Source organism: Carcharhinus amblyrhynchos, chromosome 21 (genome assembly GCF_965287045.1).
Source record: "Carcharhinus amblyrhynchos chromosome 21, sCarAmb.v2.hapA, whole genome shotgun sequence".
NCBI lineage: Eukaryota > Metazoa > Chordata > Chondrichthyes > Carcharhiniformes > Carcharhinidae > Carcharhinus > Carcharhinus amblyrhynchos.
The window spans coordinates 18,028,102-18,264,817 of NC_137344.1; the positions used below are offsets into that span (position 1 = coordinate 18,028,102).

At 43.4% G+C, this 236,716-nt stretch overlaps 1 protein-coding gene across 1 annotated transcript; it reads right to left on the reverse strand.

The window, feature by feature from the left end:
- Positions 1-20,619: 20,619 nt before the first annotated feature.
- Positions 20,620-184,798, reverse strand: LOC145356666 (E3 ubiquitin-protein ligase rnf213-alpha-like). Its single transcript, XM_080209532.1, has 71 exons — positions 184,716-184,798; positions 174,733-175,075; positions 172,609-172,932; positions 171,576-171,735; positions 170,618-170,847; positions 168,089-168,260; positions 166,835-167,016; positions 163,919-164,314; positions 159,715-159,800; positions 155,579-155,731; positions 148,358-148,521; positions 146,805-147,094; positions 144,990-145,258; positions 142,193-142,399; positions 139,442-139,664; positions 136,220-136,275; positions 133,994-134,156; positions 132,016-132,174; positions 128,982-129,080; positions 127,136-127,258; positions 124,920-125,085; positions 121,871-122,038; positions 117,767-117,925; positions 114,373-114,950; positions 112,784-112,943; positions 111,272-111,489; positions 110,982-111,128; positions 108,094-108,252; positions 103,549-104,977; positions 102,390-102,580; positions 100,402-100,557; positions 95,774-99,310; positions 90,714-90,850; positions 90,350-90,448; positions 87,948-88,069; positions 86,792-86,914; positions 83,739-83,794; positions 81,631-81,784; positions 79,091-79,226; positions 77,413-77,604; positions 76,781-76,914; positions 75,001-75,176; positions 73,185-73,400; positions 70,784-70,971; positions 68,886-69,006; positions 67,444-67,544; positions 66,539-66,718; positions 64,618-64,775; positions 63,269-63,368; positions 62,602-62,713; positions 62,302-62,509; positions 60,935-61,128; positions 59,753-59,878; positions 59,493-59,603; positions 55,703-55,957; positions 54,341-54,419; positions 50,596-50,630; positions 48,073-48,170; positions 46,456-46,612; positions 43,660-43,825; positions 42,365-42,462; positions 38,571-38,816; positions 34,729-34,861; positions 34,350-34,439; positions 32,740-32,905; positions 32,084-32,285; positions 31,925-32,002; positions 27,523-27,720; positions 26,765-26,854; positions 25,834-26,012; positions 20,620-21,338 (listed from the first exon to the last, which is right to left on the reverse strand). Exons 2-71 carry the CDS (start codon positions 175,030-175,032, stop codon positions 21,194-21,196), a joined length of 16,383 nt encoding a protein of 5,460 aa, XP_080065658.1. The 5' UTR covers positions 175,033-175,075; positions 184,716-184,798; the 3' UTR covers positions 20,620-21,193.
- Positions 184,799-236,716: the final 51,918 nt, after the last annotated feature.

Genomic DNA, 236,716 nt, shown 5'->3' on the forward strand with positions numbered 1-236,716 from the left:
TAAAGAAACTAAAGATTTTCAAGAAATCTAATAGTCATGCTTTTATTACTAGCGATTAGATTGTATTTCAGAGCCTTTTGATTATGACATCCTTCTCCAGATCGTGTTGCAAATAGATCTTCAGTTAAGCTGACACTGTCCGATAATTAATATAAATTTCTATGACCTTTTCAAAACATGTTCTAACGGTCCACTATCCAAAAACTTGACTTTCCGTATTTATTGGCTTCTTACAAAGGTCTCAATGTTTTAAATTTTAATGATTGCGATGCTACAATCACACACAGTGAAAACAAATACCCTTGCATATAGTACAGGAAGACAATGCATTTAGCTTTGATATAACAGAATGATGCTGGTTGAGAGAATGTGGTGGATGACAGTTTTTAAGCTTGTTTATGTCTTCTTGCAGACAGAAATTGGATTGTAGTCCACCCTGAGGTAAAGGAGTCTCATTTCATCAATGGCTACTTATGATTACACGTGTTGTGAATTTTACTGTACAGTGCCAAACTATTCCAACTTATGCTTTTGTTCAGTTTAATGAGAAGTTGAAAAGTGAGGACAATGATAACGCAGACAGATGTACCTCTATTCTCATGAATTGTGCTTTTTTTGTCTTGGTGTAGACATGTGAAGTTTTTTTAAAATGATATATATTTTGAATTATATTTTTGCATGAATCTAGTCGACCTGTCGGCTAGACAAAACTTATTTGCTAACGGTTATGTTCTGATGAATGATTGTTATTTATTTATTTTTTAAAATTTCAGTTCACCCTCAGAGGTACACCTGAAGTACAGGGATGAGGGGATGGGGACAGGGATTAGGGGAGGGGGGGTTGGTGAGGGGGGGGGGGCACCACTTACAGTAAAAATACAATCTCCTGGCAGGCAGTGGGAATCTGAATTTAGCAATTTTTTTTCACAATTCCATACATTCTTATGGGCTCATGGAAATTACAGCACAACTATGTTTGAAATATTGGTCCCGTTAACAGGGGGATAAGAATAACTTTATCAAGGGAATAGCCACCTACAACGTCAAATTCCTTGGTAAATTAAAATTATTTAGCAAGTAAGTATGATTTTTCAAATAAGTATGACTTTATCAAAGTAATAAAAGGTGTTTTAAAACGGTCTCATCTGAAGTCAAGTCAATAAGTACTGTACTTGAACTATCAATGCTGCCTATTCACTTCAACATATCCCTGTGGCAAACATGGTGGTGATCTGCACCACCCCTGTTCCCCTAGTACTTTTTGTGCAAATTTAAAATATGCAGTAGTTTGAACAATGGAAGCTAAGGATGCAGTTACAAACAAATTGATATTTCCGTATGAAAATGAATATAACTCAAGACCTCAAAGGAACAGTCCAAAATCGATTAGATTGATAATCTTGCCCTGAATCAGATGTGCGAGGCAAGAGGTCCATAACCATTCCAATTTTCAGTTGGATTTCAACATTACAGCATTTGGTGATGAGACCATCTGAATTTTGGACCCTCCACAGTCAATTCACATTGGAGGTGTAATCCCCTGTTTTTTCATATTACCAAAGTGTCAGGCATCCTTTACTTGACTGTTTGTTGCATTGCTACCCAATTCTAAACAAACAAGTGTGTACACATCCTTTCTAAAAAAATGTCAAGCTTTGCAAACTTTGAGCAACATCTTTATCTTAGGAAATTCAATGCATTACAAGTGAAGTCTGTGTTACTTTAAACACGTTTTCTGGCTGTTATGAGTGCCTGGAAGAATGTAAAATCATCCCAAGTGTTCAAAAGATATTTTACAGCTAGAACTGTAAGCAAAATATTTTGAAAGAGAAAATAGCGAATAAGGACAGAGGATTGAGCTAAAAATTTGCCAAAGATAAACTGAGGAGTTCCATTGAGGGAGTGACAGCTACAGTGGGATCCATTCTCCAGTTGATCAGCGGGAGAGTTTTTGGTTTTAAAATACAGTTAAAAGAAAAACATTTTTTGAATGACTATGTCCTTTCTGCACATTCATATAAGGTATAGATGTTCAGTTGGGGAAATGTACAGACTAATTGTTGTTTCATTTGTGACAATTTCAAATAAATTAAAAATCTGTAATCTTGCAATAAGAAATGTTTGGTTTTGCTAGAGGAATTATACCGAGCTTCTCAAATGCCAGATTATATAACCTCTGAAAATATATGTATTATATGTGCCTGAGGCAATATTTGTAGCTCTGAAGTCACATATTAAATATGCAGACACTTGTTTAATGTGGACAGGATTTCCTTACCGTGTTCCTATGCCTTATGATTGGTTGTGGAATGTAAAGATATGTATCGTGTAGGATATTTCACTTTCTATTTCAGTACATCACTCCTTTCGTTGCTCTCAAGTTTGCTTTTAGAAAACTTCAAGTCTTGTTGTCACCTGCATATATGGCCTGGGCATAATTGTTGCCTTGTGCCAAAGTCATTGTAACACTGATACCCTAGAATATATTTCAAACTTTCAAAATTAATTGTCCAGGAAATAAATCCAATACATTGATAGACAACAGCCCTATGATGATCAACTTCAGTCTGGTCTTGAAACAGAGTGTCAAGGTTATCACCACGTAGTTTTGCTCTACTACGCTCTGATGTCAATCATAAGCATTGCATATGAAGTTTCACATCGCCTAATCATTATATTCTCCATACATTGTGTACTTAATTCTCCAATAATTCATAGTCATAAATATCATAGAAATAATACATATTCTAAATCATAAATGCATTATTTCTCTTGAATCATCCTTTCTCCAAAATGTACTAACAGAGTAAGAAAGGTTTTCATCCTTGTAACAGTATTATTGATGAATTCACATACATTATTCTGAGGATTCAGATCACAGGTTTAGACTACAAAAATGTCATGGGAAGTCAGCTGACCCACTTGAAGAACATTGCAGCTTAGGACTTCCAGAAGGTATTCAATAAAATTTCATGAAAGCATATTGTCTAAAATTAAAGCTTGGAGAATTTAAGGCAGATTACCCGCCTGACTTGAAGATTGGTTAAGTGATAGAAACAGAGATAATGTGCGTATGCTTGAATTAGAAGGAAGTGACGAGTGGGATTAGTGGAGTTCCATGAGGATCAGTGCTAGGGCCTCAATTATTCATTATCTTTATTAATGACTTAGGTAACACTGTCGAGAGCAATGTATCCACGTTTGTTGATAACACAAAGCTTGGTGGCATGGTAAATCATGCAGATACGAGCATAAAATACATTGAAAAGCAGAGCGTGGCAAACATTGAGGCTTGACCTTATTTATTTTGGACCAAACAGAATAGGTTTTCTGACTTTTTTAAAGGGTTAAATCTAAGAATGACACAGAACCAAATAAATTTAGGAAGCCATGTACACTGATCACTGAAGTATAGCTGTCAGGTACAAAAATAATTTTTATAAACTATTGGAATGTTAATGGAATAAGGATGTTTTATCACAGCTTCACTAAGCCCTAGTTACTGAGTACTGAATATAGTTATAGACATTGCACATTAGAATGGACAAATTGGTTTTGGAAAGGGTGTGTACTCACTAGAATGCCACCAGCCTCCAAGAAGCAAATTATCTGGGTAGATTATGTAAATTAGGCTAGGTTAGTAGTTCCAGGAATAACAAGGTTCAAGGGGTGATTTTATTAAGATATTTTAGAATGCTGCAAATAATTGATGGGGTAGCTGGAAATGTTGATGGGGGGAATCAAGGACTTAAAATCCAAACCAGCCAATTTAGGAGTAATGCTAGGAACATAGGAACAAGGGTAGGCCATTCAGCCCATCAAACCTGTTCCGCTATTTAACATGATCATGGCTAATCGGACACTTCAGTTCCTTTTGCACTCGTTATCCCCAGAACCCTTTACTTTATTGCTTATCAGGCATCCATCAATCTCTGTTTTAAACATAAATGATGATTGAGCTTCTGGCTGTTCAAGAATTACTTCTCTTCATGTAAAAGATGGAACAATCTGCCATAGAAACGCAGCAGCTGGTAGTTTAATTAATTTAAATCTGAGATTAGATTTTGTCAGCCATGGGTAACAAGGAACTATCTCCTCCACCTCCACTCCAGTTCCATTTATTTTATTTCAATTCTTCTTTTGATCTTATTAATCCCTTTTTATTACTTTATATTCTCATTTTTAATTTTCTACTTCTATATCTTGCTTTCCAACTGGTTTCACGCCTCCACCCCATTTGGGCCATCAGTCTGCACCTTTTGTTATATCACTTACATATTCCAACCTCTTAATGGATGCTCTTGGCATCATTCCTAGCCTTTATCATCACTATTTACATTCCCCTTTTTGTCCATCCCCCTATCAATTACAGCCCCCTCCCCTTCGCATTATAGATCATGTTCTATTTTCCTTGTCTTCATCTCTCTCAATGGATCATCCAGGCTCGAAATGTTGGCTCTAATCTCTCGCCACAGATGCTGTCTGACCGCTAAGACTTTCCATTTTTGCTTCTGAACCAGGGTGGGTTGATGGAATTAGGATGAAGATCATCCAGGGATTCATCGAATGGCAGGACAGGCTTGATGGGCTGAATGGCCAGCTCCTCATCCTGTGTTCCTGCAGCAGCTGCCTTAAGCTGCATTCGTTTCCCGGTTAAGGCAAGAACTCAGTCTATTACTTGAGATTTCTGGTCTCACATATTATATGTGGCTGTATATTACCTATTCACCTTTAAGTATCTTGTATTAGTGTTTGCCAGTGAATTAATGGGCAAGTGGATAATTACAGAAGTTGCTGTGATTGGAACAGAGAGGTTTACAACTTTTAGTAACACGAGACAAATCAGTCCAACAGGTCAGCTGCAAAATAAGCTTTAAAGATGTGTTTTTGTTTGTTTAGCATCTATGTTCCTGTTTGGATAATGCACCTTCATTAAAGTGAGCTATTTTAATGATAAAGTTTATTTATTAGTGTCACGAGTTAGCCTGCACTGACAATGCAATGAAGTTATTGTGAAAATCCCCTAGTCGCCACACTCCGGCACCAGGTACACTGAGGGAGAATTTAGCATAACCAGCGTCTCTTTCGGACTATGGGGGGAAACTGGAGCACCCGGAGGAAACCCATGCAGAGAATGTGCGAGCTCCATGTAGATAGTGACCCAAACTGGGAACTGAACACAGGTCCCTGGTGCTGTGAGGCAGCAGTGCTAACCACTGTGCTACCTTGCCACCCCACAGATAAAGACAAGAGTTATAATCAATAGATTTGGAAACTCCCACATAGAGTTGGTCATATTGCTTTTATTTATTTTATTGATACATCACATATGTCTTTGTGAATGAGAAGTTTCCTTCTATATATTGTGTCACTTCACCCTGATGATTCTTGTGCTCTTTCAGGGCCCATTTTTCATTCACATAAACCAGATTATTACATTACTTAAAACACATTCCAAGTTGTTTACAGGATGGTGCAGTAGAGTTTTTCAGCGTATGATTTTGATGACTTATGGCACAGGATGTCAAAAATTTTATAATTCAGATTCTTGAACCTCTTTCAGAAGTAAGGTGCTCTGTACCTTTAACATTCTGAGCCATTTCTGAGAGATCTGATAAACTGGGTGGTGAGGTAAATAGCCATAATCCATGGTTATATATAGAGATACGATTAGGGTTTATGTAAATACAGACCTTTCTTATTACCAGTAATTGCAGCTATTTATGTTTTGAGGGAGGAGGCCTTGACCCATGAAATGTCACCTTCAGAGCACTCCGATAATACAAGCTGTGAATATCGAGTCTCAAAAACAGAATTCAAAGTCTCATTCTCAATCAAAAAGGCTTTAGGTTCGATTTTCAATAGTTTAGGAATAAATTTTAATCTGGTCACATCTCAAAACGATTTGCAACTACTGCAAGTTAAATAATGTGGAAATCAGTATGTTTGCATACACAAATATGTTTGATATATATGGATATATCATGAACTCCAATGACGCGGGTGGCACGGAAGTGAATTCTCCAAAATTTTAATTGCTCCATTACAGACTTGAAAATACACAGGGCAGTAATATAGGAAATTATGATTTAATAATGGAGAAATGCAATATTAACATTGTAGGGGGGGCTCTCCTTCGAGGCAATGTGTCACTCTACAGAGACTACCCTCTCCCCAACACACCCATCCTCAGCACACACACACACACGCATATACAAACACACATGCACACGTCAGCTTTTGCAATGCTTTTAGTTTAGTTGGCAAAGCTCCAAATTCAAAGCAGTATCCACGTTCTCTACAAAAGGCTGATTGTGAGGCGCTGGAGTACAAAAGCAACCCCCCGCCCCTCCCCACCAAAAACAAAGCAAAAAGAGTGCTTCAAAAATTGGTGCCATGGGCATTGTTCCAAGAACCTCTATACAATCACAATCGTCCAGTAAAGGGCTCAGAGCTTTGGACTTTTCAAGCAACTTTCGACATGAATTAATCAAGGTTCCCAGCTCCGGATTGAGTGTACACATAATTTTTTTCACCATGAAACAACTGAGGAATGTGGAGAGGAGATAAAGTGTTTGAATGGCTGTCATGATCTGAAAAAAAATGTTTGCTTAATGCCCAACAAATGTATGTAAAATTGTTTGAATGTGCAATTTTTGTCTTTTTATTAAAAGATACCACTATCTGTTTTATATTTTGTCGCCAATGACCAAGATGTGATATGTTTGCTTCTCATCTATATTTAACTCTATATTGGTGCAGTTTTGTACATTAAAAGTGCAAATGATTTTAAACTTTAGGAAGTGAATTCTTTAGCATTCTTTGCAGCAGGGAAGGCATGTTGCATCAGAATTAATTTGATCACCTACAGGTTCACCTCAAGTTGAAGTGAATGGTGAATGCCACTTCTATTGACTTTAGACTTCATGGAAATACATTGAAATTGTAACACAGAAGCAGCTTTTTCAATCCAACCGGTCGTGCTGCCATTTATTCTTCACATGAGCCCATAGTCCTAATCACATTTACACACCTTGTTTTCAGTGTTTCATCTGTGTCGTCTTAACGTAGATTCTACTTCATCCAATATCACTGGAAGTCAATTCCAAAGCTCCACGATACTCTGCATTTCATGCTTTCTGTTATAAGTCTATGAATATTGACTTCTCATTTTAAAATCATAGAAACCCTATAGTGCAGAAAGAGGCCATTCGGCCCATCAAGTCTGCACTGACCACAATCCTACCCAGGCCCCACTCCCTGATCCCTACATATTTACCCGCTAAACTATGCATCTCAGGAGACTAAGAGGCAATCTTAGCATGGCCAATCATCCTAACCCACACATCTTTGGACTGTGGGAGGAAACCCACACAGACACAAGGAGAATGTGCAAGCTCCACACAGACAGTGACCCAAGCCAGGAATCAAACCCAGGACCCTGGAGCTGTGAAGCAGCAGTGCTAACCACGGTGCTACTGTGCAATGATCATGCGGAGGGACTCGGGGGCCATCAAACCTCTGGATGGTTGGGTCATGGCCGGGCAGTGCCCATTGGGCCCAATTGAGGGCAACTAGTGCGCACTGATGCTTTGATATAACAGGTGGCAGGCAAGGCCCACCCAATGTGTAGCTCAGCAGGTTTAACCCTGAAGGCGGTTTGTCAGTGAAGAGCGTTGCCTCCTTCCTGGACCCTCCGTGTTAATTGGAGGTCATCCTCCTGTGTTCGCCTTCCCTCCCACCCAAGCAGCCTCTCAGCTTTAGTCCCAGTGAGGTCTCAGATGTACCTGAATGTCTGTCATTGAATATTACTTCTTTGATCTACGTGCAGTGGCTGGCACTTAATGCTCGCTGCGCCCGTGTGAAGAGCTGCTGACTTCTGATGGGCCAACAGAATAATGTCAAAAAACTAACCCAAGGTGAGCCAGCTCGTAGGAAGCAGTCTTGTCCCTATAATTTATGCTGGGATGTAGGAGCCTTCCCTCAGCATAAAAATCCAATGTCTGAAGTTCATTCTGTTGGATTTTAGTGTTTCACCTTCCTTTAGCTGTCTTCATTTTATTTTTGTCCACCATAATGTTGCTCCCCATGCTCTCAACCTCTGTCAGCATTGACCTCCTCTCTGATCTTCCACTCTTTAGTGAAGACCTCTGGAAAGTTGTAACTGGCATTGGTTTGATCATCATCTACAAACTGACAAGATTCTCCTCTTAGGGATTTTCACGTCAGTTTTAATGATTCTTACTGATTTACTCATAAAACATTTTCATCTTCAGAACCAGAGCTAGCAACACCTTTGTGAACAGCCTTTGTGAATTGACTAATGTATGGCTTGAGGAAGGAATTCTGCAGTTTGTAGGAATTCCGTTCTAAACCTCTGTTACCCCTCTGTTGCTCAATCAGCAAGTAAGTACTGGAGACCTTCCTTTGCTTTTCTTAACCCCACTCTTTAATCTGATTGCAGTTCTTTGGTGTACACTAACTTTCTTCACAAAATAAATTCCCCCTTTCATCAATATTGCCACTCTTCCTCCTTTCTTTCATTCCTCAATATGTTATATCCCAATATATTTATTTTCTATTCTCTACAGGTTTTACTCAGATTTATATTCATGCTATTGAGTCTAGATCTTATGGGTTGCCAGCGTGATCAGCTTCACTGACGGGGGATGGAGATTGGGGTGATATCCAGGGGGGAATTGAGCTGGTATCCAGGGGGGTTTGTGGGATGATTGGCTAGGAGGTCAGTGACTGGGAGGAGTGGGGGGACAATATCTGGGCCGGGTTGGTGGGGGGGGGTGTGGTGGCAGTGAATGATCTCTCTGTTCTGTTGCACACTGAGAATCTGCGCAGGTGTGATAGCGCTCTCTAGTACGAGCAGCTGGCTTTTCAATGAGGAAAAGTCTCCATCGACTCTCATTACTGCCGTGAATCACACTTTGCCTTTTAATTTGCAAACCTCTCCCATTTTCATGCTCATTTGGCACTTAGAAATTTTTTGGTAAAATCATCCCCTATATTACTTATACTTTGAACTATAGAGATATTCTCTTGTTATTCTTCTTCAAAATTTAGAAGTTTATTTATTAATTTATTTATTACTGTCACAAATAGGCTTACAATAACACTGCAATGAAGTTACTGTGAAAATCCTTTAGTTGCCACACTCTGGCACCTGTTTGGGTACAATGAGGGAGAATTTAGCATGGTCAGTGTACCTAATCAGCATGACTTTCAGACTCATTTCCCTTATGTCCCACTGCATTCTGCACAGAATTACAATCCTGAGAGTAAGCAGTCCATAGTTACTCCAAGCTTCCAATGGATTTTGTATCCTGATTTCACCAAGTAGTAAGTTCAAGTGACCACTTGTGTGCACTTCCCTCAGTTTTCAGAGAGTCTCTTCAATTCACCACCAGCAGAAAAGCCTGTGGCAATAATTCTTCATCAGCTTGGCAAGGGTAGGAAAAATCTCAGCATCCATAGAAGGCCGCAGGATGCATTTCCTCGACTGGAGACCAATCTCCATATTGCATCTGGTTGTGGAGCTTAGAAAGCTGAGCAACCTTTTCTCTCTGCTGCCCACACAGGACTGTTATGTAAGATTTGTTGATTTGTAGGAAGCCTGTAGTCTGATCTCAAAAATGGTTGCCGTTGCCTTTCTCTACATGGCAGCATGAAACACATTGGCCAGAATTCTCCAACTGTTCACAGCAGCAGGATTCTCCAGTCCCGCCTGCAGCCCACTTCAGTTGTGGATTTTGTGGTGGCGGGGGTGACATCAGTGGGAAATCCCATTGATAGCGGTGGCACTGGAAAATCCTGCCGCTAGTGAACGGCCTGCTGCCTTCCACCACTGGAAAACATGCAGCTGGGAGTCTGGAGAATCTTGCCCATTAACCTTGCATCTAGATAGAAATGCCATTTGGCTGTCCTTGGTCCCAACTTCTTTTCATATTAGCAGTACATGAATAGTTGACAGCACCCGATACCTACAACACCTCTTTGGGACTTCGTGGGCCCAATTTTCAGGCACAAACACTTGGTAAAATCAGGCTTGTAGCGAGTAACATGAATCGTGCCCGCCTCCATGCCGGTTCCCCTTTTACCAATGCCTGAAAATGGCTGTGATTGGGACCACATCCAAAATGGGCGCAAAGGCCATTTAAATGCATTTGCATGCATATAAATTGACTTAATGGGCTGCACGTCCAACCTTACTGGTACTTCCCCCTTTAACCACTGCGTTCGCCCATTCGGAATCAGCACGAAACAGACATGCTCCTTAAAAGTCTGATTCAGGCGCTCCAGTTAGTGAGGAGGTAAGTGCTGAGGATCTGAGGGCTCTCTGTTTGAGATCTGTTGGGGAGGAAGGTGGGTGCACTGTCACCCTGCCTGAGATCAGCGGAGGTGAAGAAGGGATTGATCTGGTGGATGGAGTATGGGGATAAGGGTTCAGTGGTGTTGTGGGGATGGGGGAATGTCTATGGGGGACAGAGGAAGGCATTATCCAGCCCAGAAGCGATGTGGCAGGAGAGCCACATTCTATCAATTTTTTTTCTGCACATGCGCAGTTGGAGGCTCCGATTGGAGCTGCAGGATTTCAGACGTGTTAAGCACTGCCCATAGGCTTGTGATTCGGAATCACTGATATTTTTTCAGTGCATATGGGGGCGCCTGAGAACGGGTCTAAAAGTTAGATTTGAAACACTCCCAGTTTCAAGTCCGCCCAGCGCTTAGAATCTAAATGGTGAAGTAGAGCCCTGTGTGTCTCAGATGAGGACTCAGAGACTGCTGCCATTGTGTCCAACAAAATATACCTTACACATTCTTCCCAGTACAACAATCCAAGCCTTGCTTTGATCCCTAATATATAAATCAGACAGGCTTACTGTCAGAAGTCTGCAGAATAGGTAACATGATCCCCTTCACTGACCCAAAATATAAAGAAGTCCCAAAACGTAATAAACTTATAAATTTTGTAATTCCAATATGCTGTTCATGAACAATCTGAATGAGCAGATCCATACATATACCCTATATCACAGTGTTTAAAGCAACATTGGGGAATAAGCACTGGAAGTTGGCAGAAACATCTAGGTTTACCTAAGATCATATTACACAGAAAAGCCTGTATTTATATAACAATTTTCATGGCTACTTAGATGTCTCAAAATATGCTATAACCAATGAAGTACTTTTGAAGGATAGTCACTGTTGTAATGCAACTAACATGACAGCCAAGGTGTACACAACAAGTTCCCACAAACAGTCCCGTGAGAAAGAACAGAGAATCTGGATTTGTGATGTTAATTGAGGAATAAGTATTGGCCCAGACACTGGGAATAGTTACCCTGCCCTTCTTCAGAATAGTGCCATGGGAATCTTTCACATAATCACAGCAAGTCGACAAGGCCTTTATTTAAATCCCATCCAATAGGCAACATCTCTAACATTGCAACTCACCCTCAGTAAAGCACTGAAGGATCAGCCTTGATATTTGTGGTCAAGTCCTGGAGTGGGAATTGAACCTAGAATCTTGTGAAGCAGAGGCAAAGAATAACAAATTTGTTTGAATTTTTTAAGGAGGTGACCACGGGTGTAGATGAAGTGAAAAGTATTGTTTCTTGCAAGCTATTCAGACAAAACATGCCGTTCATAGAGAAGGAAACAAGAGAGTGCAGAATGTAGTGTTACACTCATAGCTAGGGTGTAGAGAAAGATCAACTTAATGCAAGGTAAGTCCATTCAAAAGTCTGACAGCAGCAGGGAAGAAGCTGTTCTTGAGTTGGTTGGTACGTGACCTCAGGCTTTGTATCTTTTTCCCAAAGGAAGAAGGTGAAAGAGAGATGGGTAGTGCAGTTGATGTAGTTTACTTGGATGTCAGCAAAGCCTTTGATAAGGTCCCACATGGGAGACTTGTAAAGAAGGTAAATTCACCTGGGTTACAGGATAATTTGATAAAGTGGAATCAAAATTGGCTCAGTTGTAGGAGACAGAGGGTGATGACAGAAGGTTGCTTTAGTAACTGGAAGCCAGTGCCCAGTGGTATACCACAGGGATCTGTGTTGTGCCCCCCCCCATTATTTGTCATTTATATAAATGACATTGATGTGGAGGGTAGGATTAGTAAGTTTGCAGATGACACAAAGATGGGCTGTGTGGTTAACACTGAGATGGAGTGTCTTGGGCTACGAGAAGATATAGATGGAATGGTCAAATGGGCAGATAAGTGGCAGATGGAATTTAACCCTGAAAAGTGGGAGAGTTTACATTTTGGAAGGAGTAATTTGATAAGGAAGTACTCAATGAATGATAGGACATTAGGAAGTTGGGTGAACAAAGCAACCTCTGTGTGTTTGTCCACAGATCTCTGAAGGCGGAAGGGCATGTTAGTAGGGTGGTGAAAAAGGCATATGGGAACATTTGCCTTCAATTAATCAAGACACAGATTACAAAAGCAGGGAAGTCATGTTGGAGCTGTATAGAACATTGATGAGGCCACGGCTAGTTTACTGTGTGCACTTCTGGTCACCACATTAGCAGAACAAAGAACAAAGAACAATACAGCACGGGAAACAGGCCCTTTGGCCCAATGAGCCTGCGAAGGATGTGATTGCACTGGAGGAGATGCAGAGGAAATTCATCATGATGCTCCATGGGATGGAACACTCAAGATATGAAGAAAGGTTGTGTAGATTTGGATTCTCTTCATTGGAGCAGAGAAGACTGAGGGGTGACCTAATTGAGGTGTACAAGATTATGAGAGACATGGACAGAGAGGATAAGGAGCAGCTGTTCCATTTAGTTGAAGGTTCAATCACGAGGGGACATGGGTTTAAGGTGAGGGTCAGGAGGTTTAGGGGGGATGCGAGCAAAAGCTATTTTACCCCAAGAGTGGTGATGGTCTGGAGTGTGCTGCCTGGAAGAGTGATAGAGGCCAGTTGCCTCACATCCTTTAAAAAGTATCTGCATAAGCAGTTGGTACATCATAACGTTCAGGGCTATAGCTAAAGTGCTGGCAGGTGGGATTAGGTGGGATTTCAAGTGTTTCTAATATGTCAGTGTGGACTTGATGGGTCGAAGGGCCACTGCTGTATGATGCTATTCTATGAATACAATCAGCTGAACTAAACTTCAGTAATTGCAATAGTGACATGATGTAATCAGTTAGCATTTTGTTCTGGGGACAGTAGGGGTTGAAACTCAATGGTTTTTTCTCTCTGGTATGAGTAGTGAAAGGCAAAGGAGTTGACATTAGTTCATGTTTTGTTATTTGTTATCACATCATAGATGATGTGATAACAGTGATAGTATGGGGACAGTGATAGTATGGCTCTATAACGCGACAATGTGACAGTGTAGTTATGCAAAGGACACTAAAACAGTGTGGATATGCAAAGAGACATAGTAAATGTGTAAAGGGACAGTGGCAGTGTAACTTTGTACCTTCCAACACCAAGTGCTTTAAATTGTTAATCTAGGATGGTTCCCCAAGGGTTGCGTTCATAGTTACTCAGAACAATTTAGGGGAAACCAAACAACTTCCGATTGTTGTGTGACCATTTTAAATACCCAGACTGAACCCCGCAGGCACACCTCATGCTCTCCAAGGTGTTCCTTACCCCCAAATCTGTGTATCCTACTCTCAAACCTGACCTGACCACCTCCCCCCCCAACCCAGGGGGATAACCTCTCCCTTCACCTGGCTTGACCCAGACCAGACCACCAGACCCCTTATACGTACCCCCAATCTCTGACCCACTGCAGATCTCCAACCTGCTCCACCCCACCTCCAAACCCACAGTTTCTGCCCCGACCCCCTACCCTCCCCCTGCCATCCATTCACCTTCTCCTAGGTCTATCACTTTCCTTTGGCCTCTTAAACTTACCTGTTTTACAGCAGTTAGTGCAGTAAAGCGGACATGACCTTCTCGAATCAGACGATGAACTACACTGGGACCTGTGAGAACTCTTCCACTCCAAGCAGCTCCGGCCACTGGATGTTTTAGCGCAGTTATCAAGGAAAAGGAAATGCGCATTAACATCTTGTAATTGAAGTGGGCTATTGCTTTCCAACGCCAATTGGAGGTTATGGCCCAATGACCCTGACTTAGGTGAACAGGGCATAATTCCAAAGCTCGCAGGTAACATGAAGCCTCAGAAACACAGCAAGCAGTGAGAAGGATGTGGACTTCAGAAAGACAGACAGAAAGAAGTTGCAATTTAATACTGTGAGGTGATACATTTTGGTGGGGAACAATGAAGAGTAGCAGTAAATGGAACAATCTTAAAGGGGTTATAGAAACAGAGAGACCCGAGGTGCAGAGTGAAAATCTTTGAATGCGGCAGGTTGCTTTGAGAAGGCTGTTAATAAAAGCTGATGTGCTCCTTGTTATTTTAAACAGAGGCATAATGTACCAGAGGAGGTCTTGTGGTGCACTGGTAGCATCTCTGCCACTGGCCAAAAGCTTCGGATTCAACTGCCAGGACTTAATGGTCACATAAGGTGCGTTCATCATCACCTGGCCCAACAGATTGACTATCAGGCTGTAAAGCTTTCCAACGTGTCTGATGGCAGGTGGTAAAGAGCGGGAGAGTTTCCTGGTCCGCTGTACTGCACAAGGCAACAGCAAACCATTGTCATACCTGGCCAGACATAATCACTAACCACTTCCAATGGAAATCTTTGGTTGCCAACACCCTCTTAGTACAGTGATATGTGTAGGAGCAGTGTACCAGAACAAGGAAGTTAGACTGACCCTTATAAAACTCTAACTGGGCCATGGCTGGAGTGCTGTGTTCCGTTCTCGGCAAAGTTCATTAAGAAGGATGTCAAGGAGTAGAGGGAGTGCAATAGAGATTTACTTAAAAGTAAAACATTAAAGTTTATTTATTAGTCACAAGTAGGCTTACATTAACACTGTAATGAATTTACTATGAAAATCCCCTGTTCGCCACACTCCAGCACCTGTTCGGGTACATTGAGAGAGAATTTCGTATGGCCATGGAATGATATACCACATTTCTGAGCTGTAATTTTCTATGGTTCTATGAGAAGGATGGCTATATGGCCCATCGTGTCTATGTTAGCTCTTTGAAGGAGCAATCCAATTAGTCCACTCCCTAGACCTAACCAGCACGTCTTTCAGACTGTGGGAGGAAACTGGAGCACCTAGAGGAAATCTATGCAGGCACAGGGAGAACATGCAGACTCTGCACAGACAGTGCGCTAGCCAGGAATCAAACCCAGGCCCCTGGCGCTGGGAGGCAGCATTGCTAACACTGTGCCACATGGAGAGATTGATGATGCTGCAGTTAGAGAGAAACAGAATTTCTAGCGGTGCTGAAAACCATGCAAGGTTTTGATAGGATAACCAAGAGTAAACTGTTTCCAGTAGGAAAAGTGTCAGCAACCTGAGAACAAGGATTTAAAGCAGCGACTGGGAAAATAACCAGACATGATGAAAACAGTTTTTGATGGAGTGATCGGGAATGCACTGTCTGAAAGGTTAACAGAAACAGATTCAATCGTGCCATTTAACAGGAAATTGGATAATCCTTGAATTGGAAAACAAATGCAGGGCAATCTACAGAGAAAGCGCTGAGGTGTCGGACTAATTGGATAGCTCTTTCAAAGAGTTAACAGAGGCATGATGGGCCAAATGGCCATCCTTCCGTGGTGTATCATTCCATGATTCTGCATTACATTCTGTTGGACGGTCCAGGATCTGTTAAATTCACTGACGATAACTATATTACAGGAAGAGTCAGACATGAAACTCAATCCTGCCACCTTCTGGTTGGTGGTCTCTGATTAAAAAAATTTTCTGAGTGTCGTAGCAAAAGTCAGCTTGCTAGATTGGTACTATACACAGTGATCAACATTTCCTTTCATTAATATCAATATTGTTTTAATCTGAAGTGGAAATTTGGTCTCAGTTACTTTATTGGTCTTGGAAACACTTAAAACGTTCAATCTGTTTTGTAATAATGGCAAATATTAGCATCTTATTCAAATACCAAGAAAGTGCACATTCAACAAAGTAGATATGTGCGAATAAGCAACCATTTGATTAATTGTACTGTTATTGTTGCTGTACTGAACAATAAAACTGACCAAACAATGTGTGTGATAATATTTGAAATATGCTTCAGCCAATGAAATCTGCAGTGTAGTTAAAGCGCATTACTGCGCATGTTGGAATCGGAAACAGAAACAGAAAATACTGGAAAATCTCAAGAGGTTTGACAGCATCAGAGAGAATAGAGCTATTGTTTCGAGTCTGGATGACCCTTCGTCAAAGCTGAGCACTTGATGAAGGGTCATCCAGACTTGAAACATTGGCTCTATTCTCCCTCTACAGATGCTGTCAGATCCACTGTGATTTTCCAGCAGTTTTGGTTTTTGTTCGCAGTGCAGTTACTTATCACTAAACTAATCACTATCCATGCTAATTTACAAGCTGAACCGGAATTGTCTGGCCATTCATGCTGGCGGGATTCTTCGGTCCACCAACAATTCACCCCCACCCCCACCCCACCAATGGGTTTCCCACTGGTGACATCAATGGGAATTCCCATTGAAAGCAATGGGACCAGAGAATCCCATCGCTAGCAAACAATGTGCTATGTCCCACCGGGAGGATACATGTGGCTGGAGGCCAGAGAACTCTGTGTTTGAATTTTTGAGCCTGTGCTGCAAAGATCTGGAGCAGAGTGTGTGGCAAGTTGATTTTTGTCCCCTGCTGAAGTTTATAAAATCTACAGGACTAATCAGTGAATTCTCAGAGAATTCTCCAACTTGGTTTGGCATCATAGATCACAGAATAGAATTCCTACAGTGCAGAAGGCCTATGGAGTCTGCATAGACAACAATCCCATCCAGACTCTACCCCATCACCCCACACATTTACCCCACTAACCTACGCATCCCAGGACACTCAGGGGTAACGGCCAATCAACCTAACTCGCACATCTTTGGACTGTGGGAGGAAACCAGAGCACCCAGAGGAAACCCATGCAGACACAGGGAGAATATGCAAACTCCACACAGACAGTGACCTAAGCCAGGTATCGAACACAAGTCCCTAGCGCTATAAGGCAGCAATGCTAATCACTGTGCTACTGTGCTGCCCCCCACCCCCCCATATGGACGTCAATTGCAATCACATCTGCATGCAGGAGGTGATATGCACTTGCCTGCCGCAGGAAACGTCACATTGACTCAGCAGTTTGCAACACTGTGAAGTTGAAACGATGTCCAGATTGGCAGAAGTGATGGTATAACTGTACTGTTTAATTATATTAACAAACTATGTGACAAACAGCGCCACCTAGTGAGTTTTAAGAAAGTAAACTCGAGTCTAATTCATCTGGTCAAGGTTGTTCAAAATTATCTTTGTTCCGTTTCATTCAATAGCTTGTGGACAGGGATAAAACAATGGCATTTGACTCCTTCTGTTTTGAATAATGCACTACATTAAGACTTTTCTTTTGTCGCTTGCTGATCTGTTTAAAGTTTATTTACTAGTGCTTCTGCTAAGCTTATATTAACACTGCAGTGAAGTTACTGTGAAAATCCCCTAGTCGCCACACTCCGGCATCTGTTCGGGTAAACTTAGGGAGAATTTAGTATGGCCAATGTACCTAACCAGCACGTCTTGCAGACTCTGGGAAGAAACTGCAGCACCCGGAGGAAACCCACACAGGCAAGGGGAGAACGTGCAGACTCCGCACAGGCAGTGACCTAAGCCGGGAATTGTACCTGGGTCCCTGTGAGGCAGCAATGCTAACCACTGTACATCTGCTCCTCACAAAGCCCACCATGTCTGAGCTTACAGGAAAGATTTGTATTCATGTAGCAATTTTCACAACCTCCAGATATCTGAAAATGCTTTGCAGCCAATGAAGTATCTAAGAACTTTCTTCCAATTTTATATCCAATATCTTTGCTACACTTTTGTTGTATATGTATCAGCATGATATAAACATGTTCAGCACAGAGCACGAAATGAAAAACTGAAATGATAGACTCAAGTGGTTAGAGTTTCCCTGGGCACAGACTTTCGATAGCCAGGTAGGCAGACGGTCACAGCAGGCCAGGAGTGAGGACCAACCCGTGTTGGTTCAGCCTCTCTGGCATTCGGCTGATAGGCTGGCACAGAAAAAATGAGAATCCCTTCGGGCAGGCCACTGGTTCTCAGCTCTCCACAGCAAACATGAAAAAAAGGTGGTTTGTTTGAGCAGTCAGGCGTCACATGTCCAGTGTGAATGGATTTACCGATACACACTCATACATCCTTGACATCCATGTAGATTTCCATGTATTTACACCTCAGTCTTTCCCAAAATTTCATTATATTCCTCATTCTGCTTTATGACAGTTTCATAAATTTGTGCAACTGTATGACCATTCCAAAACTACAAACTAGTAAATAATATCAGAGAACTTAATTGCCAGTTGTTGGGAAAACCTATCTGATTCACATCCTTTAGGGAAGGAAATCTGTCATCATTACCTGGCCTGGCCTACACGTGACTCCACAGCTACAACAATGTGGTTGACTTTCAACTGCCCTCCAAGGGCAATTAGGGATGGGCAACAAATGCTGGCCAGCCAGTGATGCACATGTCCCACGAATGACTAAAAAGAAACATTAATCTGGCCCACTCTGTTGTAATGATTATTGATTGGAAATTGTTTGAGCAGAAACCCATCTCATAACTGTTGCAGAAACACATAGTATTACATCATGTGGGCCACATTACACAAGGTAAATGTGCATTTGGTCCGGAACATATCCCGTGAAAAGTGTGGAACAATGAGAATGTACAATTGGTATCATAAAATCCTCCTTTCCCACGTCAAATAAATCTAATCCCAAATGCAGAATTTTTATTCATGCCAATATTCATTTTTGAAAGCTAATTGTTGGAAGGATGGGGGTTGAGCATAAGGCTGACAGCTTGCCCAAGGCGCCTGATACTCTTGTATCGGCCCTGTCTGTCGGCGCATTTATGTCTGACAACATTACACAACATGCCTCTGCTGTAATTAGTTGAGGGATTGTTTGGTCACAGTGACTCCCCAAAGCCGAAAATCAAAGACAGGCAGGTTTTTAGAATCCAACGTGTGGACGATCGTTTGAAGTATCTCCTTTATTGAGATTCACTAAATGGTATTTTACAAAAAGCTATTTGTAACACATTAATAATGAACTCTGTACGAGAGAGTGTAATTAACCACTTTAGTTATTCAGTGACTTGCCACTCATGGCCACACATCCTAATAACAATGGAACCAATTCTAATTGACTGTATCTTTTTAACTGTTTGAAAACTTCTCAAAATTATCCTTTGTACATCAAACTAAAAATAAACTAAAAATGTCAAACAACACTTGGAATTAATACATACTAAGCTGAATTGCTGTACAGACAAATAATTATTACAACAGTTGTAAAAGTAAAAGAAATGAGATATTAAATTATTTTCAATTTCAAAGAGTCGTTTCAAAGCAAAGATGTGCAAAACCAGCACAAAATAGGTGTGCTAAATTGGCAAAGTTGCCATTTTTGGCTAACATAGCTCTTAGATATGTACACTGAAGAATCATAGAATCACCATAGAAACCCTACAGTGTAGAAAGAGGCCATTCGGCCCAATGAGTCTGCACTGGCCACAATCCCACCCAGGCGCTACCCCCATATCCCTACATATTTTACCTGCTAATTCCTCTAATCTATGCATTTCAGGGGCAATTTTGGCATGGCCAATCAGCCCAATCTGCACATCTTTGGACTATGGGAGGAAACCGGAGCATCCAGAGGAAATCCACCCAAGAATAGTTGAGCAGATTTACCAGAAAAATATCTGGGCTAAAGGAATTAAAGTTATGTGGACAGCTTGTAAAGAAATGGCTTGTATTTCCTTGAGTGTCAAAGATTAAGGGGTGATTTAATGTTTGAGAAAAGTAAAGGAGTTCTTCGTGTTGGAAAGTGGGGGAGTACAGAGCAACTTTAAAATTAGAGCTAGACCATTCAGGCTTGTCTTCAAATGATGGCAAAAGTTTGGAGCACTCTCAGCAAAAGGCTGTTGAGGCTGAGTCAATCGAAAATTTAAACTCGGTGTTTTACTTTTGCTGGCCAAGGATATTAAGGGTCATGGAGGCACGATGCTCGTGTGAAGTTAAGGTATAGATAAGCTATGATCTAATTAACTTGGGGAGATGATGGTCCAGCGGTATTGTCACTGGACTAGTAACTCCAGTGATGCAGGGTAAGGTGTTGCGGACCTGGGTTTGAATCCCACCATAGCAGATGGTGAATTTAGTATTTTTTAATTCTGGAATTAATACTCTAATATGATCATGAAACCATTGAAAAAATTCACCAGGTTCACAAATATCCTTTAGGGAAGGAAATCAGCCATCCTTATATGTGACTCCGGATCCACAGCAATGCGGCTGATTCTGAAATGGCTTAGCAAGCAGGGCAATTAAGGAAGGACGTTAAATGCTGGCCCAGACAGTGACACACACATCCCATGAATGAATTAAAAAAATTGAATGACGGCACAGGCTTGCTGGACTGAATGCCGCCCCCCCCCACCCCAACTCCCCATTCGTATACACTACACATCGTGCTTTTCAGAATAAAAACCATACAGGGAGATGGCTTTATAATGAAGGTAAATAATTTGGTCCCTTATCCACTCAGAAACCATTAGTCACTGCCTCTGTAACCTCAATACATAATTGTGGTACTTGAGCAGTAAGTAGTGCCACACATTAATGCAATAATTCACAGGATTTGTTGTGGGAGGCTGCACTCTGCCAAACAACTTCATTTACAAAGAGTAGATTTTACCTTGTACTGGGTAGAATATTCTTCACAGCGAACAACATTCAACTTTAATTAGCTTTCCCACTGTTTCACATTTTCAATGCAGGATGTTGCAGAGCGCTGATATTTTAGTGCCAGTTTCAAACATTACAGTTTTATTATAACAAAAAAAAGTTGCAGATTGTTTACCTCTGCATAATAATTCACTTCTAATGGCTATTTCTGAACATAGTGCAAAATCTTATAAAACTAAAGTAGGCCGCCATTAAAACAGATCAGCCTTTATTACTAACAGGCCTTTTTCATTCTCACCTATACCCCAATGCAGAAAAGGTGCGTGGACACTGTCAAATTCTTTTCTTAAAGTTTACTGCAAGTATCCACGTCTGGATGCTTTTCGCCAGAGTGACTTCATCAGAAAGACTGTCTTCCAGTCCCGGCAGACTGTCGGAAGCCTTGGATTCCAGGTAAATTGAAAGCGTGTCTTTCAGGCTGAAATAAAACAAGGAGAATGCTTCAAGCTCAGAAAATAATACAGCACACATTAAAGTAATTCTCATCATCAAGCTGTGTTCTCAGCCCCCTGCTATACTCCTCATACACCTATGAGTGTGTGGCCAAATTCCCCTCCAACTCCATTTTCAAGTTTGCTGACGATGACACCACTGTAGTGGGTTGGATCTCAAACAATGACGAGGCAAAATACAGGAACGAGATGGAGGATCTGGTGAACTGGTGCGGAGACAATAATCTTTCCCTCAATGTCAACAAGATGAAGAAGATTGTCATCGACTTCAGGAAGTGTAGAGGGGAACATGCCTCTATCTAATTCAATGGGGATGAAGTAGAAAGGGTCGAGAGCTTAAGGTTTTTAGATGTCCGGATCACCAACAACCTGTCCTGCTTCCGTCATGTTGACACTATAGTTAAGAAAGCCCACCAATGCTCTACTTTCTCAGAAGACTAGGAAACTTAACATGTCAGCCATGACCCTCACCAACTTTTACAGATGCACCATAGAAAGCATTCTTCTTGGTTGTATCACAGCTCGGTATGGCTCCTGCTCTGCCCAAGGCCACAAGGAACTATAAAAGGTCATGAATGAAGCCCAATCCATCACGCAAATCAGCACCCCCATCCATTGACTCTGTCTACAGTTCCTGCTGAGTTGACAAAGTAGCCAGCATAACTGAAGACCCCACACACCCTGGACATTCTCTCTTCCACCTTCTTCCTTTGGGAAAAAGTTACAGAAGTCTGAGGTCATGTCGCAACTGACTCAAGAACAGCTTCTTCCCTGCTGTTACCAGATTTTTGAATGGACTTACCTTGCATTAAGTTGATCTTTCTCTACACCCTAGCTATGACTGTTACACTATATTCTACATTCTCTCGTTTCCTTCTCTATGAACGGTATGCTTTGTGCAGCATGTAAGAAACAATACTTTTCACCGTATACTAATACATATGACAATAATAAATCAAATCAAAATCATTTGCTAATCCCAATAGACAGATCTTTGATTTCACTTTAAGATTTTCCTGATTGCCAGTTTACTTTGCGAAGGTGTTTGGGGTCACTTTATTATGCTACATCAATTGCACATTCTTTTGGCAGGTAGGACCTCTACCTACACCCCCCGTACTGGCATATCCTCCAGGGACAGAGTCATTTATATAATGCGGGTGCAGCCAGAGCTCTGTACATCAGTGCGGGGCAGCTGCCATTGGGGATTGCAGGTTTGGGGAACTGCTGCTGCATTTTATTACAACATTGTCTGATCAAGAGCAGAACAAAGAAAGGCAAGAAGAAAGAAAATACTTCACTGTTTCGGGAATTTTTACTTTCAATAAGGTGAGCCTTGCCTATGACAAAGCTGGCATTTAAAAGGTTCAGCAACTTCCTCTCAGCCTGTTAGATTCTCGGAACACACTCACTTCACACGGACTCTTTGTTGCAAATGGATGGAAAACAGTTGCCTGATGTTGTTATTTCTTTACAGAAAGCTGTTGGGGCCAGTTCGTTAGATATGTCAAGAGGGAGCTGGGCGTGACCCTTGCAGCTAATGGAAACAAGGGGAATGGAGAGAAAGTGGGAATGGGATACTGAAAGTGCTTGATCAGTAATGATCATATTGAATGGTGGTGCAGGATGAATGGGCCAAATGGCCTACACCTGTATCTACTTTCTATGTTTCTATGTTGTTTGTGTCCAAAAAGATGTGTTGTTCAGTGGATATTTCGAGCATCTGCTTAACTTCAAACAGGCAATTCTGGAGTGACATCATGTGTCAGAGAGCAGAGGAAAGGCTGTGTTGGACTTACTTTTCCTCATCACCACCCCCCCCAACCCCATCCTCATGAAAATGCCACTAATTTACTGACAAAATCCACCAGATTCACCAGGGCGGGATTTGTGGGGATTCTGGCAATGGTTGCCTGGTGTGGGGTAGTGGGGGGTGGGGGTGGGGAGGGGAGAGGAAGTGTCTGATGCTAGCAATTTAAGGGGGAAGGGGGAGTGGCAGGTGCCACCAATGTTCAGGGGATGGGGGCTGGAGATGGGGAAGGGGTGATGACCGTTTACCGTGGGGGGAGGGGGGAACTCCTGAGACCTCCATGGTGGTGTGGGGAGAGACTATTTTTGCTTTAATAGGGGCGCTCCCATCTCAATGCAGCCTAGTTTAACCGGCATGTTTAGGCCCTGCCCCTCAGCACAATGGCATGAAACACGCCCGCCTGCTTTTTTTTTGACAAAGTGCCATAAGATCTGAAGAGGAAACCGACCTGTTTCTTTGGCGAGAAACACACCGATTTTCAGTCAGACCCTGACACTCTGCCGTTTTCTGGTAAGAATCCACCCACAGAATCCAGTGAAAAGTAAATTTACATTCTTTTTACGATCATCGACACTCTCTCACGTCAAGGATGGCTCTTCCTCGCGGACAGCTGGGTTTAAGTTATACGTCAGAGTTGGCCGTGGCTTTGCAGAAGGTTTATGAGCTCCACCTGAACCTTTCTGGTTCTCTCACACTGAGGACATCAGTTATTCACCGCGGAGGAAGGGGGTGGATTGTTGACTTGAGCAGCTGCCTTTTCCTTCCACCTCTCTCACAATTCTCTCGCAGTGGTTGCACTTGTTGATTTGAAAGTCTTGACACCATTTATAATGATGGATCACCATTTTGGTCATGAATGGGCACCTACTCCCTATGTGTTGATGTGAATAGAGCAGTGGTTCATGGAGGTTTTCCAATTCTTCAAAAAGTTTCTTTTGTGTGAGCAGTTTCCTGGCATAGCACTGAGTTATGCATATTTGGCTGTCTTGAGTCTCGCATTCTGATGACATGTCCCAACCATCCCAACTGATCTAAGATTATCAAGGCCTCGATACTTAGCGTGGCTATGACTTGGAGAATGATCATGTTTGTTCTTTTGACCTCCCAACTGATTTGTGGGATCTTATAAAGACAGTGTTGACAATTCTAATACAGCTTGGAAATATCATTTAGAAACTTCAGCACCATGGAGAAATGTGGGCAGAATTACTGTTTAGTGTTGGGTCTAAAATCATGATTCTTGGAAACTTCAATGTGTACCAGTTGCCAAGGATTGGTGCATCTCTTCCTCAATGTGTAATGATGATGATGCCATGATAGGGAGAGTTAACATGCTGGAGGAAAGGGCTTTCATAGGCTAACTTGTTATGTCCTTTCCCAAGTACTGTGGTTACCTGAACCTGAGTGTTGGAAAAACACTTAGGCATTGCACACATAAAAGGTCAGTTTAACCTGAAGCACCCAGCAGGCCACCTGTTTGATGTTCAATCCAAGTTTACATTCCATCAAAGTCAATGCAAAATACTATCAGAAAGCTTGTGAGAACAGTTGTCCAATCTGATCCCATCAGGTTCCTGTGGTGGGATGTTAAAATTACCCCTAATGTTGCAATGCTCCCTTTACCAAAGTGCCCAAAGTACTGGTAATCCACAATGAGATTATCCAAATTTGCGCCAATTGCATAAACTTTATAAAGGTTATGTGCTGTTTCTATGAGTCAGGTTTACTCAGACTTGTTCTATTTGGGAACCTTAATCAAAAAATATATGCCTTCCTCCCATTTATCTGGGAGAAACTTCATTCTAATCCAGACTGAAAGGACAGTAATGGATCAAGCTGTTTATTAGGGGTACAGAGGAGGTTCATCAGGATGTTGCCTGGGATACAGCATTTAAGGAGAGAATAGATAGGCTTGGATTGTTTCATTTGGAGACAGAATGTTATAATGTAACCAATGGTAACATTGGAATCTGTTATAATGCAACCAATGGTACCATGTTGTGATCAGCTGACCCAATAGACAATGTAACCAATGGCAAAATGATGTAATGATCAGCTGACTAGGTATAAATAGACAGCAGATGGGGATTGTGGAGAGCTGGTGTGGCCCAGGGCATGGCCTGAGTGTTGGTGAAATGACGTTTCTTTATTAAACCTTTTGTCTTTGATTTACTTTGTGAAGCTAGTTCTAATATTGCTTGCAACTGAAGTGTCCCGACTGCCGAATGAAGGGAGAAGGCAAGGGGAGGAGGGAACATGACTGAGGTGTAAAAGATTAAGAGGGGTATGGACAGGGTGAGTAGGGAGCAGTTGTCCCTCTTGTTTGAGGGGTCAATCAAGAGAAGGCAATCTCATAGTTTTAGGATAAGGGGCAGGAGATTCAGAGGGAATTTGAGGAAAGAAATCACTGAGTTGTGGGAATCTGATACGTTCTGCCTGGGAATGTCGTTGAGGCCGGAAACCTTACAACCTTTAAAACAATTTGGATGAGCACTTGAAATATCCTAATGTTCAAGGATATGGGACAAGTGCAGGAAAATGGCATTTGCACACCTTTAGTGGTAGATATTGTCAGTGCAGACTCAATGGGTTGAAGGACACTTTCTGCACTGTACAACTCTATTAGCATTTTAACTACTGGTGTGTATTACCTCCAAATGGATGAGAAGTTGTTATCTACATTGCTTGAGGCAGTCTTTAGGATCAGAATCTCATGGAGCTCCCAAAGAAGTGTGTTGATGTCAGTCGATGCAAAAAAGCTCTTCAGTTCTGCTTCTTCCTTGGGCAGTAATTGATCCTTGTATTCCTTAGGGATCCTCTCAAATGGGTCCTTGTAAAAATGAAAAGAGTAATTGAAATTATTGTAACCCAGTCCCTCCTAATTTATTGAAAGTCTGCTATTAAAACATCTGAGCGTTGGAGCTGTAAAATTATGCCGTTTGTTCACCAAATGGGATGTTACAATGGGTGGGAAAAATTGGGGGCCATGAGTATAAGACTGTCACTAATAAACCCAAAAGTGAATTCAGGAGTAACTCTTTGTTTAGAGAGTGGTTAGAAAATAAAAGTGGAAGAAATTAAACACTTTGGAAATGTGGATGCTAAGTTCAGAAGATAAGATACAGGAGCAGAATTAGGCCAATTGGTCCACTGAGTCCACTCCGCCATTCGATCATGGTTGATCTGCTCCTCATCCCCATTTTTCTGCCTTCTCCCATAACCCTTGAACCCATTACCAATTCCAGGTTCATTCAAGGGATGTGAGCTTTGCTGGCGAGGTCAGAGTTAGCAGATGAAAACCAGGGAACAGAAGAGAAAAGCGGATCTTAATAAATGGTGGGAAAGTGGCGAGGTGGGGGGTGGGGGTTGCCACTTTCGAAAGACATTAAAATCAATGATTACATCTTGTAAAGAATGAAACAGTCAAAAGTTTGGAACGACTTTGAGGTCAGTTGTGACTTTCCATTTTGTAACGATAACTTTTCCAATGAATGAGGCCAAGTCCCTTTTCCAATTCACACGACTTCATTCCAGTTTTATAAATACACTGCGAAACATGGTTACGATTAGTAACATTCACACCTTTCCTGTGGCCAGCATGACCTGGGACTTCCAAGATGACAGCAGTTGCCAAAGGGACAGAGTGTGCTTCAGTTTGCAACCTTCAAATGCCTAGGAGAAAAGAATCCAATTTATAATACAATACAGGTGGAAAATTAAGACATCATTTTGATAGGACCAAATTAGTGTGGCCATATGTGGCAAGTAACTGCAGATCCCACCTTGCAGAGTTATGTGATCTCACAGCGTATGCCTGAATACATTTCCTGTACATTTGTTAATAAGATGGCAAGTTGAAAATCAGAGTAATCTGAGTTTAGTTTCATTGTTGTGATTGCTTTACTTCCTTGATTACTGAATAGTGCTCAATGTTACGCCAAAATATTCAACTGAAGCTTATTTACCAGTATTGAGTGCAAGGCATTTAACACTAAAGTTAGTGCAGATGGCTAAATGGTGTCGCTTAGCCATGCCTTTAGCTAGTCAAATCATTTTTAATGCACAGCACTGGGTTGGTAAAGGTGAGTAAATGGGGAAATGTGAAGACAATGCATCTGGATAAATGGGATGGGTGCAAATTCCAACCATACCAAAATCACCCAAACACTGGACAATTACAGCCAATAGCTGCTTAGGGTATTCATTAAATGAAGTAGAATAGAAAAACTATGAAGAAAGATGCTGATACGTAATTGAAAGGTGAAAAGGCAGATATCGTTACTAAGCTGAAAGTAACCATTAGCAATGTTCTCCTGATAGTGTCTATTGTTAGTACAAACCTTGCTGACACAGGCTAACACTCGCCGATCCATCCGTAAAGTATCTTTGAGATAACAAAGAAGCTGGTTGTCTGGGGCTCCTCCTGCGGTAGCAAGGAAGCCAACTACAATCTCAATGATGTCCAGGGCATCACAAATATCACTGTAGGATTTCAGCACCGTTGTGACTGCATTGCAGGCAGAATGTGATAATGTTTCCTAAAACAAAGAAAAGGAAAGAATAAGTGTCCTTCCCTCAGTTTATTTTTATACAAATTGGTACAATTGGTAGAACAGTGAAGAATTATATCTTATTAATGCTGGTGTAAATACTGGATGAGATTTGGTTGTTAAGTATTATTACAATCACAATTGATGTTAATACAAATCAGATATCATAGTGAAACCTGGCTTGACAGTGTCAAGAAAATGAGAAATTATAACGTTTTTCTTTTAGTAATATTACCGTCACATTTCTTGTGTACTGGAAACAGGGTGGTGGGGGTGCGAATGTTGTAATTGGATTAAGAGACAGAGTGATTGTAAGAGTCTAAAGCAACAGTAAGAAGTGGTTTTGCTGTATTCATAAACCAAGAGGAACTTCAATAAGAATTTACATAGGTCAATAGAAGTAGTAGGCCGGAATCCGTTGGCAGTTCATGTCGGCTGGATTCTATGCTCCCATCAGCAGTGTACTCCCAGCTGCAGTTTTCCTACTGGCATGGGAATTCCCATTGACAGCAGCAGGACCAGAGAATCCTGTGCTAGCAAAGACGTGCGGCTGGGAGGCTGGAGAATCTCACCCATAGTTTTGAAGTGGGTTGTTTTAGCTCAAAGGGGGACATATACAAGTTGTAAAATTGTAAGTAAGTGAGGGAAAGAGGGGATAAGATTACTTTTTAATCTATAGGAACTAAAGTAAAGAACAGAGTTTGATCAGTTCTGGCAGAAGGGCACTTCTGAGAGACTGGTTGAAGCAGTGGAGAATAGAGAAATCAAAGAGAAAGAACGCACTTAAGAAAACACTGAAGTCTGTATGAGAGGGTAGCTGCCTACATCTCCCAGCAGATATTGTGGCAGCTTATCAGGTCCTCAAGAATACAGCATGGACAAGGCCAGACCTGGACACTTATTGTTCTTAGTCTCTGAGGACATCTTAAGGGCAAAAGGGCATTGCGGGGTAAAATTAGTAGAATTTTATTGATTCAAAAATTTATAAGGACTGTTGCCAAATGGAAAAGGGAAGGTTAGCTCAGAGGATAGTCTAAATTAAGATTTTTTTCAACGTACTGTAAATTATGTGAAGCCTTTCTTCTGTTTTAAGTGGTTTTTTTTTAAATAAACATTTACTTTAATATAAAATCATCATAATTCACTTGAGATACCACTTCCAAATTTAGAACAATTCCTCATAATATACAAATTATAACAAAAAAATTGGCAGCTAGTTTAAGTTTCCTTTTGGGATTTGGGCAGCTCAGCATTTATCCTCAGTCATGCCTTAACAAAATAAACTAATTTTTTTTTTAGAAACCATGGAGTAAAGTTATTGAAAGGTTCACTGGAGTTTACTGTTGAACTGGATAATAAAACATTGAATAAACAAGGACAAATAAACAACAGCAGACAAAATGGTTGGAAAGATCTTGATACCAACACCAGAAAATTATTCAAACTGAGACTATCATCTTATCCCAGCAATACTCTTACAGACACAAAACCCCAGTGAAGGTTTACCACTTTCTTCACAGGCTTCTTGCTTGGGCTGGCCTTGTTGCAAATGCTTTTCTTCCTGTGGTTTTCTGAGCAAACACGTGAGGTCCCCCAGCATCCTTGCAGGTTTTCTTACTTGAGAGATTAGAACTTCTACCTTTACTCTCTGACATACACACTCTGAACTGCTTGTATCTCTGGATCCCTGTCATGAGGCAACAATACAATTTTTTCTACTTTTCCCATATTCACAAAACTGTTAACCCCTTTGTAACTCATCTCTTCAGTTCCTCATTAAAAATGCATGGATACAAACAGGGCCTCTAGGCTTCCTGGCACCAAGCTCACAAGAAAAAAAAACTCTAGATGAAACTAGAACCATGTTCCACCTTTCTTAACACAAATATAAATTAAACTTAAAAGTTATGCATTGTTCCAAACAGTACTGTATCCATCTCCCTAGCTCTTCCAAACTGCAGTCACAGTGTGGCAGCCAGAACTACCAAATAACCAATACCCTATGACAGGGAGAAAACTGGAAGAAGGAGGTGGTTAGACAAGCAGTTAGACATAACATGGCTACAGATAGAGGTGGAAGATAAAGACACAAGAATGACAGAGATGTATAGTTCCAATAAATCTGGCATCTCTCAGGCCCTCAAGCTGCTCTTTTAACTCCAAACCTACTCATACCTGACAGTTCTGAGGAGACAAGGCCAATAATTTCACTTGTCCAAGAGATTCAGGCCCCATTATTAATGGGCCTATATTCAAAACCCTAAAATAGACCAATGCATTAAATTGAGTGTTCTCCAGCTTTGTTACCAGATGATTAGTGGGTCAGTCTAGGTTAGCTCCATTCAGTGAGAGTAACTAAACATTCTAACAACATCACAGAAAATATAGCAAACTTTTCACAGATTAGATTAGTAAAGAAAATTATATTTATTAGTCACAAGTAAGGCTTACATTAACACTGCAATTACATTACTGTGAAATTCCCCTAGTTGCCACATTCTGGCACCTGTTGGGTCAATATATCTAACCAACATGTCCTTCAGACTGTGGGAGGAAACTGGAGCACCCAGAGGAAACCCATGCAGACACAGGGAGAATGTGCAAACCTCACATGCAGCCATCTGATGCTGGAATTGAACTTGGGTCCCTGGTGCTGTGAGGCAGCAGTGCTAACCATTGTACCACTGTGCCGTCCTGGACAGATTCCTGCCTTGTTCAACAAAAATGTTCATTCATCCCAAACAGCATATAAAACAGGGGTTGGGAGGATGAAATGGCAGCACAGAAATGTGCCAATGTTTGTCTCCTTGGAGTGGGGTGAGCACAATACAGTCTCAGGTCCAAGTGAGTCAAAAATACAAATATAAAGCCATTTGTTTGCCTTTAAATCCACTGCAGCCATCAATCCTTTCAACTGAAACTGAATGTGCCTGATTTGGAACTTTCTGATTCTCAGTAGGAATCAGGCAGCAGAGAAACTCAGGCAAGTCCCTACTAACTTCAGGTGGTCCTTAATTTAGGTGGCATCATTCCTGCCAGGAAAGGTGAGAGCTTTATTACTCATTACGCCATTTTGATACATTTAAGTGCACGCTTGCCGAGTAATACAGCAAAGAATAGTCAGAGCCAGTGGTCTTTACAGGGATGAACAGAAGCTGCTTTGGCTACAATAAAAAGTAATTCACTTGGCATTTTTGGGGTACCAAGAAGAGCATAATTTTCCTCCCTCTGTCTTACTGCTAAGCATTTCCATTCACTAATGTCCCCAACCATTCAAGCCCTCCCCTTTAACCTCATGGTGCAAGCCTGTGAACATGGACGGTTACTGATTTCTTGCCTTCTCTCTGCCTCTGCCATCCCCAAAGATACTGGTGAGCTAAATGTCAGCACTAGGAGTTGATAGCTCACCAGCTAAATATAACTGAGGCCCAACCATCAACATGATTTAAGCCTCTTGCTGGGGACCTCGGATGACTATTGTGCTTACTCCAGTCACTGTATATACACTAAAGATGAAAATCAATCCCAATATCTATCCAAAAATAATACATATGAATATGGGGTTTCACACAGTCGTTCGTGGTCATCAGTAATTCATTGGCTTTTTAGAATCAATGAATCCCTACAGTGCAGAAGGACGCTATTCAGACCATCAAGACTGTACTGACTCCCGCTCTATCCCCCTAACAACACATGTTTACCGTGGCCAATCCATCCAGCCTACACATCTTGTGGCATGAAAGGGCAATTTAGCTTGGCCAATCCACCAAAACCTGCACATCTAAGAAGTATGGGAGGAAACTGGAGTATCCGGAGGCAACCCACATAGACACGGGGAGAGAGTTTCCACAGTCACCCAAGGCTGAAATGGAACCCGAATCCCTGATGCCGTGGGGCAGCAATGCTAACCACCATGCTGTGTGATTTTCTCACCAAAGATTTACTGTGTATTCTGCTGTTCAGAAATGTATTTTGCCTGTCAACCAGCAAAAGTTCTTTCACTCTGATGGAGCTATTAGAGACACAATATAATAGTAGGCAGCTCCACTTTAAACAGAATCCACTTATCTAGATCGACAATAAAACTCTCTTAGAGTAGAAATATTGAATAGAATGTATCTAACTGTAAATTATGTCTTGCAATTTTATGTTCAGACTGTGGAATCTGTTCTGCCTGAAGGAAAACCCTTACTTGAGATATCTTTGTTTTCAGTTCCTTGAAGATGCTTGAATAGTCTCTTTCATGCCTCCCCACAAACTTGGGAATTTTCTGTTTAAAACAAAAATGCAAATATGAATTGGATTTGCTCACTATAAAGTGAAAAGAATCTTCAATAAAGAACATACTTACCTTATGAGCTATGAATGGTTTTCCTCTAAGGAACAGTCTTATCAGCTGCCGCTCAATGTTTTTAATATCATACTCTGGTAATGTCTCCTGCCCTTTTTCCAGCGAGTACTGGCAGTTTGACAGAACGAGTGGGATGAAATCTTTATCAGGGTCGCAAATAATTACATGTGCCTCTGATACCTCTTCTGGGCTGATGCAAGATCTAGTGGGGGGATAAAAAAAGGATATATCCTATAATTTAGACCTAAATATATCAATCTGACACCGAAATACCAAATGAAGAAAGGAGGAAATGACAACACGAATGGAAACACATTGACGACAGAATTTCATTGACTGAAGCGTACTGTCTGGGAAATGTTAAACAGGCACTGCAGCTCATCTTTGTCATGCAGATTCACTGACTGGGGGTGGGAGGGGTGCTTGTGGGAACTGTCCCATCCCGCCCACCATGGGAATCGTAGCAGATGTGGTGGGTAGCGGACCATGCAAAGGTCCGTTGGCCTCTGGTGGGATTTTCCAGCTTTGGGGCAAGCATGGCTGGAAAATCCTGCCCTGGGTGTCAATCAAGAAGGATTTTTTTTCCCTTAACATTACAGTTCCACGCCTGCAAGCTTTCACTTTTTTTTAAACAAAAAAAGCAGGGAAGTGCTTACTTTTTGGACGTGCTAATGGCCCCGAGGAGATTATTTTGAACCTCAATAAGAAACTTGCTGAGTGCAGTGGCACAAAGGCCTGGACCTTCTGGCTGAGGCAACAAAACTTCAACAGGACTTTCAAATGACAAATCCTCCTGACGCAGCTTCTCGGGAATACTTGGATCTGGAAAACAAGAATTTGAAAGTATGACTGACACAGATGATATCCAACTCTGCATGGTTGAGTCTGCAAAACCGTCAAGTAGCACTGACGGGAATTTGTTAACCTGAATATTATATAGAAACTAGAAGCAGGAGTAGGCCATTTGGCCCTTCAAGCCTGCTCTGCCACTCATTTTGATCATGGATGATCATCAAATTCAATATCCTGATTCCCCCCTTCATCCCAAATTCCTTGATCCCTTTAGTCCCAAGAGCTAGATCCAATTTCTTCTTGAATATTACTACAATAATTGTTTGGAAACAGGAGAGAATGAGCAGAGTTTCCAACGGAGCTAAGTACAGTTGTGAACAGCATGCAACCTCAAATAGGTTACCCCTATGAGGCCTATTAACCCATTAAACCTTTGAGATTAATTGTTATTTTGTGCAAGAATGAGAACTAGATCAAGGTAGTTTGAAAAAAAGTTCCTGATTCCTAACACTTTTATTTATTAGTGTCACAAGTAGGCTTACATTAACATTGCAGTGAAGTTACTGTGAAAATTCCCTAGTTGCCACATTCCAGTCCCTGTTTGGGTACCCTGAGGGAGAATGTAGCATGACCAATGCACCCAACCAGCACATTTTTCTGACTGTGGGAAGAAACTGGAGCACCTGGAGGAAACCCATGCAGACAAGGAGAGAATGTGCAAGACATACAGTGACGCAAGCCAGGAATTAAACCATGGTCCCTGGCGCTGTGAGGCAGCAGTGCTAACCACTGTGCCACAGTGTTGATCAAGAAGGGGATATGGACATGGCAGCAAGGCAGAAAGGTGGTAAGTCAATGCATGGTATTCAACATAGGTCTAAATGGCAGTATTATTTGGCCATTCTAAACAGTCTTTCATATCCAACCATGTGGCATATTTTAACGTGTATATATTATCATTTTTAAGTGACCAGTACTTAGTTATAAATCTGATAAACAAAAATGTTCTCCTTTTTTCGTTTAACTGCAGTTCCATGGCCTACCACATTTAACTTGGACCATTCCACTCTAAGATGGTTTTTCATATCATGATTCTCATTAAACACAGTAAATAGGGCAGGCAGCCCTGCTCCACAGAATGGATCTCTGTCAGTTTGCCTTGTGCTGAGCCAAGCCATGCTCATGTCCAGTTCTCCTTCAGCCAAAAATGCGATCAGAAGAATATTCAACCTCAGAAAATTGCAATATAATACATGCTGTGACATGGATACATGAGACGCTTTTGAGATTTAAGTGAAAACTTGAAAGACTGAAGACATTGTGTAAAATTCTGGAGCCTCTGGTGCACTGGCAAACAGAATACCAATGTGAAAAATGATCAGAAATCACATCAGAACGGTGTTACTAAATAATACGGATTCGATAGGAAGAATAATCGAGTGGAAAGTGGATACAACAGCTGGATTTCACTCACTGTTTTTTGCCAGTGACAGACGCAGTTGATTCCAGAGCTGTAAGAAAATCTTGATCCTTTTGTCAAAGCTATGCCTTTGACCCTGCTGGCCTGGAAACACAAAAATGATACACGAATAAACCAAGTGCCTATAAACAGGCCACCAATACCACGTGTTATCTATCTACAGGGAACTACCCCACACTTAAACATTCTTCGCCACTCATTAACTTCCCTTCTTTTCATTATCTCAGAGACAACCATTGTATGTATCATAAATGGCCACAACTAATTTGGTCCAGAATTTGGTACAGCTTTCTGTCATACGCTCTCACTGCCTTCACAGTAAACATTCTTCTTCACTGCTCAACATTGTTAACGCCAAAAACGAACATTTTACCTGAAGCCATTTGCTGCAGGAACTGAGAAATGGTCTTTGATTTCTTCTCTGAGGCACTTTGGAATGTCCTGATTAAATCATACTGGAGTCCAAGAAGATCAGGTAGATTCTTAAGCAGGCTTATATAACGGGCCTAGAAAACAAAGAGCCAGGATGTATGTCATTTTGTGGGATGATCAGTTTTTCCAGCAGCCACAAAACTTGATCCTCTGTGCCAGTTAGCAAAGCCATTATGTAACACTACATAAATGAACATTGGGGCAAAGTGTTAAACGAGGCACTATTGCAAAAAGTGTACCATTTTTAATGAGTCGACTTAGGTGACTTTTTAAACAACCGCAATTTGACATCAGGGAGGCTTAAAAGATGTGGGGGTTAGGTTGATTGGCCATACTAAATTGGCCCCAGCATCAGGGGTATTAGCAGGGTAAATATGTGAGGTTACAGGAATAGGGCCTGGGTGAGATTGTGGTCAGTGCAGACTCAATGGGCCGAATGGCCTCCTTCTGCACTGTGGGGATTCTATAATGGAAGTCAGAAGAGAAAACACAGTGAGAATTATGTACGGACAACAATTCAGGGAGAAATGGGGCTAAATAAAGTTACAGTTTTTCAGCACCGAAAAATAATCCTTTTTTAAGCCTAAGAAGTATTGAGTGCCAATTTGAGGATTTGGTGCAGACTCAATGGGCCAAATGGCCTCCGTCTGCATTGTAAGATTCTACAGCTCCATGGAACAAAGATAGGAGAGAACAAGAGCACAGGGTGAGAAGAACCTGAGCAGGGGACAACTGAAATAGTGCAGAACTTTTATCCATTCAATCCTAGCCTGATCTATACCTGCTCTGAAGCAGTGAGCTCCTTCCTTAAATATGTAGCAGTCCCTGATATCAATATTGGGATTTGCTTGCTAGTTTCAGGAGAGGGTCAATGGTGGCTTTCTCGCTAAGCCAAAGCTGTTGGGATCAGAGTGCAGGGTCAAATTAAACTCAGGTAAGTAGAATTATGTAATTTTGTTTTTACAGATTCCTTAATGCGCCAAGATGTGCAAGGGTGAGGGGGGAGAGAGGGTTATATCTGGGGCACTAGAGACTCCAAAAAGAAGCTTTGGAACATCTGATTCGCCAAATGTTCCTCTTTAAGCACTCTGTTACAACTACCTTGTACTAGAGAATACTACCCCACTGAATGTGCAGCCACTGAGCAACCCAGTTTTAATGCTTCCAGACTCTTCCTGTTGGGAACTTGGCAGGTATGCTAATGAGGCTCAGCAATTAGAAAAAGCCACATCTCTTTGGAAACACACCCAAACAAACTGGCCGCTGGCTAGGCTACGTTCCAGACTGGGAGTGAAAACTGCACCCATCAAGCTGGAGCACCTTCTGTGTAGGATCCTGTGCTTAAACAGCAGCCCAGCTGGCAGGAAGGAGCGACAAGCTTCAGTTACACAGTGGTTAGCACTGCTGCCTCACAGCACCAGGGACCTGGGTTCGATTCCCAGTTTGGGTCACTGTGCAGAGTTTGCACATTTCCCCCGTGTCTGCATAGGTTTCCTCTGGATGCTCTGGTTTCCTCCCACAGTCTGAAAGACATGCTGGTCAGGTGCATTGGCCATGCTAAATTCTCCCTCAGTGTACCCGAACAGGCACCGGAGTGTGGCGACTAGGGGATTTTATAGTAACTTCATTGCAGTGTTAACGTAAGCCTATTTGTGACAACAATAAATAAACAAGAAGACTGGAATGTTGAGATTGCAATAACACCTCAGTGATTTTGAGATTGTTCAGTACGCTTATAAGTTCTTTTCTCTGCCTTTTGGCAAAGATTTAAGTGTGAGGTCAGGTGTAATGCCTGTTCTTGTCAGCTTGGATCTTCTGTCTCTCTTTTGTGAGGATGTGGAGATGCTGGCGCTGGACTGGGGTAAACACAGTAAGAAGTCTGACAACACCAGGTTTAAGTCCAATCGATTTATTTGATAGTAAACTGAACCTGACAGGTGAACCTGACAAACAGGTAAACCTCAAAAGCTTGTGAGTTTACTGTCAAATAAATCGGTTGGACTTAAACCTGGTGTTGTCAGACTTCTTACTGTTTTTTGTGAGGACCATGAATTGGATTCAATTTGAATTTGAATTGGCTTTAAACAAGGAGATGGCTTAGGGGCTTGCCCTATTCATTCTGCACACAGGTTTTGTAACTCCGAGAAAGGAATAACATTATAAAAAAAGTATATATTCATCACTTTTCTATATGACTATTTATTGGATTGTATGAGCACAATCAAATTCTCTGTGTTCTAGTCACTGCATAAGCAGAACAGTTACACTGATAAATATGTGAATTCCTGTATCTGACAAAGGTAGAAATCCAATTACAAAAAAGGTCATTTCACCACCTCTCTTGTTCTGATTCTTCGGCAAGCTGACTGATAAAAACCAGGCAGATTCACATTCAATCTCAAGTCTGTGCCCAGATAGTTCATGGGCAGCTAGGGATTGTGAAGGGAATGGAGCTGCGTTTGGAAAATTGTGTTTATCTCAGAAACATATTCTGTTATGCATGTGAAAAAGTTGTTAAACGTTCAAACAATGTCAACTGGAGGTTCCCCTCCTGATTTGGAAAAGTCTTCTTACTGTCGTTGGGTCAAAATCCTGGAACTCCTTCCCTAACAGCACTGTGGGTGTACCTACACCACACAGACTGCCGCAGCTCAAGAAGGCAGCTCACTACCACCTTCTCAAGAGCAATTTGGAATAGGCAACAAATGCTGGTCTAACCAGTGCCACCCACATCCCATAAATGAATTATATAAATCTTACAGGGGACTGAATCAAACTGAACGGTGCCAGTTAGAGATCTGAGTGTTGCAGTGTACACCTTCCCCAAAGGTTCATGACTAATGCCAGGAGTATTGCTGAAGCAAATAGGGTTGTAAGCCCTATTCACTAGGAAAATCAATACAAATTAAAGCATATCAACTTGTCCTTGTGTAAGACCTTGGTTAAGCTTCAGTTATAATAAGGTTCACTTACAAGTTGGGAAATATTGAGCCTTTGGAAAAGGTTTAGAGAAGAACCCACACTATTAATTCCCAGGCCAAAACTACAATTTCTCCATACTTTAGAAAAGTGGTGACTCAGTCCCAACTTAATTGAGGTTCTTAAAATAATGAAGGGCCTAGATTATGTTAACATGGAACAACCATTTGAACTGGATGGGTACGGGAATACCAAAGTATATGCTTAAAGCTTACACAAGGGCAGAACTAGTTTAGATATTAGACAATTCTTCTTTTGCGAGAGAATGCTTGACTTAAGGAATGTGTTGCTGGCCTCTCTGTGAACACTGACTTGCTGCATTCCTTCTAGAAAGTTTTTAAAGCTATTGTCATGAGTAGGCGTACATTAACACTGCAGTGACATTATTGTGAAAATCCCCTAGTCGCCACGCTCAGGCACTGTTCAGATACACTGAGGGAGAATTCAGCATGGCCAAACCAACTAACCAGCACAACTTTTGGACTATGGGAGGAAAGCAGAGCACCCAGAGGAAACCCACACAGACACAGAGAAAACATACAGATTCCACACAGACAGTGACCCAAACTGGGAATCGAACCCTGGTGCTGTGAAATAGCAGTGCTAACCACAGTGCTACCATGCCACCCACTGTTTTAGCTGCAGAAAGATGAACCTCTACTGCTTAAATCTTCTGGTGCTCCTCCATTCTCATGATGAGCACATTTCAGATGATTTTGTGAACAGAACTCTATTATAGAGGGCACATCATGTTAAGATTCATTCTGCTGATAAACGGTGACACCTAAACCACATCGAAAGTACCTTTTGAAGAAATTGCCACAGGATAGGTGTCAGAGTCTTTCCACCCTTTTGCTCTACCATGTGTGTAAAGTTCTCTACACATATTCGACGGTGACACTTCCAGGCAGAGGAACAGTCCAAGACATCATGAGGAGAGCTCAGCAAATCCGATGGATCTCCAAACAGCATTTTCACAACGGGACTCCCACCAATTCTGTCATCAGAACTCATCTGCTTGCCTACATCTGACAACCTCTCATCAAGATTCTGTGGATTACAAAAAGAGAGGTGAGCTTCCTTGTTTAACGGCTCCATAACCTAAAGGTTCACCAGCAAGTCACAGTTTAATCGTTCTGTCGTTGAGGGGTGGGTGGGGTTGGAGGGGGGTAATAACTACATACTGTTTGGTGAGAAGTTTCCATCTAAACTCAAAATTCAATTTTTAACAACACATAATATGGAATAAAGATGTTGTACTGGTAGCAGACTATGACCGTAATTCTGGGGCATGAAAACCAATTGCTGCTGCCAGCGGGGAAAACTGGAGTGTCTGCCAGGTGGGATTCAACCTCCTCTTGTTGAGAAAAATACCCCAAAGGGAAACATGCCAACCAATCCGGCTTCACAGAGATTGGGGTGCCATTTTTAAAGGGAGCCATGATCTCAAACAGCAAAGCCAGGTACCCCTCACTCCTCCCATTGAAATGACAACCCTCCACCCCACAGATCAAAGGAACACCCTAACCCTTCATCACTGAGGAGTAACCTCCCCCTTCCCACCACTAAATGCAAGGGTCACCCCCACCTCCTCGCCCCAACCCTTCACCACACATGCATGAGGGTGATTTGACACCCACCACCCCCACAGAGGAGACCATCCGAAATTGGGTCAACAAAGGCCATGCCTATCATGCAGGCTGCCTTCAGGCCCCGAACCTTCAGGCACTGTCCCTTGGCAGTGCCAACCTGGCAATGACAGTATCACAGTGACACCCTGGCAGTGTGATGCCCCTGCCAGGGTGTCACTAACAGAATGACAGGGGTGCTGTGCCAGCCTTGTCTATTGCTGAAAGCTACCTCCAATGCAGGCGTGCTATTCCAGCCTGAGAGGTTGAAGAAAATCTGCTATGTGAAAAAAAATCAACCATGGTCTTCAGAACAAGAAACAAGCCTATTTTAAAGAAACTGCAGTTTGAACTAGTAACTACTGACTTGAATATGCACTTGAGATGAAAGTGAAAATAGTTTAAAAAAACAAACTGTGGTTAGAAAAGAGGAAACACCTCAGATATAATCAACCATGAAGGGGAACAAAAACTGCCTGCTATGAAATAACCCAGAACTGTCAATCAGGAAGCTAGTTAAAGCTGCTGGAGCATGAATTTGAATGTAAACAAAGCACTTCAAAGCATTTAGGCTTCTCAGCATGGCCAGAGACCTGAAAAGAAACTACAGAACTTAAAAAAATGGGGCCAGGCTGAACAGCCGGAGTGAGAAGAGGAGGCACTTGAGGCTTCCTGAAGAGTGAACTGATTGTATCAATAATGAACTGTTTGATCTGCTCTAGAGCTTCTGAGAGAAAGAAAAGGCAATTCTTTCTGTAGAATGGAGTGGTGATGTGATTTTGAAGGCTTTCAAGTGTTCAAGGGCCATGGATTTTAATGTGACCAGGCCACTTCAAAGGTTTTACAGAACACAGCCAGTAATGAAGATGTTTACTAGAATGATGTCTGAAATCACCATCCCATGAGGGACCACCATGTTTTCCAGGGTAATATGGACTTGGCCACAGCAGAGGGGCCCATGGGCACATTTGGAGGCTTACCTCCTTGCACCACCCCCCTGCCCCCCACCGCCACCTCCCACCGTTGCAGTCCATGGTGCCAGGTCCAAACTTGTCAAGACCTGTACAGTTTGGCACCCGCAGGACTTGTGTTCATGGGGGTGGGGGGTTGTGGTGGAATGGGAGCATCTGAGGAGTGGTTCAATTGGATTTCCAGCCTAATGTTAACTTTGTAGATCTAGTTTAAACAGCTGACATCAAGATCTCATCCGCACTGCTGGAGAACCTGATTTTTGTGGGTGCAGTGTGCTGGGAGATTGGGAATGGGAATGGGAATGATGCCCAGCAGGAATCCTGATGCAACCCTCTCACACAATTCAACAGACTATTGGGAATTCCGGCTGGGGCAAGCACACACCACCACCACACCAACACCACCCCACAACCCCCCTGAAGAATCCCAGTGTACATCTCCTACAAACTGATGATTCTCCTTCGTCAAAGCTTCAATATCTGGAACTACATTTCCAGGATGAAGAATCACCCTTAACCATGATGTGCAATGCAGTGGAAATCACTCGGATTGTCTTTCTTGCCTTTTCCACAAAGTGATGAATATCACACTGTCAGGCTAAAAATAGCATTTAGATTTATCTACCATTCACGTCATATACAGAAGCAGCAAAAAGTTAAAAATTATAATCAAAACAGAGTAAGTCACGAAGACGTTAATGCCCTTCTCCAGAATTTGTACTTCCAACAAAGTTTCTTATATGACACAGCTACTGGATAAAAGAGCCGTCGAGGTCACAATTTAACTTTGAATGAGAATGGCATAATGCTTGGGCAACCACATAGATGTCAGTTGTTAATTAAGGACTTAGGTGAAATAGTCAGGTTGTGATTTAAGCCATGGACAAGGCAATTATATCACAGATATTAATGTTGAAATAGTAACTCTTCTACTTATTCAAATATCAGAGACAAAGATGATAATATTTACATTTACCACTTGAATGACAAATAATATAAATGAATTAAATTAAGACCAGATAGTTTCTATAAAAGGCAGGCTTCCAGTTCATCATCCAGGCCATGAAGATGAAAGTTGACATCAATTAATTTCTAAGTTTGTTAGTATTACATCTTGATGAGGGAGCTTTCCAAGCAATCTTTGGCCTAATTAGTTCCAGCTGACATTACTACCCAAAATAGAGCAACACACAAATATCTGGATGAATCTGGCTAGTCTTGTGTTCTGGCCATTTCATTTCAAAGAAACAAATTTGCATTTACATAGTGCCCTTCACATCCTCAGGGTATCCCAAAGCATGGCATTGCCAATGAGGTAATTTTCTGAAGTGCAGACATTGCTGTATTAAAGGCAAATGTAGCAACCAATTTGCATGCAGAATGGTCCCACAGACACCAATGCCATATATGATAGATCATCTGTTAGTTGAGGAATCAGTAATGACCAAGAATAATATTCTGATTTTCTTTTGCATGCAATCTGTTATGTCATTCCAGGGCGCAGATACAGTCTCAGTTTAATATATTATCAAAAAGGAAAAACCTCCACAAGTGCTGAAGTGAAGTAGCCACCTCGAGTATGTGGTCCTGAGTCTGCAGTGGGACTTGCACCCTCTAGCTCACTGGATCAAGGCAGAAGGGTTACAGACAAAGTCATTCCTTTAAAGATACAACTAGCTGAAGCTAATTTTGCAATAGATTGCTCTACATTCAAAAACCTCCTCATATAGTTCCCTTGTAACCATGCCTTCATCCTAACCTTGCCGTGTTTCCACTTTTCCCATGCTCCTTGCCATCCTATTCATGCTGGTCTTAAAGCTCTGTCTCTTGCCTCTCTGCATTATGAAGAACGCCCTAAAAAACTGGTACTGCTAGCTACACTTGAGACACTGAAGTTGGTTCTCGGAAGTCGAAATGATGAGAACAGTGTTGTAATGATGAGCACACTGACCACACCTAAGCATTCAACAAGGAAATTTCATACATTAATCCAACTGACCTTTAGCAATGGAGAAATAACAACTTTGATGAAATGGCTCTCCCAGGCATTTCTAGCTTGCTTTGATGCCAGATGCTCATCCCACCTTGCTCGACATTCTGGGCAAACAATGTCACAGAAAGATTATAATTCAGTACAAAGTTCAAGCTGTATTTGAATTTGCTGTGGACCAATAAACTTGCCCTGTCTAGGGATTTTTTTTTTGAAGACTCGTGAGGAACAATTGGCCTTTTACTGGAAAATAGAAGTTCATTTTTAAGTTGTTATTATGGAAATGTACATGTAGATAAATTAAACTGCAGACTTGCAAGCTGCACGCAATGTACAATTGAGAGGCTGAATTAAAATTGGTATGAATATTCCTGAAGGTGCACGGTGCCAGCCTGTGCAAATTTTGGATAGGTTCTGAGCTGCACACAAGCTGTGTAAACAAAATAACATTTTTCCACATGTAATGTGTACACATCAAGCTACTTCAATCAGATTCAAGCAATATAATGCGACAAATCTCCAGATATGAGTACCTTGGGCTTGATATTTCTCTGTGGTTACACTAGGTTTCTGGAAGCTTCCATGAGATCTATTGTGGAGCAGAACTTCTGTCTGTCTTTTATTTGGGTACCTGTGTTGGAAGGGATGAAGGTGACCATCCTTCATAGCTCTTGGGGCTAAAGGGATCAAGGGATATAGGAGGAAGGGGGAATCAGGATATAGAATTTGATGATCTGCCATGATTAAGATGAATGGCGGAGCATGCCCGAAGGACCGAATGGCCTATCCTGCTTTTAGTTTCTATGCTTCTATGACCAAAGATGCGCCTCCCCAATGTTGTGCTGCACCCCCAGGGCTATTGATGACCTGTTCCAAATTTGGAAGGTGAGGTGTATGCGACTCCAGTCTTGGTCCAATGATTCCCATCAGAGTGGCTTCTTCTGCTTCAGAACCCCAGGTCCATACACCCGCCTCCTCCCAGCAAAGGCCTGTGTATTGTGGATACATCCTGTGACTAGGCAACTCTCACTGGGGCTTAGCATGGCTGCATCTCACCTGCTCCCATTTCCACACTATATTTCATCAAACTGATTCAAATCTTTGACAATCACTCGTGAGAAAATAAACCGAATATTGGTGATTTAACAAAGGCAAATAATCACACCTTGTATATAGAGCAATTGAAAAGGCTATAGAGACAGGACAAGTCAATATAGTTTTGAGGGCTCGTTACACATCTCCAGCACTTGCTGGTGATGTGAATAAACAGTTCAAAGTACTGCAAAAGACTACCCTATCAGTACCTGGAGGCTGATTCAGAAGGCCATCAATAACTAGATGGATGCAGGTGGCTGTTTCATCAATGTTTTTCCCCAGTGACTTTCCAAGCTGATCCAGATCCATTTCAAGATGCTGCCACAGGAACTCTGCCACATTTGGTACCCGTGGATTAATCATTTCTCCAATGATCTGCATAAGAAATGAATAGACATAATTTTGGTAGTTTCAACTTCATGTGAAATTTAGTCACAACACGAGCAACTTCACCTGTTCAACTTAATCACATCAGTCACATCGTCGAATAGCACTGGATTTAAAATCTCCACCATGCTAATAAGTCTTAACTGGCAATTATTACCCTCCTGTGCACACTTACTGTGGCTGCACCTGTCTGAATTTACTGTAGATGACAAATTAAATATGACAGACTGTGCAATAAGTCCTCAGAGGCAGAAATCCCTTCACCTAAATTCCTTTATTTATAAGATCCAACAACACTATACAGTGCTCTCAGGATGCAGTCCACATCTGTGTGCCAGAGGAACGGACACTCCTGTTTAAATATAGGGCATGGCGCTTCCTTAGATCACTAATTTGGTCCTTAGTCAGGGAGTTCTTTTTAGGTACCAACAAAGTAGATAAAATCAGATTAACTTTGGGACAAATTAAAAGGGGCAGCTCCCCAAAAGGAGTGGGAGCAGCCTGAACAAAAAACAAAGTCGAAAGGAAACTTAAAACATCAAACTAAAATGTGATTAATCGGGGTTGAGAATACACCCCAGCCCCTGGGCACGGAAGGCGTTAACCGTGCCCGTGGACACTGCATCTCTAGGGACACCTGCGGTGGAGAGGCAGACAGTCAGGATGGACGACCCCGTCGATCGCCTGCTGCCTGGACCTATTGATGGCGCGCCTTGCCAGGCTCAGGAGCCCTTGATCAGGGAGTTCAAATCCAAGCAGGCCAATCTCAATTACCTATTTAAAATGGCTACAGAGTGGAAATTATTCCATGTGATAATAATGTCTCACGCTCCTGAGAAATTCCCTTGTTTGCCATTTTAATTTTGGGACTAGGCATTTATTTTAAAATAAGAGAATGAAGAATTTATGAATACTAGTTGATCTCATATGATGTGGCACACAGTGGGTTAAGATCAGGGGCCGTTATTATCTGAAGCTGGGGTACAGCAGTGGGGCTAATGGGTATTTGCTGCAAACTAGTCAGACTAATTCCACCTTCCTATCAGAGATGGCACAACAGCATCTCTAGTGGGGGGGATGGTGTAATTACAGAGAGACAAATTTGGGGCAGTTTCCACAATAAATGTGTATGTAGAACTTTGTTATGAAAATACTGACAGCAAGTGCACAGCTTTGTGGTTTTAAAATGTCTCATAAGAACTTAAGAACATTAGAACTAGGTGCAGGAGTAGGCCATCTGGCCCCTGGAGCCTGCTCTGCCATTCAATAAGATCATGGCTGATCTTTTTGTGGACTCAGCTCCACTTATCCGCTCGCTCACCATAACCCTTAATTCCTTTACTGTTCAAAAATGTATCTATCCTTGCCTTAAAAACATTCAATGAGGTAGCCTCAACTGCTTCACTGGGCAGGGAATTCCACAGATTCACAACCCTTTGTGTAAAGAAGTTGTTCCCAACTCAGTACTAAATCTGCTTCCCTTTATTTTGAGGCTATGCCCCCAGTTCTAGTTTCACCCACCAGTGGAAACAACTTCCCTGCTTCTGTCTTATCCACTCCCTTCATAATCTTATATGTTTCTATAAGATCTCCCCTCTTTCTTTTGAATTCCAATGAGTATAGCCCCAGTCTACTCAGTCTGTCCTCATAATCCAACCCTCTCAACTCCAGAATCAACCTAGTGAATCTCCTCTGCACCCCCTCTAGTGCCAGTATACCCTTTCTCAACTAAGGAGGCCAAAACTGTACACAGTATTCCAGGTGTGGCCTCACCAGCACCTTATACAGCTGCAACATAACCTTGCTGTTCTTAAACTCCATCCCTCTAGCAACAAAGGACAAAATTTCATTTGCGTTTCTTAATTACCTGCTGCACCTGCAAACCAAATCCTTGTGATTCCTGCACAACGACACACAGGTCCCTCTGCACAGCAGCATGCTGCAATTTTTTTTATCATTTAAATAATCGTCCATTTTGCTGTTATTCCCGTCAAAATGGATGACCTCACATTTACTAACATTGTACTCTATCTGCCAGATCCTCGCCCACTCACTTAAGACTATCTACATCCCTTTGTAGACTTTCAGCGTCCTCTGCACATTTTGTTCTGCCACTCATCTTAGTGTCATTGCGAATTTTGACACAATACACTTGGTCCCCAATTCCAAATCATCTAAGTAAATCGTAAACACTTGCGGTCCCAACATTGATCCCTGAGGCACACCACTAATCACTGGAAAACCAATCAGAAAAACACCCATTTATCCCCACTCTTTGCTTTCTGTTAGTTAACCAATCCTCTATCCATGCTAATACACTACCCATAACATCGTGCACCTTTATCTTATGCAGCAGTCTTTGATGAGGCACCTTGTCAAATGCCTTCTAAAAATCCAGACACACCACATCCACAGGTTCCCCATTGTCCACTGCACATGTAATGTTCTCAAATAATTCCACCAAATTAGTCAAACATGACCTTCCCTTGATGAACCCATGCTGCGTGTTACCAATTATCCATTGTAACTGCAAGCCTTTCTTTCTTTTTGATATTGAAATGCTATTATTGCACAGTAAAACATTCAACCACAAAATAATTTAAGAATTAGCCACTTACTTGATGATGGCCAACTGTCCCAAGCATCATCGACACATGTGTCAGCGCTCGTAGTAACAAGAAAGCAACGGGACTCATCTGTCGATCAGGTGCTACAACGTGCTGTCTCCTTGAGGCAGGTCCCAGGACATGACCAGTCTGAGTTTGATCTGCATGACTAGAAAAGACCCATAGACTAGATGAGCCATGAGATTCCTCAAGCTCTGCTCTGCTGCAAGGAAGTGACTTCAATTGAATTTATCAACTTCCAGACTTTGACCTGCCATCTGGGGTCAGAACATAAGAACATAAGAAATAGGAGCAGGAGTAGGCCATCTAGCCCTTCGAGCCTGCCCCGCCATTCAATAAGATCATGGCTGATCTGTCGTGTCTCAGTTCCACATTCCCGCCCTCTCCCCATAACCCTTAATCCCCTTGCCTATCAAAAACCTATTAACCCGTGTCTTAAAAATATTTAGCGAGGCAGCCTCCACCACTTCAACGGGCAGAGAATTCCAGAGATTCACCACCCTTTGAGTGAAGAAGTTCCTCCTCAACTCCGTTCTAAACTGCCCCCCCTTTATCTTGAGGCTGTGCCCTCTAGTCCTACTGTCCTTTCTGAGCGGGAAGAGCCTCTCCACCTCTATCCTATCCATCCCATTCATCATCTTATATGTCTCAATGAGATCTCCCCTCATTCTTCTAAACTCTAACGAGTACAAGCCTAGATTATTCAGTCTCTCCTCATAGTTCAACCCCCTCAACTCCAGTATCAGCCTAGTAAACCTCCTCTGCACTCCCTCCAAGGCCAAAATATCCTTGCGTAAGTGCGGCGACCAAAACTGCACACAGTACTCCAGCTGCAGCCTCACCAGTGCCCTATACAGCTGCAGCAAGACCTCCCTACTTTTATATTCAGTTTAGGTTTCATTCAAAACTGCTGGCATTGCACTGCCACTTTTAATAGTCAGCCAGGCCTTCTGGCTGTGTCTTATTCAGCAGCGAATTCACCATCTTTTTCTTTCCTCAAAATATAAAACTGGAGAGATGTAAGGTATCAGGCTACCTTTCCACTATTCCCAGTATCTGCAATGTAGGGCGGCACAGTGGTTAGCACTGCTGCCTCACAGCACCAGGGACCTGGTTTGATCCCCAGCTTGAGTTACTGTTTGTGCAGAGTCTGCATATTCTCCCTGTGTCGGTGTGGGTTTCCTCCGGGTGCTCCTGTTTCCTCTCTCAAGCCTGAATGACGTGCTGGTTAGGGTGCATTGGCCATGCTAGGTTCTCCCTCAATGTACCCAAACAGGCGCTGGAGTGTGGCAATGGGGGGGATTTTCACAATAACTTCATTGAAGTGTTAATGCAAGCCTACTTGTGACACTAATAAATAAAATTTTAAAAAATGACAAGGCTAGATCATTAGTGAGAATGGACAACATCATTCCCTCAGCCTCCCTTGCCATTTCCCATCACTGCCAGGAGGAAAGGTTGGAATGGGGACCAGGTTCGATTGGTATTCGCGATGTATTTTGTCATGGCACTACTCAAACCAATGCTTCATCCCAACCACCATGTATAATGCAAGATTGCAACTTATAAACAAAGACTGCTAAAATCAGGTAAGAGATGTGTACATACTGTTCTAAAGGGGTAAATCCAGCAATAGGATTGTGACCTTGTCCACCAATAAATTGACCACAATTAGGGCAACGAGCCATCTGCACTGGTTTTCCACACTGTCAATAAAACAAATATCTGATCAATATTCAGTTTGACTTCTCTCCCTGCCAGGAACGGTGAAGCTGCATCACTGATTGGTTCATTGACAAGAAGGAGACATCCCAAACAGAAACAGATAGTAGAGGAAATATTCAGAAGATCAGGCACTACCTGTGTCAAGTGAAAGTTTTTGTTGCAGGAGCCTTGGCGACACTGGGAGAAATTGCTCCTAATTAGCAATAAAAGAATGAGATTAAAGAAGAATAAAAGAACAAAGGAAGAAAGTAGACACACATGGGAAAGGAAACAGAATGACCTGAAAATGCTTCAATGGGCAAATGACTTTTGGATTCAAGTAATAGAGTCAAAGACTTCTCACCCAGTTTTTTGGTCAGTGTAAACTGCAAACTGACAGATCTGCACATGCGCAATAGCCCACACAGCACTATGCTGCTGGCCTCTCAGGTGGGAATACCAGCGTGAATCACTCTATGGAACTGTGTACTGCGTAGAGTGTCAGAGATTCATTCCAGCAGGTACGCCAAAAAAATGGGTGGGAATTACTCCTGTTTTCCCCCTCTTCAGGCACCTAGTTTCGTTTTGGGAGAATCCTGGCCCTGGAATCTGACAGAACACGTTGGTTCACAGTGGGTTTTAACCAAATCTGAAAGTCCATTGGAAGTCTTCAAATCAGGGGTGCCTGGGTAAGTCAGGCTTTTTATTTGACGGAATATAGACACCCCATGTGCTGTGAATGAGATTACTTCCTGTTTTTCATTTCCCTCAGTATTGTTTGCCTGCAGGAAGTAGTGCATGTGCACTATGTATTGGGCCCAATCTTCTCTGTTCTTAGGGTTCCAGTTTACTGAAGGAAGGCATTCTTATTTAGCAGGGAAGGAACATGGTTTTTTGCCTAGTGATAGGAATATGGAAAAAAAAATACTTATTCGCTTTCATTGCTGATGTAATAACCTTGCCAAGGCCAGTCCTCCAGTACACTGGTGCATTATTCAGAGATAGAAAAAGTCCCTGTCCTTGGCTTACAGCAACTCAAGTCAGTGCTCTGACCGATAATACCCACGGTCCAGGCTGTGAACGTGGGTTTTAAACTCCTGCCACTCATCTCTCATTGGGCAAGCTGCCAATTGCTCAATAGGGAAACTCCTATTCCACAAAACCCATGGGGAGATCCATTAATGAGGCCCTCTGTCCTTCATGGCCACCAGAACAGCTAGTTTGCTAAATGGTACAATCCAAGGCATACGGCCATCTGGTCTGGGGTGGATTGCAGGATTTAACCTTGTAGGGCCACAACATCATTTAAGGAACCCCTGTTGCTCAAAAAGCCTGGTCACTAAGGTCACCATTCAGGACACTGCTCAGGGAAAAGATCAGATACAGTCCATGGGGCTTATGTTGGACTCAGCTAGATCAGTGTGTGATGCCAAATGTAGAATTATATAAATGGAATAGGCAATGGATCAGAGAACGAAGAGAAAGACTTGCATTTATAGTGCTATTCTTGACCATCAGATATCTCAGAGCAATTTAAGGGGCAATTTAGCATGGCTAATGCACCTAACTGCACATCTTTGGACTGTGGGAGGAAACTGGAGCACCCAGAGGAAACCCATGCAGACACGGGGAGAACATGCAAACTCCACACAGCCAGTGACCCAAGCTGGAATCGAACCCAGGTCCTTGGAGCTGTGAGGCAGCAGTGCTAACCACTCTGTGGCCCAAAATAGTCTGCTGCTTGCAGCATTCATTTGTCAATGTCACTTCTGATAGCGCTGTGCCAATAGTGCTGTGAAGTGCAGGAAAGTGGGAAATGCTTTTATGCACCCGACAAACTCCCACAAACAGCAATGTGCTAATGATCAGTTAATTTGTTTTCATGATGTTAAATTTGAGGGATAAATATCGGTCAGGATATAACTCTGATTGCGACACCCTTTTCTCCTTGTAAATTGTTGTGATCATTTGAAATTTGATATTCTTGCATTTATCCTGATGAGAGATTAATTCCCCTGCTCTTCTCCAACATGTTCACCCCACCCCCGGAGCAAGTTTAATCCATTTTATTTCAGTTTCTGTGACAGGGAGGGGTGGGAGTGCGGGGGAGAGGGGGAGATGTTGCTTGTGGATTACATGAGGGAAAAGGAGTATCCAAGGATGAACAGTCTTGAGTCTCTGCTATTTAGTTAATGGTTAATTGCATTGTAGAATAGATGAGATGATCTTTTGGAGAGTAAGGGGACAGATTTGATGGGCCAAATAGCCTCCTTCCATGCTGTAGGGGATTCTGAGTAATGACTGATGATTTAACCCCTTAGTACTGATGGGATGAAAATTGTAAAGGCAGCGTCAGATTTATTTTCAATTAACAAGTATATTGAAATCCTATATAAATATTTGAACTCAAATAATCTGGATTCTTACCTCACCAACTGGAATAGCTTCACCACACCTGCAACCTGCATTGAAATATAGAAAATTTATTGTTAAGAGAGCAGAACCAAAGGAAGAAAAATTCCATCTGTATATCAAACCAGTTTACCTAAGGGCGGCACAGTAGTTAGCACTGCTGCCTCACAGCACCAGAGACCTGGGTGCAATTCATGCCTTGGGTTACTGTCTGTGCAGAGTCTGCACATTCTCCCTGTGTCTGTGTGGTTTTCCTCCGGGTGCTCCGGTTTCCTTCGACAGTCCGAAAGACACGCTGGTTAGGTGCAATGACCATGGTAAATTCTCCCTCAGAGTACCTGGACAGGCGCCGGAGTGTGGTGGCTAGGGGATTTTCACAGTAACTTCACTGCAGTGTTAAGGTAAGCCTTCTTGTGACACCAATAAATAAACTTTAAACTGTCTTGTGGGAAGTTATGTAAGAATTCTAAAAATAAAGTTTTAAAAGGCAGTGTTTTCCACCATAACAAATCTCTGATATGATATGTACTCAACCTTAACCTTACATTCTTTGTGGAAAGAAAAGCTCTTGCAACATTTTTGCCAGCCACACCTTCAATGTCACTGGTTTGTCATAATATGGAATATAGAATATACAGTGCAGAAGGAGGTCATTCATCCCATCGAGTCTGCACTGACGACAATCCCATCCCAAACCCTATCCCCCTAATCCCGCATATTTACCCGGCTAATCCCTCTAACGTACACATCCTGAGACACTAAGGGGCAATTTAGCATGGCTAATGTACCTAACTGCACATCTTTGGACTGTGGGAGGAAACTGGAGCACCCAGGGGAAACCCACACAGACACAGGGAGAACATGCAAACTCCACACAGACAGTGACCCAAGCTAGAATCGAACCCAGGTCCCTGGAACTGTGAGGCAGCAGTGCTAACCACTTTGCTGCCCAAAATAGTCTGCTGCTTACAACATTCATTTGTCAGTGTCACTTCTGACAGGCACCCAGATATTAGGAAAGAGCTAAGATAGGGATTCTATGTAGCACTAGAAGCTGTAATGCCATTAGTCCAATCCCTGCATTCCCACACTGCTGAGGGTTAAATCTGGACATTATGGCTCATTTGTAATTATTTTTCACTCTTCCACCATTTGATTACGGTGTTAATATGTTCTGGCATTATATTTTAGATCTGGTATAATAAAGCTTTGGAATATTCACCCTGAATTGAAAATACAACTACATATTCTTCTTTTTAATAGTTGCCACCCTTCATGTAAAAGTATAAATCGCATATTGGGATGCCTGTCTTCATAAGAGACTTTTGCCCCAGAACTCATGTTTTTCTTCTGAGATTATTGAAATTTATTTATTAGTGCCACAAGTAAGCTTACATTAACACTACAATGAAGTTACTGTGAAAATTCCCATAGTTGCCACACTCCGGCGCCTGTTTGGGTACCCTGGGAGAGAATTCATCATGGCCAATGCACCTAACCAGCACGCCTTTTGGTCTGTGGGAGGAAACCGGAGCATCCGGAGAAAACCCACGCAGACATGGAGGGAACATGCAAAATACAGAAACCAAACTTGAGATAAGGATTTGGAAGACTTGATGGAAATGTGTCAGGGGCAGAGGATGACACAAAATTAGTGGGATCCAGATTTCTACTCTTGGCTACAAATCTGTCTCTTTAAAATTGTGGAAAGGAAGACATGTTGCGAAAAATTTAATCTCGCACTCATCAGTTTAAAGTTTATTTATTAGCGCAGGTTTACATTAATACTGCAGTGAAGTTACTGTGAAAATTCCCTAGTTGCCACACTCTGGTGCCTATTCGGGTCCACATGAGGGAGAATTTTTGCGCGGCCAATGCAGCCAACCAGCATGTCTTTCAGACTGTGGGAGGAAACCCATGCAGACACGGGGAGAACGTGCAAACTCCACACTGATAATGAACCAAGCTGGAAATCAAACCCAGGTTCCTGGCGCTGTGAGACAGCAGTACTAACCACTGTGCCACCATGCTGCCCTATGTCAAATTTCAAATGATCCCAATGATTTATATTATTGGAGAAATCTGTAGAATCATAGAATCCCTACAATGCAGGACGAGGCCATTTGACCCATCAAGCCAGCACTGACAATAATCCCTGGAATCCCACGTATTAACCCTGTTAGTTCCTTTGACACTAAGGGGCAACTTAGCATGGTCAATCCACTTATCCTACACATTTTTGGAGTGTGGGAGGAAACTGGAGCCCCCAGAGGAAACCCATGCCGACACAGGGAGAACGTGCAAACTCACTTGGAGGGTCACCTAAGACCAGAATTGAACCCAGGTCACTGGCACTGTGAGGCAGCAGTGCTAACCACTGTGCTGCCTTGCCGCCCCTGCAAGGTGCTTGGCAAGTTGACACTGACTGAGCAAGATATCATGCAGAAAGTAACAAAGAATTATAGGTGCCCCAAGCTCTTAGGTCATTAAGTAATTTGTTAAATAGCGAGTTAATTAAAAAAAAAGTCTCTGGTCAATAGTCTTTTTTTTAAATGACTGTTAACTTATCCATGAATCCAATCATGGATAAGGAAGGGCTGCTGATTTTGCTCTGGGATTTCTAAGCCATGGGACGCTGTATCTTAAAGCAAATTTAGGAAGAGATCCGATTTAGCAGATTATGTTTTAGTGGTACATGAAGCTTGAAACCATGTTGTAAGTTAAGCATTAATATTTTAAAGTCTTTAGATAGACCATCATTGAGTATATTCACAACTGACACATCTCTCAGGTGGAGATCAGCCATGGTCGTATTGAATGGCATAGCAATGCCTCGGGACTGTATCATTTGCTCCTGCTCCTTTGCCTTATGCTCTCAGGTATTTAATTACCAGATAGTTAAGTTAAAAATGCACATCATAGATTGGGTTTTTTAAGTCCTTTTACACTGAAAGGGTTAGTAATCATACAAGTTTAAAATCACAGAAGCTGCTATTAGAAATAAAAGATCTTTATAAAAGTCTTCACAGATAAGCACCAAGGCCTTTAATCTGAGAGAACTCATTAAGTCAAATATCTGGAACTGGAAGAAGAGTGTTATCCGCAGACACAAATTGGAAAATCAATGATAACTTGTAAGAATGATGAATTAAATCTCCATGCTGATTGGATATTATAATAAGATGGCGTAAGGTGATTAGTTTTAATATCTGTACCTTATGAATGATGTAATATTAATCAATAACTATGAGCAAATGGAGATAACTCCTGTACTTTGATTGGTATATGCTAATTACCTGTAATCAAATTTGAAACTATAATTGCTTGTGTATTCCTAAATTCTGGACTCTGGTTAGCTATCGGCACTGCGCTGTGACTTTCCAGGGAACTCACTTCAGAGCTTGCATTAAAACAGTTGCTTACAAGAACTCCGTGACTTGGTCTGGTTACTTGAAGGGTAGAGTTGTGATCAATTAAGGACCCTCAATTAAAAGGCTGACATCAAAGCCTGCAGCATACATCATTGGGCAACTCAGACACTGCAAACGTCTCTCCTACTACATCTTGATGACACCCAGGCACCCCAGTCAGTTGCAGCTTGATGATGGATTCTTGCATCATGCAAGGTTACACATCAAATTTAGCTTTGTATCTTATCACAAAACATAAAACGTTACTGTTTGCGAGGATAATTAATAAGTTGAATTTTTTGGTATGGTCATTGCAAATATGTAAAGGCATAGGGGTGCATAATACTTACTGTACCACTTCACCTTCTCTGCAATCCACCGCCTGACTTCACTCTGAAGATCTTCTGGCATGGTTGGTAAGTAAGCACGCTAAAGTTTAAACAAGACAAGTAAAAGTCATCACATCAGGTCAACTAACATTGGAGAGATGATTCAAACATCAGCATCACTAGTTTCTCCGCTGAAGATTGATATAAAAACTCAGGTCAAGAAATAATACTGAAAATTCTGTTCTATCGAATCCCAAGTTCTGGCATATTCACACTAGACCCAGGTATAGGGTCAAAGTCAAACTGTCTAATATTTGGAGAATATTTCTTTAATGAGTAATCAAAAAGAAGTATTGTTGTTAACTCAGATAAGATCAAATTATTTCTTTACTCTTGGGGTTTGGGGTTCCAACAACTCAAATCCTGGTCCTTGATCTGAACAGAATGGTAAACCTTGCCCTCCCCACCTCCTCAACTCGGAAACCAATCCTTGCGCAAACCCCCACCTGCCCTGGCACTGCCAATTGGCACCCTGTACTAAAGTAGTACTCACATTTCTTCTTTATTTAGATTGATACGAATTTGGGTTAGAAGACTGGGAGAGGGAACCGAGCGTTAGAGGTAAAATGATCAGGATTAGTTTACTCCCAAGGATCAAATGACTTTTATGGAAACGATTGAGAATTATACTGTGATGTTACCAATTGAGGGAGTGTACTAATAATACACTGGCCATGAAGTCTACCCTCATAAAATGACAGGGAGAGAAAAGAATAAACATTTAGGGTAAGATTTTTCTGGCCTCCCTGCAGCGTGTTTCTCGTGGTGGGAGGTGGCATGCCATTGGCTGGTGGCAGGATCCTGCTCTTGTCAATGGGATTCCCCAGTGAATCCATCCCACAGTGCCAGGAAACCCATGTCGGCGGGACTGGAAGATCCTGCTAGCATGAAAGTTCCTGGCCTTAGTTGTTCACTGTAGCATAAGAGTATTAGAGCTTTGCCTTTGTACTGTTAACACCAAAGATCACAGACACTGAATAGTAGATTCCCGTTCAGAACAGGACTAGTCAAACGACTGTGTACTATTTACATAATCGAGGATGAGGAAAGCTGCCTGGTTTGTGATAACCCTACAACATACACTGAAGCATAGAAGCAAGTCTTTCGGCCTGTCATATCTTCTGCTGGCTCTTTGAGAGCGCTTCTCATTAGCCTCACTCCCTTGTCCCAGAAATCTTTCCCCTTCAAGTAGACATGGACAAGATCAATCTTGAGCTTAAGTCACAACGTGGACAATGAAAGGACTTTGAATGACCAAGTGCATGAAACAAGAATTGGCAGAAAATTTCTCAGAGAGGAATTATGTCTCTGTGTCTTCCTCACCCTCATCTTTGCAGAGTCGAAAGCAATATTGCAGAGAGGGGATGATAAAACATGTTTTCCACAGATGAAAACCAACGCTGCATGAACAATGATTTCGACCAAGATGCGTCGCTGGTTTGACTGCCCTGGTGTGATCCAGAGGGGGGATTCCGGGATACCAAATTCATTTTTCACCAAATTAGTGCAGAATTCCTTCAGGACTGGAGCTTCAAAGTGTTTATCATCCTTAATAAACCTCTGCAACATGTCGATTGACTGAAAGATAATGTATTTTACAAAGTGAATACATTTGAACCACTGTTTTATTTCCTCACTTATAAATGAGACTGTTAATCCTTTTATTGCTTTGTAAAAAAATTCTTAGACATGAGTGATCACAGGAACTCTACAATGCAGAAGGCGGCCATTTGGCCCATCGAGTCTGCACCGACAACAATCCCACCCAGGCCTTACCCCATTACCCCATATATTTACCCTATGAATCCCTCTAACCTACACATCCTGGGACACTAAGGGGCAATTTAGCATAGCAAATACACCTAACCTGCATATCTTTGGACTGTGGGAGGAAACTGGAGTACTTGGAGGAAACCCATGCAGACAGGAGGAGAACATGCAAACTACACACAGCCAGTAACCCAAGCTGGGAATCGAACCCGGGTCCCTGGAGCTGTGAGGCAGCAGTGCTAAGCACCGTGCCACCCGTACTTTATTTCAAAATCTCTAAGGAGAATTGGAGGCAGTAGCGAAAGGTGAGCTTTCTCTTGTGAACATTAAACAGTGCCCATTAAGAGTACTGCTAATGTCAGCAAAAATTATGGGGGGAGAAACGATAGGAGTGGGGAACGTCACGACAGCCAAAGCTTTGCTTGCAGCGGGGAACTGATAAAAGTCTGCATTGCTGCAAGAATAAATTTCTCTTTCATTATCTTTTATTAACTGCATGCAGCAGCACTCAGCCGTGAGAGAGCTTTTAGTTGTTCAATTTTTGTTTCAGATTGGCATCCAGGAAAAATCAGTATTCTAATTTATTGAATTGATGCAAAGCATCAGCTAGCAGAGTGTGTTACTGAGCAGCAGCAAAGATTTGCCCTGCATCTAAAACATCTCCAATACGGTGCTGCAAAATTCTCCAAATTAAATGTGTGTTTAACGGTGAACTTTTAATTGTTCCAAGTGCTATTGGAGCGCTCAGCACTAGTAGGGAACAGTCACATTCTCTCCTGCTGCTCTCTTCTGATGTTGGTCTTCAATGTTCTAATTTCCTCCTATCCGTTTCAAGCTTTCACCCAAAATGTCTAATGCTCTGGTATGTAGTGGGAATAAGCCATTTTAAAACAGTTCCAACAACTGACTGCCCTTACTTTACACTTTTGTAGCCCTATCCCCATTGAGAACTGTCCTAATTTAGTTTTTTTGTTCATTCATGGGATATGGGCATCGCTGGCTGGCCAGCATTTATCACCCATCCCTAGTTGCCTTGAACTGAGTGGCTTGCTAGGCCATTTCAGAGAGCAGTTCAGAGTCAACCACATTGCCAAGGTTCACATGCAGACCAGACCAGGTAAGGACAGCAGACTCCCTTTCCTGAAGGGCATCAGTGAACCAGATGGGTTTTTCCAACAATCGCCAACGCTTTCATGGTCATCAGTAGATTTGTTTTTCCAGATTTTGTTTTAATTGAATTCAAATTCCACCATCTGTCATGGCGGGTCCCGAACCCGGGTTCCTAGAACATCAGCTGAGTCTAGCAATAATGCCGCAGGCCATCTCATTGAAACAACTTTTATTTACAGTCTAGTTATGGATTGTTCATCTAGCCCTGATGAAAATTCCTGTTTCTATGGCTGTACTATCCTTCATGTATGCTAATGTTAAATTCCATTGTGAAAACATGGAAAAGAAAACCAATTCCCACCATAATGCAATTCCCTGGAGACAATGTTACCTTTGTGGATACCTACAGATCAATCAAATTGATCCATCATTCCAATAATTAAAATAGGACAAATAATTAAATGCTACACCTGTAAGCAATATACCAATAGCAGATTAAATTCATTTTAACTTAAAGGAGTGACCAATTCTCAAGACTAGCAGATCCTCGGTGATGCGGCAGACGCAGTATAATGTAGATAAATGTGAAGTTATCCACTTCAAATGGAGAAACAGAATGGCAGGGATAGATTGGGACATGTTTACATATGAAGGGACCTGAGTATCCTAGTACACTAGTCACTGAAAGCAGGCATGCAGGTACAGCAAACAGTTAGGAAGGTAAACGGTATGTTGGCCTTCATTGCAAGAGGATTTGATTGCAGGAGAAAGGATATTTTACTGCAGCTGTACAGGGCCTTGATGAGACCACAGCTGGAGTACTGTGTGAAGTTTTGGCCTCCTTACCTCAGTAAAGACATACTTGGCACAGAATAAGTGCATCAAAAGTTCACCACACTGTGTCCTGGGATGGCAGAATTGTCGTATGAGAGATTGGGTCTGTATTCACTGGAATTTAGCAAAACGAGAGAGGATCGAATTGAAATGCATAAAATTCTGACAGGACTGGATAGACTAGATACAGGGATGTTGTTTCCTCTGGCTGGGGAGTGGGTCTAGAACGAGGGTCACAGACTCAGGATATGGGGTAGGCCAAGTAGGAGTGAATGAGGAGAAATATCTTTACTCAGGGGGTGGTGAATCTATGGAAATTTCTACCAGAGAAGGCCGTGGACGTCAAATTACTGAATATATTTGAGAAGGAAACTAATAGATTTCTAGATTCTAAGGGTGTCAAGGGGAGTGGAGAGAGAGCGCTGGAGAGTGGTGTTGAGATAGAGGATCAGTCATGATCACACTGAATGATAGAGCAGGTTAGAAGGACTGAATGGCCTGTTCCTATTTTCTATGCTTCTTTGATAATGCTGAAGATAAATGGACAATGTACTGTGTTATGGTGAGGAGAGCAGGTTGGGCAGTATACCCATCTAATACACAAGGCGAGTTTATGTAACAAAGGACTTTTCCATCTTGAAAGCACTTTACTAATAGATATGGAGACTTGAGGAAAACAACTACTAAGGTGAAGGTGTGTTGAATGTGATTTATCCCTTTAAGGATTGTACGATACAACAGATTTCTGATTTTCTACCTCCTCAATTGCCCGTTGAGAAGAAGTGCTTTTATTTTATTGGTACCTTTTGGTTCTTTAATTCTAAGCAAAAAGCCAGTTCAAATTAAACCCAATCATGGTCCCCCCATGAGGGACAAGCCAGATCCAAGCCATCAAGTTAAGGCTTTGCACCTCTTCCCAGGCTTGATCTAACATTTCAACTTAGCCAAAAGGCGTGGATGGCATTGAAAAGTTGCATCAGGTAAAGCCTTGGCTCAAACTCATTAGCTACCCTGATCCTTTAATCTACCCTAGCTTAGGCAAATCACAGGCATCAGCACACCCCAGCAATGGGCTAGCCTCGTCTCCTGCTTAACTTTACATACCCCTGTCAAGTAAGTAAAAGGTGGCATCCTCAGGAGGTCAATTAAAGGCTAATTGGTGATGCAGGGAGTTGATGTTTAGGTTGGCTGCTGCTTATAAATGTTCTGTTGGGAAGATCAGCAGAAACCAAAAGAATTTGTTGGTTTTCCTTCCAGTCATGAGATTATTCAATGGTGGTTTGCTGTTGTTTTCTTGGAGATCCTCGCCAAGCAGGTGCCAGTGTGATAACGTGCTGGACATGTTATCGTGGGAAGAGATTTGCATTTGGCTCAAGATAGATCAAAGATCGATTCTTACCTTTGAACTAGCGTGTAGCTTTTTATCCTCTGTTGCAAATAAACTTGTTACCTCACGAAAGAATGCCAAGGCCAGATAAACCTGCTGATTATTTGAACCGAACTTCAAAGCCTTTGAGGAGCAAAGTAGTGAAAGGGATGGTTAGCGCAAGTGAAACATGTTGGGGTTCAAAAAAAAAGCCATAAAACTGTTATAAGGCATCAAGGGCATTGCATTATTAAATAGAATAAGTAGTACTTAAAAGAACAATTTGCAAATACCTTTAATTTGTTGGTCATGGGATTCATCTGGCAATTCAAGACTGCTTCAGCAACAACATCACGAATGATTTTATATTGCGGCCCACATAAAATAAAGCGATCCATCTGTACATTTGAGTGATCACGCTGGAAGAAACAACCACTCCACAAGTCAGCATACCAAAAAATCAAAGATTGAGGGAGCAAATTTACACCAAAATTCAAAGTCATGGAGAATTCCACAACTAAGTCAATCACTGGGTGACAAAAATTTGCTAACCTGTTGCATTGTTTATTTTGGTGGTGACTTGTTACTAATTTAAGTTTAAGTTTATTTATTAGTGTCACAAGTCGGTTAACACTGACTGCAATGAAGTTACTGTGAAAATCCCCTCGTTGCCACACTCCAGCGCCTGTTCGGGTACTCTGAGGGAGAATTTAGCATGGCCAATGTATCTAACCAACATGTTCTTGCTTAAATAAAAATAATTTGTGGTCATAAATGTTTCTCAATTTATGGTTATCGTACTGATGCATTGCAGGATGGGATAAAAACACACAGGCAATATTTAAAATATGTTCTATGTTGATAAGTTTAAGAAGTTGGAATACTGCATTTAAAAGCAAAGAATTATATGTGTTTACTTATAGAGTCATAGAGGTTTACAGCATGGAAACAAGCCCTTCGGCCCAACTTGTCCATGCCGCCCTCTTTTTTTTAAAATCACTAAGCTAGTCCCAATTGCCCACATTTGGCCCACAGTCCTCCATACCCATCTCACCCATGTAACTGTCTAAATGCTTTTTTAAAGATAAAATTGTACCCGCTTCTACTACTACATCTGGCAGCTTGTTCCAGACACTCACCACACTCTGTGAAACAATTGCCCCTCTGAATCCTTTTGTATCTCTCCCCTCTCACCTAAACCTCTAGTTTTAGACTCCCCTACCTTTGGGAAAAGATGTTGACCATCCAGCTGATCTATACTTCTCATTATTTTATAGACCTCTTATATGATTATCCCCAAGTCTCCTACCCTGCAGGGAAAAAAGTCCCAGTCTATCCAGCCTCTCCTTATATTCAAACCATCAAGTCCTGCTAGTATCCTAGCAAATCTGTAAGAACTTGATGAACTGAATCATCTCCAACAGGCAGCACAATATATTGATGTGAACATCTCACTTAAAATGAACATGTTTCACCTGTTTTTCAATTATTTCATCTGGAAACATCCAGTGGCTGTCTTCAAGCTCTTGTAAAGTCCGAACAAAATCCATCCCATACTGATCATAGACCGTCCTCATCAAATAAACTCGATACCAGTCATTGCCGGATTGCAAACAAATCATTTTGATATGTTCAATGAAATTTGTCTTCACGGCTTTGTGCTTCACATCTGAAAACATAACTATATTGAAAATCAGAAATTAAAACCTGGTCACTAATTCAAATTACACAGGCCACTGTAGAGCCAATGTGTTCTGTGGCAATGTGAGGTCCCATTCACTATGAAAGGAACAACATTGCACAATAGTTAACAAGAAGTGGAGGAATGATAAACCATGACCCCATTCATGCAGCGCAGCTTCAGCACACTTGCCCCTGAGTCAGGGGCTCAAGTCCAACTCTGGAGACCAGAGTGCAAATTCTATATTCCAATGCAATACTGGAAGAGTGCAGAACTGTCAAAGATACCATATTTTTTAGATGAAATGATAATCCGTGGACCTGTTTGACCTCTCAGGTGGGCCTAAAAGACTTCTCCCTCCAGAGCGCTAGTCAATATTTATCACTCAAATAATAACACTAAAAAGTTGTCTTATTATCATTTTTCTGTGTGCAAATGTGCCACCACATTTCCTTTAGTGATTACACTTCATAAGTATTTAACTGACTATGGGCACTTGAGGGAACTATTAAAATGCAAATCTTTCTTTCCTTTCTATCCCACATCTGCCTCATCATCTCTCTTACTGAATTATATAATTACTTCAATTCTTTGTACCATATAAACATTTCCAGTTCGCAATAAGTAACATAATATCTGTAACTATCTTTATTTCTCTCTCATTTACAGTATATATAACATCCCTATACTTTAGCTGGAAAAAACTGACTGAATATAAATGCAAACTGAATTAATGACAGAAAGAGGAGGGTTTTAACTCCCACAGATTAGATAGTTGGTACCCACTATTGTTAATACCTCATATTGGAGTAGATGAACAAGATCTGATTAAGAACACTTTCAGTGGAGAACAGGTTTTGGGGTTGCCATAGCATTCTCACCTAGGTTTGGCCTAGGTTTGGGGTTGGAAGAGACCCCAAAACAACTCATCCAAAAACAGCTTACAACTCCATCCCCCGCACCCCCCCACCTCCGGGAGGGTGGGCACATGCCTGGCTGTGGGGGTCTCATTAAATGGAAGAAGCCAGCCAGCCAGAAGCTGTAGAGTGACTTTGAGAGAGGCGGGAAACAGACGATCGGGTCCTTCCGGCTGGAGGACAGTTCATGTGCGATGGAGAGTGCTGGGCAGAGAATGATTTAATGCTATTTTGAATGCTTTACCTGTGCTGTTGTGCGATTTGTACACCAGTTGAGCTGCAAGACTGAAGCAAAATCGCAGCCTGGCAATGTTCTGTAAGTACTCTGCAGCATTTTCTTTGCAGGTCACTACCTGGCGTCTGGCAAACCTGCTGGCAAAGTTGCAGTTCTGTTTGAGCAATTCTAACTTGTCAAGTCCTCCACACTGTTCAGAGTGACCATATATCGAATCCTTCAAAGGGAAATACATTTAAAGATTGAGAAACATGTGCAAATCTTTAAGCTAACTTTAGGAATGAGGTTTACTTAAGGACTCCTCTTTACCTCAAAACAGTTGATGAACAGAAGATAGAGTTCCTTCTGATCTTCTTTCCAGAATATCTTTTCCTCCACACGGGACAGATAACTCTGCATAAAAACTTTTACTTTCTCAAAACTATTGAGAGACATAGAAAGCATTAGTGTATTGAAATTCAATTCAGTGTGAAATTTCCCATCATTGACCATATATTTTTAATAATTCAAGGTTATTTATTAGTCATAAGTAGGCTTACATTAACACCACGATGAAGTTACTGTGAAAATCCCTTAGTTGCCACACTCTGGCACCTGTTCGGGTACACTGAGGGAGAATTTAGTATAGCCAATCCATCTAACCAGCATGTCTTTGGACTGTGGGAGCAAACTGGAAGCGCCCGGAGGAAACCCACGCGGACACGGGGAGACCGTGCAAACTCCCTAACTATGCATCTTGCGACACTAAGGGGCAATTTAGCGTGGCCAATCCACCTAACCTGCACACCTTTGGACTATGGGAGGAAACTGGAGCACCCGAAGGAAACCCACACAGACACAGGGAGAACGTGCAAACTCCTTACAGTCACCCAAGGCTGGAAACAAACCTGGGTCCCTGGCCCTTGTGAGCCAGCCATTTTTGCCACTGTGCTACCGTGCCATGATATTTAAGTCAAATCGTTTATTTTCCCCTTACCTATAATGTAGCATAAGTTTCAGTAAAAAGGATCTTATCACAGGATTGATGTCCACGCATTCAGAGAATGGGGTTAAAGTTCGGGTCTGGTAGAGGTGACCTAATATTACAAACAAGGATGTTTTATCATCAGTTTACAGATTGTTTCCATTTTAACTTCATTGCCGACCTTCATGCAAAAACCTATATTTGGAAATTCAAACATGGTCAGCACACAAGAAATTTAGATATTTCTTGTACAGAGAGGAAATGCAATGAGCATCAAATCAAGACCGTGTACTGCAGTGTGTCAGTCTGTAAAGCAGATTGGGTTCCTGACAAGTGATGCACAACACGAGGAAATAGCCACCTGTTGCCTGGAATACTAAATGAAGAGGGCTTGTGAAATTCATGTAGGATGAGGAGGGCTGCCTTTTAAAAGTTGAGATCGAAACCTATCTCAGAAAGTGTTACTCTCTCTCTCGCTGAAACACAAAATCCAATTCAGCTCAGACCACGGGTTTAGAATCTCTTCTTTGTTGTCTGGGAGGTCCCAAAGTGGGGGGTCAGTGGGGAGCAAGTGGTCATGAGCTCAGAACAAACTAACAGAGAGATCTCATTCTGAATTACATATGGAATTGAAGGAAAACCCAGACTTTTACAATAGATGACTGCCTCGTCTGTGGCAGTGAATGGAGATTTGACTGAGTGCCAATTTCTCTGCTGACAACAAAGGCAGGGTATACAACATTGGAGAGTTCTGGCCATTATCCCCTGTGTTTGGGGTACAAACATCTTCTTAAATAGAGTGGAAGTAAACTTTCTTTCTACTTAGTGTCTCATTTTGTGATTGTTCCAAAAGGGTAAAAACTAAGTATGTTTATTAGTTACAAGTAAGGCTTACATTAATACTGCAATGAAGTTACTGTGAAATTCCCCTAGTCACCATACTCCAGCGCTTATTCGGGTCAATGCACCTAACCAGCACATCTTTCAGACCGTGGGAGGGAACCCAGGCAGACACAAGGAGAATGTGCAAACTCTACACAGACAGTGATCCAAGCCAGGAATCAAACCTGGGTCCTTGGTTCTGTGAGGCAGCAGTGTTAACTACTGTGCCACCCCACATGATGTGACCAATGCCGTACGTATGAAGCTAAGTCAACTGCATTGTGGTTATGTATCTAATGAGCTGAAGCTTGGTTGTCACCCACAGTGGGACACCTCAGATACATTATATGCCTGAGGCCTCTGGTCAGTTTAAGCATTAAGCATCTGTCACATCAGCAGCCTCGCAATGTTTGAAGACAGAGCAAAATCTTCAGTGTTAAGGTCGGTGGAGATTTATTATCTTCTACGTCAATACAAACCTTCAGGTGATTCCCTGACGGCGATTAGTAACGACAGCAGCAATGTAATCACTTCATCAGAGGGAGGAGAATCTTCACTGAAGCAAAACCTGGAAACAACCTCCATGAAAAACATATTGCACCTCTGACGGAAGTTATTATGTTTTTCCATTGCCTGTCTGTAAATTCAGAAGAGCATACATTTCAGCAGTAGAACTACTTTATCATGTTAGACTGTAACATCACATTCTCACTGTAGGTGAGGGGAGAGGATAATGTAGTGATAAAGTCAACAAACTAATAATCCAGTGACCCAGGTTAGTGACCTCAAGGCATGGGTTTAAATCCCATCACAGCAGATGGTGGAATCATAGAATCCCTACAGTGCAAAAGGAGGCCATTTGGTCCATCGAGTCTGCACCGACCACAGTGCCACGCAGGTCCTATCCCCATAGCCCCACATATTTACCCTGCTAATTCCCCTGACACTAAGAGCAATTTAGCATGATCAACCAAATCCGCACATCTTTGGACTGTGGGAGGAAACTGAAGTACCGGAGAGAACCCATGCAGACACGGGGAGAATGTGCAAATTGCATGCAGACAGCGACCCAAGGCCAGAATTAAACTCGGATCCCTGGTGCGGTGAAGCAGTGTTGCTATCCAACATGCCACCGTGCACTTAAGTTCAATTAATAAAAGATGGAATTGAGCGTAGACAAAACTATGACTGATTTTTCTGTAAACTGAGTTTCAGACATAATGTGGATATGCCGGCGTTGGACTGGGGTAAACACAGTAAAAAGTCTGACAACACCAGGTTTAAGTCCAACCAATTTATTTGATAGTAAACTCACTAGTTTTCGAGGTTACGCCCTTTGTCAGGTGAATGGAGAGTTCTGGCCTCAGACAGAGCATATAAAGCACAGACAGTTTACAGATTACTGATTAGAATGCGAATCTTTTCACCTAACCTGCTGTTCAAGTCAAGTCTAAAGTCTTTAAGACTTGAACAGCAGGTTAGGTGTAAAGATTCATATTCTGATCAGTAATCTGTAAACTGTCTGTGCTTTATATGCGCTGTCTGAGGCCAGAACTCTCCATTCACCTGATGAAGGGGGTAACCTCGAAAGCTAGTGAGTTTACTATCAAATAAATAGGTTGGACTTAAACCTGGTGTTGTCAGACTTTTTACCGTGTTTCAGACATAACACAGAACTGGACCTCACCGCCTCCACCTCGGCTTGGCAAATTGGGCTGGGCAGATGGTGAAAATTATAATTAGTCAAGGGATGAGGTCATCACCCACCAGCCACCTATAATGTCAATGCAATCACGATTAGGCTGTTCTGGAGGGGGATATGGAGGGATTGTTACTCAAGTGGGAGGAATGAGTGGGATGGGAAGGAGGTCAATGAGATTAGTCACTGTTGGGTTGGCTGGGTCATCATGCAGGTAAGAGAAGATTGGGGCAATTGGGCAGGTAGGTGGGTAAGAGAAGATTCGGGCAGTTGGGGCTGCTACCAAGTAGGGGAGGAGGTAATGATGAAGCCCCGATGGTGCCTTCAGAGAATGTTGAGGGAGACACAGAGGGAAACCATGTGTGAACCTAAGAGGAAATCCAGCCTGGGATATCCGCAGAGGAGTAGAAAGGAAATAGTAAAAGGCTGGGGTAGGGATTTGAAGGGGGTGGGTGGGGGCAGTGGGCCAGTCAGACTATAGGGCAGATATATTCTACATCCCCTGAACTTTCAACAGGAACCCCAAGAAGTGACCCTAATCTACTGGAGTGAAGCCTGGCTCAACACAAATCCAGCAGAAAATCCTACCCACCATGTCCCAAAGAAGTAACCAATTTAGCCACAAACTCTTGCATTCGTCTATTAATGTCATTACACAAAGGACAAAACTCTAAAACTTGGTTTGCTGGAGTCAAACTTACTTTAAGTGGGTGGAGACTTCAATTTGGAAGGAAGTTGGCACAGGCACTTTACATTTTGGACAAAAAGGCTGAACTTTAAGTGACTGATCCAGACATTCAAAACAAAAGACATGTTTACACGGAAGGTAAGCCGGGTCCTTCAGCACCCCAAGGCAGACTGGACATTCTTTGATTCCGTATCTGAGGGAGGGCAACACAGTAAGAAAATATTAACAAATTGTATAATTGACTGTTTTCTCATATGACTCCCATTTTTTGACTCTGTATTCTTTTCCAAAAGCAGAGACTGGCCCAAGTTTTCACAACTGATCACAACTTGCATCAATGAGCGCTTGTGTGTTACGAATGATTTAAACCAGCCACGGCGCTTAGTTTCCTTCTCATTCGGTACAACATTTCTTTTTGTTAGGGAGTCAGCACGGTCCACTCAAACAACTGAGTTTCATTCGTAACACAAAACTGGACCTCACCCCATCCACCTAGCTGACAGAAGGATATTACTGTACTTGCAGCCAAGCTGCTATAACTTATATTCAGAGTCTTGTTATTTTAGATGTAGAAACATTGGACTCATCAACATTCTCAATATTTGGACAGTGTTGTGACATTCATGGGCGGGACTTTCTGGCCTCGCACGTCCTGGAACTGGAAAATCCCATCCGAGTTCAACGGACCTTTCTATGGTCCACCCCTCACCCACTCCGATCCCCGTGGCGGGGGGGACGGTAAAATTCCCTCCTCTGTGTCACGGCACCAATGCACAACATCGAGTGGTGGATGCCAAGCACTAATTTAAAGGAACCAAAAGGCAATTTGGGTCAAGCCACTGGACAAGAGCAACACAATCATTCGCAGGAACAGCATGAGTTGCACTAATGAATGGTGTCCTTATGGACGAATTTTACCTGCAGTCCAGGTGACTAGCTTCCTCGTTGCACATCTGCAGAACCTCAATAACTGCTTCAACTGTTCTGTTCTTCTTCAAATCAGAGCATGTTCTGAGGATCTGTGTCAAACCATTGAATACGTTATTACTGTTTAATGTAACAACAAAACCAATTCCTCATCAGGAACTGGAATCATTCCAGAGTCTAGTCAGAAAAAATGGGGAACTGCAAAATGACAATATACAAATCTTCTCATTAAAAACTCATTTCGCACTGTGCGAAACATGCCTAGAAATTACTGTTGATGCTTTAAATGGAAGAACAGTTAACATTCCCTCACAGCTTTCTATTATTTTAGTAGAGGTGTTTGTTCTGTTCCTATTAAATTAATTGCTGCTCCTGTTATGGCAGTGGAGAAAGTGGTGAATGACTTAAGCATGCATTAAGCCTTCTCCTCTTCTACTCTTGGCAACACAACTGATGGAACTTTAGCCGAACTTGGAAGCTTCTTCTGGAAGAAAGGGTTTCAGGATTTTTTTGTTGACATTTTATCTTCTCAAATAATTTGAGTTAGGCCACAAATCAGCCATGATCTGACTAAACGGCAGAGTGGAGTCGAGAGGCCCACTCTTGTTCCTATGTTGTTATGTTTATAGACAAAAAGGAAAATAACATCTCTTTGTTGGCTATGAGGGCCTTGTATCAAATAAGCTTTGGTACAACAACTAGACAGACATTGACATTCTAGTAAGGGTCCATTGTGTGAAAAACAGAATCTGTATTCTTTTAGTAAGATGCTCTTTTGTGCCTGGCACATTCTAGGAGAGTTTTAATCTAACTTGGCCTTTCCTTTATTTAACTTGGGAATGCTTAGCAATCTTGGCCTTGCAGCTTTGAGAAAAAGTTCTATTAAAGTTTTAGTTGAGATTTCACATCAAATCTGCTGCAGAGAACTTACAATAGGGGAAGAAACTGGACATTCAATTTCTCAGATGATGATAAACATTAGATGGAATTCCTAAAGCAAGTGGTTACTGGTTTAACAGAAAAAGATACTGATGTTGACCAATTTATGAATGAGGAATCACAGGATATATGTGGGTAAAGTTAAAGAATAATTGCTTTGCTCAGCAATTGTGTGGAGATTTTCCTTTAACTTTATAGTAATAGGAAAATGACTTCCCTGTGACTGAACTGGCTTGCAATGTAACTGCCTGCTCATCACAGTGTAGACAGTGAGTTATTCCCTAGTGCAAATTGATGAGATGGTTGCACACAATCTAAGTGTTAACAGTCAACAGATAAGAGTTGAAGAGATATCCAAGAATCTATGTGCTTAACATTCTTAAGAAGCTAATATGTTTCATCAGCTGAAAATAATTTAAACTGTAATAATTGCCATAAGCACGTTGCTGTGTAAATGATGACAAGTTCACTCATCGCAAAGTTTGGTTCTTTACCTTCTGAAGCTGTGCGCAATATTTTACAGCAACACTTCTTAACTTGACATCAGCATCAGCCACACTGAAAACAACATGTTCGATAAACACAGCCAACACAAGGACACATTCCCAGTTTGATCTGAGAGACAATAAAATAAACAAAATAACTACACTTTATGTGGATCAAATATTGAAGTTCACTGCGCAAAAATAAAAAAATATAAACTTTATCAGAACTGAAGTGTACTTTTGTCATAGAGCTTAAGTGATTGTAGACAGACGGACATCTATATCAGTTTATATCAGGCTGAGCGCTTGATCCCATGTGGAAGGCAGCAGTGAGGGGCATTTATACAAGAAGGGACAGAATGCAGCCCAACGTATCTGTCCTGGCTGTTTGTTAAAGCCCCTGCCCTCCTCCCTCTCGTAAACCTGTACCTGCTCTCTCCTACCATACAACATGCTAAAATCATGCATATAAAATAATTTCACATGCTGGTAAAAGAATGGAATTCTCAGAGCACAAAGGCTGTGGAAGTTATATATTGCCCAGCGTTGACTGGACTATACCTGTCTGGGTTCACTGTCACTAATAGGGAAATATTGAAGCAAAACACATTTTATATCTGCACTGACTTTTCCAGTCACATTTGAAGGAAAACATGTGACTTTTACATTCCCCCTGCCGGCGAGTTTGTAGGTGAGGGGGTGAGCTTAATATGGCTCAGATGGCCTGACCAATGGGTTCCCGCCGACCTCAACCTCTGCAATTTTAAGCTGGGAAGAGCAAGGCCCACTAGCATTTGCCAATTGAGACCCTAAAGTGGCCAATTTACTGAGGCTGTTCTCTGCCCAGCCTCAATTTTCAGGCTGGAGGTAGGGGTTTAGTGGGAGCCTGAAAATTCATCCCTCTTCAGATTATAGGCAGGAAACATAAGATCATAAGAAATAGGAGCAGGAGTAGGCCATCTAGCCCTTCGAGCCTGCCCCGCCAGTCAATAAGATCATGGCTGATCTGTCGTGGCTCAGTTCCACATTCCCGCCCTCTCCCCATAACCCTTAATCCCCTCTCTTAGCAAAAACCCATCAACCCGCGTCTTAAAAATATTTAGCGAGGCAGCCTCCACCACTTCAACGGGCAGAGAATTCCAGAGATTCACCACCCTTTGAGTGAAGAAGTTCCTCCTCAACTCTGTTCTAAACCGCACCCCCTTTATCTTGAGGCTGTGCCCCCTAGTCCTACTGTCCTTTCTGAGTGGGAAGAGTCTCTCCACCTCTATCCTATCCATCCCATTCATCATCTTATATGTCTCAATGAGATCTCCCCTCATTCTTCTAAACTCTAACGAGTACAAACCTAGTTTATTCAGCCTCTCCTCATAGCTCAACCCCCTCAACTCCGGTATCAGCCTAGTAAACCTCCTCTGCACTCCCTCCAAGGCCAAAATATCTTTGCTTAAGTGCGGCGACCAAAACTGCACACAGTACTCCAGCTGCGGCCTCACCAGTGCCCTATACAGCTGCAGCAAGACCTCCCTACTTTTATATTCAATCCCCCTCGCTATGAAGGCCAGCATCCCATTCGCCTTCCTGACCACCTGCTGCACCTGCAGGCTGGATTTTTGCGACTCATGCACAAGGACCCCGAGGTCCCTCTGCACCGTCGCCTGCTGCAGTTTTTCGCCACGTGGGAGGGCTCCTCCATCAGCATCCTGCGTGTGACATCAGACTGCAGGAACTCAGATAGGCTGGCAGCTTTCTGAGGCGTGGCCTCCTCCTGTGTAAGGGGCAGAAATCCTGCCATCCGTAAACCTCTTGGCTGGCCACAGGCCGGAATTAAGGTGGGGCAGATTGCAACATGGGACAACACATCTATCAGCAGGGAGTGTGAGAGAGGAATAAAATGTGGGGCTTGCCTGATTTCAGCAATAATTTGCTGACATATCGGTCCACAAGTTTTGATGTACTTCTTATCGTAAATGAGTTCAACTGACGGCTGTACAGTTTCCATTATTTCAGTTAATTCTTTGCAATTCTGGATTGTCGCAATGTCTAAAGCTTGAGCACTTTCAGCGCAAGCATAAGCAGCAGATATGTCGAGCACCTGAAAAGTAAGCACAAAACATACATGTAATGAAGGGATGGAAGCAGTTACATTTCTCCATGTCTTTCTCAGGTTTAAGAAAACACTTCCCTATCTCTGGAAAGGCATCAGGAAGGATAGCACATGTGTTTCCCAGCCCACACCATGCTCGCTGAAGATTGGGCAACTGTTCCTCAGGCCTTTCCAGTCACGGCATGAGCAGTAGTCAAGTATTAAAGCCTGGTTTTAGAATGCCTCAAAATGAAGACCCAGGGTAGTAAATTCATGTCAGACTAAGAGGGGAAAACACCAGTCAGAAAGTAGCTGCTGTGTCAACCATAACGGTGGCTCAGTGGTTAGCACTGCTGCCTCACAGCGCTAGGGACCTGGGTTCAATTCCAGCTTTGGACTACTGTCTGTTTGGACTGCTACTGCACATTCTCCCTGTGTCTGTGTAGGTTTCCACTGGGTGCTCCAGTTTCCTTCCACAGTCCAAAGAAGTGCAGGTTAGGTGGATTGGCCATGACAAATTGCCCCTTACTGTCAGGGGGACTAGAAGGGTAAATACGGGGAGTTACGGCTGGGTGGGATTGTTGTCGGTGCAGGCTTGATGGACTGAATGGCCTCTTCTTGCACTGTAGGGATTCTATGGGGGGGATATTATGGCCTTGCTTGAGCGAGACCAGAAATTCCTGCTCAAGGTCAACAAACATGTCCGTTGTCCACCTCTCACCCGCTTTGATTCTATGGCAGGCGGGCAGTAGAATTCCGGTATATGATTCTACGAACACAAACTGCATCAGTACAAGTGCAGAAAGTGCTCCCTCTGGTGTTGCAGCACAAGTTTATAAAGTGTATGTTTGATATGATTGCTCCAGTGATGGTCATTTTCATTTGTATGATTCGCACTTTTCATTCTACAATGGCAAAATGGTGGCACATTGGTTAACACTGCTGTCTCACAGCTCCAGGGGCCCAGCTTCAATTCCGGCTTCGGGTCACTGACTGTCGAGTTTGCAGATTCTCCCCGTGTCTGCGTGGGTTTCCTCCGGGTGCTCCAGTTTCTTCCTGCAGTCTGCAGGTTAGATGGATTGGCCGTGCTAAATTGCTCTTTAGTGTCCCAAGATGTGTAGATTAGATTGACTGGGTATGGTGAGTGTGTGAGGCCAAATAGTCAGGTGATCATGAGTGGGTTATGCTTGAGATTTATTAAATAACACTGTTGTTCAAAATCCATTAATTAAGATTGGCCAAATTTTCACTGACACTAAACAGTATTGTCACCTCACAGGAGTGGGGATTGGGTGGGGAGAGGGCCTGTTGGAGAGTTGGCCTAGACCCAATGGGCCAAGTGGCCTGCACTGTAGGGATTCTATGATTCTAATGTCCAGAGCTACAGTTGGTATATAACAAGATTACCAGTGCCATTGGCATTTTATTCTCTCTGCATGTTATTAGGGAGAATGTAATCCTCTTCACCTGGGAAAGTGAAGAACTTTATGTTGATCTTCTCCAAAGTACATTCATGGTATTCTTTACGTTGCTAACAAAAGGTATGATTCTTCCAGCCTCAGGCTTACCTACTTTGTTTTTAACCCTGGGAAAATCTTTAAAAAGCTATATACTTTTTAAAACATTTGTGTCAGTTTTGCGTCAGGAAATAGTCAGGTTGTCATGAGTGGGTTATGGTTGAGATTTACTAAATTCAACACTGTTGTTGAAAATCCATTAATTAAGAGAGGGCAAATTTTCACTGGCACTGTCACCTCCCAGGAGTCAAGAAAATCGCTTTCTTTTAATTCTGTTAATGCAACTGGAAGAAGCAGAGAATCAGAGGGGATAAATATTAATAACTGCTTATTATCTTCCCACTCTGTTACTGAGGAGGCTCATTACATACAACTTTTGGAGAATGGAACAAAGTCATCCAAAATACAACCAGCAAATTTGTGCGTTATGTAGAACTGCAAATTAAGATAACAAAACTGTAAAATGTATATGTTTAAATATGATACAAGGGCAATCTTTAGTTGAATAGCACAAATATTATTCATAATTCCAAAGGAAGTGTTAAGACTGAATGACAGAGGGACAAAGTAAAATGGGTCTGTTTGCCAGCAAAACAGTTGGAGCGGACAAAGGGACAGTTAATGTTGCTTTCCAATCACAATAAGAACCATGTGTTTCACTATCAATTCTTCATAAACTTTTAAACGTATTTTCATAAGGCTCACCATTTCCTGAGGATTAGAATTCATTGTTCCCTGCAGATAATGATTAATGTGTTCCAGGATTTTTGGATACAGCGCAATTGTCTTGGACAAATTATGCAGACGGCTTTTGAAAATGTTATAGGCAATGTGTATCCAGGGAGGTGATTGCTCTCCAAGGGTCAGACCACAATCATTCTGAAGCTCATTCATGCAGGAAATAAACGCAGTCCTGAAAACCTTTAATAAAGTGAAAAGAAAATGAAAAATAGCATTCACTGCAGCTGGAGTACCTTTGATCAAAAGCAATCTAAGATTGTCAGACACCCGCCCTGAGTTTCCCTGCCATTTTCACCACTGCATCATCGTGACATTGCCAGAACTATGTCGAAAAACCTGCCACATCTCTGGCAAAGTTGTTGTGATGCGGTGTGAGGTAATGAGAATAACGGTTGGGTTTCCTTCACTGCAACAGTGAAAGCTGCAGCTTTGTCAAGGGGAACACATCCAGCCATTTTAATAATGTACATAATGAACCTTCGGAGAGGCCAGCTAGCTTAGCTGGTTAAGGGTGTTTAAGGTTAAGGGTATTTAAAGGTATCAGTGGCACAGGTTCACTCAGTGTGGCGAAGGTGGTAGTTCTCAGGGCCTGCCTCCTCGCCTTGCCCCACAGTGAAATAACGGCTCAGTGATGTGTGCAGAGCCACCATGGTCAGTAACTGTCAGACACTGAAGATGCTACATGGAGAGAGATAAAGAGAGAGAGATAAAAAGAGAGAAGGATCTTTCTCCTGCTCTTGCTGAATTAAGTGAAGTGGAGGATGGAGAGTGAGGTCAACATTCCTATCAGTGCTGACTGCTCCAAGACATGCTGAATCAACAAACTCTCTTCAACTGCCGGTCTACAACAAATAGTATTGTCACCTGACAGGAGTGGGGATTAGGTGGGGAGAGAGTTGGTGCAGACCCAATGGCCCCCCCCACCCCCCGCCCCCCCCCCCCATCACTGTTGGAAGCTCTGAGCTCACCTCTTCAGCAGCTGGAGGCCCGATTCAGACTTTTATTCAGCAGGACCGTTTCGGCGCAACTCTAGATCGGTGAATGTGGTGGTAAAGGGGGGAATGGCGATAAAATTGGGTGGGCAGTTCATTAATTCAATTTAAATACATGCAAATGCATTTAAATCGCCATTGCACCCATTTTGGGCACAAATCGGATCATGGCCATTTCAGGGTCTTAGTAAAGTTGCCACCTGCGTGGATCCAGACACAGATTGCGTTAATGGCCTCACCCCCAACTTTACCACATTTTCGCTCCCGCTGGTAAAACAGGGCCCTTAGTTTCTAGCTGCAAGCACTCCTATGACAGTGACGTTTATTAGTGGACCATTTCCATTTCTAGTACACACTTGTCAATTTCTAATGCCAAGGCTAGTCAGTAATATGGTCAATCCTTGTACTTTCATTGGAAACCACTTTATTTTACCTTTGTAGCAAGTAGTAGGTCGAAGAATCCTTCATTCCGTCATGGAAATGAATGATTTTTACACTGTGCAGAGTGTTCCTTTAATGTCAATGAGGTGACATTAAGGTGACATCACTCCAGCATTATATCTGATGAGATGAAGTTCAGATGTCTCATTTAGTTCAGCTAAGGATGCGTCACTACAGTTAGCAGTCTTACTGATACACACTCTGGAGGGTCCACAAGCTTTAGATATGAGGGCCTAAGTAGATGACACAATTAGAAAGTTCAATCTATGTGGTATGTGCCCATTTCAATGATTAGTTAGGAAAGGTGGAAGAAACATTGCCATTTTCCCGACCATTATGAGATTTACCTTAACTTCAGCATGTGATGAGATATTTATGGTCATCCAAATAAAATCAGTTAGATATCGCTGACCAAGGTCACGCTTTGATTCTTTGCTTTGACATCCCAGATACTCTCCGAGCTTACTCTCGTTAAAACTGTCAACAAATTTCAACATTTTTGTCTTGTCTCTGTCAGCTGCTCCTGAATGAGAGGAATATTTTATAATGTGACATTGAGGTTGGACAGAGGACGAGTCAAATAAAATCAAAAACGTGCCGATTATTTATTAACTGATGGAAGTTGGCATATTGGCCCATAACCGCCATGTTTCCCAGCAGCACATTTGCGGGGAGAGGTGGGGTGTACCCCAATGATGTGCTGGGGAATCCCACTGGGAAGTTCCCATGTCAGGGTTACTCGGCAATTGCCAAGAAGCACTTACTTCCTCTGTACAATTGTACTGGGCTGGGAAAAATCCAACAAAAGTGATTTAAATTGCTAACCATTGTTGGTTCTGCCACTCTTACCCTGATAATTATTCTGAAAGAGTTAGGAGAAAAAAACACCTATGCTAATGCTATCTCCACTCACATTGTCTGCGTCTTTAAGACTTGAATAATAGGCGAGCTGTAAAGACTTGCATTCTAATCAGTATTCTGTAAACTGTGTGTGACTTTATATGCCCTTATCTGATCAGAACCTTCTACACACTGGACGAAGGAACACTGTTTCCGAAAGCTTGTGAGATTACTATCAAATAAACTGGTTGGACTCTAACCTGGCATTGTGAGACTTCTTACTGTGTAGGACTCGAACCCAGAGCTTCTGGCTCAGTGGCAAGGATGCTACCCACTGTGCCACAAGACCTCTGTATAGGGTTTGGTATTTTTGTGATTATTCAGCAAACAAAACGTTGTGATTATTTTGAGAACAATTTCACATATACGTGCGCAAAATTTAAAATAAATGACCAAAAGGTTTGTTTACAATTTTACCTCGCTCTGAGGCTGAAATTTTAAAGTTGGAATGTTCCTGTAATGCTTCCTGAAAATGCTTTCAGAGTCAATTATAAATGCTGAGGTGAAATAATAAATCCTTCTGTCAAATTAGAACTGATCCAAATTGGCCTTCACTAAAACCAGTCCACCAAGCGTACAGTGAACTTCAGTGCTGAAGCTGGGTTGGATGGACAAGTTCACAACAAGGCCTCAACTGTGAAAACTGCTAGAATACGAATATTGATGCATGTAGAATGTTCGCATATAGATCCCAGTACGGGTGGCACAATGGTTAGCATTGCTGCCTCACAGCGCCAGAGAACTGGGTTCGATTCCCGGTTTGGGTCACTGTCTGTGCAAGGTCTACATGTTCTCCCCATGCTTATGTGGATTTCCTCTGGGTACTCCAGTTTCCTCCCACAGTCCGAAAAATGTGCTGGTTAGATGCATTGGCCATGCTAAATTCTCCCTCAGTGTACCCGAACAGGCACCGGAGTGTGGCAACTTAGGGATTTTCACAGCAACTTCACTGCAGTGTTAATGTAGGCCTACTTATAACGCTAATAGTAACCCAATAAAAGGAAAGCCAAATAAAGTAGCACCACCCTCTTCCTGCAGCAATTCCTTAACTTTTATTTTTCCACAAGTTATAACAAGTGACCTCCTGTTATCAGTCAAACATCTGACAACTTGGCCGAGAATGTTCAAACAGTCGCATTCTGTCACTTGGTGCTTTAAGTCATGCGTAGGATTGATAACATGGATAAGAAGCGGAAATTAATGGATTAAGTTTAAAATGAGCAATACCTTCCATATACTGGAATTCAACCCACAACTGGTCAATGTATTCTTTAACCAGCCAGCTGAAAGGGGCAGCACAGGGAACCTCTTCAGGTCCTTTGTTCACTTTGTGATCAACTGGTATTTCCTCTGTCTTTGGCCTAATGGAAAAAGAATGTCAGTTTGTTTTACCGCATTATAATTACATAAGGAACAAAACAAGGACATGTGAGGTCCACCCACACACACACACCAAAACAAGGACATCGGAGGTCTTTGTCTAGACATTTTGTTATTCATATTATTTAGTGTCACATGTAAGCATGTGAAATAATTCAGTTACAAAGGTGAAAAATCGGTCATTAAACTTGCATAATCCGTAAACGATCTGTGCATATATTGCCCAAAAAATATGGGCGGGACTTTCCCTGAAACCGGGAAGTCCTGCACAAGGTCAATGGACCTTTCTATGGTCACCCCTCGCCCACTCCAATTCCTATTGCAGGCAGAAAAGAAAAATTCACCCCTATATGGTTCTAAAATGTAGTTTTGTTATAAAGAATAACTGAATTTACTTGATACAAATAAAAGCAGTCTCAACTCATGGTACAAACTCACAACGTTAAAAGCTATACAACACCTGAATAAGGTATCCATACCCTGAGCTTCCTGCCTGGTGAGATACCCTCAGCATCTGTGTGTCACTGAAGATGTTGAGCCAGAGCTGTTTAATCTCTTCATTCACTTGAGGGTCCACCAGAAGATTCAGGTTATAGTCTCTGTCCAGGATGGAAATCATCTGAGCCAGATTCGGAGTAACCGTCTTCTGGATGCACTTCCACAGTGTGTGTCTACGTGATTTTTGCAAAGAGAATTCGCATTTATATAGGATCTTAAAACTGCTGCGCCATTTTGTGTGAAATCAACTGCATGTTGTGTTTTCAAGCACCCAGTTCCATGTTTTCAAAAGTTGGGTCAGGAATTCCCATCTTTTAAAGTTTTAGTCACAAGTAAGACTTGCATGAACGCTGCAATGAAGTTACTGTGAAATTCCTTGAATTGCCACACCCTGGCGCCCGTTTTGCAGTCACTCTGGCCAGAATTTTACCATTTTGCCCGCCACGGGAATGGGAGCAGGTGAGGGGCGGAACATGGAAAGCTTCGTTGACCCCAGGTAGGATTTTACAGTTTCAGCAAGAGCGAGGCTGTAAAATCCCACCCTTTTTGTGTGAAGAGTAAATCGGGTGACTTGATTGAAACATAAGATCCTGAGGTTAGATGTGGAGAGGATGTTTCCTCCTATGGAAGAAACTAGAACTATGAGTCATTGTTTAAATTCAAGGGGGTGTTTAAATATAAAAGGGGAACCTATTTAACAGAGATGAGGAGAAACATTTCCTCTGAGAGTTTTCAGTCTTTGGAACTCTCTTTCTCAAAAGCCAATGGAACCAGAGTCATTGAGGCGGGTTGCTTCACAGCCTTTAAAAAGTATCTGGATGAGCACTTGGCATGTCATAACATTCAGGCTATGGCCAAGTGCTGGTAAATGGGATTAGGTGGGAGTTCAGATGGCATGGTGGCACAGTGATTAACACTGCTGCCTCACAGCATCAGGGACCCAAGTTCAATTTCTGGCTTGGGTCACTGTCTGTGTGGAGTCTGCACGTTCTCCCCGTGTCTGTGTGGGTTTCCTCTGGGTGCTCCAGTTTCCTCCCACAGTCCAAAAGACGTGCTGGTTAGGTGCATTGGCCATGCTAAATTCTCCCTCGGCGTACCTGAACGGGTGCCGGAGTGTGGCGACTAGGGGATTTTCACAGTCGCTTCATTGTAGTATTAATATAAACCTACTTGTGGCGTTAAAAAATAAACTCTAAACATATCGGCAAGTGACAACAGAACAGTCTCAATATAGTGCAATATTCACTTTAAACCTTAGGTGTTTCTCATGTGTCAGTGCAGACTCGATGGGCCGAAGAGCCTCTTCTGCACTGTATGATTCTCTGATTCTAAGGTTAAGAAGAGTTGGAGTTGGGATGGTATCCACACTGCTGTTGTCCTTTAAGGCAACTCAGTGCATCTTTCAGCAGTAAATGTTCTGCTTCATGTGAACGAGACACAATTATATATAAAAACACAGCAGGAAGCACACAGACTATATCCATAACAATGGGTCTCAGCACAGAGCCTCAGTTAGTGCAATACAAGTCAAGGGTTTGGCTTCTAGCTGTCTGACCCAGATTCAGCGCTGCCAATGTTCTGTAACTGCAGTGCAGGCTCTGAAAGCCCCTATAACTAGAATAATAGGTTCATCAGCATGTACATCCATCATACAGTTACCTGAATGTGCCTCCCTCCTGCAGGGCACCGAGCTTCTTGGCCTCACTGCAGATCCATTCCTTTGGATTTAGTGATATCTCCTCCTGCTCCCGCAGCTGTAGCATCAGTCTCTCTGCCACCGTTCTCAAAAACTGGGCTGTAAAAACACACACACCCTGATTGCAATGCTTTTCTATCAATCAATAACAGCAAAGAATTGTTATGGGCATATAGGCGGCACAGTGGCACAGTGGGGGTTAGCACTGCTGCCTCACAGCGCCTGGGACACCGGTTCGATTCCAGCCTTGGGTCACTGTCTGTGCGGAGTTTGCACATTCTCCCCGTGTGTGTGTGGGTTCCGTCTGGGTGCTCTGGTTTCCTCCTACAGGCCAAAAATGTGTGGGTTAGGTGGATTGGCCATGCTAAATTGCTCCTTAGTTTGTCTTTCTGTGTGTGTCAATGTGAGGGGGACTCTGCCTGGTTTGGTCTCAAGCCCCTCAAACTAAAAGGCCCAGGCAACTGACAAGCGACCAGTTTCAGGACTAATTACAACAGAAGCAGATAAAAGTCTGACCTATGCACCATCAGAGAATGGAAAGGTTGAGAGAGAGAGAGAGACACAGACAGATTGTTATAGACAATAATCAACCCCAGTGCAACAACACTATAAAATGATCCAAAGTTGTAACACGACATCTGCCAGAGCCAAATTCTGGTCAATGTCAATAAATTAGAATATGTTAAAGACAGACCAGCACATAACCTTATTGGTAAACAACGACACACAAAATAATGTTGCACCTGCAGAACATTTCTTTTCAATGAAATAAATGGTAAATTTGAAAGTTTGCCCTCTGAAATATACAATGTTTCGTTACATTTAAGCTGCTACAAGATGATAAGTTGTTCAGTTACACATTTCGCTCCTATGGGAGTGTCCAGAATTTAATCAGTCATTAGGGTGGGATTGTAAAGTTATTCTTTGCCTGGGCTGGGATTAAAGAGTTCAAAGGATTCTGATTTATTGTACTATATCCCAGAGTGACATGCTAATCTGATATAGATGTCAACCTTTTAAGTTTTGGATAATTCTGGACTCTCCATCCTTTGCTGGTCTCTATAAATAGTCACATTCTTAATAGACTCAGATTGTGACTGAGCATTCTTCCTTTAAGAGATATTTTTCAATGCCTATTGCAAAGAATTCATATTACCACTATCTAGTCACTACAGAGTCAATGCAGCCTCATTTAAATCAGTGCACGACTTTTCATTACAGGGAATTTTTACACATTATAAGTTTCACGTTGGAGTGGAACTGCAGCTGCGATCTAGATAGGCTGGGCGAATGGGCCAGGAACTGGCAAATGGAATTTAATGTTGGCAAGTGCGAGGTGGTCCACTTTGGTAGGAATAATGGTAGGAAGGATTATTACTTACGTGGAGAAAAACTGCAGCAGGCGACGGTGCAGAGGGACCTCGGGGTCCTTGTGCATGAGTCGCAAAAACCCAGCTTGCAGGTGCAGCAGGTGGTCAGGAAGGCAAATGGGATGCTGGCCTTCATAGCGAGGGGGATTGAATATAAAAGTAGGGAGGTCTTGCTGCGGCTGTATAGGGCATTGGTGAGGCCGCAGCTGGAGTACTGTGTGCAGTTTTGGGCGCCGTACTTACGCAAGGATATTTTGGCCTTGGAGGGAGTGCAGAGGAGGTTTACTAGGCTGATGCCGGAGTTGAGGGGGTTGAGCTATGAGGAGAGGCTGAATAAACTAGGCTTGTACTCGTTAGAGTTGAGAAGAATGAGGGGAGATCTCATTGAGACGTATAAGATGATGAATGGGATGGATAGGATAGAGGTGGAGAGACTCTTCCTGCTCAGAAAGGACAGTAGGACTAGGGGGCACAGCCTCAAGACAAAGGGGGGGCGGTTTAGAACGGAGTTGACAAAGAACTTCTTCACTCAAAGGGTGGTGAATCTCTGGAATTCTCTGCCCGTTGAAGTGGTGGAGGCTACCTCGCTAAATATTTTTAAGAAGAGGGTTGATGGGATTTTGATAAGAGAGGGGATTAAGGGTTATGGGGAGAGGGCGGGAATGTGGAACTGAGCCACGACAGATCAGCCATGATCTTATTGAATGGCGGGGCAGGCTCGAAGGGCCAGATGGCCTACTCCTGCTCCTATTTCTTATGTTCTTATAATCATAGAATCTCTACAGTGCAGAAGGAGGCCATTCGGTCCATCGAGTCTACACCGACCACAATCCCACCCAGGCCCTATCCCTGTTATCCCATCAGGGGGCCCCTAGCTCATCCTCCTGACACTAAGGGGCAAATTAACATGGCCAATATACCTAACCTGCACATCTTTGGACCATGGGAGGAAACTGGAGCATCCGGAGGAAACCCACGCAGACATGGTGAGAACGTGCAAACTCCATACAGACAGTTCCCAAGCCAGGAATTGAACCTGATCCTTGGCGCTGTGAGACAGCAATGCTAACCACTGTGTCATCTACAGCCAAAATTGGCTTTATCAAAATTCTCTACCGTACAGCATCCCTTACTCTCATATTTCCCTTCTTCTCGCAGGAGATCCAGCAGGATCTGGACACGTTCAGTGTTGCGACTGGAACCATCTTTCCCATCACGTATTTTACTGACGGCACTTTGTATGCAGCTTTGTAACAGGAATGTGGTGTTGAGGGGGCTTGGCCTTGCCTGTTTAAAAATAATGACAAAACATTAATTCCCGGAAGAGACATAGAAGAAAGGACTTTTATTTCTTTCAGGTTTTTCACACCCTCTGGATCTCCAGTGTGCTTTAAAACAAGTGCTTTTCAAACTGGAGTCACAGTTGTAAATGTGAGGGAGCACATCAGCCAAGTTACACGCAGTGAAATCACACAAACTGCAATCAGATCATTTGCTTTAGAGATGTTGGTTGAAGGATAAATATTAGCCAGATCATCAGGATACTTTCCCCACTTATCTTTGAGTGATACGACTGGATTGCTTATCTCCCCAGATGGTTTGGTTTAGCCACTCATTTGAAAGGCAGCACCTCTGACAGAGCAGCACTCCTTCATTGCTACATTGAGGTTTGGGTGCTCAAGTCTCTGAAGTGGGACTTGAACCCAGAACTTTCTGACCCAGATGGGTATACTACACATCCAGCACAATCGGAGTGGGCCAGGTGGGTGACTGGATAGGAGCTCAGTTAGTGGCTGCATCTCAGATGGGAGGGAATCAAGGTCGCAGCATTAACAGGATCCAAGCTAGTTGGTGAGGTTGAAACCAGGATGAGGAGCTTGTTTTTACTGAGGGAGCTCGCTGTGTTTTATTTTTCAGTTTTACAGCTTCCTCCCGCTCTGCCAGTGTCCCCGCTATCCCCGAGTTAGAAAACAAATTTTCAGAATTCAGAAGAATGAGGGGGATCTTATAGAAAGATATAAGATTATGAAGGGAATGGGTAAAGTAGAAGCAGGGAGGTTATTTCCACTGGCAGGTGAAACCAGAATTAGGGGGCATGGCCTCAAAATAAGGGGGAGCAGAGTTAGGACTGAGTTGAGGAGGAGCTTCTTCAAAGAGTTGTGAATCTGTGGAATTCCCTGCCCAGTGAAGCAGTTGAAGCTACCTCATTGAATGTTTTTAAAGCAAGGATAGATACATTTTTGAACAGTAAAGGAATTAAGGGTTATGGTGAGTGGGCGGGTAAGTGGAGTCGAGTCCACAAAAAGATCAGCCATGATCTTATTGAATGGCGGAGCAGGCTCAAGGGGCCAGATAGCCTACTCCTGCTCCTAGTTCTTATGTTCTTAAATGATCAAAACAATTTAATGGATGGAGGTTCACACCCCTGGTGGGGTAATGCCCTATTTATACATGCTTAAAATACTTCATTCAGCAATGCCCTTCACCTGTGTACTCTAACCATTAAATGCTGTATGGTGTAGCTGTTCCTTGTTGGCATCAAGGAACTAAACAAACCCAAAAGGACACAATTCCTTGGGAATCAAAACTACAGCACAGGATTTAAGGAACATATGAAGATAAGCAAGGATCATAAAATCCCTACAGTGCAGAAGGAGGCCATTTGGCCCATCGAGCCTGCACTGACAACAACCCCACCCAAGCCCTATCCCCATAACTCACATATTCATCCTGCTAATCCTCCTGACACTAAGGGGTAATTTAGCATGGCAATCCACCTTATCCGCACATCTTTAGAGTGTGGGAGGAAACCAGAGCACCCAGAGGAAACCCACGCAGACATGGGGAGAATGTGCAGACTCCACACAGACAGTCACCCTGGATCAGAATTGAACCCAGGTCCCTGGCTCTGTCAGACAGCTGTGCTAACCACTGTGCTGCCTAAAGCTGGAGAACTAATTCCCAGCGTTAGAGGGACAGTACAATGTTAAGAGACTGGAGTGATTGAGGAAAACAGTTCAGTAGCTGATCTGATGCAAGTAGTGATAGCCATATCCCAAATGCCCTAGATGTTTTGTTATGTTAGAATTTTGTATAGAACAGTTGATAGTGCCAAATACTTCCATCAAATTCAGTCTTAACACTGACTGTAAACATCGCCCCCCTTTTAATACTCTTTTTAATTAACAATGTTAAAGAAAACAGTATTTGTAGTGTAAACATTTTGTGAAATAATTCATACCGTAAGCTTTTTGACTTGTTGATCATCTTCTGAGACAGAGTTTGGACCATTAGTTTCTAAAATAAAAAGACAGCAGAGTTTTGTGAATGTCAGACATTAAAATTTTACAACATCCTACAGTTAAACTCTCAGACTGGATCAGAAACATTTGTGATTATTGTATCTTTAATTAAGAGCGAAGGGATGAAGGTTTGATGCCTATTATGGTTCTAAACTGGTCTATAACTGCAAGCTGATGGATTGATTTGAACTCTTGCAATTCCGATTCCTGCCACCAGAGGCTACTCTACATCCTGCCCTTCTGGGTGGATTCAGAATTAAAATACAGCACTTTTATTCCAACAATTGAAAGCAACTTTAAAGTAGATGAACGAGTTAGCTCCAAAGGGAAACAAAAATCAATTACAGTGCCAGAAAATGGTTCCATCATTTCAGCCTGTTCCTGCCCCTCTGAGCTTATTTCTTCCTATCTTGACTATTTAATTCTGCCCTTGTCCAGTCTCTTCTCACCTATGTTTGTGCTTCTTCTGACATTCTACGTCACTTAAAGTTTATTTATTAGTGTCACAAGTAAGGCTTACATTAACACTGCAATGAAGTTACTGTGAAATTCCCCTAGTTGCCACATTCCAGTGCCTGTTTGGGTCAATGCACCTAACCAGCACGTCTTTCAGACAGTGGGAGGAAACCGGAGCACCCAGAGGAAACCCATACAGACAGGGGGGGAATATGCAAACTCCACATAGACAGTGACCCAAGCTGGGAATTGAACCTGGGTCTCTGGTACTGTGAGGCAGCAGTGCTAACCACTATGCCACTGTGCCATCCGCTTGAATGATTTCAAGTTTCCCGGCCCTGACCATCTCCTCTTCTACGTGCAATCCTTCTACACCTCCTTCCTCACCAGGACAGTCGGAGAGCTTTCTGCTTCTCGCTGGAACAGAGGCTTAAGCCCATCCACCATCACCCTCCCCAGTTTTCCTTTTGTGGCTATGGGCACCCAGATGGGCCCTTGCTAGGCCTGTCTTTCTGCAGGGATGTCGAACACATCTTCCCTTCCCTTCCCCTGTCAGCATTCCAAAGGGACCATCCTCTCCATAATAGCCTGGCCTACTCCTCTCTCAACCCCAGAACTTCAACATTTTCCCACGGCACTTTGTTAAGCAAACTCAGAAAGTGGAAATTCTATTTTTTGACCTCTTAGACAATCCATGCCCGAAGACTCCTTCCAGGTGAAACCAAGATTTTCTCACTATGCTTCCAATGTAGTTGACTGCATTTGTTGTTCCCAATGTGGCCTCCTCTGCACTGGGGAGACTTAACGCTGATTGGGTGATGCGGAACACCTTCGCTCAATCTGCAAACACGATCCCAACTTTCCTGTCATTCGTCATTTCTATTCCCCACCTTACCCTCATGCCCAAATTTCAGTCCTCGGCCTGTCACAGTGAAGCCCAAATGCAAGCTGGATGGATAGCACCTCATCTTCCAATTAGGCATTTTACAGACTTCTGGACTTAACACTGAATTCAACAACTTCAGACCATATACTGTCCTCCATTTTAATTTTTTTTTGCCAAGCACCAGTCTATGTCTTGTTTTCAAGCTTTTGCTTCCGCACATAAAGAAAATTACAGCAAAGAAAGAGGCCCTTCGGCCCTTCAAGACTACACTGACCATGCTGCCCATCTGATCTAAAATCCCCTACCCTTCCAGGGACCATATCCCTCTATTTCCATCCAGACACCCCTTAAAACTCACTATGATATCTGCTTCCACTGCCCCCCTGGCAGCGAGTTCCAGGTGCCCACTACCCTCTGTGTAGAAAAACTTGCCTTGTACATCACCTTTAAACCTTGCCCCTCACACATTAAATCTATGCCCTGTGGTAATTGACTCTTCCAGCCTGGGAAAAAGCTTCTGACTATCCACTCTGTCCATGCCCCCAATAATCTTGTAGACTTCTATCAGGTCGCCCCTCAACCTCCATTGTTCCAGGGAGAACAAACCAAGTTTCTCCAACCTCTCCTCATAGCTAATGCCCTCCACAATCTTTTGCCAAGATGGCTGTACTTGATTTTTTTAAAATTCATTCTTGTGATGTGGGTGTTGCTGGTTGGGCCAGCATTTATTGCTTGTTTGTAACTGCGTCGCTTGGCCATTTGAAAGAGCATTTAAGAGTCAGCCACATTGCTGTGGGTCTGGGGTCACATGCAAAGCAGCAGATTTCCTTGCCTAAAGGACATCAGATGAGTTTGTAAACACAATGGATAGTGCCTCCATGATCATCAAGAGACTTTTAATTCCAGATTTTTATTGAAATTTTACCATCTGCTGTGGTGGAATTTGAACCCTGGTCCCTAACGGATTACTCTGCGTGTCTGGGGCACTAGTGCAGTGACAATATCCTCCCCAATTCCCCGACATCACATCCTCCCCGATTCTGCTATTAACATTTCCTCTGGACCAATGCTTTCATAAAATCTCACTACAATCATTATTGCTGCCTTTAGCTCTTGTTCCCTGACACTTATATCATTTAATCTTTCTTGCCCTGTAACATACCCGTACATTTTTGTTTCACTTGACCCTGCCACCCTTTTCCAACAGCATGAAATCTATTATACTTCTGCTTCTTTTCAGCTTCAGAGAAGATCATATTGGAACAAAGGAAAGTACAGCACAGGAGAAAGCACTTTGGCCCACCAAGCCCATGCCAACTCTGACACCTTTCTAAACTAAAGATCTTTCACCTCTATGCACTCCGTAACCCTCTATTCCCTCCTCATTCATATATCTGTTAGGATGCCTCTCAAATGTTGCTATCGTATCTGCTTCCATTGCCTTCACTATCAAATAAATCGGTTGGACTTAAACCTGATGTTGTCAGACTTCTTACTTGGAGACAATAACAGACAGAGGGGGACTCAGGCATTGCGCACTTTGCTTCAGTTTTCCTCTTGAGCTTGTCAGCACTTGGGAACATGCTCCTCGGATACACATTCAATGTAGCAGGCAGAATTGAACCCACATGAACATAAGTGATGATTTACCTGCTTGTGCACCCAAAGCCTTGGCAAACAGTTCGCTGATAGTGGTGTTACAGAATGCAGATATATCCGTCGCCATCTCTTCTGATTCAGTCACATCGTCAATGTGGACGGAGAGCCACTGACCTGCACAGTAATCAAGAACCAGTCAAGATTAAACAGACCAGCAACAACAATAAATGCCCATTTATTCATTCTCCCTGCAGACGCTGAATGCTCGGCTAGGTATTTCCAGCTATTTTATTCAAAAGACCTGAGACTCTTGACGTTTGTTAGCTCACAGCATTGTGCCTCTCCTCCAGCAACCCCTTTGTTTCGCTACTTGAAGCGGCAGGTACTCCTTACATTTAATAATCAGTTCTTACATTCATACTTCAACAACACAGGTTTGGTACATTGAAGCTGGTGTACAAAGATTCAATGTTGCATCTACAGTGGAGCCATCAGGCACAGGGGGAGACGTTAGGTGGCACAGTGGTTAGCACTGCAGCCTCACAGCACCAGGGACCCAGGTTCAATTCCCAGCTTGGGTCATGGTCTGTGTGGAGTCCGCACATTTTCCCTGCATCTGCGTGAATTTCCTTCAAGTGCTCCGGTTTCCTCCCACCATCCAAAGATGTGAGGGTTAGGTTGATTGGCCAAGCTAAATTGCCTCAGGCCGGAATTTTACCACAGAGTGGAAGTCTTTGTTGGCCTCGGGCGGGATATTATGATCTCACTTGAGCAAGGTCGTAAAATCCTGTCTTTAGGAGTCGGGAGATTAGCAGGGTAAATACATTACTGGGATAGGGCCTCAGTGGGATTGTTGTCGGTGCAGGCATGATGGGCCGAAAGGCCTCCTTCTGCACTGTAGGGATTCTACGATTCTATTACTTTGTGCACCGATTGTTAATCTCTGGAATGTGTGGTGGAACCAGAGTCAAGGGTAAATATTTGAAAAGGAAAGATTTGAAGGGCTACAGAAAGAGGGCCCGGGCAGTGGGACTAATTGAATAGCTTTTTCAAAGAACTGGCACACAGATGATAGGCAGAATAGCCTGATTTCATGCTGTATCATTCTCAGTTGTCTGCCTCAAATACAAGACAGAAATCCTGCCTGTGTGCACCAGGCAACACTGTCATTTGGGGTGAAAATAGGCTTCTTTTCTGTTGAGCATACCTCCTTGAAATCCAATGTATTTTGACACTCCAGCAATCCGAGACAGCTTGGTGATAAAATACACGTAGCAATTCGGTTTTGATGTGGAGTCCATCAGATTCATTTCATTCATCGTGCAGTATCTGGTGAGAAAAATATAAAACCTCAGCTTCAATTTTCAGGAACAGAATCGTATCACAGGGTACTCAGCTATGATGGACAAGTCACTCCTGCAGCCCACTTACAAAGTTCAGATTATCTGACATCTGACATTCTGTTTGACAGTCCAGATAGTCCTAGACTTTATGATGTTTGAGTTACGGCAGAGGGCACTTCAAATTTATAAATTCACACCCCATTTCAACTTTACAATGCTGGTTTTGAATTTACAAAGCCACACCAGCACATTCATCCACGCACACTACATTCTGTGCCTCACATCTCTATGACTAGACAGGTTAAACCATCTTTTATTAGGTTAGAAATGAGTGTTTTGCCACATTAAGTTTTTTTGGCACGGATGTCACAATGCTAATATATTTACATGCTTATGTTGTATTCAATATGCACTTGGACTCACAGACATTCAAGGTTAAATAGCCTTGAATAGCGATAGCTTCATTGTATCCCCCCACACTAACTGAGGAACTTGTGCTAAGGCGAGCTGGCACCAACACTTGCCTTAACAGTGCCAGACTGAGCATGAGGGATTTTTGGCTCGGATCAGAAACCATTTCCCTAATTGTACCATTGTTCTGATGGGAAAATCAGCTCCAACTTGCAACATTCCAACTTACAATGTGGTTTTTAGGAACCAACTGCATCACAAATCTGAGGACTACCTGTAAAATGTAACTTTCCTGGTGCTGGGTGTGCCAATGATTAAACACCGCATCCTGACACAGGGATTTTCCATCCAATAAACATGAATGGTTAGAAAAGTGTGAGCCAGGATTGTATCATTTCACGACACACTCTCCCGGATTGCATCAGGAAAAGACAATGCTGCCTCGATTATTGTGGAATCTCCACTTCATCGGGTCAATTATGTTTAACTTTCAAATTAATTGGATAATTCAAAGTTCTCATAGTAAAAAATGACATCAGCTTATTAGCAATAGACTGTATCAAGGACATAAAACAGCAAAATATTTGCAGGGAATGGTTTCCAGAAATGATTCTCAAGAAGTAAGTGATCTTCTTATTGTCTGATATCTTCTAACTGATGCAAGTATGAATAGAACTGGTTGCTGAATATGCAGAAGAGCTAAACTTATACTATTGCAAACCAAAATCCCAATATTTCCAAACATCGCCATTGTTCACTACTCAAATCAACCAGCTTCCTGACTAATCTAGACAAGTGAAATATTTGGAATGAGTTTCAGCACTGCATCAGGCCAGTTGGATTGCTGGTGTGTATGCTGCACACGTGCCTCCTATCACTTACCATTACCAAACATCATCAACATATCCTTCTATTTCTTTCAACTCCTTGTGCGGTTAGCTAGTTTCTACTTAAATGAATCTATGCTACCCATCTCAGATAGCCCTTGGGCTAGATACTCAAATGAATTGATTATACATTTCGAGTTTTTACGTGGCTCGTTCATGCGGGTCAAATTTGGTATGAAATATAGAATCAGCGAGGATAAGAAAGATCGGTTGTAATAGAGGTTAGGAATTCACCAAGCAATGAGGAATCAGCTAACTTTGCCTCTACATGTCTAAATAAAGAACTAAACTAACAAACTTTACATCTAGAGTTATGAAAATCATTATCAACATAAAGATACTGGAATATTAATTATCCATAAAAAAATCTTTAAAATATCGAATGTTACTATAGTAGTAAAATTAACAGAAATGCAAGCAAATGTCTTAGAATTCTAAATTAGAAGGAAATCCTATGATGATTTTCATGATTAAACCATTTACTATGAGATCAATCTGAAAAAGTTAATATTGTCACCTAGCCCTAGTCTCACTGCATTGTACCTGGTGGGACAGTGAGGAGATCCCGTTCACCGTAACACAAGAGACCAACAAGCTGTCTTAGCTACTCCCCCGAGTGCTGGGTCTCACCAATAATTGGAAACATCTCCCCATCTGCCCTATCAACCCCCTTTCATAATATTAAAGAACTACATTCAGTCAATCCCTTTCTGGAGAAATTAGTTTTAGTTAGTTCTAGCTTCTTTTTGATAGTGCAGTGTCTCAGTTTCGATGGATGGGATTTTCCGGCCACATTCGCTCCGAAACCAGAAAGTCCCACCCGAAGTAAACAGACCTTTCCACGGTCTGTCTCTTGCCCTCTCCGACCCCCACAGCGGGCGGGATGGGAAAATTCACCCAATGTGTCAGTTGAACCTTGTGCAGCCACCTTATTATCCCTGGCTGATGTCGCAACCATTTGTACTCACCTGGCAGAAGCAATCAGCTCTGAACTCTGAGAGGATTCCTCGGTGTCCATCTGTATCAGCAACACTCGGACTTCAGTGTTCAAACTCTGAAACCATTCCCTGTGGATAGAAAAGGACAAATCAGCACTTTGGACCTAAAAGTAAAATTAAGGTATTTTGTTAGGAATTATTTCTGAATAAATTGGATCCGAAAATATCGTTCAACAGATCCTCTACGCTTTCTGAAATTGCATTGGGTCAATTTTCATCCTTCTCCCAATTCCCGCACACACCAATGGAAGTAAGATCTGAGTTTGGCTATATCTTTACTTTGTTGAAAGCTGCCAGTATGACTCATGATTGTAGCAAACTCAGGATTACTGACCTGATTTTTTTACAGAATGAATGTTCAGTATCAAACTGGTGCAGGAACAGAAGCAGAAATTCTCCCACATTGTTACCAAGCTCCTTGGCCATCACCTTGATGTCTGATTTGGTAAGAAGCCTCGAGAATGTTGTTACCTGAAACAACAGTACTTTAGTTAGCGTGATGACTGGTAAGTCAATGCTGCAATCTCACTTTTACACTGATCAGCCTTCAGCTTGATTTTCAATCCATTTGCTCTGTCCATCCTGTGGCTGATTCATTTGTGAAAACTGGATTCAATCTGAACCAGAAAAGGAATCACTATGTTGACAGGAAACTGACTGATGAATAGAAACTGATATCACTTGGTTTATCTTTGAACTCTTAGAATAAACCAGGGCTGGGCAAGCTACTGGACAGAAGCAATACAATAGTACATACGGATCATAGAATCCTCACAGTGCAGAAGGAGGCCACTTGGCCCATCGAGTCTGCACTGTCCACAATCCCACCTAGACACTATCCCTATTTACCTTGCTAATCCCCTGATGCTAGGGCCAATCAATCTAACCTGCACATCTTTGGACTGTGGGAGGAAACTGGAGCACCCAGAGGAAACCCATGCAGACATGGGGAGAATGTGCAAACTCCACACAGACAGTGACCCCAGGCCGGAATTGAACCCAGATCCCTGGCTCTGTGAGGCAGCAGTGCTAACCACTGTGCCACCGCGCAGCCCCAGGTGCAGGACAGTGGAGCAATGCTCTTCTGCCTCACACTCAAAGAATGGTTTATAAAGTTAGATGAGGGATTAGAGGTCTTTGCCACCTGTCACTTACAAAACATCACTTAGGGCAAAGTTTTCCGGCCCTTCCCGCTGGCGGAATCTTCCTGTCCCACTGATTGCGACCACCTCCATGAGCTGGGACTGGAAGATTTACAACCTCAAACATACCATGCAGGAGGAACAAGAGGGGTGTGGGAAGTTTAGCCCAGTATTTTCTGTACACCTGAAACAACTCTGACTGGAACAATCACAGCTATAAAGAGCAGTGTTTATGGTTCTATTTCTTTATTGTTACATTAAAGGAACAGGACTATAGATACTCCATAGATCTCATTCACTATGGGCCCAATTTTACCATCAGGTGGCACTCATTTTCAAGCGTGAAAACTTGGTAAAGTCGGACGTGGGGCGAGTAGCACGATCTGTGCATGCCTCCCCGCTGGTTCTCTCTTTACCAAGGCCCAAAAATGATCACGATTGATTGATTATCGTGAAAAATGTTGTTTCTTGTGGGCTGTGCAGATAAAGCATGTTGTTTGTAGGGAAGGAAATGAGAGAGTGCAGAATGTAGTGTTACAGTTGTAGCCAGGGTGTAGAGAAAGATCAACTTAATGTAAGGTAGGTCCATTCAAAAGTCTTACAGCAGAAGAGGGGAAGCTGTTCTTGAGTCGGCTGGTATGTGCCCTCAGGCTTTTGTATCTTTTAGCGATGGAAGAAAGTGGAAGAGAGAATGTCCGGGGTGCACGGGGGCCTTAATTATGCTGGCTACTTTTCCGAGACAGCGGGAAGTGTAGACAAAGTCAATGGTTGGGAGGCTGGTTTGTGTGATAGATTGGGCTATGTTCATGACCTTTTGTAGTTCCTTGCGGTCTAGGATAGAGCGGGACCTGTGATATAACCAGAAAGAATGCTTTCTGTGCTGCTTCTGTAAAGGTTGGTGAGAGTCGTAGCTGACATGCCAAATTTCCTTAGTCTTAGAAAGTAGAGGCGTTGGTGGGCTTTCTTAACTATAGCGTCGGCATCGGGGGGACCAGGACTGGTTGTTGGTGATCTGGACGCCTAAAAATTTGAACTCTCGATCGTTTCTACTTCGTCCCCCCATGATGTAGACAGAGGCATGAGACCTCACCCAAAATGGGCATGATGGCCATTTAAATGCATTTGCATGCAGTAGAACAGATTTAATGGCTGCACGCCCAACCCTATCAGCTCTTCCCTCTTTATCACCGTGTTCACCCATCCAGAATCGATGCCAAATAGACATGCTCCGTAAAAGTCCGATTCAGGCGCTCCAGAGCTAGTGAGAAGCTAAGTGCTGAGCGTCCGATGGCTCTCTGCTTGAGATCATTGGGGGGGAAAGGGGTATGGGGGTGGGTGGGAAGGTGGGACCAAAGGCCCTCTGCTTGAGATCGGTGGGAAGGTGGTTCCTCTGCCACTCTGCCTGTGATGTGGGTATGCCGGCGTTGGACTGGCGTAAACACAGTAAAAAGTCTGACAACACCAGGTTTTAGTCCAACCTATTTATTTGATAATATACTCACTAGCTTTCGGGGTTACCCCCTTCGTCAGGTGAATGGAGAGTTCTGGCCTCAGACAGAGCATATAAAGCACAGACAGTTTAGAGATTACTGATTAAAATGCGAATCCTTACACCTAACCTGCTGTTCAAGACCTGAAGTGGCTGATAATGTGAGTGGAAGGAGCACTGATCACAGTTTAAAGAGATGTGTATTGTCTCCAGACAGTACAGTAAGTGAGGTTTTGCAAACCCAGGCAAGTCATGGGGGTTACAGATAGTGCGACATGAACCCAAGATCCCTGTTGAGACCGTCCTCATGTGTGCGGAACTTGGCTATCAGTCTCTGCTCAGCGACTCTGCGCTGTCGTGTGTCGTGAAGGCCGCCTTGGAGAATGCTTACCCGAAGGTCAGAGGCTGAATGCCCGTGACCACTGAAGTGTTCGCCAACAGGAAGGGAACAGTCTTGCCTGGTGACTGTCGAGCGATGTTCATTCATCCGCTACGACAACGGATGAATGAACATCGCTTGACAGTCACCAGGCAAGACTGTTCCCTTCCTGTTGGCGAACACTTCAGTGGTCACGGGCATTCAGCCTCTGACCTTCGGGTAAGCATTCTCCAAGGCGGCCTTCACGACACACGACAGCGCAGAGTCGCTGAGCAGAGACTGATAGCCAAGTTCCGCACACATGAGGACGGTCTCAACAGGGATCTTGGGTTCATGTCGCACTATCTGTAACCCCCGTGACTTGCCTGGGTTTGCAAAACCTCACTTACTGTACTGTCTGGAGACAATACACATCTCTTTAACCTGTGATCAGTGCTCCTTCCACTCACATTATCAGCCACTTCAGGTCTTGAACAGCAGGTTAGGTGTAAGGATTCGCATTTTAATCAGTAATCTCTAAACTGTCTGTGCTTTATATGCTCTGTCTGAGGCCAGAACTCTCCATTCACCTGACGAAGGGGGTAACCCCGAAAGCTAGTGAGTATATTATCAAATAAATAGGTTGGACTAAAACCTGGTGTTGTCAGACTTTTTACTCTGCCTGTGATCAGTGGAGGGGAAGGGGAGTCCATTGCTACTTTGCCTGTGATCAGTGGGGGGGTGGGGAAGGGTCCGCTGCCACTCTGCCTGTGATCAATGGGGGAGAGGGGTCCGCTGCCACTCTGCCTGTGATCAGTCGGGGGGGGGGGGTGGGGAAGAGGGGAGGAGCCCATGGTTGGTCTGGCTGGCGGGGGTGTGGGGGTCAGTAATGATGTGAGGGGTGGGACAATGTCTGTGGGGGCCAGGGCAAGGCATTATCTGGCCTGGGAAGGACGTGCTGTCTGTGCTGTTATATGCTCTGTCTGAGGCCAGTACTCTCCATTCACCTGACGAAGAGGCAAACCTCGAAAGCTTGTGAGTTTACTATCAAATAACTTGGTGGGACTTAAACCTGATGTTGTCAGGCTTCTTACTGTGGTTACCCCAGCCCAACGCTGGTATCTCCACATCTGGGAAGGATGTGGCAGGGCAGTCCCATTCTATAATTTTTTTTCCTGCGCATGCGCAGTTGGAGGCGCTGATCAGAGCTGCAGGATTTCAGGCGTGATAAGCCCCACCCACAGGCTTCGGCAGCGCGGTTCTGACTCACTGATTTTTTTTTCCAGGTAGAGCGCCTATGGGGGAGTCTCAGAACGGGTCTAAAAGCCAGACCTGAAACATTCCCAGTTTCAAATCCACGCTTAGAATCAAAATGGTAAAATAGGGCCCTCTGAATGGTATGCTTTGTCTGTGTAGCGCGCAAGAAACAATACTGTATGCTAATACCTGTGACAATAATAAATCAAATTTTAAAAAAAATCAAAAATCTTCCAGCATTCCCCTCTCATATTTCTTACTGAAAGTTTTTAAAAGTCCTTTTTTGCTCAACTGGAAACATTTAGATTTATCCCTTCACGCGAACTTGGTGAGGAAACAAAAACAGTGTCATGAAGAGCAGTCTTTTACCTTCAAACAGTTGGAACAGGCATTAATGCTAATTTGGTGAGATTGATCAGTATAATAAAGGGCCTACAGACTGAAGATAGAAATGAAATCCAAATGTTTTGGATGTGTTCTGCCCAGCCTTTTTAAGGCAGAATATTTCAGCAACAAAACATAAGCAAAAAGCTATTGTTTCTGAAAGCATTTATGAACGGTAATCAAGATCCCGGAACCTGATTTCAAATCACTACACACAGTAATCTCCAAACTGGAGTCAATGGCCGGAATTTTCCAGCCTTTCCCACCGGTGGAATCTTCCAGTGCCGCTGATGGTGACCCTCCTCCTGTGGCGGTGGAGGGTGTGGGCCACGCAAAACCCTGTAGACATCAACAAGACCAGAAAATCCCACACCCATCCAATAGCGGGCCGTTTCTGGGAGGGGCAGGGGAGGGGTGGAATCATGCTCAATATTAAAATTCGCCCAATGTAAAGATTTCAATATATGGACAGCACGGTGGCACAGTGGTTAGCACTGCTGCTTCACAGGGCCAAGGACCCGGGTTCGATTCCCAGCTTGGTCACTGTCTGGGCAGAGTCTGCATGTTCTCCCCGTGTCTGCGTGGGTTTCCGCCGGGGTGGTCTGGTTTCCTCCCACAGTCTGAAAGACACGCTGGTGAGGTGCATTGATCCAAACAGGCGCCAGAGTGTGGCGACTAGGGGAATTCCACAGTAACTTCATTGCAATGTTAAATGCAGGCCTTACTTGTGACTAATAAATAGAATATAAATAAATAAGTATTACCTCAACAAAATTGTGCCGCCGTGTCCTTGTGTTTCCAAGATGTTGGTGAATATAATCACTCAGTGACCGATGATGTTGCTGAACAAAATATTCTTTCCACCGCTTCTTGGCTTCCTGATCCCCTAGTTTAGAGTGTTTTAGGCGAACCACAGCGTCTGGAGTCACACAGTTGAGGAGAAGGTGTTTTGCTGATTGTAGTATAGTTCGAGGGTCTTCAAAGGTACCATCATCTGTCAGGTCTGCGGCGTCCAGAACTTGCAGTAGGACGCTAGCACATGCATCAGCATGGAACCCAATGATCACCTCTGAAGGGTTTAACATTAACCCACCTTGTGCTCCATCGTGACTCATTTTCACTGAAACAAACTCCTTGACCCATTGCTCCAGTTTTTTGGTGATATTTTGTTGCTGAGGATTAAGTACAGTATTCATATCTAGGCTGTGCTTTTCAAGCCTATTGATCAAGGGAATGGGGAACTGCTGGTAGACGACATCCTTGTCTTCAACAACAATCAGTCGAAACTTTTTGTCCACCCGGCATTTGACACGGTGCGTCCCTAAGCCCAGATCCACATACTGGTATTCTCCAAGGTACACGTAGTACTGGTTCAAAGCATCATAAAGGCTTTCGTACAAGTTCTTCAGATTGAGGAGTATTACCGTTCGCCCCGTCTCCATGCAGGTCTTCACTCGGTTGACATTCCGACAAATCTGTGTGTATTCCTGATCTCTCGGGAAACTGGACCCAAATATAATCTCCGGCTTGTCATCCGCATCCTGAAAAACATGCTGCAGTACAATTTGAAGGGCAACATAGTTCTTGGTAAGGAGCAGCAGGTAGCGACACTCCCCATCGCTGGAATCTGCTCTAATATTGCTCTTCACCATCTCCAGTGTACTCGTTTGAGGAAAAGAGCCCAAAGTAGGGAGAAAAATCTCAAGTGGATTGAACTCGTCTTTCCCACTGAAGTTTCGCAAGATGGTATCGGCCAGTTGTTCCTCTGTTGGTTCTCGTTTTGTCTCTCTGGCTGTAATAAAAACCATCTTCACAAGGCTGTAGTAGTCACGAAGCCCAAAGAACTGTCCATTTTGCTTACTGCATACTTCTAAATATGCTTGGGCGAAGGTGGGAAAGAGACGCTGCACCTTTAGAAGCAAAGCCTGGTCGGACGCACATATCCCTTCGGCTGTCTCAACGAGCTCTTTCTCGCATGGATCCAAGCGGGAAACAAAAATCCCGCGGTTCATTTTTGCAGGATCCAAGGCCCAGTTGGAAATTCCAATGAAGCCGACTTTCTTGTGAGGGAGCGGACAGTCGTCGTCGACACAGCCGTCCTCCAGCAACGGGTGAAGAGTTTTCAGCGGCATCTGAGGAGAGTCTTCGGCCAAGCCAATTTCATCCAACACCACCACGGAAGCATATTCATCCAGGTTTCTGCCCTGCTGGAAACGGGCGCATTGTCTGAAGGTGTTGATGATCCCCTCTGGTGTCGAGTGGGGGCTGCACTGAAAGGACACCATGTGGACTTGCTTCAGCTTTTTGAACAGCTCAGAGTGAGCAGACTGTCCCTGCATGGCATCCAAAACAACCGTTTTTGCCAAGGATTTTGAGCTGCCTGGTTTTCCAACCAGGAAGAGTGGGATCCTCAACTCAATACAAATGACCATTAAGAAAACATTCTCTTTTAAGGCCTCGTTTTTAGCTACTGTCTCCCGGGTTTTTATATTTTCCACGAAAACATCCTGACAGTGGACAATCTCAGCCTGAATTGCATCTGACGAGTTATAAGGTGTAGGGAAATATTGGCATATGGTTTCTAAATATTCTTTCTTGCATGATAGTGAAGGATAGTAACAGACTCCCAGTGCTGATATCAGAGCTTGTAAGGTATTTATATTTGGGTTTGGGTAGTTAAATAGTTGTTGCCTATGATTGTAAAACCACGTCAGAACCATCATGCATCGTTCCACATCCCGTAAGCTCACAAAGCTGCACTCATCCTTCTTTTGCCTCATGAATTGCTGTGAGGTTGCTAGAACTTTCTTGATGGTTTCGGTATACAGAAAGGGGAGTTTGTGCTTTTGGATGTATCTCTGCACAATCTGGTTCGTGTAGGCCAATTCAGCTTTGTCGCTCAGCTGCCCAAAGTCCCACACCAGTGGGATCATGCTGGGTGGCAGTGGCTGCACCCGATAAACCAGCTGCCTCAGAGGCACTTTGCCCAGTTTGTCTTGTGTCTCCTCCGCCTTAACCCGGTATCCCAGCCCAGCCATCTCCAGGCGCTGGATCATATCTTCGGAATGCTTCCTGTAAGGGTTGCAGGCCGCAATTATTTTCAAGCCGGTGTCGCGCCGCATTGCTTTGCCGCGGACCGTTTTGTCACAGAGGACCTCCTTAATGGCATGAATGGCTTCCGTGGTGTTGGCTTCGTCAAAGAACAGGACTGTCTCCAAGCCGTACCTGGCCTTGTTCTCAATGGCAAGCGCCTCAGCTTCTCGGATCTTTGCGTAGATCGTCTCTGCTGTTGTGCCTCCGTGCACCTTAACTAGCTTCATAGTTTCTGTCTGATGCGCCCCTCTCTGCAGGTCGCAAAGAAACTTGATCAGTCTTGTTTTCCCACAGCCAGTCTCCCCCATGATGACGACAGGTATTTCACACCGGAAGCGCATGTGGATGGCGAGCATTTTCATCATGTTGTCCGCAGTCAGTTCGTAGGTCTCATCTGGATCTTTTGCTTGTTCAACACCAAGCACCAAGCTCAGCTTCCGGATTTTCTCCTCTCTGGGAAGGACATCAATATTCTCGTTAAATCTTATTCTCTGCATGCCGAGCCCATTTTCAAGCTGCGAGGACATGAGGTTCCCCCTCAGCACCTGACCTGTGCGATAATCCACGGCATCAAACCCCATTCTATTATTTTTTCTCAAGTGGAAACCGAGGAAAGTCATGGAAAACGTGTCCGCGTTGAAAAATATGTACGGGTGAGGGTGCGTTTCCCATCTTCTCCGTATTATATATGGAAGGAGGTCTTCATCTGTTCGGGTGGTCGCAAAAGCAGGGCTTTCATCTGAAATATTCATCGAGGGCGTGGCAAAGTCTCGAGCCATGAGGATCATGAATTCAACAATGAACTTTTTGAAACCAATCAGGGTATCACCAACAAACAAAGGGTTGCAAAACATCGATTGCTCACAGTTTTTCAACTGAAGGTTCAGAAACCAAGAAAAGTTCCTCAATTCTGCCCAGGAAGGATCCTGGAGTCCACAGTTTTGGAGAAGTAACGTTAGGCATTCAGCAGGGTCCCCTTCAACACTCTGCTCTCTATATGTGAACTGGTCAATGTTTCTCCCTGAGCTGAACCTGCAGAGATATTGGTATGGTCTCTGAATGGCTTCACTGACAAACACCTCCTCATCCATTAATGGGTCTAAAATATTAAGGTCAGTGCCTTGACGCTTTTGTAACTCAAGTTGACGAACTTCTCCCGGTGGCCTGCAGTGAACTGTCGGCAGGATACCCAGAAGTCCCAAGTTTACCTACAAGAAGAAAAAAAGGTTGGAAAGATCAAGTTTAATGCAAGGTGTAAATTTCTCTTCCTTGGTCAGGAAAGTCTTATTATTCATGAGTACAGACAAAGTAGCAATCACACAAACAGGTGCACACTTCAATTCCAAAGTCACGACAGCTTCACTTTGAGAATTTCAGAGAGAACAAAAAACAATTTTAGGAAGTCTCATAACACTGAAAGTTACTAAATAGTCATGGATCTCAGAATCCCTACAGTGCAGGAGGAGGCCATTCGGCCCATTGAGTCTACACCGACTCTTCACAGAGCATCTTACTCAGACCCCACCCTCGTACTATCCCTGTATGCGCATGCCTTTACCCCACTAAGCCCCCTAACACGTTGGGACACTAACGGGCAATTTAGCATGCTGCCTTTCCTGCACATCTTTGGATAGTGGGAGGAAACCGGAGCACCCAGAGGAAACCTGCGCAGACACAGGGAGAATGTGCAAACTCCACACTGACAAGTCAGCCAAGGTTGGAATCGAATCTGGGTCCCTGGCAACATGAGGCAGTGGTGCTAACCACTGTGCCACTGTACCGCCCATTGGTAATCTATTTAAATCCTTGCCATTGACCTCAAATGACAGAAATAAACACTCTGCTGCTAATTCATAACCATATTTTATGAGAAATTGTCATTCAGTTAAATCAGTTTATGATTTCAGATTGTTTGCTGATAACTCTGACTGTTTGGTTGGTTTGTTTGGATAAGTGTCTGATTAATTCAGGCACATGGTCTGTAAATGTGATAATGTTTGTTCCAACGGGAAACCTCCAACTAAAAGTCATCAGATGAATAGTGTATTAAATATTGCTGCAGAAAACATTTAAGATTTCATTTTATATTATATTGCAAAGAGGTAGTTTTCAATTAACATATTTCACATGAACGCTTAACACACTCAAATTACAGATAGACCCATTAAAAATAAACATAGATGACTGAAAAAAAAATGCGCATTGGGGGTATAACTTGTGTGCGAAAACTTAAGAGAAGTCGCGGTGTGCAAATTTTAACAGTGAAATCTTGCTTAGAAAGTAATGTACTCTGACCAACCTGCTGAGTTTGCGGTTTATAAAGGAAGTCATTGGCATCCAAGTATTCCACTATGTACAGGTGAGCTGTGCTGCGTTTCCAGATCCGTCCCTGACTGTTGTTCAAGAATCCTAATATTAGGATCTTGAATAGGAACTCTTCCAATCTTTTCCTCACCTTACATAAAAGGAAAGGACAATAAAGATTAACCTCAGCACTGACACAGGTCCATCTTCCATTCCAAGTATGATTCATTTCAGAATTTGAAAGAAAAACTGGATCCTTATGAAGATTTGATTATTTTTCAGAAAAGGAAGAGTGAGCAATGATGCTGGTGTATAAAAAGCCCTGTGTGCAGGGACTCTGTCACCCTCCATCGCTGATCAAAGAAAACTGCAAACTGGTGGACCATCAAGAATCCCCAGAAGTTGATCTTAAACAGACAGCACGGTGGCATGGTGGTCAGCACTGCTGCGTCACAGTGCCAGACCTGGGTTCAATTCTGGCCTTGGTGACTTTATGTGGAGATTGCATATTTTCGGCAAGTCTATATGGGTTTCATCTGGGTGCTCTGGTTTCCTCTCACTGTTCACGGAAGTGTAGGGCAGGTATTTTTATATTTAATGTCACAAGTAGGCTCACATTAATACTACAATGAAGTTACTGTGAAAATCCCCTTGTCGCCATACTCTTTGGGTACACTGAGGGAGAATTTAACATGGCCAATGCATCTAACCGGCACATCTTTTGGTCTGCGAGAGGAAACCGAAGCTCCCAAAGGAAACCCACCCAGTCATGGGGAGAATGTGCAGGTTCCACACAGACAGTGACTCAAGCCAGGAATCGAATCCGGGTCCCTGAAGTTGTGAGGCAGCCATGCTAACCACTATGCTACCGTGCAGCCCTCTGGAGTGGCCATGCTAACTTGTCCCTTTGTGTCTCAAGATATGTAGGTTAGGGATATTAATGGCCATAAATGTGTGGGGTTATGGGGATAAAGCAGGGGTAAGATGCTCTGTCCAAGAGTTGGTGCAGATGGGCTGAATGGCTTCCTACTGCACTGTAGGGATTCTATAAAGTTGATCTCAAACAAACGTCTCTTCTTCACTAGTCTATGCATAAGAGACAAGTTCCTCTTTCCTGGAGTGGACGTATTTCAGAAAGGAGTATATTTATTTTCGATAGGAGAAGATTGCCAATCCACTGAATCTCACACAAGGCTTTGTCTCATGAAAACTGAATTATGAAGGAAGAGATTAGAAAGCAGATTGTATTGTACCAGGAATGATTTTCCACAGATCATTGATCTAAAAAAAAGATCTGCAGATGTGTACCATTATATAGTATTTTCAGGGGGAAAATTAAAGGCTGAAAGTAGATCTTCTAGTCTTCAGGAATGTGGCCCCAATTTTAACAGACTTCCCCTTTGTGAAAGTTGGGTGGGGTGGGAAGGGGGCAGTTAAAATAAAACAAATCTGTTTCCCCTCCAAACCTGCTTTCTTTCTCCTACACCCTGATGTTAAAGTTAAAAGTTTATTTATTAGTCACAAGTAGGCTTACATTAACACTGCAATGAAGTTACTGTGAAAATCCCCTAGTCGCCACACTCCGGTACCTGTTAGGGTATACTGGTGGTGGGGGTGCGGGGGGGGGAATTTAGCATGGCCAATGCACCTAACCAGTACGCCTTTTGGACTGTGAGAGGAAACCAAAGCACCCAGAGGAAACCCACTTAGACATGGGGAGAATGTGCAGATTGCATACAGACAGTGAACCAAGCCAGGAATTGAATCCAGGTCCCTGGTGCTGTGAAGCAGCAGTGCTAACCACTGTGCCACCGTGCTGCCCCGGCTGCTCTCCTGAACAGGTGAGCAGGGTTTACACAGGGGTCCCCCTTACTCTTTCAGTTCGGTGGGCCTCTGTCTTCCTAGTTTCGATGGGATGTATCTTCGTTGCCCCACTCTTCCCCACGCTCTCCCAATAGTATCGGGGTTTTGATAGTGACTTACTGGTGCTGCATCAATGTGGAATATGATTGGCCGTTGAAGATCACATTGTGATGAGTTATCGTGCAGCATTTGAACTATCCGGCTTTCATCAATCACAGGCTCAATTAATCGGATTCTCTTCAGAGCATTGTCGTTTCTGCGACAACGCTGCATCAGTTTGTCATGTAATCGGTCAATGTAGAGGGACTTTCCTGTTCAGAAGCAAATCTCAGAATTATTAGATAGCCGGAATTTAAACATCAGTTTCTGACTGAACTCAAATTCTGTTTGAAAGTAGAAAATTATTAATCCAACGTCATGGTAATCCATGCATGAGGTTTATTGGTATTGGTCGAGGGGAATTTAAGTTCATCAGTGTTTAGGATGGACAACAGGGAAAGAGAGAGAAATATACTCCCAATTTGTTTTTTTGCCAACTGTTGATTAGAATCACTGAATCCTAAAGTATAGAATGAGGCCATTTGGCCCATTGAGCCTGCACCAACAACAATCCCAACCAGGCCCTATCCCCGTAACCACACATATTTACTCTTCAATCCCCCGACACTAAGTGGCAACTTAGCATGGCAAATCAACCTAACCCACAGTAGGGGGGGGGCAGTTTAGAACGGAGTCGAGGAGGAACTTCTTCACTCAAAGGGTGGTGAATCTCTGGAATTCTCTGCCCGTTGAAGTGGTGGAGGCTACCTCGCTAAATATATTTAAGTCACAGATAGGTTTTTGGTAGGCAAGGGAATTAAGGGTTATGGGGAGAGAGCGGGAAAGTGGAACTGAGCCACTTCAGATCAGCCATGATCTTATTGAATGGCGGGGCAGGCTCGAAGGGCGAGATGGCCTACTCCTGCTCCTACTTCTTATGTTCTTTGGACTGTGGGAGGAAACTGGAGAACCCGGAGGAAACCCACACAGACACAGGGGAGAATGTGCAGACTCCACACAGACAGCCACCCAAGATCGGAATCGAACCCAGGTCCCTGGCTCTGAGGGGCAGCAAAGCTAACCACTGTGCCACCGTGCAGCCTTCATTGCTCATCCTTCTGCCCCAGGTCATAGACTTGCCCAGATTGTTCCTCCTCTCTCTACCTTCTCCTGAATATTCAGGATTCTCAATCCCTGAATATTATGAGGATGCAAAAGATGTACAGACTTTGGTACCTACCCACTCCAGGTCTTTTAGACGATACGATTCTGACAGAAAGGTGGTCGTGGAATACCTGAGCTGCAGTCATGCGGCCTATAGGAACAGTGAAATGATTCACCAGGTACTGCTGAATGGCTTCTGTTTTAACATTCAGCCCGGCCGGGACTTTGTACTGACTGAGATACGATGGGACATAGCAGTGCTGCCGTTTAGCATCACAGATCACAACCAACTGATAATCTGGATTGCAATGGCGTGTCAATTCCTCAAACAATTCTCCAAACTGAACGCTGGTTTCATAACTTAGGCAATCGGAGTGAATTAGGGTGTAGATCTTCTGTTCGTGAGATCCTCTGCTCAGAGCCCTTCGCAGGAAGACTGCTACTTCTTCGTAAGTCGTTTCCTCAGAGCAGAGGAGGACCTCATCATAGGTTGGCAAGGGCTGCCCTGGATTTTGCATGTAGACGCAAATAGCAGCCCTGAAGATCTCGGGCTGTGCACAGACGATCAGATTGGGTCTGCCGTGATGCAGAGAGGGAGGAAGCTGCCTTCTGACTGTTGTCTCGTTCATGTGCGCGAGGCTGCTCAGCAGCTGGCCAAAGGCAAATATATCCAAATGGTCGGTTAAGAAAGCGGCCATGTTTCCCATAAATTTGTTCCAGAATCGTGTCATCTCCTCAGAGAGACTGGTACTTTCCACCTGGGCAGCTATTTTTAATCCATCAGGGCCTTGCATTTCCTCACACTCTAACTCTGCAGACTCAGTCTGTTGGAATTGAGTAGGTTCTACAAACTGATACTCAGCAAGTTCAACATCCCGATCCTCTGCCGGTTCATTCTCATGCTCCCCATTGTGACTCTGAGTTGGTGTCTGAACATAAACCATTTCCGTACCGTACTTCAGCCAACTCGCATCTGGTGGGTCAGATTCTATCCAATCCGCGCCACCCTCATCACTTTCGCTGTCGCTCTGCTCAGCCTCCAGCCCAAAGTCAGCTGTCTCCTCAGCTCCAGAAATCTCATGGAAAGCCATTAGCTGAGGCATCGCACTTGCAATGTCCCCCACAGTGCAGTCAGGTTTGATGAATGATAACATTGTCATCACTTGCTCAGGCAAAGGCTTCCTGGAGGCAAGTTGGGAACACAGGTACACTATCTGCTCTGCAGTATAGTAATTCAGATAGTAGAGTTTTGCCCGGCACACCTCCATAAACTCGCACCACTCCTGCAGGCACTTCTCCAGCACTCTGCACAACACTTGCAACTGCTCCGAGAGATCTCCGTTCACACTCAGGCAACCAACATCTTTTAGATTAAAGTCCATCATTATGCAGACATCACTCTCTTTATTGCAGAGCACACATGCGCTCCAGTTTCTGTAAAGCATGTTTCCAGATGAGTACAATTCAATAAATGCCTTTCCAAGCCGCTGAACATTATTAAAATCCTGTCAAAAATGAAATGTTTAAAGTTTATTTATTACTGTCACAAATAAACTTACATTAACACTGCAATGAAGTTATTGTGAAAATCCCCTAATTGCTACACTCTAGCGCCTGTTGGGGCACACTGAGGGAGAATTTAGCACGGTCAATCCACCTAACCAGCACGTCTTTCAGATTTTGGGAGAAAATCGGAGCACCCAGAGGAAACCCACAGACACGGGGAGAATGTGCAGACCCCGCACAGACAGTGACCCAAGCCGGGAATTGCTGTGAGGCAGCAGGGATAACCACTGTTCCACTGGGCCATGTGTTCAAATATATTAATAATAAATAAGGTGCTTTAGCTGAAATTGCAGCAGACAATTTGGGGCTTTGGTTAGCTAAATGTAGATCTAGAAGTGCAATAATGATGTAATAGCTATTTAAATTCCACACAAATTTCTCATCATGATTGGTGTTCTAATCAATAGAAATATTGCTAATAACTAAAGAAGCTGTTTATATAGACATTTTCAGATTAAAAGTGACTTGCCTTGCTATTAGTTTCCTTTGAAATATCAAACAACTTTCAACAATTTTTTTTACTGTTTCTTTTTTATGCCCACTCTTTCAAGTGTAGCATTCATGGTATCTGAGTGCTGTTAACATTGACAATCAACAAGCTTAATTCAGTTATTGTTAGTGTGAGGAGCCGCATTTCTACACAAAGTTAATCTGATCATTAGCAGCACTCTGAGCAGAACTTAGACCCCTGCACCCTCACATCCCCCCTCCGCATCCCCCTCCTCCTCATTCCCCCCCACCACATTCCACCCCCCCACACCCCCACTCCCACCCTCCCGAAAGGGGATGGGAAGTGGAAGGAGCCATATAACTGGGTGGGAAGGCATGGGATGAAGAGTCCCTCACCTTCCTGACTCACCCTGATCAAGCCAAGCCAAGGGAAAGTCGAAGTTGGCCTTCATACCCAGAGGCCGATTGAGGCCCTCAATTGGTCAGTTAAGGAGCATTTACTGACTTCATCTCTTTGAAATTGACATTCTACCAGTGGTGGCTGGGGGAGGGAGGTCTATAGGCAATGAGGGGACACAGCCAGGTATACCCTAGTGGCTTTCCTGAAGGCTCAGGAACTCTCTTGCTTCGGCACCTTGTTATCATGGATGGCCCTGCCTGAGGCAATGTCCACCCTAAAGAAAGAAACCACACATCTCCTACCTCAACGGGCCAGAGTGACTGACCCCATCAGCCTGTCCCATTGACTTGTTCAGTGCAGCCTTCGTTGATGGCTGCCTCAGGGCTGGTTGTAGTCCCAGCAATGCCTCCTACTCCGAATGACATTGCTGAGACGGAAGAGCTCTTATCAGCAGGATCTTCATTATTAAAGACATGGGAGCCCTGACAACAGGCAGTTAACTGACTGATTGACATTTCATTTTCTTTTCCTCTTACTTCTATTGTGGGATATGGGTGTCGCTGGCAAGGCCAGTGTTTGTTGTCCATCCCTAACTGCCCTTAAATTGAATCGTCTGCAAAGCCATTTCAGAGGGCAATTAAGAGTCAGTCACATATTGTGGGTTCTGGAGTCACATGTCAGTCAGACCAGGCAAGGATGGCAGATGTCCTTCCCTAAAGGACATTAATGAACCAGATGGGTTTTTATGACAATTGATAAAACTTTCATGGCATAACTGAATTCAAATTGCACCAGCTGCCATGGTGGGATTCAAACGTACGTCCCCAGGGCCTCTGCTAGTCCAGCGGCAGTCGTACTATATCACCAATTATCCCAAAATCCTGTACAGTTCAGGTCACCCTATTATAGAGAGGATATTATTAAACCAGAAAAATTTACTAGGATGCTAGGACTTGATGGTTTGAGTTGTAAGAAGGGGTTGGATAGACTGGGATTTTTTTCCCTGGACCATAGGAAGCTTAGGGATTATTTTATGGAGGTCTGTAAAATAATGAGAGGCTTAGATAAGGTAGATAGTCAACATCTTTTCCCAAAGGTAGGGGAGTCTAAAATTAGAGGGCATAGGTTTAAGGTACGCAGGGAAAGATACAAAAGGGTCCAGAGGGATAATGTTTCACACAGAGGGTGGTGAATGTCTGGAACAAGGTGCCAGAGGCAGTAGTAGAAGTGGGTACAATGTTGTCTTTTAAAAAACATTTAGACAGTTACATGGGTAAGATGGGTATAGAGGAATATGGGCCAAATGCGGGCAATTAGAACCAATCTCTGTGGCTAAAAACTGGGCGGCATGGTTGGGCTGAAGGGCCTGTGTCTGTGCTGTAGACCTCTATGATTGGAATTTTACCATCTTACCTGCCTCAGAATCGGGGTAGGTGCGGCTTGCAGAATGGAATTCTCCCTTGGCCTCGGGCGGGATTTTACGAGCCTCACCTGAGTGAGGACGTAAAATCCCGGTGTATGAATCTAGTTCTGGAAATGGCCACACTGGGGTTGGCACTAGCTTCCTGGCCAGTGGGTGGGGCTAGTGCTGTGGCCATTAAATTCAGCTCTGATTGAACAAGTGTCGGGGCTAACGTACCTGATCCTGCCCCAGTGAATGCAGACAAACAGAAAAATTGGATAAAAGCAAATTACTGTGGAATCTGAAACCCAAAGAGAAAATGCCTTTTAACTTTGACAAAGGATCGTCTGGATTTGAAACATCAGCTCTTTTCTCTCCTTATAGATACTGCCAGATCTGCTGAGATTTTCCAGCATTTTCTCTTTTGGGAACAGAAAAATTGGATCAACTCTCAAATGGGCATAGCTGATTTCCCTAAATTCACTGATGGAGAGTTTCTAACTCCAGCCTGGTGGATCCCTCTGTGGTGCATGATAAAAGCCAATAGACTCCAGCAGTACCAATAAATCCCTCTGACTATATCCAGCTGATCTGGAGAAGGATAAGAGTGTCTCTTTAAATAGATGGAAAGAAGTTGCTTTCAGTTCTTTTCCTTCTCCTCACTTGGTCCAATAAGGTAGGCAGAATTTTGGAATTAAACAGCACAATTAAATTGTCTTCATGTAAATAAAATATCTTCCTGTTTAATTTTGAGATTGAAGCCATGCTTTTCTGCAGGGTGCTTTTATTTAATACTTCCTTACCTCCATGAATCTGGCAACCTCCTGTTTTCCGCATTCTCTTTTGCCCGACATCAACATTAATTTGTTTTGCAATTCCTTCAGTTCTGTCAATGTGTATTTCTTCATTTCTTTCGTGCTGTCCTCAAAGAGGTTCAGCTGAAGGACATTTTCTAGTGACAACTAAACAAGATTATGAATAAATTCAGCTGAAACACAACACAATTTCGATTGAATACTCCAGGACATGTACATTTCACAGCAAATTTTGGTTTATGTTTATGCCTTATTAAAGCATATTTCTTAAGTGCAGCCAGAAGCCTATAGTAAATACATCTCTGGACATGATGGTGCAGCGATTAATCAGTGTTAACATTCATATCATTGTCACTCTATGTAAGAGCATAATATATAGGAGCAGAATTAGGCCAGTCGGCCTATCAAGTCTGCTCTGCTATTCAATCGTGGCTGATAAATTTGTCAACCCCATTCTCCCGCTTTTTCCCCGTAACCCTTAATCGCTTTACCAATCAACAACCTATCCATCTCTGACTTAAATGCACTCAGTGACCTGGCCTCCACAGCCTTCTGTGGCAATGAATTATGCAGCCACCCTCTGACTGAAGTAATTCCTCCTTATCTCAGTTCTAAAGGGTCATCCCTTTACTCTGAGGCTGTGCCTCAGATCCTAGTCTCTCCTACTAATGGAAACATCTTCCCCACATCCATTCTATCCAGGCCTTCATTATTCTGTGAGTTTCATTGAGAGCGCCTCTCATCCTTTGATACTCGATCGAATACAGACCCAGAATTCTCAGATGCTCCTCATATGTCAAGCTTTTCATTCCTGGGATCATTCTCGTGAACCTCCTCAGAATCCTCTCCAAGGCCAACACATCCTTCCTCAGATATGGGGCCCAAAATTGCTCACAATATTCTAAATCTGATCTCATCAGAGCTTCTATAACCACAGCAGTACATCCCTGCTTTGGAATTCTAGTCCTTTCAAAATGAATGCTAACATTACATTTGCCTCCCTAACTACCAAGCCAAGTAAGTAAGTAAGAGTCTTGTGCAATGCAATGTGTATCTTCATCTCTTGTATCCATGTTGAGCTATCATCAGTTTGAGATGATCTGTCTTCATCACTTGGGGTGGTGATATGAGAGACAGCTACCTTATGATCAGTGAGTGAACCACAAGTGGCTTTGACTAGGAATTCTATCCATGGAATCAGTGCTAATAGAGAGGGGAATAATGACGCAAATTAAATAAAACAGAGATTAAAAACAGGAAATGCTAAATCTGGCAGCATCAGAGTTAACATTTTGGGTCCAATATGACTCTTCTGGTCCAAATCCTGTTTGATTATTATTTCAGGGTCATCGATGACATCCATGATGGAATGGGTTAGCACACTGCCCTTTCACCATTAAGTGAATCCAGGACAGAAATTTCCTTGTCACTTCTACCATATAGAAGGATTGCATGTGGAAATACCAGGATGTCTGCATGTAATCTCAACTGGATACCAACCCAGAACACCAACTGTGTTAAATTGTGTTGAATCATCAACCACGAGCAAGACTGTGAGATAAGTTGCCATCTTCAGTACCACTGGTGCAGAGCTTTGTGTGGTGGAAGTCCATACCAGGAATTTGAGTGTGCAACATTTACCTCTGTATGATAACCAATAGGAGAAATGCAAGAAAACTGCACAGTTCAGCCTTGCTTGTTCCAATACATTTGGAGAGAAACGCACTGATGGGTCAATGTAGTGGAAATTTTTGCTCAGCATTTGGCATTTGGTATATCTGACCTGGGTAAGTGTTGTCAGTGGGGCTTTGATTTCCAGCATTATCCTGACCTATCCAAGAAAGCCTCACTCCAGTACAACCCCATCCTAAGACCAGCTAACCCAACCTCACCCAATCATCTGTGACACTATTGCACCTTTAAGAAAGGTATTTTTAATTATGTTCTCTGCATTTATAAGCAGGCACTGAGCTGTCTGCTTAGAAGTCCTGTTTTTGCTGCTTAAATGGTTTAAATGGGGCTTTGTTTATTGAAGTGCTGTAGGAAGATCGATTGACAAGTCAACGTCAGGTGGTTCCTCCACAGAGGAATCCAAGGATTCACTTTCAGTTTTGGTTGGAAGGTGTTTTGGCTTCATGCTGGATGCAGTGTTCTGTCTCTCATTCTGGTGTTTTGGGAAGCTGTTCTGACGTCAAACTTGTCTCTGTGTGTCTGTTAAGAAAGCTGCAGAATCCAACCAAAGGTCTAAGTTCCAGCATCCCGTGAGCATTCTTATTTTCTGTGCTAAATCTGTGGCAGGTGTATGTTTATAAGGAAATTTTGTTGTATTGGAGCAGTATTTAGTAGTTAAGGTTTATGCAATAACATGTTATTTTTTGTTTGTGATTGGTAAAAGCTATTACTAATTTCCATTTAGAACATAAGAACATAAGAAATAGGAGCAGGAGTAGGCCATCTAGCCCTTCGAGCCTGCCCCGCCATTCAATAAGATCATGGCTGATCTGTCGTGGCTCAGTTCCACTTTCCCGCCCTCTCCCCATAACCCTTAATCCCCTTGCCTATCAAAAACCTATCTACCCGTGTCTTAAATATAATTGAATCATACCTGAAGTGAAACATCTCATGCTAACATTAGCCAAATTTAAATTGCACAACTTATGATCCAGGAAGACAACATGAAACACTTTGGAATTTCTGACCTGGATTATAACGCGTCATCCCAAAACCACATAATCCAACCTCACCCACCTAAGGACCACCTAAGACAACATCACCCTTGGATTGCCAAACCCAATCTGACCTTGCTACTGCTGAAGTCTCACCACAGCTTCCTCTTACACTTTGGTTTCTCTAACCATCTGTTCAAGTGCAAGTACCTTTTCTTCACATGGTTGTTCAATGTTGCCCACTTTATAAATTCCTTTGTGATTGATGGCTTCTGCCAGAGACAGGGAGGACGTCTCTACGGATCCGTGACTTTCCCTCAATGTTTTTAGCCATTCCAAATAACGATCGGAATCTCTCTGAAGAAATAAAGAAATTCAATTTGGACCTCGCAGCTTTGCTTAGTCTTGGTCAGTTTCAGAACTGAAACATCAAATTGAAATAATTGTGCAGACTCTCAATGACTGCATGGGTCAGAACTAAAACATTGCAAGGTACCCACCAGTTTTTCTGGAAGTTTTGGATCACTTTTAAGTGCTTTTTGGATTTTGACCACCGCCGACTCCAAACCTTTGAAATCTGTGTTCTGTTGCAGCTCGTAAATGAAGGGAGAATAACCCATCACAGCGTCATGGAAACAGGCAACCCGATCAATTTCCATGTCATTTTCTCCAGCTGATATGGATGCCAGGTCTACAAACACTTTTACTTCCCTCAGGTCTGAGTTAAAGAGAAAGGCACAAGGGAAAAGGACAGCAATAAGTTAGAACCAGTAAAGATGTGTCAGAACTCTGTCATTGAGGGAGGCAGAGTAGTTAGCCCTGCTGCCTCACAGTGCCAGAGATTTGGATTCAATTCCCGGCCAGGGTCACAGTCTGTGTGGAGCTTGCACATTCTCCCTGTGACTATGTGGGTTTCCTCTTGGTCCACCGGTTTCCTTCCACAATCCAAAGATGTGAGTGCAGGTTAGGCGGATTGGCCATACTAAATTGCCCCTTAGTGTCGGGGAACTAGCTAGGGTAAATGCATGGGGTTATGGGGATAGAGCCTGGGTGGGATTGTGGTTGGTGCAGATTCGATAGGCTGAATGGCCTCTTTCTGCATTGTAGAATTCTATGATTCTATCCACAGCCGCAAAGGAAACCCAGAATTAAGAACAAAGAACAAAGAACAACCCAGCACGGGAAACAGGCCCTTCGGCCCAACGAGCCCGCGCCGCCGCATCACCCTACACCTATTCTACCCTGCATGTCTACGAATGGAACCCTACTCAGTCAGATTCAGGGAAGAAATAGTGTCAATTTGGTAAAAACCGATTAGCCTAAGAGCACATCTTTGGGGTGTGGGAGGAAACCGGAGCGCCCGGAGGAAACCCACGCAACCACAGGGAGAATGCGCAAACTCCCACAGACACAGGCCCAAATCCATGTGTCTGCACAGCCAGCAGTGCTAGTCACTGAGCTGTTGCGGCGCCCGTCTACCGGTCCAGGATCAAGCACACACACCGACATGAAGTACTAGGCCACTCCTGGAACTTCCAAGAGCAGCCCACGCACGACCCGCCGTGTGCATGCCCCTCGTTTGACACGAGGTGGACCTCCACCTGTGGAATAAAGACAAAAATATTAATCTTACAGCCTGCCTTTCCGGTGTCTCCCGAGGTTTAACCCTATTTAATAGCCCCTACCATATCCCTCCATTCTCGTTTCACTCATGTGCCTATCTAACTGCATCTTAAACGAGTCCAACGTTCCTGCCTCCACCACCCTACTCGTTAGCACGTTCCAGACCCCCACAACTCTCTGCGTAAAGAACCTTCTTCTCACCTCCAAATTATACCTCTCCCCCCTCACCCTTAAATGATGACCTCTCGTGTTCGTACCCAGTCTAGGGAGCAGTCTCTCACTATTAACTCTATCTATTCCCTTCAGTATCTTATATACTTCTATCATGTCCCCTCTCAATCTCCGTCTCTAATTAAATGCAAAGATCACATGACGATATTTCTACTTACTTGTCAAAGCTCCTTTCACCCAGTTTACAAATGGCTGCTTTTGAACAAATTCCTGTAAACACTTTATGCATTCCGGAGTAATTTTCACCAAGAGTTTTTTGGTTTCAATTAAATCATGGTCGACGTAATCCAGAGAACGTGCTTTGAAAGAGTCTTCATTCTGAATAAAATAAATATCTGTTACTGACTGAAGGATGTAAAGTTTCTGCTCACAGTGACACTGGGCAATTTTACCCCTGATCTCGTTGTGTGATTCATACTGAATCATCCATGTAAATGGCTACAAGTGTGAAAGTTAACACACAATGGTTACTAATGATCATTTGCCTTATGATTGGTAAATTATCAACAGTGCTTTTTATTTTCTTCAAGTTAGTAAAGAAGGGCATTCGGCATTTCATAAATTATCGATGCAAGACAGACCCTACAGCAGTGGTTTTCAACTGGTGTGCCACATTGGTGTGCCGTGAGAACTGTCCAAACGTGCTGTGAAGCTTTGTGCTAAGGTTATGAAAATCAATGTAAATCAAAACATACTGTTTCATCTTAAACAATATTCAATCCAACCCAAAATTACAATTCATAAAGCACATGAAAATTAATCATCAAACCCTTTAAAAGTGAGGTATCAGCCTTTTGCTTCTAAAACATGAACATTCTAAACGCAGGTAGCCAAAGCGTGAAATGGAAGTCACGAGATAGTTTTTACCAGTCATCATAGAAATCAATGGCGTTTTTACTGATGGTAAAATAAGACAAAATGAGCCAGCAGATGCAGCGAAATTGAACACATTCCCATTTCTTTGCTGGGTCTATTTTAGATCCCCCGATCTGAGGAGAAATAGATCAGTTTGACTCCTCTGCTTATTCAATTCTGAACCCGAAAGGGTGAAATTTAGATGCCTGAACCGAGTGCTGTGAGTGGAACAGGTTTAAAGCTATGAATAGTTGGAAATAATTAAGTTGGGCAGATTTTGAAAATTTGTCTGTGCTCGCTGTTGAAGACAGTGTATTCTGTGCTGGATTTGAAGCGTTAATGCGTTGGATCCTTAGTTAGCTTGCTGCAAATCTCTCTGGTAAGACCGTAACCATAGTAAATGTAAATATGTGTGACTGTTATGAGCAATCAATTCATCTGAAAAAAAGTGGCTGTCCCATTGAAGTGTGCCATGTTACTGAAAAAGTTGGGAACCACTGCCCTGCAGCCATCTTAGTGTTTGATTGGATCTGAAATGATTCCAGAATTTTTGCCTTCATTATGCCCTCTGTTGTTTACATTTAATCCTTCTCCAGCAAGTATGTCACAATAACATGGTGAATCCCTTTGACATTTGGAGAATGCAGAGATATCCTTCAACTTCAATGATTATCGTGAATTCAAGAAACAGCAAAGCACATCCGTCCCAAGCCAAAAGCCAAAACTACCAGCCAGCACTAATACCAAAGGAATTAAGTCTTGTTCCTCAAAACCAACAAAGTCCTGTTCCTCAGTAGCCCAGTCCCGTATCTATCCTATTTTGGAAATAAAGGCCTAAGATGCCAAATTACCAGTGAGCACATGACAAAGAGTTACAAGCTCATATACTTACTATCTTTGTCAGGTTCTGAATTTTCCTGAAATCACCCTGCAGCTTTAACACGTTCACTATGTCTTGAATTATTCGGGCAGAATGAACAGCTTGGTGAAGTGCAAAATATTGTTTGATCTGAACAAGCCGTGTCTCAGGGAAATCCTTTCCTTTTACTGCTTTGAACATGTTGGATAACTCATTCTTTATTTTATCAGGCTGTTCCCGGCAATGGAAAAACATCCTGTCAATCTCCTGGAACGTTATGGTGCCTTGCTCGGTGCTTTCGCAAAGGTTTGTGAAGTCAGTCCAGCAATGGTGCCAGATGGTGAGATACAGCTTGTCAAAAGTGATTTGCGCAGATCCAGATTTTTCTGCCGCTTGCAGCCAGCAGTTTTGAAGAACACTGCTCTCTCTTAGCCTGTGCATTATCGATGCCATCTTTTTAACATCACCACTCAGGTTAAAATATTTAACACAGTGAGTTGACTGAGTTTCAGGGTCCTCGTCCGTCCAGGGCTTTGGCTTCACGAGCTCATCGAGTCTCATGGATTGGATATTGGCCTTGCACTTTTCTTCAAGGTACTTTACATCAGTGACTGTAAAGCAAGCAAGCACAGGTATTTCTTCAAAAGCATTGGTTATGAATAGATTTGAGGAATATTGCAAATATCTAGGTTCAACAAATTAAGACTTTAAATCAGTTTAATTTCCAGTTCAGGCAACATTGTTGAGAACTTTAGATCAACATCTACAATCAATCAGCAGACCTTCCAACAGATACTTCGAAAAATAAGTTATGTGTAGTTTTCAACCCAATTATTATGAACAGTGGGGAACATGCAGCCATAAAATAAAAACTAACATACAAATTATTTTAACTAAAATGTTAATCACTGAAATTAAAGGGCATTTGAATTTCCAATATCGCTCTGTTTTGTGGTGTGTAAACTTTGAGTCCTTGTATGTTCTTGTGGCTGATGTATTATTTTAAATCTTGTTGCACCCACTCCATGTCCCTGTCGACATCAACGAGGAGGAAGTGGAAATGGTGGAGACCTTCAACTTTCTAGGAATTCAGATCACCAACAACCTGTCCTGGTCCCTCCATGCTGATGCTACAATTAAAAAAGCCCACCAACACCTCTACTTTCCCAAGAGGTGAAGGAAATTTGACACGTTTGCTATAACTCTCATCAATTTTCACAGATGCACCATAGAAAACATCTTTTCTGGCAATAAATGCTGGCCAGTCAGCGATGCCCATGTCCCACGAATGAATAATAAACAAATGTATCACAGCTTGATATGGCTCTTGCTCTGACCAAGACCACAAGAAACTATAAAGGGTTGTGGACGTAGCCCAGTCCATCATGCAAACCAGTCTCCCATCCACTGACTCCATCTACACTTCCCGCTGCCTCAGAAAAGCAACCAGCATAATCAAGGACCTCATGCACCCTGGACATACTCTCTTCCACCTTCTTCTGTCGGGAAAAAGATACGAAAGTCTGATCATGTACCAATCAACTGAAGAAAGACTTAAGAAAAACGCCTGAAAGACGTGTTGGTTAGACGCATTGGCCATGCTAAAATTCTCCCTCAGCGTTCCCGAACAGGCGCTGGAGTATGGCGACTAGGAGATTTTCACAATAACTTCATTGCATTGTTAATGTAAGCCTACTTGTGACACTAATAAATGAACTTAGAAAAAAAGAACAACTTCTTGCCTGCTGCTGTCATACTTTTGAATGGATCTACCTTAAGTCAATCTTTTACCCCCTAGCTATGACTGTAACACTACATTCTGTATCCATTCCTTTTCTTCTCCCGAATATACTCTATGAACGTCATCCTTTTTCTGTATAACGCACAAGAAACAATACTTTTCATTGTATCCCAATACATGTGACAATGATAAATCAAATCAAATCAAATCCTTTCAAATATCAAGGTACTGAGTGGTCAACCTGGACACACCAATGCTGCGAAACATGTCTTTCTGGGAAAATTTCAGATCCATTAGCCTACAGTTTGCAGGAAAACGACAGCCCCAGTTATTAGTGAACACAAGATGGCTAATCTTAGTTGATGATACAATAAATTGTCACTTTGCCATTTAGACCAAAATAATACCATAGCATAGTGGCACAGTACTTAGCATTGCTGCCTCACAGAGCCAGGAACCTGGTTTCAATTCCGGCCTCAGGTCACTGTCTGTGCGGAGTCTGCATCTTCTCCCCTTGTCTGTGAGGGTTTCCCCCCAGGTACTCCGGTTTCCTCCCACCATCCCAGGATGTGCAGGTTAGGTTGAGTGGCCATGCTAAATTGACCCTTAGTGTTGGGGGATCAGCAGGGTGAATACATGCCGGTGGCACAGTGGTTAGCACTGCTGTCTCACAGCGCCAGGGACCAGGGTATGATTCCCGGCTTGGCTCACCGTCTGTGCGGAGTCTGCACATTCTCTCTGTGTCTGCGTGAGTTTCCTCTGAGTGTTCTGGTTTCCTTCCACAGTCTGAAAGATAAGCTGGTTAGGGGCATTGACCCTGCTAAATTCTCCCTTGGTGTACCTGAACAGGTGCTTGAGTGTGGCAACTAGGAGATTTTGACAGTAACTTCATTGCATTGTAATGTGTGCCTACTCGTGAGACTAATAAATAAACTTAAAAAAAATAAGCAGGGTTACGGGGATAAGGCCTGGGTGGGACTGTTGTCAGTGCAGGCTCAGTGGGCCAAATGGCCTCCTTCTGCACTGTAGGGATTCTGGATAATAATTATTATTGAGCCAAAGTTGGAAGAACTCCTTTTTATAAAAATCATTTTCTTCCCAATGGGTCATGGATATTTCATTATGCTATGAAAACTACAATAATGACAATATTTCATTTTACTTCATAAAATATTGATGATTGGACTTTATGTAAAAAGTAGCTTCTGAAGAATGAACTGGAATTTTTAAGCCACTGGCACAAATGACAATTATATTCTCAACCAGCATTATAAAATGAGACATCAAAGAACAAGGCCATTTGGCCCATTACAGCCGGCCTGGAATAAATCTTCAAAAAGGTCATAAAAGAACTGAAGTATTTCTCATGGGGAAATTTTAAGCACAGTAAAAATGCCAGTATTTTCCTTATGAATTCAAAACAATATGTGCTTATATCAGAGTTTGTAGAATGTAAGCGGATATTATAGTGAGCAGTAATGCAGATTATTCCTTCGGATTCTCGACCTCAATCACTGGTAATTATCAGCATAAAAATTTAGCTTTATTTTTGTTTGAAATATTCATGTATCATTAATAAATAAACAACTACTCAGGATTTATTTGGTCTACACTTGTCTCATTTATCAAACAGCTATTTAAGTAATACGTACACCATCTTCAGAAAGAGAAGTTTGAATACCGTACCTGTAATAGTGTCACAAATTTGCTGAATCATATTTATTAGTGATTCAATGGATTTTTTCTCATTTAGAAAGGCATCAAGTTCTGCACTTCTCTTTGATATCAGTTTTCTAGCATCAACTTGAAAGAATTTCTTGCTCTCATGCTCTGGGAGTTTCCGTTCTGTAAATGAAGCACACACCATCAGTTTATCACTTGCTAGGAAAACAGTTAGTTTTAAAGGATTTATATTTGTCTTGGTAAACATTAGAAATAAGGTATAGTTTTAAGTGAGTTTAGTGTTTCAGTATAAGGAAGGGTAAACCCAAAGTTAGATTCCTGATGGACAAGGCGTTTCTATGTGTGGAGGTTTTTGATTTCAGATGAAACTGTGCTTCCATTGTGCTTAGAGAGGGTTATGTCATTAAGAATCATTAAAAGCTTACAGAAAGAGAAATTGTTGCTTAGCAACTGGGGCCCTTTAAAGATAAAAATGGCTTTCCGAATTTAATTTTAGCTGAATTTGTTTGCAGGTTTAGCAGGTTAGAGCGGGAACATCTTCTCAGCTTTGCTAGAAAAAAACCCATACCCTTGAGTAATGGGTAAGAAAACAAGTGTAGAGCCCTAAAGTTTAGCTAGAAAAATTAAGAGCTGCTTCCAAGAGGCCTGAGGTCAATTGTTCACTAAAGACAGGCAGAGCTGAGAAGAAGGCTGATGTAAGGAGATGGCTGCAGTGATCACAATTAAAGTGGGAAAGCAGACTTCAAAGTTAAATCAAACATTTGATGTTGTTTTAATAGTCTGGGAATTATTGGTTAAAGTAATTGTGAAGAGGAAAAAGTGCTGAAGAGGGAAGGTGGAAAACCTATAATCAAATCTTTGATGGATGCCTCTGAGGGAAAGCCTTTTTTAAAAGAAGATTTGAACATGTGTTGTTTTGAAAGAAAAACTTGAAATCACTTGCGTGGAAGCTGGCGTTTCAGTGAGGCAAATGGCTCAGAGTACAAGTGCATGTGTGTAGAGTGAAGGGGTAGATGATGTTTCGGAGGAGAAACCCACAGACATTCAATTGGGTTCAGAGTAGGAATTGTTTTAGACCATAGCCAGTCTGTGTGCTTAAAGAGACTTTGTGTCACTGAGACCATTGTACCTGAAGATATATATACTTTGTAATCTGCGTTAATGTAAAATCTGTATATATTTGTGAAGCTAAAGAGGGAGTGAAGCGTACTATATCATTATCCAACTTTTCATGTTTAATAAATGTTTTTTCTTAAGTTAACGGTCCGTTAGAGCCATCAAGGTTTACAGCATGGAAACAGGCCCTTCGGCCCAACTTGTCCATGCCACCTGTTTTTTAAACCCCTAAGCTAATCCCAATTGCCCGCATTTGCCCCATATCCCTCTATACCCATTTTACCCATGTAACTGTCAAAATGCTTTTTAAAAGACCAAATTGTACCCGCCTCTACTACTACCTCTGGCAGCTTATTCCAGGCACCACCCTCGGTGTGAAAAAATTGCCCCCCTGGACACTTCTGTATTTTTCCTCTCTCACCTTAAACCTATGTTCTCTTGTTTTAGACTCCCCTACATTTGGGAAAAGATATTGACTATCTAGCTGATCTATGCCACTCATTATTTTACAGGCCTCTATAAAATCACCCCTCAGCCTTCTACGCTCCAGAGAAAAATGTCCCAGTCCATCCAGCCTCTCCTTATAACTCAAACCATCAAGTCCCGGTAGCATCCTAATAAATCTTCTCTGCACTTTTTCTAGTTTGATAATATCCTTTCTATAATAGTGACAAGAACTGTACACAGTATTCCAAGTGTGCCCTTACAAATGTCTTGTACAACTTCAACAAGAGATTTCAACTCCTGTATTCAATGTTCTGACCAATGAAACCAAGCATGCTGAATGCTTTCTGTTCCTCCATGTTTTATTAAAAAAAAGTAAAAGTCACGTTCTTTTGAGCCAGGATTCCATTCTGGGATCTTCCTATCCAGTTATAACACCAACAGGGATTGGAACACAATGCAACAGAATACAGGCCATAGCCAGGCACTTTGCTCATCAACACTATAGCCAACATACAATGCTGCCAATGATGGTAATGTATTGGGCTGGATTCTCCAACCTCACCCTCAGCTGGGATTCTCCAGTCCTGTTGTAGAGAATGGAGATTTGGCTGAGAGCCAAATTCTCCATTCTCGTTGGCAGCGGTGGCCGGATGTTCGAGACCGGAGAATTCCGGCCATTGTTTTTCCTATTATTTATGGGATATGGGTGTCACTGATTAGACCAGCATTTATTGCCCATCCCTAATTGCCCTTGGAGAGGTGGTGGTGAGCTGCCTTCTTGAACTACTGCAGTCCCTGCAGTGTAGGTACACTCACAGTGCAGTTGGGTAGGAGTTCCAGCATTTTGATCCAGCGACAGTGAAGGAACGGTGATATATTTCCAAGTCAGGATGGCGACTGGTTTAGAGGGGAACCTCCAGGTGGTGGTGTTCCCAGGTATCTGCTGCTGTTATCCTTCGAGATGGTAAAGGTCATGGGTTTGAAAGGTGCTGGCTAAGAAACCTTGGTGAGTTTCAGCAGTCCATCTGAAAGATAGTACACACAGCTGCCACCGTTTGTCAGTGGTGGGGAGATTGAATGTTTGTAGAACGGGTGGCAGTTAAGTGTGTTGTTTTTCCCTGGATGGTATCGAGCTTCTACAGTGTTGTTGGAGCTCCACTCATATGGACAACTGGAGAATATTCCATCACATTCCTGATTTATGTGTTGTGGATTGTGGACAAGCTTTGGAGAGTCAGAAGCGAGTTATCCGCCGCAGGATACCTAACCTTTGACCTGCTCTGATCGTCACAGTATTTGTATGGCTGGTCCAGTTCAGATTCTGGTCAACCATAAACCCTAAAATGTTGAAAGTGGGGTACTCAGCAATAGTAATGCCATTGAATGTCAAGGAGCGATGGTTAGGCTGTCACCTGTTGGAGATGGTCATACCATCACCCTTTGACATTGAATTGTTGGCCAACAGCAGCCTTAGAATATGCCCAAATAATGTAATGTATTCGCTGCATCTTGCAAAGGACATCTTGAAATAGCAAAGTCTTAACTTTTAGGACACACAAAAGTAGAAAGTGGAAAATTTGTCTTGGCCATAAAATCCAAGTCAAATCCAATTCAACAAATTACAGCCTCATTTATCATCAGCTCACTGACAGAAGGTGTTGTCGATAGTGCCAACAAGAGGTCGCTACACAAAACAATCTACTCACTGACCCTCAATTTGAGTTACATCAGGACCACTTAATTCCAGATCTCATTCCAGCCTTGGTCAGCAAATTGTCACGGCTTTGTCAACAGCGACTTCCAAACCTGGACCTTCACCACCTTGAAGAACAAGGAAAGCAGGCACATGGTAATGCCACCACCTGCAAGCCCCCTTTCAAGCCACACGCTATCCTGACTTGGAAATATAGCTTGGTTCCTTTACTGTCTGTGGGCCAAAATCCTGGAACTTCCTTCCTAACTATGATTATAGCAACACCACACGGACTGCAGCAGTTCAATAAGGCAGCTCACCACCACATTCTCATGGACAACTAGGGTTGGGCAATAAATACTGACCATGCAAATGATACCCACGTCCAATGAATGGACAAAAAAAAAAGACAACCCTCTCCACCTAGCAGAATCTAGGCAGAATGGAAACTACAATCTAGCAGGTCTTTTCTCTATTTCTGATAGAGTCTGCATACTTTTAATGTTGAACAGTTGAGGTGTCTACCCTGTGCCAGACAGAGAATATAAGAGGATAAGGATCTGATAGCAACTCCAGAGGACCTGTTAGCTGCAATGACAACTGAGATCACTGAAAAGAAAAACACATATCCATCATTCAAATAATAAGCAATGTTTCTTTGTGGTGCTGGGAGGAGAGGGAGGGCCACTTGGTCAAAGTGACTCTTACACCATATTTTAATGTAGGAGTCAGGAGAATGTGCAGATCAAAATGTTTATTGCACTGGAACCATTAAAGATATGCATGTAGATATTCATAAAGTCAGTGCTGTGACAGAGTTAATGGTACAATCTTCTATATGTCAAACTTACGCGCTTGAAATAAATTGATGTATTCCTTTCCCTTGTTTCTGAATAATTGTAGGTCAGCAACCTTCACAGAGCCTTGATAGAGACATTCAACCACCAAGTGAAAACTGTCCTCTGCATCTTTTAGTAAACGCCTTGCTTTCTCCGAGATATCAAGCTTACTGCAGTCACCTGGAGAGATCAGCAAATCAATCAGCTATCATTTATATTCATGTAACTAATATATTTGCAAAGACACTATAAATGTTTCATTGGAATAAACCTATAAGGTAGAGTTTCAAGGATTCTCTTGTACCATTCTCCTCTCTTCTTTTGGAATCCAACATATTACTGTTGCCAAGCAATTGTGTCACGTGCTGCTTTCTCACTTTCAGAGTATTGGTGAAATGATGGACCAGTCCCAAAAAATAACTCCAGCTTTCCTGATCTGCTGGAGAATGTGGAAAGATCTTTCCCAGATTCACCAGCAAGGGCGGAGAACATACTCATTTTTAGAATCATTAAATCAGGAAGTATTGAGTGGATGTCCTGCCCACTATTAATCCCAATTCTTTCTCTAAGCTACAGCAACAACTCAATAAATCCTGCCCCAATAAATCAGCAGGGTCAGTGTAAATCATAGAATCCCTACAGTGCAGAAGGAGGGCACTCGGCCCATTGAACCAGGACTGACAACAGTCCCACCCAAGCCCTATCCCTGTAACCCCATGTATTTACACTGCTAACCCCTCAACACTAAGGGGCAATTTAGCATGGCCAATCCACCTAACCCACACATCTTTGGACATCCGAAGGAAACCCACACAGACACAGGGAGGACGCGCAAACTCCACACAGACAGTGACCCGAGGTTGGAATTGAACTTGGGTCCCTAGCACTGTGAGTCAGCAGTGCTAATCACTGTGCCACCATTATGCCCAAAGGTAGCAAAAGGTGCAAACTCTAGTCGTTTGCTCATGCCTGCCAGCCACAAGGTTTATAAGATTATTGTGTATTGGGACTGTCTGTTCAATTTAGCATAAAATAGAGGAATGAAGGAGGTTATGTCACCTGTTTTGAATTTGATTGACAACAAGTCTGGATGGTGAAGTTGATAAAGATTAAAAGAAGGTCCAGATTGTTTCACAGTTCTGGCAATGAATCTAGAGGCGAAACTGAATTCTATATGGTAATTTAAGGACTAGCACCATAATAGGAAGCAGTGGCCTGGTGGTATTATCACTAGACTATTAATCCAGACATTCAGCCACTGTTCTGAGGACCAGGGTTTGAATCCCGCCACGGCAGATGGTGGAATTTGAATTCAATTAAACAATACCTGTAATTAAGAATCTACTGATGACCATCAAACCATTGTCAATTATCGGAAAAAACCCATCTGGTTCAGTAATGTCCTTTAGGGAAGGAAAGCTTCCACCCTTATCTGGTCTGGTCTACATCTAACTCATGATGTGGGTATGCCGGCGTTGGACTGGTGTAAACACAGTAAAAAGTCTGACAACACCAGGTTTTAGTCCAACCTATTTATTTGATAATATTCTCACAAGCTTTCGAGGGGTTACCCTCTTCGTCAGGTGAATGGAGAGTTCTGGCCTCAGACAGAGCATATAAAGCACAGACAGTTTAGAGATTACTGATTAAAATGCGAATCCTTACACCTAACCTGCTGTTCAAGACCTGAAGTGGCTGATAATGTGAGTGGTAGATAGCCAAGTTCCGCACACATGAGGACGGTCTCAACAGGGATCTTGGGTTCATGTCGCACTATCTGTAACCCCCGTGACTTGCCTGGGTTTGCAAAACCTCACTTACTGTACTGTCTGGAGACAATACACATCTCTTTAAACTGTGATCAGTGCTCCTACCACTCACATTATCAGCCACTTCAGGTCTTGAACAGCAGGTTAGGTGTAAGGATTCGCATTTTAATCAGTAATCTCTAAACTGTCTGTGCTTTATATGCTCTGTCTGAGGCCAGAACTCTCCATTCACCTGACGAAGAGGGTAACCCCTCGAAAGCTTGTGAGAATATTATCAAATAAATAGGTTGGACTAAAACCTGGTGTTGTCAGACTTTTTACTGTGTCTACATCTAACTCCAGAGCCATAGAATGTGGTTGACTCTCAATTGCCCTCCAAGGGCAACTAGAGACGGGCAATAAATGCTGGCCAGCCAGTGACATCCATATCCCATGAATGAATAAAAAAGTAACAAGGTGAGCTACTGGATTGCTGTGAAAAACCCAACCCAATCACTTCAGTGAAGGAAATTTGCCAGCCTGAATGCTCTCAGGAAACTTAGTGATAGGCAATAAATACTACCTCATTAGTGTCACCCACATCCCAAAATTAAATACAAAATCTTTTCAGCGGCCACACTTATTTCCTGATTGAAATCACACACAGCCACAATTTGACTGCCGCAAGATCTTTCTAAAGGGCATGAGATCACAAACTGACTCAATGCTGCAGTGACACATAACACTGAACAGAAATTTAAAGGAATATTTGAGTATTTGGAGAAGAGATATTTCAAAGAAGCACCAGAGGGCAGAGTGGCTCTTTCGTTCTGCCTCATTTTTAAACTTCACCAAACACAAGCTTGAAGCTGACAATGAAGCCAAACTACAGTAAAACACCTGGGCTGAACAGTGAACTTTCACCAAGTTTCACCAGGCTGGCACAGTGGCACTGTTGCCTCACAGCGCCTAGTGCCCAGGTTCGATTCTTGGCCTGGGTCACTGTTTGTTCAGAGTTTGCATGTTCTCCCCGTGACTGTGTGGGTTTCCTCCGGGTGCTCCGATTTCCTCTCACAGTCCAGAGATGTGCATATGGGTTAGGTGGATTGGCCATGCTGAATTGCCCCTAAGTGGCAGGGAGACTAGCTGGGGTAGAAGCGTGGGGTTGTGGGGATGGGACCTGGGTGGGATTGTGGTCGGTGCAGACTCGATGGGCCAAATGGCCTCCTTCTGCACTGTAGGGATTCAACGATCTTAACAAAGTCTGGTATTTATGCCAATTAAAAGCAAATTAAATTTACGCCAACTGTTACCTTGTAGAAGACAATAGTGCATGGCACAATCTGAACTCAGTACACAGCCAAAATTGCTGCTTTCCATTCTTTTCCCAGATTCTTCAATTATTTCCGAGAAAACATTTGCACACTTTTGGTGTTTCCATGGATTTAACTTTGTGAGCAGTTCAGCTTCCTTTTTGCTCTAAAATTCAACAGAAAATAAAACATTTAAAAACATCAGAACACAACAGTTATTTCAGCAATACAATTATAGCCCAATTATAACCTAATACCCCATATTTAGCCTGAGTTTAAGATTATGGTCCCTTGCAATGAATTATTATTACACCTCTCTGTATCTTCACATTCCCCACATTCACCTGTACTGACCATGTCAACACGTACAAAGGCAAATTCTGCAATCTCCTGCGTGGTACTTTAGTTGTGATCGGCTAAGGAATAATTGTGGAGGCACTGGTTCGCGTGAACTATAATCAGTTTATTGGGTAAATGTAACCGTATACAGATGTACATGGCTACATGTGACTTAGGCCAAGCCATGAGCGCTCTCTCCTTCTCACCTTTCGGTTATGTGTGCTGACATCAGAGCATTGAAGAATTAACTCCTTACGGTTAAAGTAAAGTTTATTTATTAGTCGCAAGTAAAGCTTACATTTTCACTACAATGAAGTTACTGTAAAATTCCCTGGGTCGCCACTGTCCGGCGCCTGTTCAGGTCAATGCATCTAACCAGCACGTCTTTCAGGCTGTGGGAGGAAATGGGAGCACCCGCAGGAAACCCACACAGAGAGAACATGCAAACTTTACACTGACAGTGGTTCAAGCTGGGAATCGAACTTGGATCCCTGGCGCTGTGAGGCAGCAGTGATAACCATTGTGCCACTGTGCCCTCCCCACTGTGCCATCGTGGTGATATGCATTTCCATCCACAATATACACATCGTTACTGCAGAAATTACCCTAGACCTTACTATCTACAAACCTGTTTATCTTAGGTACACTATTATAATAAACTATACACACCAGTATCACCAGGTTGGAGTTCGAGGTGTTGGAGGGGCAGCAATGTGGGGTTGCAGGGCTGCCCAGTGATTGGGAGGCCAGTAGTGCAGGACCACTGTGCATACTCCAATCTCACTGCCGGATCGGTGCACGTGCAGTGGCCCACTCAGCACTATGCTGCCGGCCTCTCCAGCAAGAATAGGTCCTACCCTCTGATTTTCAAAGTGAATCCTGCTAGGACACTCTGCAGTGCTCAGAGTGTGGGAGATTCATTCTGAAACACCTGCTAAAAAAAAACAGCAGGAGTTACTCCAATTTTCATGCACATTCAGCACTTGAAATTTTTTGGGGAGAATCGCCCCTGCAATCTTCCATTTTGAGCTGTTAGCAGGGAGGGAAATCTCTAATCGTTCACACCACCACTCCTGAGAAAGGGGCTTCTCCAGCCTGACAGTAGCAAATCTGATAAAAGGGCCACTTGGGATATTAACTTTTGTGTATATAGCAGATCATTCCACCAAAACTTCTCATAGATGTCATTATTAATTTGAGAATCTTGATTTCTCTTCCCATCTCCACATCAAACTAAGGTTGGCTGCTGACAGCAAGCACCAGAGACTGTAAATGAGTCTCAGGGTTTGCTAACTATTGCGTAGGTTGGGAAACTGCAAGGTGTGGTTATGTCCAGCTGACTGGACAATAACTTTAATCCCTCAAATTGTAATGCATCAAATAGAACTCATTAGGGGACAAAATATGGAAAATAGTTGAGTCCTTTAATTCTGTCAGAACTGAAGGGAGGTGGAATGTGTTGGAACTGTAGAAATTGCAACAAAAAGTTGCAACTTTAAGAACAAAAAACATTTGGCAAGGTGGAAAGAAGGGTTGTTTTGAGGCAATCCATGCATGGGACATGAACAAAAAGATTGGGGTTTAATAAGGAAGAGAAATAACAGTAGCCGTTGTATTTGGCAACTTTTGATTTTGATAGATATCGCTCTTGGGGATCAAGGGATACAGGGGAAAGGTGGTGTCAGAGTATTGAATTTGATGATCAGCCATGATCAAAGGACGAATGGCCTACTCCTGCTTCTAGTTTCTACTTTTCTGATGAAGATCGTCAGAAATGTTAAACTCTGTTCCTTTCCTAGTCAATGCTGGCAGATTTGCTGAGTTTTTCCAGCATCCTCTGTTCTTGTTCTATTTATTTATTCAGTATTTTCTCTTACCTGACAAACCTCTTTCACAGCATTAAGTGCACAGCATTTAAAACAATCCAAAAGAACGGGGTCTAATGCGGTTAAAGTTTGCTTCTCATTCCAGTAGATTACTATCTGGTCAGATGGGTTCTCCTATAAACGAAATCGAACAGACAAAATGAAACATTTAACCACTTTTATAAAATGCAGATGCCATTATAAAATCTGAGTTGTAATGAAAGGTAGGCTGCTTGGAGCATCACCTGTGGTTCCCTTTACACAGTCAGTGCCTGACCTGCTGTATTTATCCACTGCTTTCTATTTCTACTAACATCATAGAAAGTTTACAGAACAGAAAGAGGCCACTTGGCCCATCATGTCTGTGCCTGCCAAAAAAACAAGCCACCCAGACTAATCCCACTTTCCAGCATTTGGTTCGTAAGCCTGTAACTCACAACACTTGGGGTGCAAAACCAAACACCTTTTCAATGAGTTGTGAGTTTCTGCCTCTACTTCCCTTTAGGCAGCGAGTTCCAGACCTCCACAACTCTCTGGGTGAAAAATATTTTCCTCATTTCCCCTCTAATCTTTTGACCATTCACTTTAAATCTCTTCCCCTTAGTCCCTGACTTCTCTGTTAAAATAAATAGGCCTTTCCCATCCATTATATGTCCAAGCCCCTCACCATTTTGTACTGACAATCATGGAATCCTTACAATGAAGAAGGAGGCCATTTGGCCCATCAAGTCTGCACCGACTCTCCGACAGAGTAACTTACCTCAGCCCTCTACCTCGCCCTATCCCCATAACCCCACAGATTTATCATGGCTAATCCATCTAACCTACACATTTGGGGACAGTAAGGGGCAATTTAGCGTTACTAATCTACTTAATCTGAACATTTTTGGATTATGGGGAGAAACTGAAGCATCCAGAAGAAATGCAGCCATGCAGAAAACATGCAATATCCATACAGTCACCCAAGGCCGGAACTGAACCCAGGTCCCTGATTCTGAGAGGCAGCAGTGCTAACACTGTGCTGCCCCTCATCTCAAGCAAATCTGCCCCCAGTCTCCTCTGTTCCAGGGAGAACAACCCCAGCCTATCCCAACTTCCCTCATAGCTGCAATTTTCCAGTCCTGGCAACATTTCCGTAAATCTCATCCTGACCCTCTCCAGTGCAATTACATCCTTTCTGCAATGAGCTGCACACAATATTCAACCTGTGACCTAACTAATGTTTTACATGGCTCTGGCAGAACCTCTCTGCTCTACACACTATGCGTTGGCTAATAAATGAAAAGATTCCATTTGTCTTCGTAACCACCTCATGAATCTGTCCTGCTACCTTCAGGGTTCTATGCACTTCCTCTATGCCTCTCAGTATCTTCTCATTTAGTGTGTAATCCTTTACCTTGTCTGTCCTCCCCAAATGCATCATCTCACACCTCTCTGGATTGCATTCCATTTGCCATTGTTTTCCCTGATAGTCTGTAGGCTGAAAGATTTGTCACTGGTCTAATTTCTCTGCATAGAAAGATCCTACCTGTGATACCAAAAATGGCCTTCAGAGGGCCCCTTCCAAATTAGCCCAAGCCACAGACCACACTCTCAATGTGAGATGTGGTTATGCACATCCGGAAGGTCCTTACTTTATATTTCAAGTTACCTTTATCAAGAGAATTTAAATCAAGGTTGTGATTGCTCTGAGAGTCTCTGCTTCACCCGAATGCAGATTTCATAAATCCAAGCTCCTGATCAGTAGTTTGCTGAATAGTACGAATTAACAAACCCTTACTTAATTCTTGTAGAAGTATGACAAGAGCTCTGCCCAATGCCATTAAATCAAAAAACAGAGGGGCTGGTTGTAGACTACCTTCTCTATTCTTTTTCGAAGGTCAATTCTTGTCGTTTCTCTCCACTCAGTGATCCAGTCGGTAACTCCACATTCCATGGTAAAGTGGCAATTCCACATCTGAAGAGTGAGTGAGATGTTTATTAATGACTTTAAAACATATCACCCTATCGTCCCAAAGAATTATAAACCGTGCTAGTCATTTTTTAAAAAATAATTCAAAGAGCTAGTTATCTGATCGATGCACATTGTCAGGCAGTTTCCAACATCTGATGTCCCCAAAAAGCACAGGTCAGAAAATCCACAGCCAGGGGTCATGCAATTGGGCAGAATAGAAACAAAAAAGATTGCAGCAGGAGGAGGCCATTCAGCCCTTTGTACCTGCTCCGCCATTTGTTACGATCATGGCTGATTGTCCAACTCAATTGCCTAATCCTGCTTTCTCCCCACAACCTTCGATCCTGTTCGCCCCAAGTGCTATATCTAGCCGTCTCTTGAATACATTTGGATGGTGGCCTATGGTCCACAGCAACACCTTCTTATATGCTGAGAATGGACTCACCATCTCGTATCTCTTGTCCTCCTCCAACAAACTCACCCACATGCAAGTGCCACAATAAATCCATGTATGAAATATAAACCAACGTAAGAACGAGGGGCAGCAGTAGGTATTCTGCCCCTTGAGCCTGCCCCACCATTCAATACTATCCTAGCTGATCTCACCTTGGTCTCATTTTCAACTTTCTGCCCATTCCCCATAAACCTTCATTCCTCTACCAATTAAAACCCTATCTATCTCCTCCTTAAATCTGCTCCAGCAATTCACTTAAACAAGTTGCATTCCAAGTGGGAGCATGTCCATGGTCTCCATGCTGAAAGGATGTCAGTGCTGAGTTATCAATGCACTTCTTCCATATCCTCCTCCTTCTGTTCATAAGTTGCAATTACTAATTTGGAGTAAGATTTATTCCTTATGAGTGTGAGTGGATTGAAGGGTAAGGAGTAGCCTACAGACTTTAAGGAATTATACTCCTCTCCCTTTATTCGTAGAATTTGTGCATTTTAGAAGGAGGCCATTTCGCCCATCGAGTATGCACTGACTCTCCAAAAAATCACCTTACCCAGACCCAACTCCCACCAGCTCACCCTATCCTTGTAAACTGGCTCATTTACCTTGGCTAATCCACCTAACCTGCACACTTTTGGACTGCGGGAGGAAACCGGAACACCCGGAGGAGACCCATGCAAACACGGGGAGAATGTGCAAACTCCACACAATCAGTCACCCAAGGCCAGAATCGAACCCAGGTCTCTGGCACTGTAGGTCAGAAGTGCTAATCACTGTGCCACAGTGTAGCCCTTGCCCAATTAGAATTCAACTCTTTGCAGTTCAACCAACAAAGCCTGAGTATTATGCAGTAGTTGAAGATGTAAATTTATGTTTTGGGTGGAGACCCTTCCAAAAGACCTTCTCTCCTTTCAGGTGTAGATGTGACACCAGATTAAGCCTATGTAGTGGACTTCATTCTCTAAACCACATGGGACTCCAAACCAAATCTTTCACAACAAGCACTGCTCCTGTCCGCAGCCAGCACCATCCACTGATTTTAATCATGATGTGGAAATGCCGGCACTGGACTGGGGTGAGCACAGTAAGAAGTCTCACGACACCAGGAGCAGCACTCTGAAAGCTTGTGGTGCAAATAAACCTGTTGGACTTTAACCTGGTGTTGTGTGATTTTAATCAGCACAAGATGCCAGGCTGTGAGGTCTTCATTTCTGATCTGCAAACTCCAGAAACACAACAGTGCCATGGGCACACCTAATTGGCCCTGATATTCCCGTGGTGACAACCCACTTCTGGTCAAAGGAAAAATAAAGTTCAAAAGTTGCAAAATACTAATAAAGAATAAATATGCCAGATTTGTGTTCCCACCATTGCTTGCACTAATTGGAACTTGAGGTGTGTGTGCAACGCACATTAGCTTCCAGTCTTGTTTAAATCAGAGGTCAGAAAATCCTGCAGCTTTTTTCCATAACCAAGTAAACTGATAACTCAGTGAAATTTCAGAATACTGGGTTTGTCTGAGACATGGGCTGAAGCAATTGTCTTTTGAGAAATAAAACATTATATTCATTACTAAAACCCCATTCGCTAAACAAAACATCATTTTCCATTCGATGGCCAACACATTTCATAGTCAGCAGTTGGCTTCATGTTTTGGGTTTTTTTGGCACCATTTTTGTCCTTTAAGCAAATAATAATTTCTCATCCAGAAAATTAAAACCAAATTTGGCCTCATCCACAAAAGGTAACACTCATTTGAGGTAAGATACAGAGCTTTCAGTCTTGCTTATTGTTACAGTGTGGAATAGCTTGACCCAGGAAGGATGTAAATAGGAAGCAGTGCAGCTGAGAATTAGATTAACACTTGCAGTGGAGGAAGTAATAGGGCAATGGAACTTCTCACTCATTTTTGGAATTATTCAAGTACCAGCACAGACATGGATTTTTTTAAAAAATTCTTTTGTGGGACATGGGCATCACTGACTGGCCAGCATTTATTGTCCATCCCTAGCTGCCTGAGGGCAGTTGAGAGTCAACCACGTTACTGCGGTTCTGAGTCACATGTAGGCCAGACCAGGTAAGGACAGCAGATTTCTTTCCTTAAAGGACATGAGTGAACTAGGTGGGTTTCTCTGACAATTGACAATGATTTCATGGTCATCTCTAGATTTTTAATTCCAGACTTCTTATGTTGAATTCAAATTCCACCCCACCACCATGGCGGGATTCGATTCTGGGTCCCCAGACCATTAGCTGAGTTTCTGGATTAATGGTCCAGTGATAATACCACTAGGCCATTGCCTGCCCTTGGGTCAAGTGGCCTCTGTGCACTGTCAGCCTCTACGGTTCTTAGCGGGATGCTCTGCACATACGCTTGTTCCTTTTATAAATAATAATTTGAATATAGCCAACATACAGAGAGCAATACTTTCACTTTGCACTTCAATATCCTTAAAATATTTCATCAAGGATGAAAGGGCAAATTACCTCCAGTTCTTTTTTGTCAGCGAACTTTGCTGTGGAAAGTAAGTCTGTCGGCAAGGTATTTGTTCGCCAGGTACGGAGGCAATCTTGCGCTGTGTCCATTACTGATTTTACATTGATATGGGCGTGATTTTCTTTTGAAGATGGCTCACCCTCTGACTGCTGGAACAGAGACAAGAGGAAAATAAGATGCATTTAATGCAAGTCATTGAGCCGAGTAAATGGCTAACTCACAGAGAAATTTCAGAATACTGGGTTTGTCTGAGACATGGGATGAAGCAATTTGCTTTTTAGAAATACAACATATTTAATACTAAAACCCTATTTGTTAAGCAAATAACATTTTCTATTCGATAGCCAACACATTTCATCATAAGTGGTTGGCTTAACATTTTAGGGTGTTTTTTGTACCATTCTTTTTCTTAAATAAATAATAATTTCTCATCCAGAAAATTCACAACCAAATCTGGCTCACCCACAAAAGGTAACATTCATATGATGTAAGATACAGAGTTGTCAGTCTTCAGTTCTAAGATTTTTACTAAGTACACTGAAAATAACGTTCAGTTAAAACCAGACCATTGTGCAATTATCGGTCAGCAGTAGAACCACTGGAAGCTTTAGATAAAAAAAGGTAGCTCAAGTTCTTGGGGAAGTTTTAACGTCTTGCAATGCTGTAAAGTGGGGGATATTAAAATGACTGCTTAGGGTTGTTCCATTCTAGTGAGGTAAGTGGAAAAGAGTGTTAAACCATGGTGTTCACTGGGCAGCCAATTCAATATCACCTATTTTACAGCATTGACCAAAATTAAAACTACCCCCCTCACCTGAGGTATTTTGGTTCAACTAGTGTATGCATCCTTGCTTTGTCTTACATTCCTCATCCTCAATTATAAAATCGAGCCTGAACTACCAGCCAAAAGGAGACTGATGGGACATCTCCAAAAGGCCAGGACCCAGGCTACACTCGCTCTCCGACATTTTCATGATTTTCCTCCTTTCTTACAAGAAGCAGAAACTCCATCTGTCCTGTTCAAAACAACTGGCAATCAGGATCGGACACAGGGTCTTACAGACAATGGCCATGGAAGCAGCCTTGATATTTTTGCGGTCAATATTTCAAGTAAGTAGACATGTCTACTCATGGTGGCACAGTGGTTAGCACTGATGCCTCACAGTGCCAGGGGCGGAGTTCAATTCCCCTGTTGGTTCACTGTCTGTGTGGAGTTTGTACATTCTCCCTTCGTCAGTGTAGGTTTCCTCCGGGTGCTCCGGTTTCCTCCCACAATCCAAAGATGTGCAGGTTAGGTGGATTGGCCAGGCTAAATTGCCCCTTATAGTGTCAGGGGAACTAGCTAGGGTAAATGCATGGGGATTGGGTCTGGGTGGGATTGTGGTCGGTGCAGACTTGATGGGACAAATGGCCTCCTTCTGCACTGTCAAATTCTATGATCTATGTCCCACTGATAGGATAAAGGACAGACCAGAGGTCCAACCCCATTCTAGGATGGGAATTTTATAAACTGCCCTTTGTGACTGAGTGGGCAATAGCAACAGTGAGGGCAACAGTGGCGACAAGAATCAAGCATGTTGGGAATTTTGCTCAAATTAAAATGAAACACAGGTGCAGGTCAGAAAGGCCGCAGTGAGTTGTGACCTTTCCTGTGAGCCCTGACCTGACATTTCCTGTGTTGACCAAATAAGAATACCTGTTTGGGCAAACACCAGGCTCACCGGCACCAAAGTTGCTTGTCTCATTTCTTATATAGTGAGGCAACGTGACCTACATGCAGTTTGGTATAAATGTTTGGAAGTTGTTTATGAGTAACTCCATTGATAGATTCCTGTGGTATCATTGGCTGAACACCAGCGAACTTTCTGGAAAGTTTTCAGATAAAAAGATGTGCTTGAGTCTTTGTCTTTAGTGAGAACTCGAGAATCAACTTTGCAACATGTATCCTGAAGGAAGACAAAGACTTACCTTTGTTAGCAGCATTTTAATTTTCTCAGCAACTTCCAGTACAAACTGAAAGGAAAGAGCAGGAACTTCATACAATCCTGTGTGGTTAGTCAGCTCACAGATTATCTTGTGCATCTTGATGCTCCACTTTAAATCATTCTCTAGTAACTCAGAGATATTCTTTCTGCAAAGATAACATTGAGATATCATTACAATCTTCAGAAAACCATGGATTATAAATAATTTGATTCTTTTATTCCAATACATGAACAACCAGAGCTCTGACATCTAGTTTAAATTCGGAGCAAGTGGTCACTTCCCATGTGTATTTATGCTACTAACTTAATCATTCAATTGTATACTTTCACAAAACTCTAAAGAGCTCAATTAAGAATGAACCTATTTTGGTTATATTCTTCCACCTTGCTGTTCCTCAGAAGCATCATCCACAGACAAGGGGCCAGCTATCATATATATCCTGATCTCACACTCAACTCCCTCACTTCTCATGAGTCCTCAAGCACTTCCACTTTGTCAGACTTTCTGCTCAACATCAAGTCAGAGGTGAGCTGGGTCCTTCATCAGAATAAACAGCCTTTATTTTCAGCTCCCAATACCAACTCCACTACTTTGACAACAACTCCACTTACCACTCATCGGTATTGCACCAGCCAGTGCAAAACCTTGAAGGGATAAACTCCAAACTCCACATTTTATTCATCATCACTGTCACTCATTTTCACCTCCACAACATTGCTGGCCTTTGCCCCCAACGTAGCCCTGACACCACTCAGACTCTCTGTAAACTCTAACTTAATTGCCAATAAATCCCAATCTATCATTTCCATCCATACTGAACTTCTTCCAAACACACTGAAATTATAAATCACTCACAGTATCATAGAATCCCGACAGTGCAGAAGTAGGCCATTTGGCTCACTGAACCAGCACTGACCCTCCAATAAAGCACTTTACCCAGGCAACGTCATAATCCCATATATTTACCCCATTAATCACCTGAACCTACACATCTTTAGACACTAAGGGGCAATTCCGCATGGCCAATCAAACTACTCTGCACATCTTTGGACTGTGGGATGAAACCAAAGCAACTGGAGGGACATAAGCATGGGGAGAACCTGCAAGGTCCAAACAGAATGACCCAAGCCAGGAATTGAACCCAGGCCCCTGGCGCCATATGGCAGCAGTGCTAACCACTGTGTCACTGTGCTGCCCACCCTATTTCTACAGTTTCCTCCAGCTTTAATCTCATCCAACCTGTCACCCCTCTGCTTTCTGCCTTTGATGCATTTCCACTCCCTTCTTCTGACTGTTGAAGGCAGAACTTCCTGTTGCCTCAGCCCTGTTCTCTGGATCACCTTCTCTGAAACCTTCTGCCTTCTTCTGTCTGTCTATAGAAATCTCATTAAACCTTGTCTTTTCCAAGTCTTGTGTCACCCTTCCTAATCTCTCCTTCCATAGTTTGGTTGTTTATTTTTTTTATTTGGGAAGAACCTTGGAATAACTCTTACATTATCAAGTACATTATCAAAACTTCCCTGTTCCTGCTAAAAAGGAAAAATCTAACAGCAACCAGAAAAATACCTACTTACAGTCTTCATCTATTTTATAGAGAAGAGGGGTAGATTAGGTATGGTCAGTACGTTGCCTATTTGCCAGCCTGTGCTTGCAAAACTTGTGTCCAACATTAAATGATTCAGTCATTGGACAACAACAAGTGTGCTAAGAATTACACTGACAACCAATTTAAATTTTCCAGTCAAGCTCACAGTATGATTCACTTATGCATGCTAGAAGCTATATATATTGGTACACAGAGTCTTTGTAGATAAAAAGAATATGTTTTTATTATACCTTTTTCAATTAAACAAAATAGATAACAGAAATTCTCTAGATAATTTCCCAGGAAAATGAATCGACCAGAGTCAACCTGCCTGGTTTGAAGTGAAAGAAAACTTGGCAGTTAAATGTCAGTTATCAGTTAACTGGTCCATTCTCCATGGCAATGCCTCTACCAATCAGAGTCCACTTGTTAGCAAATCTCTTCTCATGCAGTATAATTTGTTGTTCCCTTTACATTTAATAGTTTTGTAAATTGTTCTGATGAGTGCAAGATGTAAAGTTTGACAGTATGTATCTTTTTTCAGTAACGCTCAAGAAGATACTAGTGAATCCAGGCCTGTTAGTTTTTTCTCATTCAAATGGAAAACAAGGTATAAAGTTTACCTTTCTGATTGCTGAGCTGCTATTTCTTTGATATAACTGATGCTTTTCCCAAATGCCTGTAAAATAACAAATTCATTGATTGTACCATTGAACTAATCAAAAAGCAGTAATTATGAACATTAAAAATACCATATGTCACACGTAGAACGCATCTCATCAGCTTCCAAACCTTTCCATAAATGAGGTTAATTAATTAGCTCACACATTAATCACAAAAATCCATTGGAAAACATATTTATAAAGTTTGAATTCTTTTTGGAGGTCTTGGTGCAGGAATTTGACAGAAGGATAAATGTGATGATATTGTGCTTTTGAGAAATGTATTTTAATTGTGTTTCTCTGCAGGATGTTTCTAGCAGGCCCAAGAATTTGTTGACACAGTGTTGTCTGTAGCCGGTGTCCTTTATTGATGCTGACGCAGTATAATTAACATCATTTTTTTTAAAATCTGGACTAGTGCAGTATTCTGTGGTTCTAATGTGTCCCTTGGGATTGTTGAGTGGAGCTTGATTGAGGTTGATTGACAGCTCATGTCATTTGGTTAGAGGCGGCTATGTTTCATAGAAAAGTCTACTTTTTGGTTTTGTTTCTCAGTTGCTACCAGCAGCTAGTGGAAGAAAGTTTTCTGTCTCTTTCTCTCCAGAGGCTTTCTGAAAATTCCAAGACTGGGGAGCCTCAGAGGTTTGATCCAACACTCAAAGGCCCAATTCATACAGCAGGTGCTAAAAAGTTGAAGATCCAACATCATGTGAGCATACTTGCTTATTGTGCTAAGTCTGGAGAAGGGTGTGTGTCTGTGGGATGCTATTTGACTTGGAACAACAGAGATAGCTAGCTGTTAAGGTTTATACTATGTCATGTTTAAATCTTATAAATGGCCAAAGTTATTTTTGTTACATTTTAACTGTGATCTTAAATAAACTTTGTTTGATCCAAGTTCCTTAGTGGGGCACTTGAATCATACCTGGAGTGAAACACTGAAGCCAAAATCAAATGTAAAACTTAGGGTCTAGGCTAACTTCATAAAACACCTTGGAGTTTCTGGCCTGAGTCTTATCACTACCCATTGGGAATGGAACCTCTTCAGATAAAGTCCGTGAAGAAAATGGAAACAATTGGCCATCTCAGGCAATGCCAGCAGTGTAAGCTCAGAGGACCTGGATTCAGTGCAGAAGAAATTTAATGACCTCACATGAGTGGTCAAGGTCAGTCAGCGAATTCATTTTCAAAATGCTGTATCCTAACAATAGAACCATTGGTCTCAATGCCACAACCACCACGCCATCCAGCACCCATCCTCCCCATCACCACTCCTACCAATAATCTCTCAGATTTCCCATTCACATTTTTATCTCAAACACTTATTTCTGTGAGCCTTACATTTCACTGCTTGCACATACTGCCAGCTTTCAACCATGACAGCCACTGAAGCCAAACACATTCCACCACACTCACTGATATAATCCTCTCTATTACAGGACAGAGCAACTCTTAATCAGAGGCAGCAGCACCCAATGGGCATGGGAGGGTCAGGTTTGGCTACACGTTCTGACACCCAGTGAGGAGACAGTGTTGGCCATCATTGGAGGGGTCGTGACTGAGGCTGTGGTTAGCAGTGAGACAGAAACAACTAAAGACGACCCCATGCTCCTAAAGAATCCTCCATCCCCAATCTCTTCCCAGTTTACAGGCTGAAGATGGTGTAAACTTGCAGCTCCTCCTTCACCTCCTCCCATGACCAACAAACCTGTGTCCCCCTCACCCCCCCATACACTATTCCCTTGGCGAGATGGACGGAAAAATTCTGGTGAATAGCTATCCTCTTCATTATCAACTACATGGCTAATTTTTACATCATCTGCAAATGTGCCAATCATGCCACTCACATTTAAGTCTAAGTCATTAATACCTGCAATAAACAGCAAGGGCCCCAACACTGAGCCTGTGGAACACTCCTGGAAATGCTTTTCCACTTGCAAAAACATCCATTGACCACCCAGTATTTCTGGCCACTGGGCCAATTTTGGATCCAACTTGCCACCTTCTTTTGTTTCCCATGGGATCTGATCAGTCTGCTATGTGGCAGCTTACTAAAATCATGTAGATAGGGAGCTAGGATGGAAACTGAGAACCAGGACAAAGCATGTTGTCATCTCTGGTTTGTTGCCGGTGCCACGTGCTAGCGAGTTGAGGAACAGGGAGAGAGTGCGGATAAACATATGGCTGCAGGGATGGTGTGGGAGAGAGGTTTTACTTGACATGGATAACTAGAGCACATTCTGGGGAAGATGGGACCTATACAAACAGGACGGTTTGCACCTGAACCAGAGGGGCACCAATATCCTGGGAGGGAAATTTGCTACGGCTCTTCAAGGGGGTTTAAACTAATTTGTCAGGGGGATGGGAAAATGAGCTGTAGTCCAGAAGCCAGTATTAAGGGTAATGAGGTACTGAGGAAGGTTTCACGGTCGCAGGAGTGTACAGGCAGACAGGATGGTGGGTTGAAGTGTATGTACACTGGGGTTGGGGGGGTGGGGGGGGGGAGGAGGAAGAGGAGGAGGAGGAGGAGGAGGAGGAGGAGGAGGAGGAGGAGGAGGAGGAGAAGAGAGAGAGAGACCAAGAAACCACAGCTTGCTGGAGATTGCATGAGCTCAGCTACAGAGATAATCAAGGATCGCAATGGGCTGGCCTACCAAAAGGATGTTGATGGGTACGTGCACCGAAATACTTGGCCTGTTGAAAGTCCTGACAGGAAGCCTGCATCTACATCAAAGAGCATGGAGGCACCTACGCATTGAAACCCATTCTTTCCAGTGTGGGTATGTTGGAAGACTCTATTTGACACTTCTGGACCTAATAATGATGTGGCTTCTCTAGACTAGAGTTTGCAGCCGTTGGGGTGAATTTTGCCATCGGATAAGTAGAGCAATCGAGGGGCAGACCATGGATAGGTCTGTTGATCTTGGGCGGGATATTCTGGTTTTGGGGCAAGCAAGGCTGGAAAATCCCACCCTTTGTGTCTACAATGACCTGATAAAAATCAATGGCAATAAAATTAATTTTGTAGATCTGACAAGAGTGAGACACTCCTATAATACGGACAGCCTTTCCAATGTAAGTATTAAGGAGGCAGTTTTCTATTATTATACTTGTTTTACATTATTATAATTTAACACCTGTTAAATTCTAAAATCTTCTGACACAAAGTACTTTAAAACAAACCTGAATATCCTGGGCCAACGCATTCAAGTTAGCTTTTGCCATTTTCTCTTTGGTCTCTTTAAATCTGTACATTAATTCTTGTCCCACGTGAGGCAGGGTCAGTCCCATTTCCTTTGCGTATTCAGGAATATCCTCGGAAGCAATCAGTGAAAACCAGCTAAAGACCAGCGTGGGGTCCATCGTAACCATGGGTTTCATTTGAAACACAAGTTCCAGTAATTTTCTAAAATGACAAAAAAATGAATCACAAAAATTGCAACTACTGAAAAATGAACCATGGTGCAGCTACACATTCGAGTACATTTTTCAGGGGTGATGTCAGGAAGAACTTTTTCACAGAAAGGGCAATGGAAATTTGGAATTCCCACACCACTCCCCACCAACAAGTTATTGACACCTGGGGGTCAGTCAAAAATGTCAAAAACGAGATTGGTAGACTTTTTTTGTTAGTTGAGGATGTTAAGATATGTGTAACCAAAACAGGTAGATGGAGTCAAGATATAGATTAATGATTGGGCGGCATGGTGACACAGTGGTTGGCATTGCTGCTTTATAGTGTCAGGGACCTGGGTTCAATTCCAGCCTTGGGTGACTGTCTGTGTGGAGTTTGCACATTCTCTCCGTGTCTGCGTGGGCTTCCTCCGGCTGCTCCAGTTTCCTCCCACAGTCCAAAGGTGTGTGGGTTAATTGATTGGCCATGCTAAATTGTCCCTTAGTGTCAGGGGGAGTTGAAGGGTAAATATGTGGGGTCATGGGGATGGGGCTTGGGTGGGGTTGTTCTTGATGCAAGCTCAATGGGCCAAATGGCCTCCTTCTGCACTGTCGGGATTCTATGAACGATGATGTAATTGAATGGCAAAACAGCTCAAGGAACTACTCATGTTCCCATGGCATGGTTTTAGAATGTACCTAATCAATTAGACCACAGCACTGCCATCACTTCACCAATCACAACGTGCTGAGCAATGTCTGCTAGCAGATTTTTCCCCAGGTGAATGGCGAGTGTCACTGAATCTACCCATTCAAACCCATGTCCCAATCCAACACCATGTGATATCTACTCGGAAGATATTAAACAGCAATTAGGAAAGAGTTAAAAAATAACTTTGGTGCAATATTTTCACAGCACCTTCCAAAAGTACAGCCAATGGGGTGGGGAACAGATTATGGGAAGGTGCAGAACTGTCTGCAATGGGGGTATAGATTGGGAATTTGGGTGTGAAGGTTACATTGTCCTGTGGAATTTTTTGTTACATGAATTAGTCAGTGACCTTCAATTCCAAGGTCTTCTGTAATGGGTAAGGATATTGAGAAATCTGGGGTCGGAATTTTACCACACCACCTGCCACAGGAATTGTAGCAGGTGGGGGCAGACCATGCCCCCTCAGGTGGAAATTTCCAGCCTTGGGGCGAGTGTGGCCAGAAAATTCCACCCTAGATCTAAAAATGACCCATGAAGCCTGTTCAGCCAGAATCAATGAGTGATTGTGTCCTGGACTCCATTTTAGAACTCTCATCCATGTTTTCAAATCCCTCCCTATCTCCATAATCTCTTCTAGCTCCACAATCCTCTCAGATCTCTCTGCTGCTCTATTTCTTGATTCTCACAAGTCTCTGTTTTAAACACTCAATTATTGGTGGCCGTGTCGTTAGCTGACAAGGCCCTGAACTCTGGGCTTCCCTCCCTAATTCCCTCCACCTCCCTATGTCTCCCTCCAGCATTCAAACACTCCTTAAAACCTACCTCTTCGATCAAGCCTGTCCTAATATCTCATTATGTGGCTGTGTGTTATGCTTTTTAGATAAGCCTCCTGTGAAGTGCCTTGGTATGTCTTAATTCATTAAAAGCACTTTTTTTTTAAGTTATTCACAGGATGTGGGTATCCCTGGCTGTGCCAGCATTTATTGACCACCCCTAGGGGCATTAATAGTCAACTTTGTTGCTGTGGATCTGGAGTCATATGTAAGCCAGATCAGGTAAGGAAGACAATTCTCTAAAGTATATTAGTTGACCAGACAGGTTATTATGACAATCAACAATGGTTTCATGGTCATTGATAGACTTTTTAATTCCACATTTCTGTTAAATTAAAATTCTACCACCAGCCATGGTAGGATTTGACTCCCAAATCCCCAGAGCACTACCTACGTCTCTAAATTACTAGTCCAGCAACAATACCACTATGCCACTACCTCCCCTCAAGCAAGTTCATGCTGTTATAAGTAAAAAGCTTATGATCTGAATCTGATAGAAAATGGAAACAACTTTGGATCCAACCTGTGCACTGACATAATAGCAACCTGCTCTATAACTATAACATCATACTGGAATCCATGTGGTATCTTGCACACCAATTTAGCAGTATTAAAATTTTGATTTGATTTATTATTGTCACATGTATAAGTATAGTGAAAAGTATTATTTCTTGTGCACCTTACAGACAAAGCATACCGTTCATAGTGAGGGAAACAAGAGAGCGCGAGGGTGTAGAGAAATAGCTAGGGTGTAGAGAAAGGTCAACTTAATGCAAGGTAGGTCCATTCAAAAGTCTGACAGCAGCAGAGAGGAAGCTGTTCTTGAGTTGGTTGGTACGTGATCTCAGACTTTTCTATCTTTTTTTCTGATGGAAGAAGTTGAAAGAGAGACTGTCGAGTGATGGATTACATTTTAAAATAGCCTTGAACAGCATTCCACAAAGATTTTGTATCAATGTTTACCAGAAAATAGTTTTAAAATTTATAAACTGTCACCTTCTTTTGTCAGGGTGATTTCTTATTCTGTATCGAAACATTTCATCTGAAACACCTTCCAGTGGTTCTGGTCTGCCAGAAGTGGCTTCTCTGTTCCCTGAATGTGAGGGTTGCTGCTGTCCCGTACACCAGTGAAGAAGTGGTACAACCATCACTAGTTCCAGAACATCTTGTCGAATACATAAATTAATCACTCCTTTACATATGCTGGAAAGAAACAGTTATGGCGTTAATATCAGGCCAAACCCACTGAAGGAGCAATCAGTTTCTTGAGACGTATGATCAACTGAGCCAGTTAATAAAATCCACCGTGTTACCAACACACAGAGCTCAAAAGACCCAACCTAAAGTGTCAAAAATAAACACTGGTTACATATGCAGATACTGGACACAAGCCTATAAAAGAGTGAATACTGTCACTGGAATTTTACCGTCTCACCCACTATGGGAATCATAGCAGATGTGGGGCGGACAACAGGAAGGTCCATTAACCTTAGGCAGGATTTTACAGTTTCAGGACAAGCAAGGCTATAGAATCCTGCCTAATGACACTTTAATACCAGTTATCAGTATTTCAGTATTAAAGATTCATCTTCTGGTTCTGTCCTTATTTTCTGAACTTGAACCCTTTCTGTCAGCACAATGACGGAGAAATAATAAAAGGCTGGTAGAAATGTTGGGAGTCGGAAGACATACTCTTCTCTGGTTCTGGCACTGTTCCAATTTCAGGGACAAAGTTATCTGTAGAACAAGGGCAGGTGCCCACAGCATTCGCAATGCTACTGGAGTATCCAATACACAGAGCCAGGGTGCTTTCAGTGCAGCAAGATGCCACTCCATTGGGGATTGAGAGAGTATTGGCTCATCTAGTCTAATTGTTTAAAGGCAAATATTGAAAGTACAAGATCCATAATTTATATGCTCCTCCCCTAACACAAATCCAATACTGTGCAAGTATGAATGCTTTATGTTGCCATACTTACTGTTGACCATATCCTGGGCAGAGCTAAGAGTCCAGTGATAAAATATCTTGGCATCATTCTTCAGGTATATTGGCCAGCTGACGATATCTAGACAGGGTTGCTTGAATAACCTCAGCCAGTACAGTAATTGAACCCGCGTTGTTGGCATCACTCTGCGTCACTAAGCAGCCATTCAGCCAACTGAGCTGAGCAGAGCCGACATGCGACACACTGCTTTGCTCTCCCTCGTCTACTCAACATCAGAGCCCTGTTGCTCAGCCTGGCTCAGAGGCTGCCACATAAACAGTGATGTCTACCTTCAGGAAGTCATGAGGATTATTTCTGGGACATTGCGGTCAACGCAGCTGGAGTGGCTTCCCTATGCTAACAGACAGTGCACTCCTAATGTCCACAGGAAAGACATCCTCCTCAAAGAATACCATATGCAGGTGGCTAATGAAGAACTCCATTGTTACAGAACATTAAAAAAAACACATGCTGGTCCCTGTTGGAACACACTCTGCATCCTGCAAACAGATGACAGCCCATGGCACACCTCCAAACTGTTAAACAAGCTAAGTGGTGAAGTCCAACCCTCACAGAAAATCTGAACAACCCTCAACTGCTTAAGGGCCAGGGGTGATGTGGTCACCACTTCACAAGTGGAACACGTAGACCAATTCAAATTGCAGCTGTAGATCATTTAAGTCAGATCATCGCCCAGGTACTGAACTTCTGCCCTGATGGCTCCATTCCTAGTGGGATCACAACCAGACTGTGCCAGCTGAAGCTGATGGATTGTTAACTGCAACATCAAAATGTAACTACTTTCCCAACAATACAAAAAAATCTTTAAAACTGTAAATTCTGTCATTAAATCACTGATGTGGATGTGCCGACGTTGGACTGGGGTAAACACAGTAAAAAGTCTGACAACACCAGGTTTTAGTCCAACCAATTTATTTGATAGTAAACGCACAAGCTTTCGAGGTTTCCCTCTTCGTCAGGTGAATGGAGAGTTCTGGCCTCAGACAGAACATATAAAGCACAGACAGTTTAGAGATTACTGATTAGAATGTGAATCTTTACACCTAACCTGCTGTTCAAGTCCTAAAGTGGCCGACTTTAGGACTTGAACAGCAGGTTAGGTGTAAAGATTCGCATTCTAATCAGTAATCTCTAAACTGTCTGCGCTTTATATGCTCTGTCTGAGGCCAGAACTCTCCATTCACCTGACGAAGAGGGAAACCTCGAAAGGTTGTGCGTTTACTATCAAATAAATCGGTTGGACTAAAACCTGGTGTTGTCAGACATTTTACTGTATTAAATCACTGTACATTATTTCTCAGATCAATTGTAAACCAACACATACAGCACAAACAGGCCAGAATGCTAATCATCTGACTCAATTGTACTTGATCCATGACATCAAAGATGGAAAATTCAATCCCATGGAATGCACTACAATGAGGTTACTGTGAAAGTCCCCCTTTTCGTTATCGTCCACCGTGCATCAGAAAACAGTGGCATAAATAGACTTAGGGTGGGATTTCCAGTCCCCCACCCTCCCACAGCATGTTTTCTGGCAGTGTAGGAGACTCGACATTGGCCGCCCGGGGAATCTTTCAGTCACTGTGGGTTCTATCCGCCTGTCCCACCACCGGGGAACTCACCACAGGTGGTTGTCTTTGGCAAGTCCAAAAGATCCCATCAATACGAAGGACAGGATTGTCAATAAATTCCAGTTAGTTCTCACAGAGTGTCAATGTGAGAGAAAATGAGTTAAAACAAGAGCAAAGCAATCTACAAAGGTAAAAAATCTGAATTGAACCTACTACTCAGGCGTTGGGAGAACTACTGCAATTTCTTGCAGCTCTTGGAGAACCTCTTTTGTACGTTCCTGAGGCAGTTGTAACATCTGGCAGATAGTTCCCAAGTCACTTGCATCTAACATCAAAGAGCAATGGTTCCGGACAATAAAAGCCACCATTCCAGCTACAAATTGATTTTTGACAATTCTTTTGGATTTTGGTCCTTTCTTAGATTCTGGCTGAGCGTAAGGCTGAAGAAATTTCTTCACCTGCTCAACTATCAGTTCTTTAACCTGCAATAGAAAAGAAAAAAATAATCATTAGGAACAAGTGAATTTGCTTTGAAAAAGATTTTACTTGGAGACAGAACATTTGTAGCTTCACTGAGGAACCCAACTTCAAATTAGACTTTCAAGTTCACACTCGCTTTAGTTTTACTAAACTGAACTCACCATTCCATGGGATTGAATTTTAGGCTAAAAAATAAATAGCCTTATCGAGTCAGTGCAAGCTTGATGGGCCAAATGGCTTCTTTCTGCACTGCAGACATGATATCTATGACATCTATAATATCGTCTTCATTTTTTAAAAAAATCATTACTGCAGAGTAATCCAGGTGACCTGGGTGTACGTTTGTTTCGTCCCATCTCAGCGGGGACCCTAGTTAAAACCTTTTGTTTCCCATAGCTCATGATTCTATTTTGATTACCAGCAGTAGTTAATTCACAATATTGTTTTTGCCACCATATTTCTTCTGGATGCCAAATATGCGTTTCCATTTCGTTTTCTTGTGCTATATGAGAATCAGTGTCAGTAGAAGCGGCTCAGGTCCATCAAATCCTGCATCTCTTACGAGAGTATCTGGCAGCCTTGCTCTTTTGAGTAGGCTTCTCAGGAATTAGGCTGAGGCCTTGCACACTTCGCTATGCAGTTGAATTTCAGCTGGCCCCTGATCAACAAATTGGTAGATCATGAAAAGCTCAAGAGCATGCTTCCTGTCACATGATCCCTTCTGTTTGTATCTGGAATGTACCTTGGATACCATATTGGAGCCAGGATGGTGGTTGGTGGGAATGATGGTTTTTCCTCGAGGAAGGTTGATAGTTGGGCAACATTTGCTGCTAGGGAAGACACTCCATGGGCCAAAAACTGCCCAATCAGGAAGGTTCCCCACCCCCAAAACGATCCCCCTCTCCGTTGCTGGTAAAATGCCAGTCACTGCAGGAAGAGACTCTTAAAGCTATTAAGTGTTCCCTTTAATTGGATACCCAATGGTCTCAATTGGGTGGAAGGGTTTGCCTGCATTTTCACCATCACTGGTATTTTATCAGCGACAGCAGGAAGGCAGCACCCTCACGGTCTCCTTCTGCACAGTAGGGATTTTATGATTCTGATATTTAAGAAGAAAGTCAATCCATACAAAATGAATCAATTAGACACCCTTGTTTAAGGTTGACTTATTCCTTGATCAAACCGACAAGCTGCGAAACTTGCAAAATAGTTTGTTTTTAAACAGCTCAATTCGGGCAGCATGGTGGCACAGTGGTTAGTACTGCTGCTTCACAGGCCAGGGACCCACGTTTGTGTGGTGTCTGCACATTCTCTCCGAGTGCTCCGGTTTCCTCCCACAGCCTGAAAGACATGCTGATTAGGTGCACTGGCCATGCTAAATCCTCCCTCAGTGTATCTGACCAGGCATCGGAGTATGGTGACTGGAGGATTTTCACAGTAACTGCATTGCAGTGTTAATATAAGCCTACTTGTGACCTTATTAATAAACTTTGAACTAAAGTCAGAGATCAAGACTCCATTCTTCTCATACTTATTATAAATATTTACCTGCTCTTCACCAAAAGAGTTTTGTCCTGGCCAAAAGCAACGCTCATATTCAAAACCCATGCTGTTGCTGTGCTGAAGTTGGCTCAGTTGTAGCTTAAATTTCTCAAATGTTTCTTTATTCAGAGAATCAGGAAGATCAAAGATGGTGTCCAGCATCAATCTTGTTCCTGTACTTTTTAACTGAAAATTCCGTTGGTCTGCATTTGGTCCAAACATTGAAAAATTTCTCATTATGCCAAAAATTCTTGATGTTTCTGGAAAATTCATGATGCCATCAAACTGGTGCCATTCTAAAAATAAAAATGAATTGAAAACATAATGAAACAAGGTGGTTAAGGAAATCATGTCTCTGCGATGGCACATTAATTAGGAATGTGTTAAAATATGAATGTCCCCAACTTCATGGAAAATGTATGTGTATTTCAGGTAGAATTAATTAATCATTTTCACAAGCAAAATAATTCTGAAAAATTCATGAATGGATATGTGATGCTAAATTCATTCCAAGCAATGCATTTATTCAAATCAGTCAATATTTTTGCTGACTAATAACATTATCATCAAATGTGGCTTCAAGAAACTGGGAAGTTGAATTAATTCAGACATTGAAACACAGCCAGGAAAGTGTCCTTAACTTAAAGGCATCACAGTAACTTGTCCACTAACCCAGACAGATACATCACATCATTTCAGTACAGAGGCTGGTGCACAAACTCAATGTTGATAAAGTACCACTGTGGTGCTACGTCCACAGGTGTCAACGAATGAAACTAAGCACACCCATCCAACACCACAGAGAAATGTCAATAGAGTGGTAACATCTGATAAAATGTCTTCATAGGTTTCATCCATTTCTGATGTAAGATTGAGAATAGGATTCGTGCATTTTCTTTTTGGTTGAATTTATTAGAAGTCATGAAAGCTATCTGCAAGGTGAAGATTAGGAAGACGATAGTGTATAAAACAGTGTGACCAATGCAGATGGCAGGCAGGACAAGCGTAACTAACCATTTCATCACAGAAACCATGGTAGTCAAGACTAACCCTTTCCTCAAGTACCACCCAAACACATTCACTTCCAGCAGATGTAGCTGGATAGTGAGCAGAAGGTCATGTCCTGGACAATTTTTCCCTTCCATAAACAAGGGTCACTGAACCTAATTGGAGCATCCCTTCACTTCCCTGCCTATGTTCAGTCAATTCCGCACAGGCCAGGTACCAAACCCTGAGAACATCCTTGTTTTGCACAGCTGAGCTACTTAATAGGTCAGTTTGATGACGCTTTGGGAGAAAGGAAACTCTTTAAATGTCCCACATACAGCATTCTCTTGAACATATCGAGGACGTGCAGTTCTCAGATAACAAATTTCAGGCCTATATCCAGCTGTCTATCATTTATTTAATACAATCACACATCTGTCATGCTTAGTCTATAAATAAATACTCATTTTTCATTTCATGAAAATATATAGAGCTTTTCACATTGCCTTGAGGTACTTGCCTGTTTCTCAGACATACAAAAGTGGCAATACAGATTATATCTAATTTTTTACCGTTTCCGCTTAGGTTTTCCGGTATTTTTAAGAACCGTGCAGCAACTTCTCCAATCAATCCTTTTTTATTCTCTACAGCATAGCAATATTGCATGGGGTGTCCCTTGATCTCAGGTCTTACACACCAGCGCTTTTGCACAAGTAATCCATTTTTGCCAAGGCCCCTATAAGGCAATAACAGAAGAAAATGGAAAGGACAAAATGTTAAAGAACACATTGGCCAAAATTTTCCAGCCCTTTCTGCCAATAAGATCATCTGGTCCCACCGATGGCGACCTCCAAGGTGTGTTTATCAACCGCAGAGATGTGTGCCACAGAAAAACCCACCCAGCATGTGATATTTGTCCTGGCTGACACATCAATAATTCTGACCTTTTTATACATACCAGAATAACAGCAGCAGTTAGAATCACAGAATCTCTACAGTACAGAAAGAGGCCATTTGGCCCAACGAATCTGTACCGACCATAATCCCACAAGATCCTATTCCCATAACCCCACACATTTACCCTGCTCTTTCCTCTGATACTAGGGTCAATATAGTATGGCCAATCAACCTAACCCGCACATCTTTTAAACTGTGGGAGGAAACCGGACCACCCGGAGGAAACCCATGCAGATATGGGGAGTATGTGGCCTGAGGCTAGAATTGAACCTGGGTCCCTGGCACTGTGAGGCAGCAGTGCTAACCACTGTGGCACTGTACTGTCCTCTTTGGAGATGAGGGTGGAGAGGTGAGAGAGAAGGATTTAAGAGGATGGTTTGTATTGGGAAAAGAAGCAAGGGCTGATTTTCGCATTCCAGAATGATTCAAAAGAGTGAGCAGTTTTGGCAGAGCAGACCAAGACCCAAAAGTGCTTTATGTAGCGCAAGCAGATCAGGCAATGAGTGACAATGAACTAATTGTCCATCGAAGACATGGAAGTCTAAGTTCCTTGAACTTAAAGGAACAGATATCAAAGCCATACCAGGATGAAGACCAGGTGAGAGAGAGAGAAATGGTTGTTGTGAGGACAAGGCTGTAAAAGGTGTAATGTATGTGTGGTTGAGCTCATCTTCAGAAATGTTGCAGTGAATGAAGGACTAAAGGCTAGAGAGTTGGAAATTTCCAAGTTCTGTTCTAAGTAGGACAGAGTCTTTTTCAAATATAGGGGCAGAAGGGAATGTTGGGAGGGGGAAGTGGTGTGAACAGTGTGCGACAAAAGAAGTGATCAATGATGGCATTATCTATGTTTGACATGATGACAGCACTGAGGCCATATGTGATAGCAAAGCTGAGGAGGTAGCTGTCAATATGTTGAGATTTAGGGAAGGCAGGAGAAAAGTGAACTTAGAAAAGAGAGAACATGATGAACTGAGATGGAGGTTTAAATTACCAAGATGAAAAGTCAGAAAATATTGGAAATATGCAGCAGGTAACACAGATCCTGCAGAGAAAAAAAGTTAAAGGGAGGGATTTCCACACACTCCCCTCATTCCAGCAGCGTCAATCTTGGATTGGGAGGCTGCCCGCCATGATATGTATTCAGTGGAAATCCCATTGACAGCAGCATGATTTTCTTGTCTCACCATTATCAATGGGATTTCCACTGAATCCCCCGCTGGAAAACCTGTGGCGGGAGTTCGCCATTGGCAGGGCCAGAAGATCTTGGTGGCAATCACCTCTAATGTTTCTGATCAATAACTCTCAAGATATTGGAAGAAGATTCATTTAGAGGGGTTGTATCGAGACCTCCTAGCTATATTTCCATCAAGGTCATGATGCTGATGCTGAGAGGGGTGAGTGTAATGAGGAGATTGGCAAGGTTTTACTCAGCATGTGCGCAGTGTGGGAAGGTTGGTGAGTGGGTAAGGTGGGGTAGTTAGGGTTGTTGCACATAATGGGGCAGTGACGATTACCTCCGAGAGAGAGAGACAGGAACTATGGGCTTATCTGAGAGTCAAGCGTGGGATGGTGTCAGAAAAACAGGAAAGTTGAAATTTGGAAGGGCAGAGTACCTGAGAGGAGAGATGGGTAATAGTGAAAGAACAAAGGAGAGAGGGAAAGGGAAAAATAGAAGTGACAGGATTTGGTCTGGAGCAGCATCCAAAATGCGCAGAGTGGACTAATTCAGCCAAACTCCAATTTGCCATCACTAACACCCTTTATTGTGCACCAAAGAAAGGGGCCATGACCGTGGCTTACACTCAAGTAGTCTTCACCTTGGGGCCCACAACTCTGGACCAGGAAGAATAACAGGAAAAACACCCGCTGACTGTTTCCCATTCGGCAAATCTCTGCTTGCTCCATAAGGCAGCTCATACTCCATGAAGCCCATGGGATGATCTATTAATGATCCCCTCACGGCCATCTTAGCACAGAGGGAAACTCGAGTTACATGGGTGGAAAGGGTAAAAATGGAAATGTCCTTGTAATAATCAGAGACTGGTACGGAGACAAAACAATCCAGAAGGTCCCTAAAGATTGGAGCAGCAGAAGTACTGCCTGAGATATTTCCATGGAAATGAAGAGCTTTGTGTGCAGAATCGATTGCTGGGTAGGAAAATCAACCTCAGTCTCTACTATTAATCTAAGCAAGTCCAAGACCCTAAAAGCATAGTGGCAGCACTTAACTCTGTTCTTAGTTTGAGCTGAACAGATTGAAGAGAAACTCTGTAATTTAAAGCCTGCTGATATATTTGGAAGCATTCCGGGATTGATCTATTTACTGAATGCTTTGAGCTCCAGAATCCATACAGAATAAGGGTAAAAAATTGCAACAGTGCCAAAGCGATGGGTACACACACATTCAATTAAATACAATTCCTTTTGATCTGTGGGGAAAGAATCATCTCACATCTAAATTGACATAACATTGATGGCCTGTGTTCTTGAACAGATTAGATATAGCAGTACTGCAACTTAAGTACCAATAAATTAAAATGTTATTGCTGGTTGGATGTGTCTGAGAGATGGTGGCGTAGTGGTATTGTCACTGGACTGGAAATCCAGAGTTGCAGGTTAATGCTCTGGGGACACGGCAGATGATGGAATCAAAACCTGGAATTAAAAGTCTAATGATGAGCAGGTAGCAATGGTTGTTAAAAAAAAACATTAATATCCCTTTAGAGAAAGAAGTCTGTCATTCTTACCTGTTCTCACCCAATGTGACTCAAGAATGTGGTTCACCCTTAAATGGCCCAGTGAATCACACAGTTGTATTAAACCACCATAACGTCAATAAGGAATAAAACTGGATGGACCATCTGGCATTGATCTAGGCACCAGAAATGGCAATGGCAAGCTTAGCCCTGACAACCCTGCAAAGTCCTCTTTACTAACATCTGGGGGCGTTTCCCAAAATTGGGAAAGTTATCTCACAGGCTACTTAAGCAACAACCTGACAGTTACTCTCACAGAATCGTACCTTACAGTGAATGCCCCAAACAAACCCAATCCTGCAGAAAGGTGGCTCATGGCATGGTGGCATACAGATTGTGAGGGAATTGACGTGGGAGTTCTCAACAGCAAATCAAGATCCTAAGCAAGGATACGTCTTGCTGATTCCATGTATGGCATCCCCCTGAGCTTATGAACACCACTTGGAGGAAGCACTGAGGGTGACAAGGGTGCAGAATGTGTTCCAGGTGGACACATTCAATGTCCACCACAAAAGCGTGACTTGCTAGCACCAGTAGAGACCAAAGCGGCTGGGTCCTAAAGGACATAGCCGCTAGTCTAGATCTGCGGCAGGTGATGAAGGAACCAACAAAAGGGAAAAACACCCTTGACCTCATCCTTACAAATCCGCCTGCTGAAGATATATCTGTCTGCAACAATATTGATAGGAATGACCACCACAATGTCTTTGTGGAGACAAAGCCTCATCTTTACATTGAGGATCTCCCACCATTTTGTGGTGTGTCACTACCACTGTGCTAAACAGGATAAACTTTGAACAGATTTAGTAACTCAAGACTGGGAAACCATGGGGCATCAGCAGCAGCAGAACTGCACCCAACCACAATCTGTAAATTCATGGTGCGGCTAATCCCCCAGCCACGCATTACTATCAAACCACAAAACAATGAAGACTGAAGGAGGGTATGCCAGTTAGTAACACCTGAAATACTTAAAAAATGAGGTATCAACTTGATGAAGCTACATCACAAGACCACTTGTGTGCCAAGTATTGTAAGCACCAAGTGATAGACAGAGCCAAGCAATTTCACAAGCAACAGATCAAATTTAAGCTGTATTGTCCTGCCACACTCAATCGTGCATTGTGGTGGATAGCTAAACAACTCGCTGGAGGAGGAGGCTGCAAAAATTTCCCAGTCTTCAATAATGGAAGAGCCCAGCAGATCAGAGTAAAAAATAAACCTGAAGCATTTGGAACAACCTTTGGCCGGAAGTGCCGAGTGGATGATCCATCTTGGCCCCCTCCAAAGGTCCCCTGCATCATCGATGTCAGTTTTCGGCCACTTCGATTCACTCCATGTGATATCAAGAAATATCTGAAGGCACTAGACACTACAAAGACTATATGTCCCAACAATATTCCAGAAAAAGTCCTGAAGAGTTGTGCTCCAGAACTTGCCTCACCCTAACCAAGCTGTTCCAGTGTAGCTATAACATTGGCATCAACCTGGCAATGTGGAAAATTGTCCCGATATGTCTTGCACACAAGAAACAGGACAAATCCAACCCGGCCAATTAGTGCCTCATCGGTCTACTCTTGATTGTCAGTGAAGTGATGGAAGGGGTCATCAAGCAGCTTTTGCTTAGCGATAACAGCCTCACTAACACTCAGTTTGGGTTCCGCAGGTGTCACTCGGCTCCTGATCTCATTATAGCCTTGGTTCAAACGTGGACAAAAGTCCTGACTGTCAGAGGTGAGGTGAGAGTGACTGCCTTTGAAATCAATGCAGCATTTAACCAAGTGTGGCAGCAAGGATCCCTAGTAAAACTGGAGTCAATGAGAATCAAGGGAAAAACTCCCTACTGGTTGGAGTCACACCTGGCACAAAGGAAAATGGTTGTGGTTATTGGAGATCAATCATCTCAGTTCCAGGACATCACTGCAGAATTCCTCAGGGTAGTGGCCTAGGCCCAACCACCTTCAACTATGACCTTCCTTTGATCCGAAAGTCAGAAGTGGGGATGTTTGCTGATGACTGCACAATGTTCAGCATCATTTGCAACTCCTCACTTACTGAGGCAGCCCATGTCCAAATGCATCAAGACCTGGACAATATCCAGACTTGGGTTGACAAATAGCAAATAATACTGTGCATCACAAGTGCCAGGCGATGACCATCTCTAACAAGAGAGAATCTAACCATCACCCTGTGATATTCAACAGCATTATCATCGCTGAATACCCCTGTATCAACATCCTGAGGATTGTTATTGACCAGAAACATAACTGGAATAGCTATATAAATACAGTGGCTACAAGAACAAACCAGAGGCCAGGAATCCTACAGCAAGGAACTCATCTCCTGACTTCCCAAAGCCTGTCCACCATCTACAGGACACAGAGGTGTGATGGAATACTCTCCACTTGCCTGGCTGAATGCAGCTCCAATAACAGTCCAGAAGTCTGACATTATCCAGGACAAAACAACCTGCTTGATTGGCACCCCATCCACAAACATTCACTCCCTCCACCACCGACATACAGTGGCAGCAGCGTGCAGCATCTACAAGACGCACTGCAGGAATTCACAAAGGCTCCTTAGACTGCACCTTCCAAACTCACGACCATTACCATCTAGAAAGTCAAGGGCAGCAGACACACGGGAACACCAACACCTGGAAGTTCAAGTGACTCACTATCCTGACTTGGAACTATATTGCCGTTTATTCACTATTGCTGGGCAAAATCTTGGAACTCCTTCCCTAACAGCACTGTGGGTTTACCTACATCTCAGGGACTGCAACGGTTCAAGAAAGCAATTCACCACCACCTTCTCAAGGGTAACTAGAACATAGAACATAGAACACTACAGCACAAACAGGCCCTTCGGCCCACAAGTTGCACCGATCACATCTATACCTACCAAGCCATAGAACTATCTGTAACTTCCAATGCCATTAGATCCCATATACTCATCCAGAAGTCTTTTAAAAGACCCCAGCGAGTTCGCCTCTACCACCACCGACGGCAGCCGATTCCACTCATTCACCACCCTCTGAGTGAAATACTTATCCCTAACATCTCCTCTGTACTTGCTTCCCAGCACCTTAAACCTGTGTCCTCTCGTAGCGACCATTTCAGCCCTGGGAAATAGCCTCCGAGAATCCACCCTATCTATTCCTCTCAACATTTTATAAACCTCTATCAGGTCGCCTCTCAACCTTCGTCTCTCCACTCCCTCAACCCACCTTCATAAGGCATGCCTCCCAATCCAGGCAACATCCTCGTAAATCTCCTCTGCACCCTCTCAATAGCTTCCATATCCTTCCTGTAGTGAGGTGACCAGAACTGCGCACAGTACTCCAAGTGGGGTCTGACAAGGGTCCTCTAAAGTTGCAGCATTACCTCCCGACTCCTAAACTCAATCCCTCAATTAATGAAGGCCAGTACACCGTACGCCTTCTTGACCACATCCTCCACCTGCGAAGCCGATTTAAGAGTCCTATGGACCTGGACCCCAAGATCCTTCTGCTCTTAAACCCAGCTAAGACTCCTACCCTTGATATTGTACTCCTGCATCCCATTGGTCCTGCCAAAATGGACCACTACACATTTATCTGCGTTGAAGTCCATCTGCCACTTCTCCACCCAGTCTTGCATCCTATCTATGTCACGCTGCAACTTCTGACATCCCTCCAGACTATCCACGACACCACCAACTTTCGTATCATCTACGAACTTGCTAACCCATCCCTCCACTTCCTCATCCAGGTCATTTATGAAAATGACAAACAGCAAGGGTCCTAGAACAGATCCCTGGGGCACTCCACTGATGACCGACCTCCATGCAGAAAAAGACCCATCCACAACCACTCTCTGCCTTCTGCAGGCAAGCCAGTTCTGGATCCACAAGGCCAAAGGCCCTAGGATCCCATGCCCTCTCACCTTCTCAAGAAGTCTTCTCAAGAAGTCTAGAGATAAGCAATAAATAAATTTTTAAGTTATACACTATACCAGTAACACACATTATCCAAATCAATTTTGCAGCAAACTAGAGAACATAATTAATTATTGAATGGGATACATTGTTTTACTTTACCGAGTAGAGATGTCTTTAAGTATATCACGTGCATTGTCAAAACATATCCACAATTTGTCATGTGTTTTATTAAAACGAACATCCTTCGGAATTATAACGTAGATATGAATAGTGAACGTATGTTCAGGTGGATTGCAACAAGCTGCAGGTTGGCTGTAACAAAAAGATACAAAATATAAAATTACGTGATATTTACTGCATGGAAATGGGCTTTTGGGCCCAACAGGTCAAGGCTAACAATTGAATCACAGTGCAAAAGAGGATCTTCAGCCCACCAAGTTTGCACCAACATGTGAGAGACACCTGAACTCCCACCTAATCCCATCTACCAGCACCTGGCCCATAGCTTCAAATGTTACAACATGCCAAGTACTTTTTAAAGGATGTAAGGCAACCTGCCTCTACCACTCTCCCAGGCAGCACATTCCAAACTGTCAGCACTCTGGATAAAAAGGTTTTTCCTCACATCCCCCCACTAAACATCTTGCCCCTCACCTCGAACCTATGTCCCCTCATGACTGATCCTTCAACTAAGGGGAATGACTGCTCCCTATCCACTCTGTCCTTATCCCTAGTAATCTTGTACACCTTGATCAGGTCACCCACAGTCTTCTCTGCTCCAACGCACAACCCAAGTCTATCCAACCTCTCTTCACACCTTAAATGTTCCATCCCAGGCAGCAACCTGGTGAATCTCCTCTGCACCCCCTCCGGTGCAATCAGAAATGCACATAGTACTCAAGCTGTGGCCTCACCAAAGTTCTACACAACTGCAAAATGACTTCCCTGCTTTCATAATCTATGCCTTGACTAATAAAGGCAATTGTTCCATATGCCTTTTTCGCCACCCTGCTAACATGCCCTTCTGACTTCAGAGATCAATGGAGAAACATGCCAAGGTCCCTTTGTTCCACAGAACTTCCTATTGTCATGCCGTTCACTGAATACCTCCTTGTCATATCTTTGGAAGGTATAATTTGACCTTAAACTTTTCACTTATCTGCCCATTTTAGCATTCCGTCCATATCTTCTTGTAGCCCAAGACACTCAGCCTCACTGTTAACCACCTGACTAATCTTTACCATCGGCCACAAACTTACTAATCCTACCCCCAACGTAGTCGTTTATATAAATGATAAATAATAGAGGACTCAACATTGATCACTGTGGTACGGTACTGGACACTGGCTTCCAGTCACTAAAGGAGACTTCTATCATCACCATTTGTCTCCTACCACTGAGCCAATTTTGAATCCACTTTATCAAATCTGTATCTCACCTTCTTTACAAGTCTCCCACGTGGGAACTTGTCAAAGGCTTTGCTGAAATCCATATAAAGTACATCAACTCCATTACCCTAATCCACAGAGCCGGTCATCTCTTCAAAAAATTCAATCAAATTTGTTAGGCATAACCACCCTCTGACAAAACCAAATGGAGATAGTTGTTCTCCTTCCGGAAGACTCACTGGTACACAGTTCCCTGTTTTATCTGTACAACACTGGGTAGGTGCCAGATGACTGGAGAGTGCACCAAATGAAAATTTGGGTCAGAGCCCCTGCAGTCTCCTCCTCTGCCTCCATTAGCAGCCAAGGGCACTTTTAAGGCTGCCAACACCTCCAATACCTTGTCCTTCCTTGTGTCAATTTGCTCAAGAACCTCGCAGTCTCTCTCCCTGAATTCCATACTTTCATCCTCATTCTCTTGGGTGAAGACAGAGGTGAAGTGACGTTTCTGCTTCTTAGGAGCTTTCCCCTGTAGTTCACCTGATCAGCATCCCCTTCCATTCCCTTCTCCCACATATAATTGTTTACCTTCCCCTTAAATACATTTTTGCTTTTTGCCTCACCCACCCCAGGTAGCAATGAATTCCACATTCCCATCACTCTCTGAGTCAAGAAGTTTCACTTCTATTTCCTATAGGATTCCTTTGTCAGGATCCAGATTTTGCAGTATAATTAGGCACTCACTATCATTAAGGAGCAAATTGGATAGCATTCACATTGGCACAGTGAAGCATGGAAGTTGCTATCCAAGTTGCCCTGCTCCTCAGTAAACTTTGCTACAACAGTATTTCATCCAGAGATACAGCATTCAAATGCACGGACGGTATGAAGCTGTGGGTTACTAGGTCAGCAGCTCCCAAACTGAAGTCTACAGAATCCAGGGGGCCCCAAGGAGGACAGACACATTTGTAAAATTTGAAAAATACTGCAGAGCTGCTTGTCCAGTCAGAAGCTAGCTTCTGGGGTGGCACAGTGGTTAGCGCTGCAGCCTCACAGCACCAGGGACCCGGATTCAATTCTAGCCTCAGGTAACTGGCTGAGTGGAGTTTACACGTTCTTCCCCTGTGTGGGTTTCCTCCCACAGTCCAAAAATTTGCAGGTTAGGTGGATCAGCTACGCTGCATTGCTCTTTAGTGTCGAGGGATTAGAAAGGTAAATGCATGGGGTTACGGCAATAGGGCTTGGGTGGGATTGGGGACAGCGCAGGCTCGATGGGCCAAATGACGACCTTCTGCACTGTAGTGATTCTATGGATCAGCCTGGACAGCGGAGTGATGGGCAGAGAGAGCCTCAGAATGGCCTTCATTTGGGGTGGGGGGGGGGGTGGGGATGGGGGTTGGGGGAGAAGGGGTATAAGTCTTTGGCATTGAAAAAAGAGATACCTGATGAGTGCTATAATCTGCTCCTGGGCCTGGCAAGGTGTACCATCAATAGGTCCAGGTACTAGGCAATCCAACGGGGTCGTCCATCTGACTATCTGCCCCTCTATCGTGGCTTTATTTGCAACCAGGTGTCCCTGGAGAGGGAGCATGCGGTATCCACAAGCACAGTTAACACCTTTCATGCCCATTGGGCACCGCAGGGGCTGGGGTGTATTATCCACCCTGATAATCATCTTTTGGTTTGATGTTTTAAGTTTCCTTTCGACTTTGATTTTTGGTTCAGGCTTTCCCCCCTCCTTTTGGGGAGCTTTTAATTTGTCCCTCAGTTAATTTGAGTTAGTTTATTTGGTTGGTGTCAAGAAAAGAGATACCTGATGAGTCCTAATTGATGGTTAAATCAGAGAGCCTCCTGCTCCCTATTTAAAGCAGGTGTGTCAGACTCCCAGCCTGCATTCAGCAAGGAGCAACTGGAGAGCTGGCTGTGTACAGATGTTTGGTGTAAATGAAGTAACTTGGTGACAGGACTTTTGCCTCCGTGGAATTATTACAGAAACGTATAAAATTCTAGCAGAGCTAGACAGACTGGATGCAGGGAAAATGCTTTCCCTGGTAGGGGAATGTGGACTGGGGATACAGTCTCATGGTATGAGGTAGACCATTTAGGACTGAGATGAGGAATAATTTCTTCACTCAAAGGATAGTGAACCTGTGGAATTTTCTACCACAGAGGGCTGTGGAGGCCAATTCACAATGTATTCAAGAAAGAGATAGATTTTAATGGCAACAACGGGTACGGGGAGGAAGTAGGAAGATGGCATTGAGATCAAGGATCATACTGAATGGGATAGCAGGCTCGAAGGGCCAAATGGCCTATTGCTGCTCCTAGTTTCTGTGTTTAACTCAGGAAGCAGATTGCAGCAAATGTGTGCAGGCGGCTGGACTAATGAATTATTGTGATCCATCGATACAAGTAGGGATTTAGGAAATCATAAAATACCATTTTTAGAACCTACTACAAGGAAACAATATTATCTTTTGAGACCCTTTTTCCTGGCACATGGTTTGTTCATGTTAACATAAGATCATAGAGTCTAGCACCGGAATTCTACTATCCCACCTACGATGGGAATCGGAGCTGGCAAGGGGCGGACAATGAGAAGGTCCATTGACCTCGGGCTGGATTTTCTGGTCTCGGATTGAGTGAGGCCATAAAACCCCACCCTAGATGTCCTCACACCTTAATTTTGGAGGGTAAGGGTAGGAACTAAAATAGTCACGCTCATTTTAAACTGCTTAATGAACTCAAAGCTCAATTTTTTTCCTCTTTTGGCAAAGTCATAATATTGTGATCTCTGTGAATATTGGTTTAATATCACATAACAATAGTGTTCTCATTGAAGCAAAATTACAGGTAATAATACAATTTGGTTTACTCTGAAAAACATTGCCATGAATTTACTGGACTCACTTCTGATCATTAGATGTTTTTTTGCCTTGGTGCGTTTGACTTGATTCTGGAATGTTCTTGTTGTCATCCTTTGTTTTGCTTCCACCCTGCGGAAACAGTTTGCAACATTCAGCTTTTAACAAAGAACAAAGAAAAGTACGACACTGGCACAGGCCCTTTGCCCTACAAGCCCATGCCAGCCACCATGCCCTAACTAAACTACAAAAAAACCTTCTGCTTTTCTCGGTCCATATCTCTCTATTCCCTTCCTATTCATGTACCCATCCAGACGCTTCTTAAATGTTGCTAATGTGCCTTCTTCCACCACCTCCTCTGGCAGCGCATTCCAGACACCCACCATTCTCTGTGAAAAACTTCCTCTGCACATCTCCCTTAAACTTTCCCCCTCTCGCCTTGAACCTGTGCCCCCTTGTAATTGACACTTCCACTCTGGGGAAAAAGCCTCTGATTATCCACTCTGTCTATGTAGACTTCAGTAAGAAGTCTGACAATACCAGGTTCAAGTCCAACCAATTTATTTGATAGTTTGGTTGGACTTAAACCTGGTGTTGTCAGACTTCTTACTGTGTTTACCCCAGTCCAACGCCGGCATCTCCACATTATGTAGACTTCAATCAGGTCTCTCCTCATTCTGTCTTTCCAGTGAAAACAATCCTGGTGTATTTAACCTCTCTTCATAGTCAACATCCTCAAAACTAGGTAACATCCTGGGGGACTTTCTTTGCACTCTCTCCAAAGCTTCCACATCCTTCTGAAAGTACGGTGACCAAAATTGCAAGCAATACTCCAAGTGTGGCCTAACTAAGGTTTTATATAGCTGCAACATGTTTTGACAAATCTTGAGCAAAGCTCCGGCCGATGAAGGCTTCCACATTATACTTCAGAAATAAGTTGCAATATTAATAAGTAATGAAATTCATGCAGTTTATTCATTATTTTATTGTTGATTGTGAAACAATGGTGTTTAGCTCTATTATGCTATCATGGAGGACAAAGTGGGGGTCATTTGAATTAACCCAGCTTTAATTGGAGTACTGTGCGCAGTTCTGGTCGCCTCACAGAAGGATGTGGAAGCTATTGAAAGGGTACAAAGGAGATTTACAAGGATCTTGCCTGGATTGGGTGGAATGCCTTATGAGGATAGGTTGAGGGAGCTCGGTCTTTTCTCCCTGGAGAGACGAAGGTTGAGAGGCGACCTGGTAGAGGTTTATAAGATGTTGAGAGGTATAGATAGGGTGGATTCTCGGAGGCTATTTCCCAGGGCTGAAATGGTCGCTACGAGAGGACACAGGTTTAAGGTGCTAGGGAGTAGATACAGAGGAGATGTTGGGATAGGTTTTTCACTCAGGGTGGCGAGTGAGTGGAATCAGCTGCTGTCGGTGGTGGTGGAGGCGAACTTGTTGGGGTCTTTTAAGAGACTTCTGGATGAGTACATGGGATTTAATGGTATTGAGGGTTATAGATAGGCCTGGTAGGTAGGGATATGATCGGCGCAACTTGTGGGCCGAAGGGCCTGTTTGTGCTATAGTGTTCTATGGTCTACTTAAGTTGGCCTAATGCAGTTTATTTCTCCACAATCACCTTTATGAATGTAACCATCAGCCCTGCCCCTTAGTTTGTGATCCAGTCAAGTTCAATCACTTTTCAATGCATGGAACAGGGTACAGCAAAACCTATTATAATATAAAATTGGTCTGCCCCTCAACAGATAGGCCAATTTGCTACTACTCAAGACCAATTTTAAGGTGCGGGGAGGGAGGTTCAGAAGTGATGTTAGGGGTAAGTTTTTCACTCAGAGGGTGGTGAGTGAATGGAATCGGCTGCCGTCAGTGGTGGTGGAGGCGAACTCGCTGGGGTCTTTTAAAAGACTTCTGGATGAGTATATGGGGTTTAATGAGATTGAGGGTTATAGATAGGTCTGTAGGTTGGTAGGTGATGTGGTCGGCGCAACTTGTGGGCCGAAGGGCCTGTTTGTGCTGTAGTGTTCTATGTTCTATGTTCTATGTTCTAATTTTACACACTAATGTTCAAGACTGATATCTTACTGAGGCTAGTTTGGTCTATAAACTGTTTGAGTAGCACAGTATGTTCAACATATACCATTCATAAAATTACACTAAGGAAAGGTCAATAATTCTGCTTTCTAAAAGGATGCTGTTGTTCTATAATTTTTCAGAAGCAAGGTACAGTGGATGTCGTGGATTTCAGCGAGCCAGCAACTTGTTAATTGTATCCATTTTCACAATGGGGAAAGAGGGCAAAATATCAACAGTACAAAGGCATCAAAAATTAATTGAATGTGGAAGAATTTGGTAGATTAAATAGTAAAGGAGTAAATAATGGAACTTGACATATGCGATTCTCTCCAGATCCTGGTGGTCTTAAGAATTGGAAATTGCAGATGCCTTATTCATTATTTCCAAAGATCTCTTGATTAAGAATTATAGAGGCATACAGCACAGAAAAGACCTTTCAGCCCATTGAGGCTGTGCCAACAATAATTACCACTAAAGGCACGCTAATCCCATTTTCCTGCAATTGTCCCACATCTTTGAATGTTACGACATTTCAAGAGCTCATCCAAATATTTCTTAAATGGTCATAAGGATCCCAGCCTCCACTACTTTCCCAGGCAGTGCATTCCAGATTCCCACCATCCTCTTGAGTGAAAATGTATTTTTTTCCCTTTACCCTAAAATTATGTCCCCTCGTGATTTATCCCTCAACTAAGAGGAACAACTGCTCTCTGCTCACCCTGATCGTACCCCTCAAGCATGCCCTCCTTAGTCTTCTCTGCTTTAAAGAAAACAATCTAAGCCTATCTAGCCTTTCCTTTCCTTGTTCAAATACTCCATCCCAGGCAGCATCCTGGTGATCCACCTCTGTGCCCCTTCTAATGCAATCACATCCTTCCTACAGTGAGGTGACCAGAACTGCACACAGTTCTCCAGCTGTGGACTGTACAACTCCAGCATTACCTCCTTGCTCCTATACTCTTATGTCTCAACTGATGAATGCAAGTGTCCCACGTGCCTTCTCAGCTATCCTATTCACATGCTCTGCCAACTTCAGGGATCTGTGAATAATTATCGTAAGATTCCTCTGAGCTTCCAAGATCCTGCCATTCATTAAGTACTTCCTTGTTTTGTTTCTTCTTCCAAAGTGCATTACCTCACATTTATCAGGGTTTAATACTACATGCCACTGCTCGGCCCATCTGATCAACCCATCTATACCTTTCTGTGCCTCCTCCAACACATATCCTCCATTTTCCAGTCCAGGGAGTCGGCTCTCACATGGCTCTGCGACTACCAATAAAAGCATAGCCACATTATCTCCACCCTAGGGATATCTCGAGAGTATTCTCCACTGTAATTTTCACCTCCATATAATATTGCCCACTTCAATTCACCTGCTGCTGATATCCACCAGTGCTTTTTCCAGACTCAACTATTTCAACACTTCCCTCATCAATCACCCATCCGCCATCCTCTATAAAACTCTGCGACTGTACCCTATCCTGCATCTACTCCCATCCACCTATCACCCCTCTGCTACTCGATCTGCATTGATGCACTGGGAGCCTATGTTAATATTCTCAAGCTTTTGAATAAATCCCTCATAGTCCCACCCCTCCTTATGTCTGTAACATCCTCCAACATTACAACCATCTCAACCAACTCCCCAAAAACTCTCCACTTTCCTTCACCTCAGTGCTGGCTACTATAATTTCAACGGTTTCCAAATGTAATGCTCCCCCAGGTTTTAATGGCTTAAATATTATACATTTTCTAATGCAATAATTGCATGAGGACACACTGGTGCAATTAATGTATTGAGTATCTTAGTTCCACACACAGGTAATATAGTGTTCCAAGCCTTCTGGTGCTTAGTTGGCAATGATTACAGTGGAGGAACCTGAAGTTGTTGCATTTTCTCCAACTGTCATTTTTTAAAACTCGTTTTGATTTTACATCTCTTTTCTCCTGAACTCAATTACCTTTTACTTTTTCATTGCCTTTTGCAACTTTTTAGTACCGTGAAATCTTAAACTACTCATGGACACAGTGAGTCAACCAATTCCTCAGGCAATGAGGTTGTTTCTCTTACTCTCATTTACCTCCAACGCAGTGTTCATTTCATTCGTTTGCTATTTTCTAACTAAAAAAAGTAAAGAACAGAGTATGAAGTGTAACACACTGACCGATATGTTGGAATTGCCACTGTGCTCTGCTGCCTTTTGCGGGGTGGCTTTGCGATTTTCTTGTACAGTAGCACTTTTGCCTCCATTGCAACTGGCTGACTGATCTTTAACGGTTATCTGTTTGGTTGTGCCTTCGCTCTTGCTCTGACCACTCTGTGAAGCACCATCAGCTCTATCTTTAACTTCCAATTCTGGCTCAGGTTTGACTTTTCCACCTTCCTTTGTGTCCTCGGAATCCACATTCCTGGTCTGTGACGTGGGAGCCGCCTTCATCTCCAACACTTTGTCTGAGGCAACAGGTGTTGCTGCATCCTCCTCCACATCAGCAACCTGAATCAATTTACTTTTCTTCTGAGAATTCTTCTTTTCATTCTGGCTCTTTTTTCTTTTCTTCTTCTGGTTTTTTAAATGTAAGAAAATAATTGAATCATGTACAACTGATTCAAAAAAAATCCAAAACAATATTGAAAGGTCAAGGTCAAGTGTTATTAAATGATACATGTTCATTGGAACGGTAATATTGAATGACTCTTACTATTGGGGCAAATTCTTCAGCCCCGGCAGACGGCTGATGTCCTGCTGAATGAGGTGTTGGCTAGAATTGAAGGCAATCAGGATTCACCCAATCCGCCCCACTGGCCCTGATCGGGTTCCCACCGGTCTGCAAGGTAAAACAAGGCCTGGAGGCAAAGGGACCCAGTCCTATCTAAATTAAAGCATATAATTCGGAATTTTATTGTCCCACCTGCCATGGGAATCGGCGTGGTGAAGGGGCAAACCATAGAAAGGCCTGTTGACCTCGGATAGGATTTCCAGTTTTGGGACAAGCGAGGCCATAAGATCCCGGCCATAACATTATAATGGGGAATTCAGAGGACGGCCCTCAGATGAAGTGAAACCCAGCTGAGTTCAATGTTGAGGATTGCATGTTCCTCTGGGAGCCCACATAGTTGCCCCCTCACCCAGGGTGAAGTCCAATATTTATGGAATTACATGACGGCCACACTGGGATTTGAAAGATTAAAATGCAGGCCAGCAACTGCGTATGGTGCCCTGGAAAATGAAAAACTCCTCCCTTCAGCCTTCCTACATCCAAGGAAGTAACCTGGTAGGCCCTGGGTGTGAGTGTATGTGGACTTTGCTGAGCCTTTTTGGATTCCATGTTCTTAATTATGGTCAATGCATGCTCCAAATGATTGGAGATACATCACATGACATCCACCACTTCCAATGCACTCCACCACTTCTCATGCTAGCACTGAGAAACTATGACAGAGTTTCTGTACGCATGGGACACCTAAACTCCTGGATTCTGACAATGGCACTGCCTTTACAAGCACCAATACTTTCCAGTAGAATCAAAAACATTAGGATAGCACCCTATCACCTGCCATTGAATGGGTTGGTTGAACTGGTGGTTTTAAGCTTGGCAATGCTTTAAAGAAGCAATCTGCAGCATCCACAGAGACTAAACTGGTGCAATTTCAATTTGACTGAAGGATTACCCTGCACAGAATGACAGGAATCTGCCAGTGGTATTATTAATGGGATGAAGGCATCGAACATGGTTAAACCTACTGTTCCCAAACCTGGCAGGGAGGGTTGAGTCCCAAAATGAGAACAACCAGAAGAAAAACTATGCCTCTGCAAGGACAGAAAGAACATTCAAAACCAGTGACCCAGTGAGGAGCTTCGGAGACACTCTCAGTTGGGTTCCCGGGATCATCATGGAAAAAATAGGGCTCCGTGTATTACAAAGTCCAAGTGCAAGGCAAAGTTGTGAGAAAGCACCAGGACCATCTCAGGACTAGGGAGCCCAGGAGTTGATAGGGATGTTATGACGTGGGATCATCATCATCACCAGATCTCTCTGTGGGCCCCATAGAATACAAGCTCCCTCACTAAGTGAGTGGAGGCTCACCCAATAGGAAAGGAGCAGCGGGACATTGAAAACCAGCCAGCTCCACTCAGGCCGGCAGTCAAAGGACTCCTGGATTTGTCACGTACATTGTAGCTGCAGGAACGGTATATTATGCATGTTGTAAATAAATGGTGTTGGTGATGGAAGAGTGGCCTCAGCAAGATCATTGCAAGCAGCTTTGGACAAATTTGATTATAGTATTCAGTAATTCGGACTTGAATTGTGTGTCAAAGTTTTTTTTAATGAGCACCATGCCCCCTTTTAACCCTGTTTTCCTGCATACTCAACTGTATCCATAAGTATTCAGGTGCCATGTAATGTAAAGCTGTTGCTTTAACTCTTTGGCAATTTGTCTTGAACTTCAGAAACATATAACTTCACACACTTTTTCCTATCAAGACTTTCTTGTGCCTTGTGTCGTATGCATAATGAAAGATTCAGGGCGGGATACTCCAGACACGTGTGCCCCAAGACCGGAAATTCCCATTCGAGCTCAACTGACCTGTCTTGCCCACCATGATTTCCGTGGCGGGCGAGACAGGAGAACTTCAGCCTCAGTCTCACTGTAATAGAACAAGTGTCTGTGTTCCATGCTGGACTGGTGGATTAAGGCACAGCTTGGTGTAATATAAAGCAGTGCACATCTACAGCTTCAGGTTTTAATACTGAGCTTTATGCAAAGTTCACACATTTCAGTGGTTGGGTCACTAATTCTGGCCCCAATTCCTTTGAATAAGGAGGGAGAAGAAAGAATCAGTCAGCAATCCCCTGATATGGTTGCTGTCCCAATGACCTCAATTAGAAAGAGCGCATGTAGTCACTGACTGAGGGAGAATGACTCTCCATGGACAATAGGCTGCCAATACTCACTATCTAAATACACACATGATGATGACTGGCAAATCTGCGAGAGTGAGGGAAAGATGAGATAAAAGTGGCAAAAGACAAAATCTCATAGCACAGGATATACATTTTAAAGGTTAACACTACCATACCTTTGATTTACTGTTGATACATTCATCATTTCCTAGAGATTTCTCCGCGGAGGGAATTTGTTCCTTGGTAGCGTCTTGTGCAGCCACTTCTTTCATGTCTTGAACAACTTCAGACTGCTTTCCCCCTGTAGTCAGACTGGATTCAGCAGTTTGTGCTGTTTCACTGGGGCCTGGGAGGACACCTTAAAATTTCAGAAAAGACATTTCAACATTAGATAACTTGTGTTAGGCTACGAAAAGTCAACTGCTGCAAAGATTTAGCAAATACTAGCAATGTTTCGAATGATACTTTGGCTTGTTTCGTGCAAAGATTGTCACGTCAGTTTGGTTCAGTTTCTTTGGCTGGATTTTAGAGGTGGAGTGTGGGTAGGGGCGTGCAGGGTCAGGGGCGCAGTTGAGGCAGACAGCTCACCCCCGCCCAGAGGATTGTCAGCTGACGCACACTGAAAAGAAGCTTAGTCCACAGCCATGATGCTGACTGGCCATCAGCTCTGGCAGTCACAGCAGTGAGGGGATTTAGTAGTGGTTACTTTTGGGACTGCAAGCAGTACACAAAGAAAAGAAGGTGGATGGCGAGGCTGAGTAAGTTGGGTCTGTTTTTTGAGGCTGGGCGGGACAGATCAAAGGAGGAATAACATATTGGCTGGAGTGCTCCCAATGTGCACAGGACACAATCCCACCCACTTCTACCCCATCTTTTTCCAACTCTGCCTCAAAAAACAGACTGCTTACTGCCAACCGTATTACGGCATGCTGCATAATATCCCAGTCACATAGCTTTGAAACAAGTTCAATTGGCTAGTAGTTATTTATGTGAAATACCCTGGACTTGATTTTGGCACTGACACACCTATGGTATTGTGAGGGACAACTCAGAGACTGGGTGAGAAGGTGGTGGATCAGGCAGTCATTTTATTTCACTGCTCACTGCTGAGGACACACCCAGTGGGGGATGGGGGCATGAAGTCTAACCCTGTGAGTCTGAAAGCTGGTAACTCAGTTTAAGTGTGAAATCTCCGCCTTGCTCGTCAGGGGGATCAGAGCGGGTGAAGGGCAGAGCATGGGAACGTCCATTGACCTTGTGCGAGATTTTAGTTTCGGGACAAGCGAGGCTGTAAAGTCCTGCCCACGGTATCTTCATTTTGTCCTGATGTTACACTGTGAAACCATTAATGCAGTGGGAAAATAATTTGCTTCCCTTTTGCCCAGAATCAATGTGCCAATCAAGTTTTTTGTTTGTTATCAGCACCTCACCTTTTTCAGCGTGGCCAGATTGACCGGTATCATGATCACGTTCACCATCTCCCTGCTCTCTGTGTGTTGATTTGGCAGAATCACTGGCTGGTGCCTCCTTCCCTTGCTTTGTTGCAACAGTTTGTTGAATTGAGTCTTTCTTCTTCTTATTGCTTCGGTTTCTGTGCCTTCTCTGTCAAATAACCCACTGGGCATTAATGAACAATCCACTCCAGGTAAGTTAATAAATAAAGTCAGCATTCGTTTCCTTACATCTGGAGTGTGGCATTTAAGAGGTTTTTTTTCAAGAATTAAGAAAAGTCGGTTTAGGTTTCTTTTTAGAAAAATAAAATGCTACCAAATCAGAATATAAGTCAAAAGAGAAAATACAAAACTGTTTGATGTTCATGTGCTATCTTTAAGGTACAGCACTAACATGCTAGAGTGAAAATACAACAGTAAAACTGTGCACACCACTCTTCAATGTCCTCAGTTCAGTATTGTTGATGCCTTTAACTGTAACTGTAGCTAATGTGTGAACCAGTTGCAGCAATGCTGCAGTTATTGTGTCGACTCAGACTGATTTGGCCTTATGTGACACTGGGACAACTCCAGGAAAGGCAAGTCTCACAACATTACACTTTCATCAGTTTGGACTTTAGAAACTGATTTGCATTCCATAAATTTAACTGCAATGCAAAGTTAAAGGAGGTGATTTTCATTTTAAACCTTTCTGGTGGCCAACGTTTAGTCTGAAGTAAAAACGATGCTAAATTGCATTTAGTACAAATTCCATCTCGGTAATAGAGTTGAATCCTGTGTTAAGAATGGTCTCATTAGTGAGGCTGCATTGTAAGAACATAAGAACATAAGAAATAGGAGCAGGAGTAGGCCATCTGGCCCTTCGAGCCTGCCCCGCCATTCAATAAGATCATGGCTGATCTGTCGTGGCTCAGTTCCACTTTCCCGCCCTCTCCCCATAACCCTTAATCCCCTCTCTTATCAAAAACCCATCAACCCGCTTCTTAAAAATATTTAGCGAGGCAGCCTCCACCACTTCAACGGGCAGAGAATTCCAGAGATTCACCACCCTTTGAGTGAAGAAGTTCCTCCTCAACTCCGTTCTGAACCGCCCCCCCTTTATCTTGAGGCTGTGCCCCCTAGTCCTACTGTCTTTTTTGAGCGGGAAGAGTCTTTCCACCTCTATCCTATCCATCCCATTCATCATCTTATACGTCTCAATGAGATCTCCCCTCATTCTTCTAAACTCTAACGAGTACAAGCCTAGTTTATTCAGCCTCTCCTCATAGCTCAACCCCCTCAACTCCGGTATCAGCCTAGTAAACCTCCTCTGCACTCCCTCCAAGGCCAAAATATCCTTGCGCAGGTGCGGCGCCCAAAACTGCACACAGTACTCCAGCTGCGGCCTCACCAATGCCCTATACAGCCGCAGCAAGACCTCCCTACTTTTATATTCAATCCCCCTCGCTATGAAGGCCAGCATCCCATTCGCCTTCCTGACCACCTGCTGCACCTGCAGGCTGGGTTTTTGCGACTCATGCACAAGGACCCCGAGGTCCCTCTGCACCGTCGCCTGCTGCAGTTTTTCGCCACGTAAGTAATAGTCCTTCCTACCATTCTTCCTACCAAAGTGGACCACCTCACACTTGCCAACATTAAATTCCATTTGCCATTTCCTGGCCCATTCGCCCAGCCTATCTAGATCCTTCTGCAGACTCTCCACACCCTCCGCACAATTTGCCTTTCCCCCAATCTTGGTGTCATCAGCAAATTTCGACACCCTACACTCGGTTCCCTCCTCCAGATCATCTATATAAATGGTAAATAGCTGAGGCCCCAGCACCGACCCCTGGGGCACCCCACTAGTCACCAACCGCCAATCCGAATAGCACCCATTGACCCCCACTCTCTGCCTCCTATTTGACAACCAATCCTATCTAGTGCTGGACTTACTGTCCTCTCCTAATAGCAACAAGTTGACTTTGAGTAAACATGTCATTGCAAGTCTGATTGGTCAATGCACTGACATGAACAAAGCAACTAGAAGCTGACTGGGGAGCCTATGATTCCCCTTTGCTCAACCAATTGTCTCAACCAGAGTCGACTTGCCAACCAATCAGCACCCTTTTCTCCTCTAGTATAATGAGAAATTTGGCATTCTTGTATTCGTCCTGGTGAGTGCAAAATTTAAATTTTCGACAACATGTCTCTCTTTGCAGCAATACTTCAGCTTTTCTTTCAAACAGTTAGATGAAAAATTGAATGGTCAACAATATAAATGAGGTGTTTATTCTAGCTGTAGAAATATTAGACCTGAAGTTATTCTGTGGGATAATAACAATTAAATCTATGATGAGTTTTTCTCAGCTATTTAGATGGTTAAACTAATTGTTTCCAACAAAACAACACCTCTGCTAAAATATTAGAGAAAGGGGAGTTTCAGATCAGGGAGCACTGATGAGTCATATCCCACAATGTTGTTTCAGGCCCTTCATTGAAGGATAAAACTTATGTTTATTCCATACTTACCTTCTTCTTGCGTTTATCTCCCACACATTCAGTGTTGCTGACAGTGTCTGTTTTAAAAGACGAATCCTTTTCCTCATCTGTAGTAACAGTGAAGTAATCATCATCATCAGTAAATTCAGCTTTTATTTCAATATCCAATCCATCAACTCCCCCTGGGACACTCTGGTCTGCCTGCTTAGCGCTCCTGTGTAAATTCTGTTCCTCCGGTAGGGCTGGAACACTTATCACATCTGATAAAACCAACAGAAAATAAAAGGGATGGTGGTCCATCACTCCAAAATTGTTCCAATCGGAACTAATTCATGATCTAAAAGCTATGCCCTTGTACATTCTGGACATGGGATGACAGGTCCCAATTTGGGTGGCATGGCGGCACAGTGGTTAGCATTACTGCTTTACGGGGACAAGGACATGTGTCTGTGTGGAATTTGCACATTCTCCCCGTGTCTGCGTTGGTTTCCTCTAGGTGCTCCGGTTTCCTCCCATAGTCACAAAGATGTGTAGGTTAGGTGGATTTGTCCTGCTAAATAGCCCCTGAGTCTTGGGAGGATTAGCAGGGTAAACATGTGGAGTTATAGGAATAGGACCTGGGTGGAATTGTTGTCAGTGCTGGCTCGATGGGCCGAATGGCCTCCTTCTGCACTGTGGGGATTCTATGATTCTACTCTATGATTCTAATTCAGCAATTAACCATTCCATACAGTATTGATTGTACTACAGAAGATGAATTACTCGCCATGTGAACCTAATCTCCTAAATGATGAAATAATGATGCCATTTATGGACATTGGAAACAGAAATAGTCCTTTTACTATTCCAATATTTTGTATTATATATTTATTGGGATATCAATATTATATTATCAAAACTTAAATTTAGACTTCATGCATATCCATGCTTCCTTGTTGCTCGTTTCGCAATTCCTTGTATGACTTTGAGCAGAAATGTAAAGTTTCACCTCCTTTTGCAGTTGCAGCAATGTTGTGCTCATGTTGCTGATTTGCAACCTTAGGGAGTGTGGAATCTGCAGATGATTTTTCCTCAGGCGGGCAAGGCAAATTTCCTGATTTCTCCAGGAAAGCAGAATGTTGATCATTTCTATTTTGTTTCTGGTGTTCCTGCATTGCAAAAAATAACTTTATTAGCTACTAAGTCTCAGTGCAAAATACCGTATTTAAATTTCTATCAAGTAACAAACGGGCTTGGCATACATAGGTGACCTTTCTAATGGTGCTAATTTAGGGAGACATTGGAAATTAAACAGTTTATGACTTGTTTAAAAAATGAATACTGGTATGCACTGAGGAAAAGTTATTAATGTCACAAGTAGGCTGACATTAACACTGCGATGAAGTTACTGTGAAAATCCCCTAGTCGCCATACTGTTTTTTTCCTCAGTTATGTCATGTTATATCACGTTAATGAATGCTGTATCCACAGGCTGAATTTCATGCTGAGCTAAAGAGTATGGGAAATATTTCAGTGGGCTCTGAAGATAGGCTAATCAGTGACCAATTATTAATAGGAATCATCACACAGAATACTGATGAGCAAATGTTCAAACTTTTCTGAGTTCCCAGTACTTGTTGATCATTTTGCAATGCAACCTTAACCTGGAACTAAGCCACCCGAACTGCCTGAACTCTACTTCAATGAACTGAGCCTGCACCTATAGGCAGCTCCACTATGCTCCATTATGAACCACAGCACAGGAGAAAGCAGATCCCATCTGATTAAGACTAAAGAATAGAGAAAATTCAAATAGAAAATATACAAGATAAACACAACCTCCCTATATGTCACAATTTGCAATAAGTGTCTTGACCTTTTGACTAGACTGCCCAGGATTTAAAAAAAAATTGCAAATTCTCTTGCATTTATATTACCACAAATTCTTCTGTAAATATGCCTTTTTCTCCAAAACCATACTCACAGGATATGCAAGTAATCACAAAAGCATAAAACTGGGACTTGCGTGAAATCGAATATACCTCAACAATCTTCCCTGCAGGTTCCTGTAGATCGGTTCTTTTTTGTGTTGCACTTTGAGAAAGTGAAGGAGAAAGACTTTCTCTGGGAGTTGAGGCTTCGCCGACGATTGTTAGTGAATTAGACATTAGGTTGTTTGGAATGTCAGATACATCAATGCCACCCAAGTCTAGAATTTCAACTATTTCTGAAGCAGATTCCAATGAGACTGGGTCTCGATGAGGAAAACATTGACCGTCCGATATAACTGCATTTGGTGGAGATATTTCCTGGAATTCCTCTGGTATTGCAGTCTGCATCTTGTCCATTTCACTGGGTAATATTTCCTGCATGGAGTGAAGATTCATGAAACTATACTTTAATAAACCATGCCAGTCTAAGCACTAAATAGACCACTTTGATTGGAACTTTCTACTCACCTGGTTTCCACAGGATGCAGAAAAGTAAAATCCATTTTCATATTCCAGAAAGGTCTCCCCATCACCCAACCCAGTCAGCTTTCTCAGCTCCTCTCTTACTGTGATTTGGTTCATAAGCATTTGTCACCTTCAATATCTCACTGTAACTTAAAGTACTCATTGGACAGGGTTTTCCAGCTGCATTTGCCCAAGGCTGGAAGTTCCCGCATGAGGTCAACGGACCTTTGCTTTGTCTGCCTCTGCCTGCTATGATTCCCGTGGAGGGCAGGATGGGAAAATTCCACCTACTATATTTAGTGGCTTCGCCATTTCCATTTCTGTAACCCCCTTCAACTCTGCAACACCCTTCCAGGAAGTCTTTTATCTCTATCTTGGGGCTCTTGTACATTCCCCACTTTCCCCTGACTCCACCCAACCTTGCCACTACTAGCCATCATCTAAATCCCTCATGCTGGAATCCCCTTCCTAAATTCCTCTACCTCCCACTCCCCCTTTTAACATCCTTCTTAAGACACATCTGTTTGACCAAACATGTTTTTTGGTTGGAGGGGGTGAGGGTGAAATTGGTCTGAGACACTAGCGCGAAATGGGCTCCTAACAGGTCAACAGCATGTTGTACACTGCACCAGGTTTTATTTTCCATTGTTGCTGCATAATATTTGCAAGATTTTTTCATTTCAAATCAAATAAAACAAAATGACAGCAATGTTAGAAAACGAAAATCTACAAAGAGTCTAAATTATTGTTCTGTGAATTTTTATTAAAAAAATGAAGATTGAGCAGGATAAAAAAAAACTAACTGTCCATTCACTGCTAGCTCATTTTAGATTGTTTAAGCAAACCATAGAATCAAAGAATCCTACAGTACAGAAGGAGGCCATTTGACCCATCGAGCCTGCACCAAACACTATCTCACCCAGGCCCTATCACCATAACCCCACGCATTTATCCTGGCTAGTCCCCTGACACTAAAGGGCAATTTAGCATGGCCAATCCCCCTAACCTGCACATCTCTGGACTGTGGAACAAAACCAGAGCACCCAGAGGAAATCTATGCAGACATGAGGAGAACGTGCAAGCTCTACACAGATAGTGACCCAAGCCGGGAACTGAACCCCAGTCCCTGGCGCTGTGAGGCAGCAATGCTAACCACTGTGCCACCATGCCACTTTGTCAAAGTAGAGAAAGTAAGCAACTAAACACGTGTGGCCAATTGGACACATTTGCTCCTAACAACTCCTTATTTGGCTTACTATTTCCTTTTATCTGAATACACCTTTGTAAGGTGTCTTGGGATAGTTTTTGACATTCAAAGCACTATATGAATGCAAGTTGCAGTCATTACTACTTTACAACGGGACCAAACCCAATGGTGATGTCTATATCTTTGTTGGACAGAGTGAGTGTATTCTCCTCTTTAGTAAGCCTGGCACATTATGGGACGTTTAAGTTGATCAGTCTTAATGATCAGACCACTACCAGCTCTGATATTTCTCCACTTTGTCTTGGCAATAAAGAAAATGCCACAATGGAGGTGATTTTCTTCCAACAAACTGTCATAATTGTAATTAAATTAGACAAGGCAAGGATTACTTTAATCATAAGTGTTCCTGCAATCTTAAAACACCATACCCTCTGGTAAGTTCTCCATATCTGGCCATTGCGTATTAGGGAAAGTACATTTGCAAATAAGATATGAAACTTTACCTTCTCTGTAGAATGTGGAAGACAGGTACCTTCATGGCTGGAGTTTTGAGACAATGAAAGAGAAGCAGTTTGTTCATCAGCTGGTACTCTGTCAGTGGTAGTCTCTGAGATGATAGACTCACTTAGAGTTTCAGATGCATCATTGAAATCAGAGTCTACAGTTGTAGTTGTGGCCAACGCAGACTCTAAAGTGACTGGCACTTGAAGAGGAATGTGATCAGTGAGTGATGTGGATGAGTCCGGTCCAGATGTTTTCTGGGACTGATGTGCCACCTCAGGCTGCACAATGTCGTCCTCCATTTCAATCTCAACATCGAAGCCATTTTAAAGTAAACATTCTTTTCTGAAATAAAATTTGATTGGACATTATACATTGAAAGTTATTAACATGAGTATAAAATACTTCTAGAAGTTCTAAAAATATATAGGATATCAACAGTAATGGAAATAAGTGAATTCCTGGAGCAGAAAGTTATGTTTATGGTCTTCCTGATGCTCGGGTAATGGAAATCCTTATTCATCCATGACAAGCAGTCTGACAGCACATCCTGGCTTGTAATAAAGAATTAAAGCTAGGGATCATCAGCATACAGGTGGAAGCTGACCCCATGAATATGGATATGTCAACAATGGGCAGCATGTAGATAGAAAAGAGAAAGGGTCAAGGATATATCTTGGGAGAACTTTAAAATCAAGTGTGCTGGAGTGAGAAAAGAAGCATGGAGGCACAATGGTCAGCACTGCTGCCCCACACTGCCAGGCACCCGGATTTGATTCCTGGGTCACTGTGTGCAGAGTCGACACACATTCCCCATGTCTGCATGGGTTTTCTCCGGGTGCTCCGGTTTCCTCCCACAGTCTGAAAGATGCGCTGGTTAGGTGGATTGGCCATGCTAAATTCTCACTCAGGCTATCTGAACAAGTGCGGGGACTAGGGGATTTTCACAGTAACTTCGGTGCAGTGTTAATGTAAGCCTACTTGTGACACTGATAAATAAATTTATACTTCCGCACATGTAGAATGCATCAGCACAGACAGATGTGAAAACATATCAAGACAATCCCATGGGGAAGGGTGTTCTCGTCAACCACATCAAAAACGATGGAGGGGAAGAGGGTGGAAGAAAACAATGTCACTATTACAGACAACATCATTTGCAAACTTTGGCCAAGCCTCTATCAAATAAATGAACGAAGTGGAAGCTGGACTGAAAAGATTCAGAGACAGAATGTTTTGGAAAGGCATGATGTGGAGATGCTAGCACTGCCAAATAAACCTATTGGACTTTAATCTGGTGTTGTGAGACTTCTTATCGGGTAAGCTGGGAAACACATTCAAGGAGTTTATAGAAGAAAGATTGGTTAGGCATGGACAAGTGAATAAAATCAAAGAAACCATAGAGTCTTACAGTGCAGAAGGAGGCCATTCAGCCTTTCGACTCTGCACCAACCACAGTCACACCCAGGCCCTATCCCCATAACCCCATGTGTTTGCCCGAGTTGGTCCCCCTGACATTAACGGGCAATTTAGCATGGCCAATCCATCTAACCCGCACATCTTTGGATGTGGGAGGAAATGGGAGCACCCAGAGGAAACCAATGCAGACATGGGGAGAACGTGCAAACTCCACCAGACAGTGATCCAAGCCGGGAATTGAACCCGGGTCCCTGGCGCTGTGAGACAGTAGCGCTAACCACTGTGCCACCATGCTGCCCTGAAGGAGACAAGAGGGTAAGCTTCTCTGGACTTCTCAGAGAGAGAAGATTGCAACTGAGCCATGAATAATTTGAACAAATATGGGGACCACTAACAATATTTTACTGAGAAACCAAATCAACCGAATTGGGAAGGCTAAATAATGCACTACATCAACATAAGCTATATTTCAAAATAAGACAGACCTATGCAGATTGCTCAGTGATTAAATTCACTTCACAGAGTTGTGATAAACATCAGGTCCATCCCAGTTTTGATCAGATTATTTTAGTCACAGCACTTTCTTATAGTCATTCAAGGGATATGGCCTTCACTGATGAGGGATCACCCATCCTTAATTCCCTTTGAGAAGGTAATAGTGGGCTGCCTTCTTAAACCACTGTGCCTCATGTAGTGTTGATACACCCACTCTGCTGTTCGGGAGGGAGTTCCGGCCACAGTAAAGGACGAGTAATGCAGTTCCAAGTGAGGGTGGCACGTGGCTTGAGGGGGATCTTCCAGGTGGTGGTGTTCCCAGGTATCTGCTGCCTTCATCCATCCTGGCCCTTTGTTGAAGGTGCTATAACAGGCTTCAGGCTGGGGAGGCATTATCAACCAGTACCTCGACTGTTGGTTGCTAGCCAGTTTAACCTGCTACAAAATGCTTAAGAGCGAATGTCAGGCAAGGAGAAAAATAGACTTAGTAATGGCCACCAGTGCCCCAAGATCACTTTACTCCAAGTTCTCCTACAAAATGCATTGCAATCCCCGTGGGATTGTTTTGATATGTTTTCACTTCTGTCTGTGCTGATGCATTCTACATATGCAGAAGTGTAAATTTATTTATCAGTGTCACAAGTAGGCTTACATTAACACTGCAAAAATGGAATTGGATCCAGGTCAAACAAACATGCCTTGTTTTTTCAAAGGATTTTTTTTTCAAATGACAACCTGATGCTACCATTAATAGGAACTAGATATCAAGTTATACATATGGAATTATGAGGAAGCAAATTTGAACCTAGATGTTAAACATAAGGGTGGCACAGTAGTCAACAGTGTTGCTTCACAGCTCCAGGGGTCTGCGTTCAATTCTGGCCTCAGGTCACTGCCTGTGTGGAGTTTGCGCAATCTCCCCATGTCTGTGTGGGTTTCCTCTGGTGCTCCGGTTTCCTCCCACGGTCCAAAAGATGTGCTGATTAGGTGCATTGGACATGCTAAATTGCCTGTTAGTTTCAGGGAGACTAGAAGGGTAAATGTGTGAAGTTACGGGGATAGGACCTGGGTGGGATTATTGTCAGTACAGGCTCGATGGACCAAACGGCCTCCTTCTCCACAGTAGGGATACTATGATTCTATAAAAGAAGAAATCTGATCGATGATCTCTGATGCATTTGTCATTTTAAGCATGGAAACAATCGCAATCCAGAACTGAAATCAGTTCTTCAAGCAGCCGACTCCCTTCTCTTGTAAACTACGACAGAACTCCAACCGTGATAAGCATCAACCTCAAGGCACAATTAATAATAATGACCTGACAATTAATGCAAATTTGAATGTTAAAAACTGATTTCTTCAAGAAATTAATTTTACAGCATAAAAATACAAGAACAAACAAAGTAAATGACACATATTCACATTTACAGGAATATCACAGGCTTTAGATCAAAGTGTTAGAATGGGGAGCCTTGTGATGCAAGTAAGTAATTTGAATTTTAATTCTCCGAATTAAATTCTTTTACACGGTGTGATTCACTCATTAGTAAACAGCAGCTACATTATTAAATTCCTCCTTGTGATTTCCTCACACAGCGAGCTCCAAGTCTCACTGAGCAGTGCCACTGCTTTCTGCAAAGGTCAAAAGCAAGGAGGAAAAGACATACCAAAAAGAACACCCATTAAAAGCAAATTACTGCGCATGTCGGAATCTGAAACGAAAATAGAAAATGCTGGGAAATCTTAGCAGGCTGGACAGCATCTGCGGAGAGACAATAGAGCTAACGTTTCAAATCTGGATGAGTCTTCATTCCTCACCCATACCTCCTGATGCACACTGCAGAGAGTTTAGGATGATGGCATAATTTAAATATGTCCTTTCTGAAACCCATTAGCAATGCTCAAAGTAACAAAGTAAAGATAATATAATTCCCATCCACAATCCTGTTAGGCAATATCAGAGGCACAGAAAAAAATTGCACTCACTCAGCAGCTGCAATAACAACTTCTATTTGTCATCTTTAAGGTGATAAAATATGCCAAAGAGCTTTGCAGGAACATTACAAAACAAGATGTAACACTGAGCATTGTAAGGAAATATTAGGGACAAGTGACAAAAACCTTGGTCAAAGAAGCTGGTTTTAAGGAGTATCTTAAATGAATAAAAAACAATACAGCACAGGAACAGGCCCTTCGGCCCTCCAAGCCTGCACCGATCACGTTGTCCTATCTAGTTCAACCACCCGTAACCCTCTATTGCCCACCTGTTCATGTGTCTATCCAATTAAGTCTTAAATGTCGCTAGCCTGTCTGCCTCAACCACCTCACTTGGCAGTGTTCCCAGGCCTCCCCACTGTCTGTGTAAAAAACTTGCCCCGCAAATCTCAACTGATTCTTTCCTCCCTTACCGTGAACTTGCATCCCCTTGTAATTGTCATTCATGCCCTGGGAAAAATCTTCCAACCATTCACCCTATCTATGCCCCTCATAATTTTATAAACTTCTATCAGGCCGCCCTCTCAGCCTCTGTCTTTCCAGGGAGAACAATCCCAGTTTGTTCAAGCTCTCCTCCTAGCTAATACCCTCCATACCAGGCAACACCTGGCAAACCTTTTCTGTACTCTCTCTGAAGGAGAGCTAGTAGAATGGTGGGGAGTTTTTGGGAGATTATTCCAGAGCTTAGGTAGCTAAATGTAATGGTAGATTGATTAAAATCAGGGATGTTCCAGAAGGCTGAGTTGGATGGACTGCAAATACATTGGACAGATGTAAAAAGTTTACTTACTTATTTGTCACAAGGCTTACATTAACATTGCAATGAAGTTACAAACTCCCCTAGTTGCCACAGTCTGGCGCCTGTTCAGGTCAATGCACCTAATCAGCATGTCTTTCAGAATGGAGATGAAGCTGGAGCATGCAGAGGAAACGCACACAGACACAGGGAGAACATGCAGCTTCCACATAGACAGTGACCCAAGTTGGGAATTGAACCCAGGTCCCTGGCACTCTGAAGCAAAAGTGCTACTGTGCCGCCCTAGGACTGGGGGAGATTACAAGCACGGTGGCACAGGGGTTAGCACTGCTGCCTCACAGTGCCAGGGATCTGGGTTCGATTCCGGCCTTGACTGATTGTGCAAACTTCACAGAGACATTCTTCCCATGTCTGCGTGAGTTGCCTTCAGGTGCTCCGGTTTCCTCCCAGAGTCCAAAGATTAGCCATGTTAAGTTGCCTCATATCATCCAAAGATGTGTAGGTTAGTAGGATTTGTGGGGTAAATACATGGGTTAAATGCATGTGGTAATAGTGGGCCTGGCTAAGATGCTCTGTTGGGGAGTCAGTGCAGAGCCAATAGGCCAAATGGCCTCTTGCTGGACTGTAGGGATTTTCTGATTCTATGAGATGGAAAGCGTGGGGGAATTTTAAAAACAGAATTTCAATTTTAAACTATGGCAATGTTTTAACAGAGAGCCAAAGTAAGTTATTGTGTACAGGGGTGATGGATGAATAGGACTTGATGTGAGCAGAATCTTTCATGACTTCAGGTTTACATATGGGAAAACAGACAAGGCCACTACGAATGCTGTAGATTAGTCAAGTCTAGATTAAACAATGGCATGGTTTCAGCAACAGATGTGCTGAGGCAGGAGTGAGTTGGATAGTGCTGCGTCAGTGGAAATGGAGGTCTTAATGATGCCACAGATATATGGTTAGAAGCTCCTCTTGGGTCAAATATGACACTAAGTTTGCAAGCACACTGGTTCTACTAAGCCTGTTGGCTCCCACAGCTACCTTGACAAACTTCATCCCACTCCAAAGATTGTACTGTGTGATCCCAGTTTCTGCACCTCTATTACATCTATTCTGACAGCACTCTTCATACCAGTGCTTCCAATATGTCTTCTTTTTACTCTGACCAATGATTTCATTCCACCATAGTTGTCAGGGGTTTTTCCTACACTTGCATCATCCTCCCAAGATCGCAATAAGATGGGATAAGGACTCAACAGATTATCCTCCCTCATGTCTGCCACCCCTAGCTGATGCCATTACCAAACACACCTCTGCCCAGAGGCAGGTCATGGCACTGTGGGTCAGACTGCGGGTAGAGCAAGGAGGCAGATCCCCAATGCACACCAGCCAGAACAGAGAGTGAACCCCCTGCTGTTAGCATCAATCTGATTCCAGCCCACTCAACCAACTGTCTAAAGAATCAGGTTACTGTGAAAACCTTCATCTATATATGGATCGGAGCTGTGGATTGCAAAGACTTCAATTTTGTTTCTATCATGTAGATGACCAGAATCTCTCACTTTTACTGCCTGCCATTGGGGTATATTGGAAGGATTTACCAATCGATCCTCAGCTTGTTGGACCATGTTCTGAATGCATCTTCCTTGGCCCCTTGAGAGGGATTTGAACCCAGAGCTCTTGGGTCAGAGGCAGGGTGTATTACCTATTGTGCCACAACACTGTGCTCCTGAATCTATACTTGCCTAAAACCAGTTACATCACTGACTGCCCCAGTTCTGAAGAATGGTCATAGTCATAGAGATCTACAGCATGGAAACATGCCCTTCAGCCCAACTGTCCATGCCGTCTTTCTACAAATGCAAGTGTAGGAAAAACTCCTGACAACTATGGTGGAATAAAATCATTAGTCAGGGCAAAAAGAAAACATATTGGAAGCACCAGTGTGGACAGTGTTGTCAGAATAGATGGGATAGAGGTGCAGAAACTGGGAACACACAATACAATCTTTGGAGTGGGAGGACGTTTGTCAAGGTAGCTGTCAAGGTTTGTTATTTGACAAAAACTGAATGTTGTTTTCCTCTTCATAGATACCTGAACTGGTGAGTATTTCTAGTATTTTCTGTTTCATTTTTGATTTCCAGCTTGTGCAGTATTTTGTATCAAAGATGTACAAGTAACTGGCATTATCTCAAACAAACTGATTGCTATCAGATTCCTCAAAATGGGTGTTTAGTTTTGACACAGAAAATGAAAGTGAAAGTTTCAGTAAATCCATGCATCTCTTGTTACCGGGAACTCAATTCGTGCCAGCTTTGAATATGGATTTACTGGGGAACTGCAGCTCTCTGCATACAATGGGTCCCTGGGCAATTAAGTGGAAGTTTAATACCACAAACATGCCTGTGTTTTCATGATGAGTACCAGAGGCCTGAATTTAGCTTGTGTATCGTAAATCTTCTCCCCCTGTTTTAAATTAGATTCTGCATTGTGTAACATACACCAGCCAAACAGGGTGCACGAACACTTTCTCTCAAAGACTAAATACAAAGCAAAATACAGTGGATACCGGAAATAAAGTGCAGGAAGTACTCAGCAGGTCTGACAGCAGCTGTGAAAAGAGAAACAGAGTTAATGTTTCGGGTCCAGTGTGACCCTCCTTCAGAATTTCAATTCCAAAGGAATCATGACTCAGAACTCTGTTTTTTTCTTTCCACGCAGATGTTACCAGATGTACTGAGTTTTTCCAATACTTTCTGTTTTTATCTTATTTTAAAGCTCATATTTGTGTCCCTGTGGAGCAGCCCCAAGAGGTGCATTATGAATAAGTGTGAAATTATAGTGACAGATGCTTCCATTTAACCCTTCTCCTCCCCGCCAGCCAATGCAGGAAACTTTGATTCAGCTGCACCTTTCTGAATTCATAAATTCATAGAATCACAATGTAGAAGGAGGCTATTCAGCCCATCAGGTTTGTAGCAATCACAATCCCACCCAGACCCTATTCCTGTAACCCTCATTTACCCTGTTAATCTCCTGACAATGGGGTCAATTTAGTAAGACCAATTGACCTAACCCACACAAACTAATTGTGCAAACTCCACACAGTCACTCGAGGCTGGAATTGAACCTGGACCCCTGGTGCTGTAAGGCAGCAGTGCTAGCCACTGCACCACCATGCCGCCAATTCGAAATCCCCTGTGGAAATGAACCACAAATGTGATAGGATCTGTACTCTGGTATTTTGAGACAGTGCCATGCCATTGACACACTGAAAAACAAACCGAGCTGCCCATTCTGACATGTTTAAGAAACATTGGGAATTCTTTAATGCATCACCCCACAGATCCAGCAATGATTTTTACTTTAAATGCACTGTTTTAAATCAACTTCCTTCTGTCTAAAAGTTCTTCCACAAGTGGTTGGCATTGCTGCCTCATAGCACCAGGGACCCAGGTTCGATTCCAGCTTTGGGTGACTGTCTGCATGGAGTTTACGCATTCGCCCATGTCTGCGTGGGCTTCCTCCACATCTTCCAGTTTCCTCGCCCAGTCCAAAGATGTGCAGGTAGGTGGATTGGCCATGCTAAATTGTCCCTTAGTGTCCGAAGTCTGTAGGTTAGGTCAATTGGCCGTGCTAAATTGCCCCTTTGTGTCCCAAGGTATATAGGTTAGGGGGTAATACCTGGGGTTACGGGGTAAACCTGGGGGTGAGGCAGTGCAAGCTTGATGGAACATAAGAACATAAGAAATAGGAGCAGGAGTAGGCCATCTAGACCCTCGAGCCTGCCCCGCCATTCAGTAAGATCATGGCTGATCGGAAGTGGATCAGTTCCACTTAAGAACATAAGAAATAGGAGCAGGAGTAGGCCATCTAGCCCTTCGAGCCTGCCCCGCCATTCAATAAGATCATGGCTGATCTGTCGTGGCTCAGTTCCACATTCCCGCCTTCTCCCCATAACCCTTAATCCCCTCGCTTATCAAAAACCCATCAACCCGCGTCTTAAAAATATTTAGTGAGGCAGCCTCCACCACCTGAACGGGCAGAGAATTCCAGAGATTCACCACCCTTTGAGTGAAGAAGTTCCTCCTCAACTCCGTTCTAAACCGCCCCCCCTTTATCTTGAGGCTGTGCCCCCTAGTCCTACTGTCCTTTCTGAGTGGGAAGAGTCTCTCCACCTCTATCCTATCCATCCCATTCATCATCTTTTACGTCTCAATGAGATCTCCCCTCATTCTTCTAAACTCTAACGAGTACAAGCCTAGCTTATTCAGCCTCTCCTCATAGCTCAACCCCCTCAACTCCGGTATCAGCCTAGTAAACCTCCTCTGCACTCCCTCCAAGGCCAAAATATCCTTGCATAAGTACGGCGACCAAAACTGCACACAGTACTCCAGCTGCAGCCTCACCAATGCCCTATACAGCCGCAGCAAGACCTCCCTACTTTTATATTCAATCCCCCTCGCTATGAAGGCCAGCATCCCATATGCCTTCCTGACCACCTGCTGCACCTGCAGGCTGGGTTTTTGCGACTCATGCACAAGGACCCCGAGGTCCCTCTGCACCGTCGCCTGCTGCAGTTTTTCGCCACATAAGTAATAGTCCTTCCTACCATTATTCCTACCAAAGTGGACCACCTCGCACTCGCCAACATTAAATTCCATTTGCCATTTCCTGGCCCATTCGCCCAGCCTATCTAGATCCTTCTGCAGACTCTCCACACCCTCCACGCAATTTGCCGTTCCACCAATCTTGGTGTCATCAGCAAATTTCGACACCATACACTCGGTTCCCTCCTCCAGATCATCTATATAACCCATAAGCCTTAATTCCCTTGTCTATCAAAAACCTATCTACCCGTGACTTAAATATATTTAGTGAGGTAGCCTCCACCACTTCCATGGGCAGAGAATTTCAGAGATTCACCACCCTTTGAGTGAAGAATTTCCTCCTCAACTCCGATCTAAACTGCACCCCCCCCCCCCCACCAACCTTACCTTGAGGCTGTGCCCTCTAGTTCTGCTATCCTTTCTAAGCAGGAAGAATCTCTCTACCTCCACCTTATCCATCCCCTTCATTATCTTATACGTCTCTATAAGATCCCCCCTCATCCTTCTAAACTCCAAGGAGTACAGACCCAATGGACTGAATGGCCTCCTTCTGCACTGTAGGGATTCTATCCTCCAACCTTTGCAATAAGGTGCGTCTGACGGTTTCTTCCTATTTTACCCTCTTCCCAACTCACCAGGAAAGATGCATTCACGGTTTGTTAAGGAATAACGCATTGGACAAAACAAAACAGATCAATAACATTTTACTCACTGACTGTTGATGAACTGGAATAGTTGCAATTATTTAACAACTCACTCTCTCCGAGGCTGAGGTACAGAATGTAGCCAGCGCGGCGCTTTGCCACTTTTCTGGCTTAATGTCACCGGTAAACCAGCTTCCCTTGTTTTGGTGAAACTGGATCATTCTATTTGACTGGCACAGGATTTGACCACAAGGAGGGCAAGCTCTGCAACCTTCACCAATTACTGCGCAGAGGGGCGGGATAATGATTGGGAGGCGTCGCCATATGATGCGGAGTTTGAGAAACGAAAGGAACTATTTGTACATATCAGCTCTGCGGATGCTTTATACAGTCAGAATGTAACGCAAATCACATCCCATCAGCGCTAACTCATATCCTCAGGAATACTTTTTGGAATTTAGGATGCAGCAAATTGTGGATAGGGGGAGATTTGGAGGCGACCCCTAACCTGTATCAGCTGAGCTCACAACTTTCGATTTCCTGGGAGTGAGGAACGAAACTTGTCTTTGAAGATTACGATGTGGGTGTGTGCGCGTTGGACTGGCGTAAACACAGTAAAAAGTCTGATAACACCAGGTTTTAGTCCAACCGATTTATTTGATAATAGACTCGTCATCTGTAGTCCTTTTGGTATCTTGTCTGCTTTCTTGCATCTCTGTAAAATTATTTATTATCTAAAATCTATTATCAAATAAATCGGTTGGACTAAAACCTGGTGTTGTCAGACTTTTTACTTTGAAGATTACAACAGGGCAGCAGCAGTAGGCACAGTTTCAACAGCAGTGTCGGGGATGTCGCAATTGTCACAAGCTAATCGAGTTAATAGAAAAAAAACAAATCCTAAAGAAAAACAACAGATTTTTTTTATTTTCAAAAATATACTTTATTCATGTGCAGAGTCACTACATTGCAGAAGAGGGCCATTCGGCCCATCGAGTCTGCACCTGACCACAATCCCACCCAGTCCCTATTCTGTAACCCCACATGCTTACCCTGCTAATCCCCTGACACAAGGATCAATTTAGCATGGCCAATCAACCTAACCTGCACATTTTAGGAGTATGGGAGAAACCAGAGCACCTGGAGGAAACCCACACAGGCACGGGGAGAATAAATCTCAAATAAATGGTTCAATCCGGAAAACATTACGGAAGAATTTCCGATCATTATAACAGTAAAAAGCGATCATATTTACATTCTCCCTGAGATCAAAATATATGCTGTGTTCAGTGCAAGAGAGTTACATACATTTCAACACAAGGCCAAAGTCCTTCAGGAAACTATGTATGTTGGTAAAATTGCATGTGGAAGTGCTTTAACACAGATTATATACAACAACAGATGCTTTTAGAAAACACAGTACCAGAGAAATCAGTTTAACTCTTGTAGCAACCTGTAGAAGTTGTGATAATATAAATGTTATTTATATTTAATCTAGGGTGGCATGGTGGCACAGTCATTAGCATGGCTGTCTCATAGTGTCAGGGACCTACGTTCAACCCTGGCCTTGTGTAACTGTGTGGATCTTCACCGTCTGCATTGGTTTCCTCCGGGTGCTCCGGTTTCCTCTCACAGTCCAAAGATGTGCGGGTTAGGTGGATTGGCCAAGTTAAATAGCTCCTTAGTGTCAGATGAATTTGAAATAGCCGGGCCGGGCAAGGTGTGGGAGAAAGAGGAGGCCGAGGGCAGGCAGCAGCTGCAGACACTGTGGGGCCAGGGATTCCCAGCCAGAAGAGTTAAAATGCGAGCCTTCAAATGGCTTCACAATAAAAAGCCTTTTCTCTCCTGGCACACACTTCACACAGCTGCAGTCTTTCTCCTTAATAACTCTCCTGTTAGTTTTTTTAAGAAAAAGCTGAATCGTTCCCTAAATGTAAAACACACTGGCGGATCCATTTTGCTGAAGGTTTTCCCTCTGAACCAAGAAAGGGACCTGGTTTCATGTCAGAAGAGCAGCAGCCAGACCCCCTTTTGAACAATTGGGTGGCTTTTTACCTTGGGCTCTGCAAAGAACAAAGTATTCAACCTTAAAAACACGTTGCACTTTAACATCAACTTTTTGGGGATAGGTGCAATATATTATGTGCAAACTAATAATACCACACCGCAAAAATTGTGTAATGTCAGAACAGACATTCGGGCGCGGTATCCAGACATTTCCACTTGAAAGAAAGTATTTTTTTCCTCACTGGGGCCTGCTATATTAGTTTTGCGAGGATTGGTGGCGATTAATATTTTTGTAGAGGGTTAATTAAAATAGGTGGATTCTCAACCTATTTTGACGTTGGTGTTGTCGGTGGATAAAAATCTCTCCGGCTGAAGGTGACTAGGTCATGTTACATCAGAAATGACAGTTATTTCACAGATGAGATGTGTGGGAAGTGAATAACCAATGTGATGTTGCACAGGAACAGGAACAGCCTGTTTTGAAATTGGATCATGGTTGATCTACAACCTGACTCCAGATACCTGCCTTTGACCCATTTCCCTTAATACCTTCGATTTGTTAACAAGTCAATTGACTTGAAATTATCCAACATTGATTGCTGTTTGGAGAAGAAATGTTTCCAAACTTCTACCACCCTTTGTGTATAGAAGTGTTTCTTGACTTAAGTCTTGAAAAGATGGCTCTAATTTTTTGGCTATGCCTCCTATTCCTAGACGCTCCAGCCAGTGAAAATATTTTCTATTTATCCTCTATATGTCTTCCTTAATTTCTTCAATTTTGATTACGCTCATCTTTTACCTTCGGAAGTCCAAGGATGATTATCTCTGTTTCTACAATTGCTCCTCATAATGCCGGAGTTGAGGAGGTTGAGCGATGAGGAGAGGCTGAATAAACTAGGCATGCACTCGTTAGAGTTTAGAAGAATGAGGGGAGATCTCATTGAGACGTATAAGATGATGAATGGGATGGATAGGATAGAGGTGGAGAGACTCTTCCCGCTCAGAAAGGACAGTAGGACTAGGGGGCACAGCCTCAAGATAAAGGGGGGGCGGTCTAGAACGGAGTTGAGGAGGAACTTCTTCACTCAAAGGGTGGTGAATCTCTGGAATTCTCTGCCCGTTGAGGTGGTGGAGGCTGCCTCACTAAATATTTTTAAGACGCGGGTTGATGGGTTTTTGATAAGCGAGGGGATTAAGGGTTATGGGGAGAAGGCGGGAATGTGGAACTGAGCCACGACAGATCAGCCATGATCTTATTGAATGGTGGGGCAGGCTCGAAGGGCTAGATGGCCTACTCCTGCTCCTATTTCTTTCTTATGTAAGGACTAGAAGTGTAAATATGGGGGAGTTATGGGGACAGGGCCTGGGTGGGATTGTGGTCAGTGCAGACTCAATGGGCCAAATACCTCCTGCACTGTAGAGATTAGAACATAGAAACCCTACAGTGCAGAAAGAGGCCATTTGGCCCATCGGGTCTGCACCGACTACAATTCCACCCAGACCCTACCCCATATCCCTACATATTTACCTGCTAATCCCCTTAACCTACACATCTCAGGACACTAAGGGGCAATTTTTAGCATGGCCGATCAACCTAACCCGCACATCTTTGGACTATGGGAGGAAACCAGAGCACCCGGAGGAAACCCATGCAGACACTAGGAGAATGTGCAAACTCCACACAGACAGTGACCCAAGCCGGGAATCGAACCCAGGTATCTGGAAGCTGTGCTACCGTTCCGCCCACGGAAATTCTATGATAGTATTCCATTGACTGCCTGGTCTGTTTGTCTTGGTCGATTTAAGGGCAGCATCTGTAAGTGGTTTATTTGGTGAGTGCTGCTTGGCACACATGGTGTGTGTGAAGGATGGAACACATGGCATTTGTGTGGCTGTCAACAGTTGGCAGGTGGCAGGGTTTTGGATGGTAGGGTTCATGGGGAACAAAACACTACAGAAGGGGAACAGGGAGCCCAACAACAAAGTTAGCCTGGCAGGATGGATTGGATATGGCATAAACAGGATGGCATTGGATGGATGAAATTGGAGGGAACAGGTGTTGTGGAAGATGTCGATGAGATAATGCATGATGGATGATGCATAATGATGATGGAATGCATCCGAGGGTTCTGAAAGAAATGGCGGAGGTTATAGTGGATGCATTGGTGGTTATTTTCCAGACGTTGCTGGATTCCGGGGAAGTGCCGGAAGATTGGAAAACGGTTAATGTTACGCCGTTGTTTAAGAAGGGTGCCAGGCAAAAGGCAGGGAATTATAGGCCGGTTAGTTTAACGTCTGTGGTAGGTAAAATGTTAGAATCCGTCATTAAGGAGGAAATTGCAAGGCATCTTGAAGGGAATTGCTTGATAGAGCAGACGCAGCACGGTTTCATTAAAGGGAAGTCGTGTCTGACAAATTTACTAGAGTTCTATGAGTATGTGTCCAGGGCGGTCGATAGAGGAGAACCGGTGGATGTGGTCTTTCTGGATTTTCAGAAGGCGTTTGACAAAGTACCTCATAAGAGGTTATTGCAGAAGGTCAGGGGACTTGGAGTTGGGGGTAGGGTGTTAGCGTGGATAGAGGATTGGTTGTCAAATAGGAGGCAGAGAGTGGGGGTCAACGGGTGCTATTCGGATTGGCGGATGGTGACTAGTGGAGTGCCCCAGGGGTTGGTGCTGGGGCCTCAGCTTTTTACCATTTATATAGATGATCTGGAGGAGGGAACCGAGTGTATGGTGTCGAAATTTGCGGATGACACCAAGATTGGGGGAACGGCAAATTGTGCGGAGGGTGTGGAGAGTCTGCAGAAGGATCTAGATAGGCTGGGCGAATGGGCCAGGAAATGGCAAATGGAATTTAATGTTGGCAAGTGTGAGGTGGTCCACTTTGGTAGGAAGAATGGTAGGAAGGACTATTACTTACGTGGCGAAAAACTGCAGCAGGCGACGGTGCAGAGGGACCTCGGGGTCCTTGTGCATGAGTCGCAAAAACCCAGCTTGCAGGTGCAGCAGGTGGTCAGGAAGGCGAATGGGATGCTGGCCTTCATAGCGAAGGGGATTGAATATAAAAGTAGGGAGGTCTTGCTGCAGCTGTATAGGGCATTGGTGAGGCTGCAGCTGGAGTACTGTGTGCAGTTTTGGGCGCCGCACCTACACAAAGATATTTTGGCCTTGGAGGGAGTGCAGAGGAGGTTTACTCGGCTGATACCAGAGTTGAGCGGGTTGAGCTATGAGGAGAGGCTGAATAAACTAGGCTTGCACTCGTTGGAGTTTAGAAGAATAAGGGGAGATCTCATTGAGACATATAAGATGATGAATGGGATGGATAGGATAGAGGTGGAGAGACTCTTCCCGCTCAAAAAGACAGTAGGACTAGGGGGCACAGCCTCAAGATAAAGGGGGGGGCGTTTTAGAACAGAGTTGAGGAGGAACTTCTTCACTCAAAGGGTGGTGAATCTCTGGAATTCTCTACCCGTTGAAGTGGTGGAGGCTGCCTCGCTAAATATTTTCAAGAAGCGGGTTGATGGGTTTTTGATAAGAGAGGGGATTAAGGATTATGGGGAGAGGGCGGGAAAGTGGAACTGAGCCACGACAGATCAGCCATGATCTTATTGAATGACGGGGCAGGCTCGAAGGGCCAGATGGCCTACTCCTGCTCCTATTTCTTATGTTCTTATGTTCTTAAAATGGAATTAAGTGTAGCAATATGGTGGAACAGTTATTAAATATATCATATTAGTGAAGATTCACCAGGCATGAAATGCAAATGTTTCAGAAAAGCTAACAGGTGAGCTAAGAACATAAGAACATAAGAACATAAGAAATAGGAGCAGGAGTAGGCCATCTGGCCCTTCGAGCCTGCCCCGCCATTCAATAAGATCATGGCTGATCTGTCGTGGCTCAGTTCCACTTTCCCGCCCTCTCCCCATAACCCTTAATCCCCTCTCTTATCAAAAACCCATCAACCCGCTTCTTAAAAATATTTAGCGAGGCAGCCTCCACCACTTCAACGGGCAGAGAATTCCAGAGATTCACCACCCTTTGAGTGAAGAAGTTCCTCCTCAACTCCGTTCTGAACCGCCCCCCCTTTATCTTGAGGCTGTGCCCCCTAGTCCTACTGTCTTTTTTGAGCGGGAAGAGTCTTTCCACCTCTATCCTATCCATCCCATTCATCATCTTATACGTCTCAATGAGATCTCCCCTCATTCTTCTAAACTCTAATAGAATAGATTAGTGTTCGTCCTATAGGTGAAGATGATGATTACTCTCTATACCTTCCAAAATTTCTAATGGTTTATTAATTAGTGTCACAGGTAGGCTACATTAACACTGCAATGATGTTACTGTGAAAATCCCCTAGTCATCACACTCTGGCGCCTGTTCACGTACACTGAGGGTGAATTTAGCATGGCCAATGATTTTGATTTGATTTATTATTGTCACATGCGTTAACATACAGTGAAAAGTATTGTTTCTTGCATGCTATATAGACAAAACATACCATTCATAGAGAAGGAAACGGGAGAGTGCAGAATGTAGTGTTACAGTTATAGCTAGAATATGGAGAAAGATCGACTTAATGCAAGGTAAGTCCATTCAAAAGTTTAACAACAGCCAGGAAGAAGCTGTTCTTGAGTCGGCTGGTAACTGACCTCAGACTTCTGTATCTTTTTCCCAATGGAAGAAGGTGGAATCGAGAATGTCCGGGATGCATGGGGTCCTTAATTATGCTGGCTGCTTTGCCGAGACATCAGGAAGTGTAGACAGAGAAGGGAGGCTGGTTTGCGTGATGGATTGGGCTACATTCATGATCTTTATGCGCCTAACCAGCACATCTTTTGTACCTCAGTAGAGATGTCACAGCAGAAGCTTAGAATCAAGCAAAGAGCAGTTTGTTGCTATGAAATAGGAATCCAAAATAAGAACTTTGCAATGGAAGGTAGTTGGGAAACTGTATTCTTCAATGATAGAAGCTGAAGTTGCGAGGAGAAAGGAAATAAAGTGCTTATTCCTTGAAAAATACTGAGTGCAATGGATGTAAACCTGCCTTTACAACTCAGGAGGAAATACTTTAAAATTAGCTGTGTAGTTTATTTATTAGTGTCAAAGTATGTTACATTAGCACTACAGGGAAGCGAAAATCCCTTACCTGCCACACTCCAGTGCCTTGGTGTACAGGTACACCAAGGGAGAATTTAGCATGGTCAGTGCACCGAACCAGCACATCTTTCAGACTGTGAGAGGAAACCAAAGCACCCAGAGATTCGTAAGGCAAGACCTCCCTCTAACAAAGCCATGTTGCGTATCCCTAATCAGATCGCAATGCTCCAAATGCTCATACATCCTACCCCTAAGTATTTTTTCCATTAATTTCCCTACCACCGATGTCAAACTCACCGGTCTATAATTTCCAGGGTTATCCCTACTACCTTTTTTGAACAGCGGTACCACATTTGCTACCCTCCAGTCCTCTGGGACCTCACCTGTGTCCAAAGAAGAGACAAAGATTTGCGCCAGAGGCCCAGCAATTTCATCTTTCACCTCCCTAAGCAGCCTGGGATAAATACCATCAGGCCCCGGAGCTTTATCCGTCTTTACGCTACCTGAAAGCCTTAGCATTTCCTCCCTTGTAATGGATATTTCCTGCCACTGATCTACAGCTCCCTCCAAGACACTGCACGACACCAAACCCCTCTCCTTCGTGAATACCGACGCAAATTATTCATTCAGGATCTCCCCCATTCCCTCCGACTCAATACATAACTCTCCACTCTTGTCCCTAAGAGGACCAATTTTCCCTCTAACTACTCTCTTGCCTCTAATATAGGAATAAAATGCCTTTGGATTTTCCTTAATCCTACCAGCCAAAGCCATTTCATGCCCTCTCTTCGCCCTTCTAATTCCCCTTTTTAGCTCCCTCCTACTCTCTCTATATTCCTCCAGCGCACTCTCCGTACCCAGTCGTTTCGACCTAACATACACCTCCCTCTTCTTCCTGACCAAGTCTTCAATACCCCCTGTAATCCACGGCTCTCTAATCCTACCTTTCCCATCCTTCCGCTTAACCAGAACATACCTCCCCTGCAACCATTTCATTTTGCCCTTAAAAGCTTCCCACTTGCCAACCGTGGACTTTCCAGCTAACAGTCCCTCCCAATCAGTGTCCTGCAGCTCCCTCCTAATCCTGCTATAGCTCGTCTTTCCCCAGTTCAGCACACTCCCGTTCGGCCGGCACTCGTCCCTTTCCATTTTTATCCTAAAGTAGACGGACTTGTGGTCACTGTTAGCCACATGTTCGCCTACCTCTACCTCACCCACCTGCCCCGGCTCATTACCCAACACGAAATCAAGTATAGCCCCTCCCCTAGTCGGGCTAGTTACATACTGCTCCAGCGACCCTTCCAAAACACATCTCACAAACTCCTCTCCTTCTGTACCCCCAGCTCTAGGCCCCCTCCAATTCACTCCTGGAAGATTGAAGTCACCCACTACAACCACTCTATTCTTCCTGCACCTGTCCAAAATGCCCCTGCAAATGCCTTCCTCCACCGACCTCGGGCTGTTGGGTGGCCTATAGTACACCCCTAGCAATGTGATCTCTCCCTTTTCATTCCTCAACTCCACCCACAGTGACTCAATCCCTGTCTCTTCCATATTGTCCTCCCTCTGCACTACTGTGATGTTTTCCTTTACTAACAGTGCCACCCCTCCACCTCTCTTCAACCCTCCTCTGTCACACCTAAAACACTTGTACCCAGGAACATTCAGCTGCCAGTCCTGCCCTTCCCGTAACCACGTCTCCGTTACAGCCACCACATCTAACTTCCTCACAAACATCAAGGCCCTAAGCTCATCCGTTTTCCCTGCCACACTCCTAGCATTGAAACAGACACAGTTCAATCCACGAGTGTCCCTCGGAACCTCCTTCTCCCTGATAATTTTCCTTTCACCCGACTCTCTCCCAGCCACCTCCCCACCCCCCCTCCCTATTAGTTTAAACCATTCCTGAACACCCCAGCTAACCTCCCCGCTAAGACACTAGTTCCCCTCCCGTTCAAATTCTCCCCACCCCTCCTGTACAGTTGCCCTTCTCTCCTAAACACCTCCCAGTGATCCTCAAAAGTAAAGCCCTCTACCCTACACCAATCCCTCAACCATGCATTCAACTGCATGATCTCGTCATTCTTTGCCCTGCTAGTACTGGGCAGCAATCCAGAGAGTGCCACCCTGGAGATCCTGCCCTTTAGTTTGGACCCCAACTCCCTAAATTGCCTACGGACCTCTACCCTACTCCTCCTTCCTATGTCCCCCTCCCCTACGTGTACTATGACCTCTGCCTGGGTCCCCTCCCCTTTCAAAATTCCCTCTACCCTTTCCATTACGTCCTTTACCCCTGCTCCAGGGAGGCAGACCACCATCCTGGAGTCGCGCCTCTGTCCACAGAACCTCCTATCAATACCTCGGACCCTCCCATCCCCTACCACTATCACCTTGCCAGCCCCCTTCTGTCCCTCTAAGTCAGTCTCCCCTTCCTGCCTATCTTTCTGTGCCCCTGTCGACGAACCTTGGGGGGCCTCCGGGGAGGCCGGGGGACCCCGACTACTCTTCTTCTTCCTCTTTCCCCTCCTAACAGTCGTCCATCCTCCCTGCTCTTCAGCCCTTGGGACCTCTTCCTGCTCGTGGTTCCTAGCCATCAACTCCTCGTTTTCCTTGACTAGAAACGCATCCTCCAAACGCCCCTCGAGTTGCCTGACCCGGACCCTCAAGCGCTGCAGTTCTAAACATTTACTGCAGATGTGGACCTTGGGGACACGTGACACCACCAGGAACTCCCACATGTGGCACCTGACGCAACTTATATTCCTCCCTATATTCCCTGCCATGTCCCAACCTCCTGTATGTGGCAAAAGGTAGAAATCTGTCACTCACCTTCTCTAAGCCTGCTCTCTCCTAAGCCCAGCGAGCTAAAGCCCTTCTCACTCAGTTCCCACTCACTCCGCTGCCCGCTCCCGACGCTGCCCGCTGTACGCTGCTACCCCTTTTTTATATCCCCCCCACTCCCCCTTAACGACAATCCCCTCGCCTAACTTCCGGTACGGAAGTAAACTACACTCACAAGCCCCGAGAACTGGAAGCACAGGAAAAAAGCGGTTTTCAATTCAAATCAGTCACTCACCACAGCCACAGCCACAGCCACCAGGTTCAATGCTCCAGAGAACAATTTACCTAGCTAATCCCCCTAAACTACCCATCTTTGGACACTAAGGGACAATTTAGCATGCCAGTCGACCTAACCCACACATCTGTGCGAGGAAACCCACGCAGACACGGAGAACGTGCAAACTCCACATAGACAGTGACTCAAGCTGGGAATTGAATTCTGGTCTCTGGTGCTGTGAGGCAACTTTTCCTGCTGTGGGCTGCGTCCTTGAAACAGCTAACTTGCAATGGTTGAAATGGCTCCTAATGTACCATTTTTCCCTTTTGATGTTTTCTTATCTGAACTAATCTTCTCAGAAGTCATACTTAATTAGCTTCATTTTGTGAATCCACCTTTTAGAATATAATTGTGAAGTTCACACATCATTTCCTCCTTTCAACTTCTAAAACTTCTAGGGCAGTGGATAGAGGAGAGCCGGTGGATGTGGTCTTTCTGGATTTTCAGAAGGCATTTGACAAAGTACCTCATAAGAGGTTATTGCAGAAGGTCGGGGGACATGGAGTTGGGGGTAGGGTGTTAGCGTGGATAGAGGATTGGTTGTCAAATAGGAGGCAGAGAGTGCTATTCGGATTGGCGGATGGTGACTAGTGGAGTGCCCAAGGGGTCGGTGCTGGGGCCTCAGCTTTTTACCATTTATATAGATGATCTGGAGGAGGGAACCGAGTGCAGGGTGTCGAAATTTGCTGATGACACCAAGATTGGGGGAACGGCAAATTGTGCGGAGGGTGTGGAGAGTCTGCAGAAGGATCTAGATAGGCTGGGCGAATGGGCCAGGAAATGGCAAATGGAATTTAATGTTGGCAAGTGTGAGGTGGTCCACTTTGGTAGGAAGAATGGTAGGAAGGACTATTACTTACGGGGCGAAAAACTGCAGCAGGCGACGGTGCAGAGGGACCTCGGGGTCCTTGTGCATGAGTCGCAAAAACCCAGCTTGCAGGTGCAGCAGGTGGTCAGGAAGGCGAATGGGATGCTGGCCTTCATAGCGAGGGGGATTGAATATAAAAGTAGGGAGGTCTTGCTGCAGCTGTATAGGGCATTGGTGAGGCCGCAGCTGGAGTACTGTGTGCAGTTTTGGGCGCCGCACCTGCGCAAAGATATTTTGGCCTTGGAGGGAGTGCAGAGGAGGTTTACTAGGCTGATACCGGAATTGAGGGGGTTGAGCTATGAGGAGAGGCTGAATAAACTAGGCTTGTAATCGTTAGAGTTTAGAAGAATGAGGGGAGATCTCATCGAGACGTATAAGATGATGAATGGGATGGATAGGATAGAGGTGGAGAGACTCTTCCCGCTCAAAAAAGACAGTAGGACTAGGGGGCACAGCCTCAAGATAAAGGGGGGCGCGGTTTAGAACGGAGTTGAGGAGGAACTTCTTCACTCAAAGGGTGGTGAATCTCTGGAATTCTCTGCCCGTTGAAGTGGTGGAGGCTGCCTCGCTAAATATTTTTAAGACGCGGGTTGATGGGTTTTTGATAAGAGAGGGGATTAAGGGTTATGGGGAGAGGGCGGGAAAGTGGAACTGAGCCACGACAGATCAGCCATGATCTTATTGAATGGCGGGGCAGGCTCGAAGGGCTAGATGGCCTACTCCTGCTCCTATTTCTTATGTTCTTATGTTCTTATTATGAAACCACACAGACATGGAGAGAAGGTGCAGACCCACGCCAGGAATTGAACCTGGGTCCCTGGCACTATGAGACAGCAGTGCTAACCACTGTGCCACCCACATAACCTTTTATATGCCAAGACTATAAATATGTATCAAGGTCAGATTCTTGGAAATATATGTATCCACATTCTAAGCTTCTTTTTGTACATGGTCAGCTTAATGTAATGTTTTCCAGAGGGAGAGAATTTGATTCTGTTCGGGCCTTTAGTGGAAGAACGTCTAAAAATCCAGTATTTAAACAATGCAGTCACAACAACAACAGTAATTCCACCACAAATATTTTCTGGGTTTCTTTTACATTTGTTCATGGGACATGGTTAACTAACAGAAAGCAATGAGTGGGGGTAAATGGGTGTTTTTCTGGTTGGTGATCAGTGACTAGTGGTGTGCCTCAGGGATCAGTGTTGGGACCGCAATTTATATAGACTATTTGGAGTTGGAGACCAAGTGTAGCATGTCAAAATTCACAAATGACACTAAGATGGGTGGAAGAGCAAAGCATGCAGAGGACACTGAATGTCTTCAAAGAGGTGTAGATTATCCAAGTGAGTGGACAAAGGTCTGGCAGCTGGAGTACAATGTTGGTAAATGTGAGGTCATCCATTTTGGTAGGAATAACAGCAAAATGGACTATTATTTAAATAGTAAAAAATTGCAGCATGCTGCTGTGCAGAGGGACCTGGCTGCCCTTGTGCAGGAATCTCAAGGAGTTGATTTGCAGGTGCAGCAGGTAAGTAAGAAGGCAAGTGGAATTTTGACCTTCATTGCTAGAGGTATGGCGTTTAAAAACAGCGAGATTATGTTGCAGCTGCATAAGGTGCTGGTGAGGCCAGACCTGGAGTACTGTGTACAGTTTTGGTCTCCTTCCATGAGAAAGGATATACTGGCACTGGATGGGGATGCAGAGGAGATTCGCTAGGTTGATTCTGGAGTTGAGAGGGTTAGCTTATGAGGAGACACTGAGTAGACTGGGGTTACAATCTGGCATTCAGAAGAATGAGGGAAGATCTTATAGAAACATATAAGATTATGAAGGGAATAGATAAGATAGAAGCAGGGAAGTTGTTTCCACTGGCAGGTGAAACTAGAACTCAGGGGCATAGCCTCAAAATAAAGGGAAGCAGATTTAGACTGAGTTGAGGAGGAACTTCTTCATACAAAGGGTTGTGAATCTGTGGAATTCCCTGCCCAGTGAAGCAGTTGAGGCTACCTCATTGAATGTTTTTACGGCAAGGATAGATAAATTTTTGAACAGTAAAGGAATTAAGTGTTATGGTGAGTGGGTGAATAAGTGGAGCTGAGTCCATAAAAAGATCAGCCATGATCTTATTAAATGGCGGAGCAGGCTTGAAAGGCCAGATGGCCTACTCCTGCACCTAGTTCTTATGTTCTTATGAGTGTCACTGGCTAGGCCAGTATTTATTGCCCATTTCTAATTACCCAAGATGAGGTGGTATTGAGCTTAATTCTTGAAATGTTGCAGTCTTTGCATTGGAGGAACACCCACACTTCTGTTTGGAAGGGAGTTCCAGCTTTTTCAACAAGGATTGGTGAATATTTACAAGTCAGGATGGTGTGCGGCTTAGAGGAAGACTTGTAGATGATGGTGTACCCCTGCATCTGTTAATTACAGATATTTTTATTGAATTTAAATTGCACCATCTGCCACAGCAGGATTCAAATCCAGGTCCCAAGAATATTAGCTGAGTTTCTGGATTAATAGTCAAGCGATAATACTACTCGGCCATTGCCTCCTCTCAAAGCCTACTGCACCTGGTATTCCCAGGTGGTCTCCCATCCAAGTACTAACCAGACCTGTTTTCTTCATTCAGATGGTAGAGGTGATGGAAGGCACTGTCAAGGTAGCCTTGGTCTCTGCCAGTATACAATATTGCCAATGCAATAACATAGACACTCCTATACAAATAGGATTAGAAACCAGACACTATATTTAAAACCAAGCAATTAACAAGAATTAAACAATCTGAGAAATAGGTTCAATGGGTTCCATAACCAACCTCAGACTTCTGTATCTTCTGTGTTCCTATACCTCAAATAATTCAATTCCACCTGCTAACAGTTCAATTTTCTATTGACACACAGCATAAATATTGACTTTGACTTGGAAAATATATGAAATGGGTAAATAATCAAAGAAGCCTCACTGTCATATTGACCCAACATAGGTTGGCTTTTGCCAAAGTTTTACAGAGGAAATGTTAGAAGATATTCTTTGTGATGAGTCACCTGACAACAACAGCCATTTGACCATAATGTGGTGAGTAGTTCTCTACTTGCATTCCTGTTTGCTTTGTGACTGAAATGTAATTGGAAGTTATCACATTTGCTCTGAAGAATAGTCATATGGTCTCAAAATGCTAACTTTGTTTCTCTCTCCACAGATGCTGCCAGACCTGCTGAGTATTTCCAACATTTTCTGTTTTTATATCATATTTTAATTATATTTCAAAAAAATGATAGATGGTCAGTGCCTTACCATGGAGAGTTCAACATCTTGTGAATTCAATTCCACAGACACTGAGTTAACAATCTCAGTCATAAGACATGTCAAGCATGTCCCCACAAAGTGAATGCGATGATCTCCGAGATTAAGTACCACTCTGACATTGACTCTCTCAGTTCACACATGAATAATGGCTTCTTGGCCAACATAACAAAGATCCCAATGGCCATGGAAATACACCATGGTTGATATCAGTATGTTCAGAAGAAAAACACAACTACAAACACTTGACATCTTCCAAAATAAATACAGAAACAGGGTAAAACTAAATAAACTCAACTGATAAAAAATGGAGGTCAGTAACAAACAACATAAAGCAAAAAAAAAGATCGTGAAGGCAGTTCCACAGTTAGAACACATAAGACAAAAGGGGCTTCTTAACCTCAGGGATTCTCAATATATTGTGCAGCTAACCAACCTTCTGACAGGAGGCAGAAGAACCCATTTCAGACTCTTACCTGGGTTTGATGCCATCCTCTGGAGGTAACAGAGATGAATGATTTTGACAAGTACTGTGTTAAATAAAAAAACATTTTATTGAATACTGAGTGTTGATTACAATTTTAAAAATATAATGTAAATGATGTCATAGTCCCAGAGGACCATAGATAGACTGCTCTCCCCTTTGGGAGAGAGAGAGAGCTAACAATATGACAATTACAATTGATAAAACAAAAAGAATGGATATGAAATAGGAACAAAGATAACTTCATTGAAAGCAGAAAGCACCTTTACTATATGTGAAGAAAAGAAGAATGATTTTTGCTTGAACTGAACAATAATCCCCAATTTGGTCTCTTCCATGCCAGCTCCCCCAAATTGTACATATTTATCGTTCCCTTCCACACACATTACCAAGTCAATGAGTATTTCCAGTGGGTGGGCACTGTTAGCGCGAGTGGGTGGACACGACCACTACGGACGCAGAGTCAGGTTCAACAGTGGTACAGCTTTATTTTACCATCGATAGAGGTGCAGTCAGGACATATAACAGAACTGTCCCGAAAGCACTCTAAAGGCCTGCTGCAATGGGCTACAGTTATACTCGAACTTTGACACATTGTATGATTCAAATGTTAATGTTTGTTTACAGTATTTGACTCTGACCATTCTGTTTTGATGTTTTCAAGTATTGTAACGATGTTTTTAAGTGTGTGTTAATCGTTTCTGTCTGATGGGTTTATTAATGGTCTAGAATCTTCGGGGTTTGAACAATGGGTGTTTGGCTGATTTTAGGAAGTCTGTGAGGCCAGGTAGGCTTCCTTAGTTATGTTAATCTTTAGGTGTCTCCATAGAGGTTTACTTGATCAGATCAGAGATGCTGATTTGATTAGATGGGGGTGTGCTTTTAATTTAGTTTCTGTAGGTGCCATCCTGTCCAGTTCCCTTTGTGTGCTAGCCCTCATTTGCATTTTAAAAACATGTCTTTTGCCTGCTTGTCTGGATCTGTTCCCTTGTGATCTTTAGTGGGGAGGTTCTGAGTGCAGCTTTAGTCTGCTTCCATATTGTGTACCCAATTTCAGAAAATTTGTTGTCTGTTAACAACACTATGGTCAATTACTCTGTTTCTGGTCCTTCCACCCATTGTCCAGAGATGACTTTCCTACTCTGGCTGCAACAACTGAATCTCTGATGCAATGTTCCTTTCACCCTGAATTTCTGGCTGCATTGTAGACTCTCAATGCCTGGTACAATCTTTCCCTAAAAAAATCTCAGTATTTATCAGTTCTTCTGAAGGCAAAGAAGGCAAAGCAGGTTTTGCAATATCCGACTTGTATACGTAGCTCTTGATGATGTCTTCCCATCTGCCAAGGTTCAGTTGTAATGTCCATCAGTGAAACTCCATCTTCTGATGCTTCAGATGACCACATCAGATAAAATTATTCAGCAACTTGCTCCATAGTTCAAGTCACAGAATGTACCTTTGATAAACTTCAAACAAAAGGCAGCATATTTTAGTATCCTGGCTTGAAAAAGTGGAAACAAAAGATTTCTTCTAAAAAAAAAGCAGCTGTGCTGTTTGGTTTGTACAGAAAAAGGGACGAGATTATTGCTGATTATTATTGATTTAATTAATGAGAGCACAATCATAGCTGGGTTAAGATCAGTGTCTACCGTATAAAGAAAATACAAAATGGCTTCAAATATTCATTAAAGGTTAAAATCAAAGTGAAGAACAAATAAAATGTAAAATACAAAATTACAGAGGATTAGTAGCTGCAAGCCTCAGACCTACAACAATCACTGTTGTAATTTAGTAATGGATATACATTCCATTCAGTCCATGGTTAATTAATTGTGACTTACCTAACAACGCATTTTGCAATGACACCATTGGGGAAATTTAACCTTAGGTACTGATTGAATGAAATCCACCTTACATTCATTTGTTACAGAGAAAACAGGCCACAAATAATGCTACACTCAGATTTTACAATCCAACATTGAGGAAACACTGACATGAAAATGAGATGATATGGAGATACTGGCGTTGGACTGGGGTAAGCACAGTAAGAAGTCTCACAACACCAGGTTAAAGTCCAACAGGTTTATTTGGTAGCATGAGCCACAAGCTTTCAGAGCGCTGCTCCTTCATCTGATGAGTGGGAGTTCAGAGCAGCGCTCTGAAAGCTTGTGGCTTGTGCTACCAAATAAACCTGTTGGACTTTAACCTGATGTTGTGAGACTTCTTAATGAAAATGAGAAATATGGTGAATAAACCAAAGAACAGAGAAAATTGATCATATTGTGAAAATATGGCTGGAATTTTAACAGCCTGCCCGCCACAGGAATCAGAGCTGACAAGGGATGGAGCATGGGATGGTCCATTGACCTTGGGCAGATTTTTACAATTCTGGGATGAGCGAGGCTGTAAAATCCTGCCCAGAGTGTATGGATGGGATTATATGGCCCCACTCAAGTGAGATTGGAAATTCCTGCCTGAGGTCAACCATTGTCTATCACTTGCCTATACCAATTCCATGGTGGACAGGGCAGTAAAATGCTGGTGTATGTTTTAAAAAGAAAAAACTTAAACAACATATTGCTTTGAAATACTGTCTTTAGGCCAGCTCTCTAATGTTGTCTCACACCCAAATTTTTTTCCCCATAGCCTTACAAATTGTCACCCTTCAAGTACAGTACCAGTTGCCTTGTAAACCTTCCTATGAAATCTAATTCCCCTGATCAATCTTGTAATGTGTTCCAGATCTTACCAACCTTCAGTCTAAAATATCCCCTCATTTCATAATTCATTCTTCTGTCAATTATTTTAAACCTCTGAACTATGGTTACTGACTGTGAACAACAGGTAAAGATGCTGTTAACACATATACCTGTACACCATAGAAAAATAGCTTAAAGTCAGGTAAGATGGATATAGTCAGACACATTGCCAAACCACATTATGGGAACAACGGTGGTTTTAATCACAAACACAGAGTAAAAAATTCGCTGATGCTAACAGAACTATGGTCAAGGACAGTGAAGAAACCACCTATTGTGTAGGGATAACACCAGATGGGCAGTGGGCAAGAAGGCATGTACACCACATTCTGTAGGAATGTATGGGGTCCCAGATTAGGAGACAAATGGTAAGCAGGATGTATTGTTTTTGCAACTGAGCATATCTCTTAACTACAGCGGGATGAAGGTCACTGAGATAGTCGGGACATCGGTAATTAAGTTAGCAGAAGTTTGATTACAGCCAGTCTGAACTGGACATACTCCTGCGACAACAAAAAACGTGGTTAGAAGGGGAGTAGAGGGGACGGGAACGTGGGGCACCATAAGCCATTGGGGAATGACAACTCACTAATAGGACAGGGACCACCAATTAGGGGAGAACAACATATTGTGTAATTGATTAATATGCTTGTAAAATAGTATAAAATGCTTGCTTAAACTCGATGTAGGGTGTGCCGATCTTTTGGACACCCGGTCTTGCAAGAACGTTAAATAAAATATCTTGCTCCTTCTGAAGTTGACTCGACTAAATTATTTGACTGTAAGCGGCGTTTCTCACACTGACACCATGGTCAGATGATGCAAATATCTAGTTCATGGCTCATAAGTTTTGAAACATAACTTTTAGTTTCAGGAACTTAATTTTTAGAAACAAATGGGGTAATGACAATATAAAAATGCTGGGAGGTTTTCACAGTTAAAACATCAGAACAGAAAGAAATGGAAGTAAAAAACAATAGGTAGAGAAACTTTAGCAAAGCATAACTTAACTGAAAACACAACCTAAAAATGGAGACAGAAAAGGGAATCAAACAAAATAACTCTGAGTTTCCAGTGAAACAAAACCTGAACCTGAGATTTGGAAAACAAAACTTCAGATTAGACTAAAACTGTTGAAGGAATGCAGAGCATCCAGGCTCAATCATAACAGCCAGTTGGAGCTAGTAGAATTTGCAGCTCATTAAGAGATAGCCAATGTGAATGTTTGTTAGTTAGGCCTGCTCTCTAAGCAGAGCAATCTCTAACTTGATCATTGACCACATGGAATGTGGGTGAGGCTTAATTTCAGTTTGAAATTTGTGAAGGGACAGAAACTGGAAGGTTGCCTGTTTGAAGCCAGTGAAAGATTCTACAATGAGCCTCATACAACTTCTGGACAAAGCAAGCTAAGTAAGCAGAGAATTAGTGAGAAGACAATCAGAACAAGGGACTAAAGTGTCCACAATTAACATTTAAGAAATGAAGTCTTATCTCTGAGAATAACTGGAGCTGAGGAGAATTAATTAGTCTCGAGTGGACTGTGGCACATTTATGGTGGTCCAAAGAAAAGTAAATGACTTTAAGGTTGTGACTTGTAAGGAAAAGGCTTGGGGGAAGTAAGGAGTAACACTGGGTGCATAACATAAATAGTTATAACTTGCAGTGTTAAGATTACTTGTTTTGTCTCATTCTTTACAGGCGGCACGTTAGCACAATGGTTACCACTGCTGCCTTCCAGCACGAGGGACTCAGGTTTGATTCCCAGCTTGGGTCACCGCCTGTGTGGAGTCAATATGTTTTCCCAATTCTGCAGGGGTTTCTCTGGATGCTCCTGTCTCCTCCCACAGTCCAAAAGACATGCAGTTTAGGTACATTTACCATATTAAATTCTCCCTTAATGAACCTGAAAAGGCGTCAGAGTGTGGCGACTGGGGATTTTCACAGTAACATTATTGGTGAGATCTTACAGCAACGTATAAGATTATGAAGGAAATAAGACAAGATAGAAGCAGGGAAGTTGTTTCCACAGGCGGGTGAAACTAGAATTAGGGGCCGTGGCCTCAAAATACAGGGGAGCAGATTTGGGACTGAGTTGTATAAGAACTTCTTCACACAAAGAGTTGTGACTCTGAAATTCCCTGCCCAGTGAAGCAGTTGAGGCTATCTCATTGAATGTTTTTAAGGCAAGGATAGAAAAATGTTGAACAGTAAAGGAATTTAATTAATAAATTAACATTTACAGACAATAGAGTTGTTTTATGTTTAAAAATGTGAAACTTTATGGCATAGTTTGATTGGATAAAATAAGAATTTGGATTTCTTGTTTAATTATAGGATCCCTTCAATACAGAGGGCATTCGGCACAACAAATCTGTACCAACAACAATCCCACTCAGTCTCTATTCCTGTAATTCCACACATTTACCCTGCTAATCCCCCTGACACGAAGAGGGAATTTAGGATGGCCAATCCACCTAACCCACACATCTTTGGACTGTGGGAGGAAAGTGAAGCGCCTGGAGGAAACCCAGACAGACATGGAAAGAGCATGCAGACCCCACACAGACAGTGTGGAGTCACAGACGCGAGGCTGGAATTGAACCCCTGGCACTGTGAGGCAACAGTGCGAAGCAATGTGCCACCATGCAGCCACATATTAATGGTCCCTAACCAGATCATAACACAGAGGAAACTTGCTTTATTAAAACCCCTGATAATTTGAAATATCTCGATTAGCTATGCCCTTAATCTTCTCTGAATGAAGGATGACAAGCCCAGTTTCTCCAACCTCACCAGATAACAGAAACCCCTGATCTTTGGAATCATCCTGGTTAGCACGATATTATGATATGGAGATGCCGGTGTTGGACTGAGGTAAAACACAAAGAAATCCCATAACACCAGTTTAAAGTCCAAACAGGTTTATCTCTCAAAATACCTTCTGACAAATTACCCACCACAGATGTAAGGCTCACAGGCCTATAGTTCCCAGGCTTTTCTCTGCAGCCCTTTTTAAACAAACGCACATTTGCCACCCTCCAATCTTCAGGCACCTCAACTCTGCCTATTGATGATTCAAATATCTCTACGAGGGCACCTGCAATCCCACCCCAAGCCTCCCGCTCACCCAGAGAAACTATCATAAATCTTTCAACCCATGCTCACAATGCCAAAATAGCTCAACTTACACTCACAGAGAGAAAGTAACATCACTGAAACAATACTCAGAAAAAAATAATGTTTATAGCACAAATAACACTCAGAGACCAAGTCATGTAGATCAACCCATACTCACTCAGACAACGTAAAGCAGACTCAGAGAGACGAAGTAACAGGTTCAATCTACACTCACACTGCCAAGGCAATGTAGTTTAACTTCGACCGCACAGACAAAGCAACGACGCTCAATCTATTCATACAGAAACAAAGTAACGAAGCTCAACATACACTCACGAACAAAAATGTTGCTCGACAAACGCTCAGAGAGACAAAGTAAAGCAGCTCCACCTAGACTCCGAGACACGAATTAACAGAAGGACAACTTACACTCACACTGACGTAGTAACAAAAGTCGCTCAACCCACAATCACACAGACAAAATAACGAGGCTCAAACACGGACAAGGTTCACAGTAACACAGGCTGAACCGAAATTCTGACAATGTCGAATTTTCAGAGGCTCAAACTACAGACACAGAAAATATAAATTAACTCAACCCACACTCTCAGAGACAAAATAATCTAGATCAACGTCTTTCACAGGTACAAAATAAATGAGCGAAACATAAACTCACACTGACAAAGTATCAGACATTCAACATCAATTCACAGAATTGAAGGAACGCAGCTGAACCTTAACTCACAGACAGAAAGTATAGTAGCTCATCCCACACTCACAGAGACACAGTAACAGAACACTGCCTACACTCACAGAGCGTGGAGATGCTGGCGTTGGACTGGGGAAAGCACAGTAAGAAGTCTCACAACGTCTTACTGCACTCACAGAGACCAGGAACGTAGTTCAACCTGAACTCACAGAAAGTAATGTAGCTCAAACAACAATCAGAGAGATCAATTTAAACAGCTCCACCTAGACTCAGAGACACGAAGTAACAGAACGTCATCCGAAAGTCACAGATGAGGCACTCTCGCAGTCACAAAGTAACAAGCTTCAACTGTGATTAACTACATGAACAGTAGCACGAAATTAAACATTGACCCGTTAATAACATTAACAGTAGCGAAATACATGTTCCATTGACAATGTTAATGGTGGCGGGCTTTAAACCAGCATCTGATTCAGAAAGTTAACACGAAATTGAGTCTCTTTCTGCAATTGTTGACACAGTAAGAAATCTCACAACACCAGGTTAAAGTCCAACAGGTTTATTTGGTAGCACAATTTTTCGGAGCGTTGTCCCTTCATCAGGCAGGTGAAGAGTTGGGCTCACAAACAGGGCACAGGTAAACACAGACTCTAATTACAAGATCATGTTGGAATGCGAGTCTTTACAGGGAATCAGGTCTTTAAAGTTGAATGCGTTGAGCACAGGTTAAAGAGATGGGAAATGTCTCCAGACAGGAATCTCAGTGAGATTTTGCGAGCCCAGGCAAGTCGTGGAGGGTGTTGATTCCTCGCTTCCTTTTATCTGAACTTGGACTCTTTCCCGGATTGGGATGGATGGAGTTCCCAATCCCACAGCCGGGTTCCCAGAGCCGGGTTCACAATCGAGCGAACATAAATCAGCTTCGTATCAAATAGGAACAGATTCTGAATTTCAGAAGGAAATGTGTGGATCCGCGGATTGGAAATTCCTATTCTGACGTATGAATAAAATTAATTTAAATAAAATATGTAAAATTGAATTTAAATATTTAGATATTCATGTTTAAATTCCGATTTGCACTATATAAGTTCCCAAGTGAACTATTTAGACATGAGAAGCTCCAAGGAAGAGGATTGGGGAGGGAAAGGGGAATACTGGACAATGATTTGAAAGGACAGCGCGGAACCCTCCGACAAGCGGGACCCATTCTCTCTGTGGAGAAATTGGGAGGCGGGGAGATCTCCACAGGATACCAGGTGCAGCCTAACCTGGTGGATCAGCTGCTGCACAAACGGGAGTCGCTGCTGGAGGCGCACAATCATACATAAGAACATAAGAAATAGGAGCAGGAGTAGGCCATCTAGCCCTTCGAGTCTGCCCCGCCATTCAATAAGATCATGGCTGATCTGTCGCTGCTCAGTTCCACTTTCCCGCCCTCTCCCCATAACTCTCAATCCCTTCTCTTATCAAAAACCCATCAATCCGCGTCTTAAAAATATTTAGCGAGGCAGCCTCCACCACTTCAACGGGCAGAGAATTCCAGAGATTCACCACCCTTTGAGTGAAGAAGTTCCTCCAAAACTCCGTTCTAAACCGCCCCCCTTTTATCTTGAGGCTGTGCCCCCTAGTCCTACTGTCTTTTTTGAGCGGGAAGAGTCTCTCCACCTCTATCCTATCCATCCCATTCATCATCTTATGCGTCTCAATGAGATCTCACAGAGACAAAATAACGAGGCACAAACACGGACGAGGTTCACAGTAACACAGGCTGAACCGAAATTCTGACAGTGTCGAATTTTCAGAGGCTCAAACTACAGACACAGAAAAAATAAATTAACTCAACCCACACTCTCAGAGACAAAATAATCTAGATCAACGTCTTTCACAGGTACAAAATAAATGAGGAAACATAAACACACACTGACAAAGTATCAGAGATTCAACATCAATTCACAGAATTGAAGGAACGCAGCTGAACTTTAGCTCACAGACAGAAAGTATAGTAGCTCATCCCACACTCACAGAGACACAGTAACAGAACACTGTCTGCACTCACAAGAGTGTGGAGATGATGGCGTTGGACTGGGGAAAGCACAGTAAAAACACTCACGACGTCTGGTGTCGTGGGACTTCTTATGCACTCGCGGAAACCAGGAACGTAGTTCAACCTGAACTCATAGAAAGTAATGTAGCTCAAACAACGATCAGAGAGATCAATTTAAACAGCTCCACCTAGACTCAGAGACACGAAGTAACAGAACGTCATCCGAAAGTCACAGATGAGGCACTCTCGCAGTCACAAAGTAACAAGCTTCAACTGTGATTAACTACATGAACAGTAGCACGAAATTAAACATTGACCCGTTAATAACATTAACAGTAGCGAAATACATGTTCCATTGACAATGTTAATGGTGGCGGGCTTTAAACCAGCATCTGATTCAGAAAGTTAACACGAAATTGAGTCTCTTTCTGCAATTGTTGACACAGTAAGAAATCTCACAACACCAGGTTAAAGTCCAACAGGTTTATTTGGTAGCACAATTTTTCGGAGCGTTGTCCCTTCATCAGGCAGGTGAAGAGTTGGGCTCACAAACAGGGCACAGGTAAACACAGGCTGTAATTACAACATAATGTTGGAATGCGAGTGTTTACAGGGAATCAAGTCTTTAAAGTTGAATGCGTTAAGCACAGGTTAAAGAGATGGGAATTCTCTCCAGACAGGAATCTCAGTGAGATTTTGCGAGCCCAGGCAAGTTGTGGAGGGTGTTGATTCCGCGCTTCCTTTCATCTGAACTTGGACTCTTTCCCGGATTGGGATGGATGGAGTTCCGAATCCCACAGCCGGGTTCCCAGAGCCGGGTTCACAATCGAGCGAACATAAATCAGCTTCGGATCAAATAGGAACTGATTCTGAATTTCAGAGGGAAATGTGTGGATCCGCGGATTGGAAATTCCTATTCTGACGTATGAATAAAATTAATTTAAATAAAATATGTAAAATTGAATTTAAATATTTAGATATTCATGTTTAAATTCCGATTTGCACTATATAAGTTCCCAAGTGAACTATTTAGACATGAGAAGCTCCAAGGAAGAGAATTGGGGAGGGAAAGGGGAATACTGGACAATGATTTGAAAGGACAGCGCGGAACCCTCCGACAAGCGGGACCCATTCTCTCTGTGGAGAAATTGGGAGGCGGGGAGATCTCCACAGGATACCAGGCTCAGCCTAACCTGGTGGATCAGCTGCTGCACAAACGGGAGTCGCTGCTGGAGGCGCTGTGGGCGGTGGTGACTGGAACAAGAAGCCAGGGAGGCGGCACTGTCCACGGGCACCGGCTTCTCCATCAGCCCGGAGCGGATTGTATCGGCCGCTCACCTCCTGGAGGATCCGGGAGAGAGGCAGCTCCCCGCTGATCGTGGCCGCGGCCCCAGCTCGGCCTCCCTACCCTCTTCCCCTCGGCAGCCCCGGGCAGCGGCATCTTCACCTCGGCGGGACTGGGCGACCAACGGAGCGGCTCCAGTATGGAAAATCCCCCCCAGATCTTCCAGCACAACTCGGGGCACCGTCAGTGGCTTCTCCGGGACCCCGCTGCTGAGCCTGAGCGGGACCGAACGCACCGTCACCTTCATCCACTTGGGCCGGGACCCGAGCTCAGGAAGCAACTACATGATGTCTGTCTGTCATGATGTGGAGATGCTGGCGTTGGACTGGGGGTCAACACAGTAAGAAGTCTCACAACACCAGGTTAAAGTCCAACGAGCCACTAGCTTTCAGAGCGCTGCTCCTTTATCAGGTGAGAGGGAGTTCTGTTCACAAACAGGGCATTTCAAGACACAAACTTCATTTACAAAATAATGGTTGGAATGCGAGTCTTTTCAGGTAATCAAGTCTTAAAGGTACAGATAATGTGAGTGGAGAGAGGGTTAAGCACAGGTTAAAGAGATGTGTACTGTCTCCAGCCAGGACAGTTAGTGTGATTTTGCAAGCCCAGGCAAGTTGTGGGGGTTACAGATAGTGTGACATGAACCCAAGATCCCGGTTGAGGCTGTCCTCACGTGTGCGGGAATTTGGTTATCAGTCTCTGCTCAGCGACTCTGCGCTGTCATGTGTTGTGAAGGCCGCCTTGGAGAATGCTTACTCGAAGATCAGAGGCTCAATGCCCATGACTGCTGAAGTGTTCCCCTAACAGAAAGAGAACACTCTTGCCTGATAATTGTCGAGCGGTGTTCACTTATCCGTTGTCATAGCATCTGCATGGGCTCCCCAAAGTATCATGCCTCAGGACATCCTTTCCTGCAATGTATCAGGTACACAAGATTGGGCGATTGCAAGTATATGTATCGTGGTGGATGGTGTTCTCACGTGAGATGATGGCATCCATGTCGATGATCCGGCATGTCTTGCAGAGGTTGCTGTAGCAGGGTTGTGTGGTGTCGTGGTCACTGTTCTCCTGAAGGCTGGGTAGTTTGCTGTGGACAACAGGAGACAATACCCATCTCTTTAATCTGTGTGTAACCCTCTCTCCACTCACATTGTGTGTCCCTTTAAGACTCGATTACGTGTAAAGGCTCGCATTCCAACCATTATTTTGTAAACAGCACCACAGCGAAAAACCATACTGACCTCCTCAAAAGACAACAATGGTTCACGGTGGACAGGGTACCCTTTGTTGTCCAGAACTTCCACGGAGCTGAGAAGCTACAGAATCTTCTCTGGAGCCTTCAACACGTCATTGATGAAGACGAACATCTCACCAAGTCAATCCCCACACCCTCACTTCTTTGCGTTCAAACAGCCGCACAACCTCAAACAGACCATTGTCTACAGCAAACTACCCAGCCTTCAGGAGAACAGTGACCATGACACCACACAACCCTGCCACAGCAACCTCTGCAAGACATGCCGGATCATCGACACAGATGCCATCATCTCACGTGAGAACACCATCCTCCAGGTACACGATACATACACTTGCAACTCGGCCAATGTTGTCTACCTGATACGTTGCAGGAAAGGATGTCCTGAGGCATGATACTTTGGGGAGCCCATGCAGGTGCTACGACAACGGATAAGTGAACACCGCTCGACAATCATCAGGCAAGAGCGTTCTCTTCCTGTTGGGGGACACTTCCGCAGTCACAGGCATTCAGCCTCTTATCTTCGAGTAAGCTTTCTCCAAGGCAGCCTTCACAACACACGACAGCGCAGATTCGCTAAGCAGAGACTGATAACCAAATTCCCGCACATGTGAGGACAGCCTCAACTGGGATCTTGGGCTCATGTCACACTATCTGTAACCCCCACAACTTGCCTGGGCTTGCAAAATTACACTAACTGTCCTGGCTGGAGACAGTACACATCTCTTTAACCTATGCTTAATCCTCTCTCCACTCACAATTGTCTGGACCTTGAAGACTTGATTACCTGTAAAGACTCGAATTCCAACAATTATTTTGTAAATTGAATTTGTGTCTTTATATGCCCTGTTTGTGAACAGAACTTTCACTCACCTGATGAAGGATGTAGCTTGTGCTACCAAATAAAACTGTTGGACTTTCACCTGGTGTTGTGAGACTTCTTACTGTTTCTGTCTGTCAGGCAGACTTGCAGCACACACCCCAGCAGCTAGCGACACCTCCCAATTCACTTTAGATTTCCATCCTTACTCTCACAATCTCACTCTCATCCTTGCCACTTCCTGTATTGTTCAATGTAAATAACATACATTGAAAATAAATTTGCTATTTTCTGTTTGGTAATTGGAAATCCAAATAACTTGTAATAAAAATCTCTGAACAAATCATTGTGACAGCCTTTTAATCTAAAATTCCTGGCGTTTAAAGCGGGGATGGGGGAATTTTTGGAAACACAACAGGAGTTTGGGCTGATGGGGAAGGAAGGCAGCTCACCATTGATCACAGAGTCAGTCTCACACATCTCAGGCAGTGAAAATACGGAGTCAGCTCCACATTGTCAACCTCACTCAAACTCTGGCTATACCCAGCAGCAGCACCATTTTAAACATACATCAGAGTAGCAGAACCTAGCACAGTCGACACTAAAGAGACCAGGAATGTAGCCCAACCTTCAGTTAGAAAGCAAGTAATGTAAATCAGCTAACACTCTTGGACAGACAGTAAAGCAGCTCCACCGAGACTCAGAGACACACACGAACAGAAGGTCGACATAAACTCACACTGATGTCGAAAGGTCTGTAGCTTAACCAACATTCCCACTGACAAAGTAATGAAATGCAACTATGGTTAACAACATGAAGAGTAATATAAATTAAACAGAGTGAAGTCAAGTTCCATTGACAATGTTAAAGGAGGCAGGCTTTAAACAGGCATCTGATTCAGACAGTTAACCCTAAATTCAGTCTTTGTGGAATTGTCAATTTTGTGCTTCTGTATTGTTCATTGTAAATATTATATATCAAAATGGACTTTCTATTTTTTGTTATAAGTTGGAAATTCAAATAACTTGTCATTACATTCTCTGAATCGATCACTGTGCCAGTATTTTGATCTCAGATTCCTGGTTTTGAAGTGGGGGGCGGGTCAGTAAGGGAAATTTTGGAAACACCAGGAGTTTGAGCTGATGGGGAAGGAAGGCAGCTCACCACTGATCATAGAGTCAGTCTCACTGAGAGTGATTGATCTCAGGCAGTGAGCGGAGACAGCTCCACATTTTCAGTCTCACTCAAACTCTGGTCAGACACAGCAGCAGCACTATATTAAACATAGATCCGATTGACAAGCTTCAGAATAGCAGAGCCTAAACTGAAATTCTGACAACAGAGTCTCAAACTGCATTCACACAGACAAGTATCTTCACTGACTAATTTCAGACATGCAAAGAAACATAGCTGCATCCACAGTCACCGATATAAAGTAACATCGCTGAGCAGACACTCATAGAGTCATAGAGGATTACAACATGGAATCAGGCCCTTCAGCCCAACTTGTCCTTTTCTGTAACTTCTAACCTAATCCCAATTGCTTGCATTTGGTCCATATCCCTCTATACCCATCTTACCCATATAACTGTCTAAACACTTTTTCAAAGACAAAATTGTACCCACCTCTGCTACTACCTCTGGCAGCTTGTTCCAGATGCTCACCACCCTGTGTGAAAAAATTGCCCCTCTGGACACTTTTGTATTTCTCCCCCATCACCTGAAACTTATGCCCTCTAGTTTTAGACTCCTCTACCTTTGGGAAAAGATATTGACTGTCTAGCTGACATATGGCCCTCATTGTTTTATAGACGGCGATAAAATCACCCCTCAGCCTTCTAAGCTCCAGACAAACAATTTCCCAGTCTTTCCAGCCTCGCCTTTAACTCAAACCATCAAGTCCCGGTGGCATCCTAGTAAATCTTTTCTGCACTCTTTCTAGTTTAATAATATCTTTTCTATATTAGGGTGACCAGAACTGTACACACGATTCCAAGTGTGGATTTACCAGTGTCATGTACAATTTCAACAAGAGGTCCAACTCCTGTATTCAATGTCTGACAAATGAAAACAAGCATGCTGAAACAAGAGGTTATTGCAGAAGATAAGGGGGCATGGAGTTGGGGGTAGGGTGTTAGCGTGGATAGAGGATTGGTTGTCAAATAGGAGACAGAGAGTGGGGGTTAATGGGTGTTATTCGGATTGGCGGTTGGTGACTAGTGGAGTGCCCCAGGGGTCAGTGCTGGAGCCTCAGCTATTTACCATTTATATAGATGATCTGGAGGAGGGAACCGAGTGTATGGTGTCGAAATTTGCTGATGACACCAAGATTGGTGGAACGGCAAATTGCGCGGAGGGTGTGGAGAGTCTGCAGAAGGATCTAGATAGGCTGGGTGAATGGGCCAGGAAATGGCAAATGGAATTTAATGTTGGCAAGTGTGAGGTGGTCCACTTTGGTAGGAAGAATGGTAGGAAGGACTATTACTTACGGGGGGGAAAACTGCAGCAGGCGACGGTGCAGAGGGACCTCAGGGTCCTTGTGCACGAGTCGCAAAAACCCAGCCTGCAGGTGCAGCAGGTGGTCAGGAAGGCGAATGGGATGCTGGCCTTCATAGCAAGGGGGATTGAATATAAAAGTTGGGAGGTCTTGCTGCAGCTGTATAGGGCATTGGTGAGGCCGCAGCTGGAGTACTGTGTGCAGTTTTGGTCGTCATACTTACGCAAGGATATTTTGGCCTTGGAGGGAGTGCAGAGGAGGTTTACTAGGCTGATACCGGAGTTGAGGGGTTTGAGCTATGAGGAGAGGCTGAATAAACTAGGCTTGTCCTCGTTAGAGTTTAGAAGAATGAGGGGAGATCTCATTGAGACGTATAAAATGATGAATGGGATGGATAGGATAGAGGTGGAGAGGCTCTTCCCGCTCAGAAAGGACAGTAGGACTAGGGGGCACAGCCTCAAGATAAAGGGGGGCCGGTTTAGAACGGAGTTGAGGAGGAACTTCTTCACTCAAAGGGTGGTGAATCTCTGGAATTCTCTGCCCGTTGAGGTGGTGGAGGCTGCCTCGCTAAATATTTTTAAGACGCGGGTTGATGGGTTTTTGATAAGTGAGGGGATTAAGGGTTATGGGGAGAGGGCGGGAATGTGGAACTGAGCCACAACAGATCAGCCATGATCTTATTGTATGGCGGGGCAGGCTCGAAGGGCTGGATGGCCTACTCCTGCTCCTATTTCTTATGTTCTTATGAATGCCTACTTCACCATTCTGTCCACCTGTGACTCCACTTTCATGGAGTTATGGACCCGTACCCTCGATCACTCTGTTCTGTAACTCTCCCCAATGCCTACCGTTGACTGAGTAAGTCCTGCCTGATTCAATCTACCAACATGCATCACCTCACATTTATCTAAATTAAACTCCATCTGCCATTCATCAGCCCACTTGCCCAATTGGCAAGATCCCGTTGCAATCTGAGATAAGCTTCTTCACTGTCCACTATGCCACCAATCTTGGTGTCATCCACAAACTTACTAACCATGCCTCCGATATTCGCATCCAAGTCATTAACACAAACGACAAATAACAGTGGACACAGCCCCAATCCCTGAGGCACACTGCTGGTCGCACGTCTCCAGTTTGAAAAAGAACCCTCTACAACAAGCCTCTGTCTTCTGTCATCAAGTCAATTTTGTATCCATTTGGCTGTCACATCCTGAATCCTGTGAGATACAACCTAATGCAACAATCTACCAAAGGCCTTGCTAAACTCCATGTAGACAACATCAACTTCACTGCCTTCATCTACCTTCTTCGTTACCCCTTCAAAAAATCAATCAAATCTGCGAGACATGATTTTCCACTCACAAAGTCATACTGACTCTCCCTAATCAGTCCTTGCATCTCTAAATGCCTGTTACTTTGTCTCTCAAAACACCATCTGACAAATAATCCACCACAAATGTAAGGCTCACAGGCCTATAGTTCCCAGGCTTTTCTCTGCATCCCTTTTTAAACAAAGGCACAACATTTGTCACCCTCCAATCTTCAGGCACCTCACCTCTGCCTCTTGATGATTCAAATATCTCTGCCATGGGACCCGCAATCCACGCCCTCCAGCCTCCCACTCACCCAGAGAAACTATCATAAATCCTTCAGCCCACGCTCACAATGCCAAAATAGCTCAACTTACACTCACAGAGAGAAAGTAACATCACTGAAACAATACTCAGAAAAAATAATGTTTATAGCACAAATAACACTCCGAGACCAAGTCATGTAGATCAACCCATACTCACTCAGACAACGTAAAGCAGACTCAGAGAGACGAAGTAACAGGTTCAATCTACACTCACACTGCCAAAGCAATATCGTTCAACTTTGACTGGCAGAGACAAAGTAACGACGCACGACCTGTTCACACACAGACAAAGTAACGAAGCTCAACATACACTCACGAACAAAAATGTTGCTCAACAAACGCTCAGAGAGACGAAGTAAAGCAGCTCCACCTAGACTCCGGGACACGAATTAACAGAAGTACAACTTACACTCACACTGACGTAGTAACATAAGTCGCTCAACCCACAATCACACAGACAAAATAACGAGGCTCAAACACGGACGAGGTTCACAGTAACACAGGCTGAACAGAAATTCTGACAATGTCGAATTTTCAGAGGATCAAACTACAGACATAGAAAATATAAATTAACTCAACCCACACTCTCAGAGACAAAATAATCTAGATCAACGTCTTTCACAGGTACAAAATAAATGAGCGAAACATAAACTCACACTGACAAAGTATCAGAGATTCAACATCAATTCACAGAATTGAAGGAACGCAGCTGAACCTTAACTCACAGGCAGCAAGTATAGTAGCTCATCCCACACTCACAGAGACACAGTAACAGAACACTGTCTACACTCACAAGAGTGTGGAGATGATGGCGTTGGACTGGGGAAAGCACAGTAAAAAGTCTCACGACGTCTGGTGTCGTGGGACTTCTTATGCACTCGCGGAAACCAGGAACGTAGTTCAACCTGAACTCATAGAAAGTAATGTAGCTCAAACAACAATCAGAGAGATCAATTTAAACAGCTCCACCTAGACTCAGAGACACGAAGTAACAGAACGTCATCCGAAAGTCACAGATGAGACGCTCTCGCAGTCACAAAGTAACAAGCTTCAACTGTGATTAACTACATGAACAGTAGCACGAAATTAAACATTGACCCGTTAATAACATTAACAGTAGCGAAATACATGTTCCATTGACAATGTTAATGGTGGCGGGCTTTAAACCAGCATCTGATTCAGAACGTTAACACGAAATTGAGTCTCTTTCTGCAATTGTTGACACAGTAAGAAATCTCACAACACCAGGTTTAAGTCCAACAGGTTTATTTGGTAGCACAATTTTTTGGAGCGTTGTCCCTTCATCAGGCAGGTGAAGAGTTGGGCTCACAAACAGGGCACAGGTAAACACAGACTCTAATTACAAGATCATGTTGGAATGCGAGTCTTTACAGGGAATCAAATCTTTAAAGTTGAATGCGTTGAGCACAGGTTAAAGAGATGGGAAATGTCTCCAGACAGGAATCTCAGTGAGATTTTGCGAGCCCAGGCAAGTCGTGGAGGGTGTTGATTCCGCGCTTCCTTTTATCTGAACTTGGACTCTTAACCGGATTGGGATGGATTGAGTTCCCAATCCCACAGCCGGGCCCACAGAGCCGGGTTCACAATCGGGCGAACATAAATCAGCTTCGTATCAAATAGGAACTGATTCTGAATTTCAGAGGGAAATGTGTGGATCCGCGGATTGGAAATTCCTATTCTGACGTATGAATAAAATTAATTTAAATAAAATATGTAAAATTGAATTTAAATATTTAGATATTCATGTTTAAATTCCGATTTGCCCTATATAAGTTCCCAAGTGAACTATTTAGACATGAGAAGCTCCAAGGAAGAGGATTGGGGAGGGAAAGGGGAATACTGGACAATGATTTGAAAGGACAGCGCGGAACCCTCCGACAAGCAGGACCCATTCTCTCTGTGGAGAAATTGGGAGGCGGGGAGATCTCCACAGGATACCAGGCTCAGCCTAACCTGGTGGATCAGCTGCTGGAGGCGCACAATCACAGAGACAAAATAATGAGGCTCAAACACGGACGAGGTTCACAGTAACACAGGCTGAACCGAAATTCTGACAAATGTCGAATTTTCAGAGGATCAAACTACAGACACAGAAAAAATAAATTAACTCAACCCACACTCTCAGAGACAAAATAATCTAGATCAACGTCTTTCACAGGTACAAAATAAATGAGCGAAACATAAACTCACACTGACAAAGTATCAGAAATTCAACATCAATTCACAGAATTGAAGGAACGCAGCTGAACCTTAACTCACAGACAGAAAGTATAGTAGCTCATCCCACACTCACAGAGACACAGTAACAGAACACTGTCTACACTCACAGAGTGTGGAGATGATGGCGTTGGACTGGGGAAAGCACAGTAAGAAGTCTCATGACGTCTGGTGTCGTGGGACTTCTTATGCACTCGCGGAAACCAGGAACGTAGTTCAAACTGAACTCATAGAAAGTAATGTAGCTCAAACAACAATCAGAGAGATCAATTTAAACAGCTCCACCTGGACTCAGAGACACGAAGTAACAGAACGTCATCCGAAAGTCACAGATGAAGCACTCTCGCAGTCACAAAGTAACAAAGTTTAAACTGTGATTAGCTACATGAACAGTAGCACGAAATTAAACATTGACCCGTTAATAACATTAACAGTAACGAAATACATGTTCTATTGACAATGTTAATGGTGGCGGGCTTTAAACCAGCATCTGATTCAGAAAGTTAACACGAAATTGAGTCTCTTTCTGCAATTGTTGACACAGTAAGAAATCTCACAACATCAGGTTAATGTCCAACAGGTTTATTTGGTAGCACAATTTTTCGGAGCGTTGTCCCTTCATCAGGCAGGTGAAGAGTTGGGCTCACAAACAGGGCACAGGTAAACACAGACTAATTACAAGATCATGTTGGAATGCGAGTGTTTACAGGGAATCAAGTCTTTAAAGTTGAATGCGTTGAGCACAGGTTAAAGAGATGGGAAATGTCTCCAGACAGAAATCTCAGTGAGATTTTGCGAGCCCACGCAAGTCGTGGAGGGTGTTGATTCCGCGCTTCCTTTTCTCTGAAATTGGACTCTTTCCCAGATTGGGATGGATGGAGTTCCCATCACCACAGCCGGGCCCACAGAGCCGGGTTCACAATCGAGCGAACATAAATCAGCTTCGGATCAAATAGGAACTGATTCTTTTTAAACAAAGGCACAACATTTGCCACCCTCCAATCTTCAGGCACCTCACCTCTGCCTCTTGATGATTCAAATATCTCTGCCATGGGACCCGCAATCCACGCCCTCCAACCTCCAACTCGCCCAGAGAAACTATCATAAATCCTTCAGCCCACGCTCACAATGCCAAAATAGCTCAACTTACACTCACAGAGAAAGTAACTTCACTGAAACAATACTCAGAAAAAATAATGTTTATAGCACAAATAACACTCCGAGACCAAGTCATGTAGATCAACCCATACTCACTCAGACAACGTAAAGCAGACTCAGAGAGACGAAGTAAGAGGTTCAATCTACACTCACACTGCCAAAGCAATATCGTTCAACCTTGACTGGCAGAGACAAAGTAACAACGCACAACCTTTTCATACACAAAGTAACGAAGCTCAACATACACTCACGAACAAAAATGTTGCTCAACAAACGCTCAGAGAGACAAAGTAAAGCAGCTCCACCTAGACTTCGGGACACGAATTAACAGAAGTACAACTTGCACTCACACTGACGTAGTAACTTAAGTCGCTCAACCCACAATCACACAGACAAAATAACGAGGCTCAAACACGGACGAGGTTCACAGTAACACAGGCTGAACAGAAATTCTGACAATGTCGAATTTTCAGAGGATCAAACTACAGACACAGAAAAAATAAATTAACTCAACCCACACTCTCAGAGACAAAATAATCTAGATCAACGTCTTTCACAGGTACAAAATAAATGAGCGAAACATAAACTCACACTGACAAAGTATCAGAGATTCAACATCAATTCACAGAATTGAAGGAACGCAGCTGAACCTTAACTCACAGTCAGAAAGTATAGTAGCTCATCCCACACTCACAGAGACACAGTAACAGAACACTGTCTGCACTCACAGAGTGGAGATGATGGCGTTGGACTGGGGAAAGCACAGCAAAAAGTCTCACGACGTCTGGTGTCGTGGGACTTCTTACTGCACTCGCGGAAACCAGGAACGTAGTTCAACCTGAGCTCACAGAAAGTAATGTAGCTCAAACAACAATCAGAGAGATCAATTTAAACAGCTCCACCTAGACTCAGAGACACGAAGTAACAGAACGTCATCCGAAAGTTACAGATGAGGCACTCTCGCAGTCACAAAGTAACAAGCTTCAACTGTGATTAACTACATGAACAGTAGCACGAAATTAAGAGATGGGAAATTAAGAGATGGGAATTCTCTCCAGACAGGAATCTCAGTGAGATTTTGTAAGCCCAGGCAAGTTGTGTAGGGTGTTGATTCCGCGCTTCCTTTTATCTGAGCTTGGACTCTTTCCCGGATTGGGATGGATGGAGTTCCCATTCCCACAGTCGGGCCCACAGAGCCGGGTTCACAATCGGGCGAACATAAGACAGCTTCGTATCAAATAGGAACTGATTCTGAATTTCAGAAGGAAATGTGTGGATCCGCGGATTGGAAATTCCTATTCTGACGTATGAATAAAATTAATTTAAATAAAATATGTAAAATTGAATTTAAATATTTAGATATTCATGTTTAAATTCCGATTTGCACTATATAAGTTCCCAAGTGAACTATTTAGATATGAGAAGCTCCAAGAGGATTGAGGAGGGAAAGGGGAATACTGGACAATGATTTGAAAGGAGAGCGCGGAACCCTCCGACAAGCGGGACCCATTCTCTCTGTGGAGAAATTGGGAGGCGGGGAGATCTCCACAGGATACCAGGTGCAGCCTAACCTGGTGGATCAGCTACTGCACAAACGGGAGTCGCTGGTGGAGGCGCTGTGGGCGGTGGTGACTGGAACAAGAAGCCAGGGAGGCGGCACTGTCCACGGGCACCGGCTTCTCCATCAGCCCGGAGCGGATTGTATCGGCCGCTCACCTCCTGGAGGATCCGGGAGAGAGGCAGCTCCCCGCTGATCGTGGCCGCGGCCCCAGCTCGGCCTCCCTACCCTCTTCCCCTCGGCAGCTCCGGGCAGCGGCATCTTCATCTCGGCGGGACTGGGCGACCAACGGAGCGGCTCCAGTATGGAAAATCCCCCCCAGATCTTCCAGCACAACTCGGGGCACCGTCAGTGGCTTCTCCGGGACCCCGCTGCTGAGCCTGAGCGGGACCGAACGCACCGTCACCTTCATCCACTTGGGCCGGGACCCGAGCTAAGGAAGCAACTACATGATGTCTGTCTGTCATGATGTGGAAATGCTGGCGTTGGACTGGGGGTCAACACAGTAAGAAGTCTCACAACACCAGGTTAAAGTCCAACGAGCCACTAGCTTTCAGAGCGCTGCTCCTTCATCAGGTGAGAGGGAGTTCTGTTCACAAACAGGGCATTTCAAGACACAAACTTCATTTACAAAATAATGGTTGGAATGCGAGTCTTTTCAGGTAATCAAGTCTTAAAGGTACAGATAATGTGAGTGGAGAGAGGGTTAAGCACAGGTTAAAGAGATGTGTACTGTCTCCAGCCAGGACAGTTAGTGTGATTTTGCAAGCCCAGGCAAGTTGTGGGGGTTACAGATAGTGTGACATGAACCCAAGATCCCGGTTGAGGCTGTCCTCACGTGTGCGGGAATTTGGTTATCAGTCTCTGCTCAGCGACTCTGCGCTGTCATGTGTTGTGAAGGCCGCCTTGGAGAACGCTTACTCGAAGATCAGAGGCTCAACAGGAAGAGAACACTCTTGCCTGATGATTGTCGAGCAGTGTTCACTTATCTGTTGTCATAGCATCTGCACGGGCTCCCCAAAGTATCATGCCTCGGGACATCCTTTCCTGCAATGTATCAGGTAGACAACGTTGGCTGAGTTGCAACTGTATGTATCGTGGTGGATGGTGTTCTCACGTGAGATGATGGCATCCATGTCGATGATCGGGCATGTCTTGCAGAGGTTGCTGTGGCAGGGTTGTGTGGTGTCGTGGTCACTGTTCTCCTGAAGGCTACACTCTGTCCACAATCTGTGAGTGTAGACAGTGCTCTGTTACTGTGTCTCTGTGAGTGTGGGATGAGCTACTATACTTTCTGACTTTGAGTTAAGGTTCAGCTGCGTTCCTTCAATTCTGTGAATTGATGTTGAATCTCTGTTACTTTGTCAGTGTGAGTTTATGTTTCGCTCATTTATTTTGTACCTGTGAAAGACGTTGATCTAGATTATTTTGTCTCTGAGAGTGTGGGTTGAGTTAATTTATATTTTCTGTGTCTGTAGTTTGAGCCTCTGAAAATTCGACATTGTCAGAATTTCGGTTCAGCCTGTGTTACTGTGAACCTTGTCCTTGTTTGAGCCTCGTTATTTTGTCTGTGTGATTGTGGGTTGAGCGACTTATGTTACTACGTCAGTGTGAGTGGAAGTTGTACTTCTGTTAATTCGTGTCTCGGAGTCTTGGTGGAGCTGCTTTACTTTGTCTCTCTGAGCGTTTGTTGAGCAACATTTTTGTTCGTGAGTGTATGTTGAGCTTCGTTACTTTGTCTGTGTATGAAAAGGTTGTGCGTCGTTACTTTGTCTCTGCCAGTCAAAGTTGAACGATATTGCTTTGGCAGTGTGAGTGTAGATTGAACCTCTTACTTCGTCTCTTTGAGTCTGCTTTACATTGTCTGAGTGAGTATAGGTTGACCTACATGACTTGGTCTCGGAGTGTTATTTGTGCTATAAACATTATTTTTTCTGAGTATTGTTTCAGTGATGTTACTTTCTCTCTGTGAGTGGAAATTGAGCTATTTTGGCATTGTGAGCGTGGGCTGAAGGATTTATGATAGTTTCTCTGGGTGAGTGGGAGGCTAGGGTGGGGCATGGATTGCGGGTCCCATGGCAGAGATATTTGAATCATCAAAAGGCAGAGGTGAGGTGCCTGAAGATTGGAGGGTGGCAAATGTTGTGCCTTTGTTTAAAAAGAATCAGTTCCTATTTGATCCGAAGCTGATTTATGTTCGCCCGATTGTGAACCCGGCTCTGTGGGCCCGGCTGTGGTGATGGGAACTCCATCCATCCCAATCCGGGAAAGAGTCCAAGTTCACATAAAAGGAGGCGCGGAATCAACACCCTCCACAACTTGCCTGGGCTTGCAACATCTCACTGAGATTCCTGTCTGGAGAGAATTCCCATCTCTTTAACCTGTGCTTAACGCATTCACCTTTAAAGACTTGATTCCCTGTAAAGACTCGCATTCCAACATTATCTTGTAATTAGAGTCTGTGTTTACCTGTGCCCTGTTTGTGAGCCCAACTCTTCACCTGCCTGATGAAGGGGCAACGCGCCGAAAAATTGTACTACCAAATAAACCTGTTGGACTTTAACCTGGTGTTGTGAGATTCCTTACTGTGTCAACAATTGCAGAAAGAGACTCAATTTCGTGTTAACTTTCTGAATCAGATGCTGGTTTAAAGCCCGCCATCATTAACATTGTCAATGGAACATGTATTTTGCTACTGTTAATGTTATTAACGGGTCAATGTTTAATTTCTGCTACTGTTCATGTGGTTAATCACAGTTGAAGCTTGTTACTTTGTGACTACACTCACAATTGTCTGGACCTTTATGTCTTGATTACCTGTAAAGACTCGAATTCCAACAACTATTTTGTAAATTGAGTTTGTGTCTTTATATGCCCTGTTTGTGAACAGAACTTTCACTCACCTGATGAAGGATGTAGCTTGTGCTACCAAGTAAAGCTGTTGGACTTTCACCTGGTGTTGTGAGACTTCTTACTGTTTCTGTCTGTCAGGCAGACTTGCAGCACACACCCCAGCAGCTAGCGACACCTCCCAATTCACTATAGATTTCCATCCTTACTCTCACAATCTCACTCTCATCCTTGCCACTTCCTGTATTGTTCAATGTAAATATTATACATTGAAAATAAACTTGCTATTTTCTGTTTGGTAATTGGAAATCCAAATAACTTGTAATAAAAATCTCTGAACAAATCATTGTGACAGCCTTTTAATCTAAAATTCCTGGCGTTTAAAGCGGGGATGGGGGAATTTTTGGAAACACAACAGGAGTTTGGGCTGATGGGGAAGGAAGGCAGCTCACCATTGATCACAGAGTCAGTCTCACACATCTCAGGCAGTGAAAATATGGAGACAGCTCCCCATTTTCAACCTCACTCAAACTCTGGCTATACCCAGCAGCAGCACCATTTTAAACATAGACCAGAGTAGCAGAACCTAGCACAGTCGACACTAAAGAGACCAGGAATGTCGCCCAACCTTCAGTTAGAAAGCAAGTAATGTAAATCAGCTAACACTCTTGGACAGACAGTAAAGCAGCTCCACCTAGACTCAGAGACACGCACTAACAGAAGGTCAACATAAACTCACACCGATGTCGTAACGTCTGTAGCTTAACTAACATTCCCACTGACAAAGTAACGAAATGCAACTATGGTTAACAGCATGAAGAGTAACACAAATTAAACGGAGCGAAGTAAAGTTCCGTTGACAATGTTAAAGGAGGCAGGCTTTAAACAGGCATCTGATTCAGCCAGTTAACCCTAAATTCAGTCTTTGTGCAATTGTCGATTTTGTGCTTCTGTATTGTTCATTGTAAATATTATATATCAAAATGGACTTTCTATTTTTGAAATTCAAATGACTTGTCATTAAATTCTCTGAATCGATCACTGTGCCAGTATTTTGATCTCAGATTCCTGGTTTTGAAGTGGGGGGCGGGTCGGTGAGGGAAATTTTGGAAACACCAGGAGTTTGAGCTGATGGGGAAGGAAGGCAGCTCACCATTGATCATAGAGTCAGTCTCACTGAGAGTGACTGATCTCAGGCAGTGAGCGGAGACAGCTCCACATTTTCAGTCTCACTCAAACTCCGGTCATTCACAGCAGCAGCACCATATTAAACATAGATCCGATTGACAAGTAGCAGAGGCTGAACCGAAATTCTGACAACGTCGAATTTGCAGAAGCTCAAACTGCATTCACACAGAAACAAATCAGCTCAGTGTAACCTCACCCGATGTAATGTCGCTCAATCTATAATCAGGATGACAAACTAACATAGCTCAAACAATTCTCACAGAGACCAGGTTTTTAATCAACTTGTTTCATTCTTTGACTATAAACAAGTAACAAGGCTCGGCTCTTTGAAATATTTCTACCTACATTCTAGGCTTCTTTTTGTACATGGCCAGCTTACCATAGTATTTTCCACCAGCATGTCTTTTCACATGTGGGAGGAAAGTGGAGCACCCAGATGAAACCCACACAGACTCGGGGAGAATGTACAAACTCCACACAGACAGTAACACAAGCTGGGAATGAAACCCGGGTCCCAGAGGTTTTGATTCTGTCCGGGCCTTTAGTGAAAGAATATCTAAAAGTCCAGTATTTAAACAGGTATTTAAAAGGCCACAATAACAATACTAAGTTCATTCCAAAAGGTTTCTGGATTTCTTTTACATTCGTTCATGGGACATGTGTGTCGCTGGCTCGGCCAGCATTTACTGCCCATTCCTAATTATCTGATGGGAGATGGCATTGTTCCTGCTTCTTGAACTGCTGCAGTCCATGCATTGTCGGAACAAATACAGTGCTGCTAGGAACGGTAGCACAGTGATTAGCACTGCTGCTTCACAGCGCCAGGGATCCGGGTTTCATTCCCGGCTCGTGTTCCTGTCTGTGTGCAATTTGCATATTCTTCCCGAGTCTGTGTGCGTTCTTCCGGGTGCTCCACTTTCCTCCCACATCCGGAAAGACATGCTGGTTAGGTGCATTGACCGGGACAGGAATTTCACAGTAACTTCATTGCAGTGTTAATGTAAGTCTTGCTTGAGATAAATAAATAAAACTTTAGGGAGGGAGTTCCAGCTTGGAGGAGACATTGTAGATAATGGTGTACCACTGCATCTGCTACACTTTTTCCACATTTAGAAGTACAGGTGACAGGTTTGGAAGGTACAATCAAAGCACTTTTGGCCTCTGCCAGTGTACAATATTGCCAAAGCAATAACACAGACATTCCTATACAAATAGGATTAGTAACCAGACGGTATATGTAAAACTAAGGAATTAAACAATCTGAGAAACAGGGTCAATGGGCTGCATGACTGACCCTGCTCCTATGTTTCTATACCTCAAATATTTCAATTCCACCTGCTAACAGTTCAATTTTCTATTGACACGCAGTATAAATATTGACTTGGATTTGGAAAATCTGTGAAATGTGTAAATAATGATAGAAGCCTCACTGTCACATTAACCCACCACAGGTTGGCCTTTGTCAGTCACACAAACCCTCGGACTGCTCCACCAGATCACTGACCTCCCAGACATTGTAAGGAGTCTCACAACACCAGGTTAAAGTCCAACAGGTTTATTTGGTAGCACAAGCCACAAGCTTTCAGAGCATGGCCCCTTCATCAGGTGATTGGGAGCTGTGTTCACAAACAGGGCATATATAAACTACCAGCCTTCAGGAGAACAGTGGCCACAACACCACACAATCATGCGACAGTAACCTCTGCAAGACGTGATGGATCGTCGACATGGATGCCATTATCTCACACGAGAACACCATCCACCAGATACACGGTACATACTCTTGCAACTTGGCCAATGTTGTCTACCTGATACGCTGCAGGAAAGGATGTCCCGATGCATAGTACATTGGGGAGACCATGCAGATGCTATGACAACAGAAGAATGAACACCGCTCAACAATCACCAGGCAGGAATGTTCTCTTCCTGTTGGGGAACACTTCAGCAGTCACAGGCATTCAGCCTCTGATCTTCTGGTTAGTATTCTCCAAGGTGGCCTTCACAACACATGACAATGCAGAATCGCTGAGCAGAAACTGAAAGCCAAGTCCCGCACACTTGAGGAAGGGATCTTGGGTTCACGTCACACTATTTGTAATGTCCATGACTTGCCTGGGCCTGCAAAATCTCATTAACTGTCCTGACAGGAGACAATACACATCTCTTTAACCTGTGCTTAATCCTCTCTCTACTCACATTGTCTGTACCTTTAAGACTTGATTACCTGTAAAGACTCACATTCCAATCATTATCTTGTAAATTGAGTTTGTATCTATATGTGCCCTGTTTGTGAACACAACTCCCACTCACCTGATGAAGCAGCAGTGTTCCGAAACTTGTGGCTTGTGCTACCAAATAAACCTCTTGGACTTTAACCTGGTGTTGTGAGAATTCTTACTGTGCTTACCCCAGTCCAACACCCGCATCTCCACACCCCAGATATCCCCAAGCAAGCCCCTATATTCACCCGCTCCCCCCAGCCAGCCCCAAGCTCCCCAGCCACCCTCCAACAGTCTCAACCCCCTCTCCACACGTATGAATAGGCCTGACTACCCCCCACCCCTCTCATCAGCCAGGAACCCCCCTGACCATGATGGCCAGCCACAGTTGCCCTCACTTCCTCCCTCTCCCTCTGATCCTGATTCCTAAGTGGCAGCAGGTCCCCCCCACCTTGCCATTTGCCCCCTAATAGTCCCCGCCCCCAGTAGGACCCACCCCCTGTGGCTCTGCTCCCATGACATTATGCAGTGCCCGATGCGAAGGTGCAACTTGGGCAGTGCCAGATTGCTCCTTGCGAGGTGCCAGGGTGCCATGCTAAAACTGCCCAAGTGTCACCCCCCCCTTATCCCAGACCACCTTGCAGAGGGTGGGGGGGGGGGGGGGGGTCCTCAGTAGCCTCTCTTCCCAATAATGAGTGTCAGGCCGCCTGTTTCCTATTAGTGGGGAACAGTTGTAAACCAGGCTGGCAGGAGCCACACATGGGTGGGGAGGGAAGGGGTGTGAGATAGTTGGATGCCTGGAGAATTCCTTCCCAGGCCCATTAATTATATGGAAATATCAATTACCATGACATTTCCATATGATAATCAGCTTTGCCCAAGTATTCAAAAGGGAGCTGATTACATCAGAAATCTTTGCCTGGGAGCCGCGCGGAGACCGTGAGGCCCAACGGGAATCCCGCAATGGCTGCTGCTGATGTTTTCAGGCCTGCTGCACTACTCGAGCAATGCAGCGGGCTGGGAAAATACCCCCTCCCACCCCCCACCATTCTCTGTGACATGAGTCACCTGACAGCAAAAGCCATTTGCCCATGATGTGGTGAGCAATTCTCTGCTTGCATTCTTGCTTGCTTTCTGACCAAAATGTAACTGGACATTATCACATCTGAAGAATAGTCATATGGTCCCCAAATGCTAAATCTGTTTCTCACTCTACAGATGCTGCCAGACCTGATGAGTATTTCCAACATTTGAGAGAGTTGACAATCTGACAATTATAATTGATAACACAAAAAAGAATGGATAAGAAATGGGAATAAATATAACTTTATTGAAAGTAGAAAGCATTTTCTATATTTCTAAAGAAAAGAAGACAGATGTTTGTTTAAACATAAACGATAACCCCTAATTTGGCCTGTTCCATGACAGCTCTCCCATAATTGGTACACATTTACTGTTCCCTTGTACACACATTACCAAGTCACTGAGCATCTCCAGTGGGTGGGCACTATGGTCAAATACTCTGTTTCGGGTCCTTCCTCCCATTGTCCAGAGATGACTTTCCTACTCTGACTGCAGCAACTGAATCTCTGAAGCAATGTTCCTTTTACCCTCAATTTCTGACTGCATTGCAGACTCTCAATGCCTGGTACAGTCTTTCCCCAAGCAAGTAATGATGCCTTTCCTCGTGGATTCTGACATGCTGCCTTCCAGAAGCATACTCTCGTATACTCCCAGCAGATCCAGGCTCATCAACTCCCACAACGCCGAGTAAAACTCAGCCATTAAGCTGCTGCTTCTGGGAGTTTTATCCTTCTGAAAGGACTTGAAGGCCTTTGTCAGCTCATCCAGAGATAACAGTTGGTCCAGGCTCTCCCACTCGCTGTTGTCTAAGACCTCCGTGATAGACGACAGGAAAGACTTGGAGGCCGTGCTGTTGGCTTCAGGTTATGCAGTCTGGCATAGAAGGATTTGCAGATGCACAGAATGTCAGATTGCGATGGCTTTACAGAGCCATCTTCTTCCTTCAGGCTGCTGATCACGGAGGTCTCTCCATACACCTTTTGGAGGAAGAAACGCGAGCACGTTTCATCCTGCTCCATGGAGCGGACCCTGGATCGGAAAATGATCTTGGAGGCTTCTGAGGCAAGGAGCAAGACTTGCTTGCTCTTCAGCTCCTGGAGATCCTCCTTGAAATCAACCCCAATTGACTGCAGTTGGAGCAGATTCTGCATGCTTTTCTGGAGTTGGGACATTGTCTCTCCCTCCATCACCCACCCCCTCACCCCCCCCGGCCCCCATCTCTCCCTGGCCTCCTAAACATTTTTGCGGAAGAAGAACTTTTTGATGTTCTCCTTGATTGTTTCCCATCAAAGCGAATGGAGACTCAAAGAACAGTTTCATTGTTCTCCAACCCTGGTATACCCTTTTGAGTTCCTGGAGGTTCTCTGGGGTCAACAGTTCTACATTTAGCTTCCAGGACACCCTGCCCACTTTCTGGTTTTTCTCTAGCTGACAGTTGGCCAGCAGGAGGCAGTGGTCAGAAAAGAACACCAGCTTGACATTGGTGGACCTGACTGTGAACGCGCGGGATACAAACATGAAGTCAATCCTGGCGCAGACAGCGGTCTGACCATGCATATCTACGCTGCGCTCTGTCTGCAGGGTTGCTGAAGACGTCGTGCAGCTTGGCATCTTTGACTGTTTCCAGCAGGAGTCTGGACATAGCGTCCAGTTTGTTTTTGGCCCTGCTGGATTGCCTGGCCATGTCTATGATGCAGTTAAAGTCCCCGTCCAGAATGATTGGCCTGAAGGTGGTGAGCAGCAGTGGCAGCTGTTGAAAAACTGCCAGCTGTTCACTCTTGTCAGCAGGGGCAAACACATTGATCAGCCTGACAGGGCAATTCTTGCACCTGACATTTGTTACAAGGAGGCGTCCTCCCACCACCTGAGATGCTGAAGTTGCTTCCTGGCAGCAGGATGCCTAGGCTGGAGGAACGGCAGCCATTCCCACCTGACCAGATGGACAGTCCATGGGACCACACACTCGACCAGCACCTGTAACTGCTGAAGTGAAGTATCCCACACTCCTGTGGGAACAGCAGGGCAGCCTTGATATTGGCCAGGTAGATTAACTTGGCCATACATCGCAAAATACTTTGCACATTAATGGATGCAAACTCCAAAGATATTTTTAAAATTTAAAAGATTTGACACTTCTTACCAGAGTCCAGAGTCTTTCAGTCAGCATGCTCCAGTATGCCTGTGGTGCTGACAAAGTTCTGCAGGGCTGAGGTAGCAGTCCCACACTGCCCCAGGGCCCTGAGCATGACTGGGTGATGGGGGTGGTGCTCTGTAGCCCTCGGTTGATGCCGGGCTTGCAGGCCGGTCTCCGCCTTGGACGTTGCTGCTGCTGTCGGTGTCCTCGTTTGTGTTTCCGGGGGGGGGGGCCTCGGCCGCACTGCTGCTTCCATCAGCTGGATGTTCCCCAGATGTTTTGTTATGGGTGGTCTGCTGTGGTTCCCGTGCTTTTGAGCTGAGCCTCTTTTTGTTTTGACGGTTGCCAGCTTGTTTTTTTCCTTATCTGAGGAGGTGTCGCCACTGGAGGCTCTGGCTGTGAGTGATTTCCTTTTGCGGTTCTCTTGCCTGGAGGTTGGGACCCCTGGAAATCTCCTGCTGCATGGTCTATGCGCCCTCTGCTGGTGGTGCGGGACATGTCACCCTGCGGTGCTGGGGCATCCACCTTTGATTCAGAAGCTTTCTCCACCTAGACTCAGAGACGCAGAGTAACAGAAGTTCAACCAACTCACACACAGAGACAAGTCTCAAAGATCGACAAGGTTCAGAGTAGCAGAGGCTGAACTGAAATTCTGACAAGGTCGAAGTTGCAGAGGCTAAAACTGCATTCACACAGAGACAAAGTAAATTTACTCAACCAACACAATGTAGTTCATCCAACATGATGTGGATATGCCGGCGTTGGACTAGGGTAAACACAGTAAAAATTCTGACAACACCAGGTTTCAGTCCAACCGATTTATTTGATAGTAAATTCACTAGCTTTAATATTATTTGATAGTAAATAATTGACTAATTCACTAGCTTTAATATTATTTGATAGTAAATTCACTAGCTAAAGCTACAGCTAGTGAATAAATCGGTTGGACTGAAACCAGAATTTTTACTGTGTTCATCCAACACACAGGCGACGAGGATCAACGTAGCAGGTACAAAATATATCAGCTCAACATAAACTCACAGTGACAAAGTAACCTAGCTCAACCTTTTCTCATAAGAGGAAAGCACAGTGAAAGCACAACCTACACTCACGGAAAAAAAGTAATGCAGCTCAACCCACAGTCAGTGAGAGAGAGAGAGAGTAACGTTGTTCAGCCTAGACTCGCCATCGCCCGGAGAGACACAGTGAAGCAGCTCCACCTAGTCTCAGAGACATAAACTAACAGAAGTTCATCCTAAACTCACATAAACAAGGCTCACAGGTTAAGAAGGTTCAGAGAAGCAGGCATCAAACTCAAATTCTCACAATGTCCACAGTTACAGTAGCTCAACCTACGCTTGCTACTTGAGCAGCAGCAGAAATTGAACTCTATCTCATTAATAAAAGAAGGAATCCCGAACAGACGCTAAAATGTAGCAACTAAGGGAATTTCACAGTAACTTAATTGCAGCATTAATATAAGCCCCAGTTGTGACTAATAAATAAGCTTTATTTTACTTGAATCCAACTCCATGGACAACACTCACAGTTACCCGAATACAAAATAGATATTAACAGTACGAAGTGCAAGGCACACTGTCACTCTTAAAGGTGATGTGGAAATGCTGGCGTTGGACTGGGGTAAGCACAGTAAGAAGTCTCACAACACCAGGCTAAAGTCCAATGGTTTATTTGGCAGCACGAGCTTTCCGGATCTCAGGCTCCTTCTTCAGATGGGTGAGGACTGTGTTCACAAACAGGGCATATACCAACACAAACTCAATTTCCAAGATAATGGTTGGAATGCGAGTCATTACAGGTAATCAGGTCTTAAAGGTATGGACAATGTGAGTGGAGAGAGGGTTAGGCACAGGTTAAAGAGATGTGTATTGTCTCCAGCCAGGACAGTTAGTGAGATTTTGCAAGCCCAGGCAAGTCGTGGGGGTTACAGATAGTGTGACAAGAACCCAAGATCCTTGTTGAGGCTGTCCCCATGTGTGCGGAACTTGGCTATCAGTTTCTGTTCAGTGATTCTGTGTTATTGTGTGTCCTGAAGGCTGCCTTGGAGAACGCTTACTTGAACAGTCTTCCCAGACAGTCCTAACGGTGGCAGGCATTAGACAGAAACCTGATTCAGAAGGTTAACCCTAAATTCAGTCTCTCCGTATGATAGGTGACTCTGCACTTCTTATGATCTGAACTTGGAAGGAGTGAATTTTTCTCCTGGCTGGGATGGATTGGGTATTCACCTCAGCCCGATTGCCTACCCATCTGCAGCTCTTGGTTGCAGAAGAAAATTTGTTTTGTCCATTGTGGGTTTAAATAAAGTGTAATAAAAATCAGAGTAAATAATCACATGGTTCTCCTGATCAGACTTTCTTGTCCCACCTGCCAGGGGAATTGGAGCAGGCGGGGGGTGGACAATGAAAATATCCGTTGACCTCGGGCGGGATTTTACAGTTTAGGAACAAGTGAGGCTGTAAAACCCCACTGTCAATGGTTGAAGGGGTAATGTGGGGTTTGTTGGAAACACACCATTGATAGGAAGTTTGATTCTCAGTGGGAGAGTGACAGATCACAGGACGCATTTTAAACATACATCAGACTTGCAACATAATACACAACTCAGAATAAAATTAAATATACATCTGGTTCATTCACACTTTAAAGCAGCATAATATTAAATGTATCTCTGATTTACAACATGAAGCTGAATGTAGCATGATATCAATCTTATATAAGATTCACATCGATAAATTTAAAGTCCCATGTCATTAAATCTGCAACTGATTCACATGCACAATGTTAACCTGTTAAATATACCTTTGAACCTACCAGAGTTAGGCATGCAGCAGCTCCATAACTTTAAAAGTCTATCAGGTTCACAAGGTTAAACCATAGAACCACAGAAAAGATACAGCACAGAAGGAGACCATTTGGCCCATTTAGACCATGCCAACCCGAGGGCACCCAGCTATAGATTCTAATCCCACATTCCTGCACTTGGCCCACAGTCCTGTAACTTACAGCCCTTAAGCTGCAGATCCAGGTACTTTTTAAAAGAGTTTAGGGTCTCCACCACCAACTCAGGCAGCAAATTCCAGACACCCACCACCCTCTGCATAAAGAAATTCTTCCTCTTGTCCTCTCTATGCCTTCTGCCAATTATCTTGAATCAAAATCCCCGGTTCTAGAATTTTCCATCAAGGAAAACAATTTTATCCTGTCCACTCTGTCTCTTCCCTTCATAAATCTGTACACCTCTATCAAGTCCAAAGATGTGCAGGTTAGGTTGATTGACCATGTTAAATTGCCCCTTAGTGTCCCAGGTGTATGTTAGAGGGATTAGCAGGGTAAATATCTGGGGTTTTGGGAATAGGGCCTGAGCGGGATTGTTGTCGATTCAGACTTGATGGGCCAAATGGCCTCCTCCTGCACAGTAGAGTTTCTATGATTCAGCCCACAATCTTCTTTGTTCCAAGGAAGAAACAACAGGTTGATGTTTTAACTGCACAGATGCTCCACACTGCTCGATCCCAAAGCCCAGCATGGAGATTCCACTTTCCCAATCCCTTCCAGATACTATCTAGTCCCGGGTCCAGCAGATCCATATTTCTATCATGTAGCACTTTAAACCTGCTGTACAATAGTATGTCCATAAGCAGGTAATTGCATCAATGAATGTGCATCACACCTGGATTATTGCACAATGAAGAAAGTGAGGGCTTTTCAGATCAATGTTGTGAATAAAACAGAGAAAATGCTGGAAATACTCTCAGCAAGTCAGGCAGCATCTGTGGAGTGAAACAGAGTTAACATTTCAGGTCGAAAATCTTTCATCAGAACATTCATCAATAATATAACTGAGTAGAGTGAAGGTTTGAGGAAGTTTAGTGAATTGCTCCAGGGCTTTAGAATGATAAACTGTTCAACTTGAGTACAGTTTCCGAAACAATAACAGTTTGAAACCAACACTTGACAAAAATAAACATGAAGTGATGTTGCTAACCCAAAAGTGGATACCTATTAGTTCAATCCTTGCCTAGACTCTAGCAGGTTATGGTTTCAAGCCCTAAACTGAACACTTCATGGTGACTCAGTTGGTGTTCCTATTATTCAAATACTAATGTTCCTCTAATGTTGACCTCTTTTCTTGCACCACATTCCTGGGTCATAAGAGTTGACTGTATTTTGATGTAAATTTATATTTTGCCTTTCCAACTTAACTAACCCATTTTAATTCGTCAACCATTCTCCAGATTTGATCTCTTTTACTTATCTCACCACAGCTTCTTATAACTCTCGAAATTAGCTTCTGAAAAGTTACTCATCTGCTGTTCTCTGCCTAACCATTTTACAGCTGGTAGTTTTCTGGTCAATATGGCTTTCATTCTCCTCCCCTTGCTTTCATACTCTTCCTTCTAGACTTACCGCTGCTTCAGGAAAGCAGCCAGCATAATCAATGATCCCACGCACCCTGGACATTCTCTCTTCCACCTTCTTCTGTTGGAAGAAGATACAACAAATTCAAGAATAGCTTCTTCCCTGCTGCCATCAGATTTCTGAATGGCCCTACCTTATATTAAGCTGATCTTTCTTTACATTCTAGCTATGACTGTAACATTATATAAGAACATAAGAACATAAGAAATAGGAGCAGGAGTAGGCCACCTGGCCCTTCGAGCCTGCCCCGCCATTCAATAAGATCATGGCTGATCTGTCGTGGCTCAGTTCCACATTCCCGCCCTCTCCCCATAACCCTTAATCCCCTCGCTTATCAAAAACCCATCAACCCTCTTCTTAAAAATATTTAGCGAGGTAGCCTCCACCACTTCAACGGGCAGAGAATTCCAGAGATTCACCACCCTTTGAGTGAAGAAGTTCTTCCTCAACTCCGTTCTAAACCGCCCCCCTTTATCTTGAGGCTGTGCCCCCTAGTCCTACTGTCCTTTCTGAGTGGGAAGAGTCTCTCCACCTCTATCCTATCCATCCCATTCATCATCTTATACGTCTCAATGAGATCTCCCCTCATTCTTCTAAACCCTAACGAGTACAAGCCTAGTTTATTCAGCCTCTCCTCATAGCTCAACCCTCTCAACTCCGGCATCAGCCTAGTAAACCTCCTCTGCACTCCCTCCAAGGCCAAAATATCCTTGCGTAAGTACGGCGCCCAAAACTGCACACAGTACTCCAGCTGCGGCCTCACCAATGCCCTATACAGCCGCAGCAAGACTTCCCTACTTTTATATTCAATCCCCCTCGCTATGAAGGCCAGCATCCCATTCGCCTTCCTGACCACCTGCTGCACCTGCAGGCTGGGTTTTTGCGACTCATGCACAAGGACCCCGAGGTCCCTCTGCAACGCCGCCTGCTGCAGTTTTTCTCCACGTAAGTAATAATCCTTCCTACCATTATTCCTACCAAAGTGGACCACCTCGCACTTGCCAACATTAAATTCCATTTGCCAGTTCCTGGCCTATTCGCCCAGCCTATCTAGATCCTTCTGCAGACTCTCCACACCCTCCGCACAATTTGCCTTTCCACCAATCTTGGTGTCATCAGCAAATTTCGACACCATACACTCGGTTCCCTCCTCCAGATCATCTATATAAATGGTAAATAGCTGAGGCCCCAGCACCGACCCCTGGGGCACTCCACTAGTCACCAACCGCCAATCCGAATAGCACCCGTTGACCCCCACTCTCTGCCTCCTATTTGACAACCAGTCCTCTATCCACGCTAACACCCTACCCCCAACTCCATGTCCCCTGACCTTCTGCAATAACCTTTTGTGAGGTACCTTGTCAAACGCCTTCTGAAAATCAAGAAAGACCACATCCACCGGCTCTCCTCTATCCACCGCCCTAGACACATCCTCATCCTGCACCCTCTCCTTTCTTCTCCTCCATGTACTCTATGAATGGTATGTTTTGCCTGTACAGCGAACAAGAAACAATACTTTTCACTGTAGACGAATACATGTGACAATAATAAATCTAATTCATCTGTAATATTTTCTGGTACAAATGAAGGGCAATGTCTCTATGCAGATGTTGTGCTTGACTTGCTGAGTATTTCTATTTTTGGCCCACCAATTCCTTAGTTTTATTTGTATCTCTGGTGTTTTTTCCTCATTCTCTACTGTGAAGACGGATGATGGATTCCAGTCCTTCTGAGAGTTGGAAAAAACTGGGATTGTTTTCCTCTGAGAAAGGATCAAGCTGCCATTTAATCAGAGGCGTTCAAAATTGTTTTTGATAAACTGTTTGCAAAGAGGATCCAATGCTGGTATCTCCACATCATGGCTACCATCGACACCCAAACAGTCGGCTACAAGTGGAGAGGATCTCCAAGAAAAAGAGGGTCCATAACCAGAGGACAGATGTTTTGGATACTTGACAAGAAAAGCCAGAAGGAGACAAAAAAATTATTTTTACAGAGCAGGTTGGAATTCTCAGCTGGAAAAGATGCGGGAAATAATCAAAAATTTTTTTTGAAAGTAAACTTGATGGCTGGAATTTTACTGTCCTGCCTGCCATGGGAATCAGAGCAGGCGAGGGATGGATTATGGA

Bases quoted from the DNA above. Each gene is read 5' to 3' on its own strand.
- LOC145356666 (XM_080209532.1), bottom strand. From the start codon at position 175,032: ATGGAGGACGACATTGTGCAGCCTGAGGTGGCACATCAGTCCCAGAAA. The intron at 32,906-34,349 runs GTGAGTGAAATC...CTTGTTTTCCAG, and splicing joins TCTGTCACTGGCAAAAAACA to ATCCAAGTATTCCCGAGAAG. The intron at 32,286-32,739 runs GTAAGCACTTCC...TCCCCCCACTAG, and splicing joins GCCATTAGCACGTCCAAAAA to ATCTTGCATCAGCCCAGAAG.